This window comes from Polyodon spathula, chromosome 8 (assembly GCF_017654505.1).
Source record: "Polyodon spathula isolate WHYD16114869_AA chromosome 8, ASM1765450v1, whole genome shotgun sequence".
NCBI lineage: Eukaryota > Metazoa > Chordata > Actinopteri > Acipenseriformes > Polyodontidae > Polyodon > Polyodon spathula.
This window is the reverse complement of record NC_054541.1, coordinates 43,804,397-44,092,754: the sequence shown is the minus strand read 5'-3', so window position 1 is coordinate 44,092,754 and position 288,358 is coordinate 43,804,397. Positions and strand designations below refer to the sequence as shown.

General features: G+C 37.4%; 6 protein-coding genes, 1 long non-coding RNA gene and 1 pseudogene across 15 annotated transcripts in view; 3 read left to right on the top strand and 5 right to left on the bottom strand.

Moving 5' to 3' along the window:
* LOC121320269 (putative transporter SVOPL) overlaps nucleotides 1-11,176 on the bottom strand; it is an 11,437-nt gene extending 261 nt beyond the window's left edge. The window contains exons 1-15 of the mRNA XM_041258523.1: nucleotides 10,644-11,176; nucleotides 10,015-10,106; nucleotides 9,332-9,430; nucleotides 8,921-8,992; nucleotides 8,699-8,823; nucleotides 7,709-7,772; nucleotides 7,224-7,349; nucleotides 6,239-6,367; nucleotides 4,886-4,959; nucleotides 4,515-4,702; nucleotides 3,987-4,098; nucleotides 3,414-3,495; nucleotides 1,398-1,487; nucleotides 1,132-1,245; nucleotides 1-835 (exon numbers count right to left, since the gene is read on the bottom strand). The exon at nucleotides 1-835 is cut by the window's left edge and continues 261 nt beyond it. Of these exons, the coding sequence (XP_041114457.1) occupies nucleotides 824-835; nucleotides 1,132-1,245; nucleotides 1,398-1,487; nucleotides 3,414-3,495; nucleotides 3,987-4,098; nucleotides 4,515-4,702; nucleotides 4,886-4,959; nucleotides 6,239-6,367; nucleotides 7,224-7,349; nucleotides 7,709-7,772; nucleotides 8,699-8,823; nucleotides 8,921-8,992; nucleotides 9,332-9,430; nucleotides 10,015-10,106; nucleotides 10,644-10,737 (1,473 nt within the window). The 5' untranslated portion in view covers nucleotides 10,738-11,176 and the 3' untranslated portion in view covers nucleotides 1-823. The remainder of the gene's footprint in view (nucleotides 836-1,131; nucleotides 1,246-1,397; nucleotides 1,488-3,413; nucleotides 3,496-3,986; nucleotides 4,099-4,514; nucleotides 4,703-4,885; nucleotides 4,960-6,238; nucleotides 6,368-7,223; nucleotides 7,350-7,708; nucleotides 7,773-8,698; nucleotides 8,824-8,920; nucleotides 8,993-9,331; nucleotides 9,431-10,014; nucleotides 10,107-10,643) is intronic.
* Nucleotides 11,177-35,130: 23,954 nt separating this feature from the next.
* LOC121320006 (UPF0606 protein KIAA1549-like) lies at nucleotides 35,131-96,613 on the bottom strand. Of its 4 annotated transcripts, none has more exons than XM_041258072.1 (20): nucleotides 95,197-96,613; nucleotides 61,358-63,586; nucleotides 61,028-61,116; nucleotides 58,799-58,967; nucleotides 57,239-57,369; nucleotides 56,314-56,500; nucleotides 55,130-55,189; nucleotides 54,149-54,294; nucleotides 51,443-51,620; nucleotides 49,400-49,587; nucleotides 47,620-47,822; nucleotides 46,918-47,045; nucleotides 44,137-44,330; nucleotides 43,423-43,646; nucleotides 42,356-42,500; nucleotides 41,300-41,638; nucleotides 39,643-39,689; nucleotides 38,434-38,564; nucleotides 37,600-37,766; nucleotides 35,131-37,173 (listed from the first exon to the last, which is right to left on the bottom strand). In XM_041258072.1, exons 1-20 carry the CDS (start codon nucleotides 95,330-95,332, stop codon nucleotides 36,940-36,942), a joined length of 5,325 nt encoding a protein of 1,774 aa, XP_041114006.1. In that variant the 5' UTR covers nucleotides 95,333-96,613; the 3' UTR covers nucleotides 35,131-36,939. The 4 variants fall into 4 exon arrangements, with proteins under 4 accessions (XP_041114006.1, XP_041114009.1, XP_041114007.1 ...); XM_041258075.1 differs by having other exon boundaries at nucleotides 43,423-43,640; XM_041258073.1 differs by having other exon boundaries at nucleotides 49,400-49,584.
* A 5,889-nt stretch (nucleotides 96,614-102,502) lies between these two features.
* Nucleotides 102,503-184,106, bottom strand: LOC121320004 (homeodomain-interacting protein kinase 2-like). 4 transcript variants are annotated; one of them, XM_041258068.1, is made up of 15 exons: nucleotides 183,801-184,106; nucleotides 163,360-164,425; nucleotides 133,181-133,304; nucleotides 131,221-131,340; nucleotides 130,202-130,288; nucleotides 126,022-126,206; nucleotides 125,090-125,252; nucleotides 120,475-120,604; nucleotides 118,467-118,588; nucleotides 114,883-115,025; nucleotides 113,657-113,830; nucleotides 112,601-112,873; nucleotides 111,701-111,945; nucleotides 110,464-110,663; nucleotides 102,503-109,449 (listed from the first exon to the last, which is right to left on the bottom strand). In XM_041258068.1, the coding sequence occupies exons 1-15, from the start codon at nucleotides 183,817-183,819 to the stop codon at nucleotides 108,988-108,990; spliced, it is 3,513 nt and encodes a 1,170-aa protein (XP_041114002.1). In that variant the 5' UTR covers nucleotides 183,820-184,106; the 3' UTR covers nucleotides 102,503-108,987. The 4 variants fall into 4 exon arrangements, with proteins under 4 accessions (XP_041114002.1, XP_041114000.1, XP_041114001.1 ...); XM_041258066.1 differs by having other exon boundaries at nucleotides 120,475-120,697; nucleotides 183,801-184,105; XM_041258067.1 differs by having other exon boundaries at nucleotides 110,503-110,663; nucleotides 120,475-120,697; nucleotides 183,801-184,105.
* A 19-nt stretch (nucleotides 184,107-184,125) lies between these two features.
* Nucleotides 184,126-244,598, top strand: LOC121320005 (bifunctional cytochrome P450/NADPH--P450 reductase 1-like). Of its 2 annotated transcripts, XM_041258070.1 has the most exons (7): nucleotides 184,126-184,210; nucleotides 194,367-194,587; nucleotides 204,379-204,430; nucleotides 215,672-215,854; nucleotides 235,164-235,325; nucleotides 241,363-241,425; nucleotides 243,621-244,598. In XM_041258070.1, exons 4-7 carry the CDS (start codon nucleotides 215,693-215,695, stop codon nucleotides 243,678-243,680), a joined length of 447 nt encoding a protein of 148 aa, XP_041114004.1. In that variant the 5' UTR covers nucleotides 184,126-184,210; nucleotides 194,367-194,587; nucleotides 204,379-204,430; nucleotides 215,672-215,692; the 3' UTR covers nucleotides 243,681-244,598. The 2 variants fall into 2 exon arrangements, with proteins under 2 accessions (XP_041114004.1, XP_041114005.1); XM_041258071.1 differs by lacking the exon at nucleotides 204,379-204,430.
* Nucleotides 244,599-246,017: 1,419 nt separating this feature from the next.
* Nucleotides 246,018-259,119, bottom strand: LOC121320003 (protein mono-ADP-ribosyltransferase PARP12-like). Its single transcript, XM_041258065.1, has 12 exons — nucleotides 258,260-259,119; nucleotides 257,172-257,307; nucleotides 256,067-256,328; nucleotides 254,985-255,080; nucleotides 254,431-254,557; nucleotides 252,488-252,656; nucleotides 251,701-251,821; nucleotides 251,127-251,223; nucleotides 250,006-250,096; nucleotides 249,573-249,703; nucleotides 248,890-249,041; nucleotides 246,018-247,950 (listed from the first exon to the last, which is right to left on the bottom strand). Exons 1-12 carry the CDS (start codon nucleotides 258,595-258,597, stop codon nucleotides 247,664-247,666), a joined length of 2,007 nt encoding a protein of 668 aa, XP_041113999.1. The 5' UTR covers nucleotides 258,598-259,119; the 3' UTR covers nucleotides 246,018-247,663.
* A 1,963-nt stretch (nucleotides 259,120-261,082) lies between these two features.
* Nucleotides 261,083-270,010, bottom strand: LOC121320002 (protein mono-ADP-ribosyltransferase PARP12-like). Of its 2 annotated transcripts, none has more exons than XM_041258062.1 (12): nucleotides 269,645-270,010; nucleotides 268,446-268,581; nucleotides 267,327-267,585; nucleotides 266,899-267,000; nucleotides 266,324-266,450; nucleotides 265,929-266,151; nucleotides 265,235-265,355; nucleotides 264,614-264,710; nucleotides 264,264-264,348; nucleotides 264,005-264,135; nucleotides 263,080-263,231; nucleotides 261,083-262,260 (listed from the first exon to the last, which is right to left on the bottom strand). In XM_041258062.1, exons 1-12 carry the CDS (start codon nucleotides 269,977-269,979, stop codon nucleotides 262,004-262,006), a joined length of 2,025 nt encoding a protein of 674 aa, XP_041113996.1. In that variant the 5' UTR covers nucleotides 269,980-270,010; the 3' UTR covers nucleotides 261,083-262,003. The 2 variants fall into 2 exon arrangements, with proteins under 2 accessions (XP_041113996.1, XP_041113997.1); XM_041258063.1 differs by having other exon boundaries at nucleotides 261,085-262,260; nucleotides 265,929-266,097.
* Nucleotides 270,011-274,135: 4,125 nt separating this feature from the next.
* LOC121319091 lies at nucleotides 274,136-275,480 on the top strand. Its single transcript, XR_005950664.1, has 3 exons — nucleotides 274,136-274,202; nucleotides 274,541-274,728; nucleotides 274,824-275,480. It is a non-coding gene; the product is annotated as an uncharacterized LOC121319091 (long non-coding RNA).
* Nucleotides 275,481-283,565: 8,085 nt separating this feature from the next.
* LOC121320001 lies at nucleotides 283,566-284,654 on the top strand (annotated as a pseudogene).
* Nucleotides 284,655-288,358: the final 3,704 nt, after the last annotated feature.

Here is a 288,358-nt window from a genome sequence, read left to right as displayed (position 1 = left end):
CAAAGTGAGATCCTCCCTGAACTGACCTGCTCACTCAGGACAGGAGCTACAATACATAGTGTTGCTACACAGGGCCCTGTAGACACACGTTACAGCATATACAATACACTTAAAAGGACAAAACTTTTAATGGAGTGGAAACATACCCCATTCTGAAAGGCACTATATAGGTGGAACAGTTTAAAGATTTATTTATATTACTTTTCACTGACTATCCAGAGACTAACCATCATAAATACATAGGTGCCATGACCGACATTTATAGTATTTTTAATTATTCTTGTAACAAACGTCTGTGCAAACTTTCCTGATTTTAAGGAAACCGATTCCCAGAATATATAGCCTTCCTTCGCTAAACCAATCATGTCATAACACATGAATATCAGATACCGGTACTCTCAATGTCTTGTGCTCCCAAAGAATATCCTTACTAAGTTTCTTCATAATTGAATGGCTGGAAACATTTGAAAGTAATAAGCACCTTGGTTACCCTTTTTGCTAGAGATATACAAAGAAAGGGATTTTTGTGTAAAATGAGTAAAAGGCATCAGATACGGTACAGGCATCTTCAACTTTTGGGTAGATATACAAACTTTTTTTCTACATATATAAAAAAACATTAATATTACATAAAACCTTCCTTCAGTTAAAAACCTACATTTTTTTAATTATAAAAGTGACCCTTCCATTTCCTTAAGTAAGGGTTCACTTTAGATCAGCAGCTGAAATATTTCAACTATACTAAATAAAGTAAGAACATTATTAGACATGATATTCCCAGCAATTCATTCCTTCAAAATCTCCTGTATTAGACTGGTCCAGTTCAGTGTTCTTGCTAAAAAAAACAAACAAAAAAAAACACAATTTCAAAAGGGTTCCAGCTGCTTGGACCCCTAATCATGCCATGCCACAGCATTGTCACAGATGATACAGTAATATTCTATAATTTGATTTCATCAGCAGAGGTCAGGACTGGTAACAGCAGTGTATCGTACAACATTGGCTGAAACATTTAACTGGCTTTTTTGCTAGAAATCCACACTGGCAATAATGGTAAGATTTCTCATAGCTATATTATGTGCCCTGGAGACATTAAAAAGGATGGTGTGTGAGTGCACATTGGAAACGTACCTGAAGAGCACGTCCTGTGGTCTCGATGGGCAAAAACCAAACTGCGACTGCACATACAAAACACGCAACGGAAAACTGACACAGAGCTGAGGCCACCGATTTTGACATTAGAACCTGAAAGATGAAATAGTATGGAGGTTTCAATCAGTAAAAGACGCTCACACTCTGCACCACCGTTTCATTCTATATAATGAAATGACCTTTTCACTAGATTAGGGAGGTAGACACTGTGCATAGGGGATGCTTAATAAAATATAACTGCTTACCTGAGCTATGAAGGGTGCCGTCATTCCACCAATACGGCTAGCTGAGTTACAAAAACCCATTCCTACAGAGCGCATTGTAGTGGGGTATACCTGCATGGAACAGCAACAACAAAACCAATTCAGCAAGTGGGGACTGTGACTGTGCAGGTACCTTTTAATTGAAATGCAGAAAGATTTCAAAACATGTATCTTCCATTCCAAGATCTTCCCAAAGCAGGAAAAACCAATTATACAACTTATGAGTAAGTAGCTTAAAATTGCATTATACACACACACACACACAGTGCCTTGCAAAAGTATTTAGACCCCTGACCAATTCTCTCACATTACCAAATTACAAATGGTACATTGAAATTTCGTTCTGTTTGATATTTTATTTTTAAACACTAAAACTCGGAATCAATTATTGTAAGGTGGCACTGGTTTTATGTTGGGAAATATTTTTAAGAAAAATAAAAAACTGAAATATCTTGCTTGCATAAGTATTCAACCCCTGTGCTGTGGAAGCTCCCAGTTTGCACCGATGAAAGAAATTGCCCTAACGAGGACACAATTACCTTACCATTGGCCTCCACCTGTGAACCATTAAAGTTGCTGTCACATTTTCTGGATAAAAACCCCACTGTTGAAGGATCATTGGTAAGGCTGTGAATCTGAAGGAAAATGAAGACCAAAGAGCATTCTACAGAAGTTAGAGATAAAGTAATACAAATGCATAGATTAGTGAAAGGGTACAAAATAATATCCAAGTGTTTGGATATCCCAGTGAGCACAGTTGGATCAATAATCAGGAAGTGGAAGCTGCATCACACCACCCAGGCACTGCCAAGAAAAGGCCGTCCCTCAAAACTCAGCGCTCAAACAAGGAGACTTGTGAGAGAAGCCACAGAGGCCAACAATCACTTTGAAGGAGCTACAGAGTTCAGTGGCTGGGAGTGGAGTAATGGTGCACCAGTCAACCATATCAAGAGCTCTGCATAACACTGGCCTGTATGTGAGGGTGGCAAGAAAGAAGCCGTTACTCAAAAAGTACCATCTGAAAGCACGTCTGGAGTTTGCCAGAAAGCATGAGAGTGACCCAGCTGTGATGTGGGAAAAGGTTTTGTGGTCAGATGAGACCAAGATAGAGCTTTTTGGCCAAAACTCAAAGCGCTATGTGTGGCGCAAACCTAACACTGCCCATGCCTCAAGACACACCATCCCTACAGTGAAGTATGGTGGTGGCAGCATCATGCTGTGGGGATGCTTCTCATCAGCAGGGACTGGGCATCTTGTTACAATTGAAGGAAGAATGGATGGAGCAAAATACAGGAAAATACTGCAAGAGAATCTGCTTCAGTCCACTAAAAAACTGAAGCTTGGGAGGAAATTCACCTTTCAGCAGGACAATGATCCCAAGCACAAGGCCAAAGCAACATTGGAGTGGCTCAAGAACAAAAAGGTGAATGTCCTACAGTGGCCCAGTCAAAGTCCTGATCTCAATCCCATTGAGAATCTGTGGCACTATTTGAAAATTGCGGTCCACAAGCGTCGTCCAACCAACCTGGAGCAAATCTGCCAAGAAGAATGGGCCAAAATCACTCTGACACTGTGTGCAAAGCTGGTACATACTTACCCCAAAAGACTTAAAGCTGTTATTGCCGCAAAAGGTGGTTCTACCAAATATTAATGTGTGGGGTTGAATACTTATGCAAGCAAGATATTTCAGTTTTTTATTTTTCTTAAAAATATTTCCCAACATAAAACCAATGTCACCTTACAATAATTTATTTTGAGTTTCAGTGTTTAAAAATAAAATATCAAGCAGAACAAAATTTCAATGTACCATTTGTAATTCGGTAATATGTGAGAATCGGTCAGGGGTCTGAATACTTTTGCAGGGCAGTGTGTGTGTGTGTGTGTGTGTGTGTGTGTGTGTGTATATATATAATTTTTTTTTTAATTAATTAATTAATTGATTGATTTCAGGGATAGACTGGTGCATTTGTATTGAAAGTAGCAAACTAGTTTACCCACCTCTGCAGTATAAATGTAAACAATGTTAAAATTTGTTGACACAAGAGCACGAAGAATAAATAACAACACAGTCAATCCAAATCTGAGAGAATGAGAAAAAGGCAAGTAAGTACTACTGTAGATATATTTGGAATTTAAGTATCCAGACAGTGATGTTCACTTTCTAAGTTGCATTTCTGTAATTGTTTGCTTCAATTTTACAAAAAAAAATACAGAACCCAAGGCCAGAACACTTAGACGATAATCAGTTGATGAATACCAAAACACTGGGACAGTATAGAACTAGAAACAATGAACTTGAACACACTTTTGAGTCTTTAAACCCTCTGGGCTTGCTGTTCAGTTTTGTAATACATGTGTTTACATTTCAAAATGAACTTTGGCATAATAAATACGTTGTTAAATCTGCACCACTGTGTTATAACAGTAGGACAAAGTCAGCTGGTGCAAGCAGTTTTTGCACTTGCCCAAGTCTGAACATGGTTTTACCTGCTGAACCAACAAAGTGCTAAACACAGCTGTAATGTGAATATCATTCACTTTAAATGAACTAACCCTCTGTAGCTTCAGTACCTTGTTGTACAGATGTTGAGGAGGAGGAAGAAAATTCCAGTTACCAGTGTGGAAATAGTTAAGGAAAGTCGTCTCCCGAAGACATTTATTGTTGCGATATTCAAAGGTACGACTGAGGGAAAAAATAAAAATGTGTGTGACCAATTACAGTAAATGCATCCATTAATCTACAAAAAAAAAAAAAATAGATCCGATTTTTTTTTTTCTTTTTAGACAAGGATTGGCTGATTGATTTAAAATGTAAAGTCTTTATGTAAAGTAACTTTACTTCGGCAGTTAAAACAATCAATACCTGTATCAAAATAGAATGTAATTAGAAGAAAATAAAAAAAAAAACAAGCAGACAAGTGTTATGGGTGAATCTTTCACAATATAGCATTCAACCTGCAATCCAATATAGACGGTAGTATTCTGGGAGAATGAGGTTGCAGTTTGAAGTTCAATGCCATACCTACCCGCAACTGATCCTTGAAACATAGTCTAAGACACAACCGAAAACGTGTGCAAATCAGCAGTGGTATTTCTTACATGCAATGTCTCCAAGAGTGCTAATAAGCATTGTGTGATAATCTGAGGGTCCAAAGGAGCTGCAGTAGCACGGGGAACCATCAGCTCCATTGGTCTTTGTTCCTGCTTGGGTGCCACAGACAAGATTTCGCTCAAGCAGCTCAGAGCTGGCCAGGATAATTCCATAGTAAGAAAAAGAGGCAACAAACCTGAAAACAATTTCAGACATAAGTGTAGAAATAAAATAAACATTTTTTTAATTTAAGCATTCCAACTTACTAAATAATTACCAAAGTTCTTGTTTCATATCACAACAAATTAATTGTCATGAATGCAGAAAGCGATGATATTTAAATATGCTCAGTCTGTAAGGCACAGAAACCATACATTACCATGAATACCACAATATCAGTGATGTTCTCCGATACGAAGGAGTTATTAAATCCAGAAAATATCCTCTCCTTTCCTGCAAGTTAATGGCACAATATAGTATAACATGAGACTGGATTTTTCACTGAAATCTCAGAGTTATCTTAACTAATATTTTCTTTAATGTTTTTTTCTTGACTAAATCATGATTTTTTTTTTTTTTTTTTTTTTTTTTTTTTAAACTCGGTTTAAGCACTCCTTTGATCTTAATATAGGCCTCAGAATCATGCCTGGTCTCCAAGTACAACTGGTACACCAGAGTGTAACCATCAACCAGTCCCCCTTTAAAACTGCCCCTAGTGGATGTAGAAATACCACATTTGTTCTATGTGGGTATTTCTTACTTAAGCGTTTTCACTGTTACATCACGTTATGTTTCAGCCACCAAAGGCAAAGTGCTGCAGGGGGACAGAAGTACTTTCAGGTTAAACATTATTCTGTGAGCTTTACTGAAGCCACAGGGGTTGATAAAGAAAAATACCTGTGTTAACTTTGATAATTCACACCAAGACACAGTTGCTTTTTTTTAAAAAAAATTTAGAGTGACCAATTATTATTTTTATTTATTACCAATTTGGAATGTCTGGAGAGTCCCCACACAGCACAGATGTTCTGAGAGCATGTGAGTGTCCTCCGATCTCACAAGCCTAAAGCCAGAATCACTTTTATGCCGAGCAATGCAGAGCAGAGGTGGGCGGGCTATCGATCCCGGAGAATAGAGATCAGCCCTGCTTTTTATCCACTCTGAATGTGCTCGGGTTCTGGCTGGTAGGGTTTGCTGCCGGTTCCCCATCCCCCACCCCAGGAGTGTCAGAGCCAATGTGACACCCTCCTCAGGGTCCCCAGCAAAGTTTGGCCTCTTAGCACAGCCTGGACACGAACTGCCTTATCAGCACTGTGGAAAACAAAGGTCCAGTGTGAGTTATCATTCCTCAAAATAACGATTCTGAATTTCAACTGATCTGAGCTTGAATAACTGATAACTGATTCAAAGGGAGTGTTGTCAAAAATCAGTAACAAAACTGTCCCTATACTATTGTTACATTTGATACCATTCACATGTATATATTGTAGAGCCTATTAGATATTCTGTCTCATATCAAATGATTTTAGTGAAGAAAAAGTTAAAAACCTGGGTGCTCAGGCAAACGTTTGATTAGATACATGTAAAGGTTTTTATATTATTATTTTTTTCATACAGCAGAAAACTAATGACACCAAATAACTTTCAATTTGTTTGAAAAAAATTAATTAGGTGAGAAAAAAGAAATCATTTTCTATGCTAAATGGAATGTTTTTTAAATATAAATACTTACCACAACAGACTCCACTAATCTTCCCTCCGGCAAGCAGGCCCGATTCATTTTTGCAATTTTCTGCAGAGTTTCTATGGCAACTTTGGTGTTTCCTGATGAGACATTGTACCTGGCAGACTCAGGAATAAACTGTAGGTACATATTAGAATCCTTATTCATTTTAATGCTTTTACCTTGAGTTTAGTCAGATATGTCCCTGTTCTTTTAGATGTGCATTTATTAAGCAGGGAGGCAATTGGAATACCCCTCTCCTGGTAAGGGTGAAGGTTAGGGAGAAGGAATTGAACTGTGGCCCACCCATCTCAAACAGAAAATCACATGTTTCCGAAGACTCTTGATATTTGTCTTCAACTGCTTTACCACAAACAATACTATTGCATTCAGACAATCCAGTGTGTGCAACGAGATAACCACACCCTTCTAAAAGGATGTGGTGCTCCTGCTTACACACTATCAGCAGTGTCTGATTGCCACAGAATTACCATCTACTAAGTTTTAACACAGTACTTCTGTACACAGAATACTAATACAAGTTCTTTTTTGAAGCTTGAAATTACTTCCTAAAAATCCTTAAATAAATAAAAAAAACCTGTAGAGCGAACAGTACTGCACAGTATAGTTAGAAAAACATTTTAATTTTAAGACGTTAAAAAACGTTAAATACATCAGATGTTTATATCATTCTTAAGAAACAGGAAGTATTCTATTGGTGAGTGGGTCTGGATATTTACTTAATTTGCCGAGTCACATAAGCTAATTTTTCAGGCACCTAGGTGCTACAGACAAATGCCTGAAACAGTGGCGTTATTGCTATATCAGTCATGAGATTTACCTCCCAGCTTGACAAAAAATGCACATAGATAGATCTGATTGGGTATCTGAGTTTGTTTGTTTGTTTGTTTCCAGTTGTTCATCCATATTAAACTGATTTCATGTATTATCAATGCAAAACTCCAAAAATTGTAATAATGTAGTCATACAGTACCTTAAATAAAACAATAAGGATGATGCTGGGAATAGTGGAGATTCGAATCAGCCAGCGCCAGCCATAAGTGGGAACAACTGCTAATCCCAGAACAATTACCATCAATGAACCTATCAGCCAAAAAAACTAAAGAATGAGAAGAGAGTTTAAAAAAAAATATCTGATATATCTGATTCCCATTTTAATTTTTCCAGTTATTTGACACCAAGTGTAAAACCCCAAGTAAGTGCAAAACAGGAGTGACCAGTAGCATGAAAAAGTCATTTACCATAATCTATCATATACATATGTAAAGTGCACTTCTTTTTTTAATAAACACTGTTAATATCACATCCACACTTTTAAAACTGATTAAATTACCAACTGTAATTTGTTCTAGGCCTGATACTGGATCATGTGCCACTTCAGGTTGCTCAGCACCTTTATTGCAACTCAGCCATATTAAAATACTTTATTTTGATTAGACAATTAAAATGCAAACCTACCGATGCCAAAGGTAACACAAAACCTCTGTATTTTTTTGGCAGGAATTCTGTTTTTAGAACAAACCTGACAAAACAAAGAAAAAAAAAGAAAAACTCGTGACAAATGTGACAACAATTCCAAATGCCTAAAAATAAATAAATAAATAAATAAAAACCTTTTAGAAAAAGAAAAAATTAAATACTGCTGATTTTATTACGCCATTTATTTTTTTGTAATGTTCATGTCTAGCGAAAGTAGAGTCAAAGTGAAGTTACGTTCTGGGAAACCACTGCTTATTACAGTATACAGTTCCAATTATGCCTGTGTGACAGGGAACGCATGTCACGTGTGTGGTTAACCGCAGATATGCAAGACAGAGAGACATGGGAGAAAATGCTGCTCAGGAGCACAGGATTTATTAAACACAAAACACAAAGTAAACAAACTATGTCATGTGCAGCTACCAGCGATGGTAGCATACAGAGGACACATACAGGTGACTGTACAAAAGGCACAATAAAACACAGTACAAAAACTACCAATAAAAGGTGCCACAAAGGGAGAGTGCTAGCCTTACTAAACGTAGTGTGTTGCAGTTTCAGGGTTGCGTGGCTGTCGTTCCTGCAGAGCAGACGCTCTCCTCCTGAGTATACACAGCGCGCCTCTGTGTAGCATTGCGGTGCAGTCGCCCAGAACAATCCCCACCAGATGTTTTTATGCTGATGGCCACGCAGTCGAGACCTGCCTACATGCTGACTGAGGACCAGCACAGCCAATCACTCAATGCCCTTCCTCTCAACCAAACCTAGCAGGCAGCAAGTCTCAACTGAGCAACTGTCTATAAACAATCATTTAATCAAACTAAACAACTCCAAAAAGGCACACACACAATAAACCTATTTCCTACATATAAACACTAATTTCCCCATGTGCAGGGCAATCACCCTGCTACAGCCTGTCTCATGTGTTTCTGTATGTTTTGCTCTCCCTTTCCTCCTTCTTGCACTTACCCCTGTGAGTGACCAGACACACCGACCCCTACCATGGCACGCAAGAAGACGAACCAGCCATATGTTGGGGCGAATGAGGTCAGCAATGAGAAATATAAACCCCAGACAAAACAGCCAAAGACAACCTATAAAAAAAATGTAGTTATGATTTTCCATACAGAGATCTTGGTTAACTGCCTGGCATCTCAACTGATATTGTGAGGTACCACGATTTTGTCTCACCTTCCACCGTCCATACTTGTCAGCCAGGTATCCACTAAACAGACTGCAAACCATGAAGCCCAAAAAAACCATCTGAGAACAGAAGGAAGCACGTTAGGAAGGATTTATTCTTACAGTATGTTAGGAAATGGATGATATCTTTCACAGCAATGTATCAGGGATGCAGAGACGACATGTAAATATTTAACCTTTTGTCAATTGCAATACATATGATTGTCTTGAGGTAGCGAGCTATAAAGCGCTTGCAATTCTAAGTAGTTGACAGTGTCTACAGTAAGTGGAGTTAAGGGGTAGCGGGTGGAAAGCAGTGGTGAAAGAAGACAATATTTAGAAACATTAAAAAAAACCAAAAAAAACAGTAACAAATGTCTAAATATTCACCATCTGTTAGTCTAATGCTATTTTGCTTACCGTCGTGACAAATGCCACCTGCCAGTCTTCCAGGCGCCACTCGCACCGAATGGCTGGGGACACGACAGCTAGCAGCATAATCTCAGTGGCTTCAACTATCTAAAACAACCAGACAAGCAAAGAAAAGTAACTAAATAACTAAGCAGCTTTGTATCGTTTGTTCTACCATTGCCTTTCCATTAATGATCATTTAACATAAACAGCATTTGATGCTACAAAATACAATACTCTGACACCCAACAGGATTTAGACATTGGGTGTGCCACATGTTGCATGATAATGGAGTTAAAAAAAACTGGAATTATTTCTAGTACTGTTATGCTAAAGCCCACTTGTGACCTACTGCAAGTCACAACTATGAACTGCTTTGCTCATATGGAATGCCCTTAAGGACTGAAGAAATACAGTATTAAAACTAACCAAAAATTATTTAGGGAAAATATATATATATATATATATATATATATATATATATATATATATATATATATATATATCCTCTTGTACAAGTTCTGTACACTTACTCCGTGAATGAGGCCTAAAATAAAATGTTTATAGCTTTATTTACATATGTCTTTGTGGTCTGTCTTATGCCAAGATATATCAAGCAAGTTTTGTAAATCGATGAAAACTTTTTTTTTTTTATTGCTATTAGATCTGTCCTTAATCTTGTTCATACTTACACTTGTGCTTCCCATTATGAAAAACAGAAGAATGTGGAATCGGCCAAAGCCAATGGTTTCCACAGCATCCTCCACAGTGTACGTTTTCTCCTCTGAAATTTACACAGAACCTGGTATTATATATAGATATATATATATTATATATATAATATATATATATATAATATATATTATCTATATATATATATATATAAATATTTTTCTTACTTAGCTTTATTGACATTTTCTTACCTCTAGCTTTATTGACATTATTATCCTGTTCTTTGTGTACCTTAATTCAGCGCTCTTCTGCTTTTGCTCTAGGCCACATGATCTGATTTTTATCGTGACTATTGAAATAAGACTGAGCTACAGCACATGAAGTGATCAGGGAGCAGGAAGCGGTAGAAACCTTTCGTTATAGCATTGTAAAGCATAAAATACAAGCAAAGAACCAAAAGATACAGGGGTGGGGGTGGTGGAGGTTGTGATATTTTTGGGGCAAGAAAATGTATAAATTGTATGAATTAACTGTGCATGGTTGGGGTCGTCCCAAATTATCATCAGTTACAGCAAGCATAAACATTGTGTGGTTCTCAGGATTTCAGAACAACAATGTCTTTCATTTGAAGGTAGATTAAAAGCTGTACCTGTGGCTTCAGTGTGAGATTCATTTGATTCCTGGTTGAGTTCCTCCAAGTAAATAGTGTTTATCATTGGCTTCCTTTGCATGGTGGTGTTCATCTTGGAAAAGCCCCAATGCTTCTAGACTCAGTGCTCTAACTCCACATTGACAAGTCATACCAATAAACTGAGAACCTGAAAAAGGTATTAACAGGTATGCAACATCCTCTCCCGGGGGATGTTCAATCAAGCACTATGAAAAAGTTGACCATCAGACCTACAGTACATCCACACAGAGTACTTGCACATTTGACATGCGTTTGACGTATTTATGATTGAACAACCAGCCACCTACCTGTTCATCCCTAGATTCTATATTTTATAAAAACAAAATAGTGAAGAATGCTGGAATCAAGTTTTATCATAATTGGATAAAAAAAAGTAAGCCTAATGTGTCACTTCAATGAGGTACTGATTTAATTTAAATACTCAAATACAAAACCACTCTACAAAATGCTTTTCCCTAGGACTTTTTGTAACACTGCATCCCTGAACTTGTTTTCAAGAGAACTCTCCTTATTTGCATAACCTACTCAATGTATATAAGTATTATCTTGGGTTAAACACTGTAGAACAACTGTGTGGCATTGTTAAATATTTTAAGTAGTTATGTACCTTTGGTTAAGAGTTAAGCCTAGTGTACTGTGCCGGAACTTTTTTCAAATGTATTTCTTGAGTTTTTTTTTTTTTTTTATGTAGTAGTATTAACACTTTAATCCTTGACAAACCACAAATTGTTGACTTTGTGACAGAATGAATTGCAAACTTGTACTTTGTATTAATTGCTCCAGTAAAAATACTTTATTACACTACATGGACATTATGTAAAAATCCTTATAAGTACATATCGAAATATTACTGTACTTTTTTAAAATTGTATTTTTTTTTTTTTTTTTTTTTTTTACAACGAATGTGGTCAAATTGAACTTGTCCATGTGTAAAGGAGGGCTGGGAGACAGCGCCACAGTTCGTGCAGGACTCAAGAGCAGCAGGTTGTTACTGCGATGGCCTCAGCTTGGATGACCATTGTTTTGTATTTTGTTAAATATTGTAAAAAGAAGTGCGCAATCCAGGCGTTTAACTGCGATCTGACCATCGGCTAAAACGAGCCACTTAAAAAGGAGTTACATGTATTGAACCGAGCTTATTTTTACAAAATTGTATTTGCCGGAGAAAATCTGTATAATTGTATTTACAAAGCACTTTGTTAATCTTTAGTGTTGATACAATATCACTCTTTATGTTATTATGTGGGTATTCCTTTTTTTTAACTCAGCGTACACATGTAAAATACTGCATTTTACATTTAAGTGCCCACATATAAGTGATATATATATATATATATATATATATATAGATATATACTATACGAGTAGAGAGGTATTATATGTACATAAGTGGTAACATCTGACTGGTGGACATCTTGAACTGTAGCAGTAAAAAACACAGCAGTCTCGTAGGTAGGAGGTGTTTTGATTTATTAAAGCAGCTTAGGTTCACTCGTGTACCAGTTCTCTGAGCATGGAAATAACATTTTCACAAAATTTCACCAGTGGTTTTTACTCTGGAAAACATAGCACAGACATACTTGTCCCACGGACGAATACTTTAAGCACAGCTAATTTACATATCAACCCCCACCTTTCCCATTTATTTGCATGAGGCCGGGTGAAAAGCCCGGTTTATTCGAGTAAAATAAACTGAACAATCCCCAAAAAATATTTTATACGAGACATTTGTCTCCTGTAAATGTATCGAGAAAAAAAAAAACTCGTATGGCAACCCCATGTGTAAACTCGCAATGTTAACGTTTTTGTTTTCTATTGCAACTACGTTACTATCAAAGGAAATGCTACTTGCTAAAAATACACAAGAAAAACATGTCAAATAGAATTAACTGATACTATGATTATTAATGACACTTGAATTCCCGCGTAACGTTTACATCCATAACACTTTTTTCAATAATAATGTTAAGTATCCTTGAAGAGCCTTCGCTGTATTTAAATTGTAAGCTTTAATTTATACAGAATGGTTACCTTTTACAATAACCTGTTTGAGCAAACAACCTCCTATGTATTTGGCAAATCAAATGAATTCTGGAAATAGGTCATAAACATGTTTCTGTTTCAATAATATTTATACTCACTTGTATGACCGCTGTGCACCTGTCTTCCTCTTGCGTGCCTCTTTCAGGTACTCGAGCAGGTTTTCCCTGAGCACCGCCCATTTCAGGGAGTTGTTTTGTGCTTCTCATCTTCGGTGCAGTATAGCGTGATGTGATGTTCATTGGAGTGTGCATGTAATTGCATGCTGCCTTTTCCTCAGCCGTTGTTTGGGTACGTAATGTTTGTTTACGGGTACTTATCAAATATTAGGCAAATAGTGTTTGTTTGTTTATTTATTTATTAATTAATTTTTTTATGTTTTCTTGATGCACTTGTTAATTTTACAAGCTAAGTACCGGAATAGGGCTACATGAAGGACATTATATTAAATACAATATACGTTTTGCTATGCCTTTCGTTGGCAAACAACTATTTTGTTTGCACTGTAGTGCATCTGTGCCTAAAACTATGCAAAACCTTATCACTCCACACACCATCATTATGCATCAGTCAGTAGCTAGTAACCTGGGCAAACTGTACAAAAAAATATTGTATTATATTTATTTTTTATGAATATTAATAATTTCTCATAAAATCTGTATATTAAAAAAAAAAATAATAATAACCTAATGAAAAAATAATAGTCAATGTGTTTTCTTTTGTTTTATTGCTTATTTTCTTAAAGTTATTTTCAGTCTATATGAATATAAAATTAGGTCCAGCAGAAAGGGGTTCTTCTCTGAACCCACCCTCCTAGTTCATATAGATCAGTGGTCCTCAAAGTCGTGCCCGCGGCAGCTGTGCTTAAATTATGGGTTGTGAACACATTTCTGTCGGGTCGTTTTTTTTTTTTTTTTTTTTTTTTTATGAATGGCTTTTGCGATACGATCAACCAGTTGAACACCTGCATTTTCTCTGCGGTAGCCCAATCATAAGTTAGCTGGGTGGGACCTAAACTGTGTCTATTGCAGGTGCAGGTACCGACTGTAAGTTCAACGAATAGGAGAGTCAAATATCTGGCACGTTTTACGCAGCTGTCCAATCATAAGCAAGCAGAGGCGGGTGTTAATATGCCGGGTAAATACTAAATTTCGCCGACTGTTATTGAGCAAAATAATACATTTCAGTATTTAGAATTTCATTTTCTATCTCTGTATTTTTTTTTTATTTCACCAGACAAGGGAAACACCGTAGTATATTTAGTTACGAATCCACTTTCTCTGAATAATTGTACTGGAGATGAGCGATCTTTACAACAGAGCAGTGTTGACAAATAGAAACAAAGCGAGCCGCTAGAGAGAGAGGTTTATGCCAAGTGATCAAGTTTCCAAATGCTTAGTAAGACAACATTCAGAATTATACTAAACAGATGTAAAGAAGGTATTATCTGCGGATAATACCCATCATTCCTAGACTTTACTTAGAGTTTATTTGATTCTTTTATATGCAAATTGCACAATAAGACCAGCTGGCGAAGATATTGTTATTACCGTGTATTGCGCGGAAGCAAGGTTGAACTGAATCTCTTTCCTTTCAGGGTATATGAGGAAGTGTTGAGCTGAAGTTCCTTATATGCCAGCAGTATTCTCTTTTGCATAACAAATTGACATGTGTTTTATTAACATACCTTCCAATGGATTTATTATTTTACTGTACGTAACCACACTTTAAAATATGAAGGAAAAAACAGCAATACAAATCATTTGAATGAGAGAAATTACAGCATATGCATCAACAAATGTAAGTTAAGACCTTTAGGGAAGTTGGCGTCAAAACTCTATAGGAAAACAAAAAAAGACAATAAGCTGTTAGCAACAGTAGTCATTCCTTACTTCATAAACACGGTCTTGAGTTAGGATTTGAACCTGAATACCATTTTTTTAAGGTTAGTTTTGTTTTCAAATAAAATGGCTATGCATCTTCTGTAAATCCAGACAAGATATGAAAATTTACATTAAGATGAAAACAACATGACAGTATACCAGGTGTTGCAAAACCTTTATAAAATGAGCAACGTCGTAAATAAATGATAAAGTGGCAGTCAAAGATGCTGCACTCTGGTAAAAACAGCTTTCTGATATTACGATATGATTTGTTCAACCAATATGTTTTTTAAAAAAGCAGTTCAATTTAAATACCAGAGTAGACGCAGGGCGTGGAGGAAAGCAGAGAGCCCTTCCATAACCAGGAGAATAGCAATGGTTAAAACGGCAAACACAGCAAAGATGATCAGCCCCACCCCCAGCTGGAGCTGCAGAGGCCTGTGTGCATCACCATAGTCCACAGCACTTTAGATAATTCTAGGGAGGAAGAAGCAGTGAATATGCAGATGATAAACAGAAGAAAGAAGAGCACAAGCACAGAGAATGCTCTTTCTTTCAAAACCTTTCTACATACATGCAAGCCACCGCATTATGGAAACATGTTAATCAACCTCTGAATAGAAACAGTTACTCAAACCATTGTTGTCCACTAAATAACATGGATCTATGGCCATTACTGTAATATACAAAACTAAATAAGAAATTAGCTACAGTAGATGCCCAAGTAGGATCCAGACTTACTTCATCAATAAAAAAAAAGAATATCAGAGAAAAAGAAAAATCACGTTCCTTTCTGTGCAAGTCAAACTAATACAGGTGAGGATACGCTCTTTTTTCTTCTAATTACAGAGGAGTATAAGCTGAATACACAATAGTATGAAAATACCCTATGGTTTCATAGACCCAGAAATGTGTTTTTTAGAATGTAATCATCTCCACTGTGGTCTCAAACGCTTGTAACATACAACGATAAACTATGTCTTCTCCTAGGTAGTTTAGGACCATAAATGTCTGTTTGAATTTGCTGGAAAGCTTGTGCTGACAACTCACATGCAGCCCAAGTAGTACTCGATGGTCTGGATGGCCTGGTGCACAAAGTTAAACTAAAAATAGACACTCTCATTACAACTCTGTCTTTTAATTAAGAAACAGAAAAAAAAGCTACACAGTGTTGCATTGTATATGGTTTATTAATGTATAGGGGCTCCAGTTAGCGATTTCTGAAAAGTGTTAACTTTTGTTAAAGTGTTAATTCCAATGGTATAAATCTAACAAGATTGCAGCTAGTAGCAGATACAATGCTGTTTTGAGTAATTCTTTCAGAACATTTTCATTTGCCTTGCACGTGTAGCAAAATAGTGACCCAATGTAGTCCAAATAAGTGTATAACATTGCAAACTATTAATATAAATGGTCTACCTTATCATACTGTAGTGTACTGCAAGGTAAACATGTAGAACACTGTAGCAAAGCCAAGTGAAAATATGGTGTGTTATTTATTTATTTATTTATTTTGCTCACCAAGATATGCGGCTAAATATGCCACATCCCATGTACAAGGGGGTCATGTTCTCAAATACCCTGGTGTACTGCCCTGACTCAGATTGAAAAGAAACGGATTCCAATCTACCGCTAGGGTTAGTCTCGCTCACAAGCTCAACAAGCCCAGCTGTCTATACATTTGATGGTGTGTGCTAAAAGGCATCAATCTCAATCTCTTCAGGGCCACTGGCTCTCTGGTTAGAGCGATACAGTATACAAGTAAAAGCAACAGCCTTACAGAAATATTGTAACTGTGAGCAGAACGCAGCATTACCAGAAACCGAAAATAATGAATCTGAAAGTTAGCAGCACACTGGCCCTGTTGTGGCACCATGGTGCTGTAATGAACTTCCAGGGTGTATTGGTTCGTGCCATTCATATATTAAATAATGAGGATGTTACTACAGTGGCTATTCTAATAATGTTCCATACCTTTGTTGCTGCCCTTGGTAGACACTTCCTCTAATTATTATAGTAAAGAAGCATGTTTGACAAACACCATTTGAGATAGCAAAATAAAATATGATTTGCTCACCATGATTTTAGGTGACTGGCACGCAGAACAAAAGGTTTAATCAGCAGCATCCATGGCATAGCAACCAGGGTGAGAATGACCAAGAAACTCTGAACCGCTTGCTAAAATGCAAAAGAATATTTTTTATTATGCACACACTAGACTCCCAGTAAGACAATCACTAATCATAAATGGCACATGTATTTGTATTTTATTATGTACCTTTCTTCAAATCCACCTCTCAAAAAAGTTTCTAGATCAAAACATACTGTACTGTATTTTGTTATCTTCATTTTACTATAGTGAGTTAGTCCCAAAGAGCGGTTGAATATACAGCTCTGGAATAAATTAAGAGACCACTGCAAATTTTTCTTAAATCAGCATCTCTACATGTATGGCAGCCATTCCATTCCAGTGTTCGTTGAATTCCAACACAGGCACACCTCATTCTACTGAATGAGGTACTGCTTAGGGGATCACCTGAACCAAATCTTATTTAACAAGGAAAAGTATAAAAACCACTCCTGTGGTCATCACTATCCTCTTGCAATGGACCAGCTAGATGGCAAAACAGTGCTAGTAGTACCTCAAAAGTAATTGGAAGCAAAAAATAACTATTGACCATGCCCAAAGAGTTGAAAAGGAAAGTTTTGAGTGAGGAAAAGAAGGGTTCAGTTCTGGCTTTACTGACAGAGGGATACAGTGAGCGTCGGGTTGCTTCCATCCTTAAAATTTCAAAGACGGCGGTTCATAAGAACAAGGTCAAGCAGCACACATTGAGGACAACAAACCTACAGATCGGCAGAGGGCGAAAACGACTCTCCACTGACCGGGATGACCACCAACTCATTCGAATGTCACTCAGCAACCGTAGGATGACATCAAGTGACCTACAAAAAGAATGGCAAACGGCAGCTGGGGTGAAGTGCACAGCGAGGACGGTTCGAAACAGGCTCCTAGGGGCAAGGCTGAAGTCGTGCAAAGCTAGAAAAAAGCCCTTCATCAATGAGAAGTAAAGAAGAGCCAGGCTGAGGTTTGCAAAAGACCATAAGGATTGGACCATAGAGGACTGGAGTAAGGTCATCTTCTCTGATGAGTCCAATTTTCAGCTTTGCCCAACACCTGGTTGTCTAATGGTTAGACGGAGACCTGGAGAGGCCTACAAGCCACAGTGTCTTGCACCCACTGTGAAATGTGGTGGAGGATCGATGATGATCTGGGGGTGCTTCAGCAAGGCTGGAATTGGGCAGATTTGTCTTTGTGAAGGACGCATGAATCAAGCCAAGTACAAGGTTGTCCTGGAAGAAAACTTGCTTCCTTCTGCTCTGACAATGTTCCCCAACTCTGAGGATTGTTTTTTCCAGCAGGACAGTGCTCCATGCCACACAGCCAGGTCAATCAAGGTGTGGATGGAGGACCACCAGATCAAGACCCTGTCATGGCCAGCCCAATCTACGGAACTGAACCCCATTGAAAACCTCTGGAATGTGATCAAGAGGAAGATGGATGGTCACAAGCCATCAAACAAAGCCGAGCTGCTTGAATTTTTGTGCCAGGAGTGGCATAAAGTCACCCAACATGTGAAAGACTGGTGGAGAGCATGACAAGACGCATGAAAGCTGTGATTGAAAATCAGGGTTATTGCATTGTTGCATTGCCTCCATTGTCACCTGTCCTCACGTTTTGCTTTTTATTGTGATGGGCCCCCTCAAATCAGCAGTTAACTGACAACCCATGGACCATAGAACAATTAAAGGTGACGTTCACTCAAATCAGCAACATTAGCGTGAGCACATACAATACAATTTGAATCTGCTGATGGCAGGTGTTTGAACTCCAAATAAAAGTGATGTAAATGAAAATTAAAGTTAATTCTGTGCTCTGTATTAGGTTTGGATTTAGTTCCGAGCTGCAGTCCCCTCTTGACCTGTTAATGTAAATGTTAACTTACAGGTGATTAAAAAGGCTTATAATTACTCGAAACATCATCCGGGCAATACCAAGAACAACTGACATCTTCATTTTGTAGGAGTTCAGGAAAGTTAGCTTGTTCATAGCGATGGTCCTTATCTTAAAACAAAAGCACAAATAAATAAATGAAGGGCTTGGGGCAAGAGAATTGTAACCTAATATAATTTCATTAAAACTGAGATAATAATAAAATCAATAGCATGCTATCCCGTTTCACCCTCAGGTGGCCATTGTCAAGTTGCACCAGGAGGTGCCAGTATTGCACAGGCATGATTTTGCTTTCACTTTAAAAGGTCCATTCCAGTCCTGATCTTTATATCAACCAGGTTCTAAATGAGTTGATTGCCTCTTAACAGCTTCTAGTAACTACATTAGTACATGTTTGGAGTAAAAACCAGGACTGAAATGGATCTTGAGGACCAAAGTTGAGTACACTGCTATAATCCCTATTTCTTTGTGGAAATGCGAATCTGTCTCACCTCATTGCTGCCCTTATTTTTCATCAGAGATGTCTCATTGAAGACCATCCATACAGCAAAGCTTAACATGATAGCCCCATGTCCACAGTCCCCAAACATCACCACAATCAGAAAGGGGCATGTTATTATGGTATATGGAGCTGTAAAGAATGTAGAAATAATGCTGCTAATAACCAACAGGAATGGAAAACCTATACAATTCAATAGCTCTAGAAATTCTATCTAACCAAGGAAACCCACCTGCAACTGTACCTCTTTGCAAGATGTATACGATGCTTGCATTTAATCTTATCCCGCGGCATTATTTATTTATGTATGCTTAAGCTATAGCTCCAGTTAATGTTTGCTTAAAATTACTTTACAATTGGAATAATATATGGGTCAGAATTTGTTGTCACACAATAATATATGTGCCGAGCTGGTTTTTGGACAGAACAGGTGACATATATTGTTTGATGATAATATATTAACTTTTTAATATTTTTTTAGAAAAATGTTTTAAATCATGGCTGTCCTGACTGAAATTAGTATGCACATAGTTTAAGAGTTCTGTAGAATTCCAAGCTTGCACATCAGTAAACATTAATTTTCCCAGCATGTGAAGAGGCCAGTCCTGGGTGCTCGCTATTCCCTGATGGAGTGCCTGTTTTATTGTGTCCATATCTGCGACAGGGCACCATGTTTCAGCAATCAAGCACTGTTGGGTCAGATCAATGTTGCACATGTTCGAGCTTCCTCGGCTTGGTTAAGGACCTTAAATCAATACAATACCATTTATTTACATAATCGTCCGTTCATTTAAATAGTGCTTTTTTTTTTTTTTTACATTTACCTCACTATTGATGTTTGCCATGACTAACATTACATATTATATATATATATATATATATATATATATATATATATATATATATATACACACACGAGAGAGAGGTGGGATACTGAAGAGCTAAAAGGTATTTTCACATGATTTCAATGGATGAGAAAGGCTGTTTTGTGCCGGCACATGGGATTCAACAGACAAGCTCAAAGCAAAGTGAAGGCAGATAGTGAAAAATGATAATAACTCAACTGTGGAGCAACTGAACCCAGAACCTCGACATTACTTACTCCTAAACACATCAGTGATCATTAAATATGAGCAGCAATGCCACATAATGGATTGTAATCCTACACTTCAGTACACAATGCTTTGCCTAGTGGCTTCATTGCAAACTGGTGGATATTTACACTTTCAACAATAGCTAGAATAGATACTGCTTTCTTCTGGCTGATGCAGATTCATATATGTATAATTGTAAGATAATTGCATTTACCTAATACTGTATTTGTTCTTGCATATTTGAGTACACATATTTGCATTTGGAATATGGTAATAATGAACAGTGTTTAACACCAAACCTGCTATGTTTTTATCCTCCAGATGGGTGGGTGTTCACTCCTGTAACTGTGTCATGTTGCTCAGTTGCGTTCTCTGGGCAAGGGTAGACTGAGGCTCGGAATCTGTAAATGAGCATTACACATAGGGGTGTAATATAATGAACACCATTTGGAGCAGTTTAATATCATTATTATGCTTTACCTTGCATTAATCTGATTGTGATCCTGACATATTAAGAACATAAGAACATAAGAAAGTTTACAAACGAGAGGAGGCCATTCAGCCCATCTTGCTCGTTTGGTTGTTAGTAGCTTATTGATCCCAGAATCTCATCAAGCAGCTTCTTGAAGGATCCCAGGGTGTCAGCTTCAACAACATTACTGGGGAGTTGATTCCAGACCCTCACGATTCTCTGTGTAAAAAAGTGTCTCCTATTTTCTGTTCTAAATGCCCCGTTGTCTAATCTCCATTTGTGACCCCTGGTCCTTGTTTCTTTTTTCAGGCTGAAAAAGTCCCTTGGGTCGACTCTTTGCTAACGAACTAAGAGTGAATTGACTATAACCCCCCTTTTGTAACATACACAAACCAGTTCAATTACTGTAATGATCATAAATAGTCATGTTAGTGGAGATTATTGGAGATTATATATATATATATATATATATATATATATATATATATATATATATATATATATATATATATATATATATATTGTTAACCCCTGGACTTAACCCTGGGTAGTGTGTTTACAAGAATTAAAATTTTAAGAATATATATATATATAAGCTTATATACTATATATAATGGTTAAGCAGACGGCTTACAAGATGCCACCATATGCCCATGTAAGCCCAGAAAGGAATATGAATGGAGAAATGTCATATACAGTGCCTATAGGAAGTATTCACCCCCTTTGGACATTTTCACAGTTTGTTGTGTTATCAACCTGAAATCTTGATGAATTTAAATGGGATTTACACAACCTACTCAACACTTTGAAGAGGCAAGCAAATTTTTATTGTGAAACAACAGTTTAAAAAAAAAAAGAAATGTCTTGGTTAGATAAGTATTCAACCCCCCGAGTCAATACTTGGATCGTGCAATATTCACCCATTCTTCTTGGCAAAATTGTTCAAGCTCTGTGAAGTTGGATGGAGATCGTTGGTGGATAGAAATCTTCAAGACTTGCCACAGATTCTCAATCTGATTCAAGTCCGTGCTTTGACTGGGCCACTCTAGGACATTCACTTTCTTGTTTTTAAGCTACTCCAGTGTCGCTTTGACTGTTTGCTTGGGGTCATTGTCCTGCTGAAAGGTGAATCTTTCCGTCCCAGTCTTTGGTCTTTTGTAGACTGAAGCAGGTTTTCCTGAAGGAGTTGCCTGTATTTAGCGCCATCCATTTTGCCCTCTACCCTGACAAGCTTCCCAGTCCCTGCCAATGAAAAACATCCCCATAACACGATGCTGCCACCACCATACTTCACAGTAAGGATGGTGTTACCTTGGTGATGTGCTATGTTGGGTTTGCGCCAGACATAACACTTTGCATTTAGGTGAAATAGTTCAATTTTTGTTTCATCGGACCACAGAATCTTTTGCCACATCTTTTCAGAGTCTCCCACATGCCTTTTTGCAAATTCCAAGCGGGATTTTACATGGGCTTTTTTCAGAAGTGGCTTTCCACTCTTCCATACACATTTGTGGAGTACCTCAGCTATTGTTAACACATGGACAGTTTCTCCCATCTCAGCCATGGAATGCTGTATTTTTTTCAGAGTTGTCATTGGCCTCTTGGTGGCTTCACTGACCAATTCCCTTCTTACCCGACTGCTCAATTTGGGAGGACGGCCTGCTCTAAGCAGATTCTGGGTGGTGCCGTATACCTTCCACTTCTTAATGATTGACTTAACTGTGCTCCAGTGGATATTCAGTGCCTTTGAAATATTTCTATACCCCTCCCCTGATTGTACCTTTCCACAACTTTATCCCCGAGTTGTTTTGAAAGCTCCTTTGTCTTCTTCATGGTAGTATCTTTGCTTTGAATGCACTACCCAACTGTGGGACCTTACAGAGACAGATGTATTTAATCTGAAATCATGTGAACCACTTTTACTGCACACAGATGGACTCCATTTAACTTATTGTGTGAATTCTGAAGGCAATTGGTTGCACCTGAGCTTATTTTGGAGTGTCATAGCAAAGGGGGTGAATACTTATCTAAGAAAGACTTTTCAGGTTTTTATTTTTAATTGATTTGTTTTTACTCCCCCATTTTTTCACACATTGAAAGTTTTGAGTAGGTTGTGTAAATCAAAGAAAAATAATCAAATTTAATTGCATCAAGATTTCAGGTTGTAACACAACAAACTGTGAAAACATCCAAGGGGGCTGGGGGGGGGGGGGGTGGGGGGACCCACCCCCTATCAACACTGGAATGGTAGAAGCACTATGTTTCCGTTCAGGTGTTTTACAAAGTGCTGTCCTTTTGTTCAAAAGCATGACATTTGTACATATAAACTAGGATCTCATTTGATCCTAGAGTGCTAGAGAGCTCTCATCTCTCTCTGCTCTCTCTACTCCTCTTACTCTCTCTATCGAAGAGATGAGAGGAGAGCACGAGAGAGAGAGAGCGAAGAGCAGAGAGAGCAGCGCCTCTCTCTATATATATATATATATATATATATATATATATATATATATATATATATAATATAGTACCTGCAGTAAGAACTAGTATTTAAAAAGTATGCAGGCATAAAGGTGTTATTTTATTTTGCATAAAGGTGCTAATGGTTAGACGAAGAAAAATAATATACAAAATAAATGCATTTTTCAAAAATCTATTCCTCACTCTTGCATGGTCTTTACCCTCAGTGTCCATATCCCTGTGGATCACATAGATATTCCCTCTTCAGGCCCTCCACAGCAACCGCTCGAAGGATACCGTCTTCTACACAATAACAACAGTAACTCATGAAGATCTCAACAGTGTGACTATACAGAGGTTTAAAAAACTCCAGGTTGCACAACATTATCCCCCTTTTAAAAGTCTACCGCAGTATATTTGCTCTGTAATTTTGCACTTTTCTCATGTACATATAATTATATCTCCAGTGCATTTTTCTCCTTTGAATTTCTCCTGGCACTCCCTTGTACTACTGCTCTGCACTGCATTGACCCCCCCCCCCCCAGTTGCATGGCAGGGACTCCCTAGTTGTTTGGTGTCATAGCCGAGATACCACTCTCCAGTTGTGGACAGATGTTCAGGATTGTCACAGGAGTTAATCATTACAGAAAGCCCTGGCTCAGTATATTGTATCAGCTAAAGTGCACAGTACTCCTTTTACTAGTCATTCACTGTGTTATTCACTTCATTAAGCTGCCTATTCAGCCTATCGTCCATTTCACTCAATGGGAACAAAATTATGCCTAGTAATGAATCAAATATAAATTTGGGATCTGACTCAACCCTAATCTTTCATCTTTTTAAGTTTGGGAGCTTTGCTAGTTAGAATCAACAACACCACCACCAAATTCCAGCAAAGCGTTGCTTTCTTCATTAAGCTCATCAGGTATATTTACCTCTTTCTAAATGAACAAGTCAATAAAAATAAAAATAGATAAAGATAGGCGTTTGTACAAGAATAGAACAAAAGATTCAAAGAATTACAAATCCAGGTGAAAAGAGGTTTATATTTCAAAATTAAAATAAATACCAGCATGGAACTAAGACTTATATTGCATAGCAATTTCCCCTTTCCATGTTTTAGTATGTGCTTAATTGTGTATATGTAACAAGCTCAGACGTGTCTTACTAAAAACCAGGAATGGATCAAACTGCTCTGCAATGGGAGTTTTATTTCCATCCCTGCAATAACCCTAAAATAACCTTATATGTGCATCTAACTGTTATTTCAGAAACAAATAATGTAAACACTGTAATGTTTATATTAGGAACATTTGCATTGTTTAATTGTTTTTGAACCATTGTTACCATTGGGCCAAGATGAACAAACTTGGTGGGTTCTTTCAGATGTGTACTCATTGTGGCCCTTGTTATCTCCAGCTAGATCTCCCGTGTACCTCAAAGAACTCGTGAGTTTTTTTGAGCAAGTGTTTGAGTTCGGTCAGCTTCAGGAGGTCGTTTTTTAGGGTCTGATGACGGCCTGCAAGTTATGAAGCAGATTGGTAATAAGAAGTCTGCTCATGCATGCCGCATACTGTTATGGCTTATTTCTTTAGTCGGTAACTAAGGTTACAGTTTGGAATAAAGGGGCAACCGTTCCACCCCAAGAAACTCCACTAAATTACTCTTCCTTACAGAAGCACCTGAACAAATTACAAGCCTTCTAGACAATTGCATACTGAAGAAAAATCCTGCACTTTGGCTAATAGGGTATATAGTACTGTACCTAAATGTCTAATGTACAGTATATATGTGGTTGAACGATCTAAGTATAGCTTTGACTCGGGAATATCTTCAGTTAACAATGCTTGCTGGTGCTTTTACAGTAGATTGCAGAATTATATTCCATAATCCCTCCCACTGTACAGTTGAGTGCTGCTTATTGATTTCATAATGAAGAGTGCACACTGATGCTAATAAAACATACTGTAAACCACCATGTATCCATTTTCCCCTAACTCGGCAATGCAGCAGTATGCAGCTTAAACCTGGAGAAAGATTTGTGTCAGACACATCTACGAAACAACGACCCTTGTGCCATGGTGTACCCTGTGGAAAATTAGGAGAGTCTATACTGTGCTGATCCTTTGAGTGAAGGTAAAATTCATACACGAGGAAAGCCTTTATTAATTATGGGCATAAAGGAACAGCTACAGTAATGTGCATTTACCTGCTGGCAATGCACCTGTGTAGTTAGCCATAAAATGCACATTGTGGACTTTAAAGGGTAAATAGCTTGAGATGTAATGTCTGAATTGTGTTTGCAATCATCTTAGTGGTTCTGGGTTATGTTGCTCACTTATTGAGGGTTTTTTCTTCCTTGTAGCTTAAAAAAAAATAAAACATGTTCTTTGCCATGTGTTTGTTATATAGCTCTCAGATGTGCAGTTTTGAAAAAAACACATTACAGCAAACATGTATTTTAATTTTAAAACCTGATATGTGACACTACACTAGGTTAAAGAAATCTGTTTGCAAGCCATGCTTTTAGATTGGGTCATTTTACCTGGAGAGGGAAATAGATCCCATGCATTCATTGACTTTTTTTTCTTATAAATAACCATTCAGCTGGTACATCTATTGATTGACTGTAACATGCTTTGACCCAAGAAGACACTGCTTGGGGTGAAATGACCAAGGAAGCAAAGCAGTAGCATGCTTCCTAGAAGACAAGCAAACTCTTTAGCCCAGTGTAGTATCAGATACTCTTCTTTAAAAACTGCACATTTCAAACTTATGTAGCTAATGGATGTGTAAAATGGGTACAGTTTATGGAATTATTTTGTTAGCTACAATTACTTTAAGTATTGTAATTACAAATTCATGAATGTAAAGGATTTAAAAGTTACTGCTTATTAAACTTAACATGAGTTATTCATAAACAGGGAAAGTGTTTTCATGAAAGGTTGAGTATATATTTAATGTATTGGTTACATATTCATTCAATATGAATGAAATTATGTAGATGAAAACACATGCAGTAGTTTACTTGTAATTACATTGTTATTGAATTTAAAATGCATAATTGCTGTCCTTTTATCTAAGTGGATATTATGTATAGAATGTACATAAAAATGAAAATGTCACAGATAAACTGTTATGTAATAATAATAATAATAATAATAATAATAATACTGTGGTGACTTCAGTTGAATTGATGCTGGCTTGAAGGACCATTCCGTGTTTATCCTCTATGTGTTCCTATCCCAAAAAGAAAGTTCATCCACAAAACAAACCTGCATGGAAGTCATGGAGCACTGCATTCCGGTTTTTAATACTGTTCATTATTTAGAATGATCACAGACCTCATTTTGTAAACTTTTGTGTGTCAATTTTAAACCATCTCACAAACGTCTGATACTGAAGAAGGCACTCGCCCAAATGTTTGTCCACTTGACTTGGTTACTTGTAATTGTTCCTAAATCATTATTTGTACCACCTCTTTTAAAAAGGACGTTTTAGTATTGTACAGTACAGTGCAATGATATCTTACCTTGATCTTCCTGGTCTTGGGATTTTAAATGAGGAACTTGGTGCAGGAAACCTGTGGATCCTCTCAGTGAAGCAGCGCTGTTACAGTGTGGATTGACATTCACCAAGATGGCGATGTCTTTAAGGTATATTGTCCTGGTTGGTTTGTGGCTGAATGATAAATAAGACCGTTTAACTTCAATCTAGTGATACCTGGATGCAACACACTCGCGTTCAAGCAACCTGCTGTTGCTGGCTGGCTGATTGGAAAAGTTTGTGTCCTAAACAAGGGAAAATGGCAAACAAGCCATGCATGCCCACTTCAAAAGCATGCTATTACAATCAACATATAATTATTTCAACTAAGTAATGAAAAACTAGATTAGAACTGCAGAGCCCTGTTTGCAAAGCATTTACCACGGTCTTTAACTCATATTGGTATTTATTATACATGGATTAATGTTACAAAATGAGAAGGTGAAAGTCATTGAGAGGCCTAAGACTATGGCTCTATTCACAAAACTTTAAGTACGGTGTCTTTGCATTATTATTGATTGTTGTTTTAATCCCTACTCCTGCATGAAAATTGGTCCCCAGCTCCCTCTATTCAGCTGTGTGGTTAGTATTGAGGAAACTGCGGCCTTCATTGGTTGGCCTTATTGAATAGTAATGACTTTTTAAAATCTTATTTAGATGGATTTGGTTGTCTTACAGAAACATTGCCGTTTTTCTTGCTGTTAACATCCAGTAACATTCAAGATATTATTTTGTAGCATGTTTAGGGTGGTGCAGTTTGCCCTAAAGTCATTTTGGGAGCTAGCTAGCTGCCTAATATAATTATGTTTCATGGATACAATTAATTGCAATATTAGCTGTAATATAAGTACTTTTTAAAGAGATTATTCATGCATCGAAGTTTCCGAGCCTTTAAAAACAGATATTGCCTCCCATGGTTTATCCAAGTGCAATCATTCTGGAATAAATATAACAAGGCTTCATGTTTTTTTCAACCTGTTTCGTTTCAGATAGCAATTAAATTGTCTAAATTCAAAATGTGCGAACAAATTCAAATTGTAAATATTGGCCGAAGTGATTAAACAGTGATCATCCTTAGCCTTGGAAGTTAACTAGATGAAATTATGACTTTTGTTCTTGAACCATCTTTAATAGTGTTCTCCCATAGCAGATTAAAAGAAAGAAAAAACAAACTATTCGTGGGATAAATTACAACCCCGGTGGCAACTGTTTTCCACTGTGTCACACGCCTCAAAATACAGAGTACACGCTGAAGATTTGGAAATAAGGACATTTTGTGATATTGATGGCATATCAATGGCTCCTATGCCATCCCAGCTGCACATTTCCACATCCAAGGGGGTAGTAGTCACTGAAGAATGGCCACGAATTACTTCCAGAACAATTTAAACGACATCACATTGCATCGCTGCGTTTGTTTTTCTTTTTTTTTTTTTTTTTAAGCAAAGTTTCGAAACAACTCAAACATGAAGTTATGAACAGCCACTTTTATATAAGATCAGATAAGACACAGTATGCAATATGACACTAGCTTAATTATGCCCTTGTGTCTGTTTGTTCCTGTGTAATAGAGTTGTATGGTTACGAGTAGTGGGTGGAGTTACCTGGCCACTGGTACTGTCTAAGAGGGACTGAAGATCTGCTGCTGCTGCTCTTGCTTTGTCAGGGTTTTCAAACTTCAATACCATCAATAGAACACCATGAGGAACATTACAATGGCTGTTGCATTCACACTGGTGTCTTTCACTGTGATCAGCCATGTTACAGGTAGGGCCTTTCTAATGGCTTACACATTTGAGTAAAAAGCCAGTACTGAAGTACATGGTTATTATTTGTGTTTATTATAAGTCTAATTAATCTTGATATTTATAAAACAGTTTTAGATTTTTTGTTTAAATAACTCCAGTTATACAGTAGCGTTGTAAAATGGAACCTCTAGTTTAAAAAAAAACAAAAAAAAAAGCCATGGTAATAAAAATATACATATACTTTAAAAAGAAAACATGGGTACAAGACCTTATTGTGTATCTAGTGCTTCATTGCTGTAGTTATTGTTCATTCCTTAAGGACTGGCTAATAATAGTTTATAAGTGTATACTTTTATTACAAACACTTTTTAACAATACTTCTTATTCATAGCTGGCAACATAGTTACTGGTAATAAAAGTGTGATGAAAACAAGTATTTGTCTAGCTGTGATGGATTTGTAACCAGCATAACCACATACAATATTTATTCTACTATATAAGGTCATTGTCTGCAGCTTCTATGGGCATTTATTTCATTTCAAAGGGTCAACTTATAGGTTGGTGTGAACTAGTGAAGTTCAGTTGAAAGGTGATTATCTCGGCACATCTGCTTCTCACTAGGAGTTAACTCAGTTAATACAGTATATATGGGTTTTGTAGATGAAAGAAATCACCTCCTCATTGTGGTCTCACTAATACAGCTTTGGTAACCCTTGTTGGACACTGCAAGGGTATAGCAATGCCCTAATGTGTGTGTGTCTCTTTAGTGTGGTCTTCTATTGGAAAGCAAGTAAAATGGCACATTTGCTCCTATTTGAATAGCATTACCGTTTAGTACTACAGGCATGCTGTTATGCTTTCTCCAGTAACTACTGGGTGTCCTTTTATATTTCCTCTAATCTTGTTCAATTATAATACACAGTACTTGCCTTGTTGCAGGATCTGAAAGCACAATGTCCAACTCCACAAACCATGGCAGTAACATTTCCTGAGGTGATTGTTCAGGTAAGTGATAAAATAAAGGATGAGGTTTTTTTTTTTTTTTTTTACTTAGAACCCTAAAAACATGTCAAGGTCATTATTAGTTACTAATTTAAAAACACTGTTTGAATTGCTGAGATGAAAAACTGCATGAGTGCAATTTTAGCTACGTTCATTTCAACCATGTATCTGGTTCTAAGAAAGCTCCTTTTTGTCTATACAGTATGCCTGCCTCCACTGCACCTGCAGAAGTGTAAACATGATTCATATGATGCACTTGTCCAACATTTTTGGTTAAACGAGCCATACCAATTATGACGTCCCTTATAAAGTATCATTTAATTAGGTCTAACTTTTAAATAAAGGGCACAAGGACACACTCCTAAAGGGGCAGTACCAATATACTGAATATTACACCAATGCATGATGGTTCTTCTTTGGAATGCTTCAATCAGCAGTTTCCGTTCACAAAAGCTGTGTATATTTCATTGTAGTGTGAAGACCTTGATGCAATCTTTGCATTAATGTTAAACAGTGAATACAATATAGCAGTAATGTACTTCTCCTTTGCCCCCACAATCAGACGTCACGGCAGCCTGCAGTATGGCTGCAACGTGCTGCAAGATGGGAGTGACTGACTATGGCTGGATAGATGCAGCAATGGGCGGGGCCTCTGGTTCCTCACTCTCATCCTGCTCTGTGTCAACAACCTCAGTAAAATGGGAGTCGACAAACAGAAAAAGTACGTGCAAGCCTGAGGACTAGGGCCGGAAACCAGAATTTAAACAGTTTTACTGACTATGACTTTCCTATAAGCTCAACTATATGTCTGAATTCTTTTAAGCTTTAACTGTAGCTTTCGCTATTAACCTTCAAGTGTCCTCAGACACCAGCATAAAAAAGTCACCTGGTAACTGTATTATATTCCCAAAGGTATTGCAATCCAACCTTTTTTAGCTTCAGTGACGCTTTCATTCCTTTAGTTATACTTTTATTTTCTAATACAGTTTTTGAAGCAACACTGTAGGGAATCCTTCACCTCCATGGTGGTTTGTATTAACATCCCCCTTGTATTTCTTTCCAGTTAGAACCTTGGTGTGTGATACTCTCCTTGGAATGGGATTGTAGCGATGTGGGTAGTATCCTGTCACATGCTAGATGGCATAGGCTGGGGGGATGTCCTCCCATGCACAATACGAATGCTAGCTTCAACTACGTAAATAACTTTATGCTTAGTAGGGTTAAAATCCCAATCCCTGCCATGAAAATGGTCTCACCGATCCCTCCATTCCAGCCGTGTGAGAATGTGCTCAGAGTGGAGGAAACTCGGGACCTTACTGGTTTGCCAGTTGGTCAATGAGTTATGCTCTTTAGTTAATTACAGTCCACCTGCATAGTACAGTACATATGAGTAAAGCTTGGTGTGTGTGTTGTGTAATGTGCTTTTATAGAAGTCCTAAACTGGGCAGGGTAGTTCTTGTTTGTTTGTAAATTGTAAAGCCTGTGTTTGTTTGTTTTATTTAATTAATGGTTTTACTAAAAAATAAAACTTCCTAAAAATGGTTTAATTTCTTATATTGGCATGTGTTATTCCTGCCTGACCAGTCAGCCTATCACAGGGGGGAGTGGTTGCTCAGAGCAATGAATGAATGAGACTCTTTGGGGTTATTAGCAGAGGAATTGTGGTAAAAGAAGCTGTTGTGGGAATATCTGTGCCTAGTCTTCATTTTTTCTCTCCCTGCAGGTTGCCTACTGGTGTTGAGTCTACACATTATTGCAGGAAGATTGAGAGTTCAATGCTTAGGGCATGCAGGAGTTTCTGCCCGGGGAAATTGGATTGATTTCCTTTAAATAAAAAAAAAAAATTAAAAATGCATTTCAAATGTAGAAAACAAGGGTAAACCCCCTGCAACCAAGCAACACAGACACACAAACACATGTTGAGAAATGCAGCTAGCAGCATGTTTTATTTTACAAGAATGGAGATACTGTATGAGGAGTAGACACTGTAGAGACCACACATGGAAGCATATACTGATAAAATATGGAGGTTACAGTCTTTTAAGATGTCCTCTTTGTGACAAAGTGTCAGTGTACAGCAGAATACAAGAATAGCTTTCACTTTGTAAAAAGACTATATAAAATGTTAAAGCACCAGGAATTACTTTGCTAATAAAAGCAAAATTAGTTCCAAAGAACAGAGCCTGTCAAGAGCAAGGCAGCAGCCAATTTCTATCTGAGTTAGTGGTATATAAGCAATGCCTCTTTTCTGTGTAACCTGTAGGGCTGTGGTGGCAGCTAGTCAACAAACAAAACATTCCAACTTGAAACTGAGGTTAGCGGATTATTTACCTGTTTGTCTAGTAGTACCTAGATCAGCAAACAATACATCATTAGGCCAGAGAGTTATTTGCCTTAAATAAAAATACCATTGAGATAACACCAGTATTTCACCCTGAAGAAGCTACACCAGAGTCAAAAGCAGACTACAGTATCAGAAATGGCCACACAATGGTACAAAAATATTACAGTTATACTGGAAGTGATTACCAGTGTCAACCCTAATCCTAATCCTACCGAACTCTAACCCCACCCTAATTGTAATCCTAACCAACCCTAACCCTAATCCTACATTAATCGTAACCCTAAACCAACCTAACCCTAACCCTACCTAACTCTAACTCTACCCTAATCGTAACCCTAAACCAACCTAACCCTATCCCTAATCCTAACCATAACCCAAATCTAAAACTAAACCCGACCCTAACCCTAAACCTAACCTAAATGAAAATTAAGGTGTTATCTGATGGTACTGCCTGAACTCGCTAGTGTTATTGTTTTAAGTGCTGTATACACTGTAATTCCTGCCATGATTTCCATTGACTTCCACAGTTTAGAATTGTAACCTCTTTTTTTATTTTTTTTGCTTGTTGACTAGCACAGCCCTTCCAGGCACTGTGTGCTTTAGCTATTCCAAGTAGAAGACACAATTTTATCATGAAAACCTTTTTTTTTTCCAAAACTAGAAGACACATATTCATATGTTTACTGTAGTACTGTATATGTATATTTTCCGTGTCATTCGAAATGCAACAGTGATGTACAAAATATTAAAAGTGATGTCAGGCAAATACCATATGAAAGGAAGCTATATACAGTGTTTTTTTGGAAATAAGATATTGTTTTACTAGACTTTTAATGTTAGGCAACCCATACACACAACAGTCAGAAACTGGTTGTGTATTTTTGATTTACTACTGTAATTCAGATTTGGATTTAGAATGAATGTGTTGCTGCATACTGTACATAAACACAATAGAAGGTATTTGAAAGCATTCGAATTGTGACTTGGCTCCTGAAGTAGATTATAAACTGGTAAATGGTAAATATAATTCCTGGATTTTTCACTGGATCTCAACTGCTTGCCTTTGCAGGTCCAACAGTAGCCATGTAAAAAAAAAAAAAAAAAAAAAAAAAAAAATATCTATATATATATATATATATATATATATATATATATATATATATATATATATATATATATATATATATAATGTTAAGCAGAGGCAGAGGACATTATCCATAACCTTCAGAGCTGAGCATTTATATTGATTTTTGTGTACTTTTCCTTTGTATTACCCTGGTTGTGTTACACCCATATTTGTAACTGTATTCTATAATATTCAAATATTGACCATGATATAATAAATTAATGCAGTGTCAATGTGTATATTGTACTCCACCATACTGGTAATTCAATGAATCATTGTGCTACACAGCATTCATTTGCCATGTGTTTGGCTGTTACCATATTTTATTACTGTATACAAGAAAAACCCATTCTGTTTATGAAAACCCCCCCAAAGAAAAAAAAAAGAAAAAAACAGTAATAATTTTTCATAATGGCGCTAAGAAGTTACCATTGAAATGGTAAATGGCAAGAAGGAAAACCATTTAAATACATTATTACAGGTGCATCTTTCGTGGGTTAATTCCTCTTTTTTTATCAAAGCTGACAATGAGAGTCATGTGCAGTGACAGCAAATGCAATGTTAATCTATCTTAATGTGCCCCACTAGCACAAACATTAATGGAGTGCAATCATTTAGTTATTTAGAGTTTCTGGGAAATAAAAACTAAAATCAGAATTTATTGTATCCTTTATTACAACATAAGTTGTATTTTTGGTCCTTCTATATGCTTATCCTAAAAATGAACTCCTTGTGTCAGGTGTTTAATAGATATGGAATGCAAGGGCTGTGAATATGGTTGAACAAACTCAACAAAGCCCAGCAGCAAAGTACTTTGCAACCCACAACCGCTACAAACATTTAACAATGATGTATCTTTTCCACAAACAATACCACTCTACCCCCCAAGATGGAATACAACATTCTCAACTTATTACTAGAAGTCACTTTTGGTTGCCTTCATAAAAAGGAACTTGTGTAAAACATAAGTTACCTGGTCACGGTATGTACTGTACTTCTTACACAGAACAGTTATGATCTTTTCTGCTAATATAGAAATTGGGTCATCTGTCTTCTCCTAGTATGACGAGGAACAGTAAAGAATTTAGCTGGAGTGAGCTTCTGCTAGCATGTTTAAGCCTAGTAAAACAGTAATAATCATTCAGTAAATGTTTCCATATCACCTCAGTGGGTTCTGGCTGTCCGTGATTATTCATTGCATTATAATACTGCATTTCATTTACATGTGACCATGACAGGTTCCTGGCAGCTACAATGCAGAACTACGGATAACATTTTTAAAAATCGTCTTGTGCATTGTAACATTGGGGTTTACTCTATGTATTTTATTGATTTTTATTGATGTGTTTTTTCTTTTTTTTTTCTTTTTTTTAATTATTATTTCTTAATTTTAAACTGAGCTGAGCTCAGTTTTTTTTTTTTTTTTACATATTTATTTTTGACATGCACAACATACATATTATGAATAATTAAAACCCAATATTAATAAAACATGCACTTCATAAAACAAACCTCTGTTGGACCTGCCAACATTTTCTTTTTCCCTCACAAAACGAGAAACTTACAGTCATATTTACAAACATCCCACACATGGGAAACAAAGGTCCATAATCTCAGTCAGGTGGTGATTCCACTGGTCACATGTGTACACAGTTATTGGTGACAGTGCCTACATGTTATGATGACACGACCACGATTTAGAGTTAAATATAATTCTACTTGCTCAGGTCAAGCTTTTGCATCATTAACTAACTGCTGAGGTGGAAATTTCCATAGAATCTCAACTCAACCACTGCAATTGTTAGTTTGGTTGCAAAGTGATTCCAATGCATTTAAAGTATTATTTGGTTGCAAATCATCTTTAGTATTACAGAGATGTGGTAATATTATAAGGCACATGTTGGGCTAAGGGCTCACATTGAATGTAACAATCCTATCTTTAAAGTACGAATTATCCCATGCAAGCAACTTTCAATTAGTTTGTTTATCCAGTGCATACAAAATATTTCTATTTTCACAAACAGGTGTTTAACATTTAAATACACATGCCAAATCTTACTTACCTAGCCCTTAGCTACTTATTTGAACAAAATGCACTGCAAGTATCTGGTTACCTCTTTATTCTAAATGCCTCACAATTGTATACAGCATGTCCATATTAGCATGAACACTTTACAGCTTTGTCTACTGCAACTGGAATCCAAGCTGTTTACTCCTGGTAATGTACTCCCTATATTCAACTGTTTCCTACCTTCTGACCTTTCCTGCCCTGTTTAGCGAGGTGCAAGAGGCATGTCTGTATCCAGTTACACTGTCTCTCCAGTATGCTTGCTGATTTAAACTTGATGGCCATTTTTTAATGCAAGGCTTTTTGAAAATGTCCAATTATACAGTGTCAGTAGAAATTAAATAAAAAGTGATTTGCGTTCTATCATATTTCACAGAAGTGCAACAATTCCAGATGTCAATTGCACAGGATGAGCTCACTCCATTTATCAGAGAAGTAGTATAGTTACAGACCAAAGCCCAGCATTCCAATATAATTATGTAATTGTTAGTTAGCCAATAGGCTTTATGCAGATGGCCAGTGAAACAAATACACAAACACTACTCTTCATCTTATGTCCCTCAGTGTAACCGATTCCAAAGAAATTTCCACCAATGTTACAATTTCATTAAAAAAAAAGGACAAAAATAAATAAATACATTTGTGTCAGCCTCCTAAAGGAGTCACTTTACAGCCCCTGTCACATCTCTGGGTTTCCCATTGGAAACACCAATGTACATTTTCCAGAAAACAGAAACGGACTATATGCAACAGAAATGATTAAGATATGCATGTGAAATACAGCTGAGAAAACTATCACGCGACCTACAGTGTAAAAATAATTTTTGTACATGTTGACTGTTGGAAACTATTGCTCAAGACATTAAAACAGGGTTTCTGTACAAAAGTTTACCTTCAAAGTTGGCATATGCTTTCTCTTATATGGTAACTGATCAGCATCATCATAACCATAACTCAAAGCGCCGTCAAGTCTCTTGTTTTTACCTGAATAATGAACATGTCATATTGTGCTATATTGTATGTAAGCTGAAGGCCTGTTTAGGTTAAGTCTGATGTGTATAATTAGACACTGATCTACTCGAGAAGAATTTACAGTGAGTTAAAGACACTGAGGCCTTGTAACCTTTTCGTGTCTGAAATCACACTCAGGTTAATTGTGAGTGTTGATGTTTCATTACCATGCTACCCAGACATTAAGAATAAAGGCAATGTGTTCTTTGTGTTGAGACAGCTTGATTTTTAGCACCAGGGAAAATCAGGTAGCTTTCAAATGTAGCTATGTAGGACCTGTACTGAATACAATAAAATTGGGATTGAACAACAAACCGTCTTGTCTTTTTAATTCATTATGAAGCAGTGAAGTTATTGTATAGCAGGGAGAAAAATTTGAAAAAAATACATATATGTATATATGCATTATTGAACCTTTTTTTTCTTCGTCAAACAATTTGTAGCTGCAAAAATACGAACAATTCCAATCACCACGTTGACACATTACACAGTGGTCTTGCTACATTGTCCATTATGGAGGTCATCTGCCTAGGCCTGAAAAGCAATGAGCTGTAGTTAGAGAGCTAGCCCCATCATTGCACTCTGGGGATGCCTTCAAGAAAAGTTATGCCGCTGTTGCCAATGATGAGTTCCACCACACTATGAAATGAGACTCAAAAGACTGTGAGCTAGCACTGTGGTAGTCAGCTACAGAAACTGGGAGCAGAACTCATGAACTTGTTGGGTGAGCAGCTACTGCAGAATTACGACAAAACAATCCATATTTAGCAAACGGGGTGGGTGGGCATCATGTACCTGTAATCTGGGTATTGCGTGGTTTTGCACTGTACTTTGGTTCCAGTACTGCTATAAAGATACCTTCACATATGGTCCGGTTCTGCGACTGGGAACTTCCATGGGAAGCATTTCCTTGTTGGGGAGGAGGGAGTGGTTGTGTACAGGAGGCAGCTCAGCTGTGGAAGCTCTGCACCGCAGACTGTTTCTGTGAAAGCCGCATGAGCTCCTCTCGGATTGCTTTGATGAGGGAGGCTGAGGAGTGGCCTGGTGGGGGTTCGTCGGCCCCCACAGGTTCTAGAACACTGTGCTGGAGGGGGGCCGCTGGAGCCAGGGGCTCCCTTAGCGCAGTCCTGGGCATCTGGAACATTGAGGACGAGGAGTAGTCAGGGAACCCAAGCATCTGTGCCTGAAAGAGATCATGTTGGTTGTAAAAGTGTTCTTGGGTGAATACTTAAGACAGTTAGTCAAAAACAATACTTGTTATAAACGGTGGTGACTCTGCAACAAGGAAATTAAAAAAGAAATACAGTTCCAGCTAAGCATTCACTCAAGCAGTTTCTTGTTTACCCCAGGTTTACATTTTAATTATGTCAGCACTGTCTTTATAGCTACTTTTAAAAATGCACCAAAAAAAACAAACAAACAACTTGATAAGGATTGCTTTTTTTTTCATTCCATGAAGTTTTAGCATTAAATAACTGCACACAGTTATCAAAGGTTTTGTTATGTGGTACTTTTTAAAATCAGTGACATGGATAGCTCCATAATTAAAATGAATAACATTAAATGACCTGACATTTAAGGTATTGTACTAAGAAATGTCTTTACTTACAGGGTCCCTGTGGTGACCCATTCTTGTGAATTCTTCGTCTGTCCGATAGGGAGCCCACCCAGAGGCCCCTGGCTGGTTTGAAGCTGCCCTCCCTGGCAGAACCTGTCCTGGGTGGGAGCTCATCCGACTGGACAGTCCCACCTGTGTCAGGTGGTGGAGCTGTGCACCTGGGGGCAGATTTAAACAAATCGATGATACTGGGATCAACACCATAGGTCATAAGGGGGTTTCAAGGCTGTTAGGCATGCTTCTTCTACAGCAGCAACACAGTGTGGCAAAGTCACTTTGTAACCACCCTGCCAGCACATAATATAACATACTGTATTACAAATTGAATATGCTGCCCGCTGCCTGTGTTTAAGATTTGATTTGATCTTCCTTTTGGAACTAGCCAGTGTTGAGAAGTGTTTTCCTTTCAAAACCTTTTTTATAGATTTATGTAACATAATTTTGCTTGGGACCAACCACATAAATATGAAAACAAAAAATAAAACAATTAAACAAAATAGTCCTGGCACATTGTAGCAGCAAGGATGGGTGGGGAGACTGAAAAACAGATTTTATTTTTTTTAAAAACCAAGGGTAGAGCACTACTATCTATACATTTAGGACTACAATTTGGTATAGAGCTGTGGTACTCAATTCTGCCCCTCTAGATCCAGTCCAGTCTAGGTTTTTACTTCCTGCAGGTTTGGAAAATAGCCCATTTAATCTGCAATGAGGAGATTAACTACTGTAGGAGCTGATTGGAATGAAGACCATGAGGGCCAGAATTGAGTACCACTGCGATAGAGGATGACTGACATTAGAAATGCAAAAGAAAAATAACAGTACCTGTAGTGCCCCCTACTGGTCGAGGCCGTGCGGACGAAGGAATGTCTTCACCGTAGAGCCCTCTGCTGGAATACAAGCTCTCCTGCTGGCCTGGATCGCTTGACTGTAGATACCCTGGACCAAGGCCTTGCCTGGTATCAGAGACAATTAAGTATTTTTTAATGGTAGTAAACTAACTGCACATCACAGTTTTGAATGTGATAGACTGTTTCAGTTAAAATGCTGATTATTTCCTGTTTTGTTGCTGCGATGCACTCTTTCACCCCAATCAAAACAAGTGCATCTTTAAACTACTGAAGTGTTGCAGGAAGCTGGAGGTAGTTAGAAAATCCCACTTTTTTATGGACTATAACTCTGTCAGGTTGACAAAGGGAAGGATTCCAGGCTACTAAAATAAACTACAAGCCACCAATCATTTCTCCTGCTATCTACCATGAATATCTAATGAGGGGCCTTGTTGAATACATTTTCCTTTAGGAAAGTACCAGCCCAGTGGATATACTAATTGCTGTATTTTTTCACATGTGTGAGAGTGCAGTGCTAGTGGAAGTTAATATAAGAATTACTATAAGAACTACTATATAAATATACAAATGATACATCAGTTAATAATAATAAAAAAAAAAAAAAAAGATTTAGGTAATGTAAACAGAAAACACTCATTGATATATCATTCATATTTCACATTGATTTGTACAGTATTCTGGCTTGTGTACTTCAGCACATTATATTATAGTAAAAAGATACCCAGTGTTAACAATGTTATACATTACTTCAATACAACAGCAACACATATTGCAAGAAACATATGACACTTCCCCAGCAGAAGCAAGATCCTATTCACAGCTTGAATCTGTGATGAGAAGCGTGGCATTAAGAATACTAGTTAGAGAAGAGTGCAGTGTTCAGGTCTTTAGAGGTCTCAAAATGTAGTGCCTGGGCAGGTTTCCATGGAAACAAGGTTACAGATATTGGAAACACAGAAAGAATCACCCTCAATTGAAAGCACTCTATCTATCACAAAGAAAAAGGATTACTTGACAGTGTCACTAGAACCTTACCTTACCAAGATATATCTGACCCTCCTCACTAAGGAAGAACATCCCAGCCCCCGCCTCCTCCCCAAAATGAATAAATAAATCAACAAGCACTTTTATTTGAATGTGTTGTGCCATTAGACACCTTATATATTAAATCAGAAAATCTCACCTTTGTAATAGTCCTGATGGAGGAGACATTCCCAGCTCTGCATAACGCTGAGATAGAATAATCATAATGACAATACATTGTGTTAAATGAGTGCAAACATATACAACTAATAAACACTAAGCCAAGCCTAATCTCTCATTGTAATCGCATGTTATATTCTATATAGTTAACGTGGGGAAGACAGTTTTTTTCACAATAAAAACAAAGCCTCTCATCACTGTTGTCTCGTACGAACGTACTCATCTTCATTTTGTTAGGTTTGGGGTGTTTAAAAGTATACAGATACTCTGCTTCAATTAACAGCAGCAGAATTTGGTCTTAATCATGAGGAAACTAAAAAGTTACCAAAAATGGCTATATAGGGTCAGACTGAATGGAATTGTATAATGTTGGAGTTTCTAAACCGCTGTTGTCTGTTTCTCAAACACAAGTTTAAAACACATAGGCTTATGAAAGAGAGCTGGCAGGTGATGTTTAATTATACAAAATAATGCTGTGCACAATTCGCCCTCACCAAATGCATCCACTGCCTAAACCCCAAAAAAGCAAATTAACCAAATATTGCAAACCTCTTTTTATTTTTATGCCATTCATTTGAGCAAATTTAAATGCTTACTTTAATGGCAGCTGGGAGGGGACATAATAGAAAACTTCTTACTATCTTAATATACCCTGCGCACAAGATATTATCTCGTCTCCACAAGATAGTGAGACGTGTGCACAAGATATATATATTTTTTCTCTCATGTCCCCTCCCGGGCTCCGTAGTTTTACCCTATGTAAACAGCACAAGATTTCTCATTCTTACTGCAGAACTAACTTTTTACGCATGGCTAAGTTCTTGAGAAGTACAGCCAGTGTTTCTTGACCTGATCAAGTGTCGGTGAAATCCCATCTGTCTTACTTGTAAAGGTCGTCAGTGTAAATTGACATGGATTCCATTTACTCTAAATGCACTGAGTCACATACTGTATGCAGAGTCACATATTGTGTGTAACGAATTGTTGCTTGTTGCATAAAGCAAGGGATTGGTAAAAGGTTTAGTGTGTTTAATAGATAATAAAAAGCAGTAACTGTAGGTTTTGTGCACATTTAATTTCATTTCAACCTAATACCTTTATCCTCTATTGTAACTCTGGTGACTTAAAAGACAGGCTTTCTGTTCATATCTCTCCCAATGTTGTAGATGTTTTTCAAGCACAGAGCTGTGTTATATTCAGCCATATGCAGTTTAACAAACCCAAACAGAAGAGACTTCTGATGAATACATATTAAGGCAGGTCTGATCAGTTTAACTTGACAGGCAGAGTTGAAGCTTTTCAGTTGAGATTCTGGCAGTGGTGATGATGAGAAAAGTACATGTAATGTGATTATAATGAATGCAATATTAAGCTCTTTACTTCAAATCCTCATTAGAAGGTATTTTTTAAAAGGAAACAATCCACCCAATAAAGCTACCAAACCAGAAATAAACTACTTAGACATTTAACGCGCGATGTGTAAATAACTGTTTCTTGTTTCTGTTGCTCTATACTAAACTTTTACCACTGGCTAATGATTTGGAATAACAGCTTTAAGAACCAGGTCCATTTTCCTGTATAGTAGATACCACTGAGTACTGTTATGCTAACGACAATTGCCAGATTGTGCCACTTACTGCTGAGAAAGGGCTGGGCCCCTGACAAGGTGTGTTAGGTGAGTCCCACTGTCCAGTGCCGGTGCCCCTGCTGGTTCTCGCTGGCGGGCTGGTGTCGTGCTGGGCGACTGTGACCCCGGGCAGTGTGATCCCAGCATTGCTTCCGTGGCTGTTTGGTGCCACCAGGGCAAAGGCGTCGTCCAGGAGGGAATGCATTTGCTGCCGGGCCTCCTCAATGGAGGGCTGTGGGGGCAGGTACGAGGGGGGAGGAGGGATGGGGCTGTGTGTGGGGGAGTTAGAGAATACCTCATTCTCCTGAGGGGAGGGGCTGTGCTGCTCCAGAGGCTGGTCAGGGTCTGACTGCAGGGGTCAAGCAAAGACAAGGAATGTCTTTTAATTAACACTTATATGCAAGTGCAAGCAAGCTTTTTACATGTATGTTTTTTCAGTAGCAACATAAAAATAAACACTTCCAGCAGTAGGTATTGTTTGATTTGAACAGCAGCAGTATTAAGAAATACCGCTGTTTGGATGCATTCAATTATAGCCTGTGATACAAGGATACAGCAACAACCAATACAGTGCACAGCAATAATGGCAGACTGCTCTTTGGACTGACTACCTGCTTTGCTGGAACCCTATCTTGCACTGCTTGTTGCTTTGTCTGCCTGTGCTACAACACGTATTGGTGCAGAGATGAACAAGAAAAAATACCCAAACTATTGTGATTTACATACTAATATTTTGATATAAATTGAAATAAAAAACATGCCATCAGGTTGCTTCACTTGGCATGAAGGTTCAGCGCCCCTATAAACCTCCTTTACTATATTTCCCACCTTATCTTTTAAATGAATATTTTTTTAATGTCAATTATTTTGGCTTCAAATACATGCCTATATTAGAGAGTTGGGTGTGACGACGTACTTCCCTCTGGGGAACGGTTTCATAAAGTGGCTCAGTCTTTCTGATGATCCTCAAAGGAATTCATTTCCTGAGGTTTTGTTTAAAATGCTGCCCTCCTCAAGACGTGATTCACTGTTATAATACTTGCTTTGGAATTATAGAGAAACTTACAACATAAGCCACGTTGTTGACTCCTGGGGGCCTCCTGTAGGTCCCGTCACTGTCTGTGGTTAGCAGTCTGTCCTTGTCTGCCTCAAGCAGGTTGCCGTTTACTTGGTTCTTCCTTCTCTGTTTTGGAGAACGTTTTCCTCTTGAACTAAGGAAACATAAAGTAAGAGTGGCAGCCCTTTTTATGAATGAGTCTTTTTATTTAACTTGTTGATATGAACACCACAGACTGTAGCTGCTAAATGTTTGTTTGCAAAGCTTGAGGGCGATTTCAGTAATTCAGAGCTGGTGGTTTTCTGATGCAGGTGCAGATTGAGGAGGTGGCTAAATTGGTCCAAGATACAAACTTCTAAGGTTAACTGTTTGTTAGCCTTGTCTGGGATTTTCAATACCTCCTGAGTACCCAGTAAAAAGGAAATATATATTCCACTTCCCAACTCTTGGCTGGTCATCTGCTCCAGCAACAGTCCACAATCTGACTAAAAACTGTAGCTGTCCATTCAGCATTGGAAAATAATAATTAGGTATGGACAGTTGAATGTATGTACAGTCCCTTATACATGTTTAAAACAGTATTTTTTTTCACAGAAATCTAGTATGAATTTACCAAGCTTTGCCATGGTCAGTTCTCTGTGACTTATCATGCTTGCTACGCGTCACAGTTTTAATTTGCTTTACTTACGCTTTGCTATGGTTTTACCAGGATATACAGGTTAACTTTTCTAAGGGTCTAAGTATAAGAAGAAATAAAAAAACATGGGTCCTAGTTTGTTTGGTTTAGTTTGCAAATTGGCAAAAGACAGAAGGAAGAAAAAGATGATTTCTAACAGAAACAAAACAAAAAAATAACCTTTGTTTTCTCCCTGGATACCAGGAGCAGTAGTTTGAAGTTCTGACCTCATCTTTTTGTGCATTTTTCAAATTGCTCTTCAGGATGTCCAGCAAATGATATGGTTGGTGTTATAACCAAGTTGTATCAGACATATAAAAGCAACTACTGTGTCCAGGATAAAAACAAAGACTACAGAATCCCTTCCACTGTATTATGAATAGGTGCAGTTTTATATTACCTCTTCCTGGATTCTAGAAACAGAGAGGGGACGTGGATGTCTGGGTTCAGGATCTTGTCAATCTGCAGCTGTGCTTTTTCGTAGATCCGCTTGCTCTCCTTTGTGTCGGTGACTCCGATGTCATCCATGACTGGAAAGTCATAGTGCCCTTTTCTCTTGGCTCTCAGTCGGATCTTATTGCGATGGTGTTCAATCTCTGACTTATGCCTAAGTGCTGTCTGAATCTTGAAGAAAAGCAAGAAATTACTGCAATAAACAAGCATGTCTGGAGCATACACCCCCTCCCCTCCGCCAAGGGCGTTTATATTAAAGTGGAGCCACCTGTACCATATGGATGGACGGGCGGGCGAATGGACAAGCATCACAGATACATCTTCACCAGTTATTTATATGCAGCTATGTATTTTTTAAATCTAAATAAACCCATTTTGTACTATAAGCAAATTTCTTTTTACCGGTGCTATGCAACTCATGTGGGGAATACATTAAGCATGATGAATGTTTACTGACTGAATATGTTTAAGTGTTGGTTACCAGACCATCATAATATGAAGTCCCTGTTCCTGGACAGAATTCACCCATACATTGGCACAGCAGTGCCTTAAATACAATCTTTATGATGTAAATACCAATTCAGTTTCCGTTGTTTAGAACAGCTTTAATCACGAGAACCATTTACATACACAAGTACAAACTGATGACAAAAGCGCTCACCTCTTTATTTATTTTGGAGGTTTCCGTGACGACTGGGTTGTGTATTGGAGGTGCTGGCATGGGCTGCATGGCGATCAGCTGGATCTTGTTGGGAAGGCGTTTGCTGGCTTCTGAAGACCGTGAAATCCTGTCCACATGATCGAAAATAGAAGCAGACGACAGCTGTTCTTCTGTGCCATTGCTTTGTGGTGGTCCTGGGGTAGAGAAGGGGAGGACAACTGCAATTAGTTGGACTGCAGAGCTCTGTTAGCAAATACAGTATAGATTTACTAAAGTCACAACACTGACTCTACAGACTTTATGGTGTTCGAAATATAGGATCCTTTATAATTTATTTAAATGTATACTACAGTTTTAAAAAATACTCTCCCCATCCGATTCCTCTTAGATTTACTATTGTTTAAATCAACCAATCAATTATAATAATAATCTCTCCTAAGAGACCTCAAAAGCCACTGTGCTGTCCTTTCCACAACATGCTGTAAACCAGGATGGCACGGTATATGTTAAAAAGAAAACCGTATTTTATATCATCTACATTTCCATACTACTTCATTTCTCGCCTGTTTCATATCTTATTATGATTCTATTATTGCTCAGGGCTAATTCTTTGGAAGGGAGGTGGGGAAGCATATCAGTGTTACGCAGAGCACAATGTTTTACCTACAGCTTTAATGCACTGCGTAATGCAAATCTGCTTCCCCTCACATCCCCACAATCAGCATGGTGGAGTCTTTTCTGAAGCATTTTTTTCTGTAATAGTTAGTTAGCATGGCTAGTTAGCTATCTTAAATAATGACCCCAGCAGAAAAAACAATAGACGATTATATAGAAGACACAGAACAGAATATTGTACAGGTTGGAAATGAAATATTTGGAAAATGCTGCTGATGTAATCCCGTTAGTGGGTTTCTAGCTAGAAAGGGTAGCAATCTCTCTGACCAGCAACGAAATCAGACCAACATGGAGAAGATAGTCTGTACCTTCAGAGACTGAAGCTGAAGCAAGGTGGACAACATGTTTAAACTGATGGTGTTAAGCCATGGCATTATCTGTATCTGAATCTGTTGTGTGTATCTGTCTGATGTATGCCTAAGTTCATTTCCCAGTTTGCCACTAGAGGGTATGTCTGCTTTGTGGAAGTCCTCACAGTCGTTGCACGATAAAAACGTGAATGAATTACAAATCTGTTCAAATAGTAACTAGCTAGATAAGTATTAACAAATCTAGCCTGTACAGCTCTGACAGCCTATAGTAACTCTATTTTCACTACATCCTTTTTATTTTTAACATTAGTTTCAAGTGTAAGGATATTTCCACATTAGTACTGCCATGACTTAATGACAATGATCTGACCTAAATCCTACCACAAGACTGGATTCCATTTTTGTCTTATTCAGTATGTATGATACACTTTATTGAGCCTTATTCTCAAAGATGAACTCATGAGTCATTTAAAGTCTGTTTGTAAGAATAATCAGGAAACCTTAAGGTAGCCACAACACTGGAACTGTTTCATGACACAAAACTGCATGAAGAAAGTGGTACCTTTTAATAGGATCAGATAAAATATGTATACAAACATATACACTATGTTAGCTGATCCTATTAAAAAGGCATCAGCAAAAACATGCATCTTATATGTGGACCAGCGCAGCTGTTCAAATGTTAACCATATAAAACTGTATTTTAATGATAAAAAATACAGTATATTAATAAAAAAAAAAAAAAAAAGATTTTGAAAAACAATTGCCACCTGTGAACTGTCCATTTATTAAATGTTTTTGTTTAACACTGTCTTACTTCCCAGAAATGATCTTACCAACTTTATTCTTCCCTGCCAGCCAAAATAAAAGAGAAAAAAGGGTCAAATAAACTGGAATCCCAAGAAAACTGAAAACATATTCAATTCCCTGAGCACTACACAGCAGAACAAGTACACAATTGGCTTTGTAAAGGCATTAACTTGAAATGCAAACTGTTAAGAAACTACTAGAACAGTATATTATAAATAGGAAATATGCCATGGCTCGACTGAAAATAAATACTGGATTTACTTATATGTTAGCCAGGAGTGAAATCGCAGCGGTTACGAAGTATTCTCAATGGAATTTCATGTTTGTATGATGCTTTCAAAACATGCTGAATTTTTTTCTGATATCACATTTTTCCAGAAATTTTAGAAAAAAGAAATCCCTTTGGGTCTTTTTTGGCTGATTATAGCCCAGACTGACTCCCTATGCCAAGTGTCTACTTTATTAAATCTTATTATTTCTTGAATGACAAATAACAACACATGAAGCCTTTCCGAAGTAAAGTTTTATTAATGAACTCAAAAAAGCTGGGCGTTATACTTGCCAGAATACAGTTACATTATTATTATTATTATTTTGTGCATAGGGAAATGTGTTGTAAGCAGCCAGATGTTTGAAAATCCAGAGAGGTGTTGATGGTGGTTTTGTTCATTTACGACTTAAGCCAGCATCAAAACCAGACCTCCAGGTGCGACACATGTGTGTGTATATGCTATTCTGGTTATGCATGGCAAACTAAATATGCATTTAAGTGAAGCTAATGTAATAGGATGGAAGCTGAATTCAAATCAGCATCTAAACCAATGCACAAAACAGCCAGGATTGTTTGCAGAGCTTTTAACCTCATCTCACAGGCAGGGGTCAGAATCTGTACTGACAGTACATCACACAAAACTGGTCTATACACTAAGGTCTGCTGTACAGTCGTATCAGACCATGCCCACGTTTTCAATCTAAAGTCACTCACCATTCTTGGCTACTTTGCGCTGTTGTTTGGTCTCACTCTTGGTCACAGAGGCCCTCATGGACTCTTCAGCTGATTCTCTCCCGCTGGACGGCTCACTTACTGTAGACTCAGCATCAGACGGGGAAATTCTGTCAAATGACAGAAGCTTTACTGTCTTGGCTTAACAGTTATATATTCACACCTTTTAGGGAGTACATTTTGTTTTCAGCCACTTTTTTTTTCCTTTTGTATCTGAAAGTTCTGTTTCAAAAGTAGAAAATAATCAAGCCAGAATCCTTATTTAAAGAGTAAGTAGTGGGGTTCCACAAAACATAGCGTTACATGTCCCCACGTGTTGCAACAACAGTTTAAATAACCTGTAATTTTTCTTTTCATTGTTATCATCCTGACAACTTTTTACATGTATAACTTTAAAGTCTGTTTCAAAGCTCCTTTCAAAATGGCTGCTCTGGTGCACTATATTTTTCGGAATCACGCTACTTACACTTGGCTTAGATTACTTGGCTTCTTAAATCTGGCAATAAAATTATGTGGATGTGCATTTTAAACAAGAATAAGCAACAAGAAATGTTATGACTGAGACACCACATACAAACACATTTTACAGTGCAATACATGTCAATGACAGCATTTAGCTGCCACCTGCTTTACAGTTTTTCCCACCTTTCCATTCCGTGTCAGAGTGGAGTTTCTCTAACTCACCTGCCTCGTCGCCGGTCTCCTCTGCAGGGTTTTGAAGAGGTCTTGGATCTGGGGCTGGGGACGTCGCCCTTCTCTGACGGAGTCATTTCCTTTACAGGCATCGGGGGTGGAGCTGGCTCCTGGATGACCAGGATGTCATCTTTATTATGCTGCCCGAGGTGCAGCTTAGCGAAATCAAACCCTTTCACACTGGGGGCTTGCAGCTGTAAATAGAATAATGACAAAATGGGTCTCCCTATCAGGTGTTCAGGCAAGTTTTGTTCAGGCCCCGTTGTGACCGTCACTACTCAGGAACAGGAAGATCAGTAAGAAGAGCTATAGAACACATTTTAAAGTATTGGTTATTGCCGTGTTTAACATGGCATTGTGTACAGAAAGTACAAATACAGTACGTTAGAAATAAAAGGTGTATTTTTGTCTGGGGTCACATGTTACTAAATATACTAGGGGGTTTAAGAGGATGTTCATACTGTTTTTTTTTTTACTATCCCCTTGGCATTTTAGGATTTTTATAACCACTCAGTGTTATTACTGAAATACAGCAAATATATATATTTTTTTTTTTCTAAAAAGTCTGTGCATTGACATTGCATTTGGGCCCCACGCTAAAAACATATTTATTCTTGTTTAACTGACATTTCAATTGTACAATTTATAGGTAGCACAGAAGTAATGCACCATATTCCAACAGAACACCATGTTTAAGGCAAACGTCTTAATTTGAAAATTATGGGCTCGGTGGTCATTGAACCGACTGGTCGTTGACTCAATGGCTTCCTTTTATTGGGTTGGTTTTGGTGTATATGCTTTAATACATGTTGTTAATATATGTATATAATATATATATATATATATATATATATATATAATATATATATATTATATATATATATATATATATAGTTTCACTAAAGAGAAACCTGTCAAATTCTAAATGAGAAATCATAATAAACATTGATTGGCTGTGTGTAACTGATGTAACCTGAAAAATAAAGAACTAGACTAATCTGCACTGCATCACAAAAAAGACCAGGGTGATTTAAAAGGTTGTATTTAAAACCTTTAATCAGTTAATCAATGAAGAAAATAGGAGTGTTGTTAAAAAGTCTTTCTAAATTATGCTGGGGAAGGCTAGAGCATTAAGGTGAACTGTAATTTTATCAGTTGTTTCTGCAAACAAGAGCTGGTTTGCCTAAGGGAGAAATATTATCCTGCTGTATTTCTACATGGCTATACAGCAAGCCCAGACAGTCCATATTAAATATGAACACCATATATTTCAAGTCATAAATACAGATTTCAGTTTTTGCTGACGCATCATACTGAGTTTTTAAATCCTCACAGCCTACTCCTACCAGCCCAGAGTTGTCTGATGTTTTGCCCATCGTGACTAAAACTGCTTTGCAACAGGGAGATGCAGCTTTTTATATATTACACAATACATACAATCCATTTGGGTATCAGTCATTTACACAAAGGCATGTCTGACAGTAGGCAGAACTTTCTAATTTTTGTCCAACCTCTATATATTGGTGTAAAAAATCCCATCACCAAAAAATACATACAAAAAATGAATCCATGAAAACAGTTATATTTACAGTTATATTTACATTACCTGGGTTCTACTTTTACTCCAGTCTGCGCCTGTTGATTGTATAAATACAATACAATTTCCAAGGTTGTTCCTCATATCAGCTATGCTTGAAAATAAGCAATTTTGTTTGTTCTCATTGAAAAAAACATAATCCATGGTAACTGAAGGTAAATCCAGCAAGCCTACCTTCTGTCTCTGCTGGACGTTGCTCATGGTGTCTGGCTGAAACTCCAGCTTGTCGGTCCTGCAGAGCTTCCAGTACAGAATGATGATTATAATGGCGACCACTATCACCGGCACCACCACCCCCACGATGATCCACAGGTTGTTGTTCTGGGTCTCAGATGGAGGAGCACTAATCTTCTCCACAGCTGCTGAGGGGGAAGGATGAGAAAAGAAAACAATGAACAATCCCATGTACGAGACCCCAGCTTCATAATCCATTTGTTTCACGCCTCCAACAACAAAAGGCCAGTGATGTGCTTTAAATACACATTTAGAGCATAGAAATGTAAATGACCATAACCTTCACCTATTGCATACCCAAGTAAAATGTAAGTTTGATATGCAGACAGAACAGGTATCTAAATGTACCCTCATATTCTGATGGTATAAATATCTGGTACTAAGGAATATCCTTATCTGGGTCCATCATGATTGGATAAGACAGATATTTGCAAAACTAATGTGACCAAAGTATGTACAGTACATACAACCACTGTATCCAGGTCTCTCAATGAGAAATGATTTAACACATACAGGCTGTACTTAAGAAGCCTAAAGACCAACATACACAATGCTACATGAGGCATCCTACTAGAGAATTCTGTAACTACAAATTCCTGGCATGTGCAGCAAACTGATTATTATAATGCAGGAACATTTTACTTTCGAAAAAATGTTTTACCTTCAAAATGCAATGAATGCCTTGAAGACAAAAAGTTAGAGTATTTGTGTGCTTGAGTCACTGAGTTGAACGGTCTGTTATGGATATTTGGCACCAATCCCTCTAATATTAAAAATAGAAAATCTTTCATTCCAGCATCCCTAGTAGTCAGCAAATAGAGGCATTAATTAAATAATGGAGACCCACTGAGGTGAAACAACCCTACAACAAAACTTCAAACTCTTCTTTTTTATTGTGCAATACAGAAATATGCCACAAAAAATACAAAAATGTCAGTGAACACATGACAGCATAATAAGGACCAGTGTCTTTGTTCACGCTGCACTCTCGTAAATCAAATCATAGAGCCTTAGTCATAGTGTTCGTTTAATCTTCAGCATCTACTGGTCTCGTTAAGCCACAAGTGCATTGTCATAGTAACCCAGTTCAACCACTTGTTATTATTAACAGCAGCTTACATTTAAAAGATTTGTCACACTTATCACAGACACTTCTCTGCCTATTCTGTAGGTCCTGCAGCATTAACAGATATTGCATGATGCTTCTACTACTAGCTAACTAACTACTAGTTATCTTGTTACTAAACTAGATACGTCATTGTATGCATAATGTACCTACTGTAGATTAAAAACAGTGTGATACATACATACGACAGACAGACTTCTAATGATAACACTTTTTTTTACCCCACAAATCTATATCAGCAAAATTCCTGATTCAAACACTGTAGCCAGGTGCATTTGTGTTCCACCTTATAACAAGAACACAAGTGCTAGTGGAATGGGAGCTTTGACCATACTGCCTTATAACGAGGGAGCACTGTATTACTGATGGATGGTATTAACTCAGTAAAATCTTATTTGATTAAATGTAGTTTCATTATTGCAATCTTTTTCAGTAAGCCAAAGTTGATCTTCTCGTTCGTATTATTAACGTATTCATTATAAATTAATTAGAAAGCTCTATTATAGTCAACAAACAATTTGATAGAATGTCTAGATTTGAAAAAAAATGCAGCAGAATAAAAGCAAAGCATTGATAAAGGCAAATTAATCAATTAGACATTTAAAATAGCAATAACGACTGTGTTTACTTCTATTTTCAATAAACCCCTGCTGACCATGCCTTCCCAACATGGTCAACTTCCAGGCAGTAATGCCCTCTAATTAGAGTTCTATTGCTTGAATCAAGTGTTCTTTAATAGTATGCACTAGTCAAAGATATCCTTGTATCCTTGTGGAATCCAATTAAAATCCAAAAATAAATGCAATCTTGACCTATGCTGGATCCCAATTAATTCTCCACAGAATTGAAGAACTTACGCTGGGCCAGTGTGCCTTGTACTCGATAGCCCAGGACGATGGCAGCTCTCTGGAGGTCAATCCGGTTTATAAGGCTGGAAGCACTGACAGCATTTAGCCTCTCTCCATTCTGACCCTCCACAAAGTAGATCAACTCCAGGGGGTTGTCAATGCCTTCAATCCTTGACATTTTTACAATCTAGGCAAAAACAAAAAGATTTATATTTAAACCCATATATATGCAGTGTTTACAAGAAAAGCATTACTATCCCTTTGCTCTGTCCAGCGTTGTCCGTATCTCAGAGATCCCCTAGGGAACTTTTACTCAAGAGGGAAAAACATAATTTAAGATTGTTAGTGTATCCAATTCTGGCTCCCTCCTACAACACAACACAATACATCATTAATTTGAATCAGAGGACACTACCAAGTAAATGCTGTGAAATGTATTCCCTATGTCAGAGGTTCTCAAATGAGTGCGCTCAGTTTTTAAAAATAATACCGCTGCGATACAGACAACGCAGAATAAAACAAAGGTAAAGAAATGCATTTCTTTTAAACACTGCAGAGTGTCGTGTAAAACTTTAACATGGTTTGAGCCTGATGTGCTGCAACACAAAAAAACACTTTTTATTTATTTATTTTTTTTATATTTGGCAAAGCAAAATGTGAATTAACCAACACCAAATGAAAGAAGCGTCTCTGAGGAGAGGCCTATTCTGTGGTAGGTGACAATTTAAGCAGCAAAACCTTTGAAACGTAAAAATATCAGGCTTCAAAGTCGTTTCCGTAGCAACTGATGCAATTGTATCCAGGCACACTTTCATGCTGCAGGGTTGTTGAATATTAATGTGCTTTATTTATTCATTAACATAATATCTTACATGTGGATGATTACTCAACACAGAACCTACCTACCCTACTTGTATTCGAGACTGCAATATTATCAGCTAATGCCGTTTCAGTCAAGCTACTATTATGAATCTGGAAACAAGTATCTTTTTCCACTATATGCTACTACAGTATTTAAACAACTAAATTGCTAATTTCCAGAAAACTTACATTCGGTATAGGTCTCAAGAAGCCACAGGTATATTTTAGCTAAATAAATTATGCCCTGGCAATTGCTACACATATTAGTAGAATTTACAAAGATGCAACTATAATACAGCACAAGGAAATAGCAACAACATTTCCTTAACCTTGAATATTTCTTGGGAAAGGAAACCGTTATTGTTACAAAACCTGTTGGCGCTAAATCATAAATGCCTCAATATCCCTATTTTTAAAATGATCTTAAAAGAACTGGCACGACTGGCATAAAACAGATCAAATTATTCCATTTCAAATATTTGATGACCTGAAACAAGACAAAACAACAGTTTATGTGCTGCTTTTTTTTCCCAAGACTTCAAGACAGTATCAGATCATTTTTATGGTGTGCTCATTTTTTTAATAAGAAATCTGCTGCCTGTGAAATTTTACAGCTATTAATAATTGATCTGCTATTACCACTGTATAGACAGGAACTGTCTTTCAGAGAACAAGAACCCAGGATGAATAGGCCATGTTGTCATGGATACTAACTGGTCTCTAGATTATGTCATGGTGAGCAGGTGCTGGAGAAAGCCATACAGAATGTGCTTTATTAGCAAGCCAATGGGAGTTTTAATTCTTGAAAGCCAAATAACTAAATTTGAAGTAACTGATTTATAACTGTCCAGAAAATTACTAGTTAAACAGCGTTGCCGTCCCTGTCTTTTCAATATTTAACCAGCTGTTCGCGATTAAGCAACACTTCCCAATGCAGTAAGATAGGCCTACCTACTCAACTCAATAGCACTTAATAGCTACTCATCAATGATGTCTTGGAAAGCCTAGTCAACATGTATATTCACCTCACAGATGTTCAGCTGCAAGTTGTAACTGCTAAACCTGAACTTGAATAAAACAAAAAAATACAAAAAACCCTACCTGTGACTCAGGAGCCACAGGGACAACTACATAAACATAAATACATCACCACACAGCTCAAAACCAGTTAGTTCACTTGCAGATATTCATTTTATTAAACCAGGTCAAAATTGAGTGACTTGAAACACTTATTTTCTCATTCGTCAACACCATCAAGAAGGATATTTACTGATCAATCCCCTGCACTGCTAATGAAAGATGTCACCAATGGTATCTGAAATTAACAAATGCTGTAATTGGAGGAGACAAGGATCAAACTAGAGACCCCTCACATGTCAATACCTTATTGACTGGCTAAAGGAATATTCTCCTGAGCTAAACTGAAAGGCTTTTTCCCAGCGCAGCTACATTCATTAAATAATCTCTTGAATTATTAAAATAAAATGCTGAAGGAAATCTTTACTACTCCAATATCATTCCATGGACTGTGGGCATCTACAGTATCTCCGGCACCCATGTATACAGCAAGTGTTAGGGTTATTATTAAGGCAGCCCGGCTCACACTTTTATTAAGGAGAATTAAACTATACTGATGTAATAATTTATGACTGCATTAATGGACACGTGTGACAGCATTTTATAGCTATGCAAGAAAAAAACATGAAAATGTAAAAGCCTTCAAAAATATACTATGCATTTAGGAAAGTATAAACCTGGCTATACTTCCACTTGGTGGTCAGCCACTTTCAAATATCCTGGGTAGGATCTGAAACCCTAAAGCCTCGATGTAACAGGTATCCCAGCCCAGTTTACCTGCACACTGTTGTTTCCCACGTTGGTGGCTCTCCTCCATCGCCTGCTTGGACCCAGGACCTCTGCCAGCAGCTGGGCTAACTTGCGCTCCATCTCAGCCTGAAACTTCTTGTCATTTGCTCCCTGCTCATAGACACCTAGAACAACTGGAACAGAAGACAAAGAAATAAAAACCGACCACAAGTCAACCAACTCCACCACCCTCCACCTCTTTATTTAAATTCCCTTTCCAAGCACTCGTTTCTACTTCAATGAAGGTATGAATTTCAGTTTTTTGAAGATCAATGGCTTCGGACCCTCAATGGCTCCTCCAATAAAGGCACTACTAGTGTAGGGTGACTCGTGAACGAGTTGCCGAACTTGGCTGCATTAGCCTTTGCATTCCCGTGGGTTATAAGAAAATCAGCCGGGGTTAATTTGTTTCACTGACAATAGCTCCTGTATAATCAATTAGCTGATGGTGGGATCAAAGGCCATCTGCTTGCTTTCAATCCTTAGCACAGTACACAGGAAACAGCAGAGAGGTAACATTCGGAATGGACATTCCAAATTTGTGAGGAAACAGTTAAAGATAGGTACTTCATTAAAATAAAACAAAATAATAATAATAATAATAATAATAATAATAATAATAATAATAATATTGTATGGTGATACAACATGGATCATATTCAGACTGTGCATGGAAGATGATATGGCTTTCTGATATTATACTCCCACATTCTGGAATATTCAGCTAAAGTCAATCAGAGACCCTGAATTTTAGTTGTTTAATAATGTACACTTTTAGCGTAGCTCTTCTTCTGATTACAGTAACTGTTTTAGTTTTAAAAATGTTGGGGGTCTACAGGTATGCTGATGCTGTGGTGGTGTTCATAGATTCTCTCTAAAGCTGAGACCATTTACACCCAATATGAGAAGTACTATATTTCTCTGATAAGGTCATTCATTAAAAAAAATAAATAAATAAGAAAAACTAACCTGTTTTCACCCACGATGACCTCAGTAGGTGAGTCACATTGAGCTCTGGATAGTGAAAAGCTGCCAGAAACATAAAACATATATGAATTGTTCCAGAAAGGAGATAGTTGGAGGACAGTGTACTGTTATTTATTCTAATATTGATTTACTGCACTGTGCATGCATACTGTGGTGTTTTTTTGAGGACGGTTACTTTGTGTTTATTTTATATATACACAATTATATATATATATATATATATATATATATATATATATATATATATATATATATATATATATATATATACTACTATATATGTACTGCATTTTCAGAACTTTGTTGACTGATATGCTATGTGAAGCTGATAAAACTACAATTTAACTGTTTTTCTGACTCCACTGATACTAAAAGGAAACCATTTTGAAAACTGACACAGACCTAGTAAGCAGTCAGTTATTTTTCATGCAGAAAGAATGACTACAGTACAAACACCTTCCTTTGGAGATGAGCTGTTATTCTACATAATGAGGACAGGATAGTGTGTCTTTAAACTGAAAGGGAACTAACGAATACTGCAGACATTAATTGTGTTTTTTTCCTGCTTGTTGAAAGCACTGGGCCTGTGGGCACAAAGCTCGATCTGTACAATTAGCTGTCTGTTCCCAGACGCCAATAGGAATTTGAAACGAGCTGCTGCTTTTAGTTCTACATCACAGAAATCTAGAATGCACTTGTGCACACTGATGGAATATATAATAATTATTACATTATATATTGATCACATTAAATCCTGAAAAGAGACAAATTACGATATATATATACTGAACACATCATTCTGTATGTTACCTGGGTGTAGTGGTGCCATATTTTGTATTTTGAATGTTAAAAAAAAAAAAAAATATATATATATATATATATATATATATATATATATATATATATATATATATATATATATATATATATATATATATATATATATATATATAATTTTCCATACAAAATTTGGCACCACTACCCCCAAGGAACATACACAATAATGTGTTCAATATTTTTTAATTCAATGTATATTTAATTACATGGGTCCACAATATATATGTCAACCTAGATATTGACATACATTTAAAATATAGCCATAAATGACATTTTCATTGAATAAATGGTTTAAAAAATGGTTTCAATTTGCAAGCACAAGGACTTACGTTCTGCTATCTGTAGCACTGGAAAGCCCAGATAGAAGCTGAACTCCACGGTGTTTAAAATCCTCATGAGGTTGCTCACGTCTGAGCCATTCAGGAAACCAAATGAATCTTGAATGGCAAAGGTAATATCCACAGGACTCCTCAGCAGTCTCCCCGCATCAGACACATCTGTGGTTATGTTTAAGACCTACAACATAAAAAGGGTCAGCTTAGAAAATCAATAACAACGATTTCCTCTCGCATTAGTGTTCTCAGCCATTATTTATTGCTTTTTTTAAATCTCGTCCTGTTCATGTATAGGGGATCCTGTATTATTGAATAATAATGAACTGTAGAGCACCTGCTTAAAGGCCAGCTTCCATGTCTAATGCTTTTCCTCATAGGTAATCTACAAAGGGAATACACCAGTTTGTGCAGTTTTGAGGTTACAGTATGTAAGGAAAAGTACATACAAAAAGATACTTTTTGATTTTTACTGTGTATAGATTAACTGCAAATTGCCTGTATGGTGATATGGAAAATGGTTTCTAACGCCATATGTAAAAAGAGAAGGCCATCTGACCTCAACAGAATATAAACCAGTACACCAACCCCTGCATACAGTAAATGATTTACCTGCCATTCACCAACGTGTTAAGGATTTGTTTTTTGGCGATATATATATATATTATATTATATATATATATCTTATATATATATATATATTATATATATATATATATATATATTTACAGCGTGATGACCCGGAACGTTATTCAACTATCTGAATACTAATCCACGAATGTATTACTTATAGAATGAAATCGTATACAATTACAAGTGATTACAACATTATCAAGTGCAGTTTCATTAGTCCCTTTTTTGCGGACTGTATTCAGGTGCTATTTGGTTACATCCCTAAAAGGAAGAAAAATGCAGCTCTTACGTGCACAGTGAACCTGGTCGTTTCCCGGTATCTTCTTCGTACTTCTGAGAATGCCATTGTCAATCCTTGCTCAATGCGTTCGCTGAAGTTACAAAACCTCACATCAACGTGGTTAGGGACAAATTGAAGTACTGAAAAGAGTTCAACATACAAAAAGAAAAAGACAAAATGCTGTGAATTTGTTTGTTAGCATGTTAACATGTGTTTCAGGGAACACCAGTATTATTTGTCCTGGTAAACACAAAACAACTGAATCAAGTCATTAGGTTGGCACAGAAATGGAAACAAATGACTAAGAAGTTTCATTAAGTGTCCTTAAGTGCCCTGGACACAGTCAACTGCACTGGATAGTAATGCTGAAGTATATCATTGTTTGGTGGGAATTACAAACTAAAATAAATAAGCAAACCCAAATTATATTTTGAATAATTTATTGTAAGTAACATGCACATCTTGTGAGTAACATGCACATCCTGCCCCACAACTGTCTATTGAATACGAGGGCCCTGAAGACTGCACTTTGTTCTGTGGAAAATACATTTATCGAGTAGAAACTCATACACTGGAAAATTATGTAACTCAAAAAAAAAAAAAAAAAAAAGTTTCTTGTGATATTTCTCTCTCTGGGACTATCAATGGATGTATTTCATCCTCTAAACAACTGGAAATGTCAAAAAGAAAAACAGTCACCAATTCAAAGTGGTCAACACTAATGTCTCAAAGTACTGAGGCCCAGTTCATGGTGTCACTATTCACGTGTCACTCCACAGAAGGAGGATATGAGGAGGTTCAGCATGAGCAGTGCCTGCCTGTCTGACTGTTTGTGACAAAGCCATCAAGTTCTATAGGAGCGTATATCCACCCTCCCCACAAGAGGAGGTGCTTAAGTAGCTGATTTGCCAGCCTTACATTTTCAATATTTGAGATCGCTTTAAGATCTTCCATTTATGTGTGGGGCGCTGTATGCCCTGCTCAAGTAATCAAGCTGGTTAAACAGCGGACAGACGTGTTCACTGTGAGGAACGTGCTGTCTGCTTCTTATTAGGAGATCGCTAATTGCGTGAGTGGGGACTGCAGGGATAAAAGGGAAGGCTGAGAGTCAGGCAGCAGTCTGCTTGGGGAAACGCTAACGCTGGAGCTCTAACTTTATGGACTCTGTTTCATACTGTTTCTGCCTTTCATGATCACAAGCCTGATTCTATGATTCTATGCCTTCCTACACCTGTCTAGTTAAGCAAGCTGATCTGACCCGCACCAGCTGCAAGAAATATACTGGCTACTGATTATCTATCACATTGTATATTGTAAATAACAGTCTAGCTCATTTTCTTTGGCTTATTTTTATTTTTCCTTCAAAAAAGAAAAACCATGGACTTTTGTTCAATCATGTATTGTATTTAACATAAAGAACTGTTTCCTTTTCTTCAAATCTGACCTCTTAGTGTTTCTTTGCCGGCAGGTGCTTGACACTGCTACACTGTAAACAGTACTGTGGAAACTTATGTAAAAACAATAATAATATGGTTCTCTCCATTCAGATGATTATGTTGTTGTGCTTACCTGTGTGAACCTGGAACTGGTGGTCCGGCACTGCAGATAATGCATTAAGAGAGGCAATGGGAGAGGTATCCCTTATAGACGGATGCAAGGCATTGATGACAGCTATTGCTGTGTAGACAATAGGACCTGAAGTAACCAGAATGGTGAGATCTGGGGGAGGATTCAGCACCTGTAAAAGAGAAGAGGAAATAACTTTACCCCATGTGTTTTTATTCCCCCAGGACTGAGCTCACTTGTCTTCAACTTGTTCTGTTTCCATTGACAGTGCATTACGGGATCCTATGTTGCTGACATGGCAATGTTTGTGGCTTGTGCAGGAAGTGCCTACTCCATGAAAGGTGAGGGGCAATGGCACTGGATACAGTCAGCCATGCTCCTGGACGTTACCTAGTAAAGCACCTCAATGGTTAGTAAAAGTTTTAAACTTAAATTACAACCCTATGCTCTTCCAACACCTCTCCTTCCCTTCCAAATGGACCTAGTCTTAACTAGGTTAAATGTACTTTCATTCTTTCCTGTTTTATTGCAAGTATCACATTAAGAAACATATCCATTTCAATAAAGAAAAAGATATCCTAATCAGCAAAACATGCCTTCAATGTGTTGCGTACTTGAAATGAGGAAATCCAGAGACAGATGGGAGCTCCCTTACTGACAGCTGAAAATAATCTGAAGTGAAACATTAGATACTTGGTGTAATGTGTGTGATGATGAACAATCAAAACTAGGCCAATTGTATTTGGCAACAATCAGATCTTTATTTAAACACCTTTCATTACAATGCACATCTGCATTGATGGCAGTAGTACCACTTTACACTTGATGTAAAATGATATAAACACTGTTTACATCTGACGATTTATCCTCAGATTCATCAGTTCTAACAGCTTTCATTTGTTTGTGCTGTATTGTATTAGTTTTGAACACAGGATTTAAGAATAATATATTGGTGTCTTGCAGTATAACCCTTAATTAATATATCATATTTCGTAAATCTTACCATGAAATGCATAGATAGCTGTTAATAATGCTTGTCTCAAACAACTGACATTTCTAGGCCAGCATTGCTTGTTCAGTTCTTATCAGCTGGTTGAACTTAAAGCCATGTCAAGTCAGATCTTAAAGGATCCCAATGATTAAGAATGAACAACATGGCTTGGTGACTCATTCCATACCCTCACTGCTCTCTTTGTAATCAGCGTCTCGTATCCCCTGTCCTAAATCTGCCTCCACTTCATTTCTAGCTGCTGCTTCACTGGTGCTCAACCTTTCCTCACAGCTCATTCCTTTAAGCCATGGGGTCAGCCTGGTTGGTCTAGTTGAACACAGTATTCCAGGTGCAGTATCACCAGTGCATTATAAAGCCTTATTATAATCTAATTTGATTTGTGTTCTACAGACTGCCATAATCTTACAAGTCTAATCCAAATATATGCACTAGCGATGTTTCAGAATTTAAAAGCAAGCGGATCACATGCTCCTTACAGATCTCACACCACATTACAGATCTCACTCTAATCATGATGTTCTATTCTTATAGAGTCAAAGCCCTACAATTGATTTTTTTTTCTTTTCTAAAGCCACTGCATCAAATTAAATAAAGGTAGTTTCTTCATGTTCATAAAACATCTTGTCTTGTTGGGAGACCCAAGCAGTAAAACAGCATTTCCATCAATCACCTCTATTGCATGTGGCAATGTAGTGCTAACACCAATGTAATCTTCTCCACTCCCCACACCGCTGAAACCAGATGGCTATCAATAGCAATGTGGTGACAGATGACACAGTCATCTGTAACAAGGATCAAGCTACAATTTCAGAATTACTAAAAGAAACTGGGGTAAAGTAGACAGGCGCGTTGGCAATTTTCAACGTCTTTTAAAAAACAATGAAAACACATTTGTCTATCTTTCAGTACTACTGAAGATCTTATGAGCATGTTTTATTATGGATTAAATGTCATTTTAGTTAGCTAAAAAAAAATGGCTAATCGTAAGCCTTTGTGCTCTGTTTTTGCATAGGAATTTTTACAGCCACTGAAAACCACAAACCACAAACCCTCTGAACCTATGGATGTTACCAAGCTACCAAACCCTGGAGACGAGGGCCTAACCTGGGATGTCTCAGCCTGGACTCGTTCTGCATCTTTGCAGTTGGAGTCACTGAACTATTCCAAGATGATTTTCCATTGTCTAATAAAAATATTGCAGAACTTGCAGCTTTCCATACCTTCAGATTAACTGAGCGGTTGAACTGAACACTCAGAGCCTCTTTCATATATGCTTTTGCGTTCTCCAGCTGTGCTCCCTTGGCAAGACCTGCAGATTTGAAACAGAAAGTGAGATCAAATACTGTACATTTTTGAAGTACCACACTGCAATATCCTGCAACATCTTGATGGAGTAAAGGAGCACCTTTTAAACGTTTAAAATACAATAGCTACAAATAACAACTTTTGATATGACACAATTGAAGGTATGGGATTTCTTAATGTAATTTCTTAATTAAGTCGCTATTGAATAATCTGTAAATGTGGTGTTTTTATGATTTGGTACTTACCTAATCTGACTATATACAAGTCTGACATGGTGATGTCACAAAGGTAAGGCAGGGTTGTTGTGGTGGTGGTGGTTGTTGTTGTTGTTGTTGTTGTTGTTGTTTCAGTGATGGGTGTAGAGTTTGAAATAGTAACTGTGGTTGTGGTGGGAATGGCTGCTGTAGCTGCAGCAGAGTCTGTGTTTCTGGTGGTTACTGTAGTAGAATCAGTTACTGAAGTCACAGTGTTTTCTGTTGGATTAGTTTCAATGTTAGTGCTGTGATTTGTCATGGGTGTCACAGGCGGGGGAGACGGGGTAGGTATAACAGAGGTAAGCTCAGTGGGAGAAGGAGAAATGTACACAGACATGGCCGACACGGATATCTCAGAAAGGCTGCTCACAGGGATTCCAACTGAGGATGGAGCAAACCACTGGGCAGTGAGGAAGGGGGTGACATCATTCAAAATGGAACTAGAAAAGATATCTGGCAGCCGTGTGGTGGGCTGAACAGAGAAAAACGATGAAGTCAAAATGGACTCTTCTTTGAAAGCACTGCTTGTACTGGGTGTGGTCTCCACTTCTGAAGTTGGCAGTGCTGCAGGAGGAACAGCTGTTTTGTTGGATGATACAAAATGATCCAGTGCTGCAGTAGATTCCACCCAGCTGTCCCAAAGAGAAGCTGATAAGTCGCCTGCATGGGTCTGCACCACCAAAGGCTCCACCAAAGAGGATGTGGGTGTTGTGTCAAAGATAGAAGTCTGTGGTGGAGAAATCGTGAATGAATCATAGCCTGAAGTCTCCATATTAACAAAGTCTGATATGTTAAGGCTTGAAGTCTCTGACACTAGAGGACTGAATGGGTCTAATGAGTTTATAAATGAAGTGCTGCTACTTGGTTCAAAAGATGAAACTGCTATTGAAAACAATGTGCTTGATTCAAGGGAAGGCAAAGATGACATATCACTTGATTTAACGGTAAGTGACGTAAACAGGTGACTAGTGTCTGTTACTAATAATCCTGTCGGTACGACACCAGGTACCTTTACTGATGCTGATGATACGTGGCCTGTGTGCTCTGTGGAATTACGATTGTTTTTTTGTTTTGATAAACTTGCGTTTTCTATGGCTAGTAAAGTAGAATAATACTCCAAACTATTCATGTCAGGTAGTAGAAGTTCAGTCGGTTCTATGGGGAAAGGTTCGTCATTCCAGTCTGAATGATCGTTATCAGAGATGTCATATTCTGGAAGGCCTACTAAGTCCAGTGAAGTGTGCCTGTGGGAGGAATAAACAGATGTAGGATCAATGGTTCTAAGGCCTGCATCATAACTGCTTGAAAAATCCAAAGCTGACTCCACAGTTGCAATATACAGCGAAGACAGTGACAGAACAGGCCTTAAAGGGAATGATGTGTCATAGACCTCTGTGCTGGATTCCTCTACACCATACATGTCAACAGGTAAACTGGTAAAAGGTGAGAGTTCATCCACCTCTGAGCGTATTAATGTCATTGTCTCTAGATAATCCCCGGATCCAAAATCAGTCTCTATCGACTCAGCAGGATATAATTCTTTTGTTGGAACTAGAGTCAGCAATTCAGTTACCAAAATAGTGTACGGTCTGAGGAAAGGCACAGAACTTGCAAACAGCATCAGGGGTTTTAAGCTACTTGGTCCTTCATTAGGTATATTAGTACCTACTATTCTATCACTTAAGCCTGGTGTTGTGCTTGGAGCTTCTACAGTGTAATAATCTGAGAAAGTTTCTAACGGAAGACTTGTTCTTAACAAAGGGGGATCTCCAACCATTTCTAAAAACCGATGACTGGGAATACTAGAAGAAGCAATATGAAGTTGTTCACTTGAAGCTGTCACTGGACTTTTAAGTGATCCCACAGACTGAACTGGGGATTCGGTAAGTCCTTTGGTGAACGTAGACATGCTCTTTTGACTGGTAGGACCAACAGAAGGCAAAGAAGCAGAGGATGCTGTGGAAGTTAATGGCCTAGAATTCACTGAAGGTGACAGACTCAATCCAGTGGTGCCTGTCCTTTGTGTATTACTGACGTTTTCCTCTGCAAATTTAGATGGGACTCCCAAAGTACCGTCTAGCTGTGGTAATGTTGTTTTTACTTGAGCTCCAGTTGGGTGTGCTGTTAAGGCATTGTGCAGCGTATCTGTTGGTACAGATGTTTCCTCTTCAATCCTAACTGATAAGTATGATGAATAATTATATCCAATAAGATGTTCATCTGAAAAAAAGAATGCAAAAAATGTATCACTTGACTCACTGTGCTTGTTTTTTTTTGGTTTTGTTATTTGAGTAAAGGATGAGTCAATTCATAGTAATGTCCATCACAAAAAAATAATCATTTGATCTTTGTCTACCTCTCTTTCCTGGAGTGCTGTACTTGGATAGGGCAACCTGGCACTGGTTCTACCATGTACCTTTGAGCTGAGATTTGAACATGTCCTGTCCAGTATATTTCTTGATTACTATGTTCAAAATATTTAAAGTTTCCCAAAATCAAAAAACTAAAAATCTGCATCTATCTTTTTCAAATCATTAACCTTCAGTGCTGGGTAAAATATGTGGTAACTACATAAATAAGCACACTTTAAGCTCAAAAACTAACACATGTAGAACAGAATGCAGGCTATTGCCAAACCAGGAGCTAAAAATAAGGACTGTATGAACATGCCTGTAATAACATCTGACTGATCTACAGAACAACAAACAGCTTTCGGTAGCTCTTGCACGACAACACAAGTGATATCTCTTTCTAAGCAGCAGTTTCTCCATGGAAAAATAATCAGATGTCTGTAGCCTGGTACCATGTGTTGTGGTCACGGCATCATCACTTCTCAAAGCAGTAACTGACTTCAAAGCAAAATCATCTCACAACCAAAGTGATTCAAGCCTCCCACCCCAAAAAAGTGTATTAACTAGTGACTGTTAATACAGGTAACTATATTATAACTACACATTTTGATGGTAAATGAAAAGCTGCTTTTATAAAGATTTTTTTAGATAAACAATTCATTGAATAAGGTCAAACTGAAAAAGCTATTTTAATAATGCAAGAAGAGTTTCTCAGGGGCGTAGCTAGGAATAGAAATTTGGGTGGGCCCCAACTTCGGGTGGATAGGCAAGTACCAAAGGTCTGACGTCACAGGAAATAGTTTACATTACAAACATGATTTAAATCAATTAAAACTGAATACATCCCATATCTCCCAAGGGCTTGAGCACAGCAAAGTAGCCAAGACTGCAAATACACTACAAATACAAAGCACAACCTACAGAAACAAACACACTGTGCACATTAATTGCAAAAACCGTTTCATTTGACAAAAAAAGTGCAAACAGAAACTAAAAAACATCCCCAAACAAAAAAGCTGCATTGCTTTTTTCTTAGCTGTGTTGTAATCTCTTAGCTATATTGTAATAACTTCTTACCTCTGTAACTCTCCCTGCATAAGGGCGTCAGTCAAGCAAAAACTTAAAATCAGGCTAAGCTCCTGCTGCCTTCAAACCAAAACTAAAATCTCAGCTGTGCTAATATCTCCTTTCCAGCTAGATATGGCTGCTTTCATTTTCACTGCATTTTCTCGGGTACAGCTAAACAAAGATATTGTGGCTGAAAAAACGTAACAAGGAGACAAAAAATTATTTTTTAAAACAACCTTAAGTGACACATTGAGCAATGTTCAAATTTTGTAAGCCATTTTAGGTCATTGTAGTATGACTCGAACACCAATCACAAAGTCGGTACTCGTTTGACCCTGTTGCCATAGTAACCAAATGCATGCCGCTAATAAAAGCATGAATTCACAGTGTGAAATACTTTAAAGAACATAAATGCCTTATTTTTTTTTCACGGTAAATTGCAGAAGTTAAAAGCAACTTTTATTTTTTGCCTACAAAATCAGCTCTTGATTCGCCAATGCCTACCACACTCATTTTTCACGGTTACCAAAATATTTTTAAGTCGGAAAACTGTCTGCAGACAGAACACTCCCAACAACTATATCTCCCATGTAAACCATTTAAAATGTTTGAAGCAGACAAAAAATAAATGTACTTACATATATTCGCAGTGAATGCACTTTAAAAAGTCAAACAAGCAGTGTCACTAAACCATCGAGAACACAGTATTACATTTTAAGCAATTATTAAATACAATGAAAGTCAGTCAGTTACTTACCATTGCCTAGTTATTATCCCCTTGTCTCTGCTCCACCTTACACAGGATAAAGCATCAAGGCTTGCAGTTATACAGTCATCACACTCCAGAAAATCACACATATCTCAAAGGACAGCAATTTTAAGCTATATGCATTTGGCCAGCTGTCTTAATACTGTTCACTCGAGCCCTTCTACTAAACTAGACTGTTAAAAGTGTGTGTACATTTGTTTTGTGATGTTGAACGCAGCACTACTACTAACTTACTTTAAAATTGCATATCAAAATAAACGCCTGGGACTTTTCAACAGGCTTTCAACAGATCTGTGCCAAGTGCCTTGCAAGCTGTCAATCAAACGTGGCTTACACATGATTCGTTATGTGACAGGAAGATCCGACCCAAATATTGAATCACAATTACTACTTTGATTTGATTGGTTAAAGCCCGCGGCATTTAACAAAATAGCCTATTTGATCTAAACTTTAACACCCGCCATCAGTGCGCACAGTTGACGTTTATTATAATTTTTTTAAGAAATGTACTTGAACTTGGCATTCACATAGGCACATATTTGGGTGGGCCTATGTGCAAACTGGGTGGGCTGTGGCCACCTGTGGCTACGCCACTGGAGTCATTATATACTTGCATATCATAAAATACAGTATATTAACCTCACAGCCATTTGCCAATATTCTTCCCTGTGTACTGTACACTGCATTCAATATAATGAGATTATATATATCACACTGTACAAAAAACGCTGATTCCAAAGAAATGTGTACACTATAAATCCAAACAGACTAGATAATTTATTAACCTAACCATCTCAACAGCTTCCAAAATAAAGGCTTAATGTCTTTGGTTATTTTATCACTTGGGCCTGGTTTTATTATTAAGCATCATTGCAGCATATTATTTTGCGCTGTGAAAAATAGTGCCTATCATCATAAAATGGGGGGCTCCCTACAGACAAAACCGTGATAACACATACTCAGCATAGCAGCTATTTTAAAATGCCATTTAAAAAAACAATGGGGTGATATTGTCTTGACATTTTCAAGTGCCAAGTTATACCGTGTCTTTTGTGTCTGGTGACTGTTTAGTTATTTAAATGCTTAGTAAACATGCAGTAAAAAAAATAAATTAACTGAAATTATAGCATACTGCATGTTTTAGTGCTCTTATAGATGAAATCACACAGTTAAAATTTGTAACACTGAAGTCTTTGACTGCATTGGTAAAATTTGTCATCGCCTAGTAACCCAGTTAGTCAGGGACCTTTCCACTGACACCAACCTTAAGCCGCAGTGACTGAGACGAAGATGAATGACCGTCAGTCGGACTGAAGCCTTCAAGGGGCTGAAACTCCTGAACGCTCACATTCAATTTGTGTTAAAAAATCAATGAAGTCAACAACAAAAACAAGAGAAATCAAGTTTAAATAGGATTTAGTGGTGGTAACTACTTACATTTAGGGTTGCCATTATGAGGAAACTCTCCGAAAGGTTGGCACTATTCCTGTTCTGTTAGAATTTGGTTTGTGATTTGTAGAGGGGTGACACATATAAATGATTCAACAAATTATTTTCATTGTCAGTGCATAAGAAGTGTAATAGCAATGCAACGGTCCTGTACCACGAAACAATGCTAGTTAAAGAGCAGCTGCAATGGTTGCAGTCTTGAACCACATTGGTAACATTTTCATATTTTGAGTATACCAATGGTAATACCATGATGCGATGTGAACCAATACTATCATTGCCAACCCATATCGGTATGCTATCGTACCAGGACCAATGTGCCAGGACCATTCTTAACCGACTGTGTTGCCATTGCTGTGGTCTGCTAAGGTTTCTTCAGGGGCAACTCTATGGTACTGTTTTTTTTTTTCTTTTTTTGTAAGGCAAACCTACCTTTTAGTAGGCAAACGAACCAACAAAAATATGACTTAAAGTTGATTTGAAAACTTTGAAAAGTAGATGCAATGTCCAATAGAAATGAATTGTGTATAACTGGTTACGGAAGACCTGGTACACTGTGTTTTACTTTCTGTTTGTGCTAGGATAACACAAGGGATGCTGTGCAAGGATAAAGCATGCTGCAGAGTACCTGTCTCGCATTATCCTTGAAAGCATTGACTGAACTCCATTTAACCTGCATGCTGAATTTAATGAATACTTAAATGTTCTGTGCCTTCTCTTTCTTTTTTCTTGCTTTTAATTCACTTGCATGGCTTATATGGGCCTTTCAAGGCCCTTGCAAACAAACCCCAGTGTAGCACTCAAGCAGAAAGGTGTTGCATGCTGATGCCCTAATAAGTATTCCTGCTATTATGTACATTGTGTAAAGCAATCTATTAATATAATTTACAACTGAATTACTTTCTTTTTACAGAGTATTCTTTTTTCTTATTCATCATTTTATTATGAACTGTTCTCTTGACAACGGGAATACAGGAATCTGTTGCCTTGGCGATGGGAGTACAGGGAGCAGTAACAATAATATAATAATAATAATGAGAGTGCAAATGTAATCCCTTATTCTCAGTGCATGCACTTGAAAAAATATTGAACTATCCTAATTATTTTAGATACTGAGGATTGGTACTTAGCAAAAGAAAGAAAGAAAGAAAGAAAGAAAGAAAGAAAGAAAGAAAGAAAGAAAGAAAGAAAGAAAGAAAGAAAGACCTCACTAGAGGGGGCCCTGCTTCAGTGTGTGATGATTTCTGGTGGTACCAAGGACCACCACTAAGGACCCTTAAGGGTCAGCACCCAGCACTTCACTCGCACAAGCCTTCATCAACAAGCAAGAACCCCAGTTTAATGGCTCATCTGAAACTCAGCCCCTTTGACTCATCCAAGCAGGATACATCAACCTTCTGGACGGATTAAATTACTAATTACAAGCTGCCAATAACTGCAGCCACTGTGACCTTAAAACAAACCCTGCATGTCTTATAAGCAGTGCAACTGATGTTATAACAATACACCAAGGTTTAGGGTTGCAACAAGCCAAATTATTGACCAGAGTCATACACTCTTGCCCTGTTACTGTATCTAGGGCTGATGCGTGTGTGCCCAAGTTTCGTTCACATAATCAACCCACTAGACTATGATGTTCCACAAGTATACTCATCACACTAAACATATCGATTGTACAACTTCATTAGTTATAATACTCATATGCATTGCAATGTAGAGATTTACAGTCTGTGATGCGGGGACAACTTGTGTTTTACTGCATCTACACATTTCACCCAAACTGCTACTCTGTACCACAGGTAACACAGCAGTTCAACACAGCAGACTGTGTTTCCAAACAGAATCCTTTTAGTTTGAAGAATGTGAAATATTTATAGAATGAATCACTGTTTTGATAGAAAACCTGGCTGCACCCAATCAAACTGTCTTGCCAAACAGACATCACTTATTGCATTACGGTAGTCAGTCGCGTATCCAACTGCAGTGGGACAAAGAGTAAGGATGGATATGTAAAAAGTCAGATAAATGAATCCTGTTTTAAATACATCTATACACAGCTGCAACAATTACTATATTCACACAATTATTGTTCTGAGATTCAGCTTTTATTAGGGAGCTCCCCTAAATCCCTTGTTTAGAAAGATACAGGGTATTAGTGCTGTGCACACTTACATTAGTGTCAGATTGTTTACACAGTAGCAAAATACATAGGTTTACAGGGGAAAAAAACTGTAAGTAGGGTCCATTTGCTGAAACAATATAAAAAAAAAATGAAAAGTAGAAAATTTAAGTTACAGTAGAAATTAAATGTACAGTACTTACATTACTGTGTTAGTCGCATCGCAAAACATTAAACATCGCTCGATCGGCCGATCCTGTGAAATGTCATTGCAAAGCACACTGCCTGACGCGACTGAAAAATCATGTCACTATTGATCACATTGGGCAGCATGTCCAGGGCTTAAAGGAAGCTACAAGGAACAGGGAATCTTGATTGCACAATAAGTCCTGTACCATGGCAGTGACAACAAATAACATTACCAACACACTAACTGTAAAACACGCATTTGATTTTAGCTGAGCATGAAGCATATATGTTGTGAACGGTTTTTGCTTCCTTTAATCATGCTGGTTACTAACAATGGGGACTCTGTGCTCCAAGAGATTACTGACATCACATGAAAGACACTAAATTACAGTCTAAGACAAAAATCCAAAACGAAAGGCATACATATTTGATATTGTATCCTTCAGGAGCTACTCTATAATGCAACGCTTTGCTTATTAAAATCTAATTTCAGTGCAATTTCAGTGCGGATTAAACCTAACTGGTTTGCCCTGCGTAATGTTCTGAATATAATCATTTGTAGCACTACAGTAAACATTTGGTTGGCACTACATCAATATAAAAAAAATGTAGCCTAACAAAGAACATGAAATTGGGCCAGAATACACAACCCAACTTAATCCACTTCATTGTTCCACCAGTCTGCTGCCCTAATGGTAGGTTCAGTAGTTTAGAACAACCCCCACAACTTGAGTGAATATACTGAATAGATGGGGGCGTACTACATTTAAACTGTATTCAAACCAGCTTGGCTGAGGGGCAATTGCTTCTACATTTGTTTTAATGACCTTGCTATACAAAGAGACAGCTGAAAGGGGTGGGACAGGGTTCCAAATGAACAAGAGGGCACTATTCAAAAGTTACTGATTAATCGTGAGTGTGGCGTTTCACCTTTTGGCGCTCTCCTGTTAAGCTGTGACCCTAACAAGATATTATAAACGAAAAGTTTTTGGTACTAGCACTGGATGATGAAATAACAATAAACTCAGACACAGCGTCATGCACTTCGATCTCAGGCGAGTTTTTTAATTAATAAGACGTCAACATTTTTAACATGGCCACGGACATGTGAAAGGTTACGACAGTGATAGGAATTTCTAACAGTATAACTCTTTTCACACTAACACATCTCTAGCTATCAAGTAACAAGTGTTAGAGTGTCTCTAAGTGCTCGGGATCACAGCCCTGCTTCTGTGTCTGAAAATGCAACAGAAAACAAAATAATGAAGGGCCAATCCCTGAAAAACACAAAATCAAAACCAGTGTTTTAAATGCAACTCCAATGAGCTGTGTTTCACTGACCTATCCTCTGAACTCGTAACTCTAACCACAGACCCTTTTCACAAGCTCAACTTTAATAATGAAACAAGCAGATACTGTACATTGCTATCTCCCAACGCTACTTCCAGTCTGTCGCTCACACACCTTAATGACCGGTGGGTGAAGTGCTGCACCTACAACAAAGGTTAGCTTAAACTGTTACACATGCTTGAATGGTAAACTATAGTCCCATTCCTATCACTAATCCCTGGGCATTTGCATTCAGAACAATGGCCACTAATCCTCCTGCTTAGCAGGTCCCCTGAGCCAGACACTGCCCCACAGCACTTTTCCAAGACCCTGACATTCAGTTCAATACATTACAGTAGCAATCCCTGTAGGAAACTCCAGCAGTGACCCTTAACTGGAATAAACTCCCTTTGCTGGTTTTCAACTGGTCATGCTTGTTTAGGATACTTTGTTCCTTAATATAAAAGTCAAGTGCTTTCTTCCCCCCTACAAATTAACTGTGGTCTCCTTACTATGTTGGTTTTAGTGTGTTTAAACTATTAAAATCGAACCTGTGTCGATGGGGAAGCATATGAGCATCTAGGTTGACAGAATAAATATAAGAACTGGTGGATGAGTTACTTGGGAGGCCAGACCACTAGCCGGGATATCAAGATATAAAAGCTTAATTCTAATCATGCTTAACGATTTAAATAAGATTTGATACAGCTTGGATATTCAATTGAAAAAGCAAAGTTACATTATGTGAAACATAGACTATCACACAAGAATATGTATCTCTCACTACCTTCCTTGTATGCAACATACTGTATGACAGGGATAAATGGAGGTCATGTTTCTGTGAAACAGGTGGTTGCTTATTTGCTAGTCCATTGTTGGCTTATAAGGATCCAGTGTTACGCTCAATACCTTGTCTGTCCTGTTGAAGTCTCAGTGTCATTGCATCACATTTACATTCTGTTCACTGTAGAGCCAGTTCTGGTTGCATAGTAATTATTTATTTAATATAAATTTAAAGGGAATGGATTGGCACAGCAGTGAGGCTACAGTATACAAAAGGAAGCTCAAATTTGCCACGGTTTGAAAGGATGCCTACTTTATCTGTTCTAAGAATTGGTATTGTACCTATACTGCTGTTAACGAATCCTTGTGACAGAACAGACAGTGGTCAGGCTAATAGAAGTCAGGAGGCACACAAATACAGTGCCTTGAAAAAGTATTCAGCCCCATCCCTTTTTTCACATTTAAGAGTCTCAGATTCAGAATTTGAAATTGAAATTTCCCACTGATCTACAAAGCCTTGAGCACCATGTCAAATCAAAAGAAAAATTCCAAAAGCTTTCAATTTTTCAATTCAAGCTATCAGATTAAAAAAAGTATTCATACCCTTTGTAATTGCAAGCCTAAATTTGCTCAGGTGCAATATATTACCTCAACAAGTCACAAAATGTGTTGATGGACTCCACCTGTGTAAGAAATTAGTGGATCACCTGCTTTAAACTAACCTGTGAGGGTAAATACCGCTATCTGTATGGTCACACAGTATGGTAGAGACTTTCAAAAGAAAGAATCAAAATGAAGACGAAAGATATTCTAAGCAAGTCAAGGATGCGACTATAGAGACACACAAATCTGGGGAAGGGTATAAAACCATTTCAAAGGCATTGAACATCCCTCGGAGCTCAGTGCAGCCCATCATACAGAACCACCACACTACCTAGATCAGGCCGCCCCTCTAAACTTAGTTGCCGGACAAGAAGAGCACTTCTTAGGGAAGCTACTGTGAGGCCAACTATGACTCTGAATGAGTTACAGAAGTCAGTGGCTGCGATGGACGATGATGTTCATGTATCAACAATCTCCAAGGCATTCCACAAAAAAGGCCTTTATGGAAGAGTGGCAAGGAAGAAGCCCTGGCTGAAAAAAACCCATATCCTTACCCGCAAAGAGTTCGCAAAACGTCACCTAAAAGATACTGCAGTTATGTGGCAGAATATCTTGTGGTCTGATGTCTTATGGTACACTAAAGTGGAACTTTTTGGCCTCAACACTAAGCGGTATGTGCGGCGCAAATCAAACACTGCACACCAGCCAGGTAACACCATCCCCACCGTAAAGTATGGCGGTGGTAGCATCATGTTATGGGGATGCTTTTCAGCAGCAGGGACTGGGAATATTGTCAGGATTGATGGGAGGATGAATGGCGCCCACAATACAGAGAAATTCTGAATAAAAACCTGCGCCCCCTCTGCCAAAAAACTCAAACTGCGGAAGAAGTTTGTCTTTCAACGGGACAATGAAAGCACACTGCAAGAGCAACAATGGAGTGGCTTAAAATGAAGAAAATAGATGTCCTTCAGTGGTCCAGTCAAAGTCCTGACCTTAATCCCATCGAAAATCTGTGGCAAGACCTCAAAATTGCTGTCCATCACCGTTCCCCAACTAACTTGACACAGCTTGAGCAATTTTGCAAGCAGGAATGGGCAAATATTGCTCCATCACAGTGTGCAAAGTTAGAGACTTATCCGAAAAGACAGCTGTTTATTCTGTTAATTGTAAAGGTTAATTAATTCCACCTTTGTCATCCGCTATCTTAACAGATGGTACTGTTTGATTTGAAACGCCTTCCGCGTGTGTCGCTCGGCTGAAGCTTTCAGCAATGTAAAAGCATGTTTCTGTTTGTTTTGCTGCTGTTAGTAGGAGCACCCTAATCTTCCTGATTTCATTGATGGTGCAGTGGATTAATTAATTTCCCTCTAGTGGGCACTAGTTCACATCACAAACCCAATACTGAAATCAGCACAACTACCTGTCTCTACTCTAAAGGAGCAGGACTGAATATTGGAGTTCCTGACTGAGATGTGCACTGCATGGCACATAGTTTCTAACATCCATTCTACACAGCTGGTTAATGTTGTGTATTTGCACCCATGCACAGGTCTAATTAACTGAATACAGCAGATGTGTAAGCAAAGGCTTTGTCTTACTGCGCTGCAAGTCATCTATTGTGCAGGCAGTGTGGAGTGATCGCTTACCGACAAAAGTGACTATCGAGCTACAGCTGAGGGAATACATGGGTATGCTGTTTGATAACAGTAAAATAGACTTTGTATTAATAATGGTTGATTCATGGAGAAACTGAAAAATAAACAATACAAACCATGGCTTTTAATGACGTGCCTGGCTACATGCCCTGGGAGTGCAAGAGGCTTAATATCTTAATCTCTTAGATCAGTCGGTAAAATGTTGGCCTGTGAGACCCAGCTCAGTTATTGTTTGCAGTTCCTTTTCATGTTAATCATAGCCAAGTCTTTCCCATCTAATGTATTTCCTAACTCGCCTTTGGCTTGACTGCATTACTGTTAAGGTTTCAGATTTTAAGTTTTAACGGATGAACTCAGATCCACCTTTTCTTTAGTCACTTTCTGGTGTGAATAAACAGTGGGAGACTAATGTAATTAATTGCAGATCAATGCATAAAGTCCCTTAGGGGACTTGCTCTGTTTTCCCACTGATATCCAGCGATTCCTTCTAAGAAGAGGCAGCTCCGATAAAAATAGATTTGTGTTAGTTGAACAGGGCAGAGTAGATGTGGAAGTGCCCAAAGACACCCAGAGGAACAACTTTTTACACTTATACCTTTAAAGTCTGTTTCAAAACTATTTTCAAAATGTCAACTCTAGTGCACTGATACTGCAAGGATTATTAGCCACATTGTCAAACTGCTAACACAACAATAACGATTTATAACGTGGTACGAAACAGGAAAACCAGAGCACTTGTTGTTATGTTTTTTTTGTTTTTTTTTAATTGCTCTTCCTGCAGTGATTTAGAGGACAGATCTCAAACCCCAGTGCACTAGAGCGGACATTTTGAAAAAAGCTTTGAACAAAATTTAAAGTTACAAGTGTAAAAAGTTGTCAGGATGTTAACAACGAAAAAAAAATTACTGGTACATTATTTAAACAATCGTAGTAACACGTGGGGAGATATGACGCTATATTTTTCAGAACCCCGCTACTTCTTCTTTAAGTTGGTCCAGATACAATAAAATAAAGGGTAAAGAAGGATTCTGTTTTTAATTTCAGTAAAGCTTTTTTAGTGACACTTTTAAATAGGATCAGCTGAATACGCACAAAAAATAATTTCAATAATTTCCGAATCGTTTATGAGCGCACGAGCTGTGTTATTTTCATTATGTAATGTTTCCTAAGGTTTCAAAAGCTACAATATAAGCACAGTCAATGTCCTTGACCATTAAGCGCATAGTGAAATTGTATTGTATATCATGACAGCATGTTCATTTTCACACCTCAAATAATAAAACTATAACACTTTGGGAATCAATCTGAAACACAAAACAAATCTTATGCATAGCCTTTTACTGTACAATATTATGTACAAACGTGGTACCATACAGCATACAATACAGTACATTAGCTCCTCATTTGAAACACGGGGCCATCAAAAGAACTTTCAAGTTACAACCCCTTGAAAATAATTAAATGCAATGACAGGGATCTTCGTCCTTTTCATTTGCAGGGGACTACGTGATGTCACAGCTATGGCAATATCTCAGGCAGTCGGCATGGTTCTCTTTAAAGATTTTCCTGCCAGTTGTATTTAGTTTCAAATAACAGTATAATCGCAATATGTCACTCCAGGGTGGGTGCTGCTGTGGAATATCACCACTTTTCAGCTTGGTTGAAAGACATATAGCATCACCTCGAGCCTCACAATGCACCACAGGATTGGCGATATTCCACAACGACACACACCCTGTTGTGCTATATTGCTTAATTGTTATGTAATTGGTAACAAATATTTTGCTATTATTACCCAGATGATTTTACATCCAGTAAGATGTGCCACTATTCCTGTGGATTCTATAGGAAATGATTCAAATAAATTTCCCTGGGACTGTAACGTTAACAAGTTTTTCTTTTTATTATAAAATGCTGCATCTTTGTTTACCAAGGTCAGGTTACTAATGTTTCTGAGTAACAGATGTAAAGCATGCAATAGCGTCTGCTGGGAGACACCAATTACAGCCCTTGTAATGATATAATTTCCTGGAGAGCCCACCAAACAACTTTCTGTCTTCTAATATCCAAATTCTACAATAAAAAAACAACTTGGATATTAATAACCCAGTCTCTGCTTCCACAGATGGTTTTATTTAGGTTGCTGCAATTGCGTGACTGAAGCTGGCGTCCTGTACAAATACTAAAGTACACGTAATAATCGGAGGGTGACTGGATAATATACTTGGAATCCAGCAAGCCCTGGAAACAGAGAGCATCACACAACTATGTTTTTCTTAAATGAAAAAAATGGTAATTGAGATTTATCATTTGTGGAAATGAGAAATAGAGCATAGTTGTCTTTAGTTTAAGCACACTCAACTACAACAAGTGTTCTGTTTACTGACAGTTCCATAAAATACCATTATGAATATAATTATAATACCAGTGTACTGCCCTAAAGAATCCTTAGCAGTACCATTGTCGTAGCATACTGATATGGCACTGTGGTACTGTAATTTGTATGTTGGTTCATACCATAAGCTTGTTATGTTGAAATATGTCTATGCTGCCACTGTGGTACCATTCCCCCAATGGCTAATTGGGAAGGACTGTTGCCTCTTGAGAGCATTCTTGAAATAAAATGTTTTATCTCAACAGCTCCTGGTCAAACTCATATATTGAACTAAACATGCAGTCCTTTAAATAAGACACGACAGCTACAGTATAATAGGTACAATATAAACACAAGCCTTTATTCTACAGATTTTCACCTAAAATTTGGCCCACACAAGGATGCAGAAATAATACTTTATACCAAAAAAATTAACATTATCAGCTCTTGCAATTGTGTGAATGGAAATGTTAGTCAGACACAAAATAGATACAGACAGGAAGCTGCAAGAAAAAAACCTTAATCAAACAAGAGCAAAGGTCTGAATAAGACTGCATAGCAAACCAGTTACAGTTTCAACAACTTGGAGCCAAATGTGTTTCTGCAACATAGGAGTCCTAATGCTGAGGTCAACACTGATCAACACTTAAATATGCTATTAACTCAATGTGCTATTATCTCAAAGAGCATGTTTAAAAATAGAACGACATCAGAGATAGACAGACTTGTCTCAGTGAAGGCTCCAGTATATTTAATCAGAGTACTTTCAATCCATTGGAGACTGCTGGTATCTTTGTTTTTGCACATGAGAGATTTCTTACAAAAAACTGAATAATAACATAACGAGCGACAACAACAAGAAACTCTGAGGACAATTTCAATATGTCTTTTTACTAACTAAAATGTATCTTTGATCTTTTTCCTTATAGCGTGAGAGGCAACTCAACAGGCCTCAAACAAAACCATTTGTTTTGCGTTTTTAAGGATTGTGGGTGCCAAACGAAAAGTTTAACATCGTCAACACATTAAAAAGAAAGAACATGAACTTTTTCCAGTTCGTTAGTAAGGTAACTATTGAGGAACACAAACACGCTTTTAAAAAATCTTAGTGCTGCATTTTTGTTAAGACAAATTACAATCAAAGTATCATACTGCAATTAATTCACAGCACAAGCAGGACCACCACTGGATAACTTCTACATACAAATGTATCTGTTCAGTTTCAGCTTACTTGTGTTTACTTGGGAACAATATTTGCACATTTGCGCTTTGGGACTTTAAACTAGAATGGAACAAATCACTGTTTAAGAAATGCAATACAATGTACCGGATATATGTTGCTAAAGGATGAGTCTTTAAGTTGACAAATGTTTTCAGAAAGATGTACATTAAACACTTTCTGTTGCATAACTTTGCAAGTTACAGTACCTCCAGAAACACACTGTTAATGTTCTCCGATCAATCTTTTTAATGTTGCATCATATAAAAGCTTGTACTGTAAGTCCAAGTCCACCTACTTTCTGTATCACCTTACAAGTAAAATAACCATTGTTATCTGAATTGCAATTCCAAAAGAAAATGCTATGTATATTACTTTTTCACAGCTCTTTGAAGAGAATAGATTGCTTCCCGCGCAGATACATTTGATAAGGAATGGGAATTGATGTGTCCAGTAACAGCTCTCTGCATTACAGTATCTGCCACAGCTACACAGAATATCTTCAATTTGTGCAGGTTCCTTTGTTGTTACCTTGCAAACAACCACCCGAGATATCTTGAATTACAGCAAGAAGGGAGTTGCAGTGCTGCAATTAATGCAGTAAACTACAAAAATGTTACTGTGTTGTACCATCTGCTTTGTAATCCATGAAATACAATCTGTACTGTACTTGCAATTCCATTACATTGACCTTGTTATAAAAACATAGGATTGCCCAGCCTTGTTGAGCCAAGTAATTAATGATTAATGTAGTTTAAGTATTTTTAGTAACATCATTCCTCACAGGATTTTGATACAACTGTAAAACAGTTAACCACAAGAAACAATGGTTAATGCTTAACCAATATTGTGTAACAGAGAATCAAACTAGACTGTCTCTTGAGAAGTTAAATTAGGTGATTTTTTTTGCCAAATTTGCAACATATAAAGCTTAGACCAAAATACAAAGATGTTTTTTTCAAAAGACGAGAGTCTAGGATGTTGCAAGCACACAAGGTTATATTTGCACAAAATATCCAGCATGTATCATATTGCTTTTATATGTGACAAAGGAACCTTGACGCACTGGAACTGATACACTCTCAATCAAGCCCAACACATAGTGGGCACTTTGTTTCCTGGCTACTTTTCCAAGGAGGAATGCAGAGTGATCGGAAAAGATGCAATTGTTTTACGAAATATTGTCAACTGGACCGAAAGAACCTTATGGATAAAATCAGTTTTGGTGTAATACCGGAACACCTAGGATTTAAACATTAAATGAAACCCCAGCAGATTTATTAGCACACCTCATTACCTAGCTAAGGCAATACAAAAGATATGGTAGGGTTTCAAATATGGCCGATTGGATTGTATTGGTTTTTCCATTCAGATTCCATAGCACATGAAAATATTTTAAAAATACCAATGCGGTACCATTCTGCTATTATAGCTGCCTTTAACATTGCCCCTTAGTGCAAAATCATTGAGCTGAAGACCACTTGACTGGGTTGGCAAGCTCTTATATAGAATGTGCTAAACTGATGACCAGATCAGTGATTTGATTACCGGTCATAATCTGGACCACTCAAAAATGCTTTGTCTCACTTTTCATACATTTTATAAGCATTTTATTATGATAGTGGGGTCCACATTTAGGGTGTGACTACTGGGGGGGGGGGGGGGGGGGGGGGGGGGGGGGGGGGGGGGGGGGGGGGGGGGTGGGGGGGGTGGGGGTGGGGGGGTGGGGGGGGGGGGGGGGGGGGCGGTGATAGATTAGCAGATAGTCTGCTGTGTTTATTCAATATAGTGCATTTCAAATAAGTGTACAATCAAATCAGAATCAGAAACTGTACAACACCAAATGAAAGAAACAAACAGCAGTATAGCCCTGCACAAGATGTCTTGAGCAATGTGACTGTGCACCTCCATATAGCGTGCTAGCCAACTGGAAACCTACTGCTCCATGTGGCTGACTGAATTAAAATGCAGAAAAGCAAAAGGTTAAATTAAATCAATAAAGGGAGACATTTTGTTTATCTTAAAAAACAGAAATGCCCTTTAGAAAGATGTGGACCTCTGCTCATCTTTTATTTTTTATTTTACAAGCCTGGCTATCAGAGCACAATATGAGATCATTCTATTTCCCTCCAATCACCCTCCACCTGTTTTCAAATCATGATAAATACAGTCATAGTTCATCCTCTCAAAAGTGCACCACCTGAAATCAACCACTGCTTCACCTCAATTAAATTGGCACCACTTGGCTCCAAGTACTCAAAGGCTTTTATGATTGTGAGGGTGGAAGCTGTTCATAAATAATGATGGCATCCTCATTTAACACACTATGGGTTACTCTGAAAAAGGGTCATTTTTTTACGTTGAGTAAGTGGGGCTTAAAATTCCAATTTTTAATAAAAATTAAAAAATCAATAACCTTAAACACAATTATTCAATAGGTAACACCATTAAGGGCCTGTTTTTAGAAACTTGGTAACTTACTCTGAGGAAGGGTTAGTAACCTCTGTTGCAATTTTTGCCTTGCAATATATCAATTAAAGCAGCGAAACACTTGGGTTGTGTATCTTTTGTCTGAGGAAGGGCCTATTAATTCAATATACATTCTGTGACCACACGCCTCAGCTTAAAAAGGACAGGCCCATCAGGGATTAAAATATATATATATATCATATATATATAATCATATATCATATATCTATATATATATATATATATATATATATTTATGTATATATATGTGTGTGTGTGTGTGTGTGTGTGTTTATCCAATAAGCCAGTGACACTCTATTTACCTAATTTATTGAAATAATTACTTTCACAATTCAGTTGGTCCAATGACAGTCAAACATCACTCTGGGGTTTTCCATATATTATGCACATCGATCTCTTCATCCCCTGAAGCCATGAATTATAAATGGCTTCACTGATACCTACAACAGATACAATTTCATACAGAGCAGTTTCTTTACAACAGGTTGTTCATATGTGGAGGAGAGTCTTTCGAGACGCTTGAAGGCAAAATAAGTTGTGCAGTTGAAGTGTTTTCCATTAAAAAATCTGTGAAGACACAACATTCAATCACAATATTCAATCGCAAATAATTGACTTAGACAACAGAACTATACAAATCCCATAGCAGCAACCTTATACCAAAACATTATTGCACAAATTATTCTGATCAGTGCATAATAGATATAGTGTAACATGAGTGCCTCTTTTAATACTGCTGGTTACATAATTTACCCTTTAAAAGTCTGGTTGAGAAATGTCTGTGCGTGTGTATTTTAACAAACACATTCAACATCATACACATGTAGATAACCAGGGGAGAAGTAGGATCACGATTTTGCTTTCATACAGGCTACAAAATTATTTCATTTTGGACACCCACTCTTTTTTTCCCCAACAGGGTATAAGATTAAAACAAAAAAAAAAAAAAAAACTTTTCAAATTTTGTATTTAAAAATAAACTTTGAATTTTCCAAATCTGTCTTCACTGCTGTCCACAGAAAGCCTTGTTGTTACAGATTGGGGGTATACAGGTTCTTGTTCCTAACTTACAGGACAGCTCTGATGAAAAGTTTAAGTTAGTGGTATCTAAGACATGGTGCTACTAACCTTTACAAAGGTGAACCTCATTATGCATTATTCACTCTCACAGAAATATACTTGCAGCATTTTATTTCTCCTTTTTGTTTTTCAAAATTGTATTTAAATGTTATTTGTAATATATAGATAATCCACCACTATATTTTATTGTCCATATTATCACAGTATTAAACACTTAAACAGCCAGCAGCCAAGATTTGCAAGTATAACTCAGTATAACTCACTATAAGTATTTTGTCTTATATAAATAATTCTTAATAATTCAGATATGAATTAAAATGAACACAAAAGCAAAATGTGAGTGCAAAGCTAAATGCTCTAACACACATAAACTGAATTATGCTTTTTGAGGTTTGAAAATGTAAATCAGAAGAATCCTTCCTCTAACTGTGTATATATTTGATATCTTTTAGCTGTAGAAGCCTTTATGCATTATTCCAGATACTGGGATAACCAATGTTAATGGAAAATAGGACAGTCCTGTTTTAGCCTTCCTACTACCCATTAAATTATATTGAAAGTGCCCCTAATTAAAGCAGTATGAAAAAAAGTTAATTCTGAGTAAAAGGAAAACATTTATAATTCAGAAAGTGTCATTTTTGACTCAGCATGTGGAAAACAGGGCTCAGTGTTAAATAAGTACATATCTGTAAAATTATCAGAAGTAAAATAGATGCTGGTACATATGCATCCTGTGCTCAAAGTAAGATAAGGTTTGATTTTTTCATTCTTTTTTTTAGCACACGTTTGCTGCACACCAGTTATTTTACACTGGCTCAGAAAATATCTAAATCTGAGAATCCATTGTTACGCATTTGACCACACTGCCCAGCATGTCTTAAAGTGTGCTGCTTCTATCATGCATAAATATAAAGGTCATGTCTGCTCGAAGCGGTGGCACCCACCCGAGGGTAAATCTGTATTGTACAATACCCACAACTAGGGTTGCCACCTGGCCCCATAATTCCGGAACACATTGGGACAGGACATGGTTTTTAAGTTGCTCTTAAACTGAAAGCAATAAACACGTGAATTGAGCACCAAGCACTTGCTTAATTTACACTGCTTCTTAATTACACGAATCATTGTGAAAATACAAATCTTACAAAATAAAAAAAGCATCTTGAATAAACATGTGTGTAGGTTTATTCAAGATATTTATTTTTATTTTGTACAAAATGATATTTTCATTCTCAATATTTAAAATATGATATTTATATCCTATTAATTAGTAATATATAGCCCTAATTTACATTGACTCTCCCAATTAAATAACAACACAGATCCAGTGTTCACGCTGTCTTGTGTCAGGAATATATGTCTCGGTATTAATGATTTCAGTGGGAGAAGGTGATATACTATTAGAAACTATAAAGAAACTTTAAAATATATATATTTTTAAAACTATTAATAAAATAAATAAATATTGATGATGTACTTATTTATTTATTTCATTTATTAAAAGCTATTATTGTACTGTCATGCTGCCTCAAGATAATTAATCACCAGAATCAATTTAGCAAAAGTTTAGGGCTCAATTCACATGTTAAGTTCCTTCAGTTTAATGGCAATTTCAAAATCCTGTTCTGTCTCACAGGGTTCCGGAATGGCGACCCTACCCACAACCAACTTGACCCAGAGAAATGTAGATTAAAGATGTGTACCAAATATGAAGTCAATATCTCAAAGTGTTAGGCATTTGTTATTCATTATTATTGACATTATTTTTCCTACCACATTGCATCAAACAAAGCATGGATTTCAGCGCGGGATTGCAGATTTTCCAAATTGCTCCCGCATATCTGCAATTTTCACGGCGGGACAATCCCGCAGAGATATTTTAAGACATCGAGCTACTGTATTTTTCACCCAGTTTAGAATGCCTGAAACACTACAGCAGCCTCTAAGGAAGTGGGTGTCAGTGACGAAAGCACAATGTGCCGCACTCTGAGTAGCTCTGGTTAGAATAAATAGATTAAAAAAAGTACTGCTGGATATTTTAAGTGCCGCAAGACTTTATTCTCTCATACGTGATTCCCGGCCGCTATCTTTAAGCACAATAGAAACTCAGTACACTGCAGTATAAGTAAACAGCTTTGAACAAACAAACAAACAAAAAAAAAAAACGATATTAAGTCTATCTAGGTGTTGTTTTGCAAGCAGTGTCTTTCACTTTAACTCTTAAAAGTCCATTTGCTTTGGGGCACATAGTACCGAGGCACCATAAAAGCCACCTGTTTAAAAGTACAGACTTGGGGCTTTCCAAAGATGTATTCAGTATGTGTATGCGGTACTCCTAGCCAGAACTATGACTGTCTGAATTTAAGCCTCTCATCAAAATTTACAGCTTAGGTTTTGTTTTGAGCCTATTGCTTTGTCATTGAAGCAGCTACTGAAAGGGGCGGTATCGTTGGAAAGCTTAGAAGCTCGGTCTATTCTCTTCTCTACCACATGTAGTATGCCTGATTTCTTTATTGGGCTCCAGAGATCCTCCCCCTACTGCTCAGAGACCCAGCTCAGCAAAAGACTCCCTTTAAACACACCCAACAAGTCTGTCATCAAAGTCCTCAGAATGACAGCCTGAATTTCTCCACCGTTTTTTGGGTAAACACAAACAGCTGCAGGATGGAAACACAGGAAATTTTGTGGCCTTTCATTTGATATGTTACATGCATGCAGTACAAACTATCCAGTAGTTAAACATTTAAGCCCTGTCATACATATTTGATGTGGACTAGAGTATATATGACAGCTTATGGCAGCCTAAGTGTATACATTATTAAATACCTATATAACTAATAAATGTCTTTAAGCTGAACTTACAGTACATTACAGCTTCTTTTGGTTTCATATGTCCACAGGGCCCATTTGTTTAAAGCTGTTTAGAGATCTCCACATTTGCCCATTCCCTTCATTGAAATGTTTTGTTTGCCCTCCTTGACTGTACCTGCAATTAAGTTTAAATGCACCATTCCTAACACAAACTTTTTTACATACTGAGGGGAAGGTTGTGTTCTCCATAAAGAATACAGTCTGTGTAGTTGTCTTTTGTAAGATGCATGACCAGGCAGACTTTTCAAGTAAACAGAGAACGGTATTGTTTCATTTTTGTTAGTGATGTTGAGTGTTTATGTAGAGTAAAGTAAGTATACAGCAATTATAAAAACAAATATTTGCCAACATTTTTTAGCAGTGGTTTATGTTAATTAAAAAAAAAAACTGACACAAACATGTTTGCTTTATTCAATTACTGCTGAATCACTGCTCTGCATGATCATTGTAAGCAACTTGGGGCATACAATCTGAGACACATAGGCAGATATAAAATACATGCAGAAAGCAATCTTTACGTACTCGTTAAACTTCATTTTATTTTGAGTGCTGTTAGTAAATAAGCTGTTCTCAACAAGAACCCATGCAGTTAGAACGATATAAATGGTTCTGTAGAAATGTTGTACTGTAAAGTGTGGTATACTATCTCACTGTTCCACAGGTTATGTGCAATGTTACCTATCAAAAAACATTATTTTAATGGTACAAGGCCCTAATAATTAGTATAGTAACTTCATAATAATTAAGGACTAGAGTTCATCTTCATAATAAAGATAGTAAAGTTCAATCTTGTAGTTTTTGCATGTAAAGATGCTGATAGGCACTGTGGCTCATCCACTGCACCTGCCATAAAGCTTCCTTGTCAAAGAACATTTGTTTCAGAATGATTTCCAATGTGCTTACCCAGTAAAAATAAACACCACAGTTAAAAGACCAAGGACCACCTCGCTCATTCAGCACACCCAAAACGTGACTGAAGGTCATGCAGATTTCGACATGACCCTTTTCTGCAACATCTGCAGCTGAGTCAAGCCCATAAAGTAACGATTAAACCATTTTTGTAAAGACAGTGGAAGGTGTGTGGTCATCACAAGCTAGGGGAGTGTCTGAAGTCATCAAATTGAGTTCCTGGCTACAGGCCTTGTTGATAAAATGTTAACTACATGCAGGGCAGTACAAGAGGAAAAAGAAAGGCTTTGATCTCTCCTTCTGCACTCCTCAACATTTTTTCCTGATCTCTCTCTACAGCACAACAAAGTAAGCAACTGTTAGATGTGAGATATTGTATATGTGCTGCTTCTGTAATGGACTGAAGTGCCGAGTGGGTTATGGATTTATTCACAATTTGTTTTCTGTATCTACTCACAGGACACTTAGTCAGTGCTGTGCCCACAGTGTCAACGCCCGGTTTTCATGTCTCTGACAATGTCAGGGTTTATCAATTCTGAGGGAATTGCTGAGATAAAGTGTAAAAAAAATACCTATAAGTAGATTTGACATGGTGCAGTATAGATATTGGTACATGTGGTAATAATTATTGGTAATGTAGATGTTGTATACACTGTCTAACGGAAACAAAACGATCTTCTCCATACTGTCGCCCTACTGGCCAGATAAGTAGTTTTGCATGTTTGTTCATAATATTTTCAACCAACTAACCTACCAACTGGACATACTGCACAATTATTACACTGAAAATCATTCCAGTAGAAAAGAAGGCACTGTCTTTAGTACAGATTAATAAAATCTAGAAAAAAACAGATTCATTCTGGTAGCTTACAGTAGCAGAGACAGGTCAAACAGTGGCTCGCTCCTGAAAGGGGATGCATGGGCAGTATGGGTGAAGTACTATAGTGATACACATGACAAGGTGCATTTTTTGGTGCCAAACAAATTGCAAACTGAAGAGTCACATTCTTACTTAAAGGATGAAATATAAAAAAGGAAGGGGTGTCTTCTTGGTTTTCCATAATCTTGTCGTTTTATATATCTAGTCCTGAAGAACTACCTTACATGGGGGAATTAGACTGTTACTGTCCACATGACAGGAAATTGATTTAGCCGATGCATTCCACTGCAAGAGACAGCCAACACTGTTCTGAATGACTTCTTTATGAGAGTTTCCAAAATTAAACAAATCCCCAGTTTCTTTACTCACACAGTGCAGGCTAATAATATCAAGCTGAATACACGCCTACATTGTTAGTTAAGGATGCAGTGTCCAACTGCTAAGACCCAAGCCAATTCTAATCCCTGTTATTCAGCCTCTGTTTGATTCCTGTGGTTGGAACTTAGAAGGGTCATTGCCCATATAGTATTAGCACCGGTCTTGAAGGAAAACAATAAACACTCATGGCACAAACAAGCATGCTGTATATTTAAAGCTAAAAGAAATGGATGCCCAATGAATTACTGGGTGGATGGGGTGAAATCAGGACAACTTTTTAACCTAATGTGGCTTCAACTCAAATTGGTACCATAAAGGAACATGCCAAACTGTACCAAGCAATATTTATTTTCACACAGAAAAACAACATTTATCAGATACATTCTCACCAGGGGGATTTTGAATTACTGGTGATAGAACAAATATTCGAATTAACACTGCTTGCAATGTATTCGTTGGCATCATGTTAGAAAAAAGACTATATCCAAAAGATATTATGCAAAGAAAACCAATTCATAAATTACATCTGAAATAGATAACACACATTCTAGAAGAGTGTTTCTCGCCTTTCTTTTATATGTTCTAATTATATTATATATGAATTATATTGGATTATACTGTACAACAAATGTCGACCTATCTAGTATCGAATAACTTTTTCATATTGGGTGGTCCTTAGGGAATTTCTTTCTTACCAGATCTCATTTTGGAATCTTGCATTCATTTAAAACCAGCTACAGAATGACTGGGCGAATCGCATTCCGAATCGGGCTGAGTTGCTAAGCGACGGCGCTCGTTCGGGTTTGAAAAATGTACTTTCTTTTCCATTGTACTTGTAATACATGCAGAATACTCCATGAATGTTCATTGACTGCTTTGGTTAATTACATGTTCCTGGTGTATTATATATGTTATGTATGTAGTTGTATATGCATTCGTTTACATTCTGAAAGGGTGTTTAAGCCCATAAAATTTCCCATAACGTACCTAGACTACATTTTTCAAAACTAAGACTAAGAAAAGAAGTCATTTGAAAGGGATTTCTTCTTTAACATTGTTTTACTCAGGGTAAAATACTAGCACACCAGTTACAGGATTCCTTTTAGCACAATCTAGAACATTTCCTTTGTTCAAATGTCTGTGTTTGTGCTTTAAGCAACCAAAAACAACCCATTAAATCATTATGGCTGATGTCATTGCTGTTAATCACATTACATGAGATCTAACAAGTAAAGTTTCTAATGGCAAAAACAAGAGACAGAATCAAGTGAATGGTAAGCTGCACACTCAGCTGTGGTCACTGGTGTTGTGTTCTTGGAACAGTCACATGATTCCACTTTATAAGACCATTTGAAACTACAAAGAATTGAATGTCTCACCGTTTTTTAGGTCTTGTTACTTTGATCATAAAGGCTGAAGTTGTAGAAATCAGATGAAAATAAACTAGCCGTAGCGCGTGCCCATTTTTACTACTTAACTTTTACAATTAAGTCAAAGCCAAATGATTACACCGTGTAACAAATGTTTTTTTTTTTCCTGGGTAGTAAGTGTTATTTCCTAATTGCTTATGCCTCAAAAGTATAGAAAATGGCTATTATTCCCCACAAACTTTGCTTTTGTGACCAGGACAGTGATATTTTGAAATATGCCTATTTTCCAGAACATTCCAGATAGATTCAGTGCTGAGTAAACTTGGAGTAACTTCTAGAACTTTCTAGAACTTTCCAGTAATATAAATAGTAGTATAAATACAGGGGCCTTAAGCCCACCAGTTCAGTTTAGTTCCAGCTGCCTAAGTGGATACATATCTGCATTTTTCTGAGATGGCATCAAGAGGCTGCAATGGTGGCATTCCTGATGGGTCTCCAAGGCGGTTTTACCAAGTTTCCCTGCTATCTTTGCCTTTGGGACAGCAGGGACACCAAGGCGCACTACCACAGGCGGGACTGGCCACAGCGGACTTAGTTCTCTGTGGGGAGAAACAACGTCAAGTGGGAGCCACTGGTGGACCCCCGAAAGGTGCTGATGCCACCACTGCACATCAAATTGGGCCTTATGAAACAATTTGTCAGAGCTCTAGATAAGGAATCGGCAGCCTTCAAGTACCTTCAAGACTTCTTCCCTAAGCTGTCTGAGGCAAAGGTCAAAGCAGGTGTCTTCGTCGGACCACAGATAAAGAAGATCCTGGAGTGCAATGAATTCCCCAAGAAGCTCACTAGTAAGGAGAAAGCGGCTTGGAACAGCTTTGTCGCAGTGGTTCGGTGCTTCCTGGGCAATCACAAGGCCGAAAACTATGTGGAGCTGGTTGAGACTCTGGTGAAGAACTACGGCACAATGGGCCATATCCTTGATGCTCATCTTGATAAATTCAAGGAGAACATGGGAGCGTACTCGGAGAAGCAAGGCGAGCGCTTCCACCAGGATATACTGGACTTTGAACGCCGCTACCAAGGACAGTATAACGAGAACATGATGGGAGACTACATTTGGGGGCTGATTCGTGAAAGTGATTTACAGTATAATCGTAAATCTCGAAAATCTACTCACTTCTAAATCTTTTGTAGTCATTTTTGTATTACTTTAGTATAAATACATGTTAATTTGGATTCATATGTTGTTTTTTTCTGACTTTATGTGAACGAAAAGACACAAATTCGCCCATTTTCTCATTGGAAATAGGTAAATTTCAAAATATCACTGTCCTGGTCACAAAAGCAAAGTTTGTGGGGAATAATAGCCATTTTCTATACTTTTGAGGCATAAGCAATTAGGAAATAACACTTACTATCCAGGAACAAAAATTGTGTTACATAGTGTTACTTAATAAATTAAAAATAATTACATTTTAAAGGACGTCTCTGATTCACTGTCAAGTCTGTTACAGAGGGTTACGTGACTATTCCCTCACTGCCTCGAATCCTTCATGGAAGCCTACAACCAATCGTTGCTTTTGAGATTGTTCATCATGAAATATAAATAATTAGTGTAGGCATGTATACAGAATCACCTGCTATCAGCTGAATGTATTAATGAAACTACTGTAGCAAGTATTTCCATTTGTATCCAACCCGTGAATATCCCAACTGTGTGGCACTTCTGATATCAACCACATTTACACGTGATAAAGCTGTGCTCACATCTTTATAAAAGAGGCTAAGGCAGCCAAGATGACCACAAAACATCAAACAAGCCCTAAAAAAACTATTCTAGAATGAATGCCCAATTACGCTCCCTCACTGCAGCAATTCTTCACAACACCGCAGGAAAACTAAAAGTCAGTTGCCATCCTTTGATCACACGACCAAGCCAATTGCGATCTAATGGCCTCTAGAGTACAAAGGCCAGCCCTGCAGGTGACTGATAGAGCTAACTGGGCATCTGGCTAATAGGCTCTCCGATGAGGAGAGTGTGGAATCCTTAGCAAAGTCCAGCAACTTTTCACACCCCATACTTCTCTGACAGTATGACCCTCCCTGTATACCACATGGCTGTGCCTTTGCCAGGTACGCCACACATATTTGATCTTTTTCTTTTATAGTGCAATATTGGTCATTGAGTAGTAGAGGATGATGGTCTGACAGTTTATTCGATTTGTGAAATGGAAAAAAATTGTCATTTTAGTATTTTAAAAAAAAGTGAGCACTTACTATAATTGGGGGTGTTTTTACATAGCTTTATCAACACATTACTGTAGGTGTCAATTGAAAATTTGACCCGCCATTGACATGAAATGGACTTACACATAATTTTGATAGCTCTCAGCAGAATTAGACTGTTTTATATTTTATTACTTTAACTCATGTATTATCTACTGTGATACTGCTGCCATGATCTGCAATTATAACCTTAGATTTAATTTGTGCACCACATAGAGTTGATTCACTAACCTATTTTAATTTAACACATAACCGTGTATTATACATGTCATATATGTTATATACTGTATATGTTATATATTTTCTAATAAAATGTAAAATTAGAAAACTCCCAATTCTGTAACTGCATTAAGACAATCTGGACAAGACACAACTGTTTTTCAAATGATACTTAACTTTCTACTAAACTGGACAGGTGTTCCTTATATAAGCTTCCAATTAAATAATAAGCTGCATGCGCTTAAAAAATGTATGTGGGAAATTATTATTATTATTGCAAAATACACAGTGTTTGTTTACATTTTCAGTGTTCAATGGTTTCATTTACTTTCATCATTCCAGAAGGCCATGTAAAACTGTGTTGTGCTATACAGACGCATGGGCAAACCAGTTTTAACAAACAGTAATATGTAATTAAACTGTAAAATGCAATGTTGGCTTCACTTTGCCAAACGTGTTGTATTGTTATGGCTGTTTAATTTCTGTTTTTGATTAAAATAACAAGCTGGCAAAAAAGATCAGAAAAACTGCTAATCTTCAGCATTGGGATGATTAAAAATATAACCATCTTTACAATAAAAAAGTCTGACAAACTACAATACAAAATGTATGATAACAAATCTAAGAATGCAACTTTGTATAACCGATCCGTATCATAAGGGGGTCTTGTAGCACTCAAGACCCCCTTATGAGACTGCATAAATAACCCCCAGGTTAACACACAGTGCTCAACAATTATTCCTAACAGGTAGCATCAACCAACTACAGATTTATTTTGTTTTATTCTAAACAAATGCTGGTTCCCTGAAGAAAACAATCGCTTAAAATCTTTTAATTTCTCAATGGTTAAGGACGAGTCTGGCTTCGAAAGGCTCATGGGAGACGAATACTACTGTGCTGCTGTCTACATTTATATGGAAAATGCATTTCTTGAGTTCAAATCTGAAGGCTGGCATCAATAGCAGCTGGAGATGTCATGCTGTCATAAAAAATAGAAGTACACATCAGTGCGTTTCTAAATATAGGCAACTTGCAATTGTGCATTCAGATTGATGTGCTGTCTCTGTTCACTTAAATATCTCACAGTTGATGGTGTGAAAGAACCAGTGCAGCCACATACAGAGGGTCCTCATAAAGCACAAGGTTAGAGTGGAATGTATTGTGAAACTTCTATGATGGGCTAGGAGTGTAAAATCAAATAAAAGTGTGTTGTATATTGGTGAAAATCATGTTACAGCTTCATTGATGTCCCAGTAAAGTATTGTACATTCAAATCCAGTTCAAATTATACAAACAAAGACAAACAAAAATGGGGAGTTATTGTCTCTGTGACAGGAAAACAATTCTGCGCCCAGGTGTGGCAAGGCCTAGAGCCCCGTGTGTAAACAGGTGGTACGGCAGAAAAGCCCTGCTGATAAATGTATGTTTATTGAATTTTTTTTGTTATGATTTAAAATGTATTGTTTGGAAGTGTTTAAAAACGGGTGTGCATTGGGATTTTGTAGTCCACGGTGTCATGGCCGAAATCCTAAAAACGACATATCCCAGAAGCCTTTAGGGCTTAAACGCTGGGGTGCATTTAATGGGAGTGTTAAACTGAATTATTGTTTAAGGGGTTTGTAATTAGTGTGAGGTGCACGTATATATATAAGCTTGTGATTTTCAGTGTTTGGGGTGGCGTTGTTCAGAGGCGGAACGTCAAGTAAAGAGAAGGAAACCGAAAATAAAATGTTAAAACGGTACTTGTTTTGGGTGGAGGGATTTAGTGTGCGAGATTTGTTGCTGTGCAAACCTTTTATTTTGGCTCTGTGAGCGTTGTTTTGTGAAAGTGTTTTTTTTATTTTTTCCACTCGTAGTAGCTGTCTGTGTCTCAGTCAGCTTTCTGGTCTGGGACGTCACCAGCAGGCCATCCTGTAACACCAGGTAATAGCAGAGATCCTTGTAGTTGTGTCCACCCCATTAATAAAACAATAACAGTACAGTATGATGCAAAGGGTCATGCTTTATTTTAAGGGCCATTTTTTCTGTTAGTTAACAACTAGCTAACTTACACCTTAACAAAAGCTCTTTATGTTTTGGTAACGATTAGTTAATACTGTATATACTCAGAGTGACATTTATTACCATAAATTAGTTTATAAATAGGTTACTGTGTATTAACAAATGATTAACACAAAAGGAGCAACATGTGTTAATCTGTTAGTAAGCTAGTTGTTAGCAGTTAATAAACTAAAAAAGGGGTCCTTAAGCTAGACTCTATGTTGAAAGTTTGCTTTATGCATTAACAGGTGGAGTATGAGCTTGTGATGTCAGATGGCCTATAATGTTAGATTACCAAATGTTAGATTACTTAAAAAATACTTGCTGTGGAAAATGTGAAACATTGCTCAGCCTTGTCCTCTATTTAGTCTACATCACAAAATCTCCACACTGTTTGGCACAGTTCAGCACAATTGGCAGTCTCTGTCTGAGTGAGTCCCAGGATTGAATAGCAGGGGGTGCTGAGGCCTGCCAGCACGAGGCAGTGCTACTGTCCCTTTTTATATAAAAAAGGAAAAAAGCAATTACAATATTTTCTACCATACTGTGTGTGAACAACGCCTGATTTATTGTTTAGGATTGTAGAACTCTATTCATAACACCCATGTGCAAATACTACAGAGTAAGTGTCATAATTAAAATTATGGAGGGTTGAACTGACTAACTCATGTTTAATGGTCTGTGCATCATGTTAGAACACTTATGTAATCAATTGCAGTGTGGGGGCTAACCTGTTGCCTAGGAGTAACAATTTGAGGCACAAAATTCCTAAACATATGAATACAATCAGTCCATCACCTGTATTCAGGAGGCTATAACCAGTGGTGTAGTCATAAATATTAAGTACCAGAAAGCCAACTAAAAAAATAGATTTTTCTAAAACAAATTATACTAATTTTCATTTTATTTGTGCATTGAACTTAAGGTAACATTTAATAGGTAGCATGCATCTTGTATGCTACTTTTAGACTACTCTCCCAGTGAAAATTTTCTAGCCAAATGTGTCTTGTTCTGAAAGCATCTGGTGGCTAAAGAAAGGGCGCGGTTTGCTTGCCTTACTTTGTTCAAGTTTACATCCTAGGTCAATTCTCCTCAGAAGTGTCTTCAGGGTTAAAGCATCTACTGGCTACAAGGCATGTCAATCAGTAAGGGAAGCAGTCAGTTGGTTAACCATGTCACCTAGAACCACTTTACATAAAATACTCCTAGCAAACGAAATCTATTCTGCACTAAATTTTATGCAACAATATTTTAAAACTTGATTTTTTATCTAATTAGTTGACTTACTTCCTAAATAATTCCTCTCAAACGTGTTGAATTGCAGTAACAAACCACGAACACAGTTAATGTTTTACCAGGCTGATGTACGCGAACCCTGGCAGGAATACTTGATACTGTTAGCAACGACTGACAATGCACTGGCACAGGCAGGCTCTGGTGTCACAATATGTGTGAGGACTGACAATGCAGGATCATCGATAGTGGTGGAGCATACCAATGCTTTTCTCGCTGTCCTTGCTGATGCATTAACAGTGGCAGGAGAGGAATGGGTTTCAAATTGGATCTACCAGTGCAAGACTCCAGCTTCACAATCAATTGAGGTGCTGGTGGCATTTCCATTCGTTCCCTTTAATCGCTGTTCTTTGCAGCAGAAGTTCAAAATAAGCAGTGTTTCCCAAGTATAAACTGCCTAGTATGCAATCATGGGCTAGTCATACAGATTGCTAGTAAAGACATGACAGTAGACATGTTGAAATTATGACTAACTGCTGCAATCATATGTAGTCTTGGGACTTGCAGACCGCCAGCCAAACGCTGTTCCATTTCACCGAAAGAGGACAGGAAGCACTGGCCATGCCAGCTTGCTAATTGAAACGACCCCGGGACTACATGACCACATATGTAACAATGTATTGTTGCTAATGCTGGGTAAGACTGGAGATTGCAAATCTAAACAGTACAAACAAAATATAACACCTTTCAATGAAAATCAAATCAAATCACTATCAATAAATGTATATGTATATGCACAGTAATGTGGCAATCTATAATCTAAACATAACTAAAATGTCTGATTATCTGCTTGCTTACCTGTAAGACCGAATGTCGAGCGTTTGTCTATACTGGACAAAGGGGCTGATTTGATCAACATATACAAAGGTGTGATGAACCACAGTGGTATTTGTTTAGAGCAATTTACAACAGGGAATCCTCATGTGCTCCACCAACCAATTATTTTAGGGGTAATTCTGGGGATACCAAGGCTAAGTGATTAACGCAACTCTTTCACTTTCAAATTACCAGTGTCCAAATTAACACATTTTTAAGGTCATAATGGCAGGCTGTGGTGCATGGTATTTTTGGTTACAAACTGAATAATTGCTTGTCAGTACAGTAAGATATAAATACTGTATAATATTTTTACTCCAATGACAGAAGTTGAAAAATACAACAGCTTTGTAAAATAAATGTAAGTTTACTTTTAACTGTGCAAAACAAACAATCCAATTGCACTTTAACACACTGAACAATATCTTAATAATGTGTGCTCAACTTTCCATCCTATACTGTACTTATAGACAGAGTTAAGTAAACACACATCTCAGGACACACAAATAGCTGAAGTACAATCAAATCAACTATTTGTAATATGATTTGTAAATAATCTCTAAAACACATACAAAATATGAACCCCAGTACCCGCGGGCATATATTTTAGGTTTATTAAGAATACAGCGTACCAAACACTTTTTTAATATATTGTATGTATTTCAAAATGCAGCTACCTTATAGTTAAAACATAATTTAAAAAATTAAATAAACTCCCTGTTATCACTATTACATCATTTATTTTATTTCTTCTTATTATTTATTTTATTTTTCCTGGGTTACAACAGAACATGGCTACGTACAAATGCCAGCTACTACACAAGCTTTTTTAAACTCGCATAATGTAACCCAAATGGATAATGCAGCCCGCTGCAAAAATTGTAACAATATTTGGGCAATTCCTTTATCCAAAACCGTCTACACCACAGATGTGGTCTAGTCAAATGTATATGGATATGACCTTCCTATATGGGCTGTATACTCGCCTACGGCTCGGGACGCATATCTGCATCTTATAAAACGCTTTGTGATGGTGTTCCACTACGTAAGGCGCTAAATAAAATAAAGATTGATTGATTAATTGATCGATCTTTGGTCATCTACCACACGGTAGAGCCCGCATCGAAGGTTCTATCTCTTAAAAAGAACTCATTTAACATTCCCTTCACCGTTTATTCGTTAAACGAACACAAAATGTCGACCTACAAGAAGAGCGTATTTAACTGCTTGGCAGACGCACGGGTACCTCCAGCAAATTTGGATACGTGTAATTGAAGCATCACTTACCGGATACAGGTGAGCTTGTTGCCACGGAAACCAGCACCACCGACCCCAGTAAGAAGGCGCTGTAGGCTCGGGTAAACCAAGAGGTCCTGGAGCAGACGACCTCAGAGCCAATGACCAAATGTATCATTCCTTCCATTTCATACAATTCATGACATTTTCATCCAACAGCAATAAAATTCCTCCCAGGTTGATGGCTTTTCGACGTTTATCTTTCCAGTTCCCACTCAAACGCGTAAAGAATGTGTACAATACGAATTAAATGACCCACACATCCACCAAATGTGTTTAACATAAAAATGTACGTGGCTTTAATACCGTCTTTCTGTCTTATTGTTCCTCCTTTCTGTACATATTGTCTTTGTTTTCTTACATCATATTAATTAAGGTTAGCAGTAATGTTTTTCTTTTTGCATCCAAATTGAGTACAATGACCACCAAATCCAGTTTTTAAAAATTCCACTGATGAAATTGTAATACAGACAAAACAAGGAACTGGATCACATTCTCACATGCATTACACGAGTACAATGACACTGATCAATGCATACGTTGTATTAAATTAGTCAAAAAGATCATATTCCTTTGTCCTCCATGGGTAATAAAAATGAAACATTGATATTCATATCCTTTTACGCGGTTGTGCTTATTTTAGAACTGAGTAAGCTTCATATAGCTTTCTGGCAGCCCTATATATATTCCAGATTTGCAACCACGGAAACGGCCCAAACACGGTTTTATCCTTCCTTTGAATAATTCGTTCCAATACCGTTACACATTTTTATCAGTCCTTGCAAACGGTGGCGAATAACACTTACAAATGCAAATCATTAGTGAATAGTTTGCAAGGCAACAGCCACCATTCACCAATGGTAATTTCAATATAGCGCCTTCAGTTTTCCCAATTACAGTACAAGGATGTCCAAATTCTTTCGCGTCTTTTTAAGAAGCTGTTGTCTTTTAAAGAAACTCAAACTTTCCCATGCTGAATGAATGTCCAGACTGTAGAATTCTCTTCATTTTCTTATAACAGCACATTCCACTTCTGTATAAATAAGTGCAACAAACTTAATGAAAAAAACACAAATAATAAATGTGCAATGCAAAACAGAGGAGAAGGTGGAACTGACAATGCAATATATCCTGGACACCAAAGCATGCCCCAGACACGTTTCCTATCGAGACTTGCCTAACGGTTTATTCTTTCTAGCCTGTGTTTATTCTTTCCAAGCTACCTCGTTTGCATAGCCAAACAGATGCAGCTGCAGCTTGCTTTCCTGAAGGGGGTGACGACCTTTATTAATTTAGTTTTTATTTTTTCTTCCTCTTCCAGAATCTACTTGGAGCATCCTTTGCTTCTGCGGTGGCCGCCGCTAGTCAGACTTTGCAAGATGTAGCGTAGAACCTTTAGGATTGTTTTAAACGAAACCTCCTACACTCTTCTCTGATTAGACATTTATGACATCAGTGGCATAGTTGATAGTGTTCATTGGTTAAATCCAGTGCCCTTCAGCATTTCCAGGGGGTTAGGTTGTCTTCCCCTGCCCCTGCCCCTGCCGTGACAGCCTGTGACAGCGTTACTGCACCAGGCGTCTGTGGTTACACTGTGCAACGTCAGCCTGATCTTAAAGAGGCAAAATGTCATGCTTTGTATTTTATTTTTTTTTAATATATATATATATGTGTTTTTTTTATTATCCTCGTTCATAACAGTACATATAGACACGTCATGCGCACAGGGTTCCCATGTTTTTTGGGGTTTTTTTTTGTGCTTCAACAAAATGTTGTGCTTAAACAAAAACAACGGGATTGAAGCTATTGTAACCCATGGCAACCACATGTTTTACAGGCTTACATTTTGGCTACGGTAACACTTGAAATACTTCAGTTTAACATCACAATTGAAAACCTCAGGAACCAAACTAGTCATTTTATTGAACGCTAAAGAAAGAAAGCACTAATGCAGTATTAGTTCTCATTCAGATTTTAAGTTGTACTGTACCCCAGTTCAAGCAAGTGTTATTGTCTCATCCCAAAGTCTTTGTGTGAGGTCACTGCAATCAATCCAAGGGTAACCCTTACAGATGATCTCCCAGCGATTCGGTTGTAATAACCATTATTGATTAACTTATTGATCATACTACCACAACAGTCTAGTCATTACACTGATTAAGACAGGACCCTGACGTTTTTTGTTTTTTTTTTACACTTTTTTCAACTCCACCCCACACTCTCGATATCAGCGGTACTTTCTGTGCTGTATTTCCACTGTGTTTGTGTGCTGTGGTCCCTGTGGTTGTGTCCTCTCCCTGTTCTGTATTTCCTGCCGCTGGTTTTGTGTGCCTGCTGTGTCTTTGTTTGTAGTCCATGGTCTGTGTCTCCCCAGTGATTGGTCCTGTCTGTAAGTAAATGTGTGTGTGTGTGTGCGCGCGCATGTGTTCCGTGTGTTCCCATTGGCCCGAAGTGAGCGGCTGAGGACCAATGGGATGTGTAAGCTCCAGGGCGGAGCTAAGGTTATGAAAAGGCACTGCTCTGCCATTGTTGTTGTTGTTGTGATTGCCATGATTCCTGTGTGAAAAGCCGTGAAGCAGTGGACTCTGGGAGGCACTGAAATAGTGTTCAGGAGTCGATCGCGGTGAAGCGGACAGAGTAGTGACTCTGGCTTGGGTGTTGGGAGAGCATCCAGAGAAGAATAAATAAAGAGTTTTTGGAACCAGGAACATTGGTGTCACAAGTGAGACGCAGGTACCCAAGAGAGCACTTGGAAGCCTGGGGCCTGGTGAGCAAGTTCGAGGGCGGACTTGAGGCTGGCAGGGGAGAGTGTAGCGTGCACGGGGGTAGGGGTCAGGGCTGGTAGGTGGCACAATTTAATATGAAGACATAAGCCCAAAACCAGCTCCTGCAAGGGAGCTGGCTCTTTTGTATGGCGGCATCGGCGCTATGCTTCAGAGCAGGCGGTCCCAAGTTTGCTCCCGCCCTCCGCTATTGAGAAACACCTGCCTGCAGGAACCGTGGTTGTCACAGTATAACAAGGGATGAAATTAGTTTTATTTTGCAGCAAAGCAACGTGTAAGAGCCTAAATAACTAATTATTCGTATAAGCACCGTGTCTCTGGTGCCTCATAGCTGGCCTTATACGTTTTACGTTATTATTAATAGCAAATGGTGATAGAACTTACAAATCCATTGTTTACCTACTGTACAGTAATTGAGTATGACATACTGGTGGACAGATATAAAAGGGCAATCTTAAGCACTATGCATAGGAGTTGGGTTTCTCTGCACCCGTGGTTATACCTCATCTCATCTCATCTCATCTCATCTCACAGACAGGGGACAAAACGGCAGTGTATCGCACAACATCACCCGCTACATAGATATCCTCCATGCACCAGATTATTATAGTATAAATTGCCTTTACCAAGTTTCATCAGAATTGGATAACAGTTTCTGTTTCCACAATATTTACCTTGATAGAGATATAAATCCCGAACAGGGAATAATAAACTATTGTTTTCATCATAATCACCCGACAATACCTGAAAGGTTGGAATGGCTTCATGTAGTCCTATTACAAAATAAAATCAACACATTTCTAAGGCTGGCAAGATCCCTCAATGAGCTGTTTCAGATTAATACCAAAGAGCAATGCAATGCAGATGGAGTATTAAACACTATTAATGATACATTTGCACACCAGTGGAATGTTCTGAAATGCCTGCCAGAATGTCGAGGCAACAGCACAGCCTATTTGTTTTCAACATGATGGCAAAGAAATATAATCAACTTGTTTCTGTTGCAACTTAAAAAGGCAACGCATAAAACAAGACAGCCCCCATGTATTGCAGTTTCCAAATGTGATCATAAGACTTGAACTTACAGATAAAAAGTATGACGTCACCCCAGTTCTGCACTGGTCTGGAAGACACCTGGAAGACGTCTTATACTGGCAAGTCAACGGGACCATTGCTTGGTCAAGAAAACACCATGTTATGGGCAAACTAAGCACTGATGGATTGTTAGTGATCACATGACCATGAGGAATGTTTGCTCCAATGCATGGTTCAGAACATTTTGTCTCAGAGACATACCTCACCTTTATCTCTCAAATAAAAATGAATGATATGTACAATTAATAGTAAGCAAATGGCTAGTTCTGTGTAGTTTTAGACATTCTGAGCCATTCTTATTTTTTTCTTCTATCAACAAATAGTACAATATAGTACAGATACAAAAATGTAATCATATGTCCATGCACTATACCAACTTGCATCACTTCCATCTCTGGATTAACATGCTGATGTTTTGCATCATGCTGTACATGGGGGTCCAGGGTTGGGTGCTCCAGGGACCCATTCATATTTGGGGGCGAAAGGGGAAAGAACAAAATTGGGTTGTATAGTTATGCAATCTATTATCAATATTACAGAGCCACTAGGTGGTAGTGCAACAATAACTGAGCCAGGGAAGGACTGGATATCAGTGGGACAACAAGGTTGACTTGAAAACTGCATAGAAGGAGTAGATATAATATTCTTTCCCTATTGTGACAGAGATTGAATGAGTCTTAGTGTTAGATCTCCCTCCCGACCTGTGAAGGCGCTGTGTAAAAGGAACAGAGTACTCCATGGCCTGACAATTTATTCCTTGGGTTAGGTGGAAATCAGCCATCTACAAAAGGGGTGGAGCTACGGTACCCAAACTCAATGACCCGGGCAGGAAACTGCATGGCATCCGTGGATTGGAGGAGTGGATGCGCTCATTAACCTAGGGGTCATGAGGGAGGGTATAGAAGGGTTTTGTAGTATAAGTGATCAGTTCCTTGATAAATGGTAAGATACAACCTACAAGGAGCCTGTGTTATTTGCTGTGAACTGTGAGTTTTGTCTTGTGTGTTTTAGTGTTTGTTTTAACTGTCTGTCTATCCTTAAAACTAGACTGCCAGTAACACGATCTGGAGCTGTAGCACAAGCCAGCACCAACCCGGATATCACTTTCACAGAAAATTGTATTGCACCACTAACACTGTTTCACCGTCTTTAAAAACTGTGCTGGTATTCTGTGTTTAGTGTAGCTGTGCAAACTGGACTTTTGGTTACAAGTCAAACCTGGGGATTTACAGATACCGAGTGATACACACCGCTGTATCACTCCAGCATTATTATTTACAGGTGTTCACCATAAGACTCTGGACATTGCTAATTAAAATCAATAAACACCCTAGCAGCTGAAAGGTATTGTCTGTTTTGTGTCTGCTCTGCACTGGAATCACCTGTATTCACTTACCACTCTGTCACAGCTATATATTGCCTTTTTTTTTCGAAATGTATTTATTTAATAAAATTGATAGTGTAAAATGTAAACCAATGACTGGAACACCATTATTTTTTATAACACTGTCAATTCTCAGAAGATGGTAGTGTGTGCGCCCTCTAGTGGAAACCATGTATATGACAAGCTTACTGAACCTACTGCCAAAACTGACAGGCATATTTTTCAAAATGTCATCATAAAAAGTAATAAGCTCCAAAACAGCTGTTATTTATATTTTACAGATGTTTTAGATTTATTTATTTTTTTACTCACAATTAGATGTTCTCCTTCATTAAATTAACAAATTAAGAGCTGTTTTATTTAACTTTTCGTATACAGTACTGCATTAGGCCTATCTGTTAGGCAAGGAAAAATTGCAATATTTACTGGCACGTTGACACATACCATGTACCTTTTGTTTTTTTGAAAAGCCTTTTTACTCAGATATGTAATTTGCTTCTTTTTTTAGAAAGCCCAGAAAAAAAGCTCAGTAAGGTGCTACATCTGACTCATGATAACACATGAATGAGAATGTAATGGTGTTATCAAAATGAATGGATCTGGGCAGTGATAGGAACGATTAGGACACGATTGCATAGTTACACAAATCACTTTCAAAATGACCTACACAGAAGCAGACACTGTGGTGTGGCACTGCAGCAATATTAGCAGAGAACACTATGCACAACAAATCAAAACATCAGAAGCAATGGGCGTGTGCTAATAAATGTGTACACTACTGTATATATGTGTGTGTGCTATATATAGATGTACATTGGTAGTGGAAACAGATTATTAGGTTGAAAAAAAGATAATTATTTTATTTGCTACGCTTACTGTGGTAAAACATGGTACATGTACAGTAAAAGAAAAGTGAAGTATGGTAAATCACACAGTACCGCATGCTATAGTATATAAACCCATAGTAAAGCTTGATAAATGTATAGTGTAAGCAGGGTGGCCTTCCTGTCGATATAGCGTGGGTGGGCTGGGTTGAAAGGTGAAATTGTCAGATGATTTGAATGGACTGACGGAGACTGTTTAGTGCTGGCACTTGGTTCAATCATTCAGGTTCAAAGCTAGGTACAGGCAGATAGAGAAAACAACACTACCTCAATATTGAAGCAACAGGTCCCAGAAAGTATTGTAAACACCACACAACATTAGACTTCAATATGGACTCCTCAAAAAAAAAAAAAAAAAAAAAAAGGAAAGTTGGGAAGCAATTCAAGTTCAAATGGGTGAAGGACTTTTCTTGAACTTTGACTTTTGCACATTAAGACCTGTCATTATTTTATGTTTCAATTCCCTCTAGTGGCAGCAAAAAGAATAGGCTCAAACAGCTAAATCCAATTTAAAAAAATTAATTTTCGACGGGTAGAGGTTAGGGCCAAAGCAATTTTAGGGCATCATTGGTGCCTGATGGCTTGAGGTATACACCCTGTAGTCTATATATGAAACCCAAGCGCCAGCATATCCTTGAATGCAGTTGTAAAAAGTAAATACAATTGAATTATATTCAATAAACTGTACAGCTAATTAAATCCAACGGTGATGCCAAAGAAGTTTTGATGTGATTGTGCTTGTGCGTGTGCCTGAGTAACAAAGGACATTAGAAAATCTACCTTCAGCACATGTCCCCAAAACAGAGCCTGTATTTATACAGTCAGTTTATTTTAGAAATGGGAGCTTTTGTGAACAAAACAGAGCATCCCTGGTAACATAATCTAAGGGGTATGTCATATCAGATTGAATGCTACGTAAATATGAACAATATGAAAATGTGAAAAAAGATCTGTACCGTGTGGAGAGGTTAAAAAACAAGGTGCCAGTGAAAAGACACTGAACCCACAATGAAGCTTAACCTAGGGACGTACTGAATACAGTGCCTGTGTGTACCGGTTATAAAGAGACATCTCAAAGCGTTAGTCTTTATCATTCAGCACCACAGACATTCAATCGAAACAAACAGCAAACAACAAAGAAGACACAGGTGCAGTGACTTAAAACAGTTTAATGTAAATCCAAGACAAAGTGTGATTACATTTCTACACATATACAATATGCATATGTGAGCATACAAATTGTGATTAATAACTCGATTCACCTGGGAGACCGAAAAAATGATCAAAAGTAACAGTGAATAACAAGCTATAACATAGTTCACCACAACGGGAGCCCCACTCTCACCCTACAGTTAGTAAATATAACAATTAAAATAACTATATTCTTCTATAATGTATTTTCTGTTACAATTTTCTGTAAATTTACAATGCTATCATTAGTATTCAAGACTAATAGAAATTCACTCCATTTTTCTACAACGAAAATGATTATTAAGAGAAGCACACAATGTCTTAATGGTAACACAAGCGCTTAGTAGCCAGTACTCGACCGGTTAAGAATTATTTATTTTTAAACATTCTATAAGCCAGTAAAATATCCATTCTCATAACATACCTTTAACATCAGACTAAGGATCAGGATACATATATTTCTACATCTTCAGATTAATAAGAGAGACGATACACTTCTTCCCTCCCCTCCCAAGAAGCATTAAAAGACAAATAAACCACAGAGAAAGAAGTACACAAGGAAATACTGCGCCACACGATCATTATTTTCACAAAGACCAGCATGAAATAACACTCTATACAGAAACCATACACACACAGAAGGAACAGAAGCGATCCGGGTTAGTTACATTAGGTTGAGAAGAGCCTGTAGAAAATACTTTGTTGTGATTTTTGTTTTGTGTGTTCCTGGCTAGGGTAGGTCCTTAAGTGGGCTAATACTGAACTTTACAATGTGTCAGTTTAATGGGATTAAAGCTAACGACATATTTCCATCGATCTAAACTGTTATGCACTTCCATACGCTACATAGACTGCAAACGTGCAGTTTTGAAAGAAGCACGATATCTGGTACCATACAAAGGCCCTGGTTAAATTAAGCTCTAGATGGGAACAAGCATTTAGGGAAATGTAACTTTGTGCATTAGAAATGGAGAATGTATTTTTTTTTCTTTTTTTGATTTGATTATTACAGTACATCATCAATGACCAATTTATACTTTTCTAAAACTCCAGATAAAAATGAATTAAATTGAAGGGGCCTTAGTTAAAGAAAGCTCTCACCTTGTGTGTTCTGCTTTCAGGTAGTATGTTATTGTTATACTTCCTATTAAAACCTAGAAACTACAAAAAAAAGGTTTTATTTAAGTTTAAAAATGGTAATACACATTTGCTATAACATGCTGCTTTCATAACTGCCTGTGAAACCTCCCATAGCGAATGGAAGTGTACATACGATTGCTGAGGTTTATGAAGATATTTAATTAGCTAGAACCACATTAACTTTAACATGGGTATTTAATGTGCTTATAGAGGTATAACATATGAATACAACTGAAAAAAGTTATAACAATGTCATAGTTACAGAGGCGGAGTAGAAACCCAGTGAATTTGATTCGAAAACAAAGCCCCACTGAGCCAGCATAAAGGTGGAAACCAAACCATCTTTTCTTTTTGTGTTTGCTCCCATTTCTACATTCATTTGTTAAGACATTCTCGGGGAAAGGAGGGTTTGGACCCCAATCAAATGAAAACATTTGTACAAAACTGCTTTTATTCTTTGATTCAAATTATTATTATTTTTTTTGGTTGTGTTAAGAAATTGGACTTTGCATGACATCAAAGAACCAGCAATAAAAAAAAAAAACAAGTAATATAAATTAAAAACTAAAAAGGTTAAGTCAAAGTAGAATGCGTAACTTTTAATACCTGTAATACTATCCTTGCCAACCCTCTAACATGAAGGGCTATGTATGTATTCAGCACAGGTGACAGCATTTTTCTTATTTTCTCCCCAATTTGGTAAGCCCAATTATTATTGTTTACTTCAACCCGGCTCACTGCCACCGCTGCCACCCCCACTCTGACTCGAGGGGGACGAAGATGGACATACGCGTCCTCCGAAATGTGTGGTGTCAGCTATCTGCCTCTTTTCACTCCCCCCCCTCCCCCGGGCGGTGCTCGGCCAATTGTGCGTCGCACCCTGGGAATCCCACCCACGGTCGACAGTGGAATAGCCTGGACTCAAACTGGCAACCTCAAGGCTATGCACCATGCACTCCTCACGCCTTTACTGGATATGCCACTCGCATTTCTGTATTCTAACAACAGTAACACAGACGCATCACTCTTATACATCTTGGAAACCCTCTCATGAGAACCAGAAAAACACGTTTTGGATAAAGAACACTGTTAACTACCCACGACACATTTTGCACACTGTCAACTTCCCGTTACTCACACAGCATCACACATACTTGTAACTTTTGATTTGCTTAACTTATCAGGTTCAATACAAAATGGAGGTGTTGAGTATTGTTTTTACTATCAATGGTAGACTACCATAACACAAATTCCGTGTGGTTTAAAAAAAAAAAAAAAAAAAAACCAACAAAAAAAAAAACATGGGGCTCATACACTTGACATCAACAATCTTGAATTTGGGTTTGTTTTCAAAACAGTATACATTATTTTTGTGTTTGTCTTTTTTTTTTTTTTTATAAAAAATATCAGCAGTTCATCTATGTACTGACATAAATGACTTCATGTATTAAAGATCACAAAGTATCCAGGACTGTACTGTGGTATTATGAAGCAGATGCATTAAGGGGCTACTTATTACAAAGAAAGTATAGACTAGCAGCACTGATTCGTCACCAATGGCAACAGAGAACATGTTTTTAATTGGTCTTTCACATTCAGTTACATTCAGTCTGTACCACTGAATTTGTATTTCTTTCCAGGCCTACAGTAAAATGAACATCACGTCTACAACTTTTTAATATTATTATTATTATTATTATTATTATTATTAACTAGCATGGTACATATTGTGGCCTATCTAATGTCATTAAAGGTTTTGCTTTAACTCAGTTTTTAAAACATTTATTTCATAAATAAAGTAACAACTGATATACATGAAACTATTCTACTGATGTTGTCAAAGCCCACAACAGTCTTGAACAATGTTATAAACATCACATTGAATTGTATTCAGAATATTACACTATAATGTCCGAGTTAAAGCTCTGTGAATAGGACCTAGTATATCTCAATATATTTGTAGTCCTTTCCAAAGAAAAGTTGGCAAGGACAGTTTTTTCTAAAATAAGTTTTTTCACACATGGAAACATACAAGAAGGCTTCCATTTTAAACAAAGGAACAAAAAACAGGTATGGATATTATTGCCTGGCAGTCATGGACAAATGGGGATGATAATAACACAATAATCATCATCATTATTATACAACTGTATTTCTTTGGTGAATAAAATAAAATAAAAATGACTAAATAACACCCACGCGGTTCTAACGCTTTCTTTCTTTTCTTTGTGGAAGTTTGTTGGTTAGCTCAGATGATGCGGAAGGGAGGGAGGCAGACAGGCCGGGAAGGGAGAGTGTCTACCGAATGGAATGTTTTAAAGACAATTCTGTGAAGTCAAATTTTTAGTTTCTGCGAAATTCAGCTCAATTCACAATGTGCTTAAGTCAATACTCCCCATTGAAAACCAAACTGTCAGTGTACAGTATTCTAAAGTTTCTCACTGCATTAAACCCCCAACTTTCAAAATGATTGCAGACTATTGTGAAAATGTGTAAAAACTAATAAAATGGTCTGATTATCGAATCCATCTTTGTAGAAATGTCTGTTTTTAGGGGGAGGGTTGCGTGAAACAAGTTGGGGTTTAATACAATCAGTTATTCCTTCCAGCCTCTGCTGCACCCAAAATAGATTTTAAGATAAAGCACTGTACCTAATTTACAGCAGCTCAAATCAGTGTTAATTTTCTTCACAAATGGGGCCTTGGTTTTAAAACAGCCCCGTGTAAATTAAAAAAACAAAAAAAAAAAAAAAATTTATCAATTCATACTGCTAGTACAGTGTACAGGAGTATTGCAACAACCTCTAAATGCTAACATACCTTCACCAGAAAACTATTTTAGCATTTATATTTCATTTGTGCTGAACCAGCTAATATGGGTCTATCCAAAATGTTAGCAGACATATAGCTAAGAAACATAAAAAAAGGATTCAAAACACAAATCACTTTCTTCACTAAACTGTTGTATGTGCCTAATTCATATAATATAAAGAAATAGATTACAAATCAAAACCTGAAACACTGGCTAAAATAAAGCTTAAAGAATTACACCAAAATAACCCTACATGTTTCAAATTAAGCAGCAAACAGAAGACGCCTTAGTCTAATTATCAAGTCAAACTTAGCATCTAGCTATCCATTCTAAGCTGTTTTATTTCTATCCTGTATAACACATTTTAACATGTTGTTTACAATTTAAACAACATTCCAAAAAGCTTCTTCCAGTTGAAGGCTAAAGCACAGCTTTGTGAATTTTCCACACAATATCTTCAGTTGAAATCTGTTTGACTATTTAGCAGGACCTCCAACTAAACCTGAATCATTTCAATTAGTCACAGTAACAGATTTATTCAAACAGTTATGTGTCATTTTGACACCATTCATTTTTTGCACCAACATACTCGAACCCAACCTCTCAATTCCAAAACGGATGTAACCCACTCCACCAATTTCCTCTTTGATCTTTCTCGTCAACGCCTCACAAATCTCACACATCCCATACAAATATTCACTCTTTCATTGAGTTGCATTGATTTGGCTGGCTAATTCAGACAATGACATGCCAATAAATACAGCAAGATTCTCCCTGTTATGCCACAGTCAAAGGAACCATACCCCACTTACTGCGGTTGAATACTTGAGTGAACAAGATGAGTTAATGTCCAGTAAGGGATATACAGCGTACTGTAACAGGCTGTCAAAGGGGTGTTGCCCTTCCCTTCCCCAGCCTCTGAATGTCAGAATCAGTCCTGTTTCAGTAGTTCAATAGATTGCAGATCCGGTGGGTTGGATTACAGCATCAGCACGTTGGTCTGCATAGCAGGGTACATTTCTTTAACTGCTGTATAATACCCCTCGACTCATCGCATTTCTCATGGGAACTACACCTCACAATAAAAATGCATACACATATATCACAGAACTGCATGCTTATATGGCACTTCATTTAATCTAAACTCTTTCCTTGGATAGTTTTACCACGGCAAGACTAACAGCTGTTGTGGTACAGTGTGTCACAGTGACAGGAGAAAAAAAAACAAAAAACACAGTATATAAAAACTGTATATAATGGCTGCAAGGAAAGTACCATTTGCAACCCAGCAGTACAAACATTATTTTTGTTATGAACCGAAGTTACCCTAGTAAGTACCAAACTCTGTTGAGATTTCACAAAAGGGTTTGCAGCTAATACCAAAAACAGTGAGTCAATGTTTACAATATCAAACAGACTAAATGTGCTTATTTAGCAGTTTGTGGAGACCAGGACTGGACACATTAACACATGAGACTATTTCAGGCCTAGCTCACACCTGGAAGTTAAAAGAGGGTCTCAACCACAAGAACAACAAGAACAGAAAAATCAGCAATCTAGGTAGCCTCCAAACCAGCCTCGGTTCTGCCAATTTCCAGTGAAGTAAACTTTAAACTGTACCTGCAAATCTGTAAGGCACTACGAGGGAACAATGTTAAACGCTAAGACTATGAGTAGTTACAGTTGCACAGATGTGCTAAGGATAGACCACACACGGGGCATTAGCGCGCACACACACCTAGACGATCACATTGTACATGCCGTGTTATCATAACCGCTCTGTGCAATCACATTAAGAGAAACAAAATCTATTGGTATCAAGGGTTTAAAAAGAGAGCATACTGCTACACTTTAAAGGGACCCAGCTAAAATATCCACCTTGAAGGGAATAAAACCAGAAAAAGAATACACTTCCTTAAAATTAACAGAACAAAAAAAAAAGCTATAAATTATCTAGAAATTAGATAATTAGATAAACACACACACACACACACGTGTCGATTTGAAGAGGGCGAGCTTGTTCCCTCATCTCTCATTTGGAAATTGTTAGACAGTTCAAGGCCATCCATTTACATTGAAGAGCAGCAGGGATATTTTTCGTCTTTTACACTATGAGGTGATCATAACCTTCTCATTTGAGGTCACTTGTAGAGTGAAAAATTACCATTCCATTTACTGGTCATTAAAAAAATTGAAATAAACGAAAAATAAATAAATATAAAACGGCACCTCTCTCAAAGGCCTTTTGGTGCAGGATAGGACATTGAAAATGGAAAGATTTGCCTTCAAGGATTGCTACTAGTTGAATGAGCACTGGCCTGTTTATTTTAATATTTCTTTAAAAGCAAATTTAAAAAAAAATTCCTCCCCACTTCTTATTTGTGGGGTGATTTTGTCTTTCCTTTATTTTTTTTGTCTTCAAGTTTAAAAGGTCGTTTTTCTGACGCCTTGCGTGTTTTCTGTCTAAAGCAGCGTTGTTCTTGCTCCAGTGTTTTCAGAGGTAACGGTACTGGTTCACCTTGGTGGGACTCAGTGGGTATCCAGTGTAGACAGCAGAAGCTGGTGATGCACTTATGTACGTCTGGTGGGCAAACTGCGCCTGATACTGGCTGGGGTGAACGGTGGGTGAGGGGAGGAGCTGGTGACCCATACTGACTGGAACCTGGTGGACGATGCCTGCAGGGTAGGTCGTGTGCTGGACCGTGTGACGGGCCGAGCCCTGCGACGCCACAAGGTGGGCAACGGTCCCTGTGGAGCCCAGGGCGGTGGGCGCAGTGTAAGTGTAGAGATGTGGCTGCCCGGGAAGGTGGGCGGCCGCTGCCAGGTGATGGTGCACGCCCGTGTGCGAGGGGCTGTGGTGTGGGAAAGAGTAAGGTGCCTGTGCTATAGTGGGGGTGATGTAAGCCTGCTGCCTGCGGTGACCTCCGTTTCTCTCTGCCGCCAAGTGCTGCTGTGCCTGTGGACGAGTCAAAGAAAGACAAGGCTGTTTACATGATTTAAGGTATTTATTAACGCAAGGTAGGGAGGCTTGGATTTTGGCAGACACTGAACAGTTTTCATCTCTAAATTATTATTTGTGTGCTGTTGAAGAGGGATGTTAAAAAATGCAAAGAGCCCAAGAGTAGAGACCCCAATATCCCAACTTCAGAAATGTATTTTTTTTTTTCCTGTAAAGTTATTGGCAGCTTCTAACTATTATTTCATTTGTTAAAATATTTACACAGGAGTAGTTTTTTCTCGAGACGCTCTGTTACTAAAACAGGATTAAAGTCACTCCAATGTTAGTTTCAATGTCAGTATCAATCCGAATACAGTCAAAAGAACAGAAAATATAAAAGCAACATCAGTACTGCAGAAGTAGCAAACGGTTAACAAAACATCACCTATTTTTGACGTAGATCAAGTGCTACGACTTTTCTGAAACAAGTTTACATTTCCTAGGTTGCCTAGAAAATATAGCATACAACAGCTTAAGAGCAAGTGGTAGTAAATCTTGATGTGGAAAGTGTACAGCTGTAAATACAAAATGAGTGCTATCAAATCATAAAAGAACAGAATAACTGGATCCTGCAGCCACCATATGTTCATGTAAACAAGTTCCTGCATATATCTCCATATATCGTGGTAAAGAAAGCTGTACAACTGCAAGGTCATGGCGAGAGACAGAGAGAGAGAGAGAGAGAGAGAGAGAGAGAGAGAGAGAGAGAGAGAGAGAGAGAGAGAGAGAGAGAGAGAGAGAGAGAGAGAGAGAGAGAGAGAGAGACAGATCCGTTTGTCCAATTTTGATGGACAAATTTGAGTTTTAGCTTTCTATTCACGGCCATGGCAGGTGATTAGCTTAAGTAGGCTACACAGTGAGACAGTCCATTTATGCATTTATGCATTTACTGTGTGTGTGTGTGTGTGTGTCTATATATATATATAGACACACACAGCTGTGTTTGTGCTGGCTTTATTCATGGTGCCTTACCAATAAACGTGTGACTAAGACAGGCCTGTCTTTCCGTACCTGGCTGAGATTAAGAGGCTGCTGCTGGAAGGAGTGTGCCCCTGATCTCTGCTGTCTGCAGGCTGACGCTCCCGAAGAGCTATCTGATGAGTGACTGCTGGCAGAGACCGCTGTGCTGGAGTTTTTGGATTTGTATACTGATGAGTGATGAGCGACTGTGTCTGTCATAAACAGAAAATGTGCATTAATAGTTTTCATATTGCACCCAGAGTAGCAGATTACTGCTCCACAGAGATTATACATAGGGGCTTATCTGGTCACTCAGAGATAGCATTATCACGATGTCCAAATATTGTCAAACCTTTCACTGTGGCCCATAGACGTGTTTATAATTTACATAAGTAGTATCTGCGTTATATGGAAAGAGTCTCAGTCCAGCACAGACAGCATGCTGACCTTGTAACGCCAAACACCCCCAACAGCACCTTTCTATCAATAGCAGCAATAGCTCTGCAGTTTTAAGAGCTTATTGCTGGGAATCAAGAACAAATCAGTCATTACAGGCCTTAAAGCATCAAGGAATGCAGTTTTAAAACAAATGTTCTTTTTTTACTGTTTTAAAATTCTTTCAGTTTTTGTTGAGTAAAACATTAGAAAAATCCTCATGAACTCCCTTTACAAGCTTACCACAATTTCCCTATACTTATGCCAGGCTTTTCCAAGCAGTAATTGAGCATGTTGTGCTGTGCTGTGTTCTTTCTACACTTTCCTGTACATTATTTCATGATTCTTTTACCGTGACATACCACGTTACATTTTTATAACGGGTTTAGAGTGAAGTCAATTTGTAATAAGCTGATTATCCCCGAACAATCAAAAGTCTCTCACTAATTATGAGCTAACAAATTAAACAACAACTGTAGAATATATGGATTAAGAAATGTTATACAATACAAATAATTTCAAAATAACCAACAATTCTGTCCGAAGAAAAAAATAAAAAAAAATGCATAAATGACCACTAGAGGGAAGCACAACATTACATGTTTAGTTACAAACGTAACCCTGCTGTATATTAACCATAATAGTTTGTATAATTCTCAAAGGGATAAAGTTAACCACATTCAATCAACATATACACAATGTGTTTATGTACCTCTGATCTAGTCTACCACTTTGCTTTAAAACAAGTCAACAAGAGAACGCTACAGATTGTGTCTAATTTTATTCAAAGTTACAGTACCAAAAAAGCAATTACCTGGTACCAGCAGCCTGTCGCACTCTGCCAACACTTCACTGGCCTGTGTTTTGAGTGGCGGTATGATTATGGTGCGTGGATTGTCATTGTCGTGGTTATCCGACACTCCCTTTGAGTCATAGCCGTTTTCATTGGTAAGGCCCAGGCGGTGCTCTACAGCATAGGGGCTGTTATTACTGGAGGAATCCGAGTCTGGGGAATCGTGAACTGTGACACAACTAATGACATTCTTCCTCTGTTTTGTGCTGTAAATAGAGACCACAGGGAACAACAGTTAATAAGACTGCACTGCATTGCTTTGAAAGCCACGTTCCCCATTACTCACAGATCCTGCATCCTTAAAGTGTGCTGCTGTAAATCTTAATTGTATTATGCAGTTACTGTGCTATAACTTGACTTATCATGACAATGACCTTATAGGATTGTATGCAGTACTTTTAGGCTGTCCAATAATAACCTTTATAAAAAGAAATATTTTCTGAAAGAAACAGACCAGTTCATAAAATGGGTTTAAAACATGATTTTTGACACTCCAACAAGGGTTTTAGAAAAATGTACTTACTTCTAAATTCATGCTGATAAACTACAACATGTTAATAAGACCTTTTTGTTTTTAAAAATAAAAAAAAATAAAACATACATAAATAAATACAAGTATTTATACAGTTATCTTGCCCCCAGAGGCAGATACTACTTTCACACATAGCCTTATCTTAAATAGTTATTGTGAGGGATATTCTGGTTTCACGTTGTAAAAATAAAGCACTGTAAACTAAAATGTATTTATAAAGTGAAACCAGGCCACTGCTCTTTGAGACTGATGGAGCCTCTGTAATGAGGTACCAGAGGGGTAAACCATCACGAGAATCCATTTTGTAAGTATGCAGTCCCCTCTCTGACCTGCTGGGGGCGTGCTTCTGCTCCTCCTCCTCTTCATCTGTGTCGCTGCTGATGGTAATGACGCTGACAGCGGGGCTGGGGGTGTCCGGGATGACGATGGTCTGTCTCTGGTGCTGCTCCCTGGTGGTGCTGGATGCCGTCTCTCCCCAGCTGCAGGTTGAGGAGCTGTTCTGTACCAGGGCACACCGAGGGGGCGTGTTCTCTTTCACACGCTTCGAGCGTTGCGGGGAGCTCGCTGCCTGTGTGGACGACACTTCGTAGGCCGACACGTTCCTGATGGAAACGGGGAACATAGTGAATACAAATAGAGCGCACCCGTTCCTTCAAAACCTTGACTGCTTTTTATTTGGCGTATGCAGCAAACGTGTAGTGAAAATAATTTCTTTCATGAGCTTGGACAATGACTGGCGTGGCCTTGTTTGCAAACAGCAGGCAAGACATGTTTATTGTGATTAGATGTCTGAACGCTAGGGTGGAAACATCAATGCTCTTGGTCAAAAGGGCAAGCATCGCTGGTTCGGTTTGAGGAGGTTGGTGAAATGAAGATAGCAGAGGAAACTGACCTGTTGCTTTGACAAGTCTTCTAGAAAAGGTAATACCAAATTAAGAATGATACACTGAATGCGTATCAGTGTCTATGATGAAGACATTTTTACTTTGGACGAATGGTATACAATATGTACTGCTAATAAAAATACGTATTGCCATTTAATGTTTGGTCATTGAAAATGAATTAGGAACAACAGTAGGCCTGCATTCATGCATCCGAACAGCTGATTGTGTATCTGAAACTACAGGGTGTCAACTAGTCCTGTTTGCATTTTTGACGCTTTTCAATCAAAAAGGTTGCGTTTGATGTCATTATAGCTGGCAAGCATTCACAAAACCGGTATCCAATATCAAACTGGGGCTGGTTCCAGTGGCAGATGGAAACACAGCATAATGAAAGTGCATGCAAGATTCCAGAAGAACTTCTATACTTAGGGAAACTGTGAGAGAGAGGCATCAGTTCCTATCAAGGGACAAGAATATTGCAGGTTGCTGGTTAGCTCTAACCTTGACGACATCTGATGCTGTTTGTTCTTTTTGGAAGAGGCTGTTGGCTGTTGCCGCATCACATGGGCGACACCCACATTCAAAGGCTGGGCGGATGGGAGTGTCACATGGCCAGCTAACAAGGCAGGCTGCTGCATGATGGGGTTATAATGGCTGTTATGGGCATGAGAATTCCTAAAAGACAACAGGAAAGGAGTGTGGAATTTTGGATGATACAGAAATTGGATACAGCTAGTACTAAGATTTTGTCTTTTTTAAATTGCATTTGAACTGCATCACTGCTGGATTGTTAACTGGTATCAAATATCATTCGCCGCACCCATCTTTGACATAACAGACATTTAAAATAAATAAAGAAATGTTTTTTAGGACTGCATTTTGAACAGTAACATTCTCTTAGGTTAAACAAGGTGGAAAACAATAGAATAATCTAATACATCATCTCTAAAATAATTGAAAAGGGTTTCATAAACTGCAAACTTGATTTAGTTAATCAAAACAAGCTTTCAAAAATCCTCCCTAACAAAACATTCCTAAAACAGTCCTTAAAGTTGTATGAATTGTGCCCATTTGGAGGGAATTTATTACAATGCTACTTTTTTAAACATATTGACATTTTCTTTTAATTTTTTCACTGAACACTTACAAACAGACAAAGGGGATCTTTCACCCAGCAACAGGTTCTAAAGTACAGTACTGCATTCTTATAGGCCATAAACCAGGTTATACAGTAACTTATTTATGATTGGAGGGGAAGGGAATCAGTAATGAAGCAGGTCAAATTATACTTTCTACTTGGTATCAATGGCAACAGGCATCTTTACTGTCATAACAAACAATTTTTGTTTCCATTTACAGTAATTCATAAAAAAAAAAAACACTTAATATCTTTCCAGACAGCGAAATGGACTAAATAAATTGAATTGGGCCTTGGGTAGCACCACACCATTAAACAATGAGATTGGCCTGCAGGTTGCAGCAACAGCAACAAAATAAAAACAAGACCAACCAGTAACAGTAAAGCTTGTGCTGTACTCATAAACTGTAATCAAACACTGAATCACTGATTAAGACATCAATATCCAGCGGCATGAAATGCCCCTTACAAATAAAATACTACAGTATCACAACGCAGTAATGTAAAGTATTTGCATACAACTGCACTGCTGCGAAGCAGGCTCCATTCTTTCTCCGCAGACACATGCAAGCCCCGGGGCATGTCCTACCTCCAGTCGGCCAGCTGTTGTGCCCCTGCCATGGTATCAGGGATGACGGCCGCGTGCTGCACCGAGGAGTGGGCTGACACTCCCGTCAACTGCTGCCAGGCTGGGGGGAGCAGGATCTGCTGGGTCCCGCTAGGCCAGCCCTGCTGCATGACACATTAGCATGAGAATGAATATATAAAATCACATTATCCCAGTTAAGTTACTTTTATAATACTTAGTCATTTACAGACACTTTTATCCAAAGCGATTTACAGAGACTTGAAGGTGAAGTATGCATCACAACTGCTTCTGCAGAGTCACTTACAATATGACCTCAGTTTTACGTCTTATCCAAACGATATAATGATTGTTTTAGGGACTGACCTGCTACAGCAGTTTTTTTTTGTTTTTGGTTTTGTGGACATACACATCTGTGAACTCTCCTAACATTTTAATTCCTCTTATTAGCACTAGTAATAGTATTACTGGTCATGTTTTCTTAATTTAAATATTGCGTGGTTCTTTGCATGCATTTTACTCTTTCATTTGAAATATACAGACCTGCTGCTGATTCCTGGTACATTATCACTTAAAGTGCTGCAGTTCAAACTCATTCCAACGGTCTAACTGCATTAAGACCATGTGAACTACAACAAAGGTACCAGGATGTTGCAGTTTATCTGTAGCACTACATTGTTATACAGGACTGTTGGTGCTATCGCAAAACAGTCTGGGCCCACTGTGCTGAATGTGGATCCTGTTCACCTTTCTAACCTAACCTTACATTTTAATCTATCCCTGTGAATAGCTATTGGCAGACAGTGGCTGCAGATCGTGCCAAGCTCCCAAGCACAGTGTCTGGAGACGAGAACGTTTCATTGTTGGGGATTATGATTTATATGGGAGGCCAAGGGAAGTGTGGAGACTGGACTCAAACATACATCCCACGCTATTAGAACCTGTCTTATGCATCCGAAATTATGCATCAGCTTGTAATTTGCTGGTGTGAACAGTTACCCAGATAGGAATTCTCCATTACCCCCCCTGACAGAAGTGGCTAACACTCTGCAGCACCTCAGGCCTGTGAAAGCCTGGGCTCCTGTTTGCAATTGTTCCCACATTTTCTGCATTCCTGGTCTAGATAAAAGGACAGGCCTCACTAGGCCTCCTGACACCCTTCATCTGCTGTGCTGAAGCCAAGAAAGACAGCAAGGGGAAAAAAAAAGAAAAAAAAGCCTACTACTATGGCATAATATATATCATTGGATGATCCCAGTATATTTTTTATTGCATAGTGTTAGCCTTTATATGCAGTTTGTAGAAAGCATATATAATGTATAGCTGCATTAATTGTTTTTGTATATTACCATCTTAAATGTATTTTTATGCTCTTGAGTCTTGTTTGTAAGGCTCTTTTCGCTCTCTCCTAGTTACTTCCTCAGATAAACAAGTTAATATTTTTGCATGTACTTAAACTGCAACTCACTAGACAAATAAAGCAGTGTGCTGTTTGGTCTACTGTGCAAACTGGTAACACACTGCCAGCAATAATAAAGAGAAAACTACAGAAGAGACTCTTTCTGGTATGTTACTTTATGCTCCATAAACACATGGGAATGAAGGAAACCCTGAATTGGTTCCGCTCGCTTTTTGAAAACTGTCATCAACAATGAAGGAATATCTTTGTATTATGCCTCGTATTTTTCCCTCAATAAAAATAAAATAAAGATGTTGAGTCAAGAACGCCATCCTCCCCAGCTGCACTCACGTCCATGTTTCAGATATACAATAATCAAAGCCCCATAAATGAGCATAAACTACATGTTGGGCTGCTGGTGATTAATCAAGCGTTGACATAGCATTCAACCAAGTTAGATTCATCACTATACATTACCAGTCTCCACAGGGGGAGGGGGGCTGTGCACCACTAGCACATGCAACAGGCATTTGCCAGAAACTGCTGCACTGCTGGAAGGTTAACTTGAGAATGATTGATTAGCAGCTATGTACCACTTAATGTACCACACAGTTTAATGAGTGTATCAAGACTTAACCACTGGGTCTTGTGCGAGGGCCAGGGCACCTGAAAGCCAGTTAATTCCTTTATTTATTTCACAGTGACCTTATTATGATATTATTGGCTTATACAGCAGAGACCACCAAGAGCAGAACTGCTGGTTTGTAAGTTTCTGCCACTGAGGAAAGTCCTCTTACAAAAAATACAACACACTAAAAACATTAATATCCTCTGCAGCAGTCATTACCTGTAGATAACTGACCTTGACTTTTGCCTTTTGCTCAGGGCACCTAAATGTCACCTCATCATTTTTCTAGCACGTAATGATCACAAAATGACGCTTGTGGGAAAGCTGTTGCGCTAATGAAAGATAAGATTCTTTTTCTTTCAAATTCTAGGATATTACAGTTTTGAAAGCTCCTACACCTAACTGAAGCACACTGTCTTTTTCAGTACAGAGTTAAGTTTGAAAATTGTTAAGGGCATTTTTAAACATGCTTGTTTTAAATCTGCTCTAATAATTGAACAGCGGATTTATGTACAGCTGAGTGGACTCCCCACCCTATCCTCTGTGATACCAGCTTCCAGTTACAAAATAAGAGGAAGCAGCTCACAACTGTTTACAGAATACGAACAAGTCATTTAAATAGGTCGCTTCTGATAAGTGCATGCATACAAACTGGCAGGCTTAGACAGTGCCTATTGTGTGAAAAGGGAAGCTCGTTTAGACATTGATATACATGACAACAATGGAACTAGCACTTAGCATTTAAACTACAGTACTGTACACACAGACACACCAAGGTCACCCTGTCCTGCTCAGCAGCCATGGATAACCCATGAAAAAACATAGAAACACCTGCCATAGCATTGCTAATAGGGTGCAGACAAAGTGGGTAGCCAGTACAGCATTTATTCAATATGAATCCCTCAATGGTTCATCACTTTTGAGATAGCTCCCCATGAAATATGAGTGCCTACTATCTTGTGACTGAAACTGATTTGCAACAGGGAGATGCAGATTTTATAAATACATGTCAGGGATAGATTTTGTGGTTTACTGATTACATTTACACACACTGTACTGCACATGCCAAGTGTTTATTCGTTATTTTTTTATATTCAACCCTTATATCATAAAGACTACTGCCATGGGTCAAAAGGAGCGTTGTAGCTGGAGTGTTTTAAGTGTTCTTACATGAAAGAGATTCTTTCATCTACATTTTCTATTTGTTTAACTCTTTAATATTCATAGTGTGTGCTGCACTATGCGCTGGGATACAGTGTGCAGTGCAGCACTAATATCCTTCCCCTTAATCTGCCTAGAAGAGTCTTTCTTTTTCCTAGAATAGATAGTAAGCTTGGAAACAACAACAGAGAATTACACAGAAGACTAATACACTGATCAGGTAAGAAATAACATATTAGGAACATGACTACAACATGCATTAATAACCTCTTTAGTTGCTTATTATGGATTTGTACAGAAAAGGGATTTCAATTTGATATAACATTAAACATGATTTGCTAGGTTATGTCAAGCACTCTGTAACCTCAATGCACCATATAGGCAGGCTCAATGGCCTACCTGTGTTAGTAGTCCTGGTTGAATCTGTAAAGGCCGAGCTCCTGGGGCCTGAGTGACTATAGGGACAGCATTTTCCATCCGCACTGAGTAGCTGGCATGCTTCGATGGAGAAGCTTGCAGTCCTGGTAGATGAGATGAAAGCAATGAGAAAAACAAAACTTCACAACAGTGTATTTATGTAGGCTTTTATTTATTTTTTTATTTACATGTGTAAAATAATAATGGATCCCAGAGGACAGAGGCCTTCCCATATTTCAAAGACTTAATTAAAGGGATTTTTGGATAACTGTTTTAAGTTAGAAATAAAACTGAAATACATAAGGAGAAAATGACAAACAATTTTATTCCAAAGTGTCATTTGTTGTAAGGAACACCCAGTTAAAAACTGAAATAAACAACTAAGGAATACCCAAAAGGCTTTGAAATGAACTGTTTGGTAAGATAATAGGTGCTAACAACTCTCTGAGTGAAACCACCTTGTGAAGGACCACCATTGCATATAAATAATAAGAGAGAATTTTGTTATTGTACATGAATCACATTTTTTGCAGATCCAATACATCATTTATTTTTACACAGATGTGATGTTATCATTTACTTTTATTCAGAGGACATTAGTGGGGTCCAAGGATAACATGTTTTCCTGCTTTACTGTGGTTTAAACAGAGGTAATCAGCATTCAAAAATTCACAAATCAGAGATTTGACTGCTGGGGTCCAATAGACCCCACTTGCCTTGATGAATGGTTTAAGAAGAACACTTGACACTTTTCCATTCTCAAAATAGTTAACTTGTGTTAGATGCATGAGTTATGCAAAGTATGGTGTACGCCTTGAAAGCATTTTTCTGTACTGTATTAAAGTACAAGGCTCACCCACTGAGCTGGTCTGTGTGTCTTTCAACTCGTCGTCTCTTTTCGTCATCTTTTTTTATTCTATTGTTTTTCAATACGTTCAAGGAATGGCTTCTGTTTTTACTTGCCGTGATTTTACACTGTCAACATAAATTTAAGAACAGACCTACTCTAAACATTATATTATAAATCTCACCCACAACACCAAAAAAAAAAGGCTATTCTCAGCTGTTAAACAGAACCTCAATCCACATACAACTTGGCAAACCACAGCCAGTGCTTCATAACTGCAATGTCCCTTTGACTTTGATCTCCTACCATAAATTAAAAAACAAGCCTTTTTCTGCACAAAATGTTGTTTTCCCTGTGTAAAAATAGTTTAAAAACTACTGAATCATGGATCAGACCCATAGGATCTGTATGCTTGAGAGCAGCAGGAAGGAAGTTACTTCCTAGAGATGTAGGATTTAGAGCAACTCCTAGAATTGTGTAGCATTTGCTTTGCCTAATAATATTCATAAGTGTGAATACAACATTAACAGCAAGTTACTATACAGAGATGCATACTATACATATTATCAATTACTAGAAAATACTAGTTAGTAAGCAGATAAGTAAGTAAGTAATAATAATAATAATAATAATAATAATAATAATACGAAAGCCATTTTTTTTAGCTTTTTACTAGTTTTGCCATTTTTATTATTTTAATTTTCCCCTGATTTTCTCCCAGTTTGGAATGCCCAATCACTTTTCCCCTCACCACAGCAATGTGGGGCTCAGGACACCCGAAGGGTCAGTGGGCATCACCTGATCCCATGACTAAGCCAGCTTCCTTTTTCACCAGGAACTTGAGTGGATGTCAGCGAGCTACCGGCCCCTGGAGGACAAAGGCCAGCCTTTCTTTCACAAAATGATGCAAATTACATTTTGTTGTAAAATACCATGATTAATCAAACTGAATATTCCCACACAATACATTAATCACAACTGGACAGTATTGCGGACAGATCATGTTACACCTGAACTGTGCACTTACCAAGTGATTACTAGTAACCAGTACAGACCACAGTCCCCATCAAATCATAACAGATTATGGCATTTAAAAAAAACTAAAAAGGGGTGAGAAATGTCTGTGCTTGTATTAGTGATTACCTTGAAACCCGGGCGGACACACAATGAGAGCCTGCTGGAAGGGGTCGGGTCTGGTGGCACAGAGCTGCGTTGCTCCAGTCTGAAGAGGCATACTCCTCTGGACCACGGCTGCCATGGACACTGCAGAGGGCTGGTAGAGTGCAGAGCGGTAGTTTAGTATGGAGACATCGGGGTTGGCAAGGGAAAGGGTGGCACTGGTGGAGGTGGGAGCCAGGTGGTTGGCCTAGAGGAATGATGGATTGAACATAAACATGAGGGGCAATGCTATACGAATGTGAGAGAAAAAAAGGAAAAAAAAACAAACCAAAAATATTACGTGTTTTAATCAATTAATTGTATAACTAAGTAATTTAGTCATTCTACAACATAATATATTGTTATAAGGCATTGTATTTTAAAACGTTCAGGAAATAAGAACTCTATTGCACTTTATAAAGCAGGAGCTAAATCAACCTGCTGTTTCAGTAATAGACAGAGTTGATTAGGGTGCTTGCTACAATTTTTTAATTTTTTATTATTAGTATTCTTATATTTACATTCTTCTATAATTAAGCTACATTAGATTAATTAATAAAGTTTTTAATTTATGAAATCTAATTAATCGTTTAACCTTTTAAGAGAATAACATCCTTAACTAAAAATTAAGAAGGGGGAGAAAAGGGCATAGTTGTGGTTGTTTGTGATGTTTTATATAAAATAACATTGAGGAAAAATAGAGGTTTAATATACAATGAAAAAAACAACAAAAAAAACAATGTTGACTGTTGCACACAGTACATGTGTTCCCATATCTGTCACTTTCATTTACTTAAACATGCCACCGTGGACAAAGGACCTCTGATTGCACACTGTAGCTTCCCTATTAGCAATGAATACGGAATTCCACAATGACCTCACAGACTTTAATCAAGTATAAGTAGATGACACATAAAATACTGTGCTCAACATCTCTTTGACAATAGGACCTATAGCAAGCTACGGTATGAAAACACACTGCACAACATGTGGCATTTAGATCCTAATTGTCATTCAAATGATCACTCTCCGTTCCTCTGCACGTTTGACTTTCTGAAAGTTTCCATTCGGTTAAGTCACCCTTGGCTGTGCTAAGAAACGTGAACGTCTTAATTAGTTGTTTAACTAAAAACCTAAATGTAATAACAGCTAATCTTATCAGTAATTAAAAGATAGCTGTTGAGGCTAAATTGGTCTACTGCTGGCTCAGTATATATACATGAGTAAATCTAATTATTATTATTATTATTATTTATTATTATTATTATTATTATTATTATATTATATCTAATTAACTTACACATCTTGCACAGGTTTACAATGTAGGTTTGAATACCAGATTATTATTCAATGTTTTGCAGTGGTTAAATCTTTACCCCCCTATAAAGTAGCCCATAACTGTAACCTTGTATTGTTATAATGTACCTTTAGTGTCCTTATTTCAATGCCCTTTTGCCTCAATATTAATGCAATTATATTTTCTTAAAAAATATCTGATTAGATGGGAATTTGCTGACATTTATTTTTCTGGTGGATATACCTGATCATTTAAAGCTGTGTCAGAAGCATGTTGCTATGGCTGTTAAAGTTCATTTTACTCTAAGAGATTGAGGAGCAGTAAAGATTTTTTTTTTTTAAAGGGCACTGCAGCCATAATTGCTGTGAATAGATGTTAATGGCCATTGGGGCAACTGATAAGGGCACCAACGACAATTGCTGCATGTCCTGTTATATAATGGTCAATTTAGTTTAAAAAGGATTTGGTGTCCACCCCCATGGTAAATTAGTCATTTAAACTTATTTTGGAAGCCTTATGACCAATTTCCCCAAAATAGCTATATGTTGTTAGGCAGAAATAAAGGTCTGTTATTTCAGTTTTTTCTGAGAGACAGGGTTCCATAATGACATCCAGCAATGGCTCTCAAGAGAAAAGAATTGGTGACCAACAACACTTACTGGTGGCCACGTTCTGTCCTTTATTATGGACGGCTAATGGAAGGTAACAAAAAGGGAATAAAAGAAATCAGAATGCAAGCACCAGCCATGGCAACAGCAATGGAAATGGCAGAATGAAAGCTACACAGCAGTTACTGTTCGCATCACGACTGAGTGGTGTACTTAAGAGATGGGGGGGTTGATGGTGGTCTTTTGTGCCGCTCACAATCTTTCTGTTTGCCTCTAAATAAAAACTACCTTCCCTTTGACAGGGGAGTCTGTTTAATTGATCTCAACTGTGGCAGATTAAAAAAAACAAACAAAACAATGTCATTTTATATCACTAAACAGGAGCCTTTCTGGCATTTCTACACTACATAAATCACATGTACTGTTAGATAATTAATTTGCATTTTGCACTTAACAGCAGTGTTATTTAGATTCATCACTAGTGAATCGGGTGTAATGTACTGTAAATGTGTCAGGTGACTTTCTATCAACAGCAAGAGTGCTGGCATGTGATACAGAGGTCATGTTGCTTGCCTGCAATTTGCTTGTTAATTTTTGCCTGCCGCAAATACCTATGCCTTTCATTTGAGTTTCCTGATGAGACAACACTAATCAACATAGATGCATATCAGTCCTTTTAAGATTATAATTCTTAAACAAAAAAATGATAAGAAACTTCTTTTTAGGATCTTAGATGATTAGAGATACCCTATCTTTTATGTATCTGTGACTAGTAACCCCCTCCCCTCCCCCATACCTCGTTGCTATGTACAGCAATTCACTTGTGTTTGCAGTGTTTTTGTAAGCGAAAAGGAGAATATGATTAGAATATTTGGAAATCACATTCCATCAAGGAAAGGTAAAATATGTACATATAATAACCCACCACACCAGAGACCTGTCGTCTCTTAGAAATGTCAATTGTATAAACTTGCAGCAATCCCAAAATGTGATTTCAAGTGCGCCCCGACAAGTGCATCTCAAGGGCAGTGAAATTTGTAACACACATCAACAATATGAAACAGCATGCTGTGAATCCTTCAGCAGGAATAGAGCACAGTTCTGATTTTAAATCAAAGGCAAGGTACTTCTCTTTTTTATTGACTAGCTGTTAGGGAAACATTTAAAACTCCAGAAGCCAAAAAACACTTGATTTTGTTTTATTTTAATAACTCTTTAACAGTTTTCAGGACTAGGATCAATTTAGCCTCTGCAGTGGAGTGGGTGTTGTGCCAAGAACAACACACACACAAGAGGAGGTTCCAAGTGTTTGGATATCACCTGTATGATTGCAATCATGGTCTGTTTGTATTTCTTCCAGTACTTGAAGTTGTGCTTGTTCAGACAGATGTAGCAATTGGTGAAACTGTGGGTAGCCGAATGATGTCTTGTTTAGTAATGTAGACTTTATTTTCTTTGTCACGACTGAAATTTCAGTGGGTGCTATGTTTTTAACCTGGTTTAGAAGGATATGCTGAAGAGGCAAAACAGCCAATACTGTTCGGTATTTTTCAGTGGATAATGCACCAGTTGCAGTTTTGAATGGTTTCAGTGCATCACAGATATTTGTTTGTCGTCAACACCAAATGAGACATGTTCTTTTCAAAGATAACAACAGGTGAAGCAGCCTGTTGTTTCTGACGCACATCAGATTATATCATAGGGGCTGTTTCAATGTGTCACGTAATCATTTATTAGATTGTTTCTCTTTCAGAAGATACTTGTCAGTTGGCGAATGTGAACGCGAGAGAAGGAATCTGAGCTGAAAATCTACCTCCCAACCAGGAAGGGCACAAATTAAGGTTGGTGGTACGCGTTCACAGGGATGGGCTGACTGGACGGTAGAACGGAACCGTAAGTCAGCCACCTTCGTGAAACTACAACTCCATGCTGATCAGCTGTGGTGTGCACAGCGATTAGAGAGAGCGTGTCGCTGTGCTGTTTGGGGGAGGAGTTTGGCAGCACAAAGGGAATGCAGCTACGTGACTATGGCCCCTTATGCTAAAATCTTGATCCAACCGGAGCACTGTGTTTTGTTTTGTTTTTGTTGTTGGCAGACGGAGACCATTATGGGAGTGCAAGCTAACCAGCCAGCACTACCCCCTGGAGCACCTGCACTGCCACCTCACTGCACTTGAATACAGCACCGTGCAACACGAACCCATGCACCTTGGATTCTGCATTTATTGTTTATTCTTTTATTATTGTTTGGGACTGCAAACCCCACTGCTGGAATCACCAGGGGGGGAATAATTTATAATAAAATAAACTTGACTGTTTTTGCCTTTGCAACTACTGTGTGGACATTCACTATTTCCCTACACCACTCACATCCTGACAGCGACCTACTGAAATGTGTGGTGGATAGTGTTCGAGTTGTTTCATACAGCAAGGTTAATTGTGTGAGCCAGATATGAGATATTAACCAAGCCAAGACGGCGTTCAACTGCATTGACGTATTTCATAGCATCGTCAGTACTGACAGCAATCACTGATTCACGTATATCAAAATCAGATATTGTTTCTGAGATGCCCTCTGAAACATTTTCTGCTCTATGACTGCCTATGAGTTCTTTTGTTTGGAGCACAAGATCTTGCAATTCCCAGGAATCAGCATTACAGATGCTCAGCCCTGGTTGCTATGGAGTACTCTTACCTGGTTGTGTACAGTGTTGAGCTGGCTGTTGAACGTCATTGTCAGGTTGGTGGAAGTGCTGGGGGCCACGTGTGTAATGAAAGGGGTCTTGCTTTGGTTAACGGTGTCATACATGTTCACCCTGCGCTTACAAATCTCCATGTTCTGGAAGCAAGACTTGACACTAGTGGAGGGTGAGAGACAAAACAAGGATGAGCATATCATTCTGTGTTTGTAAAATACCTCTCCTGCTACAGCTGTAAATACAAAGTAAGAACTCCATCACAATTGAATATATGCATTTCTGACACATTGGTGAGGCTTCTAAATCCCATGCTATATTCAAGTAAGTAGCCCTCCAGATAATCACTTGACAAGAAAGTGCGCACCACAAACGACAGAATTCTTCTGGTGAACGGATTTCGTGGTGATGTCCCCTCTTTTGACTTGTACAAACCGTACCCAGGAGTGAAATACAGCACTCTTTTTCCCTGGAAAGACATGCACCCGATGCCCTGACAGGTTGGAGTTCGTGCAACCCCCCGTACACGCACAAATTCACCATATTATTATTATTATTGTTATTATTATTTTTTAATCTCACAAACCTGTAAGCCAGACATAGAGGCCGAGATCTGTTTCCCTTTTGATACATCGCACGCATCCACATTAATCACATTTTAGTGGTTTATAAAAAAAAATAAAAAAGGTTTTGTTTGTTTTTTTAAAATAATAATGCTAATATTCTTAATAAACACTGCTGCATCCATTTCAGTGATAAAACAAATTGTGGTCAACAAAATAGCCTTAAAATGTCTCCGCCACGCACATCCATTCATTATCTAGGTCTAAAATGTGCAGTTTTTAAAGAAATACAAGCTACAGCAAACCTACATTTTCATTTTAAAACATCTATAAAACACGATTTCAGAATATAAACTGGTAAAACTTACTGTGTGCTGTGAGGGAAATCAAGGAGATGTGTCTTTGTGACAAAAGGATGGTTCAGAGTTTCAATGGGGGTTATTCTCTTGTCTGCATCTATAGTCAACATTTTCTTTAACAGGTCAATAAACTCCCGTCGGTCTGCCTTCTCTGCCAACATATCACTGCCCGCTAAGTCTGCTGTCATGTTCACCTGCAGGAAGAACAGGTGAAACACTTCTTTTTGCTGTATAGTTTTCAATCTACTGGTATGATAAAGAAATATTAATAACCATACATGAAATTTACTAATATATTTATTTTTCATATACAGTAAAATGCCCTAAGGAAGGATTGAGCATAACTAGTCATCCCGTTAAAAAAGTATAGGTTTGAAGCTTCTTAAGATGCACCACATCGTATTAAAGGTTGTATTTAGTTTTCTCAGCACACACACGCGCACACACACACACACACACACACACACACACACACACACACACACACACACACACACACACACACTCTGTTTTGAATAAAAAGAGCAGCCTTTTCTATGCTATAGCTCCAATGTTATCTGATTCAGTCAAACACCCAAGATACATTTTCTGCAAAGTATTCCACACACACACACACAGAAAGACAACCCTCCCTCACATACAATGCTGTCTTTCTCAGTTCCAATATGGAACATGTCTCCTGGTAAAATAGATGGGGTTGCTTGTACAAATGATCCTAAATGACTTATAATAGCTAGACTATGCTGCCAATGCTCCTTCAATACTGTACTGGGGAGAAGGTAACCTGTGTGAAAGAATTCATAATACATTACTCACTACTGAAGAGAAGTGTATCAAGATTTAAAAAAAAACGAAAAAAAAAAAACCAAAAACTAGGATGGAATCTCCCCACTGCAGCAACAGAAGCCACTGTCTCATCTTCATTTTCGCCACACTTGCACTGAAGCCACGGAAAGGTTGGTTTAGCCGCAACCAAATATTTTATCTCCCTGCGAGTCATCACAGAATGGCAATGAAGGCAAAGAGACACTATCTTCAGGCTCGTGGTATCAATCAACTGAAAACAAATTCAGGAAACGCTGACTTTTAGACATGCCATGAAGGTTTAAAAACAGATATATATCGTACCAGGCCTTTGTTTCAAAAAAGAATCTCAACATTTTTTAAGACTTTATGTGCAGGTGTAAAAAGACCTTGTTTAGGATTTGGCACATACAGGTTAATTCCATAGTTTTACAGCTACTTCAATATATGACAATTAATTAATCAATTAATCAAGTTGCTTGTTTAAGAAAAGCACTAGGTTTGTTATTATGACCTTGTATACGGTCCACCAGTATTTGAAAATATATAACCACTGTATCCAGGTGATTTAATATGAAAAATATAGTCTATGCACAGGGAGTGATGTCTATAGAAAGGGGAAATCCTTGTACAGTATACAGGTGAACTATCATACAAGTTTGACTGGTTTTACAATTAGACAAACCTTTCAACAAGAAGTAATTCTCAATGACGCCTGGATTCTAATTCTCATTTAAATGTTTATTTAGGTTTTTCCAAGTTCTCACTCAAGTCTGAAAGCCAATGAACACTATTAATGGGAACTGCAGCCTGTGCTAGGGTGGCACCAGCTCCTGTTCCATCATCTCCAGCAATAATTATTTCCTATTGTTCAGTGTAATTTCATCTGCATATGTGCAGTGGGTACCATCTGCTTACGTGCTAGACATTATTAAAACTAACAGACTAAAGAAGAGTGCAAATACAGCTGGTCATACTATAAAATGAACCTGCATCTTTGTAAAATATTAACTATCTCTTGTTTGAAACCGCAGCTACTGACAACCCCTTGAGGTTTCTGAATACAACTTTTACCAGTGTGCAGTTGGTTTAATTAGAAGTTTTCTGTAAGATGTGTTTAATACAGTACATGGAGACAGCAAAAACTGACATCCTTGTTCTCAATCTAATAATGTTACCCTTAAACCCAGATACTAGCTTCTGTTTAGCCAATCCTTAAGGACGTGCACAGATGAAAAGCATACATAGGGGTTTAATTAGCTGTCTTTGTAGCAAAAAAAATAAATAAAAAAAACAGCAGAGGGGACGAAAGAAAGTGGGAAATACAGTTTTAGTGCAGCACTTTGACAACCACAGCGGATTCTAGTGCCTGCAGTTTTAGAGAAACACCCTGTGTCTCTTTCCTAGCTACAGATGACTTTAGCAACAGGTCTATTTAAAAACCAGCATCATTAGCAATGATACTTTCTGTCACAGATGAGGTCAGAAAATATTGTTATGTTATGAATTCATTGGACATTATTTCAACACCAAACCCAGAGAGGAACTGGTATTTTCAGATGATACAAGGGTAAGGCTTTTAAATCGGTGACTCACACACTTTCCTCTCCCTCTATAGTTAATTTAGTTGTTAGAAAGCTAATTCAAACAGGAACTCTGCCACACTTCAGGCATTATGGGTAAGGCTGTAATATTTTCACTGCTCCCGTGAAATGTACCAATTGCTATGTAACAGTGTAAATATACATATTTTTTATTGCTTCAAAATAAATACATTAAACGTTTGCCTTATTCACACACTACCTGTTGCACTGCATTTAGGATCATGGCAGCTGGTTTAGTTTGATTCCGGTAAAAGACTGAACACACTGCACAGAGCTGCACGAAAATGTCTTCAATGAAAAAGACACCAGCTGTATCAAAGACCGGAAATATTTCTGCTAAAGATCGCTCTGTCCAGTACAAGAAGGGTACATTTCACGTGTATATGGTTATTGTTACATGTATTTATTTTTTTACTTTGTTTGATAATTCGCTGATGGTGAAAATAGAATGTCTTTAAAAGGAAATATTCTACAATTTAGTATTTACTATTTTTCAGTTAAGCATTTAAATATTTAGGAACATTTGTTGGATAACAACTCAAGAGAATCGATTTTAAATGTGACAAAGCAGTTTTTTTCTACTTTAGTAAATATTTTGTTTAAATTGTTAAATATCTTGACACACCTATTTTTAGTCTGTGAAATGAAATGAAATTAGCAATTTTTTTTTATCCCTGTCATGAATTTGGACCATCATTTTTTAGCAAACAATCATCACATACAATTACTTCTATTGGCTGCTTTCTTAATACATTTAATCCATTGCTGCATCTAAAATAACCTCCCCCAGCAATTATACTGGGTAAATAATCATTTACAAAAATGTTTTTGGATCGTGGGGGGGGGGGGGGGGGGGGGGGGGGGGGTCCTGGAAGCTGGGGCTGTGAGTCATTTCCAATACAGTTTTATGACAATAAACTGTTGTTTTACCCATCCACAAACAGGCACTGTATTATTATCAGGGCTTTAAATAACAAGTCCTCAGATTCTCAAGAGCGATTCATTTTGAAAACAAAAACAACTGTCGGCAAATTTAACAATAACAGGAAGTGCTGCATAAGGTGACAGTCCCTACTGTTCACCTATGCGGTTTATTGCAAGGGACATGTTATAACCTGTTGCATTTGACCAGCCATTTTGCCTGAACTGTTGTATGAAAGAGCCAGCTTGTTTAAGACATGGCAGCGGGATACAGTATGTGAGCATGGTTATCATAATAAACATTACATACAGTGGACCTAAGCAGAGATTACCCATACAGTACTTTACTGTTTTTCCTGCTCAGTCTGTATTGTAAAAATACACGAGACAACATGTCTGGATAACATGGTGGCTTTATCAGTTGTTTACATTCACATAGCTGCAACTATCTGCATATACCGTGTGGGCTGCAAGGTAGCTGTAATAAGCTGTAATATGCACTAGATGATAGAAAAAATTATAATAAGAAACTAAATTTTTTTTTTTTTCCTACTGCTCTAGATAACTGACTAATAACGGATTCCTTGTTATTAGGTATGGCATTATCTACTATGCAACATCAGAACAAATACCCTACAACATGCAGCATGAAATAGGGGTATGCCACAGAGTGGTTCTCTGTTATTCAATATGTTATTTTTAGCTAATAAATAAAAATTCATTAAGTAATATATATATATATATATATATATATATATATATCGATTATTATATATATATATATATATATATAGATATCTATGTGTGTGTTGTATTCTGTGTATCTATCTCAGTAAATGTTTTCACTCATGAAGTCATACCTGCGCCATGTCGTCCAAACAGTTAAAAATATACTTTCTCGCCTCCTTTGACTTGATTCCTGTCTCACCCTCATGGTCTTCTGGTGTCTGTGGAATAAAAACAGGTTTATTAAATGCATAGGCAAGCTGATTTCATGCTAACAGGCATGATATTAACCGAACAAAGCTGCCCAGATGCTGTGCAGATGATGAAGGAACAAGTTAGATCCATATCATACCTACTGTAATAGCTTGGAATTAGGTATCCTATTAATACCAGTATTTAAAAATTAATTTCATTTGGTTTTTTTCATATGACCTGCAATTGCAACCAGAGTGCCACTGGGCTTGTTTTTATAAAACACTGTTTTACTGAAGAAGGCACAAGCCAAAACTTGTGTCTTCTTGACTTAGTTTCCTATTGTTTTACCTGTGAATAAATTCAAAGTAACTTGACATAGAGCATGTTAAAGTTATAGAAATCATTGACAACAATCTATGTATTTGGTTTAATCCTGTATTTTGATTAAATATAATTTTCAACAAACTAATAACTAGATATGGCATTTTTAGTATGGTACAGTTAAAAAAAAAAATAACTGAAAATAACTGAAAAAGGCTTAATTATTGTCAAATTACTAAGCAGACTATGGTCATTAAAATAGATTGATTTGCTCTAACCTGCCCTGCCCATCAATTTAACACCTAACCAAATATATCTGCCACTCTAGAGTCAGCATGGGTAAATTTGACCCCAGTTAAACAGGTATAGTGCCTGACAGAAGAACACTAGGGCGAGTTGTTTTCTCTCTGATATTTTTATTACAAAAAAAAAAAAAAATGACATTGACATCTGGTATAGTTTCAATTCATAACCCTGACAACGTCTTCATACCAGCAAACTTTTACTTAAGGTTTATTTTGTACTTGTAAGAAAGTCCAGATTTCAGTCTAACAGAAAGCATCCTGTGGCCTCCACATACTCGTTTTTTACACCCTAAAAAATCTGGGGGAAAAATGAAGCTGGGTGGTAACCCTACCTTGAGCCTCCACAGTGGATAAGCAGAGCCTGGATCCCTGTTAAAAAACCTTGTTGTCTTTGTCCCGGCACTTAACAAGTACTCCGCTGGCAAACCCTGCGTCTGAGACACGTACCGAATCTGAAAGGCAAAGAAGAAAACAGAAGATTAGATAGAACTGGAAACAATTTGATGGAAACAACATAATCGATTCATGTGAAAATGGTTTCTTTTTAAACTAAAATATACCATGTACATTCAAAAATGTGTTCATATTTTACATTAGCATGTAAAAATGTGTATTTAGTAAAACACTTTCATGCATTGTTAGCATAACTACATTCTCACAAGTTTCTCATTGTGCAGCTGTTGATATTCTTTGTGACTGTAAAAGACAGCCATTTTGTTTCCTTTGCATGTGTAAGGCTCACCTAGGGTCTTATTACCTGTAACAGGAACTGAATTTATTATTTTGTACTTCACCAAAATGGAAGTGTTGTTATCCAGACATGGCAAACCATCCAATTAGTGCTCATGCATGATTACTGTATGCTCATAGATCTATAACGCCAGTGGATGTTTGGGGTGTTTAAGGGAAACACTGTTATATCTGCTAAAAATCGAACTGTGCCTTTTTCTTTCCCCCACCATTATAAGCTGCATACACATTTTCATATCAATCCTACATGGAGCTATAAACCTTACAAGCTTTAAAAAAACAACAACATATAAACCAGAAAACATAAAAAAGAAGTAGGTGTGGTGCACTGCATCTAGTACACTTAATAAAACCAGGAACCCCAAAAAAACAAACAAAAAAAACACAAGAGAATGTAGTTATGCTAACGAGCAGTAAGAAAATGTTTAGTTTTTTTCGTTTTTTTTTGTTATTTTTTAAACTAACTTATTATTAACTTCTACAGCCTTAATGAAATCTTTGGTGGCCTACTTTACCTTGGGATATTTTGTATCTACTGAATAAACAGGACCCTGGTTTAATGTTTTTAATCAGGTCAGATCCTCTGTATTATCTTGTTAGTCTCCAAAACAACAACTAGACAGATATTTCATTAGGAACAGGACATGAGACCTACAGGTCATACACCAGAAACAAACCGCACGCAGGAATGTGCACCAGAGTAATTTTGCACACCCTTGTTAAAATTACTTTTCATGGCATTGGAGTATTCGTCACATTACATATTCAAACAGTTTTATTACCAGCATTTCACGTACCTAAAGGCACATTCCAAATCTCCATACACCTCCTTTCATGTCAGAGTTCATTCTACCCTGGCTGACCTAAGCCCTCCCAAACCCGGGCAGCGCTCAGCCAATTGCGCGCCGTCACCTGGGAGCTTTAGACCGAAAGGCCATTCTGCATTCTAACCAGTAATGGTAATCACTTTCAAGTTAAGATTTAAGATGATAGTGGTCCTCACTAATGTCTGGCAGTCCACATTAGGAACTATTAAATTCTTAGGAGCCACAGGGTGATATTATAATGACCATGCTTATGTGTAAGTCTTTATGCAGCAGAAAAACAGTTTTTATGCAATACATTGTTTGGATGTTTCTTTGTTTCTTTGTAATTTCCACATTTTGGCATAAAGCTCTGTCTTTATTTCAAATTGTGGATATTTCCACCTTGATGCAGTATGCTGAAATGAAAGGAATTTGGATTCTGATCCTAGAAGCTGAGTGGACTGGTCAGGTATTCAATGAGACCCCTCATGATTGCCCTCTGGTTCAAACCTCAACCATCCCACCAGTCCAATTTGAGGATGTGCACAATTCCAATGGCACTAAAAATCAGGCTTCACTGTAAATCCTAGTATGTCCCAAGCCCCGTAAGTGCGGAAAGAATGTGGTTCTGCACATATAAATATCTTCAAAGAGATCCTCAATATCCTGTACCAGTATCATTTCATTACAAACATCACACAGGATTAACGTCAGAAAGTTTGGTTTTGAAACTTACTTGATCATACTCTGACGCCCCCGGATACAATGGCCACCCCAAAAACAGCTCAGCCATGACACATCCCAACGACCACATATCGATCGCTTCACAGAAAGCTAAACCAAGGATAATCTCTGGAGCCCTGAAAAGAACAACAAAAAAACAGCATGAACCCCCTTGCATTGCAATGAAGGGTCACATGTTCCACGATCATGTTATTTTCAGACTTTTTGTGGCCCAAACATAGTTCTTTATTTGTGCTTTTATTTAATTATTAATATTGAATTTCCACTTTAGAATGGCCAACCTGCGACACACCAGCATATATGCAGTACTTATGTCAAAATAAGCATCTTAATTTAAATGTTTTTTTTTTTAAATTTTATTTATGATACTGATGACCTTACCCTTCAGTTTACCAAGACAAAGTTTTACAATCATTTGCCTGTCTATGCTTTTCCTCTATATGCAATTACCATTCCTGTAAATGCGTAACCATGCTTTTATTGTGCGTTACTGTAACTTCTGTGTGTTCACCATGGTATCATACTGCACATTCAATAAACTAGACCCCAACAGTAATTGTTAAAACACAGATATTTCAGCTGAAATTCACATAAAATCCTTGCCAAAGGGATTTTTTTTTCTTTCCGTTTAGAAACAATTAGTGAAGATAGAGGTGAAGATAAAGTGATTGCCCAAGAGGTTCTGAGGACTTAGTTGAAAAATCTGATTGAATACACTGTAAATCATACTTCTGTGCTGTTTAAAATGCTTAATGTGACAGTGCACATTCTGAAATGGAGCCTTAAATAAAAAATACTGCTTGAACTTACTCCCTAGAGTAGCTAGGAAACCACAACAGTCAAATAACAATGTCATGACAACGAGCAGCCATTCCATTGGATATACCTAAATATTACAAAATGTACAGCCCTTTTACTAAAATATCCATTTACCACAATGCTCAACAAAAGCCGGCTTTAAACCTCCCTTTTTAAGGAGGAAAGAAATGAGTGGTACACACCCCTTGCAGTAGATTTTATACTGGCCTTCAGGAACGCTACCTTGCTCAGGCTTTGTCAGAGAGTACCCTAGTGATAACGCCTGCTTATTTTATTTACTGAAACATGCTAAATATCTGAGTGCATAACAGTAACACAAGATGATAAAGAACACACAGCATGGCATAATAAACAGATAACACAATAATAATAATAATAATAATAATAATAATAATATGCAAACCAAGAGGGGATGAGATTACTTTAAAAGGACTATAAAAAAATAAACATTATGTTTTGTATCTCAAATAACAAGTGCCTGTTGTTTACTTTAAATATTCTATGATCACTGGTTTGAATTTATAACAAGAACATTAGTACTCACATCTCCTACTTCAGATGCTTTAACACAGTTCTTTATTAAGAACTGTTTCTACAGTTATTGCAAGAATAATAATCAAATTAATGCAGTACGAAAATGTGGCAATCTTAACCAATGTTTAACATCCTGAAGGTTCATGGAAGCTGTAAATGAAACACCGGAAGTGTAGTGCATATTTATGAAGATATAATATTTAACATTAATACCTCAATATCCTAGGCCACCCTCCACTATGTTGGTAATATACAAACATATTAGTTTATATTAATGTCTTAATATACAGGATGATTTAAATATGTGTTTCATATTTAAATATAAAAACAGTGTTTTAGTCCTTTACAAATGTCATGTTTCATTTAAAATTATATTAAAAATTCCAGTATGTTTTTAAATATAACAAAAGAACTATAAACAAAATAGAAACTAAATATGAGGCTATATGCTTTCCTGTTTCAATATCAGGACAGGTTAACCAGTCAAATAACTAAGTCAATAAACTAACATTAAAAGTTAATATATAATACATGGATGAAGGCTATATTTACATCCTGAGCCATTCTAAAACAAAGTGTTAATACCACAGTAGTCAAAAAGTGATAATTCCCAGCCAACAGGAAAATATACTTTGACCCATTGGACTCCTTGAAACCATCACTTTCAATTCAAACACAAAATGTCTCATCTTCAGTGACTCGACAACACCCTCAGTACAGAAATGCTCATCAATGACCAGCAAAATGAGAATACGTTAAAAAAAAATAAAAAAAAGATGGCACATTTATCTCAGAGAAACGAAACATAAGACACAGAACGTCTGTACAGCAATGAAAAACACTATTTAAAAAAAAAGAAAACCTGAACACCCCCCCCCCAAAACTGTACTGCTGAACCTCGCCTTCTTTAATATTAGCATCACAAGGGTATCCATGTATTATAAAACAGGACAGATGGGCTTCAGTGATTTACATGAAAACAATTCCATCTCAGGTTTCTGTAACAGTTTATAAATTACTCGAGTAATTTATAAACTGTCACAGAAACTCAAGTGAGGGGAATATAGAAGTTAGAAATCATGGTACCAGAATTATATAGACACAAGTAGGAATAAAAAAGTTAAACAAAGAGGACAGGCTTTTCAAAAGTCTGTAAATGATAACTCCAGTGTTAATCAACAAATCGGTAAGTAGCATTGATTTTGGCATTTTCAAGCGGTTGTTATGCCTATCTCGTTATTAAATAATAATGCTAACGTTATTTCCGAAATTATGCTGATTTACAAAATAATGTTAATATCTTAATGGGCAGTGCTTCTTGCAGCTATTTCTTTTGTTCACATGGAAATTTAAATGCAAATCTGTGTTAATTGTCATAATTTATCAGGAGTAAATCTGCACTTGCAAAAAGAGGGTTTTAATTAACAAATGATTAACAAACTCCATTTCCCATCATCCTCCTGCTCACCTATGTAACTGAGATGGATTTACCAGTGAGCAAGAGGATGATGGGAAATGTAGTTCTGAGAGGTCCATGCGGGTACATGGGAAGCCATCTTGAGGGAGGGAATGCAATTTAAAAGTTTTAAAAATTTAAAAATGTAATAAATAAAAATGTAAACAATACACACCTTACACAAACAATTGTAGAAACACATGGGAACATGTAACACAATAAAATAAAAAGGTCCTTATATACCCTTTAAGCTTTTTAAACGAGAAATTTTCCATAAACTAGACTTCCATGTTATGCTTTATGTGTCCTGATAAGAAAAGGGCTCCAACTAAAAATCAATAGCTTAAAAATTATGTTGCAAAACATGTATGGTAGTGTATTCTTTGCACTGTAATAACCTTTTAATTATTATACTTTAAAAAAAAAAAAAAAAAAAAGATACTCTGAGGGATTTCTAAAAAATGCAGTTAGGAAAAGGCCAGTCCTTAACCCTAGGGAGCTGTGGAATTCCTACTGAAGATCAGCAAGTTAGCAAAGCCATGACGTGAACCTGCACTCCCCTGACAGCCTGCACAAGGACCTGCATCTGCATGTACTGTATTTTGTCATTGGTACTTTATGGTGCATTTAAATGACACTCAAATGGCACACCTATACTAAAAAAAACAAAAAAACCCTTACAGTTCAGTCAATGGGCATGTGGTATTATCTTTAGCACCACTAATAGTTCACTCAGCTATTCCTAATCCGTCCAGGGACATATCAAATACAAACAGCCCATTAAAAAGAAGTGTAGCGAGATTCGATTTCAGTAGAGAAGACCCACCCCTCCTCTCTCGAGGTTTCCCTTTCACCAGGCTGTGAGGCTTTTCAGAGGCTTGATTAACAGCAGCATGTGACTGGGAAGCCTCTTATTTCCAGAATGAGCAAAAGAGAATTTCCGTTGAATGCCAATTAGAGGAAATCAGGATGTATATTTGCATGTTAGGTGTCTGAATCATTTATAGGTTTCGGCAGGGATGCAAATACTATTTACTTTAAATGTGCATAAGGAAATGAGGATTTCTGGGTGTCCTGCTTTCGGTCTCTCTGGTTGAAACTCTGTTCAACTAAGAAATGAGTTTCTGCTAAGCGTGGGTGCACAGGTCATACCAGCCTTTTGATTCATTCTAAAAACATCAATACAACAGTTTTGTAAGATTCTCTGATGAACTTGATTACATGTTTTAAAGTTGCCTCTTCAAGAGCTTCTCTAGTACTGGGGTTTTCAACACTGAACCTCAAGTATCACCAAAAGTCCAGGTTTTAACCAGTTTTATTTATTTATTTATTGCACTACGGTGATAGATATATCCATAAAGCAGTTACCACTGTGCTAAGTTTGCAACATTTTCTGTCAAAAAGTGCAATGCATTCCAGAACTAGCAAGAAACAACTAATGGGCACAAATGAGCTGTAAATAACCACCTTTAGTTGTTTATTTGAAGCTTTCTGACAGCAATACACATTTTAAAATGTAATGCAAATGCAAATTCATAATAACAATTGATCACATTTTACTAATTGTGTCATGCTACATATCGTATCGCAATCCATGTACCCAGGTATCGTATCGTTGTGAACCCACAGATACACACCCTTAGCCTATGTACTCCAAAGCAACTGCTATACTTTAACTACACACTGTCTCATAGGCTGTCTGAGTGCTGTCTTTTGCACCGGAAAACCACTACTGCCCTACATGCCTCACATCAAACACCATTGTTACTGTGCTAATACAGTTCTATGATGAACCCACTTTCCATTCACTAAGAGTAATTACAGCTACAGTCAATGAAAGATGCCCTCAGAAATTCTCTAAATCATTTTCAATATACAGGAAATACAGTGTTGCTCAAGTTGTCACAGACTTCTGTTCACAAAACAGTCGAGCCATTTCTGCTGTGGAGTTTAACAATGGCCTCCCTCTGTCAGCCCTACTGATGAACCTCCCTGTTTCTGTGTCCTAAATGTATTATCCAACGTAAGCAAACTCTTGCCATTTTAGCATCACTATACATCCAGTGTATTGTTGTTGCAGTCCTACATTTCTACAGTAAGACGATTTGAAATTAAAATGTATGCTGGCGAGAACTACATACAGAACAACGGTACATAGCAAGAACTACATACATAATAACAGTTGTAATGTGCAGTCACCATGCAGTTTGGTGTTGAACAATGCACCTCATTGCTCTAGTGGTATTTGTTTTCATTTGTGCTGCTAAGCTGACCAACATTTAGTGTCCAAGCACACAACGTGCATACTGTGCAATCAAGCATGACTCTCAATGCAAATTTTGTTACGTAAACAATGACATACCTTGATTGGTAAACCAAGCTGATATAAACAATCACACATCTGATCAGGCACTGAAAGATGTAAAAACTCACATCACAGACCCCTACTGCTGTGGATATGGGTTATACAGTTAGAAAACTCACATCACAGACCCCTACTGCTGTGGATATGGGTTATACAGTTAGAAAACTCACATCACAGAACCCTACTGCTGTGGATCTGGGTTATACAGTTAGAAAACTCACATCACAGAACCCTACTGCTGTGGATCTGGCTCCGGGGTTATACAGTTGCAGCGCCCACACACAATCATTTTCCACTGTATACCAACATGTTTACTGTTTTTAACACTAAGGGCCTATTCTCAAAGTATTTACCACAATGCTCAAAGTTCATTCTAAAAAGTATATTATATATATATATATATATATATATAATATATATATATATATATATATATATATATATATATATATATATATATATATATAGATGTTACAGTACAAAGCTTCATATGGATAGCAGCAAGTCCAAAGCTATAAAAACTTACCACAGTCGTAAATGCTTTTTGACCACCGTCTTGTGTCTTACGTAGTTTCGCCTTCTGTGGACTCAGTGCCTTTGCAACACAAACCTTGTTTATATTCCAGTTTGTTTTGATTTCACAAAAAAGGGTTGTTTGCTATGCTGATAACATCTGGCAATACATGCATACAGCCCAAACATTTTTAACCATTGGCATTAACATCCTTCTGAAATATGTTTAATAATACAAAACCAAAAATTCAAAACCATACTGCTCATCATCAAACAGTGGATTTCTTATTTGTTACGAAGCACTGCACCCAATCTCTGTGAACTGGGCCCTATTTGCAGTCTGGGAGAAGAGACGCAATAACCAATTTTTAAGACCCAAGCCCCTGGAAAATGCATAATAAATCTGACAGGGAGCAGCATGAAATCACACAGGTATTGAGTGATCAGGCCCCTGGTAAATCTTATATTATATTAAGAAACTTACAGACAGCCAGGTAGAACTTGCAGTGATAATTATGATTAGCTAATCATAATTATCACTGCAAGTTCTACCTGGCTGTCTGTAAGTTTCTTAATATAAGTTATTCATGCAGTTACAAGGCATGAACAATCTATTTGACATCAAACTCCTGGCTGCTTATCATTTTACTAATATACTAACTTAAGATATGGAATTATGGAGGGATGGCCTTCATAAGCTTTGCCGATAACCAGTTTCTCACATTTAATCTATAACACCATTTTCTGAGTTTTTTTCTTCTAAGGGGCACATAACAGCTTCTTACAAAACAAAGAAGCCCATCTATCACAAAGACCCACATTATAGAACACCAAAAAAGCTGGTTGTTTTACATTCCTGCCTCATTTTTCAATTCCATAATTACCTTTTTCTTCTCCTACCCGCATGCTACTCATCCTATCAATTATACATTTCATTTCCACCTTCGCTACTGAATCACATTAGTGCTGAGGATTACAATAAGACTCCTTAGCTAATGCAACAGTCACAAAAAAAAAAGCTGGCAGACAATATAAGATCGATAGAGCTCCAGTACTGTCTCTTCATCTCTGTCTTATTTGAATGGTATTGAAGAGAAGGTTATTCATGAAAGCACAGGAGCAGCAGTTTCTGGCTGATTTGCAGTGGAGACCTGCTTTCCCCAGGAAAGGGCTGAATTTGCTGGGCTGAAAACCAAAGCTGGCCACGTACTGTATTCCAACTCCCACCCCCCTGTAAAATCAATTTGACACAAAAAAGGCTTTCCTCACATGACAGCTGCTCAACAGACAAAGAAATGCTACCAGTTGTCTTTGTGGGATGGATCCAGGAATTGTTAAAAAAAAAAGTCACAAATGCCCCCAGCCATGCAGCACTATTCTCTCTTGGAAAGGTCTTAATGACCCCAGTGTTTGACTTCAGAAGACATGGTCAAATCATGGGTATGAGATCTCATAGCTGGTTTTGCATCACTAGCAGGCCCTTGTAGTCCAGGTGCAGGTCATATCTGCTTTGAGGGTCAAATGCTAAATATGTGGGCTGCCTCGTTTATTTGAATGAAGATATACTGTACATACAGTTGATTATTTGAAGGCACAGAAGACTCGGACTGTCTGCGACAGAGCTGTCTGGGACAGAAATGTTTTTCTGTCACCCAAAGTATTGTTATAATTTTTCAAAAGAACCTTCATAAAGAGTTTATTGCTATAACTGTATTGAATTTTTTTAAAAAATGTATTTGCTTTAGAACTCAAGTTACTACATTACAAGCTTGGCATGTTAACACATCAGCAGTTATTACACATTCAGTCTGTTTCTTTCCTTTTTTGTTAGCAGTGTCATTCCAGTGCAGAGGAAGGCCTCAGACCTTATGGCACAGTACAAACAAACATCTACACTGTCCCAGCTGATCCAGAGATTATACTATTTTATATGAATGCACAGGATTACAGAGTACAGTACAGACTGCATGAATTTTTAACTAAAGTATTGTGAATCACTGCCACTAGGTTTTCCAGAGCACTCTTCAGCTTTTATCATTTTTAATGAACTGACAAGAGTCCAAATGGATGGCACTCGCTCATATTCCATGTTATACTACAATATCAATCGTGTATTTATTTACTACATTACATTCTTTCAACGTCTCCCAAGCACCAAACCTTACAGCCTGTCCGGTTTACTTTCATTTCCACTGGGTCATTTCCCCAGCAGACCCCAGAGTCTCCACTCTGTCAACTCTGTGCACCAAACAGACACAGTCCTGCCACTATCTGGACCCACAAGGGGTTTACGAATGTAATCAGCAAGCTCTGCTCAGCTCAGGGAATTGACACAAAAATGAAAACAAAAGGGAAAAATAAATATCCTTTCCTTGAAATGGTAACAGGAAACATTAATTTCCACGTGAACGTCGATTTTAATTTGCAGAGTAACCTTCAACAAGTAATGTTTGGGCTATTTGTACCAATTTTGACATATTAGAAAGCAATGAAGCAAATAACCATGGTTAACCATGATGAAGACAGCGAGTGAGAGATATAGATAGATACACAGTAACACTATGTGTTCTCAGAGACAAGTCCTGCAAACACTAGGGATCCCGCATGCTTCCTTGTGTATACCACATTTATCTGTAGGGTTTGCAGTAAAGTCCTGCTCGGTGGAAGATGCGCTGTGGGGGCTGGTGCACTTTCATTTCAATTTGAGTGACATACTGAATTGTGGTAAACTTCTGTGGCACGTCCTGGACTGGGAACAAAGGTTGTGTTCTCGAGTCCTGCAGCAGAGGCAGGATATGAGCAGATTCTCCTCCTTTTCCAGTGGAATGAAGTGCTCTGAGACCACAGCTGTGTACTACTGTACGCACTCAGCTGCACATATCTGTTCACTCCCCACCATCGTCACAGGCAGGAGACAGAAAGACATTTCCTGGACCCAAGCCCGCAACTTCACTGAGCAAAAAAGGGTCTGCCCAGTGGTTTTCAGGAGCAGCAAAAAAATAAATAAATAAATAAAGCCTCCAGCTGGTTGTGTCTCTGTCACTGAATGAGAACAGCTAGTATAGTACAATACAAGGTCAAGATGACCCCAATTATACTGACTGAAAGGTTGGTCATGCTTTATAACATTTTTGTGTTATAGTCATCTTACAGTACCTGCCAAAGATAACAGCATTTGAGAGCAATCTGAGCTTTTCAGAACATTGCGTCTTTTTTATAATAAATTATCTTCATTTCCTTGGGTGATGTTTTTTTTTTTTATAGTAAAATTAAACTACATTTGGTGGATATTCTCTGTAGTCTCTCTAGCAGATATTGTTTTTTCCCCTAGCTCTGAAAATGAATGCAGTGTGAGCGTCACATTACTCAGAACAACTCAAAAGACATTTACATTTGCCGTATACACTGAAAGCCCAACTTCACAAGAATGACCTTTTAAAAATGAATTGTAAAGGAAATCAACTCAGTGTAAATTGAAAAGGTAAAATCCATACAATCTCTTATCAAGACAAAAACAGCTGGTGTGTGTATCCACCATTGTGTCAACGTTCTGGTATATAAATCACACAAATTACCTTTAAAATGTGCAGACGTCTGCAGCTTAGAGGGGTAAAAAGTAAACAACTACTTATACAAGGTCCCTCCGCAGTTAAAATGAAAAAAAAAAAAAAAAAAAAAAAACATTAAGAAAAATAGCAAAGCTGCAGTTAATGTACATTACACACAAATTCTGACATAGATGTACTATTAACTATTTACATACAGGAACACACACAACAAGTTAGAAACACACATTATTTTTTCTGTCCATAAAGTCCTTTTCTCAAAACACACTTCCACTCCTTTATTAAAATAAAAATTAAATAAATAAATACATTTTATGTTAAGCCATTGCTCTGAAAAACAGTCTTTTAATATTTAAAATACAAGCGCTCTCCGGGCACTCTACGCCAGTTTCAATTATTGCAGTGCCATCAGAAGAATTCTTTCAGCTTTGAGGTGGATTTAAGCTTGCTACAAATTTCCCTTTCTTTTGACATACAGATCAGGAGGATTTTCCTCTGTGGTGTTTTGTATTTCATACTGTGGATAATTCTCTTAACAGTGAAAATATGAGTTTATAAATAGACTTCAATCAATGGTGCTGTCTGTCCATATGTCTTTCTATCCATTACAAACACGAGGCAGGCTATCACAGAATGGTCTTTGAAAAACTGTCAACTGGGCTTTTTTTTATTCATACCCTAAATGGGGCTCTTAAGTAAGTCATAACACCAGACTGTAAGATACTGTTAAATAACCCAAAGTTGTTGTTCTGTTCTTTTCTATTCATTATACAATGGCATCTGTTTTCAAAATTTGTGAAGTGACTTTACATTAACTACTCTAATTTGTTTACTTGATTTTCATAATCCAATCACATAGCTTCAAGTAGCAAGACTATTGTATTATTTTATTTGATGGATAAGGGTTAATTTTACCAGTATGTAAGTACTGTCAGTTGACTAGATTTACACCACCTCAAAGCCTATGCAATTATAGGGTTTACTAGGGCACACATTTTGTATTATTTAGGTATATGTTTATACTGCTCTAAAATCAATGAAAATTCAAAATAGAAGTCAGACTAAGAATAAACACTAGCTCAAAAGAAATTGCTTCTGCTTTTGTCCTGAGCTTTCGAGTATGTCACAGAATACCATGTAACATGAACACAATGGCAACAGGCAGAGAAAGCCACAGCAGTCACTTTTTATTTGATTTCACCACACAAATACTATGAAAGTATTTATTAGCATTGACCACTTGACAATAGTCTAGGTTTCTAAAGTGAAAAAGGCAGTGCCTTCCTTCTCTTCAAGCCGTCATGCTATGTACCTGCTCTTTACATTTGTATTTTTTACCTCATACCCCTGACTAATTGCTGGACAACACCAGTGGTGTCTCTCAGTTGACACCTAAGGAAGGAACTGTGTGTGCTCCCAACAGTTGTGCTCTCGTACTGTCTGTGTTTATCTTCACTCATTAAGACAAGTTTAGGTAGCACATTATTCTCTATAGTACCATCACCAGAGAAAAACTAAAAATGAAATACGTGTTGTGTGTGTAAAATTACCACCACAGTCACCTGTACAAAACGGCAGTTCAAAGTACTGTAGGGCCTCTCTGAAATGATGCAGGCAAATATCCAGAAGAAGCAGAATGGGAAGCTAAGGCTGATTTTCAAAAAAGGGGGCTGATCCTTCAATCGGCATATCACCTACTCTCTATATAACTATTCAGTGTCTGACAATTACATTACATATCATTATATTGCATTCTTGTTGTTTAGATGCACTTTATATATCACACTCTATCAACTATTAGTATGACCTAAACAATTTGGGGTTATCAGTACAAGTTTGGTGATAATAAACTTGACATAATAGGAAGGCTTTTGTAAAGACAGGTGCATTTTAACAAATGATTTGTCATGACAACTGGCTTGCCCCTTAGGGCTTATATTAAAACCACATGACTTGGAGGGGGTGAGGTAAAGTGGCACTGATTACAAAATGGAACATATCCATTGGCTTGCGGGCTTAAGCAAAAATGTTCATTGAAGCAAAATGATACCTGAAATTAAATGCCACAGTATGCAAGTTGCTCGGGTCGTTTGGAAAGCAAACTGGCAGGTGTTGCAGCGTCTTGTTTGTCTCAAATGTTCATGGAACACTGGCATCACAGGAGATACCGTATCTCAATATGTAGTTTCCATCAGTCAACCTTTCAAAGCAATGCATTAAAGGGGGCATTGCAACAGGGATCACAGGCAAATTTTTCCCCCCAAATGTTCAGGAGCTGTACGTACATGTTCAGAAAAGAGAAACACAAATCTTAATATTAAATACTGTATATACAGCTTTAAATAATTAAGGGTTATCCAGAGACATGCATATTAAGCATTATCAAATTCTGAGTCATGTATGCAAATATGATATATATTACAGGCTATGCTGGGAAAGGGTCCCTAATTTCCATCTTCATATAAGCAGCCTAAAAGGTACAACCGCGTGGTGTGCAGGGCGAGTCACACAGTCAGAGGAATACAGGTTCACACCCCAGCTGAGCGAAGTTGCCAATCTTTACCCTAAATATATCAGTGGGGTCTATTTTATTGATCTAAACAGTGTCAGATCTTATACTGCCGCCCTCAGATTTGCTTTGGTATTTTACTTCATTCTTTGCTGTTCTGTCAGAGATCAGCCATCTCATCTCAACTGCAGCCTCCCTATGCCACTGATAGGAAGTTATTAGGCCCAGCTAAGTTTGGTTAAATCTCATTAGCGGCTCAATGCTTGTTGAGAAACCTCCGACCTAAAATGTGTTTTTCCTGTTACTGCACTAACCAGGGCATTAAGCGTTGCAACAATAAATCGTTATTGTTATTTCAGAAGGAAACATTTAACTCTTTGTTAGGACAGCTGTCAGGGACATGCAAATAAGAAACTACAATGAACAACCATCACTATGACAGCACAGTGAGCCCCTGAGTCCAGTGAATGATCCGGTGTGAAGTGAGACATCATTTTCTTGCCATATTCATCACCTTTTGTGATTAAAACTCCTGTACTGTATCTACCCCAAGAAAACAATGTTTATTTGTAATTTGTATTCAGATTTGTACTGTTTGCTTCAAATAGCATAGATGTCTAATATGTTCACACACATACAGAAAGCTGTAGCTATCTTAAAAAAAAGTGTAAGCCAGGCATATCTACTTTCTGTCCTTGGCACATTCAAATTATCGATCTTTGTGGGCCATATGTTCATTTACTAATGACATTTTAATTAATGTTTTTGAAAGAAATAATCCATGTTATAAATGTTACAAGAAACTAAGAAACAAACCCCCTGGGAGTGCTTAATACTGTATGTTGTTTTGTAATTAAAGATTGGAGCAGCAAGCTTGTGTGTCACTATAGAAACCCTCTTAATGTTGTTTAACCAGCTTCAAGAAGCAAACATGTTTATAAAACAATGAAAGGGTTTGAATATGCCATAAAACCTGAAGAATCAATTTCCAGTTGTACCACATACAGAAACAGACAGAGAAGCAAGCAAACCTGCCTGTCGGCACAGCAACCTTGAGGTAAGCTGACTCCCAGGTCATGTATAATGCTACTGAGGATTGTAGCTGGCCCTGTCAATAGGGTTCAAGGCCACCATGGGCAGCAAGAAGTTTGGGATGTAAATCTGCAGTAATGACCTACAGCGTCATACTTTTTAAAACATCAGTATATTTGGGCAGCCGTGGTTATGTTGTCTAGCCCATCATAACTTAATACACAAAGTAGACAAAATACACAAGGATGAACCAAAGCAATCAGTCATGTGAAGGCTAAGCCTTGTTTTCTAGGTATCTAAAAAGGTAAAAAGTCTTAGTGCCTACATATATACTTTGTGCCTTTCCACTTCCGATAATATTTCACAGATACTATATGAACTTTTGGTGCTCTTTTCTGTAACCTGTACTTTCTGTACTAAATCCACCCAAAAAGAACAATGAAAAAAACCACCTTCTGTATTTTGTGTCTGTCTCTTTCTCCTAGAAAAACTTTTACAATTATTCAGTTGCATTGTATGTACAAGTTAGTTCTGAGGGTGGTTCTAACCCAGCCGCACTCATGGTCGTCCGTTGCCCTTATAAAAACTCGACACAGAAATTGCAGGTTTCAGTGCTGAAAAACACTTTAATAATAACACAAAAGTAAACAAAAAAGTATAAACACCCAGCCCTCACGAGCACTAACTGACAAAACACAGGAACCTAACTATCAAACAGGACAGCTAAGCTGTTTACCTGTAGGACAAAACCAAACCAAAAACAAAAACAGTTTAATCCCTAAAACGAAACACGGTTTAGCACTACCTTCTTGATTGTACAAACTCCCAACCGGGCTCTACACTCTTCAGCAGCCTAGAGCAGACTGGCTGCCGTTCCTAAGTACCCTGCACCTGGTTCTAATGTATAATTACTTCCAGGTGCAGAGGATAATTAACCATTACACACCATGTGAAAACAGAGACCAACAATTAAATTCAACAAAATGTCCATTCACATGTATATTTTCTTCAGCAGGGAGGAATTTACCTTCTCACACACTTAAAGAAAAAGTTATTTTTGTATTATTACCTGGAGCAAGTATCACACCTTTTCACTCATAAAACACACTGCTCTGTACAGATGAGCTCTGAGGCCAAGTTAATAGAAATCTGAATAGACAGTAATGTCTTGGGTGCCAATGGAGGTAATTGTAGCAAAACAAAACTCATAAAACCAAGACACTATTAGACCTTTAATGTAGCATACATGAAAAAACTTTTGAATGTTTCTTTGGAATAACACATTGCAAAACATGGGGGTTGAGGAAACTTGCTATGGAATTAAATAGTCTTGGAATAATAACTATATGTATATAATTGTGGGCAGTGTTGAACATTCTGGGGGACATGCCTTAAGATCGACCGATGCAGTGCTAAATTGGCGGAGTGTAAAGTAGCACTCTGTTGCGGCACAATTTTTACCCCCTCTGCAATGTATTAACTGGCCCAAAATTAATGAGGCACGTTGTAAGCTGCCACATTAAAATGCTTAAATGCGATGTGCCTGTGCTCAAAATGGGCTACCGGTACAACACATTGACAGACTAATCTGAAAAACAGTGCCTCCCCTCTAAATGGACTACATCAATTGAACAATAGGTAGGTCAATTGGAGAGGCAGAAATGACCCGTGTTGACCAAGTGTCTTGACTTTATATTATATTATTATAATACGATGGATAAAACCAAATGTAGACAATGACTAGGATACCTTAATTAACCAAGTTTATTATACAACAAATACAATTGTACATAATGAGATAACCGGTATCGAGATATAATTTAATCCTGAGGGAGATCAAAAAGGGTAATGCGGACCCTAAACACTGTGGGAGCCATCCGAGGGCCGTGGGTTGGGAGGGTCTGGCGCGACACGTGGTTAGGCAACCCGGTGAGGTCACGGTTAGGGGGATGGTACCCTTCTGGCCCACGGGTGGGGTCGACCCCATCTTCCAGCAACGGTAGCGGAGCGGGGCAATACGGGAGGTAGATCCGCCCTGACTATAAATTGGATACGGGGGTGAAAGGACAGGGAGGTGTGAAAGTTCTCCCTTCTTCTCAGTGCTCTCCCTCTGTTCCTGGGATGTTCAGGAAGGTTAGGAGCCTGCACTCTCTGTCCTAAGAAATGCGTTATGACTGCTGCCATAATCCTCTTTCCTATCAGCTGCTTTCTGAATTTTTCTTTGCATCCAAATGAGACCAATTTGAAATCTGACTTATTTGTGTACCCTTTTAGTGCCAGCACAGCTGTTCTGCTGCTTCATAAATCTCATTTTAATATCACAGACTTCATTTCCAAATGAGCCCCACCTACAATTTGCCCAATAATATAATTAAGGCTTGACACTCCTTCAAGTGCATGGCTAATGAGAGAGAGAGCGCACTGCACGGGGAGCGCACTTAGGAGGCGCTAACACGGCCTTTAACACACGGAGAACGATTGTTTAGCTTCACGGCTCCGACACTTTGACGTGTGATGCTCCCACTGTCGCTCGCTTTAAATCAATTCTCAAGACCCACCTGTTCTCTCTTGCTTTCCATAGAGACTCAATATTTGTGATTTTTAATGGGGAATGGAAGGGTGTGACCCTTAGTCACCAAAATCCAGGCTTTGGTTTGGTTCAGCGATCCCCAAAACCAAGACTCAGATGAGATCACTACTGGGATTAGCCGGTTATTACCATAGTACGACACGAGGAATCCCCGAGTATGCCACAGTGGTTAACCCGTTAGTTGACGTCACCAAAAAGAGTGCTCCAAATTTATTTAAATGGTCAGCTGAGTGTCAGGGAACGTTTGATACTATTAAGCGTACACTTCGCCAGGCCCCCACTCTTATCACACCACATTTCACCAAGAGATTCATCCTCCACAACCCGAGGCATCGGATGTAGGTTTGGGTGCAGTCTTGTCCCAAAAAAGTAGTTGGAGTAGAGCACCCGATATTGTACCTCAGTAAAAAAATGTTACCTCGTGAACGCAACTACTCCGTAGTCGAAAAAGAGTGTTTGGCCATTAATTGGGCTACTCACTCTTTACGATACTACTTGCTGGGACACTCATTCGATCTGGTCACAGACCACGCCCCACTCAAGTGTTTAAGCACAATGAAGGACAGCAATGCCCGGATAACTCGGTGGTATCTGGCATTGCAGCCCTTAATGTACCACATGGTACACCGTGCGGGGAAAGACCACCAAAATGCGGATTATTTTTCCCGGGAGGGGGGAGTAATGGGGAAGGTAGTTTAGGCAAGTGTTCCTTCGGCTCCACTCTGAACTGTGGGATATGTATGACTTTCTTACTGTTCTTTGGACCCTCTTTATTGCTTTAACATGCCAATTTAAGATCGCGATATTCTCGACTATAGCTGTGACGTCTGTGACACTGCGTACGTATTACAGCGGTCCCAGTACTATCCCCGTCGTTGCCTTTCGGCCAATGTACTTGATAGACCCACTACGTAAAAGACCATTTGTGAAAGTTTAAATAAATTAATAATAAAGTACATAATACACTACTACGATAATAGTACATAATTCGAAAGGTGACATTGAGAGACACGTATTTAATGTTTTTTTTTTTTTTTTTTTTTTTTTTACTGTATATCATGTGTTATGCATGTCTCTGTGTTTAAAGTATTATGGATTTTCTTGTAAATCGCTTTGTGATGATTGTCCACTATGAAAGGCGCTATATAAAATAAACTGACTGATTGATTGAAAAATACAGGGCAATTTTAAGCCCAGCATAAACTCAGCGCTATGGCCTTAATGCCGTCACAAACGCTTGATACACGACCCCCTCTGTCTCCTGAGCCCTCTGTCAAGAGCTCTTCCTAATGAATCCTGCTGAATTGTGGCACTGATAAGCACAGGAACAGACCCCATGGATTGATGTTAAATGTGTGACGGTCTTATATATGTGCAGTGCAGACAATAGGATGAAATGACAGACTACATTCATTTTTCACTTTTCTGTTCGAATCCACCAAATCCTCAGCACTGCAGGTAGCCAGGAAACAGTTTCACACAGTACAGCGTTTTCCTCATCCTTTAATTCCACGACAGTTCACCTGCCAGTTATTTCCTCTTGCATTATCTATCAGCGAGAAAGTGAATCTATTCCTTGAGATTTCTCTAAATATTCTGTTGGTAAAATCAAGGGACAAACAAGAATGAATTAAACCAAAATGTTGCCATTCCTAGTATCTAAATGAGCTGCGTTCTCGTTCGATTCTGCTGATTTATTTCCCTTCGGCACTAAATAATGAAGTCAACAATCAAGAGTGAAGTAAATCAACATCTCGGGCTAAAAAACAGCATTAACTGCCGATCAATAGACGAAAATATCTACTGGACTGCATTCAGTCATACTGTAGCCTGACTCATCTCAGTGCTGCTTTTCTCCAGGTTTGACTCCTTTAGGTTTTAGTGAAATTCGGTAGGAATGTACCAGATGTGGCCTGTTTTTAAGGACAAGATGTGTACAGTACAGTATACACATTATGAGGCAAAGAAAGAAAATAACCTGAGCTGAACAGTGCATACAAAAATAAAAAATATACAATGCTTTTTATTCTCTATGTAATTTGGGTTAAACATTGAATGTAAAGAACCTATCACAGGTTTTCATCACAAATCCTTACATATAATTTTAATATTGCTGCTGTTTTTGCAATAACATGCTAACCTTTTTTTTTCCAGATAGACCTTCATAACTGAATATTTTTACTGTAATCTATGTACAAAATGTCTCTCTTGAAAATGCAATGGAATTATATCAGACATGTGCCTGGTTTGTTAACTCATGCGTTATGTCTGATGGTTTATTACTGTTCATTTTTCTGGGAGATACAGGGTTTCTGAAGTACTCAGCATACACTAATTTCCATGGAATTATTGACATTTTATAGAAAACAAAGAACAGTTTGTACAGACTTAATCACGTTATCAGGAAGTCTCTTGCACTTGTTTTGACATCACCTCAAATTCTACTACACATCAATGACTAAAAGCTTCCCAGAACTGCAATCCACCGGCTTCTTCCTTTGAATGTAATGCCTCTCCTCCAGAAAGGAAAATGACCCAGGGCGATGTGTCTGTCTGAGTTATACTAATATATACTTTTTTTTTCATAGCTTTCCTGATTTTCTTTTTACAGATTTCTCAAAAAAAAAAAAAAAAAAAAAAGTTAAATTGAAGGGATCTCAAATATTTCTTAAGGGACAATAAATGTAATCATTTAAACAATGAGGTAACTTCTTGGTCTGGAAGCCGTGATTATTTTGACCTATGCAATGCAAGCAAGCTTCCACTGTCTAATACCATAGTTCTAACACAAGAACAGTGCTCAGTATGTATTTCAGGGTAGTCACGACCGGGTAACACGATGTACTGTAGACTCCAACTTGTGAGATGACTTTTGCTTTGTTTAGAAAGTGTTTGCTTTGTATTTCTCTCTGTCAAAAACAAAAAAGTGTGACCCCATGTGCCGAAACGCTTTTCTTTGTGTATGTGATTCTAGCCTGCCAGCTTGACTGCACATACTACGCTGTTAGAAGCGGACTTATTTTTTCAACAACATGAGATATGGACAGAAGCTGTCAGGCACAGTCCCTTTGGCTTTCTTCATGTCAAGGTCCTCAGTGTACGCTAGGAAGGGTGAGGGTCACGCTGATCCAACTGATTTCTGATGATCCAAAGAACATCCTTCACCTGCCTAGGAGACTGCAGCACTAGGGCACCTGATTTTCCATTCATGGGAATGGCAAATTCAGTTTTTCAAAATGACCAATTTTGTTATTTTACCAATTTAAGATTTAACAACGAAATTTGAACATAAATATCATTTTTACATTAAACTATCGAATCCATTGTTTAAGTCCCTGAGTTACTGTAGTTTTCATGAAAAATATTTCTTAAAGCAGTCCACTAGTAAAAATAGGTCAGTCAACAAATAAAGGTGTTTTGAAAAAACAGCTTATTGCTGGTATTAAATATACAGACTAGTCGAAAACAAGGGGCATTATTACAAAATTATACAATTTCCATAAAATTACAAATTAAATACAATGTTTAAGACACTTATCTCTTCCATCTGTAGTTTCAAATGCAACAACGCAGACTGGTTTATGCTGTACTTGCTATAAAGCTGCTTGCATGTGTTTCTCATATACCCTGGGCAGGAAGTGTTCCCTTAGTCAGAGCAGGGCTGTTCAACTAATTTTTTTAATTTTTTAAGGGGGCCAGATTAGAAAAAAAAAAAGTTAGGAGTATTTTACTCTGCACATTTTTAAGCAATAATAAATATTACATAACTTAATGTTCATATATTGAAGAAGGCTTACACATTTTACCATATGAATAGTACTTTAATAATGGAACAGTGTGAGAATTGCATGTGACATATTAATAGTATAACTTAAGAAGAGGTCAGCGCTTCTACTTTTGAGCTTCTAACTACTGAGCCCTCTGGATACGTATTTCTAAAAGCTCCTTGTTTGGTTTCAAAATGCCTTTTCATATTGTATTCCATAACTAGCAACACACATTCATTGCACAGTAAACACACTGGCTTTGTGTTCAGTGCAGTTGGTAAAATAAAGTAGTATTTATTGGTCCACTCAATGTTGAATCTACAGAATTTATCATGTTCTGTTCTTACTACAGTAGCTAGAGTAGAGAGAGCCATGTTATAGCAACACGAGTAAAACAACTAAAACTCACTCTGAGTATGTAGTATTAGTAAAGAGTTAATGATACAAATAATCAGTTATAAAACTAAAGGTTTCACCTCAAACACTGTGTCGTTTCCTTGTGTTGGGCGGGTGACGGAGTAACGGATTTTTTTTTTTTTTTTTAAATCGGGGGGTGTGGCAGGCTGGCGAGTGGATAGAGGCCCAGAGACAGACTGCAGTTCAAAAAAAACCTAATTTTATTATAAATAAACACAAAAATAAAGTGCACAAGGGCAAAATAAAAATCTTTAAACACAAAAAGAAAAACAACAAAACAAAAAACTTACAAAATTAAGGTTTCCAGGCTGGGCAATGCCTTCACTGGATTCACAAATCACAAAAACCACAAACACCAACCTGCTTCCTCAGCTCCCTCCTCCCAAATGAGAAGCAGAGGCCTCCTTTTATGTCAAGTGGCTGGGCGCTGATTGATCATTAATTAAACTAATCATCTAATCAACCCCAGCCACCTGAATACAATGAACCAAGGCAGGTAGGGTAAATTAACCCCATCCCTGCCAATTTAAAAAGGGCAGAGCTTTGCTCTGCCACAGGGGGTTTTACGATCGTTTTTTTCAGGGGGGTTTTACGATCGTTTTTTTCAGGTACTTTTCACTTTTCCACTTTTTTTCACTCCAGACTACAAATCTAACAAGCTTGTACTAAACTAGAATAAGAACGCTGATCATCCAATAACATGCAACAAATATTAGACTGTGTTTGAACCTTAAAAAAAAATCTTAATACAATCGTTTACATTGTGCCAGTGCTTAATGGCTTGATGGAATGAATGTGCCACCCGCATGACAGCCAAATACGCAGAATAGTCAAGTATGACTACCAGTGCTTGTGGTGTTCATTTGGTACAGAGGTAAAACAATAAGCAACTAATTCAAGCAGACAAATGTAATAACACAGATGAAGGCACTAGCTAAGGTGTGTATCTGCATAGGGACACATTGTGACATGAAGAATTCAAAGTTAGAAATAAACAACAAGTCCTTACTGAGCTATTTTAACGGTTTCTGATTTTAGGGTTTAACCGTTAAACACAGAAAGACACGCAAAAAAAATCAAACCAGTGTTTATCCTATATAAAACACTCCTACTGTACTTGTTTTTTTAACCCTGTTCTTGGGTCAGTTTCTAGCACTGTGTTTTGTTGCCAGTGTAGAGGTACATCACGCACTATGGTTTCCATCTGTGCTGTTGTTTGATTTGAGTTGTTTTCATGGTGCCTCAAGACATGAAAACTCCAGAGTGCTTTTGTGCAATACAAAAAAATAACAAGTCAATTCACTTTTTGCACAGTAAAAAACCCTGATAAACACAGATTTCTAGCCATCTACAAAAAGACAGATAATTTAAAAAAAAATGTTTTACTTAAAAATGCAGAATTGAGGGTTTGAATTCCTGGGTGATTCACTAAGCTTGGCAATATATTTCCTACATTTAAGTAGGTTTGACAAACAGAGCCTGCCAAGCCTTCTAAACATAAACTGCTCAAATTAGACATCGCCCAGGTAGTTTGTGCTTCCTTTGTCTCTCTCATACACAGATACACACATTGGCACATACAGTAAAGCCCCTGAAAGATGAAATCCAGTGCAACATAAAAAGTCCCCCAGCTGGCCCCTGTGTCACATGGCATGGCCTCAATGAACAATTACTCTGCTCCAGATGTTCTGCCCACCAATGACTTACATGAAGCACAGTTTTTAGTGGAATGGCCGTCCAGCATAATGATCCATATCCCAAAAAATTCACTAGAAAAAGAGCATATGGCAAATATATTTCAGAGATGCAGTGTACTAAAAACTTAAGCTTTGCTCATCTTCTAATCATAAATGCAATGTCAGTTTAGTCAACTAGGCTGTCTGAACAGGAGCAGCTATTCCCTCTATTATCAAACAGGACATTTCATTGATTTGGGTTTCTGTGGGGGTTTTTTTAGTTGTTTTTTTTTAGTTGTTTTTTTTTAACTAGGACTGTGTGTGATGTGACTACAGCAGAACAGGAAGCACACTTAAAGTAAATGAGACAATGCAGCTCTTGATCACAAATGATTTCATTAGAAACAAAAATGGAAGTCTTATAAAAGAAAAAGAAAACAGTGCGTTGTACAAATATTGTACAATTTATTATAGCATCCACAGTCAAATAATGTCAAAGTTTTGTATAGTATATTGTAGTAAGAAACAATGTAGGCACTCTTTTGAGCCAAAATATGTTTTGATTTACAAGTATTGTTATATGAACTTCACTTATTAAAAAAACAATATAGATAGACTTATATAACACAGCTCGCTATAAATCGCCATTGCAATTGAATGGTCTTGCGAAACCACCCACAGTACTGGTCAACAAACCTGTCAGTTCTTTCAAACATCTGTTACCAACGGCAACTGCGTGTTCATTAAACTGGATAGTAATGATGCTCAAAGCAGAACTTAGAACCAGAACTTCAGCATATTCCACTGAAGCAAAGCAAAAATAACATGATATCAAAATAAAACGGGTCATCAGTCTCACCAAATTTGAAATGAAATGAAAGTAACCCTCCAAACTGTTTACATCTTAACTATACATGAACTTATCATTAACATGAACTGAACATCATTTGTTAACATGTTAATAAGCTAGTTGTTAACAGGCATTATATGAAGTATGACCAATAATCTCTCTAAACACAACTCCTCTGATATCGCCCATCTGTCTGGAGATTCTGACGGGGTAGCAGGCGATTCCAACTCATTTTTGCCTCGCCATGCACAATGTCAACTGGCAATTACTGCTGCGACATCTCACTCGGCTGCTCTTCAGCACACTTGCTCAGCAGAAGCATCTTGAATGACAGACAAGGAGCCAATAACACCACTCAGCTGCACTGCTCTGAGGATTCTGACTGACCAGCACAGCTCATGCCTCATTCTTGTTTATGCATGAGTTACTAGATAAGGAAGATAAGTTCTATCATCGTCGTCATAAAACGCACAATACACAAAGCTGTCAAAAATGCTCACACTCAAATAAAAAACACTATGGCTTGGATTTAAAAAATAAAGTTAAAAACAAATGGCCTCTTCACTTAAGTTAAATAAACCACTTAGGGGGATATGCAATATTAAAATAAATGTAATTTCAGAGGAAAAGAAAAATATTAAACAGGTACAATTAAATGGAAATAAAATGCCAAATAGCGTGTACAGTAACAGAGGCAGTCTTCCCAGCGACAGCGAGTGGGAGAAGTACAGGCGTGGAAAAGTACAGAGCAGTTTAGAAGCAGTTGGAAAGCAGGCTGACAGCTGCAGAAGAAACTAAACTTCAAAAAAAAAAACCCTCAACATGGTCTTCAAGCCAGTAATCTGTGACACCTGCTTGATGTGGGAAATCCGAGAAAACCCAGCGCAGCTAAACCAAGTGTGCGTAAAGTGCATCGCGATCCATGATTTGCATAAACTAGTAAGTATGCTAGAAATGGAGCTGGAAGAAGTGAGACAGCAACAGGATCTTGAGGAACTGGCACACCCACAATTCATGGAAGTCTGCATCACCCCTAACAGACTGAAAGCCACCAAGGAGATAGAAGGTCAGAACAGCTGGGTTCAGGTAGGCAGAAGCAAGGAAAAAAAGAAACTTCGTCAAACACAACCACCAGAAATCAAAACAACCAACAAATTTGAGTCACTTCAGAATTTTGATGAGTAGAACCAACAACAAGAGAATGAAAGGAACAACATCCAGGACCCCATAGACAGTGGTGACCAGACAGCAAAAAGTAGGGAGGTCATGATTGTTGGGGACTCCATATTGAGAAACACAGCAAGTTCAATTCGCAGTTTGGACCCCCTTACTACAACAGTGTGCTGCCTTCCGGGAGCCTCGGTCAAGCACATCACTGAGAACGTGGACAGGCTCCTAGAACGAACAGGAGACGACCTGGTAGTAGTCGTCCACATAGGTACAAACAACATTGGAAGAGACAGACCAAAATCCCTGCAAAACAAATTCAGAGAGCTAGGAAGGAAATTAAAAGAGAAAACCAAAACTGTGGTATTTTCTGGTATACTACCGGCACCTTGCAAAGGACCATATGGACAGCTGGAAATAATTAATCAAAACGCATGGCTGAAGATGTGGTGCACACGGGAAGGCTTCACCTATCTTGATCATTGGACCACATTCTACAATGAGGACTATCTGTATAGACGGGATGGACTGCACTTAAATAACAAGGGAACCAGTCTACTTGGAGAAAAGATCCTCGAGCAGGTTCAGAAGCATTTGAACTAGAAAGGAAGGGGGGAGAAATCAACAAAAAAAACAGAAGGGAGGCCGCATCAAAACAAAAACAACAACTCAGGTAAGACAACCATTAAATGTATTTATCTAAATGCTAGAAGTATCAGAAACAAAATTCTAGAACCTGAAGCTACTGCACTAACAGGTAACTATGATGTGATAGGTGTTACAGAAACGTGGTTGTCTGAGAGTGATGGGGACGAATATAATATTTGTGGGTATACACTGTATAGGAAAGCCAGGCAGGACAGAAGAGGAGGAGGGGTAGCGCTATACATAAGAAACAGTCTTGAAGCCCAGGTGTTAAACCTGGACAAAGAAAATAAAACCGAATCAATATGGGTCAGAAAAATGGACAAAAATTCAAAGGGCATAATAATAGCAGCATGCTATAGACCGCCAGATTCAGATGGTGAGCAAAATAATCTGTTATACAGTGACATTAGAAATGCGTGTAGCAAAGGAGAAGCCATACTAATGGGGGATTTCAACTTCCCCCAAATAAAATGGGAAAACCCGGTGGGTAGCACGAAGGATGAAATAGAAATGGTGGAAATGACAAATGACTGCTTCCTAACACAATTTGTCAAGGCACCGACTAGAGGGGAGGCATGCCTTGATTTATTCGTTTCAAATAATGAAGGCAGAATAACTAAAACAGAGGTCACATTACCACTGGCAAACTCAGACCACAACATGGTCTCATTTGAAGTGTTTTTTAAAACCCCAAAAGTAATGACTAAAGCTAAGGTTTACAATTTTAGAAAAGCAAACTATGAAGGTATGAAACAGAGACTAACAGAAGTAGATTGGAGTAAAATAGAGAAAACACCCACAGAAGAAGGATGGTTGTTCTTCAAAAATGTAGTACTAGAGGCGCAAAACAATTACATCCCTAAAGTAGACAAATCTAAATGTAAAACTAAATTGCCAAAATGGTTTAATAGATCAATTAAAAAAAAATTCAGCGAAAAAAGGCACTTTACAGATCATTAAAAAAGGACCAAAAAGAAAGTATGCAGAAAGAGTACACAGAACTGCAAACGCAAGTCAAAAAGGAAGTTAGAAAGGCCAAGAGAGAAATAGAAATGAACATTGCTAAGGGAGCTAAAACCAATTCCAAAATGTTTTTCCAATATTACAACAGCAAGAGAACATTCAAAGAGGAGATTAAATGTTTAAGAGATACAAATGGCAAAATCGTAGATGAAGAAAAAAAAATAGCAAATATATTAAATGATTACTTTTCACAAGTTTTTACAAAGGAAGATACTGACAACATGCCCCACATGTCATCCAGTTCCTATCCAGTTTTAAATAACTTTAGCATAACTGAGGCAGAAGTGTTAAAGGGACTAGGAGCTCTTAAAATAAACAAATCCCCTGGGCCGGATGAGATCCTCCCAATAGTACTCAAAGAAATGAAAGAAGTAATTTACAAACCGCTAACCAAGATCATGCAGCAGTCTCTTGACACAGGGGTGGTACCGACAGACTGGAAAATTGCAAACGTAATACCGATCCACAAAAAGGGAAACAAAACTGAACCAGGTAACTACAGACCAGTAAGCCTGACTTCTATTATATGCAAACTTATGGAAACTATAATAAGATCCAAAATGGAAAATTACCTATATGGTAACAGGGTCCTGGGAGACAGTCAACATGGTTTTAGGAAAGGGAGATCGTGTCTAACTAACTTGCTTGATTTTTTTGAGGATGCAACATCGATAATGGATAATTGCAAAGCATATGACATGGTTTATTTAGATTTCCAGAAAGCTTTTGACAAAGTCCCGCACAAAAGATTAATTCTCAAACTGAACACAGTTGGGATTCAAGGAAACACATGTACATGGATTAGGGAGTGGTTAACATGTAGAAAACAGAAAGTACTGATTAGAGGAAAAACCTCAGAATGGAGTGTGGTAACCAGTGGTGTACCACAGGGATCAGTATTAGGTCCTCTGCTATTCCTAATCTACATTAATGATTTAGATTCTGGTATAGTAAGCAAACTTGTTAAATTTGCAGACGACACAAAAGTAGGAGGAGTGGCAAACACTGTTGCAGCAGCAAAGGTCATTCAAAATGATCTAGACAAGATTCAGAACTGGGCAGACACATGGCAAATGACATTTAATAGAGAAAAGTGTAAGGTACTGCATGCAGGAAATAAAAATGTACATTATAAATATCATATGGGAGATACTGAAATTGGAGAAGGAATCTATGAAAAAGACCTAGGAGTTTTTGTTGACTCAGAAATGTCGTCATCTAGACAATGTGGGGAAGCTATAAAAAAGGCTAACAAGATGCTCGGATACATTGTGAAAAGTGTTGAATTTAAATCAAGGGATGTAATGTTAAAACTGTACAATGCACTAGTAAGACCTCATCTTGAATATTGTGTGCAGTTCTGGTCACCTCGCTATAAAAAAGATATTGCTGCTCTAGAAAGAGTGCAAAGAAGAGCGACCAGAATTATTCCGGGCTTAAAAGGCATGTCATATGCAGACAGGCTAAAAGAACTGAATCTGTTTAGTCTTGAACAAAGAAGACTACGTGGCGACCTAATTCAAGCATTCAAAATTCTAAAAGGTTTTGACAGTGTCGACCCAAGGGACTTTTTCAGCCTGAAAAAAGAAACAAGGACCAGGGGTCACAAATGGAGATTAGACAAAGGGGCATTCAGAACAGAAAATAGGAGGCACTTTTTTACACAGAGAATTGTGAGGGTCTGGAATCAACTCCCCAGTAATGTTGTTGAAGCTGACACCCTGGGATCCTTCAAGAAGCTGCTTGATGAGATTTTGGGATTAATAAGCTACTAACAACCAAACGAGCAAGATGGGCCGAATGGCCTCCTCTCGTTTGTAAACTTTCTTATGTTCTTATGTTCTTATGACATAGGCATTTCTCAAAATTGAATTCTGTCATATTTAAATGTGAACTGGGATTGTGTTAAAAAAAACAGGCAGATACTATATTCCGACAATGTATAACCAGGAATACCCGCAATATAATAATACTGCCTTCAATTTAAAAAATAATGTTGTGTGTACTGTATGTATATTGTTAATGTTTGTTTAAGGAGCAGGTACACAGGCACACATGCCCATCCTTTCACTGTTCAGTATGCATACAAGCGGAAACCTGATGGCTGTCCATGGCATAACATAGCCACATAGCAGCTCAGCTCAACACAAACATTAGCAACATGCATCCCTTGCCATGCCACAAAATACAAAATATACTGTGAAAAAGGTGGTCACCAAACCTGAATCCACCATACTTTTTCTGCATGGACATTTAAAAATGTAAGTATGAGATAAAGAGGCTCTTCTATATATGATGAAATTCTGATGCTATCAATAACCTGAGATCAGGAACCTTGTAACCAAATGTCCTGTCAACTGGATTATATGTAAGAATGGGGCATAAAAAATGAAACTATACACTGTTCTGTACATCATTTCTCTTGGATTTGGTTTAACAGGAACAGAAAGCCACAATTGCATGTGTATGTGTTTACGCAACTAGAATAAGAAATGTTGGAAAGCTTACACAAGTGTTGTCTGGGGAAATCAGCCATTACAACAGATGCTGAAACATTTTATTGCCACCTGCACACAGGTTCAGGGTACGATCAGCTCACTGAATGAAAATGGCAGAATGTGTCAGTAAGCTGAGACTTCAGATCCCTAAGACACGTAAGGACTGGTGTTAGGCTTATTAAAGGGAAACTTAACAGCAGTGTGAAAACTCTCGATGTCTGCATTAATGTGCATGTGTTTAGACTCTATAGTACTAGATGCTTGCTGGGTTTTTACTCTATAGTATATGCTGACTGATACAAGCTATATGACTTGTGTGGGCAACTCCAGTTCTCACAGTGATTTTTTTTTTTCTTACCAAGTAAGCAATTAGAGAAAGCAGCCAACTAACATCAAAACACTCACTTTGAAGGGATCCCATGTTATTTGACAGAAGTGCAATTTCCCAAATGTGGTCCACCTTATAAAAGCACCTCATTGGCAATGAGATATGCCACTGAGAGCACTGGAAGCAAATACCTTGTGCAATATTTTACATAAAAGTGTTATTATAATGTTTTATTCTATACTTTCTAAGCTTTCATCTTTCCCTTTTTACTCAGAAGTTACAAAAAGAAATGTAAAAAACCTGAACTGACCTTGTGTTTTGAAACACTATTTATTTCTGTACATTTTCTTTGTCACTTCTGACAGAAACCAACCAGATAACAGACAGTGATAGGAAACTGCTCTGGATGGAATAAAACCAGCGTCGAGCCTGATCCACAATTCAATTAAATTGACATGACCTGAGCTAGCCTGAGCTTCAGCCCAAAACACTGCCTCACACAATGCTTTCTGATTCTGTACTTTCCCACCAATATGTATTATTTGCCTTGCAAATCTGCAGCTCATCAATTAGATTTTCTTTGATACAAAGGGTGTTTACCAGGCATTTCAACTTTAGACGTGGGTGAGAGTTCCACACATGCAAATTGGATGTCAAGCATGTCTGGCTAAAAGGGCTTCAACAAAACATCAACCAGTGTTTAGCAAATTCTACTGTATTTTGATCAGCAGCGTCTAAAATATAGAACAGACTTACAGCAAGCGCGTGCAGAGATAAACATGCTTTAAGAGAAGCAACTAAAAACAACCACAGGATTTAAGAGCAGAACCATTTTTTTTTTTCAACATGCCTGTCAGATTGCTTTATGAATACGGCCCAAAATCTTTATTTTAAATCCTCACAAAATGTGAGCTGTAATTGTCCATAGCTGTGTGATGACGTCAGCAGGATGAGTTTTACAACAAAGGCACTGCAAGATATCACTCTGAAATGAAACACGACCGTTATGGAGCCCATCACATTACAAGAGGCAACTGTCTGCTTGCAATGCTGCTTCTTGTTTACCCCGAATGCCTTAATGCTTTTGTATTACAAAACAGTGCAACACTCACTGAGTAATTATGTATTTTAGTAATGTGCTGTTTATTCAGAGGTGCTTATTACACATACGGTCATATTCAGATGTGAATATGGCCACTGTAAATCATTTTCTATTTTAACGTGTTACATATTGTAAGGTCTTGCTGTAAAATAAAGACACACACACAAGGGCCACATCCATGCTGTTGTGCTGTCTCTGCCTGCATTGAGAGCAACATAATGGCTTTTATTACTTTTTGAAAAACGACCGAATATCTGAACAAATATTTAAATTGAGCAAATATCCGAACATGAAAATTCTGTGTTCGTCCCAGCACTAATTATTATCATCATCCAAAAAACACCCCAGCATAAAAACCCTGTTTTCCTATTTCTGGATCAGGCATTGTTGCTAAATCACAATGGAGTCAGTTTATTGCTCACCTTACTGCAATTACAATTATCGATTCATCGACAGCCCTAATAACGGGTAATCATTTTAGTTAAAAAGGAGTAAGGACTAATCACGTATGTATTAAGAAGCACATATTCTCCAACCATTAAAAAAGTAAGAGAGCTCTCTGACAACGCATAGCTGTTGGGAGCTTTGTTAACAGAAAGTTACCAGTAAGTCATCTGGTTCCAATGTAAAGCTTAATGGTGTGGATTACAAAGGCACATTACACAAGAACTCGGTCTGACCTCTGATTTACCTCTCCTAGGAAAATGAAAGCAGAGCACCGGGACAGGCCTAAACGAAGCCCTGGCAGTATTTACACTCAAATGTTCAGAGAAGGTTTTCTTTTGTTGTTTTTTCCAAAAATGAAACCTTTCTTTTTCCCAGAAACAGTCACAAACATGTTTCCAACTGTCATAATCCTAAAACTTTCCACTACTCCACTGTTTACAAACATGGCTTCTGGGTTTTTTTTTTTTTATGTTGCACAACTGTAAATACGCTGCCTAAAATAACTAATGTGTGCTATAACTGTTATAAATCCCCAAATCCTGTGTAACACCCCTCTAAAGATTCCTTGTATATTAAAACATCAGTTTTTACGTGGCATATGATTGTATTTATTCTAGCTGTTTCCAGTGAAACTGCATGGAGAGTCCCACTACTGGACATTCCAATTGTGTTTTTAATTGTATCTATTAAATTTGCTTAATGAAGTGAAATTTACTTTCATCAGGTTACAAACCTACAACACATCAATTATCTAGATGCAAAAAAAAAAATGATTTCAAGCAAATATCTCAAAGCTCACAGCCTCAACTGAGAAAAAAAAAAAAAAAAAAAAAAAAAAACAATTGCAAACAAGAAAAATCTTACCTGTAATATCTGGACTGCAAGTATGTGGAGCACACAGCTTTGGAGACATGACTGGCCGAGCCGAAGTCTATCACCTTCACCCTGTACGGCTGCCTGGCTGGGTCCACCAGCATGATGTTCTCAGGCTTGAGGTCTGCGTGGATGAGCCCCAGGCTCTTGAGCTTCATGAGGGCCGTGGCCACCTGCTGCAGGATGGGTCGGATGTACTTGAGGGGTAGGGGGCTGAACTTGTTCTGCTTCAGGAAGTCGTACAGGTTCTGCTCCAGCATCTCAAAGACCAAGCAGGTGTGGTTCTTGTGCTGGAAGCACTCATAGGCCCGGACAAAGTTGTAGTCGTCCGCGCTTTCAGTGCTCAGCCTGGCCAGGATGCTGACTTCGATCTGCCCTTGCCGGGCGTAAGAAGGGTGGTTTTTCAGGATCTTGATGGCCACAATCTCGTTAGTGCCCCTCTTCCAGCATTTTACGACCTGCCCAAAGGTCCCCCGACCAAGGAACTCCAAGACCTCGTAGGTGTTGGTCATTGAGCAGACAACCTCATGCTGGACCAGCTGGTAATCCCCCTCGCTGTTGGAGCCACTGTTTTTGGAGGTTGCTGTGGAGCTGGTGGCCGTGGCAACAGTGGCCCCGCTGACTGTGTTCTGGGTCATTGGCGGATGCTCTTCGATGATCTGGACGCTGCTGTTGTTCTCGATCTCCTCACTCTTGCGTTTAAGCCCGCACTTCTGGTACGTGTCCAGAAGGCTCACTGTACTGCGGCGCATCAGGTTGTGACAGGTAATGCCCAGCAGCTGCCCAGCTGCTCCTGAAGTGCTGCTGGCTGAGGCTACCACAATGTGCCCGGTGCTGGCTGGGAAGATAAGCGCTTGCTCGTAGGGAAGGGTGGAGGCGTTAATGGCCACCTGGGTGGCTTGTATGTTCTTGCTGCTCAGGCTATACACTTTGTTATGAGTGCCGTACCCTGTCATATCCCAGTCAGAACTTGGCTCCACCTTTAGCTTCTTTACACTAAAGAAGGCACTTGACTGAAGAGTGCGTGGCGGAAATACTTGCACTTGCGAGGCCATACCTGCAGGGAAACACAAAGCGTAGAAAGAAATGTGAGAAGTGAAACACTGGGCCATCATTAATTTACTTAAATAGGAACACACAGTTCATACCAGTTTAACTAATCCTTCATTTATTGTACTTTGCTAATATAGTCATTCATTTTTTTTTTTTTGTAATTAATCTGTGCTTCTGGACTATTTATTCATTCACTCTTTTTATTAAACATTTTATACCTTGGGGGTGTATGCTGTTTCGTGATTGAAACCCCACCCCTTTCCCTCTCCCTCTCCCTCTCCCTCTCTCAAAATGTTACCATTTAAAGCAGTGTTGATGTATAAATCAATACATAAAGCAAGCTCAACTCAATAGTGGACACATCCACGACTGAATTCAAATCAGAATTTGTAATTCTGATAAAATTACTGAACCAGAACTACTTGGATCATTAAAATGTCATGTTATTATTTTTTTCATTTTGTATTTGTTCATACAATAAACATGTATTAATAAATACGTTTATTCGTAAGCTATTTTGTAAACTGCACTCAATTGTTAGACTCCTGTCACATTTCCTACCAACATACATCTGAAGATACTGGCTATGACAACAGTAATAATTTACAGAATAGGTAAAAAAAAATAATAAGAAAGATATAGTGCTGTACCTACTGTAGTGCAATTCTGTACTTAGCAGTTCCAACAACAGTGCCCAAACAATTTCTTTGCATGATCAAGACTCACCTATTTCCTTACAGGTGCTTCTTCAAACCATACTGTTTACTATATATATATATATATATATATATATATATATATATATATATATATATATATATATATATATATATATATATATATAAAATATCACATGAAAAAAAGAAAAAATAAGGAACACTGCATAATAAGAAAAGCTCGTCTTCTGTGCCGTAGCATAGGGGTAAATACATTTCATGCTTGTGATGAACTCTTGCACCAAAAACAAATACATGATTTTGCACCAAATAATCAGTCAGCCACCACAGAATAAACTGCGCTTCAACCAACACTGAACTAAAAATAGCACTTTTCAACTGCAGTGTTGTTACAGCTAGTCTTACACCTGCAGTGCACCTGTACAGATGAGTGTGAGTCCTTTTTTTAAGAGGCTGTATGATGGGGTACCAGGTTTAGGTTACACCTGAGACATTTTTCAGCTAATTAAAACAAAAAGAATATTTGATTATTGTGGGAAAAAAGTTTCGTTTTCAGAAGAATTATATCTTGTGCTAAAATGTTGCATCTTTATTATTAAAATGTCCTAAAAGGCACAGCAGGTTCAACACAGAAGCTTGCTCGTGTCTTTTTGTTTTTAGCATGACTTAACACTTAATGCTTATGGGTGGAGTTGATAACCTAGCCCTCATGCACGTCCTATGTGCCATATTTAGTTAGTTTAAAAATACCTACATTCTGTAATGCAGTCCGACAAAACACCAAAACATGTCTATAGGGCAATTACATGAGAGCCAGTCTCTGTAGTCACTTAAGCTTTAGGCCTGATGTCACTCGAAAGGATTATTTTTTTCCTTTGCTGGTAAGATATGCTAAAAATAAATTAAACATGGACATACAGTATTTAAAATGTTGAAACCTTTTATGGAAAAAAAAGTGTTTAAGGTCTTGAATGTACAATGCGGTGTGTAAGGGTGGTGGGACCTGCATTGTTTGTATAATTTATCATCTCTATTTGGCATGTCAGAGACATAGAATTACCATGAAAACTAACTGGAATGTGAAGAAGGTCTGCAGATGTTCAAATAATTGGTGCAAATATTGTAATAGTTATGCTGAAGTACAGCAATTTGTCATTCTGACTGTCTCATTTGTGACAAGCACTGTTGTATACATACAGGTAAGAGTAAATGAATTTAGAACAGTGTTTTTAATCAGCAATGCCAATAATGTCTTTATAGGCAGGATCAAATGGTCTGGAAGGTAACTCGAATGCTGTGAGACATCTTTGATTTCATGCTATAAAGGTATAATGAAAATCTCTGACAATACTCCTTGACTCCACACCAATGAAGCCTGCCAGGGTTTACTTCAAGGATCACAGTTTTCAGACAGAAATCCAATTTGATGGAACACTTTGTCCTAATTGTCTTAACTTGGACAAAAACAAAGCTCACAGGCCATGTCTACTGCATATCACTGTCCTTACTATTTAGAGTTTGAAAATGAACCATCCACTGCTCCAGATTAAAAGGTCTGGTATTAAACAGTAATGACAGTATTATCCTGAGAGTTTATTCAAAGAAGTACACAATAACAAAACAAACCAGTTTAAAACAAAACAAACAAAAACAATTTGTATATTACTATTTATTATATATATCTATATATATATATATATATATATACACACACACACACACACACACACACACACACACACACACACACACACACACACACACACACACACCTCCACTGTATCCCCATCACCAGGGATATGCATCCCGAGTAGGGGGTAATAACTAGAAATGGTGAGCTTTTTTAACTGGTAAATTAATTTGACTTAAATTCATATGAATTTGCGGCCATCGTTTTGAAGTATCATTGATTTATTAATGCTCACAGTGAAACACAACCCTGTCCCCAGAGTCTGTGCTGCTTCCTATGGAAGTTTTCCATCACCCTTTAGAATTAACAAATTATTCTTCCTAAAGTTGAGTGTAACCTGCTGAATAATGTTATGTTAACATATTAACGTTACATTAGTTTTCAATATACTTAACAAAAAACTGACAAAAAATGTAAGAATGTGACATTTCAAAATCTTACTTGAATCTTACTGTACTACTATTAGGGCTTTCAGTACACCTATGCAATACCATTTTGTAGTTTCTTTGATTACATAAAAGATCTAAATTATGTTCACACTGATTTTAATTTTAAATTATGTCTCAATCCTAAAATTATAGGTGATGTTAAACTTTTGTCCATAGGTGTAGTTTGCTTGCTAACTGATTTCCGCAATCTAATGACGCTTTCATCTCAGACAGAATGCTGTCATGTGAGGAAATCGACTAATAAATGATCCCGAAATGCCACTTCAATGCGTGATGATTGTGTATTATTAAACTGCTAGAGTGAATGTGTAGAAAATAATTTGCAGCTGATGAATAATTGCAATTGTATCACTGTCACTCAAACAAGCTTTAGATATTTATATACAACATATTTACATAGCTGGAAATTATAACAAATTCAATTAAAATACATAAACTGTAACAAACATTTTTTCACACAAATTTCTGTCTCTGGTCTAAACCAACTCCATAGAGCGGGTGGTTGTTTTTAGGCAAATGTGTCGACAACTGCCTTCCTACGTGTGAACATAAGAAACTGAACGAACTCCTACGCCTCAGTGAAACCAGCGGATTAGTCTTTCAAACTGAGGAATTTCTGCTACGATAAAAACAGCAAGAACGCTCTAATTAAGACTTTATAATAAAATAAAAAAAATCCCCATAAATTGACTGCCTCTATTTATTTACTGGCCCAAGGGTGTCAATTAAGACACCTTGCTTGTGTGGGTGGAAATGCAATACATTTTTTAAGACATTCATGGAATGAATAAAAACATTAGGAGGCACTGTGTAATTTGCTTAGATTGTGTCAAATATTTACAACCCTATAAAATCATTGTGAAGCCTATTGAAATTCAGCTGATTATGAATGTGTGTACCTTTACAATAACATAGCAAAGTGTAATACAGCAGAGTGAAAGCATGGTAAAGCATAGGTAGGTGTGTACAGAAGTACATATGTACTGTATGTATTTCATTAATATTCCAATACACCATTTGGCACTGTTTTGAAATTGTACATGAATCATGCTACAGATGTTAGCCATTTTGCTAATCACATTGATATTCTGAAGTTGCAGCCAGGACAGCACAAATAAAAAATCTTTATGTAATTTCTCCAGGGTTCTGCTTCTGCCCAGTTTTGCATGAGCATGCATTGCCTGATCATAATATTGACCATTTACATGTCAGAAACAAATAGAAAATAATCAGTACAGCCAGGATCAATCAACTGTCATCTCACTGTCTTCCATAAAAAAAGTTTCTAAATAGAGACAGTTGATCTGTTCACAAGAACAAGGGATGAAAGGATAGTACGTACAAGCAAATACCTCAACTACAAGCTAATCAGGAAAATCATTCCAGCAGCCAAAGGAATATAAGAGCAGGCTAGATAATGGTGAGATTGCCAGTCATATTTGCTGCCCCTACATTTTCCTGAATTTAATAATGAATGACTTCTGAAGATCCACCCAACCCATGTAAGACTGTTTATCAGTAGCAAGGGATCTAAACTTAGATTTAATTAATTTACCATATCAGCAACTTTAAAGTTTTTCTACTGACAATATGCATTGCTTGGCCACTTTATAAGGACCGGTCTACCCGATTTGGTAGTGCCCTGAAGTGGGGCATGTCCCCCTGGTATACGCTGGGTGTATTGATCCTTTCAGTTTAATACAGCCTCATTGCGGAGTCCACCCAGAATGCTGTACTTGTACCCTAATAGTGATGGCTGCTAGGACGATAATCCAGGGTATGATCTTCTGAGAAAAATAAAACTTTTCATCAGGACAAAACAAGAGGTGCAGTGCAATCACCAGGGATCTTGACAAAGGCTACTGCACCATTAATCTTGCATGCTTTCTTCTTAGACTTGCTTTACATGAATCTCAAGACACTTAGAAAATGCACCCGCACCGAAGATGTCAGGTACATGCAGTGAAGATCAGCCATTAAGAATGCTTCAGCCCTGTTCATGTCAAAATAAATCAGCCAAAAGCAAGGGAAGGTCTTTCACTGATAGCCCTGACAGAGCTTCACAGTGACATAAGAAACAGTGGCAAAGATATTCCTGGGGCTGTTTTGTCAGTTAGTACTTTTCAGTTGGGACAAACAAAGGTTGCCTTTTATAGCATCCTATCATTGCATGGATTTACATGTTGACAGCAAAGTGTTCTGAGCTAGAAAGGCTGTATAGTTGAAACATTTCTTTACATAACGCCCATACCTGCATAGTTCTAACCAACACACACAGGGAATTGCCTTACCATGGTACCACATCAGTACCACTATACAAAATGACCACTGCAATATGTGTACCAAATCCACTGTGTCGACATTGCTGGTAATGCTGTGGACTATATTTTTGGTTCTGCCAGGGTTTACTCAAAGTAATACACTAGTATTACAGCATCCCACTGACTTTCCTATAAGGGAAGATAGGGTGGTTTTAGAATGCATTTAAACTTGACATTTACCAAAAGATTTCTTCAAATTGTTTTCTGAAAGTATAACGAAAGGCTAACTGTTTCTTTGGAAATAGCAAGCTGTACTATTAAATTAGCTTACTGTTTAGGTTTTTCAGTTTCAAGCCTCAGCATAATGTGATGTTTTTGAAACACCCTCCCACACACATACGGTACAGTACACACTAACCCTCACACACAACCTGTTGAACATAATGATTTATCACAGTCATTACTAGAGCTTATATTACTTTTGGATTATTTCATTTAGTGAGGACAGCAACTTTAATTAGGTCCTGATGACATCAGGAAAAGAAACCCTGAAAAATTTCCCTGTTGTGTTGCTCATGGTTAGATATAGTGGCTATAACAAAACAGTAGCACTCCTATACATATCACTAGCTGTTCTTCTTTACCAGTGCACTACTGGAATGGTAGTGTGCCAAGAGGAGGGCCAGGGAACAAGAAAGTCTCACGCAACTCTTCCTTTGCAAGAACTAATAAATTTTCCTTTTACCCCCTTCTGCTGGTACACAAGATACAGGTATAGTAATTGCAATTTCAGCAGGTTTTGTGAAAGCAGGAAAGATGTCAGAATAGTTCTCAATAAAAACCCTGTAGGCCACACCCGTTGTCTTAAAACTATGATTCCTGAGCATGTGTTTTACTTGTCAAAATTACTGGTTGGCAGTCAACAGGTAAGATGCTCCGGTACAGATTAGTGAGTCGCTCTAACACCAGGGACATGTGCACAGTGCTACATGGGATACTCTAACACCAGGGACATGTGCACAGTGCTACAGGGATACTCTAACACCAGGGACATGTGCACAGTGCTACATGGGATACTCTAACACCAGGGACATGTGCACAGTGCTACATGGGATACTCTAACACCAGGGACATGTGCACAGTGCTACATGGGATACTCTAATACCAGGGACATGTGCACAGTGCTACATGGGATACTCTAACACCAAGAACACGTGCACAGTGCTACATGGGATACTCTAACACCAGGGACACGTGCACAGTGCTACATGGGATACTGAGACCTCTGCAGGTTTTATTTATTTATTTATTTATTTTAAAAAGGAGGATCCAAGGAGCAGTGGAACCATTTTTACACGTTTCATTGCATAAAACTACTTTGTAATATAAACAAAGTTATTGGACAGGGATGACGGGGAAAGGTGGTCTTTTACATCTGTGTTTTAGAAATGCACTGCTGTTATTGTCTGCATTTTATTCAAATGTCCTGCATAGTTTTTCTCTTGATTGACTGTTACTGGTTATGGATTTAAACTACTTTTTTTTGGATTTTGCTTTGACACCCAACTGGTACAAATCAACATGAATAAGGTAAACAAATATTTAATTACTATTGTATAAACTGATGTAATGAATTTAATACGCATAATAGCTTTTAAAGTGTTACTTGCAATGTTACACAGTAATCTATGACTCCACATTTATTACTGCGTTGTTGTTTTTTTATCCTTTCATAACATCGATGAATCGATGCATCGGCTTTTTCAGAGAACAATATATCGCTAGTGAAAAATTAAGCATCGCCCCAGCCTTACCATTAACTTGTTTTGTTGTCTCAGATTGTGGTGCGATTCTAATTATTTCCAACACTGTAAAGTATTAAACTGTCATGTAAAACCTTACAATTAGGTGACAGAATTCTATGTACTGTATGTGGGTTGTCTTGGTTCATTCCATGACAACAGTAAGAATAATGATGTGCACAAACTCACATCTCCCAGATATGATAAGCTAGAGGGATTGTACCACATAAACTGTGGGGACTCCTTAAAACAAATAATATGTTTTGCTCTAGATACACTATGCAACAATATCTAAGGGAAATCATTTGTTTGTTGTTTGTGGATATAGGTTTTATAGCAAATTATTCTTCACTCCTTCTCTCCCTTTGATCTCTTTTTTTGTCTTTTCTATCATTTCTGATTAATGTACAATTTCTTATTCCCAATAATTTCCATCACACATTGATTTCCAATCGTACAGTACCTGTAAGGGTTATATTAATGTATTTCAAGTGTCATATTGTTAATATTGTTCAGTGAAACCGAGTTTGGGTAGAGTTGAAGCAACAGCAGCTTGAATGAAAAAGGTAAGAATGTGAAGGAGTGAATGTTCAGGTTGAAAATATTTCTATACAAATCAAGAATTTATCAGATTAAAGCCAAATGTTATCCAGAACATCTATAAGAGGCTGGGTGTGTAAAGTAAAGCACAAGTCTGACTCCCTCATACCTACAGAAACAGCCTCACACAGTAACCACCTCCTCCTTTTCCTGCACTAACACACATCAAAACTAGGCTGCAATTTGTGCTTGGGTTCTGAAGTCCTTTCATCTCTAGCCGAGCATGCCACAATACCTGCAATCAACTGTGAATGGACAGGATGATGAGTTATCCAGCTGGGGCTTGGCGAGTCTTATAATGCCCATTAGATACTGTGTATATCACAAATAACGTGCTCAGTGGCATCTTAGGGACCTTAGCCCTAATTCACTACCACCAGCAAACAGCAACCACTAATGTGTTTCGACAGCAGACCAATAGCTGCGCTTACTGCTGCTATATTTAAAATGCAATCCTGTGGAAAGGTGCATGCTGACTCTGTAACATTACAAACTATGTCAGCATACTTTAACCATCATGGAAGCAGTCTGTTTAAAGACATCGTTTCCTGCCTCTATATTCTGAAACCTTAGTAAGGATAGTGTGTGAAATGCAAACAGGAGTGCTGCAGATTAACCTGAATCTGAAACCCATCTTTGGTTGCAAGCAAAATCAGTCTGGTAATCACAGCTCATCCGACAAAGCCACCACTGACAGCTGCCGCTGATAAGATGGTCTCCAGGACTAAACAAGCAATCTTGCACTGCATTAAATAATCTGTTATAAATGAAACGAAACGTAGGAGGCAGTCAGATGACAGATTTGCTCATGCCTGAAAACATGAATATTTCAATGTTCTACACAAGCTTCCTTAACAGTTTTAGGGGATTGAGTTTTTCCCTTCGTGTTTCAAAGCAATTACTAGCTAAAGTTTACAAATATTACAAGAAACATTTTTGCAAAGATTACAATTCAGGTAATTGTAAACAGGTTTCACAAATGGTAATTCAATTTACATCAAAACTAGCTTACAGAGAGTGTCGGCCACCTGCCAATTGGTAAAATTGAATCCTAAAGACATTACGGATATGGAGAAATACTTTTTTTTTTTTTTTTTTTAAGGGAAAGAAACAAAACTGCATACCAAGTAATACTGGTTACTAGTAAATACTGGTTACCTGACAAAAGTGCAGGTACTGTTTCGCAAACGTATTACATTTTCAGGTACTGTTTTTCAAACGTATTACATTTTCATGCATTTAGTAGGTAATATTTTTTACATCTTAAAATGATGGTTGTTAGGAAAATCACTTCCACCACCATTATAGGACTCTTATTCAATTCACATTGCACTCTATAATAGTGTGAGTTACAATAAAGGCACATCTAATCGGCTTTAATACAGCCGGGTGCAAAGCCTTATTAGTCACAATTAGCAACAGTGCTATAAAGGAGTGTGTTATAACACCATGTAACAATTTTTTTTTTTTGTTTGTTCCTGGGTAGTAAGTGTTATTTCCTAATTGCTTATGCCTCAAAAGTATAGAAAATGGCTATTATTCCCCACAAACTTCGCTTTTGTGACCAGGACAGTGATATTTCAAAATATCACTATTTCCAATGGGAAAACGGGCAAATGTGTGTCTTTTCGTTCACATAAAGTCAGAAAAAAAAACATATGAATCCTAATTAACATGTATTTATACTAAAGTAATACAAAAATGACTACAAAAGATTTAGAAGTGAGTAGTTTTTTGAGATTTACGATTATACTGTAAATACTTTAATAGCCATTTTCTATACTTTTGAGGCATAAGCAATTAGGAAATAACACTTACTACCCAGGAACAAAAATTGTGTTACATAGTGATCAGTAATGCAAGTGAGCCGGAACACTGTTCCTGGACTTATCTTTAGACTGGAGTCTACCTACAGTAAGTTTAGGGCTATCCAGTATGCAGCTGATATTGGTGGAAGCTATTCCATATGAAAGCAACAGCACACTGCAGGGTGTTACTGCTTTCTTACTTGTACTTCCATTTTAAAACATGACATTCTGTACAAATAGAAAAGAATATGCCTGATAGTACACTGCTTAGCGTGGAGTGGAAAGTTTATGGAATTAGTTTGTTAGCTACAATAACTTTAACTCTACAAATACAACTTTTCCTTGCAAAAGATGACAATGTGCTAATTGCAAACACACTAACAACCATACAGATATTACCTGTCCTAAATCATCTGTCAACGTTTCCAGACAATCCACTTGTACTATAAGGGGAGTCGTGTACTACAATACACAGAAACACATTTGATTTGGGCATAAGGACATCCTATCCCATTTCCTCCTACTGTACATGGAACATAACCTGCAGTATATGTTGTTTCTTACTAGTTAGACCAAAAGAAAAATGTGTAATTTTCCATTAGAAAAAAAAAAAAAAAAAAAAGCATTGCACTTTCCTGGAAAGAAAGCTCGTCATTTTCTTTTCCTCCTAAAATAACATATTGCTTACTGACTGAGTAGGAGTTGCATGATATAATGTATAAAATTAGGGTCTGTTCAACGCATATCCGACACACACTTAAGCAAAACAAACAAACAAAAATAGCAACTTACAGGTCTCACCCCTGCCTCAAACTACACAAGAGAAGCAAATCTCTGTTTACAGAATTTCCCTTTCACTTGTCCTAGCCCTTCTCATGAGTAGTTTTAAGTTCATATTAAATTTGGGTACTTGCCTGAAAGACACTTTTGCTTGTGGGCTCCTTTCAGAATTGGTGTCACTTACACATTAGGAACTGTATTGTTTGTCTTCAAAGAAAGTAGAAATAAACTTTTATAGAAACATACATTCACACCCATGACACTGGTACATAAAAAAGAAAGAAAATGAATGGCTGCTTAGTGCGCATCTTTGAAAAGGACAGATTCTGCTTCTGCGTTGAGTCGACATAAAAGACCACCCATCTGTTTCCTGCCTTGTTTGAACACACCGGTGAACTATTTCTTTTATCAAGATTTCTCACAAATATGTCTGAATAAAGAAAATGCATTCTATCTGCAAAAGAAAACCATAACACCAGGTCCCATATGGTTTACTGCTCATGCACGCGCATTTACATCTCAGTTTCCAGGGCTATAAGAGTACAAACTAAACGTTTACTTGAATACAGTTAATTAAATCATAATAATAAACAACCTGGAGACATCATTAGTTCAAGTCAGTGAGTCAAGTTGTACTATGAGAGGAAGGGGATGTAAATTATTATTTTTATTTCAATGATAAAACCAGGGCACTGTGTATAAACCTTATAAAAAATGAAAAGCTATGTGAAATTACAGAAAAATCACAAATACAGCAGGGACACTAATGTAGTTACAGCATTGCAGAATCAATGGTAAAGCACAGTAAATGTGTAGTATTAGTGTGGTAAACTGCAAAATTACTGAGCAAACATGACAACAGGTTTTAATATTGGCTACCGTAGCTGTTCTTGACTGAAGTTGCAGGAAAGAAGAACTAACTTCATTATTTACCTCAAAGTGAGCTGTTTGCTTTCTGTCATTGCTGGGTGCTGTTATGATGTACAACAGTAATAACTGCAGTACATTTGCAGCACTATAGCGATATTAAATACTGCGTTTGAAGGAAAAACAGAAGTTTAAAAAACAAACAAATTTTCTTCTGTTCTGAGGAAAGGTTTATATGGATGGAACACAGCAAAAAGTAAAGAGAAGGGAATTCATAATTGCAGAAGTGGAATTTGTTCAAACAATCTGCATTTCATATTGGCAGTGCAATTAAAGGGTGCATTAGCTCCAAATGCACTCAGTATGGGATCTACAGAACCAAGAACCACTCAGAAAGACTGGAAGAAAATCATTAAATATGGGATGGCAATGTAAAAAAAACAATCAATAAAAATGGCATTTGAAGATATTTACACTTGAAATAAATCACCAGGGTTTCTATGGGGATGGAACGTGTTTACAAGCGCACAGACACGCACAAAGAGAGTTCAAAATGCGTTCAAATGGCATCTGCTGGAATATATTTCATCATTATATTTCAATGTTCTTTTTACTATTCTGTTGGTGGTATAATACCACTGGCAGTAAAATTCCAAGCATAGGAATAGTCATAAAATGTGGTGACATGACAGTGGTAACCTCAGACATCAAGGGCACAGCTATTGGTTACACAAAAGCAGCAATATTATACATTAAATTGCACTAATAAACATAGGAAAAACAAAACCTAAAAAGTGGAATTAAAAACATGGTTGTTTTTTGACAACAGTTTAAGCTGTAAGATTCTAGTTAAAGTATCTCCTTTAGTAGTATCCTGCCTGTATTAAGTTTTTTGTAGTTTTTTTTTTTTAATCCTCATTTAGTAAACATTGGAGAACAACTAAACAACCATCTTAATTTTTTCACAAAGCAAGATGTGTGTCCGAACAGTGGCTTTTCAGCTTCTGGGGTCTATACAGAACCTGGCCTCCCATCAGTGATTTATCAAGGTGTCAATTTGTGTTATGAGATTAATTTGAGCCGCACAATTATGAGATTATAGAGGTATAGGGCTAATAAAGCAAGCGGACACCAATGCACATCGTACGGAACTGAAACTGCCGAGTTGGTAAAATCACTTCATGTGTTGGCCCCTGATGAATCAAATCCACATGACCCCAGACTTTCACAGGCTAGATCTGTTGGCCGCTTACACAAAGGGCCTTGCTCATCCACCTGAGTGTAACGATAATTATGGTTACAAAGCAAAGACACGGATGAAAGAAATCAAAGACACAGATTAAAAAAAATAGGTGGACTGCCACGAGATTACAAAGGCAATTAAATTGAACATTTATATCACACACTAATGTACAAAATATTTTTAAAAATCCAATGAATATGCTTAGTGTAGGTGAATATAAAGGTCAATTGTAGTTGTCATATAAAAATATATATTTTCAACTGGACCAATGAAAAATTCTGCAATATAAAGAAGGGTTACATAGTGAAAGAAAAAAACAGACTGGTATTTTATGAAAACTTGTTCCAATTTAGAGGATGTTTTTATTTACATTAGAGTATATCAGGAAGCTTTGTGGGCAACCATGTAGAGAAGGTCTTGGACAAAGTAGGTCTTCTGACTCATGAACTGTGCTGCAACAGCCACCTTGAGAAGGTCTCAAGCAGGGCTTGATTATGGGTTTGGAATAAGTCATCACTGAATCAGGGAGTACTGTATAAAACCAACCGACATAAAACCAACTACTGTACCACTGCTGTCCATCCCTAATAAGAACTTTAGTTGACCTTTTTAAATGTAGACTCCAATATGAACTGCATCTTTTCCCTTTTTGTCATTTGTTAATATGCTGGTACTAAACACTCATGCTGGTACCTTTAAAGAAAGCTTTTTTTATCAATTGTGTTTATATTAAGGGATTGGATTCAGGGACGACTTAATTAAAGAAAATGTGGTTCTGTATGTTAAATACTGTCTTCCTGTTTCCGATAAACTTCTATCAAAAACACTGTCATTTTTGTTTTGCTTCTGGAACTTTTCAAAACAGAGGCTGAAAATGTGACGTTGATCCCATAATGTGATGTAGCTAGTGCAGTAGCTGAAGAATGCCGATCACAACACCACAGTAAAATGATGTGCAGTTTACAAAAGGGGTGTAAGGGTTACTACCTTTAGGTATGGTAAACCAATAAATAGATCGGGTCTGTCCTCAGTAGACCTATTATAATTATGCAAATACGCTAGTCAAATGATAACAATCTTTCAAAACAATTCCCCCAAAAAGCTGTCTCAAAATGCTTTATATTCAACAGTGCAGCAGAAAGATGATTATACGGTAATTCAGCATGAACGCTCAGTTCTCATAACCAGTCTGAAAAGGCTTCTTGAAAAGCCAACACAACACACACACACTTTCTGAGCCTGGTAATCATAGTTTCATTATCTGTTAGTAAACCCATCTGTCTTCAATCATATACTGTAAGTAAATATTTTCTCAACTGAAAAATGAATGACTTCCATGTTGAACCATCTGTCTTCCTAATGTTATTATTTCCGACATAGTATCATCAAGGCAGAGTAATGGATGCTATGCTCATGTGGTTTGGGTGTGGCTGTTTGGTATCTTGTAACTGTGTTTCTTAATTTCTCATTGTGATATACAGTGGCTTGCAAAAGTATTCAGACCCCTGACCAATTCTCTCATATTACTGAATTAAAAATAGTACATTGAAATTTCGTTCTGTTCGATATTTTATTTTAAAACACTTAAACTCAAAATCAATTACTGTAAGATGATATTGGTTTTATGTTGGGAAATATTTTTAAGAAAAATAAAAAACTGAAATATCTTGCTTGCATAAGTATTCAACCCCCACACATTAATATTTGGTAGAGCCATATTTCACTGCAATAACAGCTTTAAGTATTTTGGGGTAAGTATGTACCAGCTTTGCACACAGTGTCAGAGTGATTTTGGACCGTTCTTGGCAGATTTGGTACAGGTTGTTCAGGTTGGTTGGATGACGCTTGTGGACCGCAATTTTCAAATAGTGCCACAGATTCTCAATGGGATTGAGATAAGGACTTTGACTGGGCCATTGTAGGACATTCACCATGTTCTCGAGCCACTCCAATATTGCTTTGGCCTTGTTTTGGGATCACTGTCCTGCTGAAAGGTGAATTTCCTCCCAAGCTTCAGTGTTTTAGCGGACTGAAGCAGATTCTCTTGCAGTATTTTCCTGTATTTTGCTCCATCCATTCTTCCTTCATTTGTAACAAGATGCCCAGTCCCTGCTGATGAGAAGCATCCCCACAGCATGATGCTGCCACCACCATACTTCACTGTAGGAATGGTGTGTCTTGAGGCATGGGCAGTGTTAGGTTTGCGCCACACATAGCGCTTTGAGTTTTTGCCAAAAAGCTCTATCTTGGTCTCATCTGACCACAAAACCTTTTCCCCATCGCAGCTGGGTCACTCTCATGCTTTCTGGCAAACTCCAGACGTGCTTTCAGATGGTACTTTTTGAGTAACGGCTTCTTTCTTGCCACCCTCCCATACAGGCCAGTGTTATGCAGAGCTCTTGACATGGTTGACTGGTGCACCATTACTCCACTCCCAGCCACTGAACTCTGTAGCTCCTTCAAAGTGATTGTTGGCCTCTCTGTGGCTTCTTTCACAAGTCTCCTTGTTTGAGCGCTGAGATTTGAGAGACAGCCTTTTCTTGGCAGTGCCTGGGTGGTGTGATGCAGCTTCTACTTCTTGGTTATTGATCCAACTGTGCTCACTGGGATATCCAAACACTTGGATATTATTTTGTACCCTTTCCCTAATCTATGCATTTGTATTACTTTATCTCTAACTTCTGTAGAATGTTCTTTGGTCTTCATTTTCCTTCAGATTCACAGCCTTACCAATGATCCTTCAACAGTGGCGTTTTTATGCAGAAAATGTGACAGCAACTTTAATGGTTCACAGGTGGAGGCCAGTGGTAAGGTAATTGTGTCCTCGTTAAGGCAATTTCTTTCATCGGTGCAAACTGGGAGCTTCCACAGCACAGGGGTTGAATACTTATGCAAGCAAGATATTTCAGTTTTTTATTTTTCTTAAAAATATTTCCTAACATAAAACCAATGTCACCTTACAATAATTGATTCTGAGTTTCAGTGTTTAAAAATAAAATATCAAACAGAACGAAATTTCAATGTACCATTTGTAATTCAGTAATATGAGAGAATTGGTCAGGGGTCTGAATACTTTTGCAAGCCACTGTATATTTCTTTAAATGTAATGCTGTGTAACTCCAAAGAAAATTTAAGGCACTATTGCAAGCCAAATTATCATTTAGAGATAACATTTTAAGCTATCTTGAAATATTTATACTTATATGTAAATTATTTACAGATATCTTTAAATAATGTTTCGCTAGCATTGCACGCCAAACTGTCATTTAGAGATTTCAAAATAACTGTTAATTTGGAGATATGTCTAAATCATTTAGAGATATCTCAGAATAACTTCCTGTTCATTTAGAGAAATCTCAAAGTCATTTAGAGGTATCTCAAAATAACTTCCTGTTCATTTGGAGATATCTCTAAATCATTTAGAGATATCTCAGAATAACTTTCTGTTCATTTAGAGAAATCTCAAAGTCATTTAGAGGTATCTCAAAATAACTTCCTGTTCATTTGGAGATATCTCTAAATCATTTAGAGATATCTCAGAATAACTTTCTGTTCATTTCGAGAAATCTCAAAATCATTTAGAGGCATATCAAAATAACTTCATTTAGAGAAATCGCTAAATAATTTCCTGTGAAAATGCTTTGAATGGACTTCCTGTTTATTTCAAGATATCTCGAAATGAACAGGAAGTTACTTAAAGATATCTCTAAATGACTTAGAAAAATAATTTAGAGATATATTTAACCCTCACAAGGTAATCTGGGATCCATTCGGACCCCTCAGTGCTTTAATATCTGTTATTATGTGGATCTAGTGACTTGATTTTTGTTTCCTTTTAGGTAGTTGTCAGGCACCCATCCTGTTACACAAGGATGATTCTAGTCCAGGTAACCTGGTTGAATTTCCCAAATTGTTTTAGGTTTGGGGTCCATATGGACCCCAGGCGTAGTGTATTGGCATACCAGATCTTCTCACATGAATATCTCGGGCACCATAATAGCTTCAGGGCTTGTCTGAAAGTACAGATTTTGGGCTTTGCAATGATGTAACGTATGTCCTAAACACACATTCCTAAGCGAAACTACAGCAAACCGAAACTAAGGCTTAGTCATGTGACATGAGTCAGCGTCTAGGTTTCATTTGTTGTTTCATCACTTGGTCACTTCAACAGATAGCATTCTAGTTTCAACGTCATTTAAAAGTGCAGGATTTGCAATTTCCATTGATGTCAGACATGCCCGTACGTGTACTTTCTACCACCCCCTCATTCAGTGCTCCAGTGCTGTGACGCGCAGCAAATCGGATGGTGTGTTCAAGCTAGGAACACAGCCAATACAACAAAGGTTTGGGGCTTTCCAATGATAGCCCACGTGCCTGGATGACATGGTCCTAGAATAAACTACAGTGTCCAGAATACAGTAGTGCCTTCACTTGCTAGGAGACAGCTGTGGAAAAGCTAAACAAAGTGTTCATAGACACATTTTCATTCATACACTTACTCCAGTTGTTAGTTATTGTTTTACTGCTGGGTTCCAGTTGGACCCCAGGTTACCAGGAAAGTCAGTTTCTCGACGTGTCCTTATGAGGGTTAACTATTTGAAGATAGCTTCAAATATTATGAGATATCTGGAAATGATTTAGAGATATCTTAAAATATTTAGAGATATCTATAAATTAATTTGAGATCTCTCTAAATAATAATTTGGCTTGCCATATGGCACGTCACTAATTTTGATACATTAGTCATAGCACTAAACTGAATACATCATTCTGACAGACAAAATCTTTTTCTTAAAAGGATTCATTGTCTTTTTAAAATCATGTTTTAATTCCAGTCCTGTAATTCTAATAATAACAACCACCCTGTTTTCGCAGAATTGTTTTCTAAAAAGTTGAACAGATGGTACACACGTGAGCTACTTTACGTGTGCATATTAAAATCTGCACTTTACATTCACTTAGGCAGTCCAGTTGTGTTCAATGTCAACGCCTAATAAAAACAATGTGTTTTTCTATGGTTTTAAAGTCACTGAATTCTACAGATCTCCCCCAAGCCCCTCCATAAATAAATAATATATCACTTGTAGATTTTCACTCATGAATGAAAAGAAATATGCTCCCCAGTTATGGATACTTTCAATATCTTGTAACAGAATGCCTCTGACAAGTTTCATAACATACTGATGTGTAAAACCCTGTAAAAAGTGTAATGGACATACTAACATCTCCACTTTATCCACGGTGCTGGAGGTGTTCATCCCAAGCATGGGATAATAAACAAAGACAACTGCTTACTAATGAGGTGCTGATGAACTATAAATGTGTATGAGCTCAGGAGACCAGGTTTAGACTTCAGTTTCAAACTCATTCAAACTCAGCCAGAATCATATATAACCGCAAATATGTGGGTAGTTCAAATCAGCAAGCAAAAAGTGTCATCCTAGTGAAGACTGACTGGGGATGCAACTGTAGTTCCCCATTATGCACAGCAATGTGTAGGCCTGGCATACCTGCTACCTTTCATCTGCAGTTGCACATGATGCACAGGCCTCTGTATGTGGTCTTGTGCAAAACCCCTGCAATGTGCTGTTCAATAAATGGTACAACACTAGGTTTCAGTTGCATTCGAGATATACTGGAAATCTGAACAAAATAAGTATTCACAAAGCTGTTGTTTCCAAAAGGACAGCTTCTTCATGTTTGTTTACTAATATTTTTGTGTATAGGGCCAAGGTAACCAGGACCTACAGTAATTTGTATAGCTAGAGAGACTAACTGCAACATATATTTATATAATTGAACACTGCATTTAAACTGATTGATCTAAAAGAAATGATGTATGAAGAACTTGCACTGATAAATTATATTAAGTGTACTTGTTAGAATGTGTTTTAATAAAATTGATTTATGAGCTGAAATAGATCTCTCCAATCAGCAGAGGGCGCACGTGAGGGGCGTTTAAACAGAAGTACTGTATCAATATACATACTGTAAAGTCCAGACAATTCTAGCACTGAAAGTGTAAACCTTTATTTTGTAGATATGTTACTGCAGTAAGTATTCACTAGCAAGATCCGCATTACCCTTGGGTTATGTTTTGAGTCGATTAGGAGAGGGTTATCTAACCTTTACTTATTAAGTAAATCAATTCACGTTACCTCAGCAAATGTTCCGGTTTTACAGCGGGTTCAATCTAGAAGAAGGCTCTTTGTTCCAGGTCATACTGAAATCTAATTAAATAACGAATGACCACGTAGTTCAAGAATGCTCAATGGCTTACAGCAGGCTACCACATTTATTGTTAAACCACTATATTAATTTAAGGCGCTGAAACTGTTAATGATTATGTACTGTGTCATTTGTTTCTGTTTTTGAACAACCAATATGACCTTATTAACTGAGTATCTTACTAAGATCATTCCTATTTATTCCCGCATTATATACGCATTACTTGTGTTTTTCAAAGTATAATCAGTTTCACAATGATCATGATCTAATAATACTGGGCTACGTGTTACAACACTTCCTCAGTGCTGAAACCGATAATGTTCACAGGTCACTTTCACTCTGTATTACCCTTTCACTTGCTAAAATGACACAAAGTAAGACAAAATACACAGATTTGTTTTAAGTTCGGAAATATGATTCATATGAAATGAAATTCAAAATGACACAAACTGCAACAGAAGAAATATAAACATATATTTATTTAGTAAGGGGCTGTATATTCATTCGCCTTTCAGTAAACTCACGATGACTGATACGCTGTGTTGTTGCTTTACAATACAATAGGCTAACACTAAATATAATTTCAAATAATGTTCAATTCTGATTTTAAAATTTTTCTATCATTTTTAGAATTGACAAAAGAAACATGCTAGATCTTGACATTTTCGTTGTTTAAATCCACATGGTTTTAGGCACTCGCAAAAACAGTGCTGCTGGTTTAGTAAGCCAATCTTTTTATTTATTTTTTTTCTCCCCCAAAGATTTATAAAATAGATAAATATGACCTGTATTCAATTGTAAAATTACAATTCTCAAAATGTGAATTAATAATTATTAAAAAAAGCTAAACTCAACACGATACAGTCAGGCTATTCTGAACCTGCAGTACAAAGCAGTCGATAAGCACTAAAAAAGATAAATAGAAAAAAAAATAAAGCTTTTGGGATATAAAAGAAGTGCTGTTCTAATCTTACCTTCGTACATCGGGGCCATCGGTGCAAGGTCTTCTGTTATTCATGGCAAAAAATAACGAGAGAACTCAATAAAAATCTGCCATCTTAAACCCCCTAGACCGTCAGAGCTGCTGTCTCCTGCATCATTACAGCCCAGTTCATCAGGAGAGAATATATTCGCTATACGCATCCACGGTTTTAGTATGGGGACAGATCTACAGGAGAAAGACAGCAGATTGGTTTCTTCAGTTTAAACCGCCGATCTTTGAGGGGTTTTTTTTTGGCTCAAAAGTTGAGCCAAATTGTAGGTCTCCTTCAGCTAGCCACCATGTCTGGAGTCCCTGCAAAAGTTGCAATGGAGAAGCAGAGGGAGTTACAAGATAATCAACTACCTATTGGATGGATTGGAGCTCAAGATGAAAGAACTTGCGGTAATTCTCATGAGACGAATTTGAAAACTTTTAAAAGTAAAAATCCCAGTGTCAGAGGCAAAGAGCTTCTGTTTCTTATTCGTAAATGAATGAATAAATCAAAGTACAAAATATTACATGCATGCATGTATAAAAAGATATGCACTATTTTATCAATACTGACTAGATAGAATGTGATTTATAATACAAGCCGGTTAATATAAAGCTATTTGTTAATACCCTGAACATCTACCCTGCTCAGATGAACACTACATTATAATCCTAGGCCAAATTGTAGGCTTATCTCGGAAATGCACGTTGACCAATTTAACTGCATGTCCACTTTCAACAATTATTTATTCAGCTAGTGCACATGTTTATTTAATGCTGAACCAGGACAGTTCTATTTGACTAAAAATATGCCTCCACATATGTCTTATTTGGAAATTAGTTGTGTTGTTTGTTTGTTTGTTTGTTTCGTTTTTACTTTTTAGTTTTTGCTTATTTAATTTATTTATTTGTATTGTTTGTTTCATCTACTTTGTTTTAAATTGTACTGTTATGTGACTCATACTTTAAACCCCTGCTTATGGTGGTATTCATCATTGCAAAGCTTTATATAATATATTCAACGCTTTTATGGGACTCACTATGATTCTTTATTGAAACTAAATCAAAGTATAGGTTCCAGAAGAAATGCATAGAATAAGAAGAAGAAAAAGATAATACTTATATTTTTAATACCTCAGATATATATTCTGTAGCACATTGTGTTTTGCAAGTGTACTAGTGTTATTCGGTAGAACCTTGTGTTTTGTGAGTGTATTAGTGTTATTCTGTAGCACATTGTGTTTTGTGAGTGTAGTAGTGTTATTCTGTAGCACGTTGTGTTTTGTGAGTGTATTAGTGTTATTCTGTAGCACGTTGTGTTTTGTGAGTGTAGTAGTGTTATTCTGTAGCACGCTGTGTTTTGTGAGCGTATTAGTGTTATTCTGCAGCACGTTGTGTTTTGTGAGTGTATTAGTGTTATTCTGTAGCACGTTGTGTTTTGTGAGCGTATTAGTGTTATTCTGCAGCACGTTGTGTTTTGTGAGTGTATTAGTGTTATTCTGTAGCACGTTGTGTTTTGTGAGCGTATTAGTGTTATTCTGTAGCACGTTGTGTTTTGTGAGCGTATTAGTGTTATTCTGTAGCACGTTGTGTTTTGTGAGCGTATTATTGTTATTCTGTAGCACGTTGTGTTTTGTGAGCGTATTAGTGTTATTCTGTAGCACGTTGTGTTTTGTGAGTGTATTAGTGTTATTCTGTAGCACGTTGTGTTTTGTGAGCGTATTAGTGTTATTCTGTAGCACGTTGTGTTTTGTGAGCGTATTAGTGTTATTCTGTAGCACGTTGTGTTTTGTGAGCGTATTAGTGTTATTCTGTAGCACGTTGTGTTTTGTGAGCGTATTATTGTTATTCTGCAGCATGTTGTGTTTTGTGAGCGTATTAGTGTTATTCTGTAGCATGTTGTGTTTTGTGAGTGTATTAGTGTTATTCTGTAGCACGTTGTGTTTTGTGAGCGTATTATTGTTATTCTGTAGCACGTTGTGTTTTGTGAGCGTATTATTGTTATTCTGTAGCACGTTGTGTTTTGTGAGCGTATTATTGTTATTCTGTAGCACGTTGTGTTTTGTGAGCGTATTAGTGTTATTCTGTAGCACGTTGTGTTTTGTGAGTGTATTAGTGTTATTCTGTAGCACGTTGTGTTTTGTGAGCGTATTAGTGTTATTCTGCAGCACGTTGTGTTTTGTGAGTGTATTAGTGTTATTCTGTAGCACGTTGTGTTTTGTGAGCGTATTAGTGTTATTCTGTAGCACGTTGTGTTTTGTGAGCGTATTAGTGTTATTCTGTAGCACGTTGTGTTTTGTGAGCGTATTAGTGTTATTCTGTAGCACGTTGTGTTTTGTGAGCGTATTAGTGTTATTCTGTAGCACGTTGTGTTTTGTGAGCGTATTAGTGTTATTCTGTAGCACGTTGTGTTTTGTGAGTGTATTAGTGTTATTCTGTAGCACGTTGTGTTTTGTGAGCGTATTAGTGTTATTCTGTAGCACGTTGTGTTTTGTGAGCGTATTAGTGTTATTCTGTAGCACGTTGTGTTTTGTGAGCGTATTAGTGTTATTCTCTAGCACGTTGTGTTTTGTGAGCGTATTAGTGTTATTCTCTAGCACGTTGTGTTTTGTGAGCGTATTAGTGTCATTCTGTAGCGCTTTGTGTTTTGTGAGTATTAGTGTTATTCTGTAGCAGGTTGTGTTTTGTGAGCGTATTAATGTTATTCTGCAGCATGTTGTGTTTTGTGAGCGTATTAGTGTTATTCTGTAGCACGTTGTGTTTTGTGAGCGTATTATTGTTATTCTGTAGCACGTTATGTTTTGTGAGTGTATTAGTGTTATTCTGTAGCACGTTGTGTTTTGTGAGTATTAGTGTTATTCTGTAGCACGTTGTGTTTTGTGAGTGTATTAGTGTTATTCTGTAGCACGTTATGTTTTGTGAGTGTATTAGTGTTATTCTGTAGCACATTGTGTTTTGTGAGTGTATTAGTGTTATTCTGTAGCACATTGTGTTTTGTGAGTGTATTAGTGTTACAAACATGTAATTAAGGCATTAAAGGAAACACATGCTATGCACCCCACAGCAACTTTTAAAAGTTGCCATATCAAAACAAACAGCAGCTGTAATAGAGATAGCTGAGTTTGACACGTTATGCAGTGTTCGCAGTAAATAATTGCACACATCATAGTTTTTATTTTTTGGTATTTTTTGCCTGTCAGCAGTGTAATGGTTGACTCTATTCCTGAATTTAGTCTTATAACCAAATATTTTTAAGTTTAACTGCTCATAGTCGTAATAGCTCTCCAACTTAATTATTTAATGTGTAATTAAAAACAGTTGCAAGATAGCAAAATTAATAAAAAAAATTGTTTTTTATTTTCTGTAATTTGAATGTTCTGTTACTTACTAATCATGTTATTATATTTTATAACTGCTATTATGTGTAATGTGATATTTTGTAATGTTATACGTTGTAACAATTAAGTCGCCCTGAATAGGGGCCTCTGCTAATAAATAAATAGATGAATATTATTATTATTATTATTATTATTATTATTATTATTATTATTATTATATTATTATCTATCCTACAGTATTTTCTAATCGTACATATTAAATATTACAATATCATATGAATCCGTATATCCTTATTTGACTTAGGCACAGTATGTTTAAAATGCAAACAACAAATGAACAAAACCATATATACGTACATACATTCATGCATGCATAAACGAATTGGGGTCATTACTGTGTTCTATAGTGGAAATACAATACAATAAATACCCACAAAACTGATTTAAATGTCACCAACCGAGACAAAGTTTTATTCAGATAGATACTATATATATACCATACATACAATATACTGTCCGGTAATTAAACTCGGTGAATGATTCTGTCGGTGATTGTTCAGGACTGAATTATAAGAGCCCTATGACGTCAGTGTATTTTTTTTACAGAATGAACTGGGGCGGAATCCGATTACACACGCTCACAAAGATGCGAGTGAGTGATCTTCCACTTACTAACAACCTGGAAAACACTGAGATTGTTATTCTTCAGAAGGGATAAAATTACAAAAACACACGCACAAAAATAAATTATTAAATAAATAAAATACAGACACGGGGAAACAGTTGCTTATTTATAATCCAGAACACCGACTGTAAGAAAGTTCGAAAGTTTAATGTCATGGGAATATAAACGATAAAGGAACGTCAGTATGTATCACAGAATGGTACACAAATCATTTAAACCGGTATGTATAAGAGCGTTATTTTTTTCAGGATTAGAAACTATAAATATGTCCAGTTTCATATACTAAAGGAAGCTATTGTACAGCATTCTCGTCTAATTCCAGGTTTTCAATTTAAACAAATTTGTTAAACAAACAAAGCGCACATTCAATAAACCCTTTTAGTTTAGGTAAAACTCGCCAAGGCAGAAAACCACACGGGATCTAAAAGACAGCGTGCATATTCATTACTAACAAGCTTTGCGAGAACCAAACAACAAAGCAGTACCTATTATTAAACACTCGAGTAGTTTGGATCTAAAATGATTTAACAGAAGGATGACATTTCTCATTCCAGTAAGGAGAGGTAATTGGAGTGAGCACTTTGAAAATATGCCACGCCCACAACACTTTTTGAAGGAACTAAAACAATTAGAGAAAAGGGGACGTGGGTCATTCTTTTCTCTATGGAAACCAAAAGGAATGACCACATTTCTTTCAAAGTAACACCTGTTGGACTAATAGTAATAGTGAACTGGAATTTACACTTTGAAAATATTGGTTAGCCATGTAGGCCTTTAGAATCCTTATGGAAGTTGATCAGATAGAACACAACATTCACCATTAAACAAACAAACAACTTCTTGTACGGGGTGGTACTGCAAACTAGAGCCGTTGCGGTCTGCCTTCAGAGCCCAGTGAATCAATAGTGTGTAGCTTTATATTATATTTTCATTATTACGGTTTCCTTACTTTTTTTTTGATGTTCACTAATATTCTGAGTGGTTCCTGAAACAATTATTGCATTGCTTTGAAGTTATGTTAAGGGTATTCACTTCAGGAGATGCATTTAGACATAAGTAATGTAGGGTAGAGCAGCCAGAGTCGTTATTTTTAAGCATCAGCAGCATGCAGTGTACAATAGCCTATTGCCAGCAAAAAGAATGCACATCCCCTGTGGCAGACAACTAGATTGGAGTAGCAGTTCCTGAACTAAATGGGACTGGTGTTACCAGAGTGTGTTAATAACCAAAGATATGTTATCAGGAGCCTGTCCCCATTGTCTCCCATTACACAATGGCTGGGGCATTTCAATAAGCAGAGGGTGACATTAACAGTAGTGCTATTAAGTGGGTTTGACTGTAATTATAACATAAACAATTAAAGCTCTTTCAGGATGATGTGAAAAACACCAAGCAAATCATTAGTAAAGTGGGGTTACAGTTGATAATAATTAAGAGGCGTGCACTCCAGTAAATTATGTAACTGACTAGCAGGCCACATTACAGTATGTCACAGATATTCTTATTTAAAATGCTTTCTTGTATTTATTGCAATTTATTGTAGGCCCATCATTTTCTGGCCTTCTCTAAGCTTTGCTAATAAAATTGATTTGTGTTGCCCAACAAGAAATAACTCTCCACAATTTGCAAAGTGCTTCATGCTAACTCTCCTCTTTGGCTATTTAGCATTCTACTGGTTTAATTTGATATATAGGTTTAAAGTGCCCTTTTTCATTTTGAAATGCTCTTACCATTTAAAAGAGTGTAACCGGAACCACTTTGCAAATAATCAAGATCTTAATCAGCATGCTTATTGAGAAATAAGAGATTAGCTGTAATTTGAGTGCTTTGTTTTTCTTCATGTAAAAACAAGGACCCCAATTTGACCTCATCCACCTCTGACGATGTTGATTGCAAATTTTCATTTTGAAGCATGCATGCTCCCTTTACCTTTTATCATGCTTGACACAAACATCTGATTTAATAGTGTTTCCGATGCTGGAGAAATCCAAAGTGGGGTCAATTTTAAGCGCCAGATCTAAATGTTGCCACCGTTAAAATATTACCTTGCTGGCGATTTCTCCCAGGCATGATTTGTAGTCCTCTTTCAGCATCACGTACTGTCATACATTTAAAATACAGTGCAAAATCAAGCAACCAGACCAATGTGTGGTGTAAGTAGTCTCGGTTACTGAGTTTCTGGTTAATTGACCCACAGGCCATGAAAGTTACAGAGGAGCAAGTGCCTAGCTTTGCTCTGAGTGTTTTTTGGAACAATAGGGTATTGGTAAAAGCTTTCTGAGACAGGAATCAACAGCAATTATTATAATACAACACTTTCACATTGAAATATGCCTATATAGAAAGAAAATACACTAACCAATGGTCTATCTCTGATATTTAAAGTAAAGTATACACTGCAGTATATATACAGTATATACAGAAGAATGCTGTTGATATACTCATAGCAGTGTCCTGTATTTTGTATTGTGCTACCATATAGTGCTTTACATATGGAACATTTCAATACTGTAAGACAACTTAATAATCATATGACTGTATTTCCCAAAGTGCTAGTAAGTGGAGTGATCTTCACCAGAGTATGATGATAACTGAATGGATATTATAAGGAGCTTGTTTTATTCCATTATATCCATCCTGTATTTTCAATGTGGTGATAATAAGCATATCGTTTAATGAACTGAATGCTAATAAAGGGGCTTGACTGTATTGTTCTAATTATATTTTTTTGTGTTCGTGAAAGTTCAGGGACTGGATACAGTCAGATGTGGAACACTGCGAGGGCACCCAAATCCTGACCTGAACAACCCCCTTTCATTCTGTCTTGGATCCCTCTCAAGCAGAGACTATCAATTGTAACAATTATGCTAAATGTTGTGGTTGGTTTGTGATATTGACTAATGAGGCTGAGAATACTAAACTCCTTTTACTTGTGACATTAAGGTCAAGTTAATTAGCCTCAGCCTGCAACAGTACAAATAAATGCAAATAAGGTATTTTTGTAGAATCCTAATTCCTGGTTTACAAATCAGAATGTAAAAAATCTGTAACACGCCTGTACACATTAATTTGCCACCAGCTAATATGGGAGGTACAGTAGCTTAGAGTAAAAGAAACAGCAAATCAGCAATAACACAGCTTGCAGTTTTCTCTGGTTCTTTTCTGTTTCTTTGCTGACAGCTGTGTTTGGCACATCTGTAAACCACTGGCTGTATTGCTAAACAAAGCAATAACATGGCAGTCATTCTGTTGTATGTTGTCTGATCAGTCAGTGCTCGTGAACCATTGTGGTATAGATTAGCATGTAGACTTCCTGTTCCCATGGTAATCATGAAAACATTTTTGGAACTTAGAATCCACCTGGGACACAAACTCAACTATGAAAGGAAGCATCAGGCATCAATTTCAAATCAATGTGGTGGATTTTCTGTCTTGCCTGTGTTATACTATACCTAGGGGAATATACTGTAATAAAGCTAAGTTTATTTTGAGTACTGCTATACAACAGGAGAAATGTAAATTATTTCAGTTTCTACTCATATCTTGTTTAGCTGCCAACAACTGCCAAAGTAAGTTTGCTTTCCAGAGTACGCTAAGGTTAAAGTATGATAAGCACCTCAGTATAGTGCTATGAACTTTGCTGAAAATTCAGCTTGTTGTGTGAATACAGCATCATATTTTCATATCTCAAGAGCTCAAGGGTTTGTGGTTCTTTCTTCCTAGAATAAATGCTGCAGCAGACCCTTTATCTAATAATGATTTTGATTTAACACATTCAGGTCACACTTGGTAGTTATGAAGAGGTCAATATTTCCAGAGCCTGCAGCTTCACATTTGGAGGCTTTCACATTGCTGGTTTCTTGGAAGTACTGTAAAAAAGTTACAAAAGGAAACAATTGGCTGAAGCTGCAGGCTGTTGTTAGGCAGTGAAGGCAGAAAAGTGGGTGCTTTGTTGGTTTTTATTTTGTTTGGCACTGCACTATGTCAAGTTGATTATTTACACAGTTGTTGAAATGTGTAGGAATGGTCAGGGACATTGATTCAGCACATTCTGAAAGTGTTCACTTCAGCAGACAGTAGAAAACAGTTGTTAGCCCATAGAGACAGTAAGTCAATGATTTGAACCTTAAACAATGTCTGCTAACTACCGTATAACCAAAAGCTTTGAAAGTTGTCATCATTACATCATAGGTCAGGGGTGTCAAACTCCAGTCCTCAAGGGCCGCAGGGTCTCCTGGTTTTCATTCCAACTTAAGCTCTCAGTTAACATAATTGATCTCATTGTTTGTTCAATTTGACATTTAATATTTTTCAAGGTCTTTTACAGTTGATGGTTTTAAAAATTCTCTTGATTCAAGGCACACTACCTATGAAACATTTTGAGGCCTGAAGAGAAGTGTTAAATGTGTCCAGTTAATCAAATAATTAGACTAATTAAGTAATTGAGAGCTTGGATGGAGCGAAAGCTAGAAGACACTGCGGCCCTCCAGGAACTGAGTTTTACATCCCTGGCATAGATAATATAATACAACCACTGCATTGGTTGTAAAATAGCATTACCTACAATTTTAAAAAAAGCAAACAAAAAAAAAACATTTAGCTTTGTCATATGATGAGCATAGTAAGTAAAATTCTTTGGGAAAGATGTTTGGTTTTGCACAAAAACTTCTTGATATCTGCTACACTATTCCTGCTAGTCCAGGACTGGTAACATTTTACACTAAACACGCATACCCTACATTTAAATAATGGTGCTGCTGTCCCAATAGAGACTTTTAATAAAAGTAAAACATAGCAAACACTATGATAAGCATGTGCAGTTATTCAATTCAAAAACTGCATTCAATGACAATAACCACCTGTTGTCTTTGTCAGAATTTTGTTTTGTTATTCTTTACTTTCTAAAAGCTATTTTAACATAATTGAAGTCCTAGTTACAGCATAGAGCTGATAACGGCTCCTTAGTCGTTCACATGGTCTGTTTCACTGTCAAGAAGTTTTAATTCTGTCTTGACATATACCATGTACGGCTCTTTGAATTCCAGGTCCCTTCACTAACTTACTGACCTCAATATTACACAAGTCATACAGTGTGTTGTATCAGCAAAAAACCGTGGGAGAGAATTTCACTGCTGGTACTTGAGTTTAAAAATGAACCTAGATATCCTGCTGTAGAGTACCGTTATATAGGAGGTGGAAAACTAAAGCAGTAAAACTCCATTAAAGTTATGCAGTGCACCCATGTGTGTGCTGTGTCTCTTACTGTGGTACTGTAGCTTTTACTTGTCCTGCCAAACTCAATCCAGTGAATTAATTACTCAGGGCACTGTAAATGAAGCTTGAGAATCAGCATACAGTTGCATGTTGTTTCCCATTTACAGAGACAACTTAGTTCATTTTCACAGTTGTGGCATGAAATAGTTTTGTGATTATGACTATCCCAGTCATCAGATGACATTTTTAGTCACACACTAAAGAAACTGGTTTGACTGGTGGCAGGTCAGTGAAAAAAAAAAAAAATTACAAATATAGAAAATAACCCTTGGCATGACCTTGTCAGGCATGTTTATATGGCATTATTCAACAACAAGAAAACAAGGGATCAAATGTTTAATTTTACTAAATCTGTTAAAAAAAACCCCCCAAAAACTTGCCTTTTCTATTTAAAAAAAAAAGATGTAAAATACAGCACTATTGTGACAGGACAGAGAATGGTAAAGAACACAAGCAGGTAATCACATAAAGCAAGGAAAGCACAGTTCAACACTATAATGCACTTTTATTTTTAGTTGACATTAAATAAACAAAGAAGTTACTGTCTCTGGCTTTTTAAAGGGAAGACACAGGTACCCCTCACACAGGCACAGACACACAAAGAATCTGTAGCTTCAGAGCTCTGCAATCAGCCCCTCCAGCAACACTAACAGCAGCGCTGAAAGAGGCCAGGACTTTCTGAGACATGTTTATATCCATGTGCAGGTGGAACTCCACAACTACATTCAATATATGACTGGACAACCCATCAAGGCAGCAGTTTCCCAATTCCAGCCACATTCTCACAGGGCTGGAAGGAAGGCTGGGAGCTACTTTTCATTCAGGGAATTGTTTTAAGCCTTGGCCTGTCAAGCCATAAACAAGTTTATACTAATATACATGTTTTCACATCTTCACCCTGTCACATAGTCAAGGGACAGGAAGGCCCTCTGTACTGCAACAATCCTGGGAGTACACTTCCTGGAGTGACAGCTTTTAAAGTTGCATGGTGGTTTGGTTGATTAAGTTCACTAGTTTCTGTCAACTTTAGGTTTACATGGTCAACTTGAGGTGACATTTGTGGGGGCAGTTTTCATGTTTATGTTCTACAAAGTTTATAAACAACAAAGCTTCAAAACCAGCACAATTAAGTACAAATATAAATAAATGAACATAAACAGAGAAAATAAGGTCAATGTTTTAATCACAGTTATGATGACAGATAAATCACTACAGTGTAAAACGAAAGTGCTTATTTGTATGTATTTCATCTGACATTTTTTTATTCCAGCTGTTTGTTTAGCCAGACTTTATCGATTCACCAGCAAAGGAAGAAAGTCCAGTGACACAACAAGCCTAAAGACCTGGTCAAAGGTTCTCTCAACTTAGTGTCAGTTTTCCTGAGGAATGGAGGCCCTGACTAACTTCCTGAAGCTTTTCCCACTACAAGCCAGCCATGGAACAGCCACCTCAATTGCTTTGTTTATGGTACTTCGCAGCTCTTCTATACTGGTAAGCTATAGGGATTTTGTCACATATAATTTGTTATTTAATGGATGGTACCAGATTTTCTTGAAATTCTTAAGGAAGGACATGAAGCTGCCAAAGATTTTAAACAAATTCTACTGGACTTTTTTTTTTTTTTTTATGTACAGTGGCCTGTTAATAATACTCCTAGTTTTATACTGCATATTATATTTAGAAAGCTGCAATAAGTTTTAGTACTTCTTCCCAATTGTATTAAGAACATAAGAACATAAGAAAGTTTACAAACGAGAGGAGGCCATTCGGCCCATCTTGCTCGTTTGGTTGTTAGTAGCTTATTGATCCCAGAATCTCATCAAGCAGCTTCTTGAAGGATCCCAGGGTGTCAGCTTCAACAACATTACTGGGGAGTTGATTTCAGACCCTCACAATTCTCTGTGTAAAAAAGTGCCTCCTATTTTCTGTTCTGAATGCCTCTTTGTCTAATCTCCATTTGTGACCCCTGGTCCTTGTTTCTTTTTTCAGGCTGAAAAAGTCCCTTGGGTCGACACTGTCAATACCTTTTAGAATTTTGAATGCTTGAATTAGGTCGCCACGTAGTCTTCTTTGTTCAAGACTGAACAGATTCAATTCTTTTAGTCTGTCTGCATATGACATGCCTTTTAAGCCCGGAATAATTCTGGTCGCTCTTCTTTGCACTCTTTCTAGAGCAGCAATATCTTTTTTATAGCGAGGTGACCAGAACTGAACACAATATTCAAGATGAGGTCTTACTAGTGCATTGTACAGTTTTAACATTACTTCCCTTGATTTAAATTCAACACTTTTCACAATGTATCCGAGCATCTTGTTAGCCTTTTTTATAGCTTCCCCACATTGTCTAGATGAAGACATTTCTGAGTCAACAAAAACTCCTAGGTCTTTTTCATAGATTCCTTCTCCAATTTCAGTATCTCCCATATGATATTTATAATGTACATTTTTATTTCCTGCATGCAGTACCTTACACTTTTCTCTATTAAATGTCATTTGCCATGTGTCTGCCCAGTTCTGAATCTTGTCTAGATCATTTTGAATGACCTTTGCTGCTGCAACAGTGTTTGTCACTCCTCCTATTTTTGTGTCGTCTGCAAATGTAACAAGTTTGCTTACTATACCAGAATCTAAATCATTAATGTAGATTAGGAATAGCAGAGGACCTAATACTGATCCCTGTGGTACACCGCTGGTTACCACACTCCATTCTGAGGTTTTTCCTCTAATCAGTACTTTCTGTTTTCTACAGGTTAACCACTCCCTAATCCATGTACATGTATTTCCTTGAATCCCAACTGCATTCAATTTGAGAATTAATCTTTTGTGCGGGACTTTGTTAAAAGCTTTCTGGAAATCTAAATAAACCATGTCATATGCTTTGCAATTATCCATTATCGATGTTGCATCCTCAAAAAAATCAAGCAAGTTAGTTAGACACGATCTCCCTTTCCTAAAACCATGTTGACTGTCTCCCAGGACCCTGTTACCATATAGGTAATTTTTCCATTTTGGATCTTATTATAGTAATTGGCCATTACAAGTGCGCTCCTAAAACACAATTTAGCTTTGATGAATTATATAATGAACACTGCCCCTATGGGATGTAAGAAATGCATCACTAAGAAAGACCACAAAGAAATATTGTATTTTTTACATTGTTTTTCTGGAAATACTGTACATTGCTGGGCACTTCCTGTTTACTAATATATCTGACAGTTTTTTTTTGCACAAACCATATGTAAGTTATATTTAGTTATTTATTGTATTATTGGACAGATGTTTTTTTTTTTAAGTTATATTTAAATTATCCTTTATGTAGTATACACAGTAGTAGAGCTATGAATAAAGAAATGTAATAAATGGAACTACTGTATCTGAATAGGTTTTGTTCTGATTTGATGAAGGTGAACGCACAGAAGCCTATGAGAGGAAGTCGTAAACAGACACTAAGCAGTTATATTTAGTGCCAAACTATACACGATTGTAGGACACAGCAGCTTTTTCTAGACTACAGAAACACAGACCTTTTCATCAGCAACATTTTTTAATGAGCGAGAATCGGTTCATAAACTCCAGTATTAAAAACCAAATATTTTTCAGTTAGCACAGTTGTGTTCCAAATACCAAAACATTTAGGAACCCTAATAACATTATTGCAGTGTCAATCTAAATGTGGAAATAATGAATACAGCTGGCTGATGTCACTGGTTACTAATGGTATGGTTGCCAGTATTCCAGATACAGACAGGATAAGGCAACTGGATACACAGACGGGGACTGAGTTTGACAACCCAGCGCATTAACCACTGTACAAAAAAGCAGGCTTGTTTTCACAAACAGTGACCGAGCTGAAGTGTTGACTTAACATGCATTACATTTTTCTATATATGTTCCAAAGGATGTTCATTGTATGTCCCATGGGGTTCCAGGGCTGGGAGTTTAGTGTTTATTTACAGTACATAGTTCTGTTTGTGAGATTGTTGGCTCCTAGAACCTGGCTTTTGGCCATTCTGGTTTGTGAGACTATTGAAGTAGATGACAGTTGCACCACCATATGCAGTGATAATTACTGCATGCTAGTTATTTGTGTGTACTGTGTTGCTGAGCTCCTGCAATTTCTAAAGTTACCGTACATAAAATTCAGTCTGGAGCTTGGCCTCATTATTGATCTTACCAGAAGGATTTATTTTATTTTGAATGTTTCTAGATTAATGGTCATTCTACATTAACTCACATTCTATATTCCTGAAGGAACAGTTGATGAGTTATGTTATAATCAGACAATGACAAGCACCCGTTTCTTCATATTGTTGACAGCCAACTAGACAGACTGTACATTAGTGCTCCATTTTACCTTTTATGAATTGATCTTGTTGCTTGCAAAGAAGTACATTGGTTGTGTTTAATTAAAGGTTGCTTGACAGCTCGTTTATTAGGTTAATCACATAATGGCACAGCTCATAAGATTTACTATTCATTTTACACCTTGAAATAGCTGTTGTGTTTCTTTTCTCAAACACATTTTAGTTTAAATAACCTGCTGCTTTTGGAGCTGAAAGCAAAAAGCAAAGCCACACCTACAGTTTGTAAAAGCAAATATCTTCAATTGATTTGGTCTCTTTAGCCAGGAGTATCTTCAGGTTTGCAAGAATTCAAAAGTTCTGTCTGGCAAATTGTGAACAGTACATTTGAACTAATTTTAAATTACCTTTAAAAAAATAATAATAAGAGCAGAAAATACATATTTTGTGAACAGTGTTGCATTTTATTCCATTAGAATGTTTTTCCCAGTCACAAAATGTTTGTCAGTGGATTGTTTGCCCTTTTTCAAACATTAATTGAATGGCACACATGCACTAATAGATCTTGTTACTGATTCTAGTTTTACAGAAGGTTCTTCATTTCAGTAAACAAAGAAAACACCACCCTAAAAATGACAATGGTTAATGACATCCTGTTTACTGTCCCTGTGATAAATCAAGTGGCAGCTTTCACAGGACAGTCAGGTCATGTTAGACGTTTCCCCTCCAAAAAAAAATTAAGAGTACAAGTTTGGAACAGATGTCCTTGTTGTTCTTGTAAAGATTCAGCTTAACGCTTGTGAACTAAAGTCGCAATTATTTTCCAAGAAGCAGGAATGGCATGTTTACATCATGTCCATGTTCAATTTATGTGAACTTCAAGGCTATATTATTGAATTCCAGGCACTGAGAACCCATGGTTATATTTGGCGTTCAATTAAATTAAAGATCAACAGTCAAAACACACATACAAACATGTTTACTAGCACTTGAAAAACCACTTTAATAAAGTGACACACCAGCCATAAAATTGAATAAACTGTATTTGGATTCCAGCTTCATACTCGGGACACAACTATATTGTGTTATTCTATAGGTTTGCAAGGAAAATAAATCATTTTGTAGCAGTAATTTTACAAAGCTGCCCTTGCCTCTTTACCAAAGCCATATCCCTCAGAGACTGACGAGCTGACTTCATATTTGCAGGGTCACATAAACACTGTATGATGAATGTGTCGGTGTCCATGAAACTATACTGTATGATTTTCTCAATTAAGTTATTGTTTCAACCTCGGGCCATATCAATGATACAGAACGCCTGCTTTGATATAGCTGAAAAACAAATGAGCAGTTCCAGTTCATTTATATTGTCGTGGGAACCATGCTTGCCATTACTGTAAATGCAAACACATGGCCGAGGAGAATGTGCTCTAGATTGGGATGGTTGTAAATGTAAACACATGGCCGAGGAGAATGTGCTCTAGATTGGGATGGTTGTAAATGTAAACGCATGGCCGAGGAGAATGTGCTCTAGATTGGGATGGTTGTAAATGTAAACGGCATGGCCTAGAGGATGGTTGTAAATGTGCATCTGTGCTCTAGATTGGGATGGTTGTAAATGTAAACGCATGGCCGAGGATAATGTGCTGGCCGAGGATAATGTGCTCTAGATTGGGATGGTTGTTGGTGGATCCATTGCCTTATTCTCAGACATGGACAATGAATGCTTGGGTGGTGGGGAGGAGTAATCTCAGATGCCTGCACAGATTACAATAGTTCACACCAGTGATCCTCTTCAATTACATTTAGCTTGGGAGACAATCCTGTTTAGTTTGAGTCTGCTTTTGTTCTTTGCCTGTTTTGACCTATGGATTTTAAATCATGACCTTGAATAGTTTAACAGACTAATGAATAGGTAGAAAAACTGCCCCTGAACAGTTGGTAGAACAGCTTTGACATGAAGTGAGTAGAGAATATGATTGAGATTTACTGCAAGATTCAAGGAAGCTGTATTTGTATGGTGTGCGTGCCAAACACTTTTTTCAGCAAGGGTTAGCTTATACCCTTTGGGGTTTAGCCTCTTGACTGACGTAACCTCTGATGTAAAAAGAACATTGATTTCCTTTGACTGTGAACCAAATGTGAGGTTTGACTCTGACGCTGGTGTGTTTATTATAAAACTTTTGTATTACACAAAAGACAAGGGCAGCTATTGGGGGGCGCTCCAAAAAACATGAGCATTGGAGAGCAGCAACCACAATATGAGATTGGGCATTTAAACATCAACGATTTAAACCTGAATATCTGAATGTATGTGTATTATCATGTTGCAAAGAATTCCCTGCTGCTTAAATAGAAAGTCATTACATACCTCAACTGCAGGTATTATAATGACTTTAATATATTCATGTGTCTTGTATGGGAACATTGCAAAAACAAAATGTCACTGTAATTGCTATTAAGAGGTCTTGTCATTAAGGAGCATCTTATTCATTTATTTCATCTTAGTCATACTGTGAACCCTGAATTATATGCTCATACACAAACAAATTGCTCTGTTATATACAGTATATGAACATTTTAGTTTGAATCCTCATTGAATCACAAGAGAGAGTTTGTAATAATATGACTACTACTATTAAAACAACTCAAGTCCTATATCACTTGTTGCTCACATGTTAGAAACGTCATGAAAACAGATATTGTTAATGCAACATGCTATGCACAGAGCTCATTTTCACATAGCAAAAATGAGCTGTATGCACAGAGCTAGACTTACTCAAATGTTGCAAGTTCAATTGGTGTCAATAAAACCAGGGATATTATTGAAAAATAAAATGACTCTTCTCATGCCATAAACTCCAAAGCTAGTGTACAAAGTCAATTTTGATGTATGATTATATTTTTCACCTGTGTGACCATGTGACTGGGATTAGACTTGTGCTGAGTACTTGGATCTTACAGGACTGTTACGATTAAGGCAGTTGCATGTAAGGATAATACACTGGTAAAAAGCCTTTTACTTGTTACTCGTCGCACATTATAAAACAATTATAATAATCAGCTCTTAGTCACATTCTTCTAAGATCCAAGTGTGGGTCCTCTGCAGTTCAGACTTTAAAATCCAACACTTATTCATGTCCTTTCTGTGAGAATTTCACATGGTCTTACTTTTAGTGAAAATATCGTCTGACAAAAATGTTATTTGGATACTTGGACAATATGCATGTAGTGAAATTAGTTAACAATGCACTGGCAGCAAACGTGTTGCTGCAAATGATTTGTAATCTACTGTTGTGCTGTGTCCTGGGAGCTGTCACTCCTGGCATATGTGCGATGATCATATTGCAGAGGTATTTTTACAGTCTAATCAAACTGATTTACTGTGGAGACATCTGTTCAAAGGGTCTAGAATTGCAGGTTTGAATTACAAAATTGAAAGGTATGTATTGCACCTATCTCTCGGCATTCCTGGCTATGCATATAAAATATAATTGCTAAAAATGTGTGACCTTGCTTAGAATGTGTTGTACTGTAGCTTGTAGTGCAGCACTGTGTTTCTCAACACAATTGGCTCAGAACAGGTTGCTGCCCTGCTGATGTTTCTTCAGTCCTGGTCTGGAGGTCACAGCCCTAGGGACAAACAACATGGTTTATTTTCTTCTGATTTTGTGTTTTCTTTGTCTGTTGGCAGCACAAGGTTGAAACAGTTTCCATGGAAATACACTGGAAATACACTGCTAGAGGCAATGGAAAACAAGAAAACACTTACAGTGGCGATTATGATTTTTCCAATATTTGTGATTCTGGTATTCTTGTACATTTTTACAATGCAAAGATACTAAATATAGTATTATTTATCAAAGAGTTTGTCCCTAAGGTTTTGAAATACATTTCTCCCATTGTCAGTGTCAGTACAATTTAGACAGCTGGAATACATTTCCTTCATTTCAGATTATTCACTTAAAACACAACACCATGGGGCCTATTTACAAAACGTATTATTTTAGAGGGTCCTAAAAAGGGGGGAGCAACTTATACACCAGTGTGACCTATAGACTTTTTCTTGAAATTGTTCTCACAAAAGGGGAGGCGGGGGGGCTGACTTATACACTGGTGAGACTTATACACATTTCTTTATGGTAAATGCATAGTATAACTATTGGAAAAGCAAAAATAACGTGCAAATTTACTGTGGTACATTTTTATAAGGGAATTAACACAAACTTAAAAAACACTGTAAACCCACAAAAATCTACCGAGACTGCACTGATGTAACTCAAGCTGAAAGCCATGTCGTTTAATATAAACAACTTAATTGCAAATTAATGACTGTATTTTTTCACATCGTACCTCACAGTATTACAAGAGTAACAACTTTCAGCGTTGTGGATAAGAATAAAACATGACAGCACAGGTAATGATTCCGATACAGCATTTTATCTTACCCCCCCCCCCAAAAAATAAATGCAAATAAAAATAAATAACCTTCATGGGACAGTTCAGTTGTGCTCTCTTATAGTGACGAGACTGGTGATTACATCCAGTCCCCAGGCTACAGAAATATTGCTTGTGTTGCTCATGCTGCAGTTCATTATATCTCTTCATTAAGAAAGACATAAGTAATGACTTTTAATATTATGTCATCACTAAATAGATTGCACACATTGAAATTTGCTTTGTAGTTTGTGATGAATATGTGAAGGGGCTGATGAATATAATACTACCAAATGAACATTGTATCTCCTTTACTTATTTCTGTGGCACTATTTGACTTAGGGATACAGTGGCTTCAGTGGGACATTCTGTGAGAAGAAGCAGAACAGCACAAACAGGAGAACATTGCTACACCTAGCAAAAGTACTGCTGCTTGGAGTCTGCACAAATGACTGATGTGTTTCTAGGAACAGTAGGCCATTTTGGACTACAGATTTTTACCTCCAGCTTCCCTGAATGAAGCTGTTATAAATAGAAAAGGTCAAATATTCCTCAATTAAACTCAATGCAGAAAGTAAAATAATTGGACACTTTAAAATATAAATTCAACCGTGTTGAATTTAGGGCATAAAAGAAAAAAAGGAAAAGAGAAGTTGCAAGCTTCTTCTTTTGGCTTTCAGATAAGTATAGTTTATTGAAGATAAAAGTTCTGAGTTGCAAAGTTACAACCAGACATCTTAAAGGTTACATGGTGACACCAGTTTGCAGGTATCCTCTTTGCAAGCACAGATCAGGGCAATACAAAGAACATTTCAGTATTCTCAGCTTAAATGCAGTCTCTCAATGACACCATGATTTTTCCTTAAATCAATCAGAAAGACATTCTGTGAGTTCTAAGACCAAAAATTCATTTATATCTAAATAAAATATTCCAACAAACTGCACTGAAAATAAACACTCAATATATATATAATGATAATCATAATATGTGCAATAAATTGTAAGCATTTGGAATTATAATGCAAACAAACAGTTTTATTGACCATATGTTTTGTTTAATGTGTGTTGGGAAAGTCTTTAATTTATGTTTGTGTGTAGAAAAGCCTAATGAATGCAAGTATTGCTAATATCAGGGAAGAGTGATGTTCTGTTTATAGACTCATAACAGAACTACACTAATAAAGACTGGTGCTTAATTGACTCTTAAGCAGGCAGGTTTCTGGCTACACTCATGCCTTGCATATCAACGATGGGAGCCATTTCTAAGCACCTTGGCTGGACAAGATCGTCTTTGTCTGCTATGTTTCTGGCTGGCCTACATTTAGCACTGAGGCTTTCTGCTGTGTGCGTCCTATGTCTTGTTAATAGAGATGAGAGTGCACGGAAGCTTTGTTTGCTGCAGACCAGACTCAAGCTCAGCTAACCCTATTATTCAGACAGCCCTGAAGATGCCACTTTAACCCACTCCATGCTGGAATTTGAATACCTTTTAAGACAAAAGTAAATCTCCGGGCTGATGGGGTACTTCCAGTTGCTTTGTAATTCATTAATTGTTGGTAGCAAGTTTGAAAGCAAAAATAAATGAGCCCCTTAGCTATTCTAAATTTGTAACACAAGGAAACTGTCTCCTGTAATCAAGTAGTCATTTCTTATCCATTGGGGAGCTGCATCGGATAGAAATCACAGAGGCTTGCCAATTGACTTTGACACCAATACATTTCCTGCAAATGCAAGTGCTCTGAATTGATCCGATAATACTAAAAATAGATGTATTGTATGTGCCTGGTCGTTGCATGTAGCACTGACATATGGCCTGTAAATGACCTTCTTGTTTTACATTTTTGCAACCACTCAGTTCCAGTATGTTTCGATATAAACAGGCTGCACTTCTCACAATGATTCCAGTTTTGCTCAATAGTAACCTCTATTAAGAGAAACAGGGCTAGTGTGGCTATAAACCACATACTTTGCACTATAATCAAAGATCAGCCTAATATATTTTTAAACAGCATCTGCAACAGGTATTGTGTGAGTTCTAGAAAACATTCTGCAGCACTTAATTGAAGTGCTTGCATTGTTTAAAAGGCACAATTGAAAAGTAATTATATATATATTCACCAAATTGCATAATATGTACTCTTGTACAGTATCAGAGAGGAGCCCAACTTGGAAAGTGTACCAGCAATAAAGAAAGAGATGTAAAAAAATCAGTAAAGCTTGCTTGGAGTTAAGCAATAGCTCACATAAACTACACACAAACTGCTGCTGCAGCTGTGCTTTTTAAATCTGAAGGGGCAGCATGAGGCAGCCACTGAAGACTCTTGGAAACGATTAATGCATATCTAGTACTTTATATATCAAGTACTTTAAGGTTGGCTGTAAACCACTTTAAAAATGCAAAATTAAGTTTTCTGGGAAATAAATGAGAATCAACCAAATACTGTGTATACATACTGTACAGAAAGCAAGAGGATCTCAGTAATCAGAAGATTTACTCCCCTCATCATCGGACACTGATTTTCATTTTTTTTTTTTGTTTAATAGGGTTTTTGGTACGGACATAAAGAACTGTAAACAAGTATGGCAGAGTTTGTGGGTAAGTGAATTGTTGAATTTATGTCATACATTTGATTTCTCTCTTGAGACACACAGATGCCAGCAGCTCAGTAAATTGGTTTGCCTGTATAGATAGCCCTTCTTCTGGGTCCCCAATATCCTGTGGTGTATCCTTATCCATCACTGCCAAACACCTTGAAGTCTGAGGCTGAGGCCAAGACTTTAGTACAGATCTTACCCAACAAGTGACAAACGATGAATGTTTTTTTATTATTTATTACAATTATCAGCCCACCAGTGTTTATGAATTTTATAATAGTTATCTGGAAATTACCTTGTTGTTTAATCCAAAATCAAATGGATGAATTTGGGGAATTACTTTTCTTAGATCAAGCTCCAATATGCTTCTTGTTCTCATACTTTGTTGTATGGAAATGTGGTTTTCCTTTCGTTTGACTGCTTGCTTGAAACCTGTCAGATTAATGTTTGCTGACTTTGTAGACATGCTACATGAAGCAAATGTGGCTTCTAGAAATTGAATTTATAAACCCTTGTGAATGTTATGCATGCATAACTTCAGATCATGGCCACACGAATATTACTTATCAAAATACATTTTTGTTGGTATAGTTAGTAAGCATGGCAAAAAAATATCTAAGTAGAAACTACAACAGAGAATCATGCAGAACAGACATAAAAAGATATAAAACAGGTAATAAATGAAATGTTAGTGAAGCTATTTCTTAAGCACCTTTTAGAGAACTGATAGCCGGCATCCTCCACTGGAATTCTTTGTGATACTCGCACTTCATTCTGTTGAGACCGACAGTATAGCAGAGGGGACTTGCTCTGGTGGTCCTATGAATGATCTCATTTATAGTTGATAATCAGCCCTAATTGGTCTAATCCATGAAGACAGTTGTCCCAAAAAGCACAAGGAATAGGCTTCCAAGATATCCTTCTGGTTATAGTGAGCTCAGGATTTATGTTTTGGAAGTTCTGGTTTAAAATTAGTTTGATTGGTCTGGATTGGAAGAGACACTGTTAAGATCATCCTACCAAATACATTTTAAAATTAGCAATTGCAGTTTAGGGAACTTTATAGTTTCTTCCTTAATTGAAAATCAGAGACTACAGCTATATTAAAGTACTGAACACAAAGGCCCAAATTACATGACCTAAAACGGTCTGTATTTAAATCATTAAGATAAAGCCTGTAGACACTTACTAACCCAATTAAACCACTTTCCAAATCTGTGTATTTAATTGTGCTGTATATAACTTCCTTATTTGGTTGCAGTTGAGTTGATTATCCCCTACTGGGAATGAATATCCTCGACGGCAGAGGCATCATTATCTACGTTTCATCTCTAGAAAACTGTGTATGCAATTATGATGAAACTAGGTTAGGACATTATTTAGCACGTTATTTATTGTATCACAATCTGGAGATATATACAGAGGTGCCTGTATGTCGGTTTTTACTTATATAGTTAATCCATAACTATGAAACATACAATCTTGTAAAGTACTAAAATACTAAAAGACCAAAATTAAATTGCAATTTAATTGCCGACCACTGCTGTAGAATAAATGGTATCAGTTAAATGAATTAGTCATTTAGCAGCGTCACTTACAGTAGGACCTCGGTTTTATACCTCGTCCGAATGGTACGAGTCCATTTCTTTTTCAGTAGAAGCTTATGTAATCTGAAATTGTTTGGATACAGTTAACCCAACAGAGTACTGGAGGGTGCATGTAGAAGCTGAGTAAAAGTATGCACTGGATAAAAGGTAGAACTGCCCCAGTATTGGTTAGGAAGTCCAGCCAACAATACGGTACTTGTGCCGTGACGGTGATGACTACTTTCAAGATGATAATGTAGCCATCCACTGTGTCAAGGTTCTTGTGTTAACAGTTAAGAGACTTTAAGCATCTCCTAAATTCTGCAAATCACAGTGTTGGGGGGAATGTTTGTTGCATGTGTGAGTTTAGAGCTCACTAAGCATGGTTTACATTAACTTTAGTTCTTGTTGTACAGAGCAGTGTTAAAACTGAAAAAAAAAACAGACACTGTCGCTAAATATTAAAAAAATAAGACTTGAATTAATAAATATGCATAAAAAATAAATACCAGCATCTCAACACATCAGGTGTCTTCAGCTCCAACATATTTAATGGAAGTTTAGCATCTCATCTTCAGTTATTGGTACAGTAAAAAAAGATGTTTTAGCTGTGGCCTCTACAGGAATTGTTTTAGACACCCTTTCTCTATTAATGTGATTGAGAAGATTTTCTTTAACTCAAATTTTAAGCCACGCTATTTTTTTTTTAATATCATCTGTATCCTGTGGAACAGTTCAAACACTATTTATGTTACCTGGGGAGTGGATGAAAGTCAGATGAAGACAAAACTACCCGGTCAGGGCACTGAAACAGTGTGAGACATCTTGAAAACTGTACAGTTCATACTTATTTAAACGTTTAGTATAATTAGACATTTCTCATTGATTTACTGCCCCATCCAGACAGGTTTGTCTTAATCTGGAAGCATTTTAATATACTGAATAAAATGAAAACTAATATAATGATAAATTATTTTAATATGCAGACTATAGTGATGGAGTAATTGCGTGGTATAGTTTTTAATATGTTTTTCATTGTTTAGTGTCAAATCTTATTTTAGTTTTTATCCCTTTTTGTTACGTATTATTATAATCGACTCTTCAGTAAATATGCCCTTTTCTATGCCTTTGAACACTGTGAGCTGTTGTCTCACCTCATACGCAAATACACCTGTATCATTTGGGTGTCGTCTGAGTTGTGATTAATTTGCTCTTTAGATTCATTTAAATGTATTAATTTCTGCAACTCTTAAATTTCACAGACTTGCAAATATTTGCAAGATATCTGCAATGCAGGCAGCGTTGCATAAAAGTTGCAAACATTTCTCAAAATCTTTCAATGTCTGGCCCAGTATTGTGAAAGTCACAGTTAAGTGAGGGGTGGACATCCCACTAAAGGACAGCTGCTGTTAACACTCTCTGTGGACCATGTCTCATCAGAGCTGGCCAGGGAGTATGAGCGATCCCACATCTGAGTGAAAAGCTAGCCTGGACTTCCTGAAAGGCGCCTCAGCACACAGCCTTATTTAAAACTTTACAAATAGAGGCCATCAAGAACAAACACACCCTCCAAATCCCAGGGTTCTGTTATTTATGAAAAGGGTTTGTTTGCAGCTGAAGAGCTCACTCAGGCTAGAAGTCTAAATTCCACTGGGATACAAGGTTTCTGGCAGTGTGGTCTTACCGATTAAGGGAAAAGAACTGAAGATCCAGGAGAAACTGGGGTTAGAAGCAAGACTCCTTGGGATTGTGACTCATTCAAACTGGGGGTGGGAGTGATACTGGAAGCTGTACTGCATCTGGGATACAATTCTGTGTTAAAAAAGGAATTCCTCTAAAGTCTGTGGTTCCAAGGTCCTTTTGTTTTTCCGTGTTGTAGTGTCCTGGGGAGCAGCAGGTTTTTTTTGTTGTTGTTTTTTTTTTTACCTTCATATAAAATTTAGATGACCATTCTTTTTGTTTTCAATAAGCTGAAAATATAGTATACATACACTAAATAAATATGTCAGGAGTACAATTCTACTCTTTTGTACTCCACCAAATTACGTAACAGAACAAAAAAGAAGAAATGTAATACATTAGTACACAAATATTGACTAGAGTTACAGAGGATTGCAGTATTGTTAAAAACTATTGCCCTCAGGGGAACCGTTTTACACTATAAAAGGTGAAAACTGCAATACATATTTGTTTTATTAAACTGCCAGTGGGCAGTAGTGGTTTGACTATTGACTGCCAATTGTCTATGTGTCATATTGTCTGTATGACTTACTTAGTAGAGGCTTTACAAATATAATATATGATAGACTCTGCTAATGATATGGTAACGTATTATTCTGACTGATTCGCCTACCACCAGAGAAAATGCACTTGCCCTTAACCGCTTAACATAAAATGTGCTTCAAATTCAAACAATTACCATGCTATCAAAATATATAATTACATTATCAGAGTGCATGCTTTTTGTTGGTCAAGCTTTATTATACCAAGTCACTACAGATTTAAAATGGAATTGATAATACCACAGGAACAAAAATGACAGGAGCTTGCATTGTTTAATTTTCTCCAATGTGACGCATTAACATTTCTTATGCCTTTACTGAAAAACTCAATAATGCATTATTATCACCTTTCAAACTGTTTTGCTATAAAACACCAAGGGCTGCATAGAGGACTGCATAATTTTACAGCTTTGTGAATGGAAAAAATTGCAAAAAGTGGATTACATTAAAATCAGTACTCTGATGTCTGGAATTGGCTGTTTTCTCATCCTGTAGCTCTGCAAGTGACCCTCACTCCTGGCCAAAACACCCCTTGACATTCTCTAAACTGAGATTGACAACTGTGTCAAATTGTGTTTTGGTTTTGTGATATAAACCACTGGCTGCTAAGATGAGACCATCTTACTCCTTTCACTTGTGACCAAGAGATAAAATATTCAAGCATTAGTGTGCAGCCTAGCCTGAAGAATATGCTTGACATTGCTGCCCTTTAGAGTAGTCTTTATGTTCATATCTGAACGGGGGGAAACTGCAAACTGTTGATAAGCAGCAGCCACGTCACCTGCTTGTTATGGCGGTACATTATTACATTGAGACTGTCAAGGGGGCTTCAGTTCATTAGAAATGACAGGTTTACTGGTGATAGCCCAAGCCATTTACACGGATGGCAAATTAGCTCCATTTAGTTTAGACAAAATTATGACAAGGTCCATGTGATGGCATGTGTTACTTATTTTCCATTTGGTTAAAGTTTGAACATTGTGGATTTGTGCATTCATGCAGATTAGATCATGAATTGTAAGTTTAATGTAGTCAAATTATTCTTGATTTATGTATATATATAATTTTAAAAAACATAGTATAATTTTGTGATTGCTATTATACGTCGTGTCCCCAAATGATCCTCTCAGTAGCACTTGTTAAGACTGTTGTCTCATGTACAAAATGCAATTAAAGTTTTAAACATGCAATCCCTTGCTGATAATGTAAATGCCAATGTAAAAATGTTCACAGCTAACTAAGTAAAAAAAAAAAAAAAAAAAAAAAAAAAATTCAAGATTTTTATTTTAGCTACTTCAGTTAAGAACAGCAACCTGTATCCAAAAAAGATGAAACCAAAAGTAGATACATTGCTCTAACCAGAGTTTAGATACATTGCTCTAACCAGAGTTTAGATAGATTGCTCTAATCAGAGTTTAGATAGATTTCTGTAACACAGTGGTCCTCAAAGTCGTGCCCGCAGGCAAATTTGTGCCTGCGAAGCCAGGCCATTGTGCCTGCGGCAGCTGTTTTTAAATTACGGGTTCTGAACACATTTGTGGTGGGTCGTAGTGTGGGAAAAGAAAGAAAGCTTTAAACACGTTTTCCAATAAAAGTGTCACAGCAGTCTGTTGACAGTGCTGCTTGCTTATGCTGTGCTTGTACGTACGCAACATTTTTTATTTTTATTTTTTATGAATGGCTTCACGATACGATCAACCAATTGAACACTTGCATTGTCTCTGCGGTAGCCCTATCATAAGTTAGCTGGGTGGGACATAAACTGTGTCTGTTGCAGGTGCAGGTACCGACTGTAAGTTTAACCAATAGGAGAGTCAAATATGTGGCAATTTGTCAAATTGAAACAAAGCGAGACGCTATATATATATATATATATATATATATATATATATATATATATATATATATATATATATATGACATATTCTCACTTCTGGTTGCGCTCTGACTGTATAGTTTAGTCTTCCACACACTACCAGGTGTGTTTAAATAACAAACACTGACAACAGTATTACAGTTACAGTTGTATTTATTTTTGAAAACAAAATCAAATAAACAAACAAAACCTAACCCTTTCTTCGGTCCTAAACTAAACACTTATTTTTCCCTCCAAACTAAACAGGGTCAGGCTAATTCTGCTTACCATGAAACAAACTATCCATTCAGTTTTAAAGTTCTTTGTTACCTCAGTGTTTGGTCTTTTCTCTTCCATTTATCTGGGTCTTTATGAAAGCCCCACTTCTGGTACCATATGTGATGAATTCTGTAACTTTCACAGTTTGTTGCCTCTTTAATTCAGGACCCAGGACACAGAAATTGATTTTTCTAGCGCTTATGTGCACTTTTAATAAACACAAACAGAAATAAACAAAACAAACACCTGGCTCTTTCTTGAGCACTAACTACTACACACAGGAACCTAACCAACACAGGACAGCTGAGCTGTTTACCTGTAACTCACACTGACAAAACAGAACACACAAAAAAGGCTTTTTCACACCACCTTTTTGTTTCGGTTGAAATCACCATCAACCGGGCTCCTCACACACTAGCAGCCCTGAACAGACTGTCTGCTTTATTTAAATACCCTGCACCTGGCTCTAATTTACAATGACAGCCAGGTGCAGGTGATAATTAACAATTGAACAATTTCCAAGTACCAACTCAACAGAACTAACTTTAAACAAAATGTACATTTACACCTGTTTTAGACAGGGAGGAATATATATGTCGCGAGAAGGCAGTGTAAGATAAGAACTTATGCAATAGTCAGCATGTCCGCAAACAACCAAGTAAAATCAATTTATGCCTGTGCCCAAATTACTTTGAGGACCTCTGCTCTAACCAGAGTTCTACTGAATACTGTCCTCTTTATCATCCAACTCCACTTTCTTCATAAACCTGTCTGCAAGTGTTTGTCATTTTGGTTGGCGATTATCCACTACAGCTACAGTACAAAAGATACCAAAGACAAACTTATACAGTGTCATTTGTGTACATAGACAATGGAAATACATGGGGAAGAGGGTCAACAAGCAAATCTGCAGTTGAGTGACGAATCAAAACCCCAGCCAATCAAATTTTCCATCGCACCTTCTTGAGTTTTTATGTGAAAGTGTGCATTTCTGCAGCAATAACTCTTTCAGTGTACTTTAACTTGTGGTTCTACTAGTTTTAAAGATGTTATGTTGCTCCATGTATTGCTTTAATGCTACCTCACAATGTAAAAAATAGCTTTGTAAGTAAGTGTTCTTGTAGTACACAAAGACAACAAAAAAACAAGAATAATGTTATATTAGAATGAATATAATTAAATGCATTTGTAGTTACAAGTTGGTCTGTAATAAAAATATCAACAGAATATTGTTTATATAGCAGCCATCTTAACACTGTGATATGGCTGTAATCACAAAATACACTATTTTAAAAATGTTTTTTTTAAGGACTGTATTTTAGAGCCCATTTTGATTCATTTAACCAGGAAGGTTAGTTTATGTTCAGTTTTCAAAGATATGTTTAGTCTGCAAACCAACTGAGGCTGTGTGCTTCCTCAAGTGCTCATAACCCAAATTAATACTTTTCAAACAAAACCCAACTTTAACTTTTACAGGGATTAGGAAGAACAAAACAGAACTTAATAAATTATTAACTTGTAAAAGGACAGTTAATGCCGTACCATACTAATATTGGGCATTGTCTGACAGAGTTTTTTTTTTTTGCTTAAAAAAATCCATAGAGTAGGCTAAAGGTAACAAATTCTCCTGAGGTAGTTTTTTTAATTCAGGATAACCTGTGAAAGAACAACAAAGGAGCTTAAAAGGGTCTTTCTGTGTTTCTCTTTTCTTTTTTCAGATGGTCTCCCTGATAAACATAGCAGCTGACACACTGGTAGAAAACTTGGAAGTTTATGCTCACTCCGGTCATAGCTTTGATATTCATCAGTAGGTTTGAGATAAAAGAAAAAAAGGGCTTTCGCAGGCTCTGAGGAAGGCTTTTCTACAGCATATATCTCAATACCATGCTTGAATATGATTCAAATTGAAAAGTTATGTTAAAAAGTTTTAAGCATTTTGCAATCAAATAGACTATTATTCATTTTAAAGGAAGATATAGCGGACAGTACATGTGGTTATTCCAAGATTTGAAGAGTGCAGTAAACACAACGCTCAATGCACAATACAGCATATGAAAAAGTATGTATGAACAGCAGAAACCCACATTAAACAAGATCCTTTCATTTACTTTCCTTACAACAAGCAACCCAGAATATTTGAAACAGTACGAGTCATTGTTGAATTTGAATGAATGCTATAGAGATTCCAAAATAAGATAAGACAAAAAAGGTTGTGTAACCGTACATTGTAGCGTTGAATACAAAACATTATTTAATACTTCAGTACAAAAAACTAAATATAAATATTTCTGGCAAGATTGGGTGTTTTCCCTTATGTCTGTTTTACTGCCTGTAAGTTTTTATGACGTTTGCAATAAGGTGCTTTGACTATAAGAGTTATAACATATGTAACATAGGCTAGATCAGCCAAGTGTCTTTATATTAGTAAGCACCAGCACCATCTACAGAACTGCTGTGCATTGTCAGCGAAACAAAAGGAAGCTTTAGTCAAAGTGGAGGACCACTAGATGGCGCTGGTTCTTACTTCTATAAAGACACATTGGCTGATCTAGCCAAAGTAAAAGGTATCTATGAACAGGAAACCAAAACAGAGGAGCATTTCCTGAACATAGATGAAAGCAACTTGAAACAGATGATAATAATAATAATAATAATAATAATAAAATGTATTTGAGGTATTGTTAAACATGACAATAACCACTCAGAATGCTTTCAGATATCATAAACAATTCAGTGGACAGTCAAATACCAAAAACTGAAATCTGAAGCTACTTTCCTTTAAACAGCTGCTAAGCAGCAAGTCCTTCATTGCTAAAATGTACGGCATCTAATTTTCTTGAGTTTCTTGAAAAATGCAAGAAATGAGGCATCAGATAAAAGTGATTTACAATATTAATTGATAGTACACACTCTGTCTGCGCCTAGGCTGAAAAAAAAAAGATAAAATATTATAACATCATGTACTAACATTTAATCTACTTGTTACATTTTCATGTGTGGCTGTAACCCTGTGTAGGTTTCACGTTATTCCCGCCTTTGTTGTTGGTGTTCAGTAAGTATCCCACTGTTTGTGGGGGATGTTGTGGTTATGATAGCTGCTTGTGTAACTAACCTGGGTGAAGCATTTGATGTGGTTTGAATTACAATGTCAGAAGCTTTGGTTTCAGTTATGTCAAAAATACTATCTTGATGTTGATTATGTTTACAGTGTTGGTGTATCTCAAAGTTGTTTGACTATGTATTAATAATATCCCTGAAGTCTGTGTCTCAGACATTTTGTTATATGATACAGTCAGTATTTTATCTGACAAATCAATACCTGCAGCAGTCTAAGAGAAAAGGAAAAATCTCACCAGCATTGTTTGATGAAAAAAACAGTAGGTTACTTTAAAATCAATGTAGACCTAAATCAATTATATTTAGCTTAAATTGGTTAATAAATTGACGATCAATAAACCACTCTCATACCTGTATGTTTTTCAGTGAAACTATTTAATTGGTTATCCTAAGATAGTCATCTGTAAAATTACTGCATTACATCAAACACTGCCAGGATAAGCCAGTGCTGCACTTTTAGAGCATTTTACAGCACTGGAGAATCACCGTCGATATTTATTTATTACCAGACGCCCTTATCCAGGGCTACTTACAGTTGTTACAAAGTATCACATTACAGATAAGAGCAGTTATAAAATACATTACGTTTAGTAGTAAAAGCAAATTGAAATGAGAGAAAATAAAAATTACAGCAAATAATTAAGTTTGAGAGCTAAGAGCAGTTCAAGTTAAATATTTGGTTATAAAAGTAAATTCCATTAAGAGCAAGTACAATAAATGGATAAGAATGATTTCAAATAAGAGCAACGGTTGCCTTTAAGAGTAAAATCAAGAGCAAGGTGCAGCAAGTATAATTATGATTGCGAGCATTAGCAGAATACGGCAAAGTGTGGAGCAGTTCAGTGCAAGTTCAAGATGATGCAAGCACTGATACAGTACTGGTTATCCTAGGATTCCACTTAAAAATAAGTGCTTTCTGCAGTCCAGGTGGATTTGCTGTTGTTGTAAGCTGTGGCTTAGTACTGCAGGGTATAGATTAAATATATACTTAGTCAACATTTACCGTTTCTCATTTCATTTTTTTTTTTTTGTTGTTGTTTATGCAGTTCATTTGTTGTTGTACACTTGCTGCATCCTCACTGAAAATCTTGATTCATTGTTTGAATACATAAATACATTAATAAGTAAACACAGTAGAATAGGGCCGTGCTCCCAGAGCTTGCAACTAGATAGGTAACAAGAAGAGCAATGTTGAGAGTAGAAGGAGATCAGATTGTGTTTTTAAGAGGCCATGATAAATAGTGAAGTGCAGTGTAAACTCAGTTCTTGTACTGTAGCAGAACAGAATTAAAAGATGTATTGTGTTGCTCTTTTTTTTTTTTTTTTTTTTTTTTTTTAAGTTGCGTTCCCAAAACGTATTGATCCTCTTGTGTGGCTTGTACCCAACAAACAGCGGGATCAGTTGAATAATTTCTTCATTGGCTTTATCAAAAACGTGATCAAACAGAGGGAACAGCAACCCCTCAATGAGGTACTCTTCATGTGTTGACTCCTACAGCTGTGGGGTGAAAGGAGAGTTTAATGCACCCAGGTGTTACGACTTTCAATTCAGAACCAGTACTGGTACACAATATTAAAATATAAGTTGTGCTTTCATTTTAAAGCATCAAATGGACAGCCGAGAAATTAATTTATTTGTAGTGTTCCCTTACGCTTTATGTGTAGTTCTTAGACTTCAGTTGATACCACTGAATTTGCAAATACTTAATTTCTTACATATCTAAAATTGTATTATGTGTGCTCTCTCACTCTCAATTTGTTCTGCTTCGAGGAGTTTTTGCCATGCTTCCTAAACTATTCCAGCAAAAAAAATGCTTTTGAGAAGACCTCTATGCTGATTGGGGGGAAGCATATCATTGTTGCACTTAAGTGCACAGTGCAACACTAATACGCTTCCCCACAATCAGTTTTTCAATAGCTGAAATAATTAAGCATTGCTAATAATGAACTTATCAGAAACAACAACAGATAATCCTAAATAACACACATAATAGGATAATTAAAAGTTAAAAGATTAATTGTTATGGGAAATATAAAGTACAGTACCTTTTGTGAGAATAACTTTGATTTAAAAAAAATCATCTGTAAAAGCTTGATAGCAGTATTGTTTCTGTTTTTTTAAGTAATAGAAAACTCAGAAGAGGATGCTGACTGAAGACGAAATCATGGGCCAGGCTTTTATCTTCCTGCTTGCCGGCTACGAGACCACCAGCAGCACCCTTGCCTTTGCTGCTTACTTGCTGGCAATTCATCAAGACTGCCAGGAGAAGTTGCAGAGGGAGGTGGATGAGTTTTATGCCAGACACGTACATATTTTTACTGCTTTATTATCCCAGCTGTCACTCTAGAGTTTTAAGTGTATCTAGACACACACTTATCCAATTGTGATGAAACTTGGCCTGGTTCTTAGCACAAGTCATCCAAGAGATATACTGAGGTGCCTTTCTGTCTGTCTTTTGGAACATACTGTGTGAACTGCATGTCCCATTTTGAAACCTGATTAAACATTCTTAACAGTAGTTACCGAGATCATTAGAATCTGGGAACTAAGGGGATCCTTTTCAGTCTGTCTTTTAGAAAGCAATATAAATTAAGTTAGGTAGGCGTGTATCTTGGGGGAAACATTTGTACAATTTTCATAAAACAGTTCTGATGAAACTGCATGGACAAATGTTATGAGATTCTGTTCTGGTAATGGTGCAATTGTTTTTCTGTACATTACAACTTGGGATGCTATGAGATCTTGTGAATGATGGTGTGGACAAGGTGTAACTTTGCAACAATCAATCCCTTGTTTCAAGTAATAATTATAGTATTCCATGGGTGCAGTGTAATTTGTGCAGAGTAGTTCTAAGCTAGGTTCATTTGTGTAGGCCCTCAGAAAAGCATAAATGACTGCGGTATGGTTTGGTCACAGCTCTGTTCACTGATTTAAAGCTCATTTGTAAGAAAGGCTGAACCCTGAAAATGCAGTTAAACTTGAAGGCACTGAAACCTAAGGAGTAGGTCCATATGCTTATCTCTGGGAGCAGTACTTTTGTTAAATAGTGTTTAATGCAGAATGTAGCATCTTGAAACTTTGTTCTAGGAATTGAAAATGATATATTGAATGCAGCAGCTGCTAGGGCTGTAACGACACCCTAATGTCATGAGAAGCGTGTTTTCTGCAAATAACTTGTCAAATTCTGCAGCAAAGGCTTTTTAATGAAAAACAGTGTTAACAAATATTAATAAAAAAAAAAAAAGCATTGGTATATTTTACAAATGCTCTGTTTTACAAACGTGTACTAAGCTTGGAGCATTTTTGTACACATGTAACAGGGTATTTTAGAAACATTTGTTGTTCACCAAAATGTTGTAATTTTAAAACGTATCCACATAGAAATAGTTTGGAAACAATGACAGGTGGCATTGTTTTTTTTTTTGGTTTCTTTGACCAAAGGTATGAAAGTGCTACCATCACATACCACAAAACAAACAGGAAAGTAATGTTAAAAAAAAAAAAAAAAAAAAAAAAGTATTTTCACAAAAATGTTAAGTCATTCTGAGTAATTGGATAATATCTAATATAGTTCACCACCCACTTCCTTTTTGAGCATTCATGTTACCACACCATGTACAAAAAACTTTATTCCCTTAATTAGAATTACATCTTTCAAGACCTGCAACATTGGGAGTACAAGCAAGGTCCTAATTGTTTTTTATCTTACCTTTCACATAAGAGGAGTAAAGGAACAACGCTTCGTACTTGCGACTAAATTATGAAATCCTATTGTAAAAAGAAATAATTAAAATCTTACCTTGTTTCGTTCTTCAGTAGACACTTTCTGTCTGGCCTTAGTCGTTGTCACAGTCTTCTGTTGTTTTAACAGAAGCTCTGGCAGTGAGTTATTGGAAATAATGGACTTGCATTTTGTATTTTAAATGAATGGACTTCATATGATCACACCGTGTAACAATTATTATTATTTTTTGTTTCCTGGGTAGTAAGTGTTATTTCCTAATTGCTTATGCCTCCATAATATAGAAAATGGCTATTATTCCCCACAAACTTTGCTTTTGTGACCAGGACAGTGATATTTCAAAATATCACTATTTCCAATGAGAAAACGGGCAAATGTGTGTCTTTTCGTTCACATAAAGTCAGAAAAAAACATATGAATCCAAATTAACATGTATTTATACTAAAGTAATACAAAAATGACTACAAAAGATTTAGAAGTGAGTAGTTTGTTCAAGATTTATGATTATACTGTAAATTTACAGTATAATCGTAAATCTCAAAACTACTCACTTCTAAATCTTTTGTACCCCAGCCACCTGAACATAATAAACCCAGGCAGGTAGGGGAAATTAACCCCATCCCTGCCAATTTAAAAAAGGGCAGAGCTTTACTCTGCCACACTTCCCACCCTTCTTCATGAAGGTCTTTGTAGCTTCATGTCCTATCTTGCCGTTATGTTCGTTGCTAATTTAGATTTGTTTTGGGAGCTCGCTGATGGCTCAAGCTGCACTGAAACCCTGCCACACGCCTTAGCGTACATATAGCGACATGTAACAATAATAGTAGGGACCAAATGTTTGAGTTTTTGTTTTTTTGCCAAGAATTTAAAATTCTGCAAGAGAGGAAATTCTGTGATTTTTTTTTTTTTTTCGTGATCGCGAGGGACTATTTAGTGACGGACTATTTTGTAAAAAACTACAATTAGTTAGGAAGTGTATATATTCATATCAAGTATGAAAAACTATTCTTCATTCAAGAACCACTTGGTGAACAATAAGCTATGTCTCCACGATAGAAATGACACATACATAGGTGGTGCGTGAGACTTGCATTATTTTTTTTATTACTCTGTTATTAGTGAGTTTGGATACGTTGTGTTGAGTTTGAAAAATAGTTGGACTGACGGACACAAACTGGATTCATTCTCCTGCATCTTTTTGAGAACTTATAGCACAAAACAGACCTCGAAACCACTCAGGGATGCTACATGTATATTTGACATTGCTTATTTTTTCCAACATAAAGCAGTCAAATAAATGAAGTTAAACATAGCACTAGCTTGTACTTTAAAACAAATTAGAAAAACTGTAAGGATAACAAGCTGCACTGTTTTTTGACCCTTTAAAACTGTTAACCTGTTCTGCAGTCCTTCTGTACCGACAACAATTCCTAACACCATTTCTATCACTTCACACCAATTTAAATCAATTATTAATACTGACTATAAGCTTCTAAATATGCACTTACTATCGTACTTATAATCAAGGGGCATTCACCATGTTTCATAAGGTATATTTGCAAAAAAATAATGCACTCTTACCATAAACTTTCAATTATCCATAAGGGGCTCAGATCGGCGGGCAGAATGGACGTTAAACCAGCCAAGCATTGTCTCCTCGAATGACATTGAAACGCAACTAAATCGTGTATTTTGGGCCCTGCTGATACTGCAAGAGGACCATCATAGCCTTGTTTACTTGTGAATCTGAAAACTGTCCTTACTATGCAAAACCATTCATTTTCATCAGAATATTAAAATACTTTTTCATATTTAGAGTACAGTAAGCAGGCAGATGTGCTTTTCTGCTTTCCTTGCAGGCACTTTTTCAGAAGTTCTAAAGATCCTGCTTTCACTGAAAATGGAGTGAAGGACTGGAAAAATCTAAAGAAAAAACTTCAGAAACATTCGTAATCTGGCACCACAAATAGTGTTCTGAAAGGTGGTATTTGTTCAAACAGTTGAAAGAAGTATGTTATGACTGTAGCGGCACAGTTACCAAATTCTCACAAAATGGCGGTGCATGAAAACCAACTGTATGGTACGAACATATTTTGTCACAAGTGCTGTAAAATCAGATTTGGATCAGGCTGTTTTTATAGATAACAGCAAAAGGATTCAGAATTTTCCATCTCCTGCAGCGGTATGGGGGGCTCAGATTGGCGGGGTGAATGGACGATAAACCAGCCAAGCATTGTCTCCTCGAATGACATTGAAATGCCAGTCAAATCCTGTATCTGTGCTACAGTGTTGATTCTGATATCCCAGCTGCCCTAGCGGTCTGGTGGTTGCGCAGTAGGAAAAGTAAACCTGCATTGCGTGCTTCCAGGAAAAAAAAGATATCTCTCATAAAATGTTTTTAAGTTGGTCAGAACAATTTCTTTTGAGGGTTTGGGCAATTTATTTTGGAGAGGCTTAGCCTCCCCAAGCCTCTTATACGTGCCGTCTATGGACACATACCTCTATTATAATACAATATATCATGTAAGGAAAGTATCATCCCTAGCAAGACTTTTACATGGCTGTGTAGTCCTGCTCAATCAGTTATTCTCTGCCATAACCAGCTTCACTAGAATTATAAAGGTGGCAAAAAACAGGATCTTCACAAATACTGCACTGTAAAACAGCATCTGTTATTAACAGATCCATGATTGCTAGTAACACAAATGTACCTGTTCTCAGATCGGCAAAATATCAACAGATAAACAGATATTCTCTTTTTAGTGTGTTTGTGTCAGTGTATATTGAGCAATCTACAGCACATTTACCATTTCCCTCTTTGTTTTTACTCCCAGCAAGGTTTGCTTGCTTTGCTATAAAGTCGTGCATTATTTAATTTCTTTTTTATTTTGCTTCTTTCACATACACAGGGGGATTCAGTAGTGCCAAGCACAAAAAGCTGAAGAGCATCATTAATTACTAAAATTAAACATAATACAATAGGAAATACACCGAATGCTTGAATGCATGAATCCCAAGACGAGTGGTGCATTGCAAACAGATGGCAAAGGCATTGTGAATTACAAATAGCAGAAGGTATAAAAATAGGTTCTCTCTCCAATATAGCCACTCAGTTTTCCATATCACTGTGCACAATACCTGTTTTGTGAATAGATCCACATGTAGAAAAATAAATGACTTCCATCCACCAATCAGGAAGCTCTATTGCAGAGCACGTTGCGGAACGTTGTGATGGACTGTCTAGCATTAACAAAGCTAAACGGGAGCAAAGCAAAACATTGAACTTTATCTGTAAAGTAAAGATTTAATATGTTTAAAATAACGATAAAGGCACTGTTACCAGTTTCCAATCAGAATAAAACCCTGATTACCTTGGTTGTTGACCTTGTCTGTATGGTACCACCCTTGTATGGATAACTTTAAATTTAGAGAGAGAAATCATCTGGGTCTTGAACGCCTTGTGCTTCAGCGATCCCCGCTGGTGGTATAAAAAAGTTATTTTTTTTATTGATGATATCTAAAGTTCGTTATTTTATACTTTGTACAAAAGGTGTTTTTAAGCAGGTAGAAAATGAGCGAGGTGAACTATTTGTATTATCTTAATGCTGTAGATTTTAGAACAATCACACTGGGTTAGGTCACACATAGGATTCAATTGCATCTCTCTCTAGCTTTGATAATCTAATCTATTTGAACTTCACTGCGTATACAGCACATGGTATGAACTGTATGAAAGTGGAATGGTAACTAGACCAAAGACCTGCAGTGATATGTAACAGAGTGATGCAATGAGCAGCTGAACTCCCTTTCACCCGTTACCATAAGTCTGAACTGTGTAGACACATTATACTGGTAGGGGCTGGTGAGTCTGGTCCTGGGGTACTTCACCCTTGATTTGCAATAACTTTTTTTGTTAAACAGAATTACATTTATAAAAGATAGATCCTAGTAACTAATGTTGGCAGCATGTTTTTGTAACAGAAGTGCATTTTTTATATAAGCATCAAGTGCTTATTATAGGGAAAATACACAATGCAGGGTTAGAACAGCCAACATTGGAAACACCTGCTGTAACACTAGGGTGCCACTTTGGACATGTAAGAAAGCAGTGATCCTCACGAGACACTGGCAATGTGTAATAGGGCAAGTGATTATACATACATGAATACTTATGTCACACTTCCCAGATATCTGGTAAACTGCTTACTGAGTTGTGATAAACCTTGATATTAACAGTTATTGGAAGTATTGGAAGCAGCTTTCTCTGTATGTCTTCATTTGTACATGTATCTTGAGTTACAAGAATTATTCCACATACTGAAAATCAGTACCAACAAAATAACCTGCTTACCTATAGGCACCTAGGTCTTAAATACCACTTGTCTGGTTTTCATAGTTATTCAGTGCTATTTGTTATTCTATACCAGGCATTTATTTCAGTATGGCTTTGTTTTTATTTACCTTCAATAGATTGAAATAAAAAATGTGCACAAGACCCGCAAGATGGCTGTTGTAATATTACTGACACACTGGGGTCTAAACACAGTCAACCTTTACTCCAGCTGGTGTTTACTTCCAGGTAACATTAAATTACCAATAGGTGTGTGCCGAGTAACAGGTATAAAGATAATCTGTAATGATTAGAATGTACTTTTTTTCCGATTATGAGTAATATGCGAGGACAAAATCTATTCCTTACACACGTTTTTTTGTGCACTTCCATTTTTTTTTGCATTAGGACTTCAGAATCAATCAGAATTACTGTCAAATTATTGATTTATTTATTGCCAGCACTCTTATCCATGACAGAGAAGAGCAGTTATGAAAGTACAAAAAGATCAAATTCAAGTAAGAGCAACATAAAGAATACAGTAAATTATAAGTAAGAGCGAGTACGACTAAGAGCAGTTATATAACTTATTAGCTTATACGAGTAAAGGATTGCCAGAAATGTGCTTTATGATATGAGTATGATGGATCCAAGTATGAGTGTAATGGCTCAGAGTATGATTATGAATATGAATAATAGCACATCCCTGATTACTAAATATAACAATATCACTTACATTAGATTTGGAACAAGTTATAGTTTACTGTTATTAATATCTGCTGCTGTTTTGATAATTAAAAAATATGCCAAATGTCTAATAGGCTTGAATTAGTACCACATGTGGCAATAGCACGTTGACAATGTGGAAAATTGCTCCGAAGCAAGAGTGAACAGGTGAGAAGAATCTGTTCATCTTAATTTTGCTCACTCTGGTTAAAATGATTTATTGAACAGCAAAAACAGCAGGAACAAAAATAAATGCTATTTACTACTGTAGCATGTCAAAGAGGTTATCAGGGAAAGAGATGCAGGGAAGGTCTCTTCCAAACGAGCCTGGCTCTTTTGAGTGGTTAAGGTTTGGGATGGCATGCATAAGATACAAGTGTTGCTGTTATGCATAATGTTACCTCATCCTGTTGCTCCTCACATCTGTGTTAGGAACCCCTGTGTTGGATATGTTGTGGAATTTAATGAGTAGATGTTAAAATCTTTCTTTCTGAGAATATTGTAGAATTAAAGAGCCAGCAAATTACTCAGAAGTAAAGCAAACAAGAAGTAGAAAGATTATGATTGAGCTAAGAAACTAGGCAGACTCAAATATATACAATCACGATCTTATCTTGATTGCTGCATATAAATATTACCAAAACAAAGTCATCAAAGTGATCAAAAATTGTTTCGTATTTGTCTACCAGATTGTACATTAATTTGGGTTCTGCAGGGTACAAAAGTTTATAAGTGACAGTATTGTGCTTCTAAAGGAGGTAACGCTTACTTACAAATACCGTTTGACTTATAACTGTTAAAAACGAAGCCCCAGTTTAAAGCAATTTCACATACCATATAAAAACTATCTGAGTTATACAGCTTTCATAATTTCGTAATATCAATAAGCTGATCTGTGTATTTCTTAAGGCAGTGTATGTGGCCTGAGGGACAATTGGAATGCAGTCAGGAACCTCTCTAAAGCAAAACATAGTCTCCCATCTGTACAATCCTGAATAATCCTGAGTTTCTTAAGTTAAATTAAATGGAATTACACTGTGGTGGAAGCTGTCTTCAAGCACGCAGTGTAAATGACACAGATGGGCAGACTGGCTCAGCCAGCTGATACAAGCATGGGGTAGAGGGTGGTAGGGAAGCTTTTTGTGAAATGCTGGGCAAGAAGTATTATTTACACTATCAGTCTGAATGACCAGCAGCTGCTGGTACTGTGAATCCTATTTAACAACTGCAGGAGGTAGTGGGTGCAGTGGTGGCTGTGTTCTGCTAGAGGTAGCAGGCAGGCCTGGCTGGAAACATTCATTATTTGAGAATTAGAGGGCCGGCTCCCTGCAGTTCCTCTGGGCTTGTTTATTTCTCCCATTTTCCTCTGCAATGCTTGTTTAAAAACAAATCTCAGTGCAGCCCACATGGTCGTTGTATGAACTGCAAGAACAGTATGGCAAACAAGTGATCAGAATTCCACAAGTGGACTGGCTCCAATGAGGGACCATTTGAGGCATAACACCCATCATTCATGCTTAACTCTTACTGCGTGTACAGAACAGCAAAGTCAATTTTCTTTTTCCTCTAGGTGATCCTCTTAAAGGGGTTCAACATAGCAGGACTCAGCAGTATAGCAAGATGGCATTACTCAACAGAGAGCCATAAGAGAGATGGCTTTAAGATGGTAGTTTATGTAAAAACATTTTTTTTAGAAATAGCTGTCTTTGAATTTGTGTATTAAGTGCACATTTCTTTCAAGAATAGTTCTAACCTAAAACTAACCAGGTATCTACTTGCTGAAATCTTGAGCCTGTTGGGAGTTTTCCAGTGTGTTTTACATTGTCTGTTATATCAGTAATTAACCCTATATGGCAGTGCTTGTTCACAAACTGCCATTTGAAGTTGCCTGACATTTGGGACCAGAAAACAGAAGCTCTTGGGGCCACATATAGATAAAGTAGAAATATGGCAGTACGTCATTAGCGATAACAATATTAAAGCTACACCGTAAAATATGTATGGCAGACATTATGCTGTTTTGGAAAGGCATGAGCGTTCTCTGATTTTTGCCAGTGTGTTTTTAACTCCTACAGCTAAACCACTGAAGTTAAATGCTATTTTAGGGGATGCATGGAGAATCTTTGGACTGTAAGAGTGTTCTGTTGATATGGGTCAGTACAGTCACAGATAGCTGGTGACAGTCTACTCAAACTAATCAGTTTTTGTGTTATGATTGACAGCTTCACTAGCAGTATGGTATCAAAAAAGACAAATTACTTCAGTTTTAAAGAGAAGGCATACAGTTTGGCTGGCCTGTTGGAAGTCTTGTGCTTGTAGAACTTATAAAAATGATACAAAAAGTTGACACACTGTCCAAATAATCTTATTTTCATGCTCAGCCTGTTGTTCTCAAGTCAAACATGGGCATGTACTGTTAAAGGTCATGATAAATGTATTGGCCATGTCTGCCTTTTATGCAATTATATCTTGCTGGATAATATAATTTGGCTTCTATGTATTGTGTTTGGTTTTCTGTTGTTTTGAAGTATATATGGGCTATCCTTCATTAAAACTGAATTACAGTAAAACAATTTACCTAGAGACATAACAAAAGGAGGTAAAACAAAGCATAATTATTTTTAAATATCAATTTATTTCATCTTCAATTCCGCTATACTAGACATTAATTTATAATAAACTCTAAACTTGAATTCACCATGAATAAACTGCTTTAAAGTTTCATGAATACGAGAAAGCGTTGTATATATGAATCATGAATTGTTGTTTTCTTAAAAATAACATAATTATGCAAATCTTTAAAATTATTATGGAAAAATTCCTATCCTTCCTTACACAGAAAGAATATTGAGATTGTTTTATTAGTCATGGGGCAGCGCAATTAGTTGCCCTTAAATGTATTATAGTGTATAGATATAACCACATTACAAAGCAGATGTTATAATGTAAAACAGAAGTGCAGAAAGAATAAGATTCCATTTGACCCTTGATTATTTGACTAAAACCTCTGATTTATGGGTGGCGGCTTATGTTTTATGTATTTAATCAAGTCTGAGTGATATCTTTCTACCTCCAGAGATTACTGTCCTCGCCAGACAGCCGGAGGCAAGTCCTCAAATGCAATAATGTGTTTTCATTCAAATTTATATGCCCAAATAGGATAGAACAAGGCATAGGGGGCAGATGGAACTGCTATTTAATTTGATAGAGCAGTATGCCCAAATTTGGATCAAAGTACAATAACGTCAAACACAATAATCAATTAAGATTTTATTTTTATTTGTTTTACTTGTGACAGTATAACGATTTAAAGCTTAAAGTTGCACAGCCATGAAAACTTTTCGAACTGGTTCAAATAATAATAAAAAAAAAAATATATAATTTTTTCTGGGCTATGAAGTCTACTTCTGGGAGCAAGAGACATGACGGAGCTTGTCCAAGGATGAACACCTGTGGTCCTAGAGTATGACGTTATCAATGACATACTTAATGGATTAATAGCTGAATATAGGTTGAATTGATTCAATTAAGTGTGTGGTGGTAACAGTATCTGTTATAGAACATTCCTCGCTGTGCACCATATCTGTAGAGGCTGTAGTGCAGAGGGGAAGCAACTTCTACTCTTCCAGTCCTTGTCTTTGTTAAGTTGCAACCATAATTAATACATTGACCAGTTCCTAAGTAATTCTATTAAACCTGGAGGTGAATGGCCCTGACGGGTGGGAGTGATTTAAGTAGCCAGAAATAAATACTCTGGCAAATCACAACAACCACAAGGTCTTAGATTTGCATTGATTGTACCTTCAAATACCTATGAAAGGAGTACACAAGGCTGCAGAGGGTTATTATAAGAACAGCAAATATGTCTGGACTCTGTAAGATGGGGGAATATTGATATGGCATGGTAGAAGTACTGGAGAGAACACATTGATGTAACATTTATGTCCATTGTTCCAGTCTCTTTTGTAAGATTCCTTAGTCACCACTGCCTAATAGTGACACCTGCAGGTAGTAAATGGAATAACTCTTTAGACAGCAGCAATTGGAGCCAGCATGCTTAGAGCCTGTAGTTTTTCACGCCTCGTCTGCTTACCTGTATTTTAGTTCTACAGCCACACAACGCCAGTTTAGACTCGACATAAATTGAGTAATTAGCAATAATTAGGCAACTGCGTGGTTTGAGGGAGCACTCTGATCGTACAGAGTTAAAGGCACACCACTTTGTGTCGTGCCTCATAACACCTTTAGGGGTGTAATTGCGTCATGTTAATCACACACCCTGTCGTGTCTTACTGCTTAATTAAGCAATCACCCCATTACTTAATGTGAATTTAGTGAATTGGTCATCAATTTACTACAAACTACTGATTAGCGGTTTATTAAATAGAATGCTTTAGAAAGCTAGTGGCTTTTTAACTGGCATTACTTTGTTTAAATATATATCCTTGTAAATACATTTAGATTGATTTTAACATACTAAAAGCTTTTACAAAAGCTTTTACAGCCAGATAAATTACATATACATAAAGATTGGGAATCAAAGTGTTCTCTTATGAGGTGTTGCTGTACGCAGGGACTACTGCGATAATTTCATTATTGTTCAGATCTGTTCATTGGAGTTGCTATATGGACATCTTGAGGTATAGGACTGAATTCCAGGCTAGTCAGTTAAATGCAGATTTGGGTGTGTATTTCCCAGGACCTATACATGCTGTCTATCACTCCTTGCTTGAAGCATTGTCCCTGATGCACGCAAAAACTAAAAACAGAGTGGGATCCTGTTACAGACAAAGACTGAATTACCTTGCTCCCTGGACCTCAAATCTAAAATTAGAAAATCACAGTAATACCATTTTTTAAACTATTCAAAAATAATTTAATGTATTTTTGTGTTTTTTTTTTTTTTTTATGTTCTAGTTTTAATGGTCCTTTTGTCTGCCAGTATTTACTGTCTGAAGTCATTGTTCCGTGTGGTCATTACTAATTCTGAAACTCATTGATTTAACTAATGTAAATGATCTCATTAAGCACGCATGCCATGTGTGTTTTCTAATGACAGCTTTTGAAGCTACTAAAACACATTCTTTTAGCAGCATTGCCACAGATGTAATACTGTACTTAACCTAAATAGCTGTGCAGTTTAGTAATCTGGCATATTTAAGGAGAGCAAGCCATTTGATTGGTAGTTTGTGCAGCAAACTGCAAATTAGGGAGCAGACAGGAGTGTGAGAAAAGTATTGATTCAGCTTAGATGCAAGAATAAAACTGTAAATCAGAAAGGTTTGCAACATGCTTCCTGCATATTGATAACAAGCCATAATGCCTAGCTGATGCCCTTCAGGGTAAATGAAGTACTTGTGAATTTGCAAGTCGACACTGTCTGTAGCCTCTGGTTTTCCTGTGAAGGTCCCTTTGCAAGATTCATTGTGTTGTGCTTTCATTCATTGCGTTTGAGGCTTTTTACAAAACTGCATTTATGACGATAGCAGTTCCCATGCTTTACAGACATTCCTAAAATAATAGTTCACATCAAAACATCCTTGAAGAAACACTACAAAATAAAATGCAATATGGATAAAGAACTACAATGTCATACACTAAATGTGACACCTGCAATAAACTAGTCTTATCTGAAATCTCACATAAAGTGAAAATTAACCATACAGTATGTTAAAGGGACCTTATTTCCTAATTGCTGTTTTCAGCTTTCCTCCCAGTTTTACAACTCAGTTGCATTGAGGCATTGAATTTCTCAGTGGCTAAAAGGGAAACCAGATCAAAACATCTTCTATCTGACTCTCACATCTAAATTCCAATTTGGCTTTATTGCTTTTATATTGATGTCATTGCATGTGTATTTTAAAATGTCAAAGCGTCTTTCCTGAAAAAAATAACTCAAACTAATCAGAGCAACTGCAGCCTTTTGATCTGGATATTGATTGTAACATGGTGGATTTCCATTTTTTTATGGAAAGAAAATAATATATTCCTGTGAGTGAAGTACATAATGTTACCAAGGAGGTCTGCTGATGTCAGTAATTGGGAGCGCTGTGCTATGCTTCGGCTTTTGTTAAAAAGGTCACTATAAATACATGCAGTAGAGGGAATATTTTCTTATGTCTCGGAGTTTCTTATCAGCCCTGTTGACAGGAATTTAAGGCCCAACTTAATTCTTTTTTAGCTGGGAAATAAGGGTTTTAGAAAATTACAAATCAAATTTGGAGCAATTATTAATCACACATTGTTGGTCATTTAATTAAACTTAAAATGGATCAACATGGTTATTACTATGTTTATTACAATGCATTTGTAGTTAATTGAATTGGATAGAGTTTATCCAGTTGTAATGAAACTTGGTCATGCCATTTTTCTTGTAGAATCTGTGGGGTATAAGAAGATGCTTGTCCATCTGTCTTTACATTCATGTCATCATTTTTATTTTTATACAGAAAACAGCTTATTCAATTGTGGTAAAACATGGTTAACAGTATGACAAGGGTTAGCACAAGTTAAACAGAGCACACACAGAGGGACCCGTCCATGTATCACATGAAAAGAAAATGTATTTATGCATGTACATGCACTGCAAATCAAAACACTGCAGACAATCAAAACACTGTGTGCCACATGTAAGACCCCCTTACTGGCAGGAATTGTCCTTTAGATGTTATACAAATTAAATGGTGGGTTTGCATATTTATCATCAATTCTCCTTCAAAGTTGAGAAGAAAAAAATGATTTTTATTCCCCTGGCAACTTGGTTTTAAATCCCCCCCAAGTACAATTATTTTGCAAGGTGAGGACACCCTAGTAACTCCCCTTGCATCACTCACAACTGTTTTGAATATCTGTTTCCTAGCCTCTTAGCAACATTGAAGACATTTAGTTGCTTCTTGAAAGTTAAAAGTTTTAGTAATTGTTAGCATGAAAATGTGCATGCCAAAAAAAGCTACCTTGAAAAAAGAAATATTCCCTTAGCACTTTAGCTAAATGAAGTACATTCTGAAAATAGACATGCTGTTTTAATGTCTTCAAAAGCACAGGCAAGTAGTTTTTAGAATGTGTGATGTAACTGCTTCCCACATAGCAGGCATTTTATCTGAGGCCTAATTTTCCTGACATTTCATTAAATATATAACGAGCTTCCTTTGAGTAGAGCAATTGGGCTTGTCATATATGCAGATATGAGATGAATCTGGAGATGACTAATGAACTAATCTGCCATTGCTGCATCTACATCTGGTTGTGTATGAAAATTGAAAGTACTGTAATCCAATTACGACATGCCTCTACATCGTGAAAAAGAGTATGGTCAGCAAAGGTCAACCACTAACCTATTTAGAGTTTCACTAATTGGTGCAATTTGAAAAATGTTTATTCAAATTTGCAGTTATATTCATATTGAATTTCCAAGAAGACATGAGCTCCAATGAATTTTACATTACATTCATTTTCTCTAGTGTCCTTAAAGTACTTTAAAATGAATTTCCCTAACTCTAATTAGCTTTATTAACATTGCTATGATACCCCTTTTATTGTGCTGAGAATCTCTGCAAATATTGTAAATACCAAGCTGTAGCTAACTGCTGCATCTAGATACCTTTGCTGTAGACTGTGTTTGAACAATTGTACAGCACAAAGCATTAGGTACCACAAAAAAAATCTGCATATTCAAACTGAAGTATAATATACATGTAAAGAACATAAGCCAATTTCACCAAAACTACACCCCTCTCCTGTTCTTTCTCTTTCCTTATTTCTCTTTTGCTGGCTTTTTTTTCTTCTCTCACATCAATGAAATTCCTTGTGACAGTTGACCCATTCACACCTATGCAAGGTTAATGTCTAATACGTGCACAATCAGCAAACCCCATTGAGAATTCCATGCTTTATCATCCTGGGATATAATAATGTGAGCCAAACTCCTTTTAACATAGAAGACATTATGTACGACTTTTAGTATTTCTAAATGTACCACTAATTGTTGTTTTAAAATTATGAATACAAAACTCAAGAACAGTGCATAGCTAGCATATTTTAAGCATATAGAGATCACCTGATTACAGATTACAAGGCTGCTGTAACGCTTCATGTTCAGGCTCTCGGGAGACAGTGAACAGTGGTGAACTAGAAACCCTCATTATGAATGCCTTTGAAACCTCCAATGCATTTCCTCATAGTTATCTCTCAAAAAGAAACAGGCTGCATTTCTATATGTGTCACCATAAAGAGGTTTCCCCCTACAGATTAAACTATAAGCAGATGGAAAACTGTGCTAGAGAAGCAAAATAACACACAAGGTTCCATCGCTGAGCATTACATGATTAGGGCCCCTGAATCTTGGAGATGGAGGGAGAGGATTAGGGTGATTGCTTCTCACGAAAGCCACCTGGGTCCAGGAAATAACCTATACCTGAATGCAGTATAGCACCTGAGTTTTTTGTGAAAATATGATTGTGGAGAATGGTTAGTTTTATAGTTAAGAAACATTTCCCAAGCTGCTGATTCTAAGTATGTAGACCTTATATGTTTCTAAAGGGGAAATTACACTGTTCACCAAACCTGGAGTACCTGGAATAATAAAAAGTCAAACAAAGTTTTTACCTTGATTGATAGATGCTTTATTTCTGATTACATAAGCTGTACTGTGATGCTGTTATCTCAGCTGCATTCACTAAGCTAAAACATCCACTGTCTGTATTCCATTAGATTCTGTTTAGAGTATGGAATAGACTGGAACAGGAAAGCAGTGATATGACTGTAGGTACATATTGTCTCCTTGTGCAAATCTATAAGGATGTGGTTTACTGTGACCCAAAAAATTCAAAAGGCATTGGGGTCTATTCAAAGGATCTGAACTGCGACAGATCTTAAAACTCAGATTTTTTTAAAAATTATTGTTTTATTGTTTAGATCATTTAAATATGACCTTCTTTGATACTGTACAGATTTTTCAGACCAGCATCCAGTAATAGACTCACCTGCTGTGCTACATATTTGAGCATACCCACTGTCTTTCCATGGTTTATGCTCCTTGATCATCAAGGACTTACTTGGTAGGACTAGATTGAGCCTCTACAAGGGAAAGCTTGCCTCGCCCTCTGCTGGACAGTAAGATGACTCAATTCTCCTTTGGTTTTCTTTATCAAATTAGTGGCACACTCGATACTTGCTTCAGCCTGCCCTGCTTCATGCTAGGGAGTTATCAGACTCCACATGATGTCTTTCATGGTTATCAGACTAGAAATATTGTATTTATCCTAGTCAAATTCACAACAAGCCCCGGATCTTAGTGAGAGTTTATTGCTGGATCTGTCGCATCTCATTAATGTGTTATTTTTATGAGTTTATCTATAGTCCGTGCTTGATATTCATGACACTGGAATGAAGTTTGATGTCTGACATGTTCTGCTTGCTTGTGGCATTCTGTAAAATGCTTAGCATTGAATAAAGGGATATATACAATATTGCAAGGCACTAAGTACACTAACAATTTTGTGTCAGAAATATTGACAGGAGAGCTGGCTCATGAACTAATATATTGCTGTCATTTCTAACCAAATTATTTAGCATTATTTTGCCATTGGTCACCTCTTAACCCATACAGTTGTATAGTGAAATACCAGAGAACTATATTCGAAGTTACTGTATTATCACTGAGGGTGCCAGCTGAGATAGTGTAAAGATGATTCTACTATGATGGAACATTCCATAAAAGGCACTACACCTGGGCTATATTTTAAAGAAAAATATAATTGCAGCATTGATGGGAAAGTGTGTTAATGAGAAAGTCCTGAAATAATAATAGTAGTTGATAAACATTTTGTTTCCCAAATGATGGATAGCTACCCAGGAAATACTTTGTTTAGTTAATTTGCAAATACATGCATGCATACATACATACTGTGGCAGAGTAGGGGGCGGAGCCAGAGCCAGCTGGTTCCAATTGAGTCCCCTGCAAAGAAGGGTAGGAAAGCCTGCAGTCAGGCTGGTGTGCCAGGCTGAGGAAGCTATATGTGCTGGGGAGACATGTGGTAAAAAGAAAGGAAGTACTGTGTGCCTTGGGTGAGTGGTGTAAACTTGTTTGTGTAACAAGGAGTTTTTATGACCGGTAAATGCTCATTAACAGGGATGTAAACAAATCTGTGCACAAAATTTGAGAGAAATAAGCTTTTTGTGCGTATGGAAAATTTCTGGGATCTTTTATTTCAGCTCATGAAACATGGGACCAACACTTTATATATGTTACATTTATATTTTTCTTCAATGTATATTGAATATTTGAACAACTAGTTGCATGAACAGTTGCACAGTCAACCCCACTCTGCACTAATGGCAAACAGCTTCTCCACCTACAGTACAAGAGTTGTTTTCTTGCAACAAGTTGTGCTCCGTAATCACTAAATCACGAAGTGTGTTATTTCGGTACCCAGTGGGAAACAGGCACCAGTTAATAATAGCTGTGGGATTAATCATCAAAATGCCTAAAAAGGTTCAAGTCCTTTTATAACAACACTAGCAGCATGATAAATCTTTGCACATATTACTTTGCATTTCCAGTAAGTCCCTGCTTTTACCTAACAGCGTAGTGAAGCACAAGAAATGTCACACACATAAAACACACGCACGCACGCACAAACACACACACAAACCTACACACCACAAATAACTGGCTGAGCCAACATTTAAACCCACATTTCCTAAGCTCTTGGTACTTTGCCGTAACCATTCAATCAAATCCTGTTTTAATTGGTATAATCCATGACTGCATAATAAGACAGATATTACAATGAGAAAGATATTTAGTATTTTTTAAGCATTTTTTGTGATGCTAGTATAATTTCACAATGTGTAACAACTACAGACTCATTAAAGAACAACTCACAGTTGACTGATTTCTTTGGAAAACTGACCTTGACTATATAAAGGCTTTTGATCATGTATTTCACGGTCTGTCTTGTTGGTCACACTAAGTAAAGTTATTTGTTTGTTTTAGTGGCTCATAAGGTAAGCTTTATCCAAAGTGCTGTTTCTCTGCAAAAAAAAAAAAAAAAAAAAGGAACAACTCATGGAAAAAAAAAGTGGCTTCTGTATATTGTTGCAGTGCAGAGGAAGCTGTAAGCAACTGTATTATATTTCCATCAACAGAATAAGAGGCTGTAAACATGCTGCTAGAAATATACTGCACGGGAAGTGTATTTCTGTAGTGCTATGATATGTAATAATCTTGTTCTGTTATCTAGTGAAAAGATCCTTGTGCTTTGTGCATTATGAGGCTGCATGCATGCTTTATACTTATGTTTCTATGTGCAGTGGCTGGTGTTATCAGTTTGTTGTGAAATGGAGACATGTTAATAGTGCATCAATCACCAAGACTTACGCTAATGACCGTATCAAAGTTTACTGAGGTACAGTATACTGTGGATCAATACAAATGTAGCAAAGTGTTGAAAAGCATTATTATGATTCTGTTTTTTTCACATGTGTTTTGCGTTTTCCAATTTCCTGTGCTGTGTTTCTTTAGATTACAGAAGTGTGCAGGAGCTGCAGTATTTAGACATGGTTATCTCTGAGACCTTACGGATGTAAAAATTGGGTTCCCCTCCTGAACAGATTATTATTTTCTTCTAATGGGTGGGAAAAATTCTTCATCAAATATTGTACCACAAGGATACCATTATTTTTATGAATTGTTCGATACAGAAATAGGATCATCACAGAGAAGGGAAAATCACCCTGCAGTACTGTGTAAAAATGATAGAACTGAAGTAAAAAAAGTTAGCAACATTTATAGACCTAAAATAATACATCAATGTAGAAAAAAATTACCTTTCATGTGTACTGTGCCACAGTTGGGAGCTGACTTACAGTTTATTTGTAGAATGAAGATTAGTTTATGGCATCTATTTTGAGTATAATTTGTTTTGATCATGCCACAGGTTAGCCTGTGATGCTGCCAAGGACTGGAACGTAAATGGTCACTTCATTCCAGCTGGTGCTACAGTTGCGATACCTGCCGGTTATATCTACTATGATCCTGAATACTGGCCAGAGCCAGAGAAATTCCTCCCAAAGAGGTAGACAAGAACAGGATTAAAAAGTGAAACTCTAGCTGTGTATTTGTAACCCTCCTACGTTCATCCATACCTACCCGTAGCACAAATAGGAAATAGTTAAACACAAAAGAATAAAAGAAAGCAAAAAAAAAACAACACACTGTCAAACTTTTTAACCCCTCTGCAATTTTGGCTCAAAATGGCAATCATGCAAATTTAAAATATTTGTATCTCCACGGTCTGGAAATCTAGTGACGTTTCTTTTAAAATGAATACTTGTCAGTGGCTCCCATCATTGCAGAAGTATGCATCCCCTTCTCAGTCAAAAATAGATGCGGCAAGAAAAACAAAAGAGGTTCATGTCATTGTAAACCTCAAACTGCTTAAAAGAATCCCTCATTTCAAAGGTGAACGGACAATCAACAAAGTACAAAAGAAAAATAAACGAGTCCTGTAAGATGCAGCATAGGAACAATAAAATAATCAAGGGGCAGCTCAGTCTTGTTTTAAACACATATTAAAAACTCAAAGCAAATTAACACTTTTGATTAATTGATACAAAATACAGTACATATTGTTTTGTCTTGTATTACTTTTTCTATGAACTATGAATACAGTATAATGCTGTAGCTTGATAATTCCGTCCAGTTCTGACTTACGGTCAAAAGAAACCGTTAGCTTAAAGACTATTAACTGCAGTACATACTGTACATATCTGGTATATGGAAACTTTGCAATAGGAACATTTATTGATTTACAGGTTCACAGCAAAAGCCAAATCCCAAAGGCATCCTTTCACATACTTTCCATTCGGAGCTGGGCCCTGGAGCTGCATTGCAATGAGGCTGGCTTTACTGGAGGAAAAGATAGCCATGATTCAGGCTGTCCAAAAATTCACCTTTCAATGAGCCCAGAGACTAAGGTTTGTCTTCTCCTTTGTGCACTTTTTATTTTTTTTTTCCCTTTGAGAGTGTGAAGTATGTGAAGTCTATCAGTAGATTAAACCACAATGGGCCTGTTTTTAAATTTCTGTTTCAAGCCCTTACACGTTTTGTTAGTAATTTTACTAATGCATGCTTGTTTAATTACCATAATGCTATGAGTATAACATGCACAATATTACAGGATAATTGCTTTTTTAGTTTTTTTATACTGGTTGTGGCTGTTTGTCAGATTTGAAAAGATAACAGGAATCTCAATATAAAGCATAGAATAAAATGCTCGTTATACACTTAACTGAATTACGAAAATGAGCAATTACAACAAACTGCATTCAAAGACCGTTCAAAGGGGCCCTGCTATTGTTGTATTACTTATAACAACAGCACATTAATTACGATATGTACATGAATTATATATGAATACAATAGAGTACAACATCGCATATTTGACCCCCTAAGGACTGGGGTATAGGCGGATATGTGAAAAAATCAGATTTGCGAATATCTATAGAAAATGCATTTACACATCCATAAATAGGTTCATGAACAAAAACAACACGCAAACTGCTTTAAACATGGGGAAACTGTTTGCTTTAAAAGTAAGCAAACTTAAATGAGATTAATTAGGCTACAATAGATAGTGTTGCTATGCAGTTTGCTATAAGTCATCACCATTTTTTTTTTTAAAGTAAATAGCAAATGTACAGTAACCTGAAACTCCCTGTCTCCCTGGTTCTGCTTTCTTAACATCTCTGTCATGGTACTTTGCGCTCTTTCTTGATATTGCAAACAGCCGATAAGCAGTTGGGTTTAAATATTGCTTCGGCTATTTTAAACAAACTGCTGGTAAGCATTGCGTTTATGAAGCTTGCTTTGTTTAATTCAAATGCATTTAAAAGCTACAGCAACACGCTGCCAATATCTGCAAGTGTGCGCTCCATCATATAAACACTGTAGTATTTGCTACACAATGCAGCACAAGAAATGTGCTGTCTGCTGCATTTAATTGCGTGGAAGCTGCCTGGCCAGACGATCGTAAGGTTCACAGCAAGTAGCTGGAAAGGGGGTTCTTTGAAATAACTCTTGTGTTAAATGACATTGTCACAGATAATTATTCCACTTATCAAACACTTTTAAAAAGTGCTGCTGAGTTGGCGAATGTGAATGTTAGGATATTTCTGCACTGGTTCTCTGAAGTTATTAGTTGAATAGGTTATTGTGGCTCATCCTATTAAGTAATATTGGAAACAGCTAGTATTGCTTAAGCTCTAATGCCCTTTATGTATTTTAATTTCTGTCTGGCCATGTCTCGTTTAATGAAGGGATCTCTACTCCTTAAATGGTTACCATGGCATTTTATATAGAGGGAAACAAGCGAGAGTGTCAGGTTCCCTTTCAAGTCGAAAATAACCATCAAAGTATGGGATATTGCCGTCAGGCAGTAGGATTGGCTGAGCTTTATAGCAAAGCTGCCGATAGGCCTCTGCGCGAGCTGACGAGTAAGCCCACCCCCCTGGGAGCTTACTATACACAGCGCAAAGAGACTCTCTTCCTCTTTTGCCTTCAGCCTTTGTAGGACATTGAGCTGGTAAGTTCTCTCTGTGAGATTTACTTCACTGATTGTACTCGACAGCCTTGAGCTTGAGAAGTTGGCTACCGCCCTTCTCTGAGTTTATTTCAATGTTCGCTCTTTTGAGCATTATATATATATATTTCACTTTCACGCTTTGCTTGGGCATTGCGTTCTTTCCGAGTTGGTTCTCCGTCTTCCTTCATATTAATATTTTCATATTATTAATATTGATATATATATATATATTTTTGTTATATATTTTTGTTGGGTTTTTGTATTGTCTATTCTTCCCCAGGTATAGAATAGAGTTTAGAGGACACTTTGCGCGCCTGTAGGCCACGCAATTTTTTGCAGCCTCGGTCTCGCCTCCGCCAGACCCGGAGTTCAGTCTGCTACTAGCAGCTACTCCTATAATACCACCCGCAAATTGTAACATCACACCGCGTGGTTGCTGTTTTCTGTAGCTACGCTACAAATATCTGCACTTTAGTGCGGCCGCAGTTCCTCTAAAACAAAAAAAAAAAAAGGATTTATTTTCCCATACAATATATTAGGAAGACTACTGCAAACGACACTTTCATTGCCCCTTATTAGACAGGTAAGTATAACACAACACCATTGTCTTTTTAGACTAAGACACTGTACTAGCACTTAGCGTCTCCGCTCTGCGGGTCAGCTGACGTTTCGGCATCTAGTGCATAGCGTCTTCATGCTCAGTACATGCGCTCCGGCGCACAGTGGTTCGGCGTTTTCAGTGTCAGCGCCTTGGCGCTTTGGTATAGCGCTTCAGCACCTTGTGCTTAGTGCCTCGGCGTGCTCGGTGCACACACCTTGATGCTTCGGCGCTTGGTGCAAGCACCTTGACGCTTTCGCGCTCAGTGCTTTGATGCTTTGACGCCTCGACGCTCGGTGCGTGCACCTCGACATTTCGGCACATCGACGCCTCGACGGTCGGTGCACGCACCTCGACGCTCGACACTTTTGTGCTCGACGCTCACTGCATCTACGCCTCGACGCACGCACCTCGATGCTCGGCGCTTAGGTGCTCGACGCTCGCTGCATCTGCGCCTCAACGCTCGATGCTCGGTGCATCGATGCCTCAATGCTTGGTACAGGCACCTCGACGCTCGGCGCATTAATCAGTGCACATACACCGAAGGATGTTTAAAGATGTCTGGGTTTCACCGTTGTGTCACCTGCCAGGCAAAATTGCTGGCAAGCGACCTGCATGAGGACTGTGTGGCGTGCCTGGGACCAGAGCACACCGCGTCTGCCTTGGCAGACAGATCGTTTTGTGCATTGTGTGCTAATTTTCAGCCACGCACTCTTGGAGTGCGAGGAAAGCAGTTGGGAGTCACTCCCCCTCCTCTGGGTCGTCTTACACCTTGTCTGTTCCACTGTCGTCTACAGCTACTCCGTCTGTCAAACTGCAGCTATCCAGGAGCCCCTCTCAGCTTACAGTTGGTCAGAGATCCCCAGACCATAGACGTGCTCGGGAACGCTCTCGCAGCCCATCTACCCGACCCCGAGGCCCCTCCCCTCGCAGGGAACAGCCTCGGTGGTCAAGGTCTTGCTCCGTGTCACCCTGCCATAGGGGACGCTCTCGTTCTCCTCGTCGGGACAGGCGTTATAGGGACAAGTCAGATGTGGCGGAGCTCATGTCAAAGATGTCCCAGTTTATGGACATGATGATGGGTCAGCAATTGCTGCTCATGTCACTGACAAAAATGGTGCCACAGGCAACTGATGCACAGGTCGGGCCGATTGCCAATCAACCGGCTCTGCCCGCCTCAGTCGCCCAACAACCCCAAGAGGTACTGGACACCAATGATCCCTTGTGGTCACTGGTGGAGCGAGCAACTTGCCACCTAGAGATTGAGTGGCCGGCCGTAGAATTCCCTCGGCGGTCACTGTTTGAGTCGCCGTCTGTGCGGTCTCCACAGCCCAGGACGCTCCCAGCCTTCCCTGATTTTATTAAGGAGGTACAGTCCACCTGGGGGGCTCCAGTTTTTTCACTGGCAACTTCGCGGAAGGCTTCTGCGTTTGCCATGCAGGGAGCAAGTGAGGCGGGACTGGCGTCCTTCCCACCAGTTGATGTCGCCTTCGCGGCTCTCGGGCCTAACTAAAGACCCTGCATGTCCTAACAGACAGTGCAGGACCACGGAGGTTCATTTAAAGAAGGGCTATTCAGCGGCTACAGAGGCAGTTAGGTTGTCTAACGTGGCCAGCCTCCTTTCAGTTTACCAGGCGTCGCTGGTGAAAGATCTCCCGGAGCACCTTTCAGCGTCTCTGAGGGCGGAATTGGCGTTGGTCGCTCAATTCCTTGTTAAGATAGCCCAGCTAAATGCATGGGCCCAGGGCAGGAGTATCGCATTCCTGGTAGTTGCCAGAAGGCAGCTCTGGCTCTCGCAGGTGAGAGTTCAGGAATCTGATAAAGCCCCAATATTAGATGCTCCCATCACACCGGGGCACACGTTTGTCCCAGCGGTAGAGGAAATGCTACAGTGCTCTGATAAAGCCTGGGAGGCATCTCAACAGATGGCGAAGATGTGGCCGCATAAGCCCTTCCAGCCTAAGCACCAACAGGCGCACCAGTGGCGTAAAACACCACTGCAGCACCTACCGCGGCCATGGGGTGCCAAGACACCTCCTTCAGCTGCAGTAGCGCGCAGTCAGCCTCCATTTGCAGGACCGCAGCGCGGAGGGTGGTTCCCTAAGGGAGGTGGCAGGCTATGCCCTGGCCAGTCTCCTCGAGAACAAGCACAGCCAAAACAGCCCTGAAATCTTCGGTTCAGTCCTCAGCTCTGAATGTGGAAATACAGGCATTGCTCAGGAAGCGTGCCATTCAACAAGTAGACCATGCTCTGTGCGACCAGGGGTTCTATTCCAAATACTTCCTGGTGCCCAAGAAGGACGGCGGGTTCCACCCTAACAAAAACTGTTAGATGAAGGGAAATCTCCCTCTACACTTAAAGTGTATTTAGCCGCCATATCAGCTTGCCATGTACACATTGACGGGTTATCACCAGGTTGCCATTTTCTGGCATCGCAGTTCCTCAAAGGCGCAAGATGTTTGCAACCTCCAAGAATGACCAATTTACCGTCATGGAGCCTTGACGTGGTGCTAGAAGCCCTTACCAAGGCACCATTCGAGCCTCTCCACACTGTGGGTATGAAGCTCATGTCTATTAAAACCGCATTTCTGCTGTCAGTGGTATCAGCCAAACGCGTCAGCGAGTTACATGCACTGTCAGTGCATCCATCATGTACTCGTTTCACAGGAGATGGTTCCAAGGTCTCCATGCGCCCAAATCCAGCCTTTTTACCAAAGGTCATATCCCCGTTCCACATGAACCAGCCAGTCGAGTTGATGGCATTCCATCCTCCTCCTTTTTCTTCCCCAGAGGAAGAACGGTTACACATGCTCTGCCCCGTGCGGGCATTGAGGTGTTATATTGACTGTACAACGACTGTGAGGCAAACAGAACAATTGTTCATATGCCATGGTTCTAAGACCTTGGGTCAGCCGTTGTCTAAACAACGCCTCTCCCATTGGATAGTGGACGCTATTAAATTAGCTTATGAATCTGCAGGCCTTCCACCACTAGGGCAGTTGAAGGCACATTCCACTAGGGGTATGGCGACATCCTGGGCCCTCCTTAGAGGGGTGCCGGTGTCTGACATTTGCGCGGCAGCCAGTTGGGCTACACCGCATACTTTTATGAGGTTTTACCGGTTAAACGTACTGGATTCCTCTGCTCCACTATTTGGAGCATCTGCACTACACTCTGTGGCACCTCAGGATGCCAATATGGTGTTTACTATTCCACCTATGCGAGCATAGACGATGAGGCGCAGCTCCGCATATGCCTAGATGTATTGCCTACGCAGTTGCGTTATGACGTAAGTCTGTCCTACTGCCGAGAATCCTCCCTCGTGACGGCTTGGGCACACTGTTCCCATACCTTGATGGTTATTTTCGACTTGAAAGGGAACGATAGGTTCCGGATGCACCCAGTTTCCCTGAAAGATAAAATAACCATCAAGCCGCAAGATGGCTCTGTAAGCCTTCACGGCCTGAAGAGCAAAAGAGGAAGAGAGTCTCCGCGCGTTGCGTATAGTAAGCTCCCAGGGGGGGCGGGCTTACTCGTCAGTTTGTGCAGAGGCCTATCGGCAGCTTTGCTATAAAGCTCAGCCAATCCTACTGCCTGACAGCAATATCCCATACCTTGATGGTTATTTTCTCTTTCAGGGAACCATGTTTGCATCCGCAACCTATCGTTTTTTTTGCCTATGTAAGAAGTGAAATAAAATCAGTTTAATAGAATTATCTACAAACTTTCACGTGATAAATACTAACATGGAGTCATATGGATGCAGATTTGAGTATGAAAATAGAGGGAATTTAAGCAATAATTACGTGTGCTTTACTTTTCGTTTCTGAGGCGAATGGTGGTCAGCAGTCCCAGTGTCTGAGTGTGGCAGTGGACATATCTGAAGAAGGCTGGGTGAGATTGAAGCAATTTTATTCCTGCATGATGGATTACCTGCTTTTAGGTTTATCATGTGGAAGCGGGATTATAAATGAGTATCTTTTTTGCTTGGACAATTGATTTTTAAACAAGTACTTCGATACATAAGGCTCATTTTCTTTCCCCTATTCTTTATCATTACAGGTTCATAACCGGACATGGAGTGTGTGCGGTTTAACTGTGATCTCTTAAAATAACATTAGTGTATACTGGACTGTAATGTATTGATTAATGTACATGTAAATTATGTGATAGAGGGGTGTATAGAAAAATGCATTTGTATTGTATATGCTAGCTAAATTAAATTCTTCTATTTTAGATAGATGGCTAGAAGATGATGCATGACCGTTGCATTGATTATGTATGCCTTTTTATCTACTCTGCATATGGTATATTGGGTGGTTATGAGGAACAAAGGAGGGGAACAGTGAGAGGTTTCAGGAGTCTACATTTTGGGTTAAAAGGGGTTAGTTATGCAGGGTTGTGTACAAGCTTTTCGGTAAAACTAATAATGCACTGACATACCCAGCATTTTTTGGATCTGATTCTCAGCTCTCCTTTCCATATATGTACACAGTGGCTCTCAAAAGTATTCACCCCCCCTTGGACTTTTCCACATTTTATTGTGTTACAACATGGAATCAAAATGGATTTAATTTGGAGTTTTTGCCACTGATCAACACAAAAAAAGTCCTTAATATCACAGTGAAAAATAAAATCTACAAATTGTTCTAAATTAATTACAAATATAAAACAGAAAATTGATTGCATAAGTATTCACCTCCTTTGCTATGACACACCTAAATAAGCTCTGGCGCAACCAATTGTCTTTAGAAGTTACATAATTAGTTGAATGGAGTCCACCTGTGTGCAGTTAAGGCGTTTCACATGATTTCAGATTAAATACACCTGTCTCTGGGAGGTCCCACAGTTGGTTAGACTATAAACTACATCATGAAGACGAAGGAACATTCAAAGCAAATCTGGAATAAGGTTCTTCAAAAGCACAAATCAGGGGTAGGATATAAGAACATTTCCAAGGCACTGAATATCCCCCGGAGCACAGTAAAGTCCATTATTAAGAAATGGACAGAATATGGCACAACTGTGAATCTGTCTAGAACTGGCTGTCCTCAAAAACTGAGTATCTGTTCAAAGTTGAAAATTGCTGTTCACCAAAGGTCCCCATTCAACTTGACTGAGCTTGAGCAATTTTGCAAAGAAGAATGGGCAAAACTTGCAGTGTCCAGATGTGCAAAGCTGATAGAGACTTATCCAAATGGACTCATGGCTGTAATTGCTGCCAAAGGTGCCTCTACCAAACATTGACTCAAGAGGGTGAATACTTATGCAATCAATTATTTTCTGTTTTGTATTTGTAATTAATTTAGAACAATGTGTAGACTGTATTTTTCATTTTGACATTATGGACTTTTTTTTGTGTTGATCAGTGGCAAAAACTCCTAATTAAATCCATTTTGATTCCATGTTGTAACACAATAGAATGTGGAAAAGTCCAAGGGGGGTGAATACTTTTGAAAGCCACTGTATGCGTCTGTGTGTGTGGGGTGGGGTGGGGTGGGGTGGGGTGGGGGGGTGGGGGGTGGGGGGGATAATTATTTATGATCAATAGGATAAATACTATTGATCGGTGTGTTAAGAGTTGAGTTTGTTACAACACATTGCACATAAAAAAGCTTTCTCGACTGGTGTATTGGAACATCACTGCTACATGCAGCTGACTGACATGCACACAGCCCGCCTCTTAAAAGGGGAATGCACCAAAAGGCTGATTGCTATAACGTTTTCTTTCTGTTTCCATTGCGGAAACTGCATTTGCTGCCAAGCCTACTTCTTAATATTTATTTATTCAGCAAAGTGGTTAATTGAGCTGGGCGGTTATGTGACATTGGACATGCAACGTTCCCCTGTACAAGTAAATATGTACCCCAGGGGTGCACAGATCAGTTCCTCCAGGTTTCAGAACGATCAATAAATAATAAACAGATTAAATTCAATTTTAAAATGTAGGGTATAGGTAGAAAGACTAGGAGGACTGGCATTATCCACTCCTGATGTACCCAGTCAATATTACTATTCCTGCATTGCACTTTTGGAAACTTCCATTTTTCCTACCCTCTTTAATCATGTCATTTTATGCTCACTTTTAGATTCCTCGAGCTAAAATCCAATTCAACCCTTGGGCTGAAAAAATGGCATCATCAAAATAGCACAATACACTGACAGCTGAGCTGAAGGCCCCCGTGAAATGAAGCCATCTCCAAATCTGTTTCTGTATTAATGATTTAATCTTCCTGTGTGAGACCCTGTTATTTAGAGAACTGCAGGTAATACGCAGGTGAAAGGGACCTACTTTATAAAGTGGCTTTCTATTAAGAATGTTACTGTAGGTACGCTTTAGTGGTTTTATGTTATGTGCACTGCGATAAAGGACTGGTGTGCTATAAGGAGAGAGTATGAGTCTAGGGTACAGTAGACTCTTGCTAATCAAGGGTACAGTAAATTCTTGCTAATCAGAAGCAGTTGGAACCAGACCCTGTTGAGTTGTGATTAGTTTGGAGTGATTTTTTTATTGTAATTTGTATGATACTAAAGTACCTTGTTTAGTTTTTGCTTTGTTTTTCATACTTCTATTTGATCAGTATAGTTAATGGAATAAAATCTAAAGCTATAAATGTTTAAAATGCTTATAGAATTCTGAAATTGTTCAGTTGCTACTGCTGTTATCAAAATGGTTCATATTAATGGTCAACTCAGATTACCAGGCTTCAGATTGACAAGAGTCTACGGGCATTATGTTTAGTTTTTGTTTAAAAAAAAGTTTTCCTGTGGTAAACAAGCCAGACATCCTGGATATCTTAATGTAGCCAGCAACTTCGGAATAAGACTAAGAGATGTTATCAAGTGCCTGTAAATATTGTAATGGGAATTTTAAGGCTTCACTATTGGAGCAAGGACTTAAAAGTATGTAGTTCACTAGGTACTTGCACTTTTACATTACTTCAGGTCCATTATAATCCAGCAAGGATCAGAGTCGTCCACTAAAAGTGAAAATCCTATAACAAGATTTTTTTTTTTTTTTAAACCTGGTTAACAATAGAACCGTCAGATTTTCAAACTACCTAGAACCACCATGTGGGTCACTTTGACCCATACATTTTTAAACTGCTTCACTTTGACCTATACATTTTTAAACTGCTTCTTTATGAAAATGAAAGACATACTATTGGAAACAACTGAAAAGTTGTATTCATGAACATCATATCTAACATTTACATGGCAGAAACACCATATTTAAATGGAGAATTAAACATAAAATGCTTTATTTTTAGGAGCGCATATACAGCACGACTACAGTGAAAAAATATAATACACATGTAAGAAAACAGGTATGTACATATACCCATGTACAGGTGTAAACGTGTATATGTACACACAACTATAAAACCAAAATACTACATAAAAATAAAATAACACTACTTCCAGTATGGATGGCTGCATTGTACTCTATGGAGGAGCATACGCGTCTGCCAGCTGAAAGCGCCTGCATCCAGGAGCTGTGTTGTAAACACAGATGCAGTTCCATTGAACACTATTCTGTAAACACTTGTAAACTGGTATACAAACCTCTAAAACAGATTTTTTTTAAATCGTGTGTATATTATATATATATGGCACATAAGCTGTTATCCTACCTGTCATTTCAGTTTGCTGTATGCATCTGAGTGCAGCTTGCCGTATTCCAATCAAAATGACTACTTTCAAGACTAAATATTTTCTTCTGATATATTCCCAGTTGCATTTGTGGAACAAAACGAAGGATTGTTGTCTCCCAGGTACATTGAAAAATAAGCAACTAGGCTTTCACTGAGTTGGCATCTTGATAAATCCACAGTCATAGCAGTCTCTGTCTCGTAGTCAGTCTACAAACAAAGGCTTGAAATAAAAATAAAAACGTGTGCTAGGAGGAATGGGTGTGTCTTGTTTGATGCATTTACAAAAATAATAGAGTATCTTACGTTTTATTAAAAAAAAAAAAGACATGTATTGTAATGCATGGGTCACATTGACCCATGTGGCGGTTCTAGGTAGAACTGTTTATAAATTTATAATTTTTGCCATTCTGGCTATCAAACGCCGTCAGGATATTTAATTCGTGTATTTAGGAAAAGTCAAAAACGGACATAAACATGAGATTTACAACGGAAGAGTAATTAACATTTTAAGTGCAAAATGGGTCAGAATGACTGGTATGGCGGTTCTAGTGTTAATAATATATTGAACAATACTTGAAATGGTTAGAAAACCCTGATACCAATAGATACAGTAAGAATGATCTGTGTGTACTGCATCTAACTGATTTGTTGAGGAATAATTGTATGACGTTTGTGGATTAACATTAATAATAAACACATTAACAAGCTGCTATTCATTTAGTTGTATGTATATGTATTTACTTTTATGTGAATTACAGTAAATAATAATTTTGCATTATAAATAGTACACTAATTAAAATTAAACATCACATTAGAATAGAAATGTTTTTGTTAAAGGCAATTTATTACAAACATTTTACGCTAATAAATATTTTAAAGTATACAATATTCTTCATAAACAGCACCCTAATTAATAACAGAAGTGAACTGTGGAAAAAACTCGACTGTTGTGTAATAAAGCAATTTTAGCAGGCATGCAGTTGTAGACTGGATCTCTACCATTACATTATTTCAATGTAGTGCCTGCTGTGTATCATTTAATTTTTTTTGTTGTCACCAAAAATATATATATTCCCATGGCTCCCTCTAGTGGAATTGCTACAAGGTGACTTTGCTTGTGGTTTACTGTAGAAGTGTGTTTTGTTTTTTCTGGGAATATAACCTGTTACATTATTTCCCAAAGCAATAAGAGATTGTCTTAAAATAGTCATGTTTTCAAACCTAACATTAAAAAAATATTCAGCATATCAATGTTATGTATAAAACATTTTAAAAGATCTGTTTGACACTTTATTTCTACCTCCCAGTCTGGTTTTCAGATGTTATGTTACTGTACATATGTAAAGAATTAATTTATTACTTTTTTCACTTAGGTTTGCCTTAAATAGCTAAACTCACGCAAATTGGAGACTGATGTGCAAATTTTCATCTTTGTATTTGCACACAAAGATCTGCCTAACTATACATCCAGTATAATATGCAATGTTCTCGTTTTTCTGACTTCTCATTTGAAATACAGCCTACATTAAAAATACATCAAAGTTAGATATATTCAGTAGTTCTCAAAGTATGTTTAATACAAAATTACACACAGCAGGGTATGCAGTATTTAAAGATCAGAACGGTGTACATGTTGTTTTTCCTACCTGTAACACAACATATCCTGCTTCCTTTTGTGTTACACCTATGACAGGATACAATTCACAAGTTAACAAACATGTGGAAGATGCCTAGATTAGATAAAAACGCAGACTAGAATAATAAAAAGTTGTGTTTGTTTTTTTATTACATGTAATACACTACAGATAAAAGCAATACTGCTATGTTGAAAAATATGATAATTAATAATACACACCTAAGTCAAGCTGACAATTGTTACTGTTGGTGCCTTCAGCAGCTGAAACACAACTTGAATTAGTCTCTTATGTGTTGTAATGCCACAAGCAGACCACTTTCCCAAACTATAAGTCATAAGGAGCTGGTATGTCTTCCAGCCAGTACTTCATTATAATAAACACAGCATTAGTTTTTTTTTTTCCCCTTAAAAAAAAAAAAAATAAAAATCTGATCATTAATCGAATTAGATATTAAAAAAAAAAAAGAAAAAAAAAATTGTTGTTGTTGCTTTAGGCCTCAGACGTATTATCTTATTATGGTGGATGTAACTCATTTGACACCAGGAGTTATTTCTCTCAGAATAAAAGGGATTTTAATAGGGACGGGTAGATGACATACACTTCCAAATAGTAGACTTGACAATCTGTTCCCCAGTTTTAAGAAAGTCAGAAATTAAGAGCTACCTGGAACTTAAAAAAAATAAAAAATTCGGAGTAAAAGTGAAAATAAAGCTAAATGGTACGCGGACGTTGCTGTAGAAATGAGGCAAGAATGTTTGAGTGGTTATAACCCTTTACTGATAATGCTAAAAAAAAAAAAAAAAAAAAAAAAAAAAAAATTACAGAAGTAAAATGTCTTCATTACACATTCATCCCCAGTGTTCTGCCATACTTACTGTACTCTATCACATATTCTGGATAAATCTGGTGTTTCTCAAAGATGATAAAAATTGAAGGGTTGTATTTATTGTCCACGCAGCTGTCGTAAAACGTTGTGTTGTTGCCATCTTTGGAAGGGGGGCGTAAATAGTTGTTTTTTCCTGCAGTCGCCTCTCCAACCAGCACTCGAGCCACAAACATGATCCGATGACCCGATGTGGACATGGTGTAACTGTGGGAATACGAGGCGTCCCTTGCAAAGTAACTCCCTGTAACATAAAACACAAAAGGGGGTATAAATTATGAATCTGAATACTTGACTTGCTGTAAATTAAGGTTATACTTGATTTGCATGACACAGTGTGGCAAAGTGCCCCCCCGTGTGTATTTTGTGTTGTGTGTTAATGTTGGTGTATAGTCATTGGTACACGGGATATAAACGGGTCTGTGTAACACGAGTGTTTAAAATGTATGTGTATTTAGGGACGAGGATTGCACAGCACTTCATGTGCAAGTAAAACATAATAATATGTGAGCACGGGGAATTGCACTTTATTAATTCACATGCAGTTGTACCGCGACTCCAACTGAATGATTATCAATTGAGTCTCAGTACAGCTGCATAAAAGCTGCATGTTTTCACCCACTCGGGGTTGTGTGTTCGGTGAGTGGAGAACGGGATTGGATACGGAGGTAATAATTGTGATAATAAGTAAAATAGAAGCTCACTGTGTTTTGTTTAGTGTTAGTCCGTTTTGTTTGTCTTTTTATTTTGGCTACCAGTGCCGTGTCCTGTGTTTTTGTTTGTTACCACCGTTTATTTTCTGTCTGTGCACTATTAAATGCTGAGCGAAACCATTTGCTCAGCTCCACCAAACTCCACCTCTCTCTTTTTGTTTATTTCCTGTTTCTGGTCTGACATCACCCACTCCGGCCGTCTTTGTGACACACAGGTACTAGTTTATATGTGTCATTCCATATGTTAAGAGCTTCAACCTCGTTTGAACAAAAAAAAAAAAAAAATCCAGTGAACGATTTACTTATTTTGTAGAAAGTCACAACTTTGCTATATTAATGTCAAATACACGTTACTTCTGCAAGTTAGGACAAGGTTTTTTGTTCCTAAATGGACCAGAATGTAACTTTGATCAAATGTAACACAGCCTACAAGTTACCCGTTTTTTTTTTTTTTTTAATCTAATCCTCACCTTTCCCATAGGCAGTCCCATGGACTCCACAGATTCTCCAGTCAAAGTTTTGGCTACAGATGGCATCTACAAGAGATTTCTGTGTACCGTGGAATAACAACTCCTCATCAACATCCTTCCCTCCATTTTTCTTCTTCATCTGTTCCTTCTGCCTATAATATGAAACAGTTGTGGTTCAGAAAACGTATGGGGCAAAGGCAAGCACACAACTTGTACACAGTTCTAAGACACAATTCACTCTTATGCAGAACTAATTAAAAATACCTTTGTGCAATTTATCAATCAAGAAAAGTTACTATTTTGTGTGGTGGCACAGCACAAGTCAAGAAAGTAAAAAAAAAAAAAAAAATAATTATTTATACTAATTCATTATACAGCTATAAGTTTTTCTTATTTAAAAAAGATAGAGGTGGAATGGATTATACACAAACCTGCATATAAGTTTTGTATGAATTGTACATATTTATAAATGACAAAATCTTCATTATAATTGTGAGAGATGAATACTTTTTAGAGTCCTCAGTAAAAAAAATAACTGGAACCCTTATTTGTTGATCGGGTCTGTCTGTCTGTCTGTCTGTCGCACCAATCTTTTACCACAAACTCTTAGCCTTCAATGTGTTACATGACTATGTATAGTATGTGTGTTCACTAGTACAGATATGCTTTCCAAAATTACAAACCATTGATACACTTCCCAGAGAGATGGGTTTTGAATTCTTTCGATTTTATGGATGGTCGCCATGGTCATTTTCTTCAGAAAGAGATCTTGAACTTCCTTGAATTCCTTGGAGGAGAAGGAAAGTTGAATCAACTGAAAAAAAAGGAAAGAATGGTTAAAAATGTGGTTCCAGTTCAAGCAAATTAGTAACCTTATTTTCAATTAGAACTCTACAAGTTAATCTTGGTTCAGGTTTTGTTTTGTAATACAAAATACGTACTCTTTATTATACTGTTGTTGATCCCTTGATTGGTCAATATCCAGCAGGAAAATGGGAAGAGATGTGTACAGAGGCTAAAAACTGGCAAAGATATAGTGTTTCTTGAAGAATACAGGAAAGAAAAAGATAAGACGTTTGTTAATTTGATATTAGAAGTAAACTATCTCAAATTGACCTTGTATCCAGTCTCAGGCACAGCATCCATGTCCCAGTTCTCTGGAAATGATTTTGTGGTGGAGCTTGATGCCAGAGCGTAGTTGCTTTTGCTTTAAAAAAAACAAACAAAAAAAAAAAAAACAAGAAAACAAATTATTAACAAACTTTGAATTCCAATGTTTAAAATTGCTAAACTAATTTGCCAATGACATTTAGGGATATGGGTAGGATTCTGAGTAGCATCCTTTTTACATAGCATGCAAGATACGTGCTTCTTGACTGCTTTATTGTTCTAAACCTAATGTCAATTTCAAACAAGATTTTTAAGCTCAGAGCATATTGAAGATACAACTCTATTTCTGGCATGGGTCAGTTTTATCAAGCCAACACTTCTCATGTATTTTGTGATGACATCACAATCATTTGAAAAGAACATGTTGTAATTTGACTTGCACAATGTTGCATTACTCGAATACACTACTCTGACAAAACCGTGGCTCTGTTTAACATATAGCCTTTGTTTCAAACCCTTCAAATGGATACAATTAGCCCTTTGCAGTTCATTTATTCAGTGCTTGTCAGGCACATCATGTCCAATTTATTTTCACATGCGCTGTTTATTTTACACATGCTGTTTAAAATATTTTTTTGGTTCACAGTAAAACAGGTTTAAAAGGCAATGCATGGCAAAACAACATCAGTACTGCATCTTCAGCCAAGCCCCACCCTTGTTCGCTGAATTTTTCACATACCTCTTTATAGACGTGCATACTGCTAAATCCTCTCCTGATCACTCGTTTTATCACCAAACGCTTCAATAATGCGATCCAAGTCATTATTATATTACTATCTCAAAAAGCTCTGCACTTTGATATTCTTTGAGCGCTGGATGCGAAAGCAGCTATCTCCTTTGTTATGTGTCTGTGTTATCTCTGTTGTGCAGGGGCTAGCTGTATAGCTCAGATACGCCTTCAGCTCCTATCGGTTTCACTTGGCCATTGAAAGGTTTTCTCTACTTTTCGGAGAAAAAACGATAGAGACCTGCGCTTTACGTCTTTCTGACGATGTCGGACAGGGAGAATTGTAATGTCGGACCTGGTCCGACATGGGACCGCAAAGGGTTAAACACAACTAACATACCCCATTCTCTTGTTTTCCACTGCTTTTTCAGAAACAAATCTGGGCCTTCTCCGCACCTTCCTTTTAGTATTATGTTTTGGGTTCCGTTGATACATGTCTAAAAGAAGCAACAATAAAACAGATATTTCAGAACTAGTTTAAAACATCTACACAAGAATTGTTATCAACAAGAGTGTGAAATGAAGTGTGCTTCACTCTTGTTCATTCAGCTGCTGTTAGCAATAATCAATTTGGTACCCAGAGTTCAGCTCCATGCTGATTGGGGATGTCCTAAAAATGTTCTGTATCTGGAAGACAGTTTTACTTAAGGACATAGTAGTAAGAACTGTTGTTATTTAAAGGCACATTGCTATTTCCGTAACAGAATTGGTAGAAAGTGGATGAATCCAAGAGCAGTAAAGTTTGCCACTAGTTTAGATTGTCGAGTTTTGGTTTACTCATTAGTTCTGACTTTTTGATTTACATGATGTTTTGCTAATGCAGCATACACCTGTTATGGATGAGTAAACGTTGTGACACAGAGCACAGTAAATTCACGTTATCGGCTCAATTAAAGATGTCCGTCAGCAAATACCTTTGAAACTGAGCGTGTACTGGCGATGCCCTTTAGTCAGGGTAATTTCATCATTGTTATCTGCTAGGTATGCTTGCTCCAATTCCTTAGAAGTGACAGAAGAGACTTTGCGTTTTTCATCCTACAAACAAGAAAAGAATCTCAAATACCACTGAATAAGGACATCTTTTAAATGCAAAATTGAACTAAAAAAATGTTGTTATTGGTCATTAAAAAATGGGTCCTTTCCCAGTTCATACTGTATAAGCTGCTTTTAGTACTACTGCTTACAAATCTCCCCAATATTAAATGTCTGAGCTGTTCATTTCTGGTTTGGTAACTTCCTTTCTGGTGATGTAAAAGAGTAGAGCTTCAGAATACTGTCCCATGCATATCGCTCCATTCAAACCCATCGCACAACTGAGCCTTTCAAATTCACAGTGGGCACTCCCACATCAGTGTGGTTCCGTAGGGAATGGTAAAACACCAAAAACAAGTAATCTGAGGCAGAAAATTGCTTTGTCAGATACATATTTCAATTCCTTTTGGGCCGAATTTAAATCTAGGTGATGTAAATTTGTTGAGAATTAGTGTTTCCCACAAATGTTACAATACTGGAGACTTTACTCTTCTGATACTGTAGAATAATATATAATCTTTATATGACAGCCAGCTGTTGAATTAAAATACAGCAGATTTAGCAATTAATAAACTTTAGTAATTAATAAAGCTTTGCTTCTCAAAAACAAAATGACAGGATAGACTGTTCAGAGTGGCTGTTGTTATAAGGCAATAGATCCAAACTCACTGGCAGTCCGTATTCAATCCACTTGCCATTTTCACCCTTGCAGTACCAGACCCATTCTGTGGTCAGGATGTAGTGCGGTGGTTTGGTAACGGAGGAAGCTGTGGACAGGCGCCTGACTGGAGCCGAGTTTCGTGTCATTTCCAGGAAGTCTACCGGCCGAGACCCTCCACTGCAAATTCAATCAGAAGTCATTTGGTTTCTGAGAGAGAGGTAATATATCACTTTACTTAAGGCAAGTCCTCACTATTTTGTCATTTGTTTATTCTTGAAAGCTGATTCCAGTCGTGTCAAAGAAACACACAAGTAATTCTAACATATTTACCATCACTGAGATACTCATTTTTTTAAAATCTTGTTAAGAAGTACCAAAGTGACATATTTGTCAAAATTGACAAATATGTACATATGTATAGAGAGGTTATCCTGTGCAAAGAACAGAAGTCCAAATTCCCAATTCCTGAGTATAATAACAATTTGGGGATTTATTTAAAGGTAATATGTTGTGTGTCTCTTATTAAAAAAGACATCATTTCACACAGTTGACCTGCCAGATTTTGTCCAATTGCACGAGATGCCCTGCAATTCACGCAATGTATTAACTTAATCATGAAAATGTAGATCTTAACTCCTATTAAGAACCTGTCAGATTAACAGAACAGGAATGCTGTCTTCTGATTAGTTGCTGTAGAGGGCATTAATAGCCAGGAAATGCCCTAAAAATGTCCACACAACCATCACTGATAAAGTACATTAAGGTATCAATCCGCCAAAAAGAACATCTAGTATAACTGTCAACTGTCAGAACCACAACAAACCCACAAAACAGTGGCTATAACAGGTCACAAAAACGAGTCCTCTATAAAAAATAAATGGCTCCATCTCTATCCAACAAACGAGAACGGTCTTCACATCTTTGCTATTATTGCCGTCCATCAGCCGTCAATAGCTGAAAATCAGCAGCAAACTTTCCATCAAACTGCAAACCCGCAAAAGCACATCAGAAAACCGAAGCCCAACGCTTTGCTCACCCTCAGACATTTCAGCCACAAACAAACAAACCCGCCGTTTCGAAACTGCATTTTCACAGGAAACCTGCAATTCAACTGGAAATAAACTTTACAAAATAAATAACTCAAATATTTAAATTACTAATTTAATTCCTTTATTTAAAGAATAAATTAGTTTGTTTAATAATACTGTTAGTTATAGAATCAGTTTGTTATATTTAGCTATTAAAACAGTAACTTTTCAAAAAAGCAGACGAAACATGGTCTTAAATGTTTTCCCTGTCTTAAATAAATTAAAAACTAAATTATATTTAGATTTTTTTTAATGCTTGTTAAGAAAAAATAGTTCCCTTCGCTGTTCACAGGCGGAATTATACCATCAAAGAACTGCTGTAGAAGCACGGGAACGAGCACCACAGGACATATAGAACGAAAAGGTTATAAATATTAATGTTATTGCTGTTAAAACCATAATGACAGTTTATAATAGTAATAACGACCTCCAGGCAGGGCATTTCCTGGCTGTTAATGCCCAGGCTGGGTTACAGTCCTTCGGCCTACGCCTCAGGCCTTGAATTCTCCCAGCCAAGTTCAGCCAGGAAATGCCCATCCTGTTGGTCATTATTGCTTAGCTAAGCTTTCTGTAAGGGATAAACAACAGTAAGTGGTGATTCTGGTGAATACTCTTTTTTCTGATGAAACTACAGTTATGTGCGGTTTCTTTGATAAATACAGTTTTCAATTGAAATGGAAAATGAATCATGAAAGACCAAAGAAATCTTGGCGAAATTACATCATAAAAATTGTAATTATTGGTAATTTTCATTTCTAAAAGCTTTCTGGACAGCGTCTACTCTTCTCTGCAGTTCTATGCTTATGATATAATTGTAACTTAGAAATATAGAAAATGCCAAACTGAAGAAGATTCTAATTTACCTGTGGGTATTTTCCGGGTCACAAAAAGCCTTTTCAATTTCTTCCATGTGGGGGAGCTCTACCCAAGATGACCTATCATACACTTCCCACTTGTAGGGCAGATGAAAGTGGACATGAATGCACTTTTCTGTAAAAACAAATGGCTTTCAATAAAAACTTTAAATGGGACAAATACATTCTTTACAGGGGAAATTAATGAACTGCCCTGCTAAACCTGCAATAATATCCTACCGTGTGTTTGTAAAATCATCAAATAAAACTGGCAATATCCAGTATTTAATATTTGGTTTTGCCTTTTTTGTCTTGCAGCTAGCTTCAACACAGTGAGTTTATCAGCAGCTAATATATGTGTTACATTTGTTTCCTTGTGTACTGTATGATCAGAAAGTATTCACTAAAACCAGCTTCAGAGTCTTAGAAAGTTGCTGAATAGTCAAGAACCAGCACCTTTGACACAGTACATCGCAATGAAAAACAGCAGCTCTCAGCTGCCAAACAAACGTCAAACTGGGACTGAGACAGCAAGCACAGTGGATTATAAACTATGAACAAACCTTGAAAACTGCATTGCTTCCTGATGTAATGGAGGCAAATTTCATTGCTCTCTCGTTCACTTACTGATGACCTCTGTGCCGTGTCTGTGATTTCTCCTAGAATAGAATATCGCAATAAATAAATGAAAGAACCCTGGTGCCCACTACAGGCATATTGTATTGTACACCTGCTGTAGTCTACAATATGTATATTTAATATCCAATCACAATACGCTGGAGAGCCTTTTGCAAGCAATTGTTCTATTGCCAGCAGTATTTTTCCATTATTTTTGATTGAATAAATGTGGGTTGGACAAGTCTGTTTGTTTTGTTACCAGATAAACATCTCATGTTTTCCACTGAGAAAACTATTGAGTTAAATGTAAATAGCTTCAAATACCAGTCTTTTTTTTCCTTCTTTTTTAGCTTTTGCTTTTCAATACTTCTCAGTTGTTTTGCTCCAATATTTAGGTTTCCCTAATGTAAAGAAAGTATTTTCTAATATATTGAGAATATATTCTAGTTTAAACTGTTATATTCTAATAAGTTCACACTGAAAATAAGTCAGTCACACTGGAGCAATCATATTACTGTACAGTACATTGTAAATACAAAGTGAAATATAATGGCACAGATAGTGCTGCTTTTACACCATATACAGTATAATATTGTCATTAATATTTTTTGTAAAGCACAATATATTTAAATGACATATCTATGTATCTAACACTGTATTTTTCAATATACTGCAATACTGTATATTTTGTTTCAGTATGGGTTTCTACCTGGCTGTGAGCTTCCATAAAGATTCCTTGTTGTTTGGCCATTGTCTGTGCTTCCTGGTTACAGAACTATCATGTGACACTGTGACCGTTAAATATTTGGTTAGACCCCCCCTGTTGGTGGGCCTTACTGAATTTAACAGCAATATTATTTTTCTAGAATAAGGAAGCACAGGCAATAACCAAATAACCCTGAATCAGGTAAGAGAAAAAATAAAATAAAATGCTACTTTATGAAAATCTCAAAACATTATTTTATATGGCATCTTAATCTTAAAAGAAAGAAAAAAAAAACTCTTTAAAACATTGGGATTGCCTCACCCTCACTGGAGCTGATGCTACAGTTTTTTAAGTCATAAATATTCCTGTATATAGAAGGCAGATTATGAATATTCTCTCTGGTGATCCCCCGCTCCTCCAGCTTTTTCTGATCATCCAACTCAATCTTGTGGGATCTCTTGCACTTGTATCCGAACATGCAGTCGCCTTGCACAAAGTGTTGGCAGATGTGTAGTTTGGTGCAGCTTGCTTTGAATGTACAAGCTCCATAGGGGCCACTTCCCTTGTTGTAATGCATACACACCTGCAATACAATGCATTCATTGTCACTGTTTGACCTTTTCTTATATTCAGGTTCACTTAGGTTATAAAATCGCTGCAACCTGTAAAGAAACATTAGCAAACCTAAATTTAGGTGGGTGTAAAACAAGTAAGAACACAGTTTCTAGCCTATGGTCCGCACATCTAAATGCTTATGTACAGTGTACATAGCTAGTCCAAACTTTTACCTCTGCATGTTACTTTCTGGCTTGTGTGTTTGCAGTTGCAACACAGCTAAAACACCTAGTGATAAAGGACAGATGCAATTTACAACAATATACAGCAGAACAATGTTCTGTCATATTCTGGTAAATCGCACAAACAGATTTACACCAATGGTACATATTACTATTATAAAAATATGTATTTACTTTATTAAACTATATTGCCTATAATTAGTTCACAGGGCTTTCATTCTTTGGGTAAACTGAACTATATACATGTAGGATGTCAGTCTCTATGCCACATTGACATATTCACATAATAGACAGCCACTAATTTCATTATGATGAAACTTGAAAAAAAAACAAAAAAACATTTCTTAAGTCTTAAGGAATGTCATAAGGAAGTCTGAATATCATAATACGTTTTTACATAAAATATATCTAGAGAAGCGTTTACTCCAATTATTCTGACACTTAGTCTGAACATGTTTTGGCACAAGCTATTTAGAGGATAAGGTCTGGGAGTACATGACAGCATTTTTGTCACTGACATGCTAGTTGGTTATGTGTTTTCTGTAACAATCAGTAGTTGCATAATGCTATCCAGCATGTTCAATATGAATGCTGGTGCTGTACTTTCAAAAGGATGGGTTGATTCTCACCTCAGGTAAAAGAGAGGGGTCGTTCTGTAGAAGAAGCATAAAAAGCTCATCTTGATCCAGATCGAGAAGATGGTAATTTCTCAGGACCTCATAATTGTGGCCTGAACTAAGTTCATGTGAATACCGGCATGGTTTCCTGGAATAACAGTTGAAAAGCTGAAAATCTGCGGCATGTTGTAATTCAAGTAAGAGTCCTATTCAAATCACTTTTAGCTGGGAAAATACAAATGCAAGCAATAAACAGAATGCTCAGAATAAAAAAATTGATCCATATTATCTCTACTTATATTTTTCAAAACAGCCAAAAGTTATTTGCATTGTACCCAAAAACAAACTGATATACAAACCTGTTCTTACTAGTACAGTATGACAGTACCATCTTGAAATCTTCTCAATGGAATCACTGGATAATTTAATTTATTCACCCAAAACAGAATCAACATAACACTGCCACTCCTTTTGTGAGTATATCCTTCATACACACCTTGCCTCTCTCTGTTGTTTACATCCTCAGTAAACAAAACCACAATTAAAGTTATGCAATGAGTGATTTCACCTGGATATAATGTCAAAAATGAGGAACTAATACAACACATCAACATTCTCCCAGCTGGTACATTGAAGACAATAAAGAATTCTAGTCGAAATGTTAGTATTTGTACTATTTATTAATGGTACATTACAATGACATTACATTACAAAAAAAAAAAAAACATGGCAAACTATAGTAAATGTTCCCTATAACCATGCAGAAACTGCACAATCACTGTGGTAAACTTTTAAAAGGGCCAAAAGCAAATAGGCTGTGAAAAATATATATTTTATCTTTAAAATGACTGACAGCTTAAAAATGACCACGGTAGAGGAGGAAAAAAAAACAAAACAAACAAAAAAAAACATAAGAAATTGTAGCAACTCATTTACACACACCGGTTGGAGATTTTGAACAGGAATACTTTTTTTTTTTTTTTTTGATGAAGTTATAAGGAATGTCATGTACAGTAGGCTAAACTATTTTAAACTGCTGTCCTCTGTAGGACTGTGGTTAGATAATATACATATCCACTTTTCCTGCATGCTGTACTTACCTTCCTTTGCCAAATCTGCAGTTTCCATAAACAAAATATTTGCACAGATGAAGTCCTTCTTCGCAGTCAGCACATCTGTCTTTCGGATAGTCCTTGCACAGTCTCACTGCTGTTCTTGCAATTATCCTGCAGTCTGGGCTGAGCGCCGTATATGACGTCCTCTCTTCAGTGCCACCAACAACAGCAAACCTACAGCATTCCCTCAAGATGTAGCACAACTCGTAATCTGAAATGCCAAAGCTCTTGCAAACCTGCCTGTGAAGCTGCCTGTACTCCAAAGAGCCATGATGGGAACAAAGGAGCCTTGTGGCATATCTGACAATTTTGTCGTTAGACATTTTATCAGTCCAGCGTCTATGTAAATACTTTTTTCAGAGGCAGCACTTCTGTTTTAGAAGAAATGAAACGGAAACTATCTGCTATGAATGATCTGATTGGCTTTCGTCCAAAGACATGATTTAGCAACAAGAAGATACACCCTCTCTTAGAATTCCGCAATTTGACAACAGTGCGGTCTGTTTATGATAAAGCGACTGGAGCGTTTCATTTATGCCAACCAAAGATACCAAGGGATTGTATTTATCTAATGAGCGTGTAGTCCACAAGGTTTTAAAACCCTAATGCGTAGTATTTCCACTCCTTTTATTGTCATTAAGTGATGTTAGCATACATACACCTAATAAATCCATTAATGCATATGTAACTAGGTCGATCATTATTAAAATTCACCAACATTAAGGTGAAATAACGTGTACTGCATTTAAAAATAGTTTTAACACACCCTTACTGTCAGATTAAACCCTGTTCTCAAACATGATAGAATTCCAAAGCACTGAAGAGCTGCTGGAGATGTTTCTTGTTTGTCGCAAGGCTCGTTAAAAGGATACGACACCAATCCCATGGTTCAGTCGTGCTATACCATGATTCAATGCGTGTCTCACTACAGGCGCCATTATTGGAGCCCACTCGGGTGGAGGTGAGGGTATAATACAAAGCATTGGACAGCTAGCAGAAGGAACGAAATTTTCTACAATTTCTAATTTTGTAAGATAATTTAACAACCAATCTATGATTGTGACATTTTACATTTAATGTGTCATTCTGTCATGTTATGTATATATGTTTCTTGAAAATGGTATTACGTTGTGTGTATGTGTGTGTATGTGTGTGTGTGTGTATGTATATATATATATATATATATATATATATATATATATATATATATATATGTGTGTGTTTATATATAATTGTGTATGTTCTTGTTTGAAGGCGTGAAAGCACGAAAGAGTGAAAGTTTTTAATGTGTAAAATAAAATTCTAACTTTACATTAATCCACATTCTGCATAGAAGTGAAGTATGTTGTTGTGATACATACATTTTACTTGAGCACATGTTATTTGTTTTGAAATGTCTAAAACGCTTTAAAAAAAAAAAATTCATTAATGGGCATAATTAATAATGGCTGTGGGGAGCAATAAACGAATACAAACACTGAAAGAAAAAGCACTTAGCACTTGTCTGCATATTTCACTTAATCACATTTTTTTTTTTTTTTAAGTTTAATTAAACAAAACAGCAGATGAGAGATTTTAACACAATGTCACAAGAACTTTTAACCTGTATATTACACAGTATTAACCCCGTAAAGACACTGTTTGGCGGTAACAGTGCATTACAAAATTACCACACACACACACAAAATAATTTGCGATACAACAACTGCATATAAATAACAACCCCTTTTTAGTACCTATTTTTTAAACCAATCATCGAAATGTAAAAATGAATTTTGCATTTACTATTGTGAGTCAGAACAGTGTTATTCCAGCCTTTCTTCAAACTCTACTAGTAATGCAAAATACCTACAAAGTATATATTATTGCTAGTCTAGTACCATATGCAATGTGAACAACAATATCCTTTCTGGGCTCCAGGCACTCGCCCCTGGTATTAACTCCGCCCATCTATGACAACATTATCCTGTTCTTTTTTGCAATCCTTGGTTTGTCGTTCAGTTTCTTTCACCAAAGTAACTACTTCCAGGTTTATATCCTGGTCTGCCGAGGTTGCTAAGCAATCTGTTTTATAACCTTGCCACAACAATAGCTTTAAAAACTGGTGTAGCAGGTTCACGATCAGTAAATATAATTGTATTCACGATCACAGACACCTGATGGTTCACATTACAAAGATGGTCAGGAAATAGAACTATAAATATTTTTTTTTAAGAAATACAAATGTGTTGTACATACATTTTGCTGGATCGTGTTTGCTGTTGTGTTATTAATGCAAATATATAAAAAACATATTGTCAAATGTGTTTTTATACAATGTATTTAAACATGTTAACATATGCACTGTGACACTGCGACAATGCCACAGATCTAAACGGGTTCCTAGTTCAGGTGTCATAATGATTAAGATGATGTAGTCTCTTTTTGTTTTCTTAGGATCTCCCAGTAATGGTGGATATGTTTCAAGCATCCTAATATGAGTAGAATACAAGCAATAAAAAATAAACAAATAAATAAATAAATCATAGAAAATAATGTGGTTTTAAATTACTACAATATAATTAAGGTAATGGCTACTTATATGATGTGGTCTGGGTTTTGTAATTTCTTTTTTTGCTGTCATTTCCTATGTATGTGGCAAGTTTATTTTTCAAAATGATTTCTTGTAGTTTTTACCAGATGTTATTTATGTATGTATGTATTTATTTATTTATTTTTAACAATTTTTACAATCTGGGTTTTGTACCATGTTGGTGTGGATAGGCCTTTTCCCCATGATATTTAATTTAAAAAGGTCAATATACCAACAACACAATAGACAAATCAATTTTGTTAACAAGATTTATTGGTCTGAAAAGCTACAGAGAAAACTCACTGCAGGGCTACTGCTTATAACGCTTCTCCAGTTATAAGGCTACAGTGTCTATCATTTGAATAGTGAGTGGTGTCTCTTTATAACCCTCACCTCAATACCACCTGTGAACTGGATGGCCCCAGCAATACCCTTCTAGGTAGCAGTAGCTGAATTAGCTGGTTACTGAATGAGCAAGAAGTACAGAAACTGATGCATTTATACCAAGTAGAAAACCTTGTGATTGGATTAAAATTATATATGTTCAGGTTTTCTAACCTACACATAAAAACACTTTTACAAACAAAAGAAAAAATTGTGGCCCATCACTCTGGCTTCCTTTGTTATTATTAATTCAGCTTATTGGCAAACCAGACAGATCTTCCACAAACCTGACTATCTGAGAAGGTAGTTGCTCCTTGTTAATTGAATCCTTGTTTGAATGTCGATGTAGCATGATACAATTGTAGTATTTCTGTAGAAGAAGCATAACAAGCTTCTTTTTTTTTTACATCTTTATTACAATTTCCTCAACAGTATATACTATAGGAGCACAATAAAAGCTGGTTTCATTTTTGCTGTCTTTTGTTTCACAGAGGTAACTGCTAATAATTGATTATCTACATAATTTCTTTGCATTCCCAGGATGTGCTCTAGCCACAAGCTACCTCTTAAACATGTATCATGCCACTCTGTGACCCAAATGAGAATGAGAAATATGCACCCCAAAAAGACATAGACAAGTTAGATGTTGTCTAAAGCCTTATGTTGCATAATGCAGCCATTTTGTGGAGACATTACTCCATTATCAAGAAATAGAAAATTAACACAAAATAAAGGGTTGATTGCATAACTCTTGCAGTAGACTGTTACTCCTGCTAATGGTACTCAATTAGATACTCTGGATAAATCTGGTGTTTCTCAAAAATTACAAAAATCGAAGGGTTAGACTTGGAGTCTACGCAGCTGTTGTAAAAGCTGGTATTGTTGCCCTCTTTGGAGGGAGGGCGGACATAGTTGCTTTTTCCACTGGTAAACTCTCCAACCAGCACCCGAGCCACAAAGAGGATCTTTGTACCGGTCCTGGTCTTGGAATAGTTGTGAGAATATGAGGCATCCCTTGCAAAGTAGCTCCCTGTGAAACAACCACCAGAATTGATTTTAATTCATAACATACAACACTTAACCAGCAAGCTCTAACATCATTGTTCAATACTCTACATGATCAGCTGCTGGTACTGCTTTCAGTTTGAATGGCTGCAATCGGGATAACTCTATATAATGATGTGATTTGTTCATGTTATTTTCAAGTGAGTCCTATGAACAGTAGGCAAATGGCACATCCTTATTTTGTTATAAAAGTTACTTTACCCCGTTTTAATCCCAGTTTAGAATGTCCTGTTATGTTCCCCTACTTCAATTCCCCCCAACAAAAGAGAAGTACTGAAGGTCAATGGGCGTCCTCTGATCAAACGAATAAGCTAATAGCCTCTTTACAGCCAGGAACTCGAAAGCGAAAGTCAGTGAGCTAACAGACTCTGGAGGACAAAGGAATTTCATCAGACTGCCTACTATGCACAGCCAGGATGAAAAACCTGCTACCCTGACTGTATGCTCTTGCTCTTAATTGTACTGTAATTCTTGATATGTATTTTTTGTGTACAACTGCACATCTCCCTGGATAAGGGCGTCTGCTAATAACAATGTATGACTCACCCAGCACAACACATGGCTGTGCCTTTACCAGTTTAGCCACTCGGCAACCTCCACAAACGGCACATTAAATGAAAAACTCCAGCAATGCCAAATGAAGCGCCGGAAAAGTAATGTTATAGCATGTTATGGAATTCTCCACACGACCCTTTGCTAATGTGTCTCATCCTTGCCAAGGACTTGTATAGGGTACATGTCCAGGGTAGAGCTGCATTCTCTTCCTTGATTATTCTTACTGTACCTTTCCCATACAGTGAACCATGGACTCCACAGATCCTCCAGTCAAAGTTTTGCTCACAGATGGCATCTAATAGGCTTTGCTCTGTACCATGGAATAAAAATTTCTCATCCACACTCTCCCCTCCATTTTTCTTCTTCATTTGTTCTTTTTGCCTGAAACAAATACCAGAGGAACTGTTTTTCGCTATTTTTTTTTTAACAATATACTGTACTGTTTTTATTTTTATTTTTTTTAATACATTTTCTTGTATGGATCGTTATTTCTTTAACAGCTTATGACTTACATAACTAGAAGATTGATTTTTATATGCCCTTAATGATAGAAAATAATCGTTCTCAGTACATTTTCTTTTTACCAGATCTCATTTTAGATTTGGGAAATCGTACATATTTTCTTTTCAGAGTTTCAGTGTACCAATTCTAAATAAAGCAACGTATTTTGAAATGTATGAGAAAATGTTTGTTTAAAATGGTGAATGCTATACTTACAGTGCTGTTATGCTCCATAGTTAATAATTATGCACATAAAAAACTATTGTGAGATATTGGGGTCAGAGAAGTTGTGAATGGTCCTCATACAGTATAAAATTTCGTACAGTACATCTACAATTTTCTGCAAACATGGCCTAACAATGAAGTCATGAATTTGGTTTAACCCTTTCATGCACAGCCACCTCATACCATTTTTTCCCTATATAAAGCAATGGAAAAAAAAATGAAACATTTTTCAATAAAAGATATATGCATTATGTGTCCAGAATAATTTATTTCAATAATTTGTTTTATATTTCATGCATGCATTATTCAGTATGTGTTTCAGACAAACATGGGCAGAAAATGAGAGCATGTTTAGAGAGCGCTGAACAGAATACAGTGTTACACAGACTCAGAACAGTTTATATCATGAAAAAATACAATCTACGCACCACTGGAACACTTTCCAGAGAGATGGGTTTTGGATCCTTTGAATCTTATGAACGGTCGCTGCAGCCATGGTCCGCTTGAAGAGACCTTCGACGTGTTGAAATTCCCCAGAGGATTTGGAAAGTTCAATCAGCTGAAAACGATTAAAAAAAAAAAAAAAAAAAAAAATCACTAAAAGGCAAGAAGAATTAAAGAGATTGGGACATTTTATTATTTTTTATATTCCGTTTTGTGTAAAATAGGGTTAAAATAAAAACATACCTTGTAACTAAATTCAGGCAAGGCACCTTGGTCCCAGTGACTTGGAATAGACATAGCGGTTAAGCTTTGTGTCTCTGAAGAGTCACTTTGAGAAGTAAAAAACAAGAATACATCCGTATTTAAGTACTTAGGCTTAAAAAGCATTACAGAAATTCATAACATTTCACTGAGTACTCTAATGAATCCAAATTATTAAATCTAATAAAATATTTGATTAATGACACAGTTTCTTTTTAATAAAGACAAAAAAAAATCTGTTCAGAAATGATGATTGCTGTCTGGTGTTTTAGAGCTTAATTTCAAGTATAAAGTATTATTTTTACTGAATGTTTTTTGTTTGTTTAATGTACCGCTTTATCTTGATGTCCACAGCTTTGGAAGAAATAAATCTAGGCCTTCTCCGCACCTCCCTTTTTGTTTTGTATTTCAAGTTCTTTTGATACATGTCTAAAAGGCAGAAACAATTAGAACACTCAAATACTGCAAAATTCATACTTAAAAACATTAGCTCAATACATGTAAGTATATAAGTAAGTATAAGACCGGGATAAGGGTTGTCAAACTTAAAGATTTATCAATATTCCACATTTTGTTCTAAGGCAAAACCCAGACCAAAAACCTGGACACTAGAGGACACGTGGACCAGACAGTCTACTGAAGTAATATGCAGTACTGCAGTGTTTATATCTTCTCTGCTTCAGAATAAACTACATCACTAAATATTCAAATTAAACAATAAAAATGCATGTACCAAACTGCAACATACAGTTTTCTTTTTCCTTTCTTTTTTGTGGTAAATGTTCAGTAAATGTTTGCTATTGGTCCACTACTTAGATTTGCAGTTGAATTCTGGGTCCAGTCAAGTTGCACAGAATGCATATGACTGATGTACTGTAAAGTTATACCACACAATCTACTGATAATAACATACATGTACTAGGTTAAGAGAGCCTATTGTCAGTTGCCAGTACCTTTAAAGCTGAGGGTGTATTGCTGATCACCTGAGCTGAATGGAACAACACCATCCCCATCAGCTAGAAACACATTCTCCAAGACTTCACTGTTGACTGATGAGATATTCTGAGCATCGTCCTGCAAGAATGAGTAGTTATAAAGCAGACACAAATGAAAAAGGAATTTAATCATTTTGATTTAAAAAAATAATATTTCACCTCATTACTCTTTGTCTAAATATTCTTAAAAACATTTTATATAATTCAGCCAGATCTCTATTCATATAAATATCCCTATAAAACAAGTGTATACTTTATATTGTCGACATTATAACAGATTTGAAATTAGGCAGTTTGTATTGATAAGTGAGGACTTTATCATGAGCTGCGAGCCAACCCCCAAAATGACGCCCAGCAAATTGTAACACAAAGACAACAACTGCATTGCCATTGGTAGAATGGTGGTCATATTTGATTTACTGATATATTTTGACATTGTGACATTGTTCAGTGTATGTTTTAAATTCATTGTGTTGGTATTACTTGTAATACTGTTCTCTGCTAATAGTTCTGTTAAGGTTTCTTCACGGTAATACATTCACATTACAGTATTATGGTAGTCCTATGGTGTTTTAATGCCAATGACTATGAAGTATTTCAGCTTAAATTGGGGATATACTTGTTAGATCTGTATTAAAGCCTCCAAACTCACTTGCTTTCCATATTCAATCCACACACCACATTGGTCTTTCCAATACCAGACCCATTCGGTAGTCAGGATGAAGTGTGGGGGCTTAGAGACTGAGGAAGCTGTGGAAAGGCGTCTGACTTTAACTGACCCCAGAGTCATTGTGAGGAAATTGATTGGTGGAGATCCATTACTGGAAACAGAATTGACAATGTAGTTTTTGTAGTGAGGTGAGACTATAAAAATCCTGTGTGTCAAAATAATAAATGTTGAAAATATGTCAAACATGATTGTCATATATTTTTACTTGTATGAAATAAAAACGGCCCCTTTATATGAAACATAAGTAAAGAAATGTTCTCAAGGAGCCTTGGGACATGGCAGCAGAGTAGAGAATGAATAGGCTAGTAGTATCTCACCTGGTTGTGTTTCCTGGGTCGCAGTAAGCCTTTTCAATTTCTTCCATGTTTGGCAAGTCTTTCCAGGTGAACCCGTTATACACTTCCCATTTGTAGGGCAGATCGAAGTGGACGCGAATGCACTTTTCTTTAAAGAGTACAAACAATAGGGTTTGGTAATATATATATATATATATATATAATATATATATATATATATATATATATATATATATATATATATATATATATACGGTATATTCTAAGGTGTATGTTTACTGTATATTGACAGCATCATGTTAGAGAGTCGACTAACTTAAAAAAAAACTGTATTATTTATGAATAAGATATAAACGTGTTCTGTGATATATTATTATTACATATTTTTGTTGATTTAGGTAGAAAATTCACAAATTAAAAAAAAAATCTTTGGGTCTAATCTAACACAAATCTTCAAGACATTTATGAAAAAAGATGTTTAGAGGCTCAGTGTGAGATAATCTAAAATGTTGCTATTCATGTTTAGATTTTCTTACACCAATACATATTTAAAGGGATATTAAAAGAGCATACTGTACCAAAACAAGGGTACAAACCTTTAAAACTGCAGTGTTTCCTGACGTAAAAAAGGCAGATTTCATCACTGTCCACATCACTGATGGAGCTTACTGATGGCTCCCTTGAACGTAGTTTCTTTCCTTTTGATAAATGGTGAATTAGGGAAAGTTAATAGGGGGTTTTGAGCAAAAGAAAAGGGTTTACATTTATTGCTAGTGGATCTTATAAGCCTATCATAGCTCATGATACTTATGATACACGGCCATCTGAAATGGTAGTTAGTATCGTATAGCTTGTATTAGATTGTACTTTGATATTTTGTAAAGCAGGTTTATTATTATTATTATTATTATTATTATTATTATTATTATTATTATTATTATTATTATTATTATTATTTTTGGTGCTATACAGGTTACTATTATTATTTTTGTCCAGTAGTAAAGAAACAGTTGATTGTCCTCACCCGCACTGCTGCCTGTGCTGCAGTTAATGGTGTAGATATTGTTATATATTGAAGGCAGGTTGGATATTAGTTCTGCTCTGAGACCCCGGCCCTCCAACATTTTCTGAGCATTTGCATCAAACTTGTGGCTCCTCTTACATTGCTGTCCAAATTTACAGTTTCCTTGCACAAAGTGTTGGCATATGTGGAGTTTGGTGCATTTTGTTTTGAAGGTACATGATCCGTATTCCCCATTGCCCTTATTGTAGTGTGAGCACACCTGGAGTAAAACAAAGCATAAGGAATTTAGAAGACTGTCTTTGCATGAGCCTAACCTGTAAGATTTTGGGATGTTTTACAGTTTTGTCAATCACAGTGGGCCTTGTATTAAAATAAATGTACACAATAAGAGGAAGGCATTGGTCAAAAGTTTGTCTGTATAACTTTCTTACAGATTTATATTGAAATTCTCTTGAATATGTTAACAAACTACTATATGAAAATCAAACATTAAACAATAAGATCTTAATTTATTGTTCTCAGTGCATATGCTGCTTGCTACATACAATGTTTAGCCTTCTTCGCCAACCTTATTAGCTAACCAAAACTCCAAACCAACCTTTCACTAAATGTTTCTACCCCTCCTCCCCACTTCCTCCTTGCAACTGTATCTCCCTTCTTGGAGTCAGTGGTCTTCCATTACCTGGCCTTGGTTGACCTCTGACCCACATCGGCGGTCACACCTCAACTAAGGGCGGCACCTGCTGCTCCAGAAGGTGAGATCCTGGGCCAAACAGTCTAATCATCCCACACTTCATTTTATACAGCCTGTAGCAATGCCTTGTCTCATCATTTGAATGTTAAACAGGTCACATAGATAACAATATAAAAACAAAGGCATGTCAGTAAAATACCTATTACAGTACAGCTGGCCATAACAGCAAGTACTGAGAAAGTTATAGGATGTTCTCCAATGTTTCAAAAGGGAATGTGATTATAGCTGCAATACTATTATTCTGGCACAACTCTCATATGCTTGCACATTAAAGAAGTATTTTAGTCCTAGGTACTGTCTCCAGGGTGCTCACATGCTATAACTATACCACTGCCAGTGAAAGTTTGATCTCTAGTTGATGTTACCTCAGGCAGAAGAGAGGGGTCATTCTGGAGCAGTAACTGGGACAACTCAGCCTTCTGCAGACCCTGAAGCTGATTAGCTTTCAAGATGTTACTGTTGTGGACTGATTGAAGGTCATGTGAGTTTCTGCATTTATTCCTGAAGACAAAAAAAACAAAACAATGACCAGTTGTATACTAAATTATACTTCCTTGGTTCCTGTTAGCTGCGTTCTTTTTCAGTTTAATCTGCTGTGCAGTCTCCACCAAATGATTATTGAATGATGAATCAATGTGATTTAGAGAAAGTTAGAATAATAATTCCCCATACCTCATTTAAGATATGGATAAAGCAAGTGAAGATATCAATGTAAGAAAACAATATCATATTTCTTCAAGTCAAACTCCTGTACCTTTAATCGTGAGTCACTCCTTCATGTTTAAATGTTTTGTAGTTGACTAAGCCCTTGCATATCAATGTGTATACAGTACAGTAGGTCAACAATTACAGTCCTGTAACTAGGGCCTGTAATCAACACCAGGCCTTGGGAAGCAAGCCCAGGCTGTGTGTTGTACTTAAAATGGTGACTACTTTAACTTGATGTATACAGAATAATGGCCACCAAAATAGGCTTTTGTTTTTTGTGAAAAAACAAAAAAACACCCCTGGGTATGTAGTGTACAGGGATTAGCACCTATGATTAAATAGTTTGTAAACATGAATTAAAATGGATATGTGAAAAGTAAAATCTTTTGATATGGTCTGTGTTTAAAACATCACGGGTAATGGAGCTTAATTCATCAAGTAACAGAATACAGCTGTGTACTAAATATTAAGACAATAACTCAGTGTTATGTTATTGTAATTTCTGTATGTACAGTGTAAGCTTCCTTAAGAGGATGCTCAAGTATCCTTAAGTATAGTATTTTCCTATAAGATTTGGTGTATGGCTCTTCTGTTTCTAAATTCTTACAAGCAATCTGACTATAGTAATCTTAATATGAATAATGTTTAAATCCTAAAGTCACTGGTATCATTATCATCATATTAGGAGTACTGTTCATTACTATTTTGTATTATTTAATTAAAGAAACAAGAGGGAAAACACAAGTATAATAAGTATTTACTGTTTGGACTGATCATAACACAGGACTGTTAAATGGCCCCTTATGAACCTACTGCTCTGTCTATATAGACAGAAGACGTATTTTGTCTCCCTTACCTTTCCTTGTCAAATCTGCAGTTACCACAAACAAAATATCGACAAAGATGAAGCCCATTGCAGTCAGCACAGTCCTCTTTCGGGTACTGTTTGCACAGTCTCACTGAAGTCTTTGCAATGATTGTGGTATCATCGCTGAGCTCACACCCTGGAATGTTTTCCTCAGCACCTTCAACTATAACAAACCTACTGGCATTCCTCAGGATCTGACAGAAAAGCGGCTCTGTAATGGTGTGATACTTGCAGACTCTCTTGTAAAGCTGTCTGTAGTCCAAGGATCCCTGACTACAACAGAGAATACTGGTAGCACAGCTAGCTACAGCAGAAGCAGACATTTTGTCAGAAGCCACTGCCGTTTTTACTTCCTTATTCAGCACTCTTGCTGCAGGAGAAATGAAACTGAAACTTACTGGACTGTGCAGGCACAAAACCAACAACAGGGGCTGCTCTTATCCAATACTGTGAGACAGGCAACTGTAGACTTGTACACTGTGCTGAGAGATAGACAACTGTAGACTTGTACACTGTGCTGAGAGACAGACAACTGTAGACTTGTACACTGTGCTGACAGACAGACAACTGTAGACTTGTACACTGTGCTGACAGACAGACAACTGCAGACTTGTACACTGTGCTGAGAAACAGACAACAGCAGATGTGTATACTGTGCTGAGAGACAGACAACTGTAGACTTGTACACTGTGCTGCGAGACAGATAACTGTAGACTTGTACACTGTGCTGCGAGACAGACAACTGTAGACTTGTACACTGTGCTGCGACACAGACAACTGTAGACTTGTACACTGTGCTGCGAGACAGACAACTGAAGACTTGTACACTGTGCTGCGAGACAGCTCATTGCTCGTTGTGAAACAATCAGTTATACGCTTGATAAAGCACCTCTGTTGAATTATTTGGATAGGGCAGATCATTGAGAATCAAAATCTATTTGAAGATACACCTTTTGTTTCATGTTGTATAGCACTGGGAAACACTATTCAAATGGTTCAGTACCAAGGCCAAATGGTAATATTATGACATACCACCGGATAATAGCAAAGGCATTTAAAAAAGATAAAAAAAGAGATTGTACTCTGACTGTACTTGCTTCAACTAAAGATTACAGATTGTCCTTGCTGTCTTTTGAAACCTATTAAAAGTCTTGAATTGGAGAATCTAAAGTGCTATAATGAGGAGCTCAGCAAGCCATCAATACGGCTCAAGAGCCACCCATTGGACAGCCCATGTATATCCATTGGACAGCCCATATATATATATATATATATATATATATATATATATATATATATATATATATATATATATATAGATAGATAGATAGATAGATAGATTCTATCTATCTATCTCGATAGATATGTTTAAAATATGTATTTTTCCCTTAGCTTTCGTTGTCATACTAGCAGTTCTGATAAACCGAAAATTTACAAAGTTTAAGGGGTTGGCAATTAACAGCTTCCTTCTGGATAGTGGTTGCACAACCCTACCAAGGTTTTAGCAATGATTTTACTGTCAGGACTCAGCCCACTCTCTGCAGTCTTTACCTTGGTGCTGTTAACTATAAAAACCCTACTAGTGCCTCCCAGGATCTGAATGAAAGTGTGGTCCGTGTTCCTGAAGTAATGAGTTACCAGTCTGTGAAGTTCTCTGTATTCCATGGATCCTCCATTGGAGCAGATCGTTTTTGTGACATAGTTGGTTATGCAGGAAACTGACATTTTCAGAAATGTGCTAACTTCCTGAGAAAGTTTTCTGTACACCGGCTTGCTGTACCAAGTACAGGGTAGTATCTATGGGATCATTGTATCTAACATTATTTGCTTTCATTTCCTGCCAAAACGTTTTTTTTTAATCCCCATGTCCTTTATGAGTCACCGTACCAGTGTGTAAAACAAAAACCAAAACTGAATTGGTACTGTGCTGGTGTTTACATCAGTTCTTCGACACGTATGTATAACAGGACTTTTTTACATCTTAGAAACTGGAGCTCTTTAAGGTTATTTTCTTTAAGTTAATAGTCAAAGCTACAGTAGTTACAGCCTCGCAGCTGCACCCTTTTGTGGTTCAGAGACTACCATGTTTCTGTTTCAAGTTTAGCACAAGTTTGTAGATGAATCAAATCAAATGACTATTTACATGCACTGTTCTTCTGCATATATGTTGATGAGTTTAAAGGTAAAATGTTTCTGTTCAAAGTAAATTAGAACAGAAACATACAGTGTAGCAATATGCCAAGTTCATTTAATGAGGAAATAGTTTCTCTCTCCTGGAGGGAACTAAAAAAAAAAACACGACATTAAGTTCAGTCTGATTTTACTTTTTGTAACCAATAAATTAAGTATTTGCAAAAAGAGGACCTGAATTCAATTAAGCACTCTAGGGAAAGCCATATCAACTTTATGTAGGTGTACAGTAAACGGAACCCGTGCACAACTATTAACAGAAACCAGCAATTCACAGCATCGCCAGCAATGGTAACAAGAGATTTGAAATAAATGTTGCACATTGGTCCTGAAACAGTAGCGTACAGTACATGGTACTGAACTATCAGAACCAGTAACACTTATAAATCTGTTAACAGTGTTGTTGCGGGCCTTAAATACAAATAATACACAGCACTCTTAAAGCAATAAGAGATAGCACTGCAACACCTAAAAAATATATATTATCATATTAAAAAAATATACAGAGAGAATGTACTCATAAGAAAAAAATACATATATGTATACCTTAAAATATATGTTAATTGTGATACTGTATATTTAGAATACGCATTGTAATTGTTTTGCATGGGTTCCCACTGCGACTGAAGATCATTTTGAAATGACAATTTTTAAAACTATGGTTCTGTCTCTTTCAGTGTCACTATGTCCCACCCTGACGCTGTGATAACAGCTCACTGCGGGACTGACCAGTTTGCCAATCTGATAATGAACATGTGTGGAACTCCACCAAAGAAAAGAAAATGAGATTTTCAAATGACCGGAAACCAAGTTGTTACTCTCATTCGTCCAACCGAAATAGTTTTGAAATTACCTCAGAATACCTCAGCCAGCTTTCCCATTTGGGGTTTGATACAAGCATCCCAAGCTGAAGTGGTTTGGAATGTGACACCTTATAAAATAGACATAAGGATAGTTCCTTTAAAGGCTTTTAAACCTGAGGTTTCAGAGCCTAGCGACCAGATGGCTGAGCACCAACAAAGAAGTGGTAGCTCGTTTTTCATAGTACATGAATCAGTCCCTAATTGGGGCTCCATCTTTTATGACCCAGTTCAGGAATCGGCCTTTGATCAACAGTACCAAATAGGCAAGACGCAAATCTGCGACCAGTTCCTTTTAGGATGTTGTTCCCTTGATTTGCGATGCCCTCTGCACCACACACCATTTCCCTTCCACTGGCAGCTGAGACGGAGGGCTAGGAATCAGTGTGTCCCAGTCAGCACAGATTCACCTTGAGAAGCTTTACTGCAGTGCTGACAACGATGAAGCAATTCTGAACCTACTGTACGTAAAAGTATCATAAACACAACTGACAATGTGAATGTGGTCAACAAAATGTACTACTAACAATGGTAGTGTATGCCACATTTATGCTGTGTAAGCCATACCTGTAGTTTGCTTCCAGCACTGATTCGGGTCATCACTGCGTAGAGTAGTCCAATGCTGGTATTTGTTTGAACTAAATTGCTAGTTAGTTTCTATAATGTTTTTTCTTATTGGTTTTAATGGATTGAATCCTTAGATATTACCCTTATGTGGAACACTTGGTGTTTTATTTTTACCAACAGGGAGTTTATATAAAGCTGAACACTTTCTAGTGATGTGCCATTCATTCAGCAAGTTTAAAAACAGGAGGCAGAATATCATGTAGACATTACTGAAACACACATAGCCCTCTGGAACCATTTAGGTTTCAAGGGTTAAATGTTAATGAACCATGATTGTTTCCATCCTGTTCTTCAGTGACAACGTCTTCACCCTGAATTTTGACACCATGACATTTTGTGATTCTGACAATTATGATGAAGCAAAAAGGCTCTCAAACACAATCAAATCTGACTGCAATCCACACTTTCCAACTGTGTGGAAGATGTACTGGAAGAATGATAATGACTTTGTGGCAGAGCACAGCTTTAGAAATTGGCAGGGATGGGGTTAAATTCCCCTACCTGCTTTGGTTCATTGTGTTCAGGTGGCTGGGGTTGATTAGATGATTAGTTTAATGATCAATCAGCACCCAGCCACCTGACATAAAAGTAGGCCTCTGCTTTTCATTTGGGAGGAGGGAGCTGAGGAAGCAGGTTGGTGTTTGTGATTTTTGAATCCAGTGAAGGCATGGTCCAGCCTGGAAACCTTTATTTTTGTGAGTGTATTTTTGCTTTATTTAGTTTATTTTGTGTTTAAGTTGCTTTGTTTTGGCCCTTGTGCCCTTTCATTTTTGTGTTTTATAATAAGTTATTTTTTTGAACTCCAGACTGTCTGTGGGCCTCTATCCACTCACCAGCCTGCCACAGACTTATTCGTTGAACATGATGAGGTTGGTCACAAATTAATCAGAAATTACAAGCATGAAAGTATTGAGTTGCAATATGTATACAGGGTGTTCCAAAAGTCAGATATCGTAGGCAATATTATATATCATGCAGAAGTTAAACCATCTGCACGACACTAAAAAGGTCTGAATTTATTCCTACAGTATTTGCTTCAAGTCATTTCCTGCCTGAAACAAACAAACAAACAATACTACCAATTATACCTGTGGTAGCTGACTTATGGGTCACCGTTTAGAAGAGGGATATTGGCATTGCTTTACTGAAGGTGTGTTAAGTCTTAGTGTCATGAAGATTCTATTGTTTTTCATATTGTGCCTTGTAGTCTATTTCAAGGCAGCTGGAAGATGCAATTCAGAAGAGAGCACTCAAGTGCACGTTCACACAAACAGGTCAACAGTACGAGGTGGACTTCTCCAACCTCAATCAGAAGAACATAGCAACAGGATTCATCTGTGAAATTAGATGAAGACCTGTCTTCCAGTCCCTGCTGGCACTTCAGCCTCATCTAAAGTAAATCAAATATCACCCAGCTATCAGGTGACTTGAGTCTAAATAGCACAGGTATAAATTGTAATGGCCTGTTGTGTTTCTGCTTCTTGTTCCAGGACTTTAAACCCTTGTGTTTATCCAGGACATGAGGAACCACAGCCTCAGGTTTGTTTGGCTGACCCTCTAGAAGACTTCATGTTGGTATCCCCCTGTCTGGAGACCTGGGCCCACAGAGGAGTTCACGAAGATTGAAGTCAACCTCTATGAAAAGGCCCACCTGAAAGTCTGAGCTGTTCCACAAAACCTTGTCTGAGACAGATGTAGAGATTTGAACATCTACCAAATCCAGAACACTTTTCAATGGGATAAATATAGAAGGTAAGGTTTGGTATAAAACTGAATCAATTACAACTCCCCTGCCCAACAGCACACACGTGTGTGGATGTTGCTGCAAGGCTTTGCCTTCAGTTGCGCAGCTGGCTCCATAACTAGAGCAGGGCTGTAGTTTTAAGCAACTTTTACCAACCCTGTTACTGAATAGACTTATCCCAGGCACAATCAGGGTACAGATGTGTGGGCATGAGTGTTTGAAACTTGGAGGTACAACTGTATGTGCAATTATGTGCAACTACTTTAAAATGATCACTGTACTTTTTAAATGAAATTCTAAAATACTTTTAAGTTGTGTCAAATTGATGTGGAATATTTAGATACTGCACTGTGCTAAAGGAAATGATCACATAACACTATGTAACACGATTTTTGTTCCTGGGTAGTAAGTGTTATTTCCTAATTGCTTATGCCTCAAGTATAGAAAATGGCTATTATTCCCCACAGACTTTGCTTTTGTGACCAGGACAGTGATATTTCAAAATCACCATTTCCAACATTTGCCCGTTTTCCCATTGGAAAGTGATATTTTGAAATATCACTGTCCTGGGCACAGAAGCAAAGTCTGTGGGGAATAATGATGTTGTCAATATATCTGAAAGGAATATGTAGCTAGGCTCCATTCACATGGGAGTGCTTGGAGCAAATATCCGCTCCCGGGAGCAGATCAGATCGATTGTAGACCAGAGAATCCTCAAACGTCTCGGTTCGCTTAAAACGATCCAATCCGAGATTAGGAAAAAAAAGGTGGTCTTGGTTAGTTTGGGCATCGACCCTGGTACGGCTTGATTTTTTTTTTTTTTTTTTTTTTTTTTTCTCTCTGTGTGAAGGGGCTGATCGTTTATAATCACACCAGCCCAGGGCTAACGCGCCGTGTACGATACACTGAAGTTTCTGCTCGTTCTGGAAATCCGATCTATTCTACGGAGTCATTTGGTAATAATTTTGATGCTAGTAGTCCCAGTCCTTCATTTGACATGTGTTATTATTTTGAATTGGGTTTTTAAGGATGCAGATTTTAAAGCAGAGCAAGAAGGTTGTAAAATGTATGCTGTTTAAGTCTGGTTTGGTACACAGTTACAATGTTCAACTGTTGCATTTTTGCATAATTGCTACATTGTATTGATGATACAAAAGGGTTACAAAGAAGAGAAATCCTACAGCAGTCACTTACTGTTCAGTTTGTCACCACGGGGTGTCGGTACACGCCCTTGATAGATTCCTATATATTTGATTACATGTTTTAGTTATGGGAGAATACATCTGAACATTTTGTTAAAGATGTGGTTGCAGGTAGTTTACAAACATTGACATTTCAATGCGCTGGGGAAACGTTGTTCTTAAGCAAATACACTGATCATCATTTTTTTTTTCTCCTGTATTGAAAAGCTCGTCGCCTTTTGAACTGTCGCTGTCGTATCTTACTGACAATTCCTGTCGCACGTTCATTAAATATTGAAATAAAACCTTAAACACGAGACAATAATAAAAAATAAACACCACAAACTTCATTGTTCACCATTATCTACACATGTCGAAAAATAGTGCAGAATAAAAATCAATTGGGGGTTTGTGAGCCGAGTCTGAATTTCTTGTGAGAATGCTAAACAACCTCAAAGCATTGCAGAAGGAAACGAGCCATCAAACGAACGCGGCTCGTTTTCACGGACTGCCCTGCTTGAATGCGCCTCCTTCTGAGCTCAGATCATTTTCTCAAACTATCCTATCGGGTATTTTGCAATTGTAACAAGCGTGTCTAATTAATGTATTTATTGTGTGTTTATTACGAACATTTGTTTAATTATGGTACTAACGTGGGTTCACTTGGTTTAAAATAATTAATTCATAGTTAGTGTCTGTGTTTCGCTAAGTTAATATGTAGTGTTCTTTTTTTGATCACTCGGTTTGGCAATTTATTTGCACTTTCTCTTGCTATGACCGCCCTGGTTAAGTAATGAACAACACCTGCCCCTCATTATCTCTCTCATTGTAGGTGAAGCGCTCCTAGTTAAACAGATCACGGTCACTCCGCTCCGAAAGCGAGAAGTATGGATCTCGTAGCACAGGGAACACTGACAAGCGTGGGCAGTACAGATAATCCAAACTGTAGAGCGCGAGTTCTTGTAGTCGTGAAGCTTTGAGTTTTGCAAAGCTCTTGAAGGGCTTTTGATTTGTAAAATACTTGTGCCGGCTCCTTTACATAATTGTCATTGGGCTTTGTCATGTAGGCACTGTATATACGCATTTTAATTACTGTGGCGATCTGGTGATCCTTGTGCTGCCTGTTTTGTATTTTGTAAATCCTCTCGCTTCTCACCTTCTGGCTTGCGGTTATAAGTGTATTTACTGCCCGACTGTATGCCCTTTAGAGAAACAATGTATTTAAGAGTTTGTGCATTATTATTTGTCAAGGTTATTTTAAGATTAATAAAACATTGTAATTTGATCTGTTTGTCTGGTGTATTGTGGGGGGAGGGGACACAGACCCGTCTTTCCTTTTAAAAAAAAAAAAAAAAAAAAAAAAAAAAAGTGGGGAACTTGAAATCAATTGGAAGTCTTCCGTCTCATACGGGAGTGGCGTGGTCGCATTTTGTGCGCCCCTATAGCAGAAGGTCACATTTCATCACACTCAATAGCTTTACACAATCGCTCCCGTGTGCATGCCGGGTGTCAAAGTCGATCATCCTAGCTATAGGTGACACAAAATTAGCAGGAAGCAGAATTTCAGATTATAGCTAAATACATTTCTATTAGCAGCAGTTTCTCTAAACCGCTTGATACTGTACCTGCAGAGGCATTCATCATTTCTGTGTATGACATGTTAATATCATGACCTAATTCCGACAGCACTGTTTAATTTTCAGTCGCTTACAGTTCAGTTTGTCACCACGGGGAGTCGGTACGCGCCCTAAACACAAGAGACAGCGAGTATATTCTGTCGCTGCTAAAAACTGTTGAATAATTTTGGTCCGAGCTCGATGCCGTAGTAATGTCAGTTTCAGGTCACAGGGTCTATTGTACTGTATTTGTTTAAAACATTGTAAGACTTTTACAAATGTTATATAATGTCATACATATTACTTTTTATGTATTGTCTATAGAAAGGGAAAACGAGCTCTCGTTCGGTCTGCATTTGCAACAGTACGCTGTTCTATATTTAGTTAAGCGATATTACCACGCACAGGTTGCGTTGTTTTGTTTTTGCTGACCGGAAGAGTATTACAGGTGTAAGGTGAATACTATGAGTGATTCGCACTTGACCCCAGTGCCAGTTGAGCAGGCGGTTTTGCAGACGTTCTTCTCTAAGCTCGGGATCTTTTCGTATGACAGAAGGCAAAGGAAAGTAGCAAGACCGCCGGGGCTAGCTGGGCATCTGTACTAGCGGCACTGGCTCACCTGGCAGCCGTAGAGAAAGCCTATCACAACATGACATTTCTGGGACAAAAACTAGGTAGGCTATGCCTGACGTCACGGTTTAGCGGTTTGCTAACAGGAAACAAGTGTCTTCAATATTTTTATATTGAGAAATTTTAAAATACAAGCAAACAACCTCCAATATAAAAGCTAGTGCAGATCATATTTATAGTGGGCTATGAATTGGCTAGCACATGTTAGTGCAAATATTTGTTCAGCACCATTTAACTGCACATATAGAATGGGTTGTCACACTATGTATTCTTTAAATTGGTACACAATTGGTCTTAACCATGTCATGGTTTATCCAATGCAATCTAGATAAAACATATAAACCTTTACCATGGTAAATTAGTAGATTATCACTAATGTAGCATTTCCCCTATGTTTTTACTATGCATTTAGCTTAGATTAGTTTTTTGCCCTGGTTTTAATGTATTACCATACCTCTCTTGGCTTTAATGATGCTTGCATATGCGTTATGATGCTCGGCTGAGCATTTGGAAATAGTTGTCATACTGTATACATTATGAAAACGGCTAAAAAAAAAAAAAAAAAAAAAAAAAAACCTGACCGGCATTAAGAGTGGAGAGAATATTCCAAAGCATATGGTACACACTTTCAAGCACATTTTATACTGTAATGAAAACCTTATGATTTGTCATGTCTGTGGGCTGGTAATCGTCATCAACAATCCAAAAAAAAATTGGTGTTTGTAACAAGTATCAATAATACTGAGTCTTTGTGGTCAACTATATTGTGGTGTAAGTCATTGTCCCACAATAGGCTAAATGCTTCTCAGAAAAAACTTATCACGAAAGGACTATTTTTAAATATATATAAATAACTGCATGCCTGGTGTCCAGGGGCAACTATCAAGAGACAGGATTGAGATTTATTGCATGATTTGCTTGACCTCTGCCCATCTCGGTCTTTAAACCAGAAACCTCACTCAGCATACTGTACATAATAACCTGGTGGGTAAAAAAAGAAGTTTCAGTGCTCAGGTTTTGAATTTAGAAGAAGGTAATATGGACCACCCTGTGCAGATGCCACTTTGACCTACATTTGAACACAAAGATAAATAATACCTTCTCAATATCATTTCTCTAAATTGAGTCTTGTTTGGGGAGCTGTGTTTTATTTGAGTCGACAGGTGGTCAGTCATTTTTCAGCCGACAGGATTACATCACGACGATATACACGTCGCTGCATAATTAGCTCAGGAAGGTGGTAACGACAGGACGCAATGCAGTGGGGGGGACAGCACCCCATCTCGAAGAGCTTCTTTCTCATCTGTCCGAACAGCTCTGCTATTTCATTCAAGCCAGAATGGAAATTGCTGACTTATGAAAAGATGTACTCCCTGAGCAGTCAGAACTCTGAGGAGCTGGTGAGCACACTGGAATCTGTTCAGCACAAATACAGTTCAAGGTTAGTTCTCCTTCAGATATAAAACAACAATCACAAATTAAAAAAAAAAAAAAAAAAAAAAAAAAAAAACTGCTAGGTTGGATATCAGTATCATGAAGAAATACAATCACTATGTAGAAAATAGCTTTTAATAAAAATGGCCATGCATGTGATTAAATCAATAGGTCAGCCACCAAGGTGTCAGTGCTATACAAAGTAGTCAATCAGCCAACATATTTACCGTGTGTAGAAGAGCTTCTGAAAAGGAACCAGGTACAGTTTAATAAAATTCAGGCAAGCTCTTCTGAAGCAAAGCCGTGACCTGAGAGTCTGAAGAAACATACATGTAAAATATAAACTAACAGAAACAAAAGTTAATTATGGTTTTTCAAACTTGCAGATTTAGCAACTTTAACACTTGACCTAACAAACTGAGGTGAGACTAAGCCCAGGCTTCACCCCACAGTATAGGTCCTATATCCTGTCATAATCCATGAAATAATTAAGCAATGCTGACATTTCTTCTGTAAGAAGCAGCTGTGTCAGCAGAAGCTGTACATGACTAAAACTACATACAGTACTACACAATGACAAAACCACTTTCAGAAACCGGTTTCATAGTTTGTAGGCGTTTGGATGTATTTTATTAATGTGCTGTTGAATTGCATAGAGAAGCTACTGCACAGAGCAAATAGGGAAGCGAAAGGGCACCCGTGTAAACTGTCTCACTGTAATGTGCTAAAAAGACCATGTGTGCTAACACTGTACATGTTATCTTTGGTTATTGAAGTCTTATAAAGGTATCAACACCTTCCAAGCATTATTTTTGGTGCAGGGAACCTGTTCACTGTGTTACCATCACAAACATGTTGTTGGTTTTTTTTAATTTTTTTTAAGGTTTGAATAATGAGGGTGTTTATAGTCACTTGGGGGCTTAACAGAAAAAGCATTGGTCACAGATTGGACACAGAGCAGTGAAATTTGGTAGTTCACAACTTGCATACATAAAAAGTGATTTTATATACAGTTTGTATAACCCTTTATTAAGATGAATGTAGTTTATTTATTCCTAGGATTACATTATAGTTAGGGCTTCTAGTTTTTGGCTTTAATTTTCCATCTCTCTCTCTCCCTTTAAACATGAATTGTTGTTAAGCCTTAACTGAATACCAGATTGTTTAAATTAGCGACGCACTACTAGAAACTAATGCAGTGGAAATTAATATGATTAGAGCCAGAAGAAAATGCAGGTTCAAATACAATCAGGTGAGAGAAATGTTACATTTGTCGACCTAATAAAAGCTAACCTAAATCAAACTAAACGTTGTTGTGCTAGATAAAAAAAAGATAAACTAAAAATAGAAGAGACCAAGAAACTAATTACCCAAGTGCAGTAATGACATCCTGTGTAATTTCTTCAAATATCCTGCACATTCCCAATACCACAGAGAATAGTAAGGGTTACACCTTTTTTTTTTTTTTTTTGCAAAATGTAGCTGATAACATGTAGCATCTGTCCTATTTGTGTGTGTGTATCTATATAAATATATATTGTTTTTAATTTGTGGCCTCTGACTACACACTGCTTAGGTATGATTTGTATGTTGGTTTTCGTAAAGTCTTTAGTGCTTATGGAACAGGAGGGACAGAGGCTCTGGCTACAGTCATGCAAAGCCAGAGACTCCATGCAAGCTTCCCCGCATGACTCTGCAAGTGCACCTTCTGAATTTAGTCAACATTCATACAGTCCCTATAAAACTAAGTGTGCAACGACACAATTACAGCCAAGGTCACATTTTTATTTTTTTGATTTCTTCAACTTTCTGTTGATTGCTTAATGCTGGATGCCTATTGTTGAAATGTTTTTATAGGCGTAAGTATTTTGCAATTTAACTTCTAAACAATGATATCCTTAACCTTCCATTCTACAACAAAATGACACAGTAGTATGTTTTCCTGTCAGATGAAATATGATAAGGCTAGTAGAAGATACAAAGTGAATGCAACATGGCTGTGTTGGATGTGTTACACAACATACTTAGACCCAACACAGGGAGTAGATTCTCAACAGTACAGGATAATGTTAGTATGCTCATGGTGTCAGTCTTACGTTGGAGAGCCACCCCTGCTGACCATCTCTCAGGTAAGACAGCATTCGACACCACCCCTTTAATGGCTGCTTTGTATTCCCCTTGTTTGTACAAAGTGCATTTAAAAATAATCTACTTTTCTTGATAAAAGGCTGGAAGTAATCTAGAAACAGCTTGCAAAAACTGAACATAATTTATCCTCGGCTACAGTTGCGTTTGAAAGTTTGTGAACCCCTAGTGTAATTCTAAAAAGGCATTGATGCATGTAGTAGAATAAAGACAGGTAAATAAGAATCTGTGCATGTGCAGAAATAAGTGAACCTCAAGTTGCATTAGCTCAATCAAGGAGGTAACTATACTCAGGTGGGTAAATAATTTGGTACCAAGTTAACCAATTAAAGAGCAGATCTCCAGGACAAAGTTTGGGTGGCACTCCTCTATATAAAGGTAAGAAACCTGGTCAGTTTGGTCTTACCCGTACAGGTCAGTGTAACACACACCATGCCACGATGTAAAGAGACATCGGAGGACCTCAGGAAGAGAGCTGTAAGAGCTCATCAGTCTGGAGAGGGTTATAAAACCATTGCAAAACATTTCGGGCTCCATCAGTCCACTATAAGACACATAGTCTACAAATGGAGAAAATTTAAGACCATGGTGACTCTACCTAGATATGGACGTCCTTCAAAATTATCCCACAGCAACACAAACAATAGAGGAGGTCAAAAGGAACCCCAGAACCACATCAAATGATCTGCAGGCCTCCCTTGCTGCAGCTGATGTCAATGTTCATACCTCAACAAGAAGATGCAAACTGAATGGAATGGTATCATGGGGGGGGGGGGGTAGCCAGGAGGAAACTTGCTCTCCAAAAAGAACATTGCTGCTCGTCTTAAGTTTGCAAAAGACCACCTGGATGATCCTGTAGACTTCTGCAAGAATTTTCTCTGGATGGATGAGTCTAAAATTGATCTTTTTGGGCACAACCAGAAACACCACGTTTGGCGAAAACCTAACACTGCCCACTACCAAAATAAGGTTATTCCAGCTGTCAAGCATGGTGGTGGGAGTATCATGGTTTGGGGCTGCTTTGCTGCCTCTGGCCCTGGACGACTCGACATCATTGAGGGAACCATGAATTCAGAGTTGTACCAAAAGATTCTGGAGGCGAACATCAGGCCATCCATCCGTCAGTTGAAGTTGTGCTGAAAATGGGTATTGCAGGAAGACAACAATCCTAAGTATTCCAGCAAATCTATCAAAGAATGGATTAAGAGGAAGTAATTTTGTGTTTTGGACTGGCCAAGTCAAAGTCCAGACCTCAACCCAATAGAAATGTTGTGGCAAGACCTGAAGCGGGCTGTTCATGCAAGAGAGCCCTCAAATGTGAAGCACTTGCAACAGTTCTGTAAGGAGGAATGGGCAAAAAATCCTCATGGAAGATGTGAGAGACTGATTAGTAACTATAGGAAATGCTTGGTTGAAGTATTCGCTGCTAAAGGAGGTCCCACAAGTTATTGAATCAAAAGGTTCACTTCTGCATACAAGGATTATTGAGTTTCTGTTACATTAACATGTTTTGTTAAATAAATAATGAAAATATACATTTTTGTGTGTTTGTTATTCAGGTTACCCTCATCAAAAACTTAGGTTTAGATGAAGTATGATGTGGTTAATGTATCGCTCATCTTCGACAATCGAGGTTCAGAGAGCTTCCAGGGCCGTGGGTACCACCACCCCCACTCCTACAGGGAAGCCCCTAAGGGGGTGGACCAACATCCGGCTGTAGTATCGCTGCCCAGTGACCGGTCAGTGATGCACTGGCCCAACGTGATCATGATTATGAGCGATCGAGCCGCGGACCTCAATATGTTGGACAAGGTGGTGCATTTCTTTGACGACAAGGTTCAGAGCACCTGCTACCTGACTTGACCTGAGCCTCACTTCACCATCATTGTCATCTTCGGATCGAAAGTCTGAGAAAGACTCCCATTTTATCTCTTTTTTGCAGGAGCTGTCCAGCTCCCTCAAGAACTCCAAACTGTTTTCTAGTGTGAAACCGGGATCAAAGGGATGAAGAGTGCAATTGCAACACAATGAGCAAAATAAGGGCTATTGCTTATATTGGATTATAAGAATTCTTTAAGAGTTGCATACCTGTCATTCTGGGCTCTGCTCCAACAGTTTGAAATTGGATTGCATGTTATTTTTTTTCAACAGCACACCTGTGTGCTTGTAGAAGAAAAGTTAACTCTCAAACAGCAGACCAGTAAACTAATCTAATTTTGTATTTTTCTGTATGAGGCACTACAGTTATTTTAATAGTTATCCTAGGATGGTTAATCTTGAAATAATTTAGTTACCCGTGTAATGTAGACTAACATCACTAACTGAAATGCAAGGGACATAGGAATAAGGCATACAGAAGGAATTGGTGACAACATATTATGGCAGTTGTAAAAGTCAGAACTACAACCCATTTAATACCTAGACAATATAGATATTACTTACTAATTATTAAAAACCTGTAGTCCAGCCATCCTCACCATTTTGCCTTTTACATTAGCCTCTGGGGATAGATGTACTCTCACATATATATATATATACACACACACACACACAGTACCTATAGAAAGTATACATCCCCTTGAACTTTTTTCACATTTTGTTGCGTCAGTGCCTCAGCGTTTCATGCATTCAAATGAGGATTTTTCCAACTTATCTACACACCAATACTCCACACTGTTAAGGGGAAAAAAGTTTTTATTCAGAAAAAAAAAATATATATATATATTAAAAATACAAAACCTGAAATCATAATTGGATAAGTCTCCACCCCCCTGAGTTATGCTTGGTTGAAGCACCTTTGGCAACAATTACAGCTGTGAGTCTGTTTGACCATTCTTTACAAAACTGTTCAAGCTCTGTCAAGTTCCTTGGTGAGCGTTGATGGACAGCAATCTTCAAGTCATGCCATAAATTTGATTGGATTTAGGTAAGAGCTCTGACTGGGCCACTCAAGGACATTTACCTTTTAGTTCCTCAACTACGTGAGTGAGCTTTGGCTGTGTGCTTTGGGTCGTTGTCATGCTGAAAGGTGAATTTCCATCCTAGTTTCAGCTTTCTTGCAGAGGGCAGCAGTTTTTTCCTTAAGGACTTTTCCGTACTTTGCTCCATTCATTTTCCTTTCTATCCTGACAAGTGCCCCAGTCCCTGCCGATGAGAAACATCCCCATAAAATGATGCTGCCACCACCATGCTTCACAGCAGGGATGTTTTTCTTTGGGTGATGCGCTGTGTTGGGTTTGCACCAAACAACGGTTTGCATTTAGTTCAAAAAGTTCCATTTTAGTTTCGTCAGACCACAAAACTTTTTACCACATGGCTACAGAATCTGTGTGTTTTGTTCAGTGTTTTGTTGCATACTTCAAATGTGATTCAAGGTGGGCTTTCTTGAGTAATTGCTTCCTTCTTGCCAGCCTATAATACAGGCCAGATTTGTGGAGTGCTTGGGATATTGTTGTCACATGCACACTTTGACCAGCCATAAAAGCCTGAAGCTCTTCCAAAGTTGCCATTGACCTCTCGGTAGCCTCTCTGATCAGTCTCCTCCTTGCTCGGTCATCCAGTTTGGAGGGACGGCCTGATCTAGGAAGGGTCTTGGTGATGCCATACACCTTCCACTTCTTAAAAATCATCTTGACCATGGTCCAAGGGATATAAAAGGCCTTTGATATTTTTTTAATATCCATCCACTGATCTGTGCCTTTCAACAACCTTGTCCCAGTGTTCTTTTGAAAGCTCCTTGGTGCTCATGGTTGAGTCTGCTTTGAAATGTACTACCCAGGAGAGGGAACCTACAGGAACTGCTGAATTTATTCTGAAATCATGTGAATCACTACAATTTAACACAGGTGGAGGCCACTTAACTTGATGTGTGATTTTGAAGGCAATTGGTTACACCTGAGTTGCTATTACAAGGGGGTGGAGTCTTATCCAACCAAGATATTTCAGTTTTTATTTTTAATTAATTTTGTACAAAGTTCTAGAATATTTTTTTCACTTGGAAGTTGTGGGGTAGGATGTGTAGATAAATGAAAAAAAAAAAAAAAACTATTTTAATGCATTTTAATTCCAGGCTATAAGGCAACAAAAGGTGAAACGGGGGTGTAGACTTTCTATAGGCACTGTATATATAAAATGGTTTGCCCTCCAGAGGAATTGTGCCATTATATCTAACCCCATGTCACTTTAAAACAAGTTCAGCTCTTGAAAACAGCAGTTTCTGTATCTATGCTATACTGTAGCGTGTTGATTTAAGCTTGCTTCATGTGAATTAAGAATCAAATATATGGCAGTTTACATGTATCTGGTTTTGATATGTTCACCAGTTAGCCAAATGGGCCAAATAATTTGTTTGTTTTGGTCTGAATTGATTGTAAAAATGATACGCAATAAAGCTTTCATTAACATATACACCTGCATCTGTACTGTTTTGTAGTAAGTTAATTTGTAGGTCATAAGAGCCTAATTGAGGGATATCTTCAGAGTCTGTCCAAGTCGAAGGGGATGCACTGAGGATGGATCTGACTGTACTAGTGTGCACTTCTGTCGAAAAAATTGTATGTCATTCTTGGTTCTCAGCATTGACATACAGTCAGCAGCAATGACTTCTTGGTACAATATGCTTGGCTCAATCTTCATACTTTTTCTGTAAATCCATTCCTTGAAATGCATTCACATTGTAATCTCCCCGTTATTCTGGTGTGACCAGGACCAGTGGCATATTGAAAGCCCTACATAACTGATGTTGTACATCAATTTCGAGCTCCAGTGCTGCAGTTACAAGCCTTCTTCCATGTTAGAATTAAGAAGCTTTGTTAGATGATATCTGTATTTGTACAGAGCACTGTTTTATAAACATAGGTTAGGCTGGCACATTAGTCTCCTTTCAGATTTTATCCTGCTTGTATTCATTTATGCAAACACTCATTCATTAAAAAAAAAAAAAACAAAAAAAAAAACACTTACACATAAAGGGTCAATAAAAAAGCCAGACAAAACAGTTCATTTATCCAAGGGTAAAAGAAAGTTTTATTTGAATCTTAGAGGGAGTGGACAAATCAATATGGAACATAAATAAAATGTAAATGCACTGTAAACTGGCGGAATTTGATTCAACAAAACCAAATGCTATAATAATAAAAAATGAATTGAAAGAAATCTGTTCAGTCACTATTTTAGAATATAGTTATGCTGTAGTTTGTTTGAAATTTGAATGCATCCATTAAAAACTTTGTATCCCAGCTCTTTGCACAGATTACACTGAGTATCATAATCTGAGAGTGTTGTAACACCTGAAGAGCGGTGATATACTTTTTAATGAGGCTAGTAGCTGTGGCAAGGGATACGCATGCATTTTACTAACATGCAGAGCTTTTTAAAATAAATAGTTTGCAGTTCATCTAAACATTTAGTGCACACCATTGCGAAAGCTGCACATTTCTGCCTCAGATTGAAGCATCACAGAGAAGTATAAAGGTGTATACAATTGGGATGTACCCTGAAGAAACACCAGCAGCACCATTAGCAAATCAGTAATAGCAACACACTGTGATACCATTGGTTTTTCAAAACATTCACATGTTATCACTGCTACTGGCCCATCGCAGTAAAGATTAGTCTTTGCTGCCATTGCCATTCAGTACTGATCAAACGCATTGTCGGATCATTTGTGATTCTTTTCCAAAGTCTTGCGATCAAATCAGGAAAATATAAAATGCGAGTACTACTGAGCAAGAAGAAATTACAGTCCAGCGGAATGCTACAGAACACACATAATATGGTCTTTGAAAGATAAGAAATTAGATGTACATGTACAAGGTCAAAAATCCAGGAAATGCACTTTTCAGCTGAGGTCTGTAGCACATAATTATTTTCCTCATCTTTAAATACTGGAAATTTCCACACATACAAATGTGTTAAAAAATCTTCTGTTTTTTTTTCTTTTTTTTTTAATCCCGTTTGCAGGACCTAAAATAGAACAAAAAATCTTTTGTAAAGCCTGTACATTTATTAGTTTCCTTCCAGTGCACCCTGACAGAGACCCTCACTTAATGCTGCCTGTCAGTTAAAAGCATTGGACTGTAGAAGGTATTCTCAAACCTCTTACATATTTAATACTCATCTTTGTTAAGGGCAATATGCTGAAGTTGTTCTCCTTGAGTAACCTACAGTATTCTCAGCAACTCAACCTTTTTTTTTTGTTGAATTTGAAACCTGAATATAACAGAGAAGTATTTAGAAGGTGTTGATTTGTCCATTTCAGTTTCACATCTGAAAGT

Bases quoted from the DNA above. Each gene is read 5' to 3' on its own strand.
- LOC121320006 (XM_041258072.1), bottom strand. From the start codon at position 95,332: ATGGAAGGAATGATACATTTGGTCATTGGCTCTGAGGTCGTCTGCTCC. The intron at 57,370-58,798 runs GTAAGCACAACA...AACTCTTTTCAG, and splicing joins CCAGTTCCAGGTTCACACAG to TACTTCAATTTGTCCCTAAC. The intron at 56,501-57,238 runs GTAAGAGCTGCA...TTTATGTTGTAG, and splicing joins CGACCAGGTTCACTGTGCAC to GTCTTAAACATAACCACAGA.
- LOC121320002 (XM_041258062.1), bottom strand. From the start codon at position 269,979: ATGTCTGCTTCTGCTGTAGCTAGCTGTGCTACCAGTATTCTCTGTTGT. The intron at 268,582-269,644 runs GTAAGGGAGACA...TTTTGTCTTCAG, and splicing joins TGCAGATTTGACAAGGAAAG to GAATAAATGCAGAAACTCAC. The intron at 264,136-264,263 runs GTATGTTTTTAT...AATCGTTTTCAG, and splicing joins TGCCTGAATTTAGTTACAAG to CTGATTGAACTTTCCAAATC.
- LOC121320003 (XM_041258065.1), bottom strand. From the start codon at position 258,597: ATGTCTAACGACAAAATTGTCAGATATGCCACAAGGCTCCTTTGTTCC. The intron at 257,308-258,259 runs GTAAGTACAGCA...CTGTTATTCCAG, and splicing joins TGCAGATTTGGCAAAGGAAG to GAAACCATGCCGGTATTCAC. The intron at 254,558-254,984 runs GTTTGTTCATAG...TTGTTTTTACAG, and splicing joins GAAGCAATGCAGTTTTCAAG to AAAAGTGCATTCATGTCCAC.
- LOC121320005 (XM_041258071.1), top strand. From the start codon at position 215,693: ATGCTGACTGAAGACGAAATCATGGGCCAGGCTTTTATCTTCCTGCTT. The intron at 215,855-235,163 runs GTACATATTTTT...ATTGATTTACAG, and splicing joins ATGAGTTTTATGCCAGACAC to GTTCACAGCAAAAGCCAAAT. The intron at 241,426-243,620 runs GTGAGATTGAAG...GCTCACTTTTAG, and splicing joins ACATATCTGAAGAAGGCTGG to ATTCCTCGAGCTAAAATCCA.
- LOC121320004 (XM_041258066.1), bottom strand. The intron at 120,698-125,089 runs GTAAGAGTACTC...TCATTCCTCTAG, and splicing joins TCAACACTGTACACAACCAG to GCCAACCACCTGGCTCCCAC. The intron at 118,589-120,474 runs GTAATCACTAAT...CTCATCTACCAG, and splicing joins GTGTCCGCCCGGGTTTCAAG to GACTGCAAGCTTCTCCATCG.